Source organism: Chiloscyllium plagiosum, unplaced genomic scaffold (genome assembly GCF_037043375.1).
Source record: "Chiloscyllium plagiosum isolate Xiang-an unplaced genomic scaffold, Cpla_swu_hap1 HiC_scaffold_13, whole genome shotgun sequence".
Taxonomy (NCBI): Eukaryota; Metazoa; Chordata; class Chondrichthyes; order Orectolobiformes; family Hemiscylliidae; genus Chiloscyllium; species Chiloscyllium plagiosum.
This window is the reverse complement of record NW_028270151.1, coordinates 48,262,330-48,550,687: the sequence shown is the minus strand read 5'-3', so window position 1 is coordinate 48,550,687 and position 288,358 is coordinate 48,262,330. Positions and strand designations below refer to the sequence as shown.

Genomic DNA, 288,358 nt, shown 5'->3' with positions numbered 1-288,358 from the left:
CTCTGCTGTTTTGTGCACTGGAGACTTTAATAGTCTCACCTGAGTTCTCCTTTCTTTTCAGTTTTTCATATTTTCCAATGCAGTTGAATCCACCCCCACAGATGTTAACCTGCTGCTTTGTTTCCCACTGGCCATTATACTTCTTGGAGTTTTACCCTTTCCTCCCCCACACACCATTTACTAGTTTAGATTCAGGTAGTTGTCGAGTACAAACATAAGGATGTTATATAAATCTTCTATCAAACATTGATTTAGCCTCGGTGGAGTTTTATATCCCTTTCTGGACACCATACCATCATACCAGCATTGGAATATAGTGCAACAAAGACTTATGGGAGTGTTTCCTGGGATAAAGACCTTCAGTTGGGTGAATAGATTGAAGAAGCTGAGGTTGAGATCAGTTGATAGAGGCATTTATAGTTATGCTAGTCTGGACAGTGTAGATAGAGTAAAACTATTCCTATTATTGGCAAGGTTGAAAAATAGAGTGCATAGATTTAAGATGGTTGGTAATAGAGCCAATAGTAACAGGCAGAGGTAAAAGTGGTTATGATCTGATCAGGTGTTTCCCGGAACTTTCTGGGAAGCTAGGGAAATGATTGCTGTGTCCCTTTCTGAGATATTTGTATCATAGATAGCCACAATTGAGGTGCAGAAAAATTGAGGTTGGCTAATGTGGTGCCATTATTTAAGAAAGGCTGTAAGAAAAAGCCAGGGAAGTAAAGGCCAATGAGCCTTATGTTAGTCGTGGGTAAACTGTTGGAGGGGATTCTGAGGGACAGGACACGTATTTGGAAAGGCAAGGATTGATTAGGGATAGTCAACATGGCTTTGTGTGTGGGAAATTGTGTCTCACAAACTTGATTGAGTTTTTTGAAGTGACAAAGAAAATCGATGAAGGTAGAGCAGTGGATGTTATCTATATGGACTTCAGTAAATTGTTTGAGAAGGTTTCGCCTGATAGGCTGGCTAGTAAGAATAGATCACATGGGACCCAGGGGGAGCTAAGCAATTGGATTCAAAATTGGCTTGAAGATAGGAAACAGAGAGTGGTGGTGAATATTTTTTGGACTATATGCCAGGGACCAGTGGTGTGCCACAAGGATCATTGCTGGATCTACTGCTTTTCATCATTTATATAAATGATTTGGATGTGAATATAGGAGGTATAGTTAGTAAGTTTGCAGATGACATGAAAATAGACGGTGTAGTGGACAGCAAAGAAGATTATCTCAGAGTGCAACAGGATCTTGATCAGATGGCTGTAGAGTGGCAAATCAAGTTTAATTTAGATAAATATGAAGTGTTGCATTTTAGTAAGGCAAACCAGGGCAGGACTTATACACCTAATGATAGGGCCTTGGGGAGTGTTGTCAAATAAAGAGGACTCGGGGTGTAGATCCATAGTTCGTTGAAAGTAAAGTCACAGTTAAACAGGGTAGTGAAGAAAATGTTTGGCACACTTACCCTCATTGGGCAGTGCATTGAATATAGGAGTTGATGTCATTGTTGTAATTCTACAGGACATTGGTTAGGCCTCTTTTGGAATACTACGTACAACTCTAGTAGCTGTTTGATAGAAAGGATGTTGTTAAACTTGAGAGGGTGCAGAAAAAATTTACAATGATGTTGCTAGGACTGGAGGGTTTGAGGGAGAAGCTGAAGAGGCTGGGACCTCTTTTCCTGGAGTTTTGGAGGTAGGGAAGTGAAGTTATAGAAGTTCATAAAATCATGAGGGGCATGGATGAAGTGCATGGTCAAGGTCTTGTTCCTAGGGTGGGGGAGTCCAAAACTAGAAGGCATAGTATTAAGGTGAGAGGTGAAAGATTTAAAAGGGAACTAAGGGGCAATGTTTTCACACAGAGGTTGGTGCATGTATGGAATGCGCTGCCACAGGTGGAGGTGAGTACAATTGCAACTTGTAAAAGGCATCTAGATGGATGTATGAATAGTTCGTTATGAGAGAGTTCGTTTAGAGAGTTATGGACCAAATGCTGGTAAATGGGACTAGGTCAGATTGGGATATCTGTTCAATGCAGATAAGTTGGACTGAAGGATTTGTTTCTGTGCTGTACAGCTCTGTGACTATCTGAAATATGCTCTTTGAAAAAGTGATGGAGGCAGATTCAATTATGACTTTCCAGAAGATTTATGAGAAGCACTGTAAGGAAAGGAGTTGCTCATCATTATCCGTATTAGCCTTTTGAATAAGAATTTAGCTAATCCTACTTTCTTGTGCTTTCCCCAATACAATGTTTTTTTTCTGTCAATTTGTTTGTTTTACTGCCTCCTGAAGACCTATGTTTTCCTGAAGTCTATCACTTTCCTCCTCACCATTCAAAGTACCACCAAGTTTTTGTTAGCTGAACATTTTGAAATTGTGCCCTACGTACCCATCTTTAGGTCATGACTATATTAAGAAAAGCAGTCGTCCTTTATTGACGCCAGGGAACCCCATTGTATGTATTTCTCAGGTCTAAAATTGATACATTCACCATTTCTATTCCCTGTAAGTTTGCCACATTTTCATTCATGCTGCCAACTTCTTTAACATTAATCTTAAAAAAAAACTTATAAACTTTACTAACAATTCTAATATGTTGCACCTTATCAAATAACATTTGGAAATCCATGTACACCAGATCAACCACAATACACCCATCAACCATCTTTGTTTCTCATCAAAAGACTCGACAGTGAAATGCAATTTTCCCCTTACTAAATCCGTACCATGTTTTTCCTTGTAATTCACATTTGTCAAATTGACTGTTAATTTTGTCTCACATTATTGTCACCTAAAGCTTTCTTGTCACTAAGGTCCAACTGACTGACCTCCAGTTGTTGGGTTTATGTTTACACACTCTTCTTTTTGAATAAGGATGTAATTTTCGCTGTCCTCTTGAACCATCACATACCTAAAGAGGATTAGAAGCTTGTGGTTACATCTCTAATTTACTTCCTTTACTGTCCTCAGCCTTGTTCAATGCATACCATCTGCTTCTGATGAATTATCAACTTAACTACAGTGTTATGATTCCAGGCAATGTTATTAGTGGAAAAGTCAGAGCCCAGAACTGAAATATAGCTTGATAGATCATAAATTCTTATTTTTGGTTTTGATCAGGTGGTCTTTCACAAAACACAAACATATAATAGTGAAGATTTGGTTTTAACAATAAAACAGAAGTTTCTTATGCAAAAGAAATGAAGATAGACTGTAAACTGTTTGGTTTATTCTCATACAAAATTGAAGACTTTGAAACACGTGGTAAAAGGCAATCCAATTAATGCCTACAATACTCCATTGCAGTACACACATCAGAGAGAGAACTTCCTTCTTTTTCACATCTATAGAACTTGATTTAACTATGGTTTCAATTCCACATCATCAGAATCTGATGGCCTCTTCCGGATTCTTCATCCAACTGACCTTAGAGTTTCTCAGTGACAAATAACTCCTTCAGGGTTTTAACCAAACACTACTAGTGTGGACTTTTTAAACTAAACTCCTTATGGTGAGGTAATCTTTTTCTTTAGAGTTTTAAGTTATAACATGTTATGGAAAATATGCTTTTGCAAATTGAGAAATAAGAGGCCTTATGGGGATTAGGTTATGGTGGTTGGTACAAAGATATTGAGGACTTTGTGGATAAACTGAAGATGGGAAATGATGGTTCAACAGTGTTGTTATAGATCAGAAAATAGAGCAACTTTCTTTGTCCTGTTGCTTATTACATTATGCTGCAGATAAAAGACATAATTTTGGGCTCACACAAGGCAATGATGGTTTCAGGGAATACTAGTCAGAGAATTTGAATGGAATAAAACTTTATCATTATCTTATGAGTGTGGTTTCCCATTGGAAGCATTGAATCAGAGCTCACTTGCAGTGAATTCGCTTTCTGAGCTAAAACTCATCTTTTTATTTTTTATGCCTTGCATTTACTGTTTAATCTCCCCTGCCATTACACATCAGAACTTCTAATCAACTGTGTAGTTAACAGGTGAAATAATAACAGTTTTTACAATTTCAGGATTCAACAACAAAATAAATTAATAAATGTGTTCTTAATGGTGTTGTGGGGGATCTTTGAGGCAAAATTCAACCATGTTGTACTAAACCGAACATTTGCTACATGACAAATTGATGTGGGAGAATCCATTATAAAGGTAGTCATGGAAAATTGTGCTGGAAGAAAATTGACATTAAATATGATTAAAATGCATAATTTGAATGGATCAGATAAGAGGTTTCCAACATTCATACATGTATAATTCTGTTAGTAATTTGGGATGAATTGCATAGACAGATGTTTGATAATCACTTGGTGTTTTTAGGATGTGGTATGATCAACAAGAAGCCGTGGTAGAAGCAGAATTAGTAATAACATTTAAAAGGAAAGGATGATGATTAATAAAATAATTTGAAAAGAATTGGGAGGAGGAACTCTCCATATAAGAAGTGAACTGATGAGGTTGAAAAGATCATCTGACATTTGACACCCAGTAAGGACATTGGTGCAGATAGAATCCCTATTGCAACAGGGCAGGGAAGCATCCTTAAGCACCCATGATATGACCATCTTCTAGGCAGGTCATTGCAAAATTTCTTCTCAATTGCCTTCTCCCCAGTGGCTAAAGAGCTGATGCTAGAGTCATAATGGGGATTTTGTCCATCAAGAGGTACAGTGGACATGGTTTTCATAGCAAGAGAAGTCCAGAAAAAGTACAGGGAACAGCAGCAACCTTTATTCCTGACATCCAGCAACTTTACAAAGGCCTTTATCATCTTCCCCAGATGACAGAATCAAAGTGCTCTCCTCAACTTTAGCTGTCCACAGAAATTTGTCACCATTTTCTGCCTGCTGTACATGCGAGTCACGATCCTCACCAATGGATCGACCACAGGCCCAGTATATGTGTAAACTGGGGTTCAAGAAAGGCTCTGTCATTGCACCATCGCTCTTCCCCATCTCCCTCACTGCAACCCTCCATCCCATATCCATTACAGATCCAAGACCATCCTAAGCTGCAGCATCACTTAGGATGCAGTGCTTGCATTTGTGTACATTTGGAGGCTGAGCTCCAAACCATTGTTGGAGCTCCAATCATTCATGAAAGGAAATGAGAGAATGGGCCTGGGGTTGCACATTCAGAAGACAACAGTCCTCCATGAGCCTGCTTCTGTTGCACAACACTGTCCCCCAACAATCATGACCTACAGTGAGCAACTGGACAAGGTGGATCAATGTACCTTTAGAACTTCTCTCAATGGGAGCAGACGTCGATGATGGAATTAAGCGTTGTCTCCAGTGTGTCAGCGCAACCTTTAGCCATCTGAAGAACAGAATGTTAGATGGCAAACCTTGAACCTGGCACCAAGCTCATGGTTTGTAGGGCAGCACAGTGCTACCTGCCCTCTGTATGCACTAGAGATGTGGACATGGTGTACACTTTAAATCCCAACAGAAACGTCACCAGCGATGCCTCTAGGTGCTCCGAGTGTTGAAGCACTGATTATGCTATGTTGGATATGCCACATCAACTGCATGTCTAATAGGAGACTTCCAGAGCCAGCATGCTGCACACTACTTCATCACTGCCAGCGGTTACCAGGACACAAGAGGAATTGCTTCAAGCATATCTTCAAAGTGTCTCTGAAAAATGTAGTATTCCAACTGACTTGTGGGAATCTTCTGCCTAAGACATCCCAAACCTGGGAAGAGACAACAGCAAAGTATGACGACCATTCCCAACAAGCCCAGGTTACGCCAGTTACAACAACAGAGGGAGCATATGAAAACCTGAACATCTTATCCACTGTCTCTGCAAACATTATCTGCCCCAAATGTGACAAGGTGTGTGAAACTAGTATAAAATTATTGACTTACCTTAGGACCCACAGGCCTGGAGCAGAAAAGTCATCCTTGGCTCCAAGGGACAGCCTAAGATGGGCTGAACAGCCTCATGTTTGTTGGAAAAGTCTGTGACTCTGCAGGTAAATTGTGTATGAATTTTTATTAGTGATACAAACATTATTTATCTCTAAGACTCTGTATAACCTTCTGATACAGGACCAATTTAAATCAAGAGTACTTTCTAATAAAATCATCTCGAGTTGCCCTATGTAAGTGATGAGTGGTCTTCCTCTTTTAGATTAGATTAGATTACATTACAGTGTGGAAACAGGCTCTTCGGCCCAACAAGTCCACACCGACCCGCCGAAGCGTAACCCACCCATACCCCTACATTTACCCCTTACCTAACACTACGGGCAATTTAGCATGGCCAATTCACCTGACTTGCACATCTTTGGATTGTGGGAGGAAACCGGAGCACCCGGAGGAAACCCACGCAGACACGGGGAGAACATGCAAACTCCACACAGTCAGTCGCCTGAGGCGGGAATTAAACCCGGGTCTCTGGCGCTGTGAGGCAGCAGTGCTAACCACCGTGCCACCGTGCCGCCCTCTTGATCAACAGTGGGTTGATACAATTGAATAGCTTTGAGGATGTGGTGTTGGAAAAACAAAGCAGGTCAGGCAGCATTCGAGGAGCAGGAGAATCGAGGTATTGGGCAAAAGCCCTTCATCAGGAATGAGGCTTGTGAGCCAAGGGGGTGGAGAGATAACAGCACGAGGTGATGCTGATACAGTCATCAATGTAGCAGAGGAAAAGATGGGGAATGGTACCGGTGTGCCCACTGCTACCACTTGTGCTGATTGCTTATTATTTTTTTCTATGCAGTTACACCAGTACCATTCCCCATCCTTTCCACCACTACATTGATGACTGTATCGGCACCATCTCGTGCTCCCGCTAGGAGGTTGAACAGTTTGTCAGCTTCATCAACACGTTCCACCCTGACCTTAGGTTCACCTGGACCATCTCAGACACCTCCCTCCCCTTCCTGGACCTCTCCATATCCATCAATGGTGAACGACTCAACACCGACATCTTCTACAAACCCACTGACTCCCACAGCTATCTGGTCTACTCCTCCTCCCAACCTGCCTCCTGTAAAAATGCTATCCCTTATTCCCAATTCCTCTGCTTTCGCTGCATCTGCTCCCAAGAGAACCAATTCCACCGCAGAACACACCAGATGGCCTCCTTCTTCAAAGACCGCAATTTCCCTTCCCATATGGTCGATGATGCCCTACAGCGCATCTCATCCACTTCCTGCACCTCTGCCCTCGCAATCCATCCCTCCAACTGCAACAAGGACAGAATCCTCCTAGTCCTCACCTTCCACCCCACCAACCTCCATGTGCATCGCATCATCCTCCATCATTTCCGCCACCTACAAACGGACCTCACCACCAGAGATATATTTCCCTCCCCTCCCCTATCCATTTTCTGTAAAGACCATTTCCTCCGCAACTCTCTTGTCAGGTCCACCAAACCACCCTCCACTCGCAGCACCTTCCCCTGCCCCTGCAGGAATTGCAAAGCCTGCGCCTACACCTCCCCCCTCACCTCCATCCAAGGCCCCAAAGGAGCCTTCCACATCCATCAGAGTTTTACTCTGCATTTCCATACATGTCATTTACTGTATCTGTTGCTCCAGATGCGGTCTCCTCTACATTGGGAAGACAGGACACCTACTTGTAGAATGCTTCAAAGAACATCTCTGGGACACCTGCACCAACCAACCCTCACTGCCCTGTGGCCGAACACTTCAACTCTCCCTCCCAATATGCCAAGAACATGCGGGTCCTGGGCCTTCTCTATCGCCACTCCCTCACCACCCAACACCTGGAGGAAGAACACCTCACCTTCCACCTTGGTACCTGCCAACCACACGGCATCAATGTGGATTTCACTGGTTTCCCCATTTTCCCCTCCTCCTGCCTTATCCCAGTTCCAGCCTTCCAATTTGGCACCGCCCTCATGAACTATCGTCCCTGTCCATCTTCCTTCCCACCTATCTGCTTCACCCTCCTGTCTGACCTATCACCATTACCCCCACCTCTGTCTACTTATCGCACTCTCAGCTACCTTCCCCCCAGCCCCACCCCCTCCCATTTATCTCTCCACCCCCTCAGCTGAGAAGCTTCATTCCTAATGAAGGGCCTTCGCCTGACTCTCTCGATTCTGATCTCCAGCATCTGTAGTCCTCACTTTCTCCACAGTTGAGTAGCTTGTTAAACTATTTCAGAGGGCAGTTAAGAGTCAACCACATTAATATTGGATGTAGTCATCTCGGACAGAATGGGTAAGGGCAACAGGCTTCCTTCTGGAAAGAAAACTAATGAATCATTTGGATATTTACAGTAATGTAACAATTTCATGGTCACTTTTATTAAGTCAGGTTTCTATTTCCATATATCTAAAACTAAATTAAAATTCTGAAATGGCTATAGTAGGATTTGTACTTGGTTTCTGCTGACTTATTTGTTCAGACTGCTGAAGTATTGGTCCAATAAGGTAACAAGTACAAAACCATACTTTATTTTTATAAAACCAATGAATTCAATTAACACAGAAATACGCTCATTTACAAAAATATTGCCAAAATCATTTCTAATGCTTGAGAATCAACTGTTGTCATTTTATCTTATTTTCTTATTCTTATAAGTTTCTTCTTGGCATTCATCAGCCTGATTCTCTTGTCTGTGATTCCCATGCTACTTCTGTGTTGTTGCTGTTTCATGTGCAAGAATGATGCACGTCAGTGTATGAGTATGTATCTAAATATAAATATAAACTTGTGAAGTTTATCATCCTTGCCTTTTCCGTCATCACCAACAGGATACTATCAACCAACACATCTTCCCTTGCCTCCACTGTCAGTATTCTGCAGGGACTGTTTCTTCCACAACATCTTAGTTCACTTCTCTATCACTCCTAATACTTCCTCATCACCCTCCCCAATTGTGGCACCTTTCAATACAATTACAGAAGGTGTAGCACTTACCACCCCATTCCTCATGTCCAAGACCCTATACACACCATCTAGGTAAATCAGTGTTTTACTTGTATTTCTTTCAATCTGTATTATGAGCAGGGAATACATTTACATTGGCAAGACCCAAATGCAGACTGCTTTGGAGAACACTTTGCTCTGTCCATAAGAATGAACCTTACCTTCCAGTTGCTCTATTTCAATAAGCCATCTTGATCCCATGCTAACAAATCCTTCCTGGGCCGGCTGCAATGTTCCAATGATGCTCAACATAAGTTGAAAGAACAGCATGTCATCTTCAACTCAACATCCTTCAGGATTCAGAGCAACAACTTCAGAACATGTTACCTGCCTTTGATTATTTTAAGTTACTTTAACTTGTCTCTCAGCAGAGTGGAAGTGAATCCATTTTCTATTTTTCTCACGTATTATTGAGAACAATACCACCATTAGCATTTCATTTGTTTTTGATTCTGGGCACCATTACCATCTGTTCCATTAGCTCCTCCTTCTGCTCTGTTTTCAGCTTTAAACACCTCCACAATTCATTTTCTCTCTCTTTTCTCTCTTCTCTCTCCTCTCTCTCTTTTCTCTCTCTCTCTCTCTCTCTCTCTCCATAGATGCTGCCCAACCTCGCCGCATTGAGTTTCTTCAATATTTTCTGATTTCCAGCCTCCACGGTATTTTGTTTTTATTACTCTGAAGTTTCTTACTCAGTATAAAGAATTTGTTTGTAATATGCTATCCCCAGAATAAATGGGCTTATGAAGTTCCACAGGGTTGTACAATTTAAATATACCTGACACGACCGCTGTAAACCACATATGTTTGTATTTTTACAGTTTAGAAAGATGTCCAGCAAATATTAGAACCTTTTATTAAATACTTAAACTTTGCAGTTAAGGCAGTTAAAGTCCAGCTCAAGTTGAAAAGAAAAAGGATAGCAAATACTATCATGATTGATTCAAATCAAGCAAGTCTTTTTTTTCTTGATTTTAAAATTACAGAAAGCCACTGGAGCTTCTGGTGGAGGTGTACCTAAGAAGAAATCTCAGGTCATTTTTGGTAAGTTACTTCATTGATTTTCAGATGATTGCTTTGAACGGTAATTTAACAAAAGCAGGTTTTGTGATGTACATTTGAATTTCAGCTCTATGTTTGTTCTTTCTTTTAATAATGGAGTCGGTTAGCTAAGTTGGCTGGATGGCTGGCTTGTGACATAGAGTTATGCCAACAGCGTGGGTTCAATCCCTGCACTGGCTGAGGTTACCAGGAAGGACTCTCCTTCTCAACCTCTCTCCTCACCTGAAGCATGGTGAACCACCACCAGTTGTGTTTCTGTAATGAGTGAGCAACCCTGTGGTCTAGCAAGACTATGGTGACTTTTTATAATCACTTATACTATGGATACTGATTCCAGGCCTTTGCTCAGGTTGATCATTCAGTCATCTACAAGGATGAAGTCAGGTAATCAGCACATTTTTTCCCCTCTCTCCTTTTATCTCAGTAAGGAAGTGGTTGCTCTCTGTTACATTCACAGCCACAAATGTTTAGTCGAGTCAAAGAAACTGATTTTTCTTTTTACTACTAAAAATATTCACTTCAGAGATATCACATGTTTCAGCAATATTCACAGATGTGCTAAGATAAATGGTATCTGGTGTAAATAATAATGCTTTGAGAAGTGTTGCTGTTGAAGCTACAAAAAGCGCCACAAAATCTAATGATGCCACCCAATCTTTGTGTGGAAGAGGAGGAGCCTAGCACAAGGTCCAGTGGAGACAGGCATGTCACCTTTGTAACCATGCTCAACTAGCCAATACAGCTTGTATTATCTGTTACTGTCATGGTCATGTGGTAAACAACATGAAGTCTCTCTTATTAAAACCCAACAGTGGTTTATCCTCTAACATTGCTAATTGTCCTTAGCTTCAGCAAACAAAGGGTTATGTATGAGCTCTTGTGACACAGTGGTAATGTCCCTACCTCTGACCAGAAGTCCTAAGTGACGCAATTATTTACAACCATTTCTCAATGTAAACCGAGTAACATGTTTGCATTTTTAATTATTCGAGGACTTGTAATGCAGTGGCAGTGTCCATATTTCTGGACCAGACCCTGTGTTTCAGTTCTATCTGCTCCAGACGTCTGGCATAATGTGTCTGAGCAGGTTGATTATAAAAGTATTAAGAGGAGGATTCTATTGATCTTTTTGATTTTATTTTTGTTACTGTGCCCTACAAAGGGCTGTTCAACTCACTTCTTTCCAAAGAGTAGAGAGGAGAATTGGAGGCAGCACTCTACACAAACCCCAAGCCATCACTGACTGATATCGCAACATAAGATAGTGCAAAACACAAACTTTTGACAGTTTCTTAAAGGAAAACAAAATCTCCTTGCTTAAGGAAAGAAGTCATAATTGTACAGATACGCATATTCTAACAGAAAACTAATGTGTTTATCAACTGTGTTCTTCATAATTGAAGTTTAAAAAAAATGCAAATGCACATAATTGTATCCATCTTTGATTCCACTGCCGAGCAAAGCTTGACACTTTTTTCAATCTCATTCAAGACCTTTTGCTTTTGCTTCCATCTTTGCATGTTCAAGTCCAATGGACTCAGCCTTCATTAAGTCTAATGTACAGTTGGACAACAATCACCAGACCTGGCTTGACCTCATTATCAAGTTTTTGTTTTAAATTATTCTTGAAATGTTGGGATCAAGACCTGGTTTAGCTCATCACTAATGCATTGAGAAGTTGGTGTGTGAACTACTTTCTTGGACTTTTGCAGTCTATGTGGAATAAGTACACCTGCACTGCTATTAGGCAGGAGTTTCAGATGCTGATTCAGCAATTATGATAGATCCTGTCTATCCTATCCTATCTCCAATGTGATATTTCCAAATTAGGATGATGTGTGACTTGAAAGGAAACTTACAGGTGATTGTGTTCTTGTGTATCTGCTGCCTTTTGTCCTTCTAGATGGGAGATCTAGGTGGCAAATTTGGAAATTGCTATTGATGGAGTTCTGGTGAATTACTGTAGTGCATCTTCTGGAAAGTACGTGCTGCTGCCACTGTGTGTCAGTAGTGAGGGGAGTGAAATGGTAGATGTGACGGTCATCAAGCAGGCCATTTTGTCTTGGATGATGTTGAGCTTCTTGAGTGTTATTGGAGGGGCTATAGACGAAGAAATCCCACAACCCACAGCTCCGATCAAAACTCTGTGGTTCCAACACATCCTGTCATGAAACGTTATGGACAACAAGCAATCAGCAGGAAGAAGAGACTCCACAAATATCTCCATTTTCTATAATAGAGAAGTCAATCACTTTTGTTCAAATGTCCAGACTTGAATCTCTGGTAATCATCTTCATCCAGAAGTGCTGAGTAGAAGATTCCTGTGACCTTCTCCTGAGGACCCCACCATTGGGGATGTCAGTCATCAGCCAATTTGATTTACTCTTAGGCAACATTCGAGTGCTCCAGATACCGCAATGACTTTGTGACCTGGCAAATTTGTTGAGATAAATTCATGTCTGCTGACTTGTAGATGAATATTAACAGGCTTTATTAAACGTAACTATGTTCAGGAGATTTAAGAAGACTACAGATTTTGGCTCCTGTTCCATGTGATATTACGTAACTACGATATAGTTGGCTCCTGTTCCATGTGATATTACGTAACTACGATATAGCTCCTTGCACACATGCCCAATAGATATTAAAGGTATAGCTAATTCTTTACTCCACAACCCTGTTAATAGTACTAAAGAGCTACCTGCACCTGTAGCTAAGTTGGTCCAGTGGCAATACTAGAATCTACCCAACTATCTGAAAAGTTGTTTAGGTGTACCATGTTCTCACAAGCAGGACAAATCCAAACTGGTCAATTACCACCTCAACGGTCTACTTAACTATCATCAAAGTGATAGACAGTGATATTGATTTTGCTTTTGAACAGCATCTACTTAGAAATAAGTTGCACATCATTGCTCAACTAGGTTTTGCCAGGAGCACTCTGTTGATAATATGGATTAAAAGTGCTTAATTCCAGAGGTGAGGCAAGGGTCATTAGACTTCACTTTGAGGCAGCATGTGACAGAGGGTGGCATCAGAGACGAAAGGGAAATTGAGTTCAGTTGAATTAGTGGAAAGCTCTCCACTGGTTGGAATTGTATCTGGCACAAAGGAAGATGGTTGTGGTTGTTGGAGGCCAGTCATCTTAGTTCCAGGGCATCACTGCAGGATTTTGGCTTCATAGTGTCCTAAATCCAATCATTTTCGACTGCATCATCAGTGACCTTGCCTGCATCACCACGTCTGAAGTGAGGATGTTCATTTAGTGTTGGAATAAAAGTGGCAAGAAACGTTTACACCAGATAAGTGCCAGGCGATGACCATAACCAGCAAGGCAGAATCTAATCATTTCCCTTTGAAGTTCAATAGTGTGCCTTCATTGTACTATCCCACCATCAACATCCTTTGGTAGGTCAGGGAGTTGCCTCACTTGGAGTATTGTGTGCAGTTCTGGTTGCCCCATTACAGGAAGGATGTGGAAATATTGAAAAGGTGCAGAGGAGATTTACCAGGATGTTGCCTGATCTGGAGTGAAGGTCTTATGAGGAAAGGCTGAGGGACTTGGGTCTGTTCTCATTGAAGAGAAGAAGGCTAAGAGGAGATTTAATAGAGACATACAAGATGAACAGAGGATTAGATAAGGTGGACCGTGCGAGTCTTATTCTGAGGATGATGACATCAGCATGTACGAGGGGGCATAGCTGCATATTGAGGGGTGATAGATTTAAGACAGATGTCAGAAGCAGGTTCTTTACTCAGAGAGTGTTAAGGGCATGGAATCCCCTGCCTGCCAATGTAGTTAACTCAGCCCCATTAGGGACATTTAAACAGTCCTTGGATAAGCATATGGATGATGGTGGGATAGTGTAGAGTGATGGGCTTAGATTGGTTCAAAGGTTGGCACAGCATCGAGGGACAAAGGTGCTGTTTTGTTCTATGTTCTGTGTACCTTTAATCAGAAACCTAACCATGGCTACAAGAGCAGGTAAGAAGCAAGGAATTTTGTGGGACATAACTCCACCCATGTGCTGGGTCCTCATCCATCACCAAGATACCCTAAAGTCTGTTCTCCATCTGTAAGTCAGAATGAGGAATGTGATGAATTATTTCCACCCGCTTGGATAAGTGAAGATCTGATAACACCCAAACGAATGCAATACCATCCAGGTCAAGACAGGGAACTTTATTGGCATTCCATCCACTACTTTAACCATTCATTTTCACAACTGCTGATGCATTGTCACATATTTATGGTAAAATTTAAAGTTGTGCAATATTCATCCATAGGTTTGGGGGAGCAAATAGCTTCACGTGAAATGTGATTTTCTGAGTATCTAGTACGTTTGTGGAAGTGCAGATTTGTTGAAAAGACTTCAATTTTACAGGAAGGAATTTTAACCTTTACATAATTTCATACATTTTGTTTGTATCAGATATAAATTGGTTATTTATGAAAATAAGTTATTTAAAAAACCTGTTTGGTTTACTTCACTTTCTATCTTTATATTATCTTACGTGCTGCTGCATTTAAGAATCATGCTTTTAACGTAGGAAAGTCTTTTAAAGCAGAAAAACTGTTTCAATGTCTCCTTAAATTTTTATGTAAATTATTGATTTGAAAGAAATATTTGTGACAATTGGAAATGTAAACTTAAACACAAACAAATGTTCGGCCTGTGCTGGTACATCATCTTTAAGCGTTAGATGATGTCTAATCAGTATTTGCATGCTATGGTAATGTTCCCTTTTATGTGTTTGGCTTTCTTGTGAGCATGTCACTTTCATAAAAATAGTACGTTGTCATTTAGTAACTGTCTACTGCTTGCCATTTCAAACTTAGGGGCTGGCCTGCAAAGGATCTTCCTTTTGAAATGAAGAAGGGATGGCTCATAATTCCAGTGTGTTGTCAGAAGACTAATTTAGATTTATTGCCATCCACTCAAAGATATGTATGTAATTACATGACAGTAAGAGTGTATTTGTTGGCTGAGCCTGACAAAAAAACAGCAGCTGTTTAGTTGAACCTGCATTGTGCTGTAAACAAATCCAACTCTGGGACAAAAAAGGGCCATGGCTAATATAGATTCAGATCTGTTACAATTTGACTGTAGAAATAATTATGAACAAGATAGCATCAGTTGATGTATTGAGTACAATTTTCATGATTCTGGCCATGGGGAATAATACTTTAAGGGTTTTGAAGAGCTCTGAGCTAGCCTGTGATATTGCTGATGATTTATCAGCAAGTGTGGCCAAAAGGGGGATATCATCGCACAGTTAATCAAAGTGTCCCTTTGTGATTGGATTAGTGGTATAGAATGTGGAGTAAGATAGGTGATGGCCTGCTGGTATTGTCGTTAGACTGTTAATCTAAAGACCCATGTAATGCTGCGTGACAGATGGTGGCATTTGATTTCAGTAAAAAAAAACTAGAATTAAGAGTTGAATGCTGGCCATTAGAAATCATTGCCAATTGTCATATAACCCACCTGGTTCGTGAACGCCCTTTAGGGAAGAAAATCTGCCCATCCTTACCCTGTTCTGGCTTACATGTGACTTTAGACCCATAGCAATGTGGTTGACTCTTAACTACCCTCAAGGTAATTAGGGATGGGCAGCAAATGTCCATGTCCTTCAGCCTTTCCTCATAAGACCTTCCCTCCATACCAGGCAACATCCTAGTAAAATCTCCTCTGCACCCTTTCCAAAACTTCCACATCCTCCTTATAATGCAGTGACCAGAACTTATCTATTTTCTATTTTATGTATTTTAAAAAAATATTCATAGTCCTGAGCAATGCAGACAATAAGGAGGGTGTGAAGGGGAACTACACTTTGACAGTCCTGGTGAAATTATTGTTTCTCCCTACAGGACAGCCACATCCTGGCTCCAATCCTAGGGTCCTAGATGAAGTCAACTATTTACAGTCTCAGAAAGTTAGTTTTATAGAACATTAGAACTTAGAACATTACAGTGCAGTACAGGCCCTTTGGCCCTCGATGTTGCGCCGACCTGTCATTCCAATCTGAAGCCCATCTAACCTACACTATTCCATGTACGTCCATATGCTCGTCCAATGTCGACTTAAATGTATTTAAAGTTGGCGAATTTACTACCGTTGCAGGTAAAGCATTCCATACCCTTACTACTCTCTGAATAAAGAAACTACCTCTGACAGCTGTCCTATATCTATCACCCCTCAATTTAAAGCTATGTCCCCTCGTGCTCGCCGTCACCATACTTGGAAAAAGGCTCTCCCTGTCCACCCTATCTAACCCTCTGATTATCTTATATGTCTCTATTAAGTCACCTCTGAATCTTCTTCTCTCTAACGAAAACAGCCTCAAGTCCCTCAGCATTTCCTCGTAAGACCTTCCCTCCATACCAGGCAACATCCTAGTAAAATCTCCTCTGCACCCTTTCCAAAGCTTCCACATCCTTCTTATAATGCGGTGACCAGAACTGTACACAATACTCAAGTGCGGCCACACTAGAGTTTTGTACAACTGTAGCATAACCTCATGGTTCCGGAACTCGATCCCTCTATTAATAAAAGCTAAAACACTGTATGCCTTCTTAACAACCCTGTCAACCTGGGTGGCAACTTTCAAGGATCTGTGTACATGGACACCGAGATCTCTCTGCTTATCTACATTACCAAGAATCTTACCATTAGCCCCAATACTTTGCATTCTGGTTACTCCGACCAAAGTGAATCACCTCACACTTGTCCACATTAAACTCCATTTGCCACCTCTCAGCCCAGCCCTGCAGCTTATCTATGTTTCTCTGTAACCTACAACATACTTCGTCACTATCCACAACTCCACTGACCTTAGTGTTGTCTGCAAATTTACTAACCCACCCTTCTGTGCCCTCATCCAGGTCGTTTATAAAAATGACAAACAGCAATGGACCCAAAACCGACCCTTGCGGTATACCACTAGGAACTGGACTCCAGGATGAACATTTCCCATCAACCACCACTCTCTGTCTTCTTTCAGCAAACCAATTACTGATCCAAACTGCTATATCTCCCACAATCCCATTCTTCTGCATTTTGTACAAAAGCCTACTGTGGGGAACCTTATCAAAAGCCTTGCTGAAATCCATATACACCACATCAACCGGTTTACTCTCATCTCCCTTTTTGGTCACCTCCTCAAAGAACTCAGTAAGTTTCGTGAGGCACGACCTACCCTTCACAAAACTGTGCTGACTATCCCTAATCAAATTATTATTTTCTAGATGATTATAAATCCTATCTCTTATAACCTTTTCCAACACTTTACCAACAACTGAAGTAAGGCTCACTGGTCTATAATTACCAGGGTTGTCTCTACTCCCCTTCTTGAACAGGGGAACCACATTTGCTATCCTCCAGTCTTCTGTCACTATTCCTGTAGACAATTACGATTTAAAGATCAATGCCAAAGGCTCGGCAATCTCCTCCCTGGCTTCCCAGAGGATCCTAGGATAAATCCCATCCGGCCCAGAGGACTTATCTATTTTCACACTCTGCAGGATTTCTAATACTTCTTCCTTGTGAACCTCAATCACACCTAGTCTAGTAGCCTGTATCTCAGTATTCTCCTCGACAACATTGTCATTTTCTGGAGTGAATACTGTCGAAAAATATTCATTAAGTGCTTCCCCTATCTCCTCTGACTCCACACACAACTTCCCACTGCTATCCTTGATTGGCCCTGATCTTACACTCGTCATTCTTTTATTCCTTAAATACCTATAAAAAGTCTTAGGGTTAACCTGATCTTATCCACCAACAACTTCTCATGTCTCCTCCTGGCTCTTCTGAGCTCTCTCTTTAAGTCTTTCCTGGCTACCTTGTAACCCTCAAGCACCCTAACTGAGCCTTCACATCTCATCCTAACATAGCCTCCTTCTTTCTCTTGACCAGAGATTCCACTTCCTTTGTAAACCATGGCTCCCTCACTCTACGGCTTCCTCCCTGCTTGACAGGTACATACTTATCTAGGACACACAGGAGCTTTTCCTTGAATAAGCTCCACATTTCTAATGTGCCCATCCCCTGCAGTTTCCTTCCCCATCCTATGCTTCCTAAATCTTGCCTAATCGCATCGTAATTGCCTTTGCCCCAGCTGTAACTCTTGCCCAGTGGTATACACCTATCCCTTTCTATCACTAATGTAAACATAACAGAATTGTGATCGCTATCACTAAAGTGCTCACCTACGTCCAAGTCTAACACCTGGCCGGGCTCATTACCTAGTACCAAATCTAATGTGGCTTTGCCCCTTGTTGGCCTGTCGACATACTGTGTCAGGAAGCCCTCCTGCACACACTGAACCAAAACTGACCCATCTATAGTAATCGTACTATAGTGTTCCCAGTCAATATTGGAAAGTTGAAGCCCCCCATGACAACTACCCTGTCTCTCTCACTCCTATCAAGAATCATCTTTGCTATCCTTTCCGCTACATCTCTGGAACTATTCGGAGGCCTATAGAAAACTCCCAACAGGGTGACCTCTCCTTTCCTGTTTCTAACCTCAGCCCATACTACCTCAGTTGAAGAGTTCCCAAACATCTTTTCTGCAACTGTAATACTGTCCTTGACCAACAATGCCACACCTCCCCCTCTTTTACCATCTTCTCTGTTCTCACTGACTAATATTGTAATGTACCTTGCTTTTAAGCATTTGGGAGTGATCTTTGCATATTATCAAGTCAAATGTATTTCTTGCCCTCCCAATGAGTTGGCAATAGAAACATGACTAACAATAATAGTTTGGCAATTGCGTGTAAGACTTTTTGATTATGAGAAAAGCCCAGCCTTCATTCATGTATATGACTGAATTGATAAGTAAGATGGAATGCAAAACAAGGTTTTGTTCTTCTGATATATATTTTACACAGAGCTCTTACGATGCAGTGGTAGTATTCCTTCCTCTGTGAAATGGGACCTAGGCTTAAGTCCATCCTGCTCCAGAGATGTGCAATAACATCACTGAACAGGTTGGTTAAAATATCTACGTATTTCATAGAAATACCAGTTTTAGTTAATTTTACATTGAATTATGAACAGTTTTCTTCTATGGACTGTTGTGACTCAGGAGTAGATTGGAGTTATCTGACTCATTTCATGGTAAACCATTGACTTGGATAGTTTGAGCCAAGGACTCAAGGTGAAGTGAAGTGCCAATCCACTATTACTTTCCTTTATCACAATAGTGATGAAATATGGACTATCAATTTTTAACAGCGATCATCTGATTTTTACTTCTGGGGCTTCCGTGGACTGAACTGATTTTAGAAAGGAAAGTCTCTGACTTGAAAATAGCCGTAGTTATCACCTGACCACAGGTTAATTTAATTTGCAGTATGCTTCCCATATTGAATGTGAAAGAGTCAGCTGCAATTGTCCAGGTTGGAAACAATGACCCCAATGACACAGGAATGTCACAAATGAGCTGTATTTGAAGCAACAGCTATGGCAGAGCGGAAGAGATGGATTTGCAACAGCAGAACTGAAAAAGGTTGTATCTCTCTATTGTGTGCTCTCTTTTTCATATGCCTTCTCTTTCATTCTTTCCTTTGTGTGTACTCTCTCTCTCTCTCCTTTCGTTCAGGAGAACAAAACAATCATTGACTGCACAAATTGGAGACATTTTTGAACACTAAGAACACAAAGTTATCTGCAATGTTCACAGCTGTTGCTGTGGCTAACTATGCAATCTCAGGCTAAAATAAAACAAAAAGTACTGGAGAAACTCAGCAGGTCTGACAGCATCTGTGGAGAGAGGAGTAGACTTAATGTTTTGAATCCAAACACTTTCTTTGGAACTTTAATTCTGAAGAACAGTCATTGGACTCAAAACATTAAACCTTTTTTAAATTGAAACAGCTCAATGTGAGAATTGAGAATCCTAATGAAGGCACGTCTGGTGAGGCAACCATACCCAACTCCAACTTAAAGGCTGAGATACTCAAGCTTGCTTTTTTAATGCTGATGTTTAACGAAAAAGAGGTACTTTCTTTATCTCTTTGAGCATTTAGCACAGCACTTAAAGTGGTCAGTCCAACAGACAAAGTATAATCTGAATGGGACATGGGTGGGAAACTGTGCAATGATTGTTTCCAATGTGGAAAATCTGGATGTGTAATGGGGTGGTGCTAGTTCTGGTAGCACAGAAAGGCCAGCAACAAAACCAGTGTGTGTGGCATCAAAGGGGTCAATGTCTGCTCAGGCATTATTGTCGACAAGGCTAGCTGTCAGGAGTTTATATTCAATTGAAACCATGACCGCCATCTGTTATTTAAACAACAGAGATCAATTACTAAAAACTGAAAGAACTGCGGATGCTGTAAATCAGAAACAAAAATAGAAATTGCTTAAAAAGTTCAGCAGGTCTGGCAGCATCTGTGAAGAGAAATCAGAGTTAACATTTCCGATCGAGTGACTCTTCCTTAGAGATATTTTAAGTGTTGGAGGTGATTTCCTCAAATTCCAGGAGCAGCAATTACAGTTTTATATGCTGTTGTATTATTTTGGAACTTTGGAAAAAAAGAATGTCAAAACAACAGCAGTTTTAAAAGGGAGAAGAACAGACAAAGGAAGCACATGGTGAGGACAGTGCAGGAGAGAGAATGTTGAATTCATGTATCGCTGGACATCGGAGTGCATCTGGGAACATTTAAAAAGTGTAATTCACACCTGATCTTGGAGGAATCTGTTTGGGAGAGGTCACAGCACAGAAGCAGATAAGTGGATTTTAAGCGTGGCCTTAAAATAAGTCTGCAGTAGTGAGTAGAGTGGGTTCTTTCTTGATTATATGTTTTACTGAGCTATGTCTCTTGATTAAACTTAAAGTATAAGCCATAAGTATTAATTTAACCTGGAGCAGTGTTTTATAGAGGAATATGACAGTGCTATTTTCTGGGTCTGTAGACTGAAAGAAGCAAAAATGGCCCTTAGTAGAGTGATATGCGCTTCTTTTCGGATGTGGGAGTTTAGGGAGAGTTTACGGGTTACTGAGGATAATGTCTGCAATAAATACTGTTGGTTGTGAATCCTATCAGATCGAATGGATCGGTTGGAGAGGCAGTTAGAGGCAATGAGGAATTCACAAGAGCAAGGGGATGTGATGGATGGTAGTTATAGGAAGGGAGGGAAGTCTCAGATACAGTCACACAGATAGGTTAACTCCAGGAAGGATAAAAGAGTTAGGCAGGTAGTGCATATTCTGTGGCTATCCCCATTTCAAACAAGTATGCTTTTTGGAAATGTAGGGGGTGATGGACACTCAGGAGTATGTAGTACGAACAGCCAAGTTTCTGGTATTGAGACTGGCTCTAATGCAATGAGGGGCATGTCAAGTTCCAAGCAATCGATTGTGTTGGGGACTCTCTAGTCCAAGGTACAGACAGATGTTTCTGTGGCTAGCAGTGAAAAATCAAAATGATGCCAGGATCAAGGGTGTCTCAGAGAGGGTGCAGAATGTTCTCAAGGGGGAGAGGGACCAGTAGGAGGTCATTGTACACATTGGAACCAATGACATAGGAAGGGAAAAGGTTGAGATTCTGAAGGGAGATTACAGAAAGTTAGGCAGGAATTTAAAAAGGAGGTCCTGGAGAGTAGTAATATCTGGATTACTCCCAGTGCTACGAGCTAGTGAGGGCAGGAATAGGAGCATAGAGCAGATGAATGCATGGCTGAGGAGCTGGTGAATGGGAGAAGGATTCACATTTTTGGATCATTGGAAGCTGTTTTGGGTTAGAAGTGACTTGTACAAGAAGGACGGATTGCACCTAAATTGGAAGGGGACTAATGTATTGGCAGGGAGATTTGCTAGAGCTGCTCAGGAGGATTTAAACTGTGAGATCCAGGGAGCTCGTGAGGAAAGATTTCAATCTGAGACTTGTACAGTTGAGAACAAAGGTGAGTCAAACAGTCAGGGCAGGCAGGGACAAAGCAGAGAACAAAGTAGGACTGATAAATTAAACTGCATTTACTTCATTGCAAGAGGCCTAACAGGGAAGGCAGATGAATGCAGGGCATGATTAGGAACATGGGACTGGGGTATCATAGCAATTACAGAAAGATGGCTCAGGACTGGCAGCTTAATGTTCCAGGATACAAATGCTACAGGAAGGATAGAAAGGGAGGCAAGAGAGGAGGGGAAGTGGCATTTTTGATAAGGGATAGCATTATAGCTGTGCTGAGGGAGGATATTCCTGGAAATACATCCAGGGAAGTTATTTGGGTGGAACTGAGAAAAAAGAAAGGGATGATCACCTTATTGGAATTGTATTATAGACCCCCTAATAGTCAGAAGAAATTGAGAAACAAATTTGTAAGGAGATCTCAGTTATCTGTAATAATAATAGGGTGGTTATGGTAGGGGATTTTAATTTTCCAAACATAGACTGGTACTGCCATAGTGTTAAGGGTTTAGATGGAGAGGAGTTTGTTAAGTGTGTACAAGAAAATTTTCTGATTCAGTATGTGGATGTACCTACCAGAGAAGGTGCAAGACTGGACCTACTCTTGGGAAATAAGGCAGGGCAGGTCACGGCTGGAAAATGGGAAACCTTCAGGAATGAGATAGTGAGAATCCAGAGAAAGTAAATTTCTGTCAGGGTGAAAGGAAAGGCTGGTAGGTATAGGGAATGCTGGATGACTAAAGAAATTGAGGTTTTGATTAAGAAAAAGAAGGAAGCATATGTAAGGTATAGACAAGATAGATCGAGTGAATCCTTAGAGTATAAAGGCAGTAGGAGTATATTTAAGAGGGAAATCAGGAGGGCAAAAAAGGGACATGAGATAGCTTTGGCAAATAGAGTTAAGGAAAATCCAAAGGGTTTTTACAAATACATTAAGGACAAAAGAGTAACTAGGGAGAGAATAGGCCCACTCAAAGATCAGCAAGGCAGCCTTTGTGTGGAGCCACAGAAGATGGAGCAGATACTAAATGAGTATTTTGCATCAGTATTTACTGTGGAAAAGGATATAGAAGATATAGAACGTGGGGAAATAGATGGTGAGATCTTGAAAAATGTCCATATTACAGAGGAGGAAGTGCTGGATGTCACCAGGACCTGATCACGTGTACCCTAGAACTCTGTGGGAAGCTAGAGAAGTGATTGCTGGGCCTCTTTCTGGGATATTTGTATCATCGATAGTCACAGGTGAGGTGCCGGAAGACTGGAGGTTGACTAACGTGGTGCCACTGTTTAAGAAGGGTGGTAAGGACAAGCCAGGGAGCCATAGAGCGGTGAGACTGACGTCGGTGGTGGGCAAGTTATTGGAGGGAATCCTGAGGGTCAGGATGTACATGTATTTGGAAAGCAAGGACTGCTTAGGGATAGTCAACATGGCTTTATGTGTGGGAAATCATGTCTCACAAATTTGATTGAGCTTTTTGAAGAAGTAACAAAGAGAATTGATGAGGGCAGAGCAGTAGATTTGATCTATATGGACTTCAGTAAGGCGTTCGACAAGGTTCCCCATGGGAGACTGGTAAGCAAGGTTAGATCTCATGGAATACAGGGAGACCTAGCCATTTGGATACAGAACTGGCTGAAAGGTAGAAGACAGAGGGTGGTGGTGGAGAGTTGTTTTTCAGACTGGAGGCCTGTGACCATTGTAGTGCCAAAAGGATCAGTGCTGGGTCCTCTACTTTTCATCATTTACTTAAGTGATTTGGGTGTGAGCATAAGAGGTAATAGTAAGTTTGCTGATGACACCAAAATTGGAGGTGTAGTGGACAGCGAAGAGGGTTACTTCAGTTTTCAACGGGATCTTGATCAGATGGGCCAATGAGCTGAGAAGTGGCAGATGGAATTTAATTTAGATAAATGTGAGGTGCTGCATTTTGGGAAAGCAAATCTTAGCAGGACTTATACACTTAATGGTAAGATCCTAGGGAGTGTTTATGAACAAAGAGACCTTGGAGTGCAGGTTCATAGCTCCTTGAAAGTGGAGTCGCAGGTAGATAGGATAGTGAAGACGGCGTTTGGTATGCTTTCCTTTATTGGTCAGAGTATTGAGTACAGGATTTGGGAGGTCATATTGCGGCGGTACAGAATATTGGTTAGGCCATTGTTGGAATATTGTATGCAATTCTGGTCTCCTCCTATTGGAAAGATGTTGTGAAACTTGAAAGGGTTTAGAAAAGATTTACAAGGATGTTGCCAGGGTTGGAGGATCTGAGCAACAGGGAGAGGCTGAACAGGCTGGGGCTGTTTTCCCTGGAGCGTTGGAGGCTGAGGGGTGACCTTATAGAGGCTTACAAAATTATGAGGAGCATTGATAGGATAAATAGGCAAAGTCTTTTCCCTGGGGTGGGAGAATCCAGAACTAGAGGGTATAGGTGTAGGGTGAGAGGGGAAAGATATACAAGAGACCTAAGGGGCAAATCTTTCATGCAGAGGGTGGTACGTGTGTGGAATGAGCTGCCAAAGGAAGTGGTGGAGGCTAGTGCAATTGCAACATTTAAAAGGCATCTGGATGGGTATATGAATGGGAAGGGTTTGGAGGGATATGGGCTGGGTTCTGACAGGTGGGATTAGATTGGGTTGGGATATCTGGTCGGCATGGATGAGTTGGACTGAAGGGTCTGTTTTTGTGCTGTACATCTCTATGACTCTATAAATTCGTAGTCTCTGAACTGGGTGTGCACAAACATTGATAGTGAGTAAATAAAAGAACTCCTCACCTGAAAGTAAGTTAAATCCAAGTGTACTGACAACAGGGATCATGGGAAATGTACAGCAGTATTACTGGTTAAGGTTTACTTGCAGAATAAATATGTAATTGGCCTTGTTAAGGGTTCAGAGGAGAAGGCTGGGGTATTGGACCCGGAACAGGGACACAGTGGAGGGGGATATGAAGATAGAAACAAAAGACAGTAAGGTAAGAAGCAAAAGTGGAAAGTAATAAATCACATAGCGCCATGGTCCGAAAATTGCTAAGATGATTAACAAGGTTAAAAAGATAGAAAATAGTTACAGGAGTAGGCCATTCAGCCCTTCAACACAGTGGCCGCACCTAAAGTGGATTTTGAACCTTGTTCGGATGGAGAGAATGTGTGTTGAATGATTGTGCTGTTGTTCCATTTTTGTTTGTATTCTTATTTCATCCAAACCTTGTAATGAAATGTACACCTTAACCAAGAGAGAGGTATTGTTTTGTTTCCCTTGAGGTGGGGAGTTGTCATGATAAGGATGGTTTATTAATTTTCTACTTCCATTATCTAATTTTAAAACCTGGGACTTATGTGGACAAATGGTTTTAAAAAGGAAATATGCTGACTTAAAAAATGACTACAATGATCACCTGACCACAGGTTGAGCCAAGTTCCAGGAAACCAATGTACAATAAACAAAATAATCTGAACTGAAATTAACACTTCTTTCAAGAGACTGAAACAGTATGAATGAACTCTCAATTCCTAATTATGGTTTATACTTGTATAATAATATTGGAGATGAAGGATTCACCTGCACATATCCAGCTTGAAGCAATTATATTAGAATACAGAAATGAGCTGTATTTCAAACGACTGTTTGGCAGAGCAGAGGACATGGACTTATCACAGAGCTGGAAGAAGTTCTCCTTTTGCTTTTGCTTAGAATGGACAAAATAGCTGGTGACAACACAAATTGAGCAAACACCTGAATGTAAAGAATTGAGATATCTGTAATATTCAGAGATACTATGCTGGTCCAGGACGCCTCTAACCAAGTGGAATCTCATATTTACATTCCCAGGGCACACTAAGGCCTTTAAACTGCATTTGTTTTATCTTTCCTTTTGTATTTGACATTATCTCCTTTGTAACTTTATGCTTATCTTTTTGAGTGGGCTTAATGTTATGCCTTTCATATTTTCTTAGGATTAAGAAATAATAAAATTCCTCTTTCTTTCACTCAAGGAAGTCCTGAAATTAACTCCTTAATATTTCAGGTAAACTAGTAAACTACCTTTCAATTGTAGTGAGGTGTGGCTGCCTGATTAAAAAAAAATGGTTTTGGCTATCCAAGAACGTTAAAAGAAGTGGAGCTGGTTTGCCACTCCTTATCTGGCCATAAGACCTTTTAAAGTTTGATAAATGACAGCAAGAGAGGAGAAATGGCAAGATAATCCAGCTTGTTTGTGGCAGTGTTGAATTGAGGTATATCTTGTGACAAAAGGACATAAAAACCCTCCTTTATACCTATGTGACCAATTACATGTCAGCAGATGTTGAATATTAATATTTGCAGACAGAAACAAATGCTATTTTTGTCCCATGTTGCTATATCACCACACTCTGGAAAATAATTGAGAATTGGAATGCAGGGAATTATTGTATCGATTTAACTGGTGCGGTATTTAAACTACAAATTAAAGTCAGAATGTTGCGAGCAATAGTTCTAGTTCTTGATATTTCTATTTTGACATGATTTTCCATATCAATTACATTGCAAATTTACTCCTGTCTTTCAATGGCCATGCACACTAAAATTGCATGGTGTTTGAGTTTTTATCTCCTGCATTCAGGTTTTGGTCAGAGATTACAGAAATAATGGGATGAATGCTGATGGAATAAATTGCCCTATTCTATTCTTGTGTCATTATAATTTTTCTGGATTGAAGTGTCATCCACTTTTTGTAATAAATTTAAATGAAGTGAGAAGGCATGTAGAGCCCTCCTTGTAAAATGTTGGGTTGAATAAATGAATAATCAGAAATGCATTAGTTTTGTTTTAATCTTGTTTTTTTTTCTTAGAACTGGAGAAGAATGAAGACCTCAACAATGAAGATTATGAATATGAAGATGAAGCTAAACTTGTTATATTTCCTGACCACTATGAAATTCCTTTGCCAAACATAGAGGAGTTGCCAGCACTGGTCAGTGAGTTTGTGCAGCAGCATCTATTGTTTATCTCTTTACAGTCTCAAGCATTTGGGATAGAGAGGAGAAAGACTACCCTTTTTAGCCTCAACATGCTGATCCTGTTATAGCAGAGATATTAATAGCAACAAAAAATGTGATACATAATTAAAGGGAACAATTTTTCATACACAAGTCAAAGTTACCTAAGTTTCTTTTTATGATTTGACTATGGATTTAGAGTCATAGGGCTGTGCAGCACAGAGACAGACCCTTCGGTCCAACTTGTCCATGCCGATCAGATATCCTAAATTAATCTAGTCCCATTTGCCAGCATTTGGCCCATATCCCTCTAAACCTTTCCTATTCATATACCCATCCAGATGCCTTGTAAATGTTGTAATTATGCCAAGCTCCACCACTTCCTCTGGCACCTCATTCCATACACACACCACCCTCTGGGTTAAAACGTTGCTCCTTGGGTCCCTTTTAAATAATTTCCCTCCCACCTTAAAGCTATGCCCTCTAGTTTTGGACTTACCCACCCTGGGGAAAAGAGCTGCCTATTTACCCTATCCATGCCCCTCAAGATTTTATGAACCTCTAAAAGGCTTCCCCTCTGCCTCTGATGCTCCAGAGAAGATAGTCCCAGCCTATTCAGCGTCTTCTTATAGCTCAAACCCTCCAACCTTGGCAACATCCTTGTAAATGTTTTTCTGAACCCTTTCAAGTTTCACAACATCTTTCCAAAGCAGGGAGACCAGAATTGCATGCAGTATTCAAAAAGTGGCCTAATCAATGTTCTGTACAGCCACAACATAACCTCCCAACGCCTATACTCAATGCACTGACCAATAAAGGCAAGCATACCAAACATCGTCTTCACTATCCTATCTACCTGCAACTCCATTTTCAGGGAACTATTAACCTGCACTCCAAGTTCCCTTTCTTCAGCAACACTCCCCACGCCCTTATTATTAAGTGTATAACTCCTGCCCTGATTTGCCTTTCCAAAATGTAGCACCTCACATTTATCGAAATTAAACTTCATCTGCCCATTGGCCCAACTGATCAAGATCCCATTGTACTCTGAGGTCACCTTCTTCGCTGTCCACTATACCTTCAATTTTGGTGTCATCTGCAAACTTACTAACTATATCTCCAATGTTTACATCCAAATCATTTATATAAATAATGAAAAGCAGTGCCCCAGCATCGATCCTTGTAACACACTGTTGGTCACATGCTTCCAGTCTGAAAAGCAATCCTTCACCACCACTCTCTGTCTTCTTATCTTTGAGCCAGTTCTGTATCCAAGTGGCTGGTTCTCCCTATATTTCTGTGTGATCTAACCAGTCTACCATGGGGAACCTTGTTGAATTGAAAATGTGTTGCTGGAAAAGCGCAGCAGGTCAGGCAGCATCCAAGGAGCAGGAGAATCGACGTTTCGGGCATGAGCCCTTCTTCAGGAATGATTCTCCTGCTCCTTGGATGCTGCCTGACGTGCTGCGCTTTTTCAGCAACACATTTTCAGCTCTGATCTCCAGCATCTGCAGTCCTCACTTTCTCCTAGAACCTTGTTGAATGCCTCACTGAAGTCTATATAGATCGTATCCACTGCTCTGCCCTCATCAATCCTCCGCGTTACTTCTTCAAAAAACTCAGTCAAGTTTGTGAGACACAATTTCCTCCACACAAAGTCATGCTGACTATCCCTAATCAGTCCTTGCCTTTCCAAATACATGTAAATCCTGTCCCACAGGATTCCCTTGAACAATTTGCCCATGACCGATGTCAGGCTCACTGGTCTATAGTTCCTTGGCTTTTCCTTACCATCTTTCTTAAATAGTGGCCCCGCATTAACCAACCTCCAGTCTTCCATCACCTCACCTGTGGCTTTTGATGATACAGATATCCTAGTAAGGGGCTCAACATTCACTTTTTTTTAGCTTTCCACAATTCCACAGTACACCTGATGATTCCCAGGGATTTATCCACCTTTACGCATTTTAAGCCGTCCAGCACCACCTCCTGTGTAATATGGCCATTTTTCAAGATGTTGCTATTTATTTCCACGTTTATATCATCGATGTCCTTCTCCACAGTAAACACTGATGCTAAATACTCATTTAGTATATCTCCTATCTCCTGCAGTTCCACATATAGGCTGCCTTGCTGATACCTATTCTCTCCTAGTTACTATTTTGTCCTTAATGTATTTGTAGAATCCCTTTGGATTCTCCTTAACCCTGTCTGCCAAGGTTATCTCATGTCCCCTTTTTGCCCTCCTGATTTCCCTCTTAAGAATACCTCTTACTGCCTTTATACTCTTCTAAGGATTCACTGATTTCTGCTGGTTATATCTGACATATGCTTCCTTCCTTTTCTTGACCAAACCACAATTTCTCTTGTCATCCAGCATTCCCTACATCTACCAGCCATGTCCTTTACCCTAACAGGAACATACTGTCTCTGGACTCTCATTATGTCATTTTTGAAGGCTTCCCATTTTCCAGCCATCTCTTTACCTGCGAACATCTGCCCCCGATCAACTTTTGCAAGCTCTTGCCTAATGCAGTCAAAATTGGCCTTCCTTCAATTTAGAATTTTAGCTTTTAGATCCAGTCTGTCCTTTTCATCACTATTTTAAAACTAATAGAATTATGGTTGATGGTTCCAAAGTGCTCCCCCACTGACACCTCAGTCACCTGCCCTGCCTTATTTCCCAAGAGCAGGTCAAGTTTTGCACCTTCTCTAGTAGGTACATCCACATACTGAATCATAACTTTTATGTACACACTGAACAAATTCCTCTCTATCCAAGCCTTTAACACTGTGGCAGTCCCAGTCCATGTTTGGAACATTAAAATCCCCTGCCATAACTACCCTGTTATTCTTACAGATAAGTGAGATCTCCGTACACATTTGTTTCTCAATTTCCTGCTGACTGTTGGTGGGTCTATAGTACATTCCCAATAAGGCTTTCATCCCTTTCTTATTTTTCAGTTCCATCCAAATAACCTCCTTGGACATATTCCCAGGAATATTCTCCCTAAGTACATCCAAAATGTTCGAAAAACATCACTCCCCTTCCTCTCTTTCCCCTGGCCCCCACTTTCTATCCTTCCTGTAACATCTATACCCTGGAACATTAAGCATTCCTGAGCCAACTCTTTATAATCACTATGATATCCCAGTCCTGTGTTCCCAACCATGCTCTGACTTGATCTGTCTTTTAGGTCTCTTGCACTGGAATAAATGCAGTTCAGTTTCAGTCTTACCTCACTCCCTGCTTTGTCTCTGATTGTTTGACTTGCTCTTTTTCCCAACTGTACCAGTCTCAGACTGATCTCTTTCTTCACTATCTCTCTGTATCCCAAACCCCCTGCCAATAATTTAAATGCTCCCGAGCAGCTCTAGCAAATCTCCCTGCCAGTATATTAGTCCCCTTCCAATTCAGGTGCAATCCACCCTCCTTATACAGGTCACTTCTACCCCAGAAGACATTCCAATAATCCAAAAATGTGAATCCTTCTCCCCTGCACCAGCTCCTCGGCCACACATTCATCTGCTCTATCCTCCTATTCTTATCCTCATTATCTTGTGGCACTGGGATTAATCCAGATATTACTACCCTCGAGGACCTCCTTTTTAAATTCCTGCCTAATTTCCAATGTTGTCCTCTCAGAATCTCACCCTTTTTGGTTTCCTATGTCATTAATTCCTATGTATACAACAGCCTCCTGCTGGTCCCTCCCCACTTTAAGAATATTCTGTACATTCTCCAAGATATCCTTGATCCTGGCACCAGGAAGGCAACACACCATTTTGATTTCTCACTGTCGGCCGCAGAAACATCTGTCTGTGCTTCTGACTGGAGAGTCCCTATCAGAATCGATTGCTTGGAACCTAATATACCCCTTGCTACATTAGAGACAGTCTCAGTAGCAGAAATCTTTGCTACATTCCCCTGAGAGTCCATCACCCCCTACATTTTCCAAAACAGCATACTTGTTTAGGATGGGAGTAACCACAGGAGATTCCTGTGGGACCTGCCACCCTCTCCTACCTTTCCTAGTAGTAACCCACCTGCCTGACTGTATCTGTGGTTTGCTTCTTCCTTCCTACAGCTGCCATCCATCACACCCCTAGCTCTTGTAAATTCCTCATTGCCTTTCATTAACTATCTGCAAAATTTTAATTTGTGCCGTTGTTTTAAAGGCTTAAATTTGTTGTCAATATGTACGGAAATGTCTTTTAGAGTCATAGAGATGTACAACATGGAAACAGACCCTTTTGTCCAACTCGGCCATGCCGACCGGATATCCTAAATAAATCTAGTCCCATTCTAAACTCTTCTTATTCATATACCCATCCAGATGCCTTTTGAGTGTTGTAATTTTACCAACCTCCACCACTTCCATCAATATATGCACCACCGTCTGCATGAAAAACTTGCCCCTTATGTCCCTTTTAAATCTTTCCCCTCTTACCTTAAATCTATAACAAATAATGTGAGATTAAATATAGTAAAATAAATTTAGGTTTTAAATAAAATACTTTAGAAATAAAGACTTGTATTTATATAAAAGCTTGCAGAAGTACCAACATTTCAAAGCACTTTACTGCCAATTAATTACTTTTGAAGTGTGTGAAATGTGAGAAAGGCAGAAGCCAATGGCGCACCACAAGTTCCGACAAACAGCAATGTGGTGGAGTGTGAACAATCTTTTCCTTTTGATGTTGATTGAGGGATAACTGTTTGTGAGGATTCTAAGGATAATTCCTCTGTTCTCCTTTAGAAAAGTGCCATGGGATCTTTTATATCCGCATATGAGAGGTGAAAGACTCTCATTTTAACATTTCCTCTGAAAGTTGGCCCCTCCAACAGTACAGCACCCTCACAGTACTGCACTAGCATGCCTCTCTTGCTTTCTGTGCCAAAGTAGACTCAAACACAGATTCTTCTGAATCAGAGGTTCCAGCTGAACTATGGATGACATTAATATGTATGCTGAATCAATTTGTGTTGGGTCATATTTAACAGAGTTGTTTAAAACTGATAGACAACTTGAGTCAGTCATCATTTGTTTACATCCTTTTCCATTCTATCTCCAAAATAAAACATTCTGTTGAAGCACATCTGCTATGTTCTGATAGTAATGCAATCTATTCACTTAGCTGCAAACTAATGAGTTTGTTTAGCAAAGGAAGGTGAATCTCAGTATAAGGCGTGAGTGGGCTTTGCCATGGTAGCCATTCAGTTTACGACAATTTAGCATAGGAGAAAGTGAGGACTGCAGATGCTGGAGATCAGAGCTGAAAAATGTGTTGCTGGAAAAGCGCAGCAGGTCAGGCAGCATCCAAGGAGCAGGAGAATCGACGTTTCGGGCATAAGCCTTTCTTCAGGAATGAGGAAGGTGTGCCAAGCAGGCTAAGATAAAAGGTAGGGAGGAGGGACTTGGAGGAGGGGCATTGGGAATGCGATAGGTGGAAGGAGGTTAAGGTGAGGGTGATAGGCTGGAGAGGGGGTGGGGGCGGAGAGGTCGGGAAGAAGATTGCAGGTCAAGAAGGCGGTGCTGAGTCCGAGGGTTGGGACTGAGATAAGGTGGGGGGAGGGGAAATGAGGAAGCTGGAGAAATCTGCAGAACCACAACAACAAGCACCCGAGCTACAAATCTTCTCACAAACTTTATTTGTTTACCTTTTATTAGCTTGATGTGATTGAAATTACAATGTTTCTTCACAGCATCCTCTAACTGGTCTGAGTATATGACCAATGCTTTCCATAGTGTGTCAGCCAATAAACTTATTTTCGCTGCACCTTTGCTAGCAGAGAAAAAATGAAAAGATAATTATTTTCCACAAAACGATGTACAGCTGTTTTTATTCTGTGTCAGTTACTATGAAAGACATTTGTTCTGGAAATTATGTAAGTAATTCAGAACAAATTGTTAAATCAGAAATTACATACTTAGATTTAACATTCATTGTGGCAAGATAGAAAACTGGGGACCTGTCCTGCAGAATAGAGGGTTCATGACCTGCATGTAACATTAATTTGTGTTGCCTAAATATGCGTCCTGCATATTAATGCAAAGCATCAGAAAAATATCTGTGATATTTCCATTTTTATTTGTCATTCCAACACTAATGACCTGTTCATTGTAAATGAAAAATAAGGTGGATGGAGGTTGTTTGCTGATTTGGAGCATGGGAAGTGAATGCAATTCTGTTCTATTCATGTTCTTTCTAGCATATGTTACTGTATAACCATGGACAATAGGAGACCAAGATTAAACATTGTCAGAACTCCACTGTAAGCATCATTTAGGAACCTGAGAAACCAGTAACTAACCTTAAATACAATAGTTTTCCAGAGGCTTCTGTGAAGTGTGAATTCTGAGTTTGATTTTAGTGTGCTCCAAAGGAAAACTGAAATTAACTGCAGCATACTAACTATTGAGCTTACCAGACATATCTGAACCCATTCTGATTGTATGGTATCATTATAACTAGTCTCAGTATCTGTGACAACTGCAGCGTTTAAAATAAACCAGCAGTGAATAGAATATTGAAAGACACTGAACACTATAATATAGATAGTCTCAGTGGACGTGGAGGCTCAACAGTGTCAAAATGGTGATTTTGAACAGGTGCATTGCTAAAAAGAAACCCTTTTCTTAAGTTGTCTTGATATATTATCTTGGAAAGTAGCCTCTGACAGAGTTCCAAAAAAAAATCTTTGAAGTTGGTCATAAAAGGTTGTGAATTTATTTTGAGACTCTTTATTGAGTCATTATTTTGACTTATTCTTATACCCATCCCACCAGGTAACAATAGCATGTGATGCTGTCCTAGCTGCAAGGTCTCCATTTGAAAAACAGGATTCCGAATCATGGGAAGAGGAACTTAAAGACTCAAAACATGAGAATAATCTTCAACAACTGGATAATGGAGTCCGTATTCCACCCAGGTCAACACCTTACCTACCTTAAACATGAGCTGTGAATGAGCCAGTCTTCATTTTCATTTGTTCTGAGTACTGTTCAGATATGAAATCATAATTTTTAAAATAACTTTTCATGAAATGTGACAAGATGAAATATGATAACATTTAGAATTCATAATACTTCCTTGTTGTCCCCAGAGAGTTTTGTTCACCTTGTTTCATAACTAGATTATTTGACAAAAAAAATATGTTTTGACCAATGGAACAACTCAAAAGGCTTACCAGCCAATTAAGTAGTTTTGAAGTATGGACACTGTTATTAACACAGGAAGATCCAATAGGTAATGTCAGCACAGCAAGATTTTATAAATATACTATGGTAAGAAAAGCTAATCTAAACGATCCTGATTGAGAAATAAAGAATGCCTAAAACAGCACTTCTCTTTGAAAAATATTAAAGGATCTTTTGCATATATCTCTGAGGGAGTAAGGGACCCTGGTTCATTTGCACATCCAGTTAACGGCATTACTGAGAGTGCTGTACAAGATATGTTTTGTGCTGAAGTCTTTGGAGTGCAGTTGTGCATTTGAATTTCTGACACCAGCCAAATCATGTTTAAATAGCACTTTGTACAGCATTTGATTGTGGCACTACCAACCTGCTATTTCTTCCTTAGCTTTTCCTCAATATTTCTGAGGAAGGGGTTACTGTACATGATATAATTGAAATGTTTTTAAATTATGAAATAGAATATATTTTGTCACCACTTTCTCATTCATAGGTATTATTATGCTACTTATCAACTCTATGCATGATATATTTTTGTGGACTGATAATTGCCTCTAATTTATATTTTATTCATTCTTGGAATGTGGGTCACTGGCCACACCAGCACATTTTGTCCATCCATAATAGCAGAGGGCATTTAATAGCTCTGGAGGCTACAAAGGCTACTGTAACTATATAGGCCAGACCAGGTTCCTTCCCTCAAGAACATTATTGAATCAGATGTTTTTTTCCAAAAATCAACAATGGTTTCATAGTCCTCATTAAATTTTTTAATTCCTGATTGGCCATGATGGAATGTTCCAAAGTGATTGATGGATCTGGGAATGGCACTGCTGCAGAACTGTCCTATTGTTGAACATATTTTCCAAACCACTGACTTTATTTATGAAGTGAGAACATACAGTATTGCTTACATCAGCGTGTTGTCATTTGCATGTATTTGGAAAAGCAAGGACTGATTACTGATATTTCTTGTCCTTTCACAATTTGTCACAGTGGCTGGAAATGTGCCTGGTGTGACCTGAGGGAGAATCTTTGGCTAAATCTGACAGATGGCACCATATTATGTGGGAAATGGTTCTTTGACGGCAGTGGTGGAAATGGACATGCTCTCCAACATTACCGTGAGACAGGTTACCCTTTGGCAGTTAAATTAGGAACCATCACTCCAGATGGCGCAGGTTAGTTCATTCTTTTAAATAACGAGATGTAAATTGATGATCTGGTCTATTAAATAATAATCTTATTGCTACTGGCACTGATTCTAAAATGACACCTTTTGAATTCTCTGAATTGGTTCTACTGCATTTAGAATACTGTGTACAGTTCTGGGCGCCACATTACCAAAAGGAATTGGACGCTTTGGAGAGGGTGCAGAGAAGGTTTACGAGGATGTTGCCTGGTATGGAAGGTGCTAGCTGTGAAGAGAGGTTGAGTAGGTTAGGTTTATTTTCACGAGAAAAAAGGAGATTGAGGGGGGACCTGATTTTAGGTTTACAAAATCATGAAGGGTATAGACAGGGTGGATAGAGACAAGCTTTTTCCCAGGGTGAAGGATTCAATAATGAGAGGTCATGCTCTCAAGGTGAGAGGTGAAATGTTTAAGAGGGATACACACGGCAAGAACTTCATACAGAGGGTGGTGGGCGTTTGGAATGCGTTGCCAGCAGAGGTGGTAGAGGCAGGCACGGTAGATTCATTTAAGATGCATGAGTTGGTGGGGAGCTGAGGGATAGAGATGCTTAGGAATTGACCGACAGGTTCAGACAGTACATTTGGATCGGCTCAGGCTTGGAGGGCCGAAGGGCCTGTTCCTGGACTGTAAATTTTCTTTGTTCTTTGTATTTCCTGAAAATGCAAGTTGGGGTTTCCATTTTCTTTTGCTTAAAGCAAAATCGAAATTGTAAAAACTGGTAATGCAAGAATCTAAAAAAAACGTGAAATATGCAAAATTTCTGAAAATAAATAGAATACAATAGAAACAAAGTTTTCCTGTGGCTATATATGGTCTCGATGAGGCCACATTCAGAGGATGTCTTATTTCAGTCTCCTTATTTGGAAAAGGATATATTGGCATTAGAAGTAGTTCAGAAGAAATGCATTCATGTCGTTCCAAGAATGAAGGACTTATGTAAAAATGTTCAACAAGTTGAGACTTTACCTGTCACAGTTTAGAAGAATGAGTGATGATCTTATTGAAATATATAAGATTCTGAGGGGACTTACTAAGGATAACTAATGTTTGATGTTTCCTCTTATGGGCAAAATTGGACACAGAACACAGCTTCAAAATAAGAGATCATCCTTTATAGGACAGAGATGAGATTTTCTTCCTCTCAGTGAATTGTTAATCTGTCAAATTTTCTTTCTCCAAAACAATGGAGATGAGGTCATTGAAATTATTCAAGATAATGTTTGGTAGATTTTCGATAGTCAAGGATTTCAGAGTTATGGAGATAGGCAGGAATGTATACTTAAAACTATACTTAAATGTATACTTAAAACTAAAGAATGGCAGAACAACCTCAAAGAGTAGAGTGATTTATTCCTGCTGAGGAGAAAGTGAGGATTGCAGATGCTGGAGATCAGAGTCAAAAAGTGTGGTGCTGGAAAAGCACAGCAGGTCAGGCAGCATTTACTTTTCCAGCACCACATCTTTTGACTCTGATTTACTCCTGCTTCTACATTCCTAAATTGTACAGAAAACAACTTTTGAAGAGGAACAGTCTGTTTATTCTTTAAATGAGAAAATTACTATTAATAATTTAAGTTATGATGAGAGTTCAACATTTTTGTCAAATGAAGAAAATACACATTATAACAGTCTATTTAAATAACAGACCTAAGGATAAAATTGTTCAAAATTCTGTTATTTGAATGATATTGAAATTTGCAATTAAGGGAAGAATGACAGAGAAATGTAAGCTATTTAGAGAAAACCAACTTGGATTTGTAAAATAATTAAAACTAGAAAATACTGGAAGGGCTCAGCAGGTCATGCATCATCAAGAGTTAATGTTTCAGGTCGATATCACTTCATCAGATGGATAGTAACCTTCTGGTAGTGGAAGGAAATAGATGAGGAAGCATCTTTGTGCAAAGGATGGTAGAAGTGTAGAGTATTCACCACAAAAAGCAATAGATATTAAAAACTTTTAAGTCTGAGATCAATTTATCTTGGAGAGGCAAAGGTATAAAGTCAATGTGGTCAATATGCGTTGGTGATCAATCATGATCTCACTGAATGGCAGAACAGATTTGAGAGATTGAGTGGCCTACACCTGTTCCTGTGTTACTGGGCTAATGCAGTCAGTAGATCTTTCATATGCCCATTTTGAGATGTGAGATGCCTGTTAAATATTTCCATCTCACATGACAGGACCTGTTTCTTTCCAACTGTTGAACTACTCCAAGTGCCAGGAGCTAATATGTCAATGTTTAGCTCTACATGTTCACACAGACAGAGCACCTCATCTTGGACTATACATTCTACTTGATCTGTTATTAACTCACTGATTGATACAGTAGATGATTGTGGTTGCTTAATGTTTTGATCTACCTGCCTAGATAGATTGTATAACTTTGTTAGAAATTTGTCCATATTAATTTCTTTATTAGAAATCTGTCCTTCATACTGAAGTCCAATCTGGTTTAAATTTTGGCATGAGCTCATGGTACATAGATTGTACTCATATTTTCATTTATTTTTAGCTGGAATCAGGAAGATTCATATTTCTCACTTTTCTGTCAATTTCAATCCAGCATATTTTAGATGCTCAGCTACCTTCTCCATTTCCCATATGCCACTGGCATTGCTTATGCACTGTGTGGAGAGAAGAGGGTTTGGGGTTTCAGAACACACAGATGCTTGACTGAAAGAGAATTACTTTTTCTTTGCATTGAACTGATGTTTTGATAGAACCATTTATGGTCCCCTTTGACAGTAAAGTTTGTACTCAGACTCAGACGTGTTCCTAAACTTTTGCCTTATCAGAAGCTATGTTTGGTGGTGTTTGGAGTTCTGTACTTCACCAGAAAATTAGCTGTTTCATACTCAGTTTTCAACGCCCATACAGTGTTTGTTTCCTAAATACTTTTTGAACTATCCTGATAGATCTTTCAGCTGACAATGCCAGATGATAAGGATGAATGAAAATATGTTTGATACTATTTTACTTGATGAAATTTTGGAATGCAGCAGATTGAAATGGGGGCTCATATCTAACGCAAGCTCCTCAGGTAATCCATGATGATAAATAGAGTCCTAGAATCATACAGTATGGAAACAGACCCTTCAGTCCAACTCATCTGTGCTGACCAGACATCCCAATCTGACCTATTCCCATTTGCCAGCATTTGGCCCGTATGCCTCTAAACCCTTCCTGTTCATGTACGTATCCAGATGCCTTTTAAATGTTGTAATTAAACCCGCCTCCACCACTCCCTCTGGCAGCCCTTCCATACACACACCACTCTCTGTGTGAAAAGATTACCTCTCAGATCCCTTTTAAATCTCACCCCTCTCACATTCAACCTAAACTTGAGCTTGTCTGTTCTTCATTAGAAGTTGCTGTTTGGACTCATGCTTTATTTTGATGCACTTCACTAAACTGTTTGATGATATGTGCCTTAAGGAGGAATTTGTTCTGTCCTGTTTCTCATGATGAGGGCTGTTGTAAATTTGATGCCGAGGTATCTGCTCCATGGAAAGCAGAGTAAAAAGCTTCAGGTTTTTTAAAAAATAAACAAAAGAAGCATGAGTGACTGGAATCAGGCTGTCACAGACCCAGGGTTTTAGTTTTTGCTTTCAGCTGTTGAAGTTGGGTTTTTTGGAATTGAAGCTGCTGCGTTCTGAGGAAGGGTCACTGGACCTGAAACGTTAACTCTGATTTCTCATCACAGATGCTGTCGGACCTGCTGAGTTTTTCCAGCAGCTTCTGTGTGTGGGTTTAAAGAATGCTGCTATATTGGAACAGTTCATGAGTAGCAGTTAAATAAGATATCATTTGTTAAGTATTTTGATAGAGTTAAAATTATGGCAATTTTTTTGTTTGTTCTAACTAGAGTGTAAAAATAAAGTTGTTTTGCTTAAAGTCTAGTAGTTTGACTAATCAAATCACATCTGGAATGCAGCACCTTACACTTCCCTCTTAAAAAAATGATCAAAGTTAGCGTCTAAAGCACCTCCTTGATATGTTTTGAAGGGGTTTGGTCTGGTCCATGAGAATTGTCATTGTAATTTTTCTTTTCACGAAAGTCTACATGAATGCTTTGAATTGGTCGAGTTAGCCATGATCACGACTCTGAAGTATTTTTGGTAGCTCATTTTTACATTTTTGGAAATGAGTGCATTTGCTTACCAGTGATTCCAGGTCATGATCCAAATCAGTCCAATAAATTAAATCTTTTGCTATGGGTTTCATATTGACTGCTCCTGTATGTTCAGTGTGGTGTTTGGCCAGAATCCCTTCTCCCAACTAACTAGATACTACCAGTCTGTGACCCCATGTGATGTGGCACTGCTTACAAAGTGACTCATAGCTATGATTGTGGAATGGTTTCTGTTCCATATCTCTACACCAGTCAATTTCTCTTCATCTATTCAGTATCGGTTTGGAGATTCTCTTCAACATGAGTCCCTAAGAACACAACATAAGAAATAGGAGGAGGGGTAGGCCATCTGATGCATTAAGCCGGCTCCACTATTCATAACGTATCTTTTTTGTGGACTTATCTCCACTTAACCCCTCTTTCACCATCACCTTTAATTTTTTACTGTTCAAAAATCTATCTTTGCCTTAAAAATATTAATAACATTACCTCTATCAGGTAGCCTCAACTGCTACCTCATTGAGGGAATTCCACAGATTCACAACCCTCTGAGTGAAGAAGTTCCTCCTCAACTCAGTCCAAAATCTGTTCCCCCTTATTTTGAGGCTCGATCTAGTTTCACCTGCCAGTGGCAACAACTGTCCTGCTTCTACCATATCTATTCCCTTCATAATTTAATATGTTTCTACAAGACCACCCCCCCATTCTACTAAATTCCAATGAGTATAGTCCCACTCTACTCAATCTCTCCTCATAAGCCAGTCCTCTCGATTCCTGAATCAACCTAGTTAACCTCCGCTACACCCCCTCCAGTGCTATTACATTCTTTTTCAAGTAGGGTGACCAAAATGGACACAGTACTCCAAATGTGGCCTCACCAACACCCTATACAGCTGCCACATAACCTACATGTTTTTAAACTCTATCCCTCCAGCAATGAAGGACAATATTCCATTTGCCTTCTTAATTACCTGCTGCACCTGCAAAACAACTTTTTGTGATACTTCCTGAGTTTCAGCTGCAACCTTACTTGGTGTAATTAGAAAATGGTAAGCTGCTACTCCAATCATTAAGTTTGCATCTTCACTACTTTTAAATTCTCTTACAGTGCATTAGCATTCTCTTTCAAACTCTAATATTCCATATTGTTATCATACAATCAGAGGCGTGCAGCCCCATGCTGTCAGACTTTGATTCCAGAATAGCAACTAAGGGTTTGTGATCTGTCAGCACTGTGAAGTTTCTATCCAACAAAGACTGATATGAATGTTTGTTTTGATTCCTAAAATGATTACAAGCACTTCCTTTCCTGTTTATGTGTAGTTGCAGTCACTCTTGGTCTGAGTTTCTCTTGACTCTTATTCATGACATTGCTGATCGCTGCTCTAATTCAATAGTTTGAAGTATTATATACTAGTTTCAGGTTTTGATTTGTGTCATAATGAATGAGTGGTGCACCAAGCTTCTCATTTGTTCGTCATTTGTATCTTGTTGTTCTTTCGATCTTTCCCTTTTCATAGCTTTCTTGAATAAATCAGTAATGGATGACACCTGAAAAAAAGTAACCTTAGACATATCCTTTGGATTTGGAGCACTATTAATAGTCTCCATCTTCCATTTTATTGCTTGCAACTTTTTTTTTCCATTGAATTTTAGGCCAAGGTATATTAAGTCAAGTGCATGAAAGCATGCATGCTACCTGTCAGCTGAGTTGTTTCTTAACACTCGAAGCTTCTCTTTCTTTATTGCCGTTATGATCTGAGTATCATTCGGACTGTACAAACAATGAGAACCCCTTGCGCAATCTTTCCCATTGTAGCTTGCAGGACTTTTGGAGCAGACGTTCAGATTGTAGGTTCCTATCTAAAGTTTTCTGATACCATATGAATGTTTGATCATGAGATACTGCCTGGTTCTCTCAAGTATAAGCATAAGAGAAATCCAACTTTGAATAACTTGGATCCTGCTAACTCTTACAATACAAGGTGTGTGATGTGTGATTTAAGTGCGTAATATCATTTAGGTTTGGATTTTTGAAGTTTGAAATTGTAGCCAAAGGTTTTATGTCATTAACTTGTAAGTACTTCTGTAGCCATGGTGATCGTTTTTTTAAAAACATATTCGGTAGAGAGAGAAACTATCAGGAGAAAATGGGGATCTGTTTATATTGTGACAGTTCGCAAGAGAACAAAGTAGGCATTGTATTTTATTAGGTTTTCAGATCGAAGATTTTGCATATTTTTTGGATTCAGTGAAACCACAGATAGCTTTGGGAAAAAAGCTGTTTTTTTGTTTCAGTCCGGGCAGTTTCCCTGAAGTCTTGCATGAAGCTAGAAGTGTGAAACAGTTGCTCCTGAGAAAAGGGAGATTGTGTTGAACTATTCAGAAAAAGGTTTCTGCAATGTAAGTAGCTAGTTTATAAATTCCAGACCATATGTTTTTGGTAAAACCCTGAAGGTTATTTGATGGTGAGGATTCTATGCTTAGTTGTGTGCAGTCATCTGGAAGAGGCTATTAGATTCTCAAGATGGGGAATTGAAGGAAGTTAAATTCTATGGATGTTCAATAAATCTGTATTAAATTATAATTCAATTCTTCTGACTTTATAAAGCCCTACCGAGGTGAAAGAGAAGGAATCTCTCTCTCTGGCATAAGTGCTGTAAGGGATTGTTGTTGAGATTAATGCAATTATACTTTACTATTGTTCTGAGATCTTGAAATTTGTGTTATATGTAAATGGTTTTCTTTATTCTATTTTATCTTCTTTCCTTTTGCATTATAGACTTTGTTATTAAACCCAAATCTGTACTTATGATTCAGTGAAAGACCATCTCATTAAAGCCAAAATATTCAAAAATGTGATCTATCAAGCCATCTTTTAGTCTGGGATCTGACTTGTCCAGTAATAACATGAGCTGGGATCACAACAGTCCACACTTAAATCTTTGGTGTTTGATAATGGATACTGCTCACCATCCACTCACCATTAATGTTGGAGGCCTTAAACCTGTCTCTTTTTGGCACTGCTACAATTGGAGTTGTTCATTTACTGTGATCAGTGTACACAGTGCACAGTGTAGTGTCATACACCATGTATTTCTTGATTCTTGCCTCCTCCTCACTCTGGGCTTTGAGAGTATAAGGAACCAGTGTTGCATGATATGATTTGTACCTAATTCCAATGTACACTTTCACATCTACTATGGCCACATAGTTGTTCTTGAAAAGTTTGGTAAAAATATTCAATAGCTGATCAAACCACTTGTTCTCCTTAATTTGAAAGTTTAAAATAATAGCCATTGCACTTTGAATTGTTAATATATCTTGCGACAATGGTGGGCAATTGGATTTGCTGTTATAATGGATATTGCACTGCACTTGTCTACATGCACGTATAATTTCAACCAAAGTAGGATTGAACTAAGCTGTGCTCTGTGTTGGTGTTGCATTACTGAAATCTCTCTTGGTCATGTCTCTTTTCAAAATGGAGCAATCTGCAGTCACCTCAATGCACATATTTATGTACAATGAACGTACAAATGTACAAATGATTACTGGTGGCATAAATGCTATACAGAGCAAGTTGCTGTTTACCTAGGCACTCTGAATTAATTTCAAGATTGTAATTCTATCCTTTGGATGCTATTGTTTTCCCTTATGATCGGAATGATTTCTGTTTGTCTGTCGGTCAACAAATGATGGCAGTAGTGCCATTTTACTTAAAATTTAAACATTTGATCTTTCTGTGCTCAAGCTATATTCAACCAAGAGAAAATTCAGTGCTGACTGCACTGCTAACTGAGAACACAGTTAAGTTCAAAACCTACTTGATGAGATGTTAGGCAATTGTGGACATATGGCATACATATGGTTGCCATTGCAGTAATAGTAATTCACTAACCCGTTATCTCCAACACTCTAACTGGAGAAACCTAGTCAGTAGACATGGCAGAAACCTATTGACTGTGAACAAAAGCTGGATGAGACACTTGCATAGGAAGAAATTCTCAAGCATTGTTGATTGACATCTCCATGAATGAGCAATCTTACACAACACCAACACGATTACAATGTTATGTGAGTTCAGTAACTGCAGGATTCTTTCCTTCATTCACCCACACACACATCAGTCTGATTATATATAGTCTAAGTATGTGTCAAGATTTCAATGTAATGATAAATGTTCCAGTGCCAGAAAGTACTCATTGAATGTCTCAGTACTTTTCTGATTTCTGGATAAAAGTGTGAAGCGTTCTGCTAGCTCTCCATTCTTAGGGTTGAAAAGTTCCTCCAAATTGCTGACGTCTGTTTTGGCTTTTGGGAGCAAGGAGATTTGTTGGCATGCCAAACATTTCCAGATCAGTCCCCACTAGAAAGGTTGCTACCTTGTGCCCAAGCATTTCCTTATTCTGGGTCTTGGCCCCTTTACTTACATATTAAAATTCAAAAGCATTATTAGTTCTGAAAAACATGCTCATTCTCTCAGTACAAGAACTGCATAATTCTCAAACCCCCTCAGGTTTTCTGAGCATTCTGATGTATTCCACCAGCAGAGCCATATCTTACAGTTTTTAAATATGGCAATGACAAAATAACTATGGCTCCATTCACTATGCCTTTCAAAAACAGTGATACACTGTGTCATCCAGGGACAGATTGGGTGTAAGCAGACAAGGTGAATACGAGTGTTCATGATAAATTATCTCTAAGTCATCTGAGGTAGTAGGAGCTCAATCAAACAAATCTAGTTGGTGGTGAAAATGCCATCTTAGCCAGATAACAGATTTTAATCAAATGCCTATTACTTCCTTGCAGCAGTCAATAGCAAATCCTAATTTTTCTATTGTTTCTATGATTGTAGTCTTTTCCTTTGGTTTCCAGTTCTGAGAGATTAATGAGAGAGCTTGGTCTGCTTTGGACTGCCTTTCAGGAACATGACCACTTAAGGAAATGGTACACACCACACAACCCACTGAAATCATCTTCATCCCAGCAGACACATCATTGGGAGCTAATGGGTCCTTTGCACCATGGTCGCTGCTGCTCTTCACTACTATATTTGTGGATTCTCGTCCCATCCTGTCTTCAAAATTTGTTAGCGATTTGAGTATAACCGATGTAAAAGACAAACCCCAAATATAGTTTGATCACCTCTTGTTATTTAGTAGTTTTGCACTATGTAAGCTCATAATATATGAAAACCGTGCTCAAAATCCAAGAGAAACCATAGAAGGGTGTTAGATACTGTTTGCTTTCTTGAGCACATTTTAGCTTTAGTAGCCTGCATAAGTGTAATATTTAAAAATCTAAACTTGTATCATATTTATATTTTTGTTTATAATACAGATGTATACTCATTTGATGAAGAGGAAGCAGTGCTAGATGCAAATCTTGCAGAACACTTGATGCATTTTGGTATTGACATGTTGACAATGCAAAAGGTCTGTAGAAAATACTATGACTTGTTTTTGACAAGCAAACCAATTGACAAGCATTAAAATAATGAACTGGCCATTATCTTATTACAGCTGGGAACAAGCAATTTTGGTGGAATAAAATTTGTTCATAATTTTTGGAATAATCATAATGGAGTTAAAAGGAAGGTTGAGATGATAAAACATATCTGATTTTAACTGAGCTAGCTATGTCCCTTCACATTTTTGTCCTGATTACAGTTAATGACCTACTTAGCGCTGGCATACATTGTAAATATCTTCTTAAATTGTTTAAAAAACTGCTTTGTAAAATTAGAAGGGCAACCTTATTATAGTGACAGTCATAGTGTCTTTGTTAGTATTAACAATTTTCTTGTTTGTGAAATCACCAACTAATATGTACACAATGGTTTCATCAGAAATTTGGAGCAGCTAAAGTCTTTAATATCACCACACAGGTCAAGCTCTGTGATTCATTGTCAGAAATGCATCTATACAGTATCAACTATGTCATGGTTAGTGTTGATGTATTGGATGCAGATTTGTGAAAGTATATGATCAGTTAATTATTTATTACATCTTTTTTGATAGTCAGAAAATGTTAATCCTGTCGAAATCAAACCACGAATCAGTGAGTGGGAGATGGTTCAAGAATCCGGTATGAAGTTGAAGCCAATGTATGGTTCTGGATACACTGGAATCAAGAACCTTGGAAACAGCTGCTACCTCAGCTCTGTTATGCAGATAATCTTCAGCATACCCGACTTTCAGCGGAGGTGGGTTTTAATGACATTCATGTGTACTTGTGTAAGATTTTTGTGATTTTACTGAGGCATGATTTTGAGCTTTCATTTTATACCATTTGCTCTTTGTAAGGTATTCCCTGTTGCTCCACCCACAACCCTTTTCTCTACCACAGCCATTTGAAGATGTTGGCTCCTGAATTTTGCTTATCTTTCCTAGAATTCCATGTTTTAGTCGCTCCAATTGAGCTTCTGCCCCACCCCAGTACTGGAACAACTTAGAACATAGAATATTACAGTGCAGTACAGGCCCTTTGACCCTCGATGTTGCGCCGAACTATGAAACCAATCTGAAGACCATCTAACCGACACTATTCCATTCTTGTCCATATGCCCATACAATGACCATTTAAATTCCCTTAAAGTTGGCGAGTCTATAACTGTTGCAGGCAGTGCATTCCACATCCCTGCTATTCTCTGAATAAAGAAACTACCTCTGACATCTGTCCTATATCTATCACCCCTCAATTTAAAGCTCCCTCCTTGTGCTAGCCATCACCATCCATGGGAAAAGGCTCTCACTCTCCACCCTGTCTAACCCTTTGATTATCTTATATGTCTCAGTTAAGTCACCTGTCAACCTTCTTCTCTCTAATGAAAACAGCCTCAAGTCCCTCAGCCTTTCCTCATAAGACCTTTCCTCCATATCAGGCAACATCTTGGTAAATCTCCTCTGAACCCTTTCCAAGGTTTCCACATCCTTCCTATAATGAAGTGACCAGAATTGTATGCAATACTCCAAGTGTGGCCATACCAGAGTTTTGTACAGCTGCAGCTTGACCGCATGGTTCCGAAACTCAATCCCAACTACCAATAAAAGCTAACACACTGTATGCCATCTTAACAATTCTATCAACTTGGGTGGCAACTTTCAAGGACCTCTGTACCTGGACACCAAGGTCTCTCTGCTCAACTACACTACCAAGAAACTTACCATTATCCCAGTACTCTTTATACCTGTTACTCTTTCCAAAGTGAATTACCTCGCACTTTTCCGCATTAAACTCCATTTGCTACCTCTCAGTCCAGCCCTGCAGCTTATCTATGCCCCTCTGTAATCTACAACACATTTTGCCACTATCCACAGAACTACTGACCTTAGTGTCATCCACAAATTTACTAACCCATCCTTCTATGCCATCATCCAGGAGATTTATAAAAATGACAGACAACAGTGGTCCCAAAACAGATCCTTGTGGTACACCACTAGTGACTGAATTCCAGAAAGAACATTTCCCATCAACCACCACCCTCTGTCTTCTTTCAGCTAGCCAATTTCTGATCCAAGCCCACCAAATCACCCTCAATCCCATGCCTCCATATTTTGTGCAAAAGCCTACCATGGGGAACCTTATCAAATGCCTTACTGAGATCCATATACACCACATCAACTGCTTTACCCTCATCCACCTGTTTGGCCACCTTCTCAAAGAACTCAGTAAGGTTTGAGAGGAATGTCCTACCCTTCACAAAATTGTGTTGACTATGCCTAATCAACATATTCCTTACTTGATGATTATAAATCCTATCTCTTATAATCCTTTCCAACACTTTACCCACAACTGAAGTAAGGCTCACTGGTCAGTAATTATTAGGGTTGTCTCTACTCCCTCTCTTGAACAAGGAGACAACATTTGGTATCCTCTAGTCTTCTGGCACTTTTCCTGGAGACAATGATGACATAAAGATCAAAGCCAAAGCCTCGGCAGTTTCCTTCCTGGCTTCCCAGAGAATCCTAGGATAAATCACATTCAGCCCAGGGGACATATCTATTTTCACACTTTCCAGAATTGCTAACACCTCCTCCTTGTGAACTCAATCCTGTCTAGTCTAGTAGCCGGTATCTCAGTTTTCTTCTCGACAACATTGTCTATTTCTAGTGTGAACACTGATGAAAAATATTCATTTAATGCTTCCCCTATCTCCTCTGACTCCATGCACAATTTCCTACGACTGTCCTTGATTGGTCCTAATCTTACTCTCGTCATTCTTCTATTCCTGAGATACCTGTAGAAAGCCTTAGGGCTTTCCTTGATCCTATTCGCCAACGACTTCTCATGTCCCCTCCAGGATCTTCTTAACTCTTTCTTGGCTAACTTGTAACTCTCAAGTGCCCTAACTGAGCCATCACATCTCATCCTAACATAAGGCTCCTTCTTCTTCATGACCAGAGTTTCGACTTCCTTAGCAAACTACGGCTCCCACACTCGACGACTTCCTCCCTGCCTGACAGATACATACTTATCAAGGACCCGCAGTGGTGCCCATCCCCTGCAGTTTACTTCCCCATCATATGCATCCTAAATCTTCCCTAATCGCATTGTAATTGCCTTTCTTGCCCTGCGATACATTCATATCCCTTTCCATCACTAAATTCTTAGAAACATAAACCTGTTCATGCTTGATCAGTGCCCTATTCCCACTTTTCCCCCATAACCTTTGATTTCTTTTGCCATAAGAACTATATTGATCTCCTTCTTGAAAACACTCAACGTTTTGTTGTTGGAGTTTGTGGAACTCTGGAACTGATGGTTGATCTGTGGTCTGTTCAGATGACGAGTTCTCATCTTCCTGACTGGCTGACTCAGTGAATGTTCAGTCTGTCCAGAGATGCATTTGTACCTCCAGTCGCTGGAGTATATCTGAATGTCAGAAAAATCTCTATGATCAGTGTAACAATAGCTCAATGAAGGTCCCAGTTGTCATGTGGACTGACTCTTGTTCAGATTGTTGAAAATTTGTACCCTGCCTGGCTCTCTAGTGCACATCTCTGACAATGGCTTTGACAAAATGAAATTTGGCTTTCTGTCTCATTTCATCTTGATGCTCATACCTATTACTACTTCTGATTCCTTTAGCCTTTTAGCTACTAGTAGATTAGTGTAGGTCCAGCATGCCATTAATCTTTGTACTGGACTACTTTCCAAGGCTTCAGTGGGATATGTTTTCCTCTCAGTGCTGACCTTCTATAGTATATTTCCTCTCAATATTTTTAATTCTGCATAGATCTCCAAAACTGGAAGTCATTGCTGGGAATGATGTTGATGCGCTGACAGAAATGTTTGGTCTTTGAGTGGAGCGTCGAGGGAATATTGCATGTATACATCTGTGCTGGATGTGCTTGATTTCTTTCTGTTTCTTTGGTAATTTTTTATTGGCACCACAGCCATTCCATTTGACTGGGATTACTATGGTGATGATGTATGATGTTGAATGTCCCAATTCTTTATGAAGTAGCTGACTTGTTCAACATGAACTAAGGGTCATAGTCACTCATCACAATGTCTGGAATGCTGTAATGATCGAAATGCTTGCAAGCATTTGACAATTTCACTGGTAGTCATTGCAGTCAACTGTTCTGATTCCCTGTGGTCAGAATAACGGTCTAATCAGTTCCTGAATGAGTGAAGAGTTCTGTTCTCAGCTTCATTAATGATCTATCTGGAATGCCAAGTGGGTTTGGTAACTCACTAGCTTGTTTAGCGCTGGGTTCATTATAAACACTGCATTGGCTGATGTGGTCCTTGATGTCATTGCTCACATTTGGCCAGTCGTGCACTTGGCTTCCTCAGACTCAACTCAGTTCCTTCATGGCTTGCATGGATTCACTTTAGCATCTCTCCTCTCAAGTCCTTAAGAATAAGGACTTGAGAGGATTTAAGAATAAACTGTACTTCCTTTGTACAGTATCACAATCTCAGGCTGTTAATTAATCTCTTCACACCAAGCTCAGCACTACTCTTGCCCATATTAGGAACTCACAGGGCAATAGTTCATTGAACTAACTGAAAAATGGATGTCTGCAATGAGTGACCCATGGTGGAGTTCCCATGGCTGTGGCAGTACAGAAAACACATTTGTATAGTATTGCATTTGTATAGTATTGCATTTATGGCGGCACGGTGGCACAGTGGTTAGCACTGCTGCCTCACAGAGCCAGAGACCCGGGTTCAATTCCTGACTCAGGCGACTGACTGTGTGGAGTTTGCACATTCTCCCCGTGTCTGCGTGGGTTTCCTCCGGGTGCTCCGGTTTCCTCCCACAGTCCAAAGATGTGCAGGTCAGGTGAATTGGCCATGCTAAATTGCCCGTAGTGTTAGGTAAAGGGGTAAAAGTACGGGAATGGGTGGGTTACGCTTCGGCGGGTCGGTATGGACTTGTTGGGCCGAAGGGCCTGTTTCCACACTGTAAGTAATCTAATCTAATCTAATCTAATCTAATCTAATCTACCCAAACAAGGTGTGATACATATGTAATTTGTTATTGTTTGTATCTACCAGGCTATTATCTCCTTATTTTGAATTGGGCAACAGGTAACCACTCAATCTATAGGTTCTTGGTACCAGCTAAGTATAAAATAGTTGCTGTTTTCCTCAGCAAAGAGGTGCGTGGAGGTTTCTATTGCTATATAATCTTTCACCTCTCTAGTTCCTGGCACTATAGCACAATTTACCACCATGTAACCTGACGGAAGTTTAGAGTAAGATTTTAAAAAGATGATTTACCATGTCATTTTTTTTCATTTTGTTACACTTCCAATAGTCAGTCATTTTAAAACTAAAAACTGTAATGTGTTCTTAAATGTGAAAATGATTGCACACAAGTTGGCTATTAGGAGGTTGTTTAATATCCTAGATGGGAATTTAACACTGGTGATCCCAGTGGCAACAATCTAGAGACACAAGGCAGTGATGCAAACAGTCACAATATCAGCATATGGTTAAGCTTTAGCTACAATTTATGTTGCAGTTTCCATTAAACAAGTCTTTGGGCTTTATGAATTTGTGTATAAATATATACAAAATATCTGACAGTACTGTATTGTCTAGGAAGCCATTGATGTTGATCTGTTTTCTGGTTCTCACAAACCCCTAAAATAATACACAATCATTTCATTAGTGATATTTATTTGAATATATTTGAGGCAAGGCGTGATAGATGGGGTTATGTGCTAGATGAATTGGCAGAGCATGGCATTATAAAGGCTGGTGGTTGGTACTAGAATGTGGGTTGGCATAGGGGATATGGGGACTGGATTAGAGGAGGACAGTTTGACTGGATAATGAGTTCACAAAGAAGGATAGGTCAGTGCATGTGGCATGAGGGGTGCAACACATTGCTTGAGGACTGATAGTGGTCTGCGTCCCAGCTCATATCTAAGGCCAGCATCCTTTTGTCCTGGTTGTTTGGCCTGCCTTCCTGTGAACCCTGCTACCTGAGAATGAAACCTGAGAACAACACTACCTGAGGTTTGTGGATCCAGGATATGTCCTATCTCTACTCTTCCAATCCAGTGAAGATTAGGGCCATGCAGTTTAAAACAGATAATGCATGTTAGTTTAAATCATGTCCCAAAAGCAAAATAAATAGTGAGAAAAATAAATGGGATGAAGAAAAAGAGAGTAAAGCAACAGAGAAGTAAAAATAATTGTTAATTTTATATTTTTAAACCTCCACTTTACTGCCTGGAAGTGTGGTGGAGGCACATTCAATTGAGCCATTGAAAAGGGCATTAAATGGTTGTTCCTATTTAAATAACGTCCAGAGTTACAGGGAAAAGACAAGCCAGTGAAGACACAATTGTCCAAATGGTCTTCTGCACCATAATATTTAGCATTTAGCAATTAGTGGTTAGCTCTGTTGCCTCACAGCATCAGGCACCTGGGTTCAATTCCAGCCTTGGATGACTGTGTAGAGTTTGCACATTCTCCCCATGTCTGCTGGGCACTCATTTCCTTCCACAGTCCAAAGGTGTGCAGGCTAGGTGGATTGGCCATGGTAAAGGCATCATCTCGGGGATCGGGTGGGGCGGGGGATGCTTTTCAATGGGTTCGTGGCTTGTCTCCGCACTGTGGGGATTTTAATATTCTATGAATTCTATAAACAACTGGAAAAAAATTAAACTCCACGTTTGTTAAATTATATTTTCAGAACCAGGGAGTTTGATTGGATGAAATTGTCACTTGTCATGCCATTAAGACTTCAACTGCTCCTGAATGCATCAATCTAACAACGTTTGGTGTCTTTGGGGCAGACCTAGTGATAAGTACCCTAGGCTCATGTTATTGTAGTGGTTTCTATTGATGACTGTATTGCGGACTGGCGCATTTCTGATAGCAGCCTCTGACTTTCATGTTTACAGATGCCCAGATCGCTGTCAGGTTTCCTCTTTTATAACTATTAGTGTTCTGCTAGTCTCACTGTTGTTATCCAAGCTTTTACATGTGAATAGTGTGCCCTTGTATTGCAGATACGTTGGAAACCTCCAAAGAATATTTGATTACTCCCCTCTAGATCCAACTCAAGATTTTGATACACAGATGTAAGTATTGAATTTTGTAACAATACTGCATTTGCTGAGCTGTGCCCAAATGTAATTGTTAGCTGTCAATAATTTATTTAAAATAATCATTTGCATGTTTATAATTTTGTTTGCTCACATTAAATAGGCAATTAAAAAAAAACACAGACCAATGTATAGCTCATAAATCAGTAGAAATGTTGCAAAATTATTCTGAGTTTCACCTTTTACAAAGATTTTGCTGATAGGTAATGAGTTTGATTTAAACTCTAAACTGAATATTTTTAATGGTGACTACTGACATGCAAATAATTTGAGATGTTGAGTCAGATGATGGGTGAGTCACATTTTTATAGCATCCTTGGCACAAAATGGCTAACTGAAGTTCTAATAAAAGCAAAGTATTGTGGGTTCTAGAAATCTGATTTGGCAACAGTAACAGTTGGTTTGACTTGCGTCTGGCAGCACCTGTGGGGAGAGGAACAGTTAATGTTTTGAGTTGAATATGGCTCGTTCAGAATGGATGCAAGGTAGGACTACGATAGGCTTTATGTCTGAGAGGGGAAGCTCTAGGGTAGACGGCAGGAGAAATTAAATTACAAAGCTATTATGGAACATTTAATCTCCACTTGGAGAGACAAGAATTATTTAAGGATAGTTACTGTGATTTTGTCAGGGAGAGGTCAGACTTAACAAATTTGATTGAAGTTTTTTGATGAGGTGATTAGATGTGTAGATGAGTGTAGTGCAGTTCATGCAGACTACATGGACTTAAGTAAGTCTTTTGACAAATTACCACATGGCAGACTAGTTAAGAAGCTAAGAGCCTATGAGATCTTGGGCAATCTGGAAAATTTTGTGACTGGTACCCTACGTCCAATGATGTACCGTAGGTTTGGTACTGGGTCCTTTGCTCTTTGCCATACATATTGATGGATGGTGCAGTGGCTTAGTGGTCAGCACTGCTGTCTTACAGTGCCAGGGACCTTGGTTCAATTCCACCTTGGGTGACTGTCTGTGTGAAGCTTGCACATTCTCCTTACATTTAGGTGGGTTTCCTGTAGATGCTTCAATTTCTTTCAGTTACTAGTGGGGTACTGCAAGGATCTGTTTTGAGTCCACTGCTATTTGTCATTTATATAAATGACCTGGATGAGGGCAGAGAAGCATGGATTAGTAAATTTGTGGATGATACTAAGGTCGGTAGAGTTGTAGATAGTGACGAAGAATGTTGTAGGTTATAGTGAGACATAGATAAGCTGCAAGGCTGGGCTGAGAAGTGGAAAATGGAGTTTAATGCGGAAAAGTGTGAGGTGATTCACTTTGGAAGGATTAACAGGAATGCAGAGTACTGGGCTAATAGTAAGATTCAAATGAGCAGAGAGATCTTGGTGTCCAGGTACATAGATCCTTGAAAGTTGCCACCCAGGTTGATAAGGTTGTTAAGAACATATACAGTCTCTTAGCTTTTATTGGTAGAGGGACTGAGTTTTAGAACCATGAGCAGCTGTACAAAATTCTGGTGTGGCCACACTTTGAGTTTTGTGTACAGTTCTGGTCACTGCATTATGGGAAGGATGTGGAAGCTTTGGAAAGGGTTCAGAGGAGATTTACTAGGATATTGGCTGGTATGGAGGGAAGGTCTTACAAGGAAAGGCTGAGGGACCTGAGGCTGTTTTCATCAGAGAGAAGAAAGTTGAGAGGTGACTTAATTGAGACATATAAGATAATCAAAGGGTTAAATAGGGTGGATAGTGGGAGTCTTTTTCCTTGGATAGCTATGGCTAGTGCGAGGGGACATAGCTTTAAATTGAGGGGTGACAGATATAGGACAGATGTCAGAGATAGTTTCTTTACTCAGAGAGTAGTAGGGGCGTGGAACGCACTGCCTGCAACAGTAGTAAACTCATCAAGTTTAAGGGCATTTAAATGGTCATTGGATAGGCATATGGATGAGAATGGAATAGTGTAGGTTAGATGGGTTTCAGATTGGTTCCACAGGTCAGCACAACATCGAGGGCCAAAGGGCCTGAACTGTGCTGTAATTTTCTATGTTCTGCAAAATAACGATCTAGATATACTTGTAGGAGGCATAATTTGTAAGTTTAAAGCATGAAAATTAGTGGTGTAGTAAATATTGAGGAAGAGAACCTTGGACTCTCAAGATGATGTAGATGGGCTGAACATTGTAAACTAGAATTTAATCCTGAAAAGTGTAAGGTGATATTATCTTGGGAGGACTGAGAAGGCCAGGAGTACATATTGAATGGAAGTACCCTAGAAAGTATAGAGGACCAGAGGGACCTTGACATGCATCTCCATTGATCCTTGAAAGCTTCAGGACAGTTAGATAAGATAGTTCCAAAGGCATTTGTGATACCTGCTTTTTAATGAAGGAATTGTAAACAACTAAAAGGTTATGATGAAACTCTAAATAATGTTTGGTCACAACGTTAGTACTCTGCAATTCTAGTCATCACACTAAGAGAAGAATGTGATTGCACGAGAAAGGGGGTAGAGGACATTCACCAGGATATTGCCTGGACTGGAGTGATTCAGCTATGAAGAAAAACTAGATAGGCTGCGGTTGTTTTCCTTAGAGCAGGGAAGGTTGAGTGGGAACCTGAATGAGGAGTACAAAGTTATGAAAGCTATAGATAAAGTCAATGGGGAGATGGTGTGTGTGTGTGTGTGTGTATGGGTGGGTGTAGGGGTGTACAGCTTCAAAGAACAGGAGGTTTAGTGAGGATTTGAAGAATTTTTTTTCACCTATAGATAGTGTGTATCTGGAAGTCGCTGCCTAAAAGGCTGGTAGAGGCAGGAATTCTCAAGACATGTAAGAAATATTTAGATGAACACTTAAAACATCATAGCATACAAGGCTATGTGTCATGTGCTGGAAAATGTGATTAAAACTGATCGATTCTTATGACCAGCATAGACAGTTTTGGGCCAAATGGCATCTTTCTGTGCTGTAATGACACTATAACTATAAAGGTAACAGTATTGGTCACAGTTGTAGTGAAAAGAAAAACAAAGCTTTTATCCAGTGAGTGTAAATGCCAGGATATTGAGAACAGCTTTGTGCAAAAGCAAAAATAGAAAAAAAACATAAAGAAGCACATGGCAAAAAGAAAAAAAATCGCATGGACGACTGAGTGCAAGGGGAAAATTGTTGAACCCCATTTCGTTAAACGTAGCACCCTTTTCTACTTCAATATAAATTATTGTGGTCCATCTTATGTTTGTCTTACTGGGTGTAAGTTGGAAGTCTTTTCTGACATTTCTTTCTTTTCAATAATATTCAAGTTCTGTACTTCCAAGAGATTAAAGTTATATTTTAATATTGGGCTTCTGAAGAGTGGGAAAATGTTATACAGCTTCTGAAAACAAATGAGAGTAAGAATTCTGAAATGAGTACATTAATTAAAATGCCAACATTATCATGGATGTTTTGCAGAAATATAGCTTTGCAAGAGTAGACAGCATTGTAGTGGTATGGTCATTAATTATCCAGAACCCAAGCCAATGTTTGGGACAGAGGTTTTAATGCCACTGTGGTAGATAATAAAATTTGAAGTTATTAAAAACTGAGATAAACAACTGGTCTAATGGTTACCCTGTAGCCATTGTTGTAAAAACCCATCTGCTTTAGGGAAGGACATCTGCCATCCTTACCTGGTCTGGTCTACATGTGATTCCAGGTCCACAGCAGAGTGATTAACTCTTAACTGCTTAACTATTGGATGGGCAATAAATGTTGGCCTAGTCAGTTAAACCCACTTTCTATGAACAGATATTTTTTAAAAAATGAAAAATCTTAATAGTGATGTTGAAAGTAATTTCTGATGACTTTACAACATGGGCATAATTCTTTTAATATTTCCTTTCTTAAGGAGAATGGTATCATTTATCTTTGTCAGTTTGCTTGTGATATAATATGTATCAGTGCCACTGTGGTCCCAGGACACATACTGTAAATTATAGTGTAAACAAATCAAAGAATATTTACAATGCAGAATGAGACCATTGGACCTGATATGTCATTGCTGGCTCTTTGAAACAGCAACTCAATTAGTCCCACTTCCCTCTCTCTTCACCATAATACTGCAAATTATCTGTCCTGGTAATTATCCTATTTGTTTTTGAAAGCTATGATTCATTAGGATACAAATCTTACTTATTTTTCACCAGGAAAGCACCAGGAACAAATCATAAGAACTTGTTGGGAATGCAGATTTTTTTTTAAATCTTGGTGATCAAATGATGTTTCTAAATGACATGATCACATATTTTGAATTCAGTCCTAAATGACTGAAATTTATTATTCTGCTTGTTTCGTTTGTCTATTCACAGATGCTCCACTGGAGGGAGCACTACTCAGAGTGAACATAGAGTCATAGAGCTGTACAGCACAGAAACAGACCCTTCAGTCCAACTCGTCCATGCTGACCAGATATCTTAAATTAATCTTGTCTCATTTGCCAGCATTTGGCCCATATTCCTTTAAACCCTTCCTACTAATGTATCCATCCAGATGCCTTTTAAATGGTGTAATTGTACCAGCGTCCACCACTTCCTCTGGCAGCTCATTCCTTACATGTACCATCCTCTGCGTGAAAAAGTTGCCCTTTGGGTCCCTTTTATTATCTTCCCCTTCTTACCTTAAATGTATGCCCTCTAGCTTTGGACTCCCCTACCCAGGACAAAAGACTTTGACTATCCACTATATCTAGACCCCTCATGATTTTATAAATTTCTATAAGGTCACACCTCAGCCTCTGACGCTCCAGGGAAAATAGCCCCAGCCTATTCAGCCTTCCCAATAGTTCAAACCCTCCAACCCTAGCAAAATCCAGACTAGCTTGCATGAGTCTCTGTCACAAGTCATTAATATTTCAAAATTTCCACAGTTTCAATCCCTTGCCACCTAAATGTGCCATGACCTATTTGCTTCTTGTTACCTGACCTAATCCCTGCTTTTATTAATGCCATTTCAGAATTTATTCCACTTTCTTTTTACTCTCTATCCTCTGCTTGACGTCTCCACAGAATTTATATCTTGGATTCCTAAAAACCAAATGGCTTTGCATCCTACAGGTGATTGATGCAGTAATTGATGTACTGCATTTACGATTTCCTCAGAATATTGGAACCTAAGTGCATTCACATGGAATAAATAGTATGTACAATTGTTTTGCATTAGAAGAAGCATTTGAAAATAGTACTGTAAATAACACAAAGTAGGAAAACATATGCTTGTTATAGATAATTGAACTGAGCATTCTGAACATTTATACAGGGCCAAACTGGGTCATGGACTTCTCTCAGGCCAGTACTCCAAACCTCCAATGAAATCAGAAGTGATTGAACAGGTGATGAAAGAAGAATGCAAGGTATTTGATTGCCTTTGTGTCATCTTGATACCTACATGTGGCAGAAACGATGTGCAAAAAAAAGTCAATAACTGGTTTCAAACCATACAGTATTGCATGATAGTAATGCTAATGGGAGAGTGTTGTGTGCAATTGACACAGCTTTAGGCACCTCCAAAGGCTTTCAAGCAGTTTTACTTTCAGTCTTCCAAACAGTAATGGCACTCCACACTCAAGAGGTATCTGGAATTTATTTTAAAGATTATTGTGAGGGAATTGTGGGCTAACCTAAGAGGCAAAAGTACTCCATCCTTCTGCAGCACATTTTCTACAACTCCATTAGAGATACAGTAGAATGACTGGAAATTAAGCCAGTGCTTGGTTGACTGACATTGGGGATTCTGTTTCATCTTCTAAGTAGTGGAAGCTCCATCGATCAAGCAGAGGTTACAAGGCAAGAGTTGGATCTCTCAGAGTTAAGAGAGAGTTATGGAGGTTAACAAAATAAAACTTTCTATCGAGCAATTTTTTCACATCCTACTGCTTCTTTTAACTGCAAACATATCACTTTGATAACTGTTTTAATTCGTTAATCTTACATCACAATACCATTTTTAAATAGTTGTACACATACTTCTACACTGAACATACTGAAGTATTGAACCTGAGTCTCTAACTTTTTGATTGCAATGACATCCCTTCCTTTTTCAGAGATATAACATTTGATTGATGGCTGTTGCCATCAGTATTCTCTTTCTGTATTAGTTCATTTCTGGTTGTTTTAACTTATCTGCTCTAAGCTAATGAAGTGTCGGTTGGTTTAGATCAGTAGGCTGGGTGGCTGGTTTGCATGTAGAGTGATGCCAACAGCATGGGTTCAATTCCTGCACCATCTGAGGTTACCATAAAGTATTCTCCTCAACCTCTCCCCTCACCTGAGGTGTGGTGAACCTCAGGTTAAACCACTACCTCTCTAATGCGACAACAGCGCTATGGTCTGGTAAGACTATCACAACTAGATTTAAGGAAATATTGAGGCTAGTGAATGATAATTCAGGAAAGTAAGTTTGTAAAGTTTCTGGGAATAAAATTAATGTGACCAAAAGTAGTTAGAGGCTGAAACTGGCAAAATATAATGAATTACAATGGAAATAGTTTAATTATATTGATGCCATATATAGTGAATAAAAACAAATTCTTGACCATAGGATTTTAGTTGTAACTTAGAGGTGCTTTAAATTGGTACCACATTCAAAACAACTGTACATTTAAAAAAAAAATTCAATTTTTGGCCATTGCCATACTTGGTTTGAATAACACTGTAATTTAGTCACTTTATGTTAGAGTCTTGTGGAAATAGTCTTATTCTGCTTCACTTTGGAGTTATATTGGGCTGCAACACTTGATTTCCATTCAAAGTTTATTTATCATTATCAGGTGTTTTATGCTATAGTTTGCTGCTAAATTTATGGAGTGTGATTACATGCTGATCTTAATCTTTTAACACTAACAGCTTTATGAGCATGAGGAAGGTCAGTCAATCCAGGAAAATTCCTCTATAATGAGTTGGATTTCTATTTTGGCTCCCACTTTATATTTCTGGAACACATGATCTGTGAACTTCCAGTTGAGTTCTGAGGTTGGGAGATCTAGACGAATGGTCTTTCTGACTATTTCATAGAATTTAACTGGAGGACAACTTCACCTATGATTCCTGATCATAAGAATTTGAATGATTGTCTGGAGGTTGTTTTACACGGAAAGTTTCCTTCGTAAGGTCAAGGTCTAAGACAAGTAGGGAGAGTGGGATCATAGGAAAGTAGGAAGATCGTGTATCTAAATCATGGGAAGGTCCAGGTTATGGGTTGGAAAAGGAATTGGTGGTGCTTCATGAGAAGTAGATAGTGTTTGGAGTAAGGTGGGGTGTGATGTCAGACTTCAGGAATTGGTTAAGTAGCTTGTTAGGCCTGCATAAAATCCTCTCACTCCTCTTGACCTACAAGCCTACAAGGTTTAGAGGGGATTTGAGGAAAAAATGTTTTCACATAGAAAGCGGTGAGGGTCTGGACTGCACTACCTGGGAGGGTAGGTGACGCAGAAGACCTCATAATCTTTAAAAAGTACTTTGATGAGCACTTGAAGTTTCATAACATTCAAGGCACTGAGTCTCATCGGGAAAGTAGGACTAGCAGAGGCAGTAGTATATTTTTGGTGGTACAGATTTGATGGGCCAAAGGGCCTCTCTGCACTGCATGATTTTATGATTCTACAAGCAGTGCTATAAAAACACTTAGCTCATTGTCATTGTTTCAGCTCGTTTTAGTTGTTGTATTCCCTGAGACAGGGGACACTTGGTCAATGTGACTCAAGTAGAATGACTGTTCAAATGAAAGCATGTAGCCTATGATTGTACTGAGATGACAAACTTGCCTCCTGTCAGCAGGATGGCCATGCAGCCATTGTCCTGCCTCTATTAAAGTAGAGAGGATTTAACATGGGTTGGGTTTATATTTCAAATTTCTTTCATTTCTATTCCTGACACAATCCTGATTCCAACGTTTTTGATGGTTGGATAATTGTTCAAATTACAATATTAATATTTTAAAATATTTGCATTAATTATCTCATTCTTTATAATTAAATTCTGTTTTGAGTTCTAAGTTGAACGCAAAAGTGTGCAACAAATGCTGATGTTATATTCCCAATGCAACATATGCACAAATACAGATTGATTTCTTTATGGAAATGAGACCCATCAAATGTGTAAGCAGTAACAGGGTAGCTAGATGGTTTCAATTTGAATGAATTTGACTTGCAAATGATTTTGTAAATTTTAATAGTTCACATATCTATTCAAACACTATGAGTAGTTAATTACTTCATAATTTCTTCTGGCAGTTTGTGTTCAATTTTGTTTTTACAATTATATTTAGATTCAATTCTATCTGGAGTCTCAAGCCTTAGTTCTAACACTTTTCACCTTAGGGAACGCCATGCAAGAGCATTTAAAATAATGAGTCATTATTTAGCGCAGTATTTCTCAACCCTTCATGTCAGTTGCTGTGTTAGTATATTTTCCATTTCAAGTTCTATATAAAAGTTACGTCTACTGCCCATTTTAGTTTAAAACCAATTCCTTGTTCCCCCAGCTAGACATGGCAGCATTGGTGTGATGAGCTCTAAAAGAATACAAAAGGCAACACTGAGCTCTAGCTTCCTGGATCAGAGAGGAGCACTTTGTTGTGGAATGGTTACACTTACACCTGAGCACAAGTATAAAAACTGACAGGATGCCCATTAAAATGGACAAATTTTGGCTCATCTAGATTAACGAGATCCCCCAGCAGTTTCTCACATATCTTCTCCAGTGGAGGTATTCATGCACATAGCATAGGAATACTGCAAGTTATACTAGAACCAACACATTGTTTGCAATCAACTAACTTCACTTCTGAGCCATAACATATATCTCAACCTAAATTCACCAAAACGTTCGGAGTCATTCAAGCACTGGCCCAGGAACAAACCATTATTATCCATCCAGTTGAGGAGGAACCGGTGGAAGATTTCACTGGATTTTACAGTTTGACAGAACAAAAAACAAAGAGAGAATCAAGTGAGATTTCTTATGTTGGCATAAGAGAACTGTTTAACACTGTCAGTTTAGGGGAGGTCAAAGTCTTCATAGAACTGATGAAAATTTTCAATCATCTGTCTTCTAAAACAGACTGTCAATGCTAGTGACATAATGCTGAATGAGCAGAAGCTCTGAGTCTGAAACAATTTACTTTCACTGTCAATCAACCACAGCAGCTGACTGAAGATGCCCAGCCTAATCAACAATTTGAGAGAGATAGTCTGTATATGATGCTGTGGGAGCAAGATCACTGTCTACACATTCAGGGCACAGTCAAGAATCTCTGGGGTCCAAGCATCCATGCTACTGCAAGGAAGAGATTACCTCTTCCATTTAGAAAATTATAAACTGATTCAGAAATCCAGGATACTACAAGAAAGTACCTATTTCAACAGAGCAGGTGCTTGCCAGGAAAAGAAATTCCAGAGATTATGAATCCTCCAGGTAACATTATGTGTTACCAACCACAAAAGATCTGAGAGACAGAGAACAGATTCTCCAGTGAATAAATGATCCACAGATCAAAACTAGGATCAACAGTCCTTAAACAAGAGACCTAGCATTCTTCCAAGGATGGTGACAGGTTTTCTATTCTAGGTTTTGGAGGATTCAGATGTATCCCTGCCAACTCCCCAATGGCCAAGTCATTATACCTGACCAAATGTAGTTATACTTATTGCTATTTTGTAATAAATCTTGTTACCTAAGAACAGTGCCTCTTCTGTAGTTATTTTGCAGCACTTTTCAACTTGTGCCACGTCAAGGTGAGCAGTGTGCTGTGAAACTCTCAGCTGCACTGCATTGCATAGTGCCTTCTTATCGCATGCATATGTGGAGAATCAGCGCCTGTGCATGTGCAGGACTGAACATTTGAAATGAGAAGAAACTGCACATATGCAATAAAGAGGCATACATTGAAACAGCTGTCGAACTGGCCTGTCTGCCTGGATGTGCTTCCACTTTAGCATAGATTTTAAAGTGAATATTTTTGGAATTTCTTTACTTATACTACCTATCTACTTCTTGGAGTATAAGAAGAAATGGGTAAGTTTATTGTCAAAAGAGGCGATTCCTCTGCTGGTTCAGTCAGTGAAAAATCTGAACTCAAAGGAAAAAAAGAACTTCAGGGACAGTAGAGGATGTGGAGCTGCCCGTGTTGGACTGGGGTGTACAAAGTCAGAAGTCACATGACACCAGGATATACACCAACAGGTTTATAATCATAAGCCTTCGGAATGCTGCTCCTTCACCTGATGAAGTGGAGGGAAATATACAGGCATAGGATTTATAGGCTGAGAGATCAAAAGATAGTATGAATGCTGTGAGTGGAGTCATTCTTTGACTTGCTATTCAGCTGTAGACACTTTACTCACACTCTGATGCTTTTGATCACCTGCAGAGACTTGTTATTCGGTCTGTTGACACTCCATTCATGCTATTTGTATTATCTTTTGATCTCTCCGCCTATAAATGCTGTGTCTGTGTGCTTTCCTCCTGATGAAGGAACAGCGGTCTGAAAGCTTGTGATTTCAAATAAAACTGTTGGACTATAACCTGGTGCAGTGTGATTTCTGATAGTGACAGTAAAATGAGAGTTATCTGGCCTCCTACTGTACCTCAGTCTAGATCCCATTCCCTTGCTAAATTAATTTAACATCCTCTCACAAGGATGTTAGTCCCATTCTAGTTCTGGTACAGTATGCCAGACTGTACAGGTCTCGCCTTCCCGAGTAACAAACCTGGTGATCCAGGAATGTTCTGCTCTCCCTGCTGTTCCAACTCTTCAGCCACACATGGATCTGTTCCAAGATCATTTTCCTAGGGCCAAGACAAGGGATGCTTGGTGGTAGTGGACTATTTGAAACAACCCTTACCCAGTACCACAAATAGTGGATGTGTTTAAAAGACACAAGTTACTAGGATGATCCTCTGGGAAAAACCACATCATGGGGTAATAAGTTTTGAAACTCAGTCTTAATGTACATATTAGTATTGTTTAGCTTGATAATGATTGACTGGTGGACAGGGCTGTTCAGGTGCTTGAGTGACAATCGATTGTACTGGTATTATTATTTTACAATAACATAGGAATAAGAATAAGCCAATTAACTACTTGCGCCTATTCCACCATTTAGTTAGATCGTGCTCGTCTGTACCATCACTTCATTTACCTTACTTTATTTCATACTGCTGAGATTTGAGATACTAATAAGTTGTTGATTCTTTTATTAACCATAGCCTCATCCACAAGGAATGGCACCCAGAATGTTTAAAGCATTAATTGGAAAAGGACATCCAGAATTTTCATCAAATCGGCAGCAGGACGCATTAGAATTCTTTTTGCACTTGATCAACCTTATAAATGTAAGTCACTGAAAAGCAATAATTGTTTATAATCTTCTCAGTTTCAAATGTTGATTCCAGTAGGTTTCAGGTGGATGCTGCCAGGTCTTTTCTTGATGGTTAACTTTAGTTAACAAACGGATCTATAACTAGATCATACAACATGCTAACTTTTATCTATACCACATAGTTTTGCTATGTTCTCAGTTTTGACATAATGTTCATCTTGATCCTTTCCTCCATGAAATCTTCTGGAAACTAGACTCAACTAAACTTTCAATCTCATATAATATGTGATTCATCTATTCCACATTGTTCTCACCGAGTCGTCAGTTCTTTCGGGAAGCACATACAAATGACCAACATTATGATTTAAAATAAACTTTCAAAAATGCTTCTTTATTTTGACAAAACATGTAATTTTAATGGAACACTATGTAGAAAGAGTGTAAGCATTTTCTTTAAAAAGAAAAAAAATATTGTATGTATGTAAATGCATAATAATGTCAATCTATTTGAATAAACCAAGCGTGCTTCAATGACCATACTGGATTCTTTCAGGTTGTTTTGTGATATGAGATGGCTCAGGAACATTGGGTCACCTCTGAAAAGTTTAACCAGTCAGTCTGCATACAATCCAGGCAGACCTTTTGCAGTGATTGGAACCAAGTGGACCTTGTTAACTACAAGATAGTTGATTGGAGGTGTTAACCTGGGCCAATCAGGAAAAAAAACCAGGAGATTAGAATCTCCTCAGTTGAGGACTGACTCTGAAAAAAAGTCTGTTTGTGCATATCTCCTCAGTTCAGGGAACTGACTCTGTGCTGGATGGTGCCACAGTTAATATGTTACTGCTGATACTCTTGTGTTTTGGAGGAGGAGAGTTTTCTTTTTTTTTCCCATCCTTTGAAAAAAAAATAATTAGAAGAGTGGACCTTGCCCCTGTGAGTTAACTGCACCTTTTGCAATGAACTGTATCCCTGTGAGTGGAAAAGAAATGTATAACTGGGAGATTAGAGCCTCCTCAGTTGAGGACTGACCTGAGCTGGCTGGCCATAGCCAGTGTACTGTGCACTAATAAATAAATAAAGGATGACCTGGTGACAGGACACCAGTCTTTGTGAAATTATTTCATCTTTATACCCTTGCAGTGCTGGTCTTTTCAGTATTACCATTCTGTTTGTTATTTAGAAGATGATTAGATTAGATTTCCAACAGTATGGAAACAGGCGCTTTGGCCCAATAAGTCCACACCAACCCTCCAAAGAAGAATCCCCCCAGACACATTTCCCTCTGACTAATGCACCTAACACAATGGGCAACTTAGCATGGCCAATTCACCTCACCTGCCCATCTCTGGATTCTGGAATGAAACCGGAGCCCCTGGAGGAAACCCACGCAGACATGGGGAGACTGTGCAAACTCCACACAGACAGTTGCCCGAGGCGGGAATTTAATCTGGGTCCCTGGCGCTGTGAGGCAGCTAACCACTGAGCAACCATGCCATTCATGGATATTTTACTTTCCAAAATGTTCATCTAAGTTTTCTTTTAAGAAGTGAATCTAAGTAGTTAACAATAAATTTATTTGAGGGACATGGATTACTTAAGCAAATAAGTGGGGATTCTGGCTATTCATGCCTGAATAGTTTAAGTTCTTTGAAAGAATATGTCATAGTTGTTGTTGAGTTTGATTTTCACAAGGGATTTGATAAAGTACTGTATACCAGAATTGTTATAAAATAGAAGCACATTAAAGGAATGATGGTAACTAGGCTGAATGCTTACTGAAAGTATGGAGACAGAGAGATTTGATGAATGGATGTTTTTCTGGCTAGAGAATGTAGCAGGATTGAAAGATCAGAATAAAGGGGTGCAAATTTAAGACTGAGTAAAGGAGGGATTTCTTGTCACAGAGGGTTCTTGGAACTTCTTGCTACAGAGAGCTGTGGAGACAGAGTTCTTGTGTATGTTTAAAACTGAGATAGATAGACTCATGATCAGTAGGAGAATCGAGGGTTATAATGAAAATGCAGGACGATGGGTGTGAGGCATATCGGATCACCTGTTTAGTGCATTAATGACATAGATTTGGGTATAAGGAATTAAATTTAAAATTTGCTAATGATATAAAACCTGACATCTTAGAAAACAGTTAGAGAAATAGTAGTAGACTTCAGGTGAACGTGGGTAGACAGGTGAAAAAGTTGATAAGAGGACGGCTGCTGGCACCTTGTGAAAAGGCAATTATGGATGTGCAAGAAATGCTGTGAAGACAGTGACTCCCACATCATAAGATTGAATGAAAAGTGCAAAATTAGGAAGGACAAAATTGGAAAGCTATAAGTTCTAAATGATGCCATATTGAAGACAATGCAAGAGAAGGCTGCATATTCATGAATCTTTGAAGGTGAAAAGTTGACAATGTAGTTATGAAAGACAAGAGATGCTTCATTTTATAAATAGGGATTATTGAATACAAAACAAGTAAGTCATGATCTTTACAAATTAGGGATTAGGCTTCAGTTTGTCTAATGTGTATTATTCTTTTCAGTATACTTTAGAAAGGAACTTAGTGTCTTGGAGAGGCTGCAGAAGAGGTTTACCAGTCTGATATCAGAGAGAAAGGACTTCAAATATGTGGAGATATTGGAGCAGCTGGGATTGTTCTCCTGTGAGCAGAGAATGATAAGTGTAGTCCTAGCAGAGATGCTCAAAATGAGGAGTGTTTTGATGAACAAGTAAGAAAAGATTGTGTCCTCTGGCAAATGTGTCAATAACCAGCGGTCATACATTTTAAGTAATTGATGAGCAAACAAGAGGGACAATTAAGAGTATTCATTTTCCATAAATGGTTGTTAAGATCTGGAATGTGCCAGTGAAGTGGTAGTGGAAACAGATCCTATTGGAAGATTCAAAATGAATTAAAAGTCTACTTAAAAGGAGAGTCATGGGGAGAATGTTGAGCTGTAAGACCAAATTGATCAACTGTTTCAAAGAGCTGGTATGGCATGAAAGACTTCCTGTGCTTCAAGATTTTAAGATTTTATTTTTAACAATATCAGTATTGTTTGAATTAAGAATCTTCCTCCATTATAATCTGCTGCTGATTCTTATGAAATTAAAATCTATTAAATTCAATGCTCTTATGATTTGTTATTTGCATCCCAGAGAAACAACAATGGCTCAGATGATCCCAGTGAAGTCTTTCGTTTTATGGTAGAAGACCGGGTCCAGTGTTGCCAGTCCAGGAAAGTCAAGTACAAGCAGAGAGTGGATTACATCATGCAACTTCCTATTGTCATAGAGGCTGCTAGTAATAAAGGTATATATTACATATTTTCATGCTTATGTCCAACTTAGGGGAGCCGACGAGGAAACTACATGGAGTATAAATAATTTAAGAGTTCTCTACTCACTAAACTCACAGTGCCAAAGGAATTTCTAACTACAGCATTTTGCTTTTGAAAAGATTTAGGACAAAATAATTATGATTATATTTTTAAAAGGATATTTAACAATATAAAACTGGAATAATTTTGAAATGATGGTTTTTAATTGATTTTTTAAGAAGTATGAATATTTGTTTTGTCGTGATTGATTTATACAAAATACATGGATTTTTTTCTACTTACTCAAAATAACTTTTTTACGATAACCTGTTCCAGCTTAAAAGTAACTGTTGAATATTGTGTAAATTGTGTACTGCAGTCATTATGTGATGGTGATTTGCAGTGATACTTGAGTGATTAAAATATTGGAAATCATATGTTAAGTTAAAGACAATTTAAAGAATTACAAAAAAACTCCCATATAAATGACTGCCCTTTGTGCCAGTACGTTTTCCTCCTGTTTGTGTTGTACCTGGATTCCTCCCTTTTGAGTTGCAGAATCCAGTTGAGTAGTCAGTATGTGAACATGGCAGTAGCTGAACCCTTTTTGTAATTTAGAACACTTTAGGGAACCGGGTCACAACTTTTATCGGACAAACATTCAGTTTGGTGGGAGAATTCATTTAGATTAGATTCCCTACAGTGTGGAAACAGGCCCTTCGGCCAACAAGTCCACACCGACCCTCCAAAGAAGAACCCACCCAGACCCATTTCTCTCTGACTAATGCACCTAACACTATGAGCAATTGATATGGGCCAATTCACCTGACCTGCACATCTTTTGGACTGTGGGAGGAAACCGGAGCACCTAGAGGAAACCCACGCAGACACTGCAAGAATGTGCAAACTCCACACAGACAGTTGCCCGAGGCTGGAATCAAACCCGGTTCCCTGGCATTGTGAGGCAGCAGTGCTAACCACTGAGCCACAGTGCTGCCCTAAGTCAGAGTATTTGCGAGGTTCATGTGTGAAGAATGCTGCACTGGGTTACAATAATAGTTGAAGATTCCTTTACTTTGAGATACTAGACTAGACATTTTGGCTTTCAGTCTACATCCTAAAATCTAAGGGAATACCTCTAATTCACATTCTTTGTGAATTTTTATGCATGTAGTTTTTCAGTACAAATTTAAAAATTGATTATGCTGTTCTCCAGAGGAGCTTTTAGCATATGAATTAAGGAGGAGAGAGGCTGAGATAGCAAAGAGACCTTTACGAGAAGTTGTCCGTGCCAAGGTTCCATTTAGTGCCTGCCTTCAAGCTTTTCAAGAGCCAGAAAACGTCACTGACTTCTGGAGCAGTGCACTCCAAGCAAAGTCAGCAGCAGTAAAGTAAGTGGAATTTTGGAAAATATTATTCTTGGTACTCACTTATTAAGTGAGATATCTGCGGTGCTGAAGACAGTAAAATAATGCATTCACTTATCATACTAGTACATGAACAGCATAAATGTTTCCCAGATCTTTCCCAATAGGCAATTGCAATATCAAATAATTCCTGCAGTTTGATTTGAGTGTAACACAGTATTGATGAAGATTGTAGGTATTGTTCCTCTGAACTTTATAATAACTAGCTGAAACAGATGAGCTCTGCTGTTGTTTGTCCAAATATCTTGTTTCATCCAGAAATTAGGAGAGCCAAGGCTTAGAGGATGACACTGAGCTGAAAATGTGTTGCTGGAAAAGCGCAGCAGGTCAGGCAACATCCAAGGAACAGGAGAATCGACGTTTCGGGCATAAGCCCTTCTTCAGGAATGAGGAAAGTGTGTCCAGCAGGCTAAGATCTTAGCCAGTTCAGCTGCCAGTTCAGGAGAAAAATCATAGCATACATAAATTCTGAAACTGAAAACAACTTCATTAGCAGTATGAGGTCACAATTTAGGAAACTGCTTGAAATCATCATAATAGCGCTACATTATCTGAGCACAGGTATTCCTTTGGTAGAAGGGCCCATTGTAATGTTTATTAAAAGACAATATCACTGGAAGTCACAGGTGTGGGATGATGACCACTGACTTGAATAGTTTTATGCACCTAGTTTGGTCTACAGGTGAGCATGACAAATCATAAGAACACACTTTGTCACATCTGTTTACATGATAGGGGATCAGTGACTTAAAAGGAATAAATTGGAACAACACACTGATAATTTTCTCTTGCAGCTTTTGTTCCTCAGATACAATGATCTGTTTCACATTTTTATGTCATATAGACAATTTCATTGTAATGTTAAACAAAAACTGAAAGAATTGCGGATGCTGTAAATCAGAAAAAAAAACCAGAAGTTGCTGGAAGAGCTCAGCAAGTCTGGCAGCATCTGTGAAGAGAAATCAATGGGTTCCAAGGAAGGGTCATCTATCTGAAACGTTAACTTTGATTTCTCTTTACAGGTGGTGCCCGATCTGCTGAGCTTTTCCAGCAACTTTTGTTTTTGTTAATTATAATGTTAAAACTCTCATCTGCTTTACCTTGAAGGATTGTATTGGGGAGAAAGTGAGGTCTGCAGATGCTGGAGATCAGAGCTGAAAATGTGTTGCTGGAAAAGCGCAGCAGGTCAGGAAGCATCCAAGGAGCAGGAGAATTGACATTTCGGGCATAAGCCCTTCTTCAGGAAGAAGGGCTTATGTCCGAAACGTCGATTAGATTAGATTACATTAGATTAGATTAGATTACATTACATTACAGTGTGGAAACAGGCCCTTTGGCCCAACAAGTCCACACCGACCCGCCGAAGCGTAACCCACCCATACCCCTACATTTACCCCTTACCTAACACTACGGGCAATTTAGCATGGCCAATTCACCTGACCTGCACATCTTTGGACTGTGGGAGGAAACCGGAGCACTCCTGCTCCTTGGATGCTGCTTGACCTGCTGCGCTTTTCCAGCAACACATTTTCAGGATTGTATTGGGATCAACTAGTATCAACTAGTATTGTTTAGCCAATGAACATTGAATTACTTGGATCAGGAAGGTTTCTAGTCAACTGAGCTTTTTGCATCATTCTACCTATGCACTAAATCCTCAAGTTTCCATCAATTTCAAATGGATAATGAGAGCGAATGCTTTCTAATGTCATTTAAGATGAATTAACTTTATAAAATAGACTCTGCTGTTGTGAGCATGTGTAAAACCAAAATAAGTTGTTCCAAACTACTTCAATGTAATTTTTCAACCATTACTTTAGCCTGATTTTCTGAATATTATTTAATCAGTTCCTGTTTAAACTTGGACAAATATTGAACTTTAACCGCATCATATTCATGGTTTGTGCAAAGTAGGAAATTTGGATTAAAAATGATATCCAAATTTATATACCAAGTATCACAAAAGAATTTTGTTTTATTGTGTTCTGCAATTTAAAAAATTATAGATAAACACATACTGACATTTATACTTAACTTTTTGTTTACAGAACAATCCATTTTGCTTCATTTCCTGAATATTTGGTTATTCAACTAAAGAAATTCACTTTCGGTGTAGACTGGGTACCAAAGAAATTAGGTAAGCTCCTAGAAGCCTGTTCTAAATTTAACAATTTAGTACATTATATACATATTTTATAAAGATGCTAATTGTACTTAAATAAATACAAAAGTGGAGCATCCCTGATTGCTAAGTGAATGAACATACTGCACATTGTAGAACTACACTAGGTCCTGACAAGTTGGGTCATTGCATTTGTAATTGCTTTCACTGTCCAGCCGTGTAGTTTCAGAGGTCATTTAAGAGCCATTCATGATGCTGTAGGTCTGAAATCCTGACTTGTTCTTGCAAATCACTATCCAATAATGCATACCAAACTCTATTATATTTTAGACGTCTCCATAGATATGCCAGATCTCCTGGATATCTCCCACTTGAAGGCAACAGGTTTACAGCCTGGAGAAGAGGAACTGCCTGATATTTCCCCACCCATCATCATGCCTGATCAACCCAAAGGTAATAAAGAAGACAACGGCGTCTGTCTTTGGAGTATAGAGGGTTAGAGAACATTTCTTCTCACCCAGTCGTGGACGTTGAACAAGAAACATGATACATCAGAGGCATGTAGGTGTCAGGAGAGCTAGTTGTCAGCTAGGGTTGTCATCAGAGTATGTATGGGAATTGATTTCATGTTTTAAAATCATGACAGAGTATGTAGATGAGTTGGGAAGAGTTAACAGGAGGAAAACCCATTGCAGGAGGTTTTTTGGTTATAATTAGATAGATAAGAATGGAACCAGGTGCATGTAGTTCTATCTAGCTGAACAACAATGGAGTCGCATTGGAGAATGTCCTGGTTAATCATGTCAATAGCTGCAGTCAAGCTGATTAGTGATAGTTTGCTTTTATTACACTTGCATTGGATGTAATTTCTGCCATTGCTACCAGCTGATTTTGTTACGATGGCAGGGATGGAGACTTGACTGGAGGGAGTTCTAGGAAAGAATGACAAAGAGATAGGAATGATAAAAAAAATCTCAAGGATCTTGGATGGGAAGAAAGCTTGGAGGTAGCATGATATTAACAAGGATGGAAATGTTAAAAAATTTATTTAAGGCGAGGAATTATGATGATTTGAAGGAGAGGGACAACAGCTGAAGAGAGAGCTCTTAATATCAGCTAACTTGGGAGTCAGGAAGAGAAATAGGGTATTTTAGGAGTTTAGCAGAAGTAGAAGGGAGAAAGAGAGCATGTGCCTGATGGACACGATGAACTTGGAGAGTAACCATACTCAATTCAGCATGAGGTGAAATAGATGGTAATTACAGATGATGCAAATTCAAGGCTGGGGACATTTAGAGAAGTCTGTCCCAGTAGGCTGGGGCAGAGAGTGTAGTAGCAGAGGCAACTTATTGAATAGTGCCAGTCCTGGTGACAAAACTAATCATGAGCTCCTCATACTTGGTGGAAACAGAGGAGCAAGGTTTAAGAAGATTGTTTGCAATTGAGAAAAAGAGCCACACTTACCTTCCACAGTGATCCTGGAAAGGTTTTGGCAGATGAAAGCGAAAACTTGATATTGTTTTGTGATTCAGCACTGCTGGGGTTGAATGGGCAAGTCAGTTGTTCATCATAAATCTGGAACCTTTGGACTTAATATGAATAAGACTGCATGATCTTGAAAAGTTGATTGTGGTTCACAATTAAATATTGAATTTATAAAAAATAAAAGCCAAGCCATTAATGTATGATTTTATTTCATCTATTCAGAGAAAAAGTGCAGTGTTTTCATGAGCACAGAAATAATCCATTCTATTTTTCATCTTAGTTCCTGCCAAAAACCTGTTTTAATTGTCAATTATAATCAATATTTGTGGCTTAGTTGATGATTTTTTTTCAGTCGTGTTTGTTTCTTTTCCTTTTGTCTTTTCGGCTTCATTTCAGCCATTTTCTTTTTGAAACATTCTAATTTATTTGAAATTGCAAAGTGGTTGAAAGATTTGTGACAGATTTTTTTTTTCTTTACTTAAATATTAGGACCAGAAATTTTACATTCTCCATCTAGCGTTTTAACAGAGTGAACTCAAGCTAGTTGGAATTTTTAATGTGGTCATGTGAACATTGCAATTAAATTTTTAAAAATTTTGATATATTCTCCCTGGAGACAGTCACAAGTTTGATTGCCCATTTAGAGTCATAGAGTCCTAGAAATGTACAGCACGGAAACAGACCCTTCGGTCCAACTCATCCATGCCGACCAGATATCCCAATCTAATCTAGTCCCACCTGCCAGCATCCATCCCATATCCCTCCAAACCCTTCCTATTCATATACCCATTAGGATGCCTTTCAAATGTTGCAATTGTACTAGCCCCCACCACTTCCTCTCGCAGATTATTACATACACTTACGACCCTCTGAATGAAAAAGTTGCCTCTTAGGTCTCTTTTATATCTTTCCCCTCCCACCCTAAACCTATGCCCTTTAGTTCTGGACTCCCCCACCCAAGGGAAAAGACTTTGTCTATTTATCCTATCCATGACCCTCACAATTTTATAAACCTCTACGAGGTCACCCCTCAGCCTCCGACGCTCCATGGAAAGCAGAGCCAGCCTATTCAACCTCTTCCTTTAGCTCAAATCCTCCAACCCTGGCAACATCCTTGCAAATCTTTTCTGAGCCTTTTCAAATTTCACAACATCTTTTCGAAAGGAGGGAGACCAGAATTGCATGCAATATTTCAAAAGTGGCCTAACCAATGTCCTGTACAGCCGCAACATGACCTCCCAACTCCTGTACTCAATACTCTGACCAATAAAGGAAAGCATACCAAACGCCTTCTTCACTATCCTATCTGCCTGCGACTCCACTTTCAACAAGCTATGAACCTGCACTCCAAGGTCTCTTTGTTCAGCAACACTCCCTAGGACCTTACCATTAAGTGTATAAGTCCTGCTAAGATTTGCTTTCCCAAAATGCGGCACCTCGCATTTATCTGAATTAAACTTCATCTGCCACTTCTCAGCCCATTGGCCCATCTGGTCAAGATCCCATTGGCATCTGAGGTAACCTTTTTCATTGTCCACTACACCTCCAATTTTGGTGTCATCTGCAAACTTACTAACTATACCTCTTATGCTCACATACAAATCATTTATATAAATTACAAAATGCAGTGGACCCAGCACTGATCCTTGTGGCACTCCACTGGTCACAGGCCTCCAGTCTGAAAAACAACCCTCCACCACCACCCTCTGTCTTCTACCTTTGAGCCAGTTCTGTATCCAAATGGCTGGTTCTTCCTGTATTCCATGAGATCAATCCTTGCTAACCAGTTTTCCATGGGGAACCTTGTCAAAAGCCTTACTGAAGTCCATATAGATCACATCCACTGCTGTACCCTCATCAATCCTCTTTGCAAGTATATTGGTTTATACTTCTTAATGTTAGCTGTGTTGTTAGAGAAACACAAAGTGACCACATGGTAATTCTTAAATTCCATGACATGTAGAAAGGCACCACAAATTGAAAATTAAAACAGGTTTTTGGCAGGAACTAAGATGAAAATAGAATGGATTATTTCTGTGCTCATGAAAACACTGCACTTTTTCTCTGAATAGATGGAATAAAATCATACTGACCAAACTTTGGAACTGATTTTAAGAGAATAATTATGTAACTATATAACTTGACCCTCCACTTTTTAAATCTTCTTGGATATAAGGAGAAAGAGGCAGTTTTGTTTTAGGATTATGACATAGCTCTGAGGCAGCTACGAGATTTTGTTTTTCTTTGCAAGTCCTCTGCTCGCCTGTCTTTTTCTCTCACTGTCATTTCACAGTGAGTCGGTCCTAATCTCTATTAATGTACCTGTTGCAGTGATATTGAAAAAAAGGCAGAGGTAGAGAACATTGTTCCTTCTGGGAAGAGTCACCTTGAGAATCAATTATTGGACTGGGGATTAGGCCTAAATATCTCAGGAATAGATCTCTGTGAAACCTCACGGCGTGACTTCTGCAACTCTCCTCATACCTCTAATTTACTTAAGCTCTAAACTATCTAATGTTCTTCTACCTGTGTCCTGGCCAGCATTAAGTCCTGTTCATCTCTTCCTCAATCCTCAAGAATCTCCAAAACACTGAGAAAGAATACATCATTTTATACCCCGCATTGCCATTTAAAAATCCATTCCTGGCTTTGTCCAACATTTTTTATTGCACCTTTTCTAGCCGAATGTCCTAGCCATCAGCCATACTGTGATCTCTCTGCATCCTTTCTTCCTCCTTGATAACTAGGGCCTTCGTCCATGTTGGCCTTAATTCTTGGCACTCTCTCCAAAAACCCTGTGCTTTGCTACTTCTCTTTCTCATTTTCCTTTCAACATTTATACCTCATATATTGTTTATTGCCTTCTCTTCGAACTAGTCTGTTGTTCAATATCTGTTTCTACTTTCTGAAGCACTTTTCTACATGTTCTACAGTACAGGAAAATCCTAGATTCACTTTTTAATGTTTGCAGAGTTGAATCAGTTGGAGTTAGGCATCAGTTTGGTCTGCAGTGTCATTTGACTGGTCATGAGGGACGTTTGCCAGCAGTTGTTGATCCTGCTGTTAAGGAATGAGATCTTCTTGTGGTGACATTGTTAAGACAGGATTAGTTTGAAGTTGGTGTCACTTTTCATGAGGACTTGTGAATTACCTTGTGCCTCTGCACTCCAAAGGTCAGTGTCTTTGAAGGAAATGAAAGAAGGAGATTAAAACCCATGAAAAAGAAGGTAAAATAATTATCTGTTTTTATCTTTCAGGCAGTCTGCTGAACCATTTCATGGAGTGTATGTATCAGTTTCTGTCTTGTATTTGAGAAATTGTTGCTTGTCGTTTTTAATTTAACCTGTTAACAGATTGTTCGCTGCTTTAACCCTTATACTTCAATTTTCATGAAAACTGTCTTCATTTTTCACATTGAAAGATATTCCCTTGGATATGTGATATGCTTTATGCCTCATATATAAAAAATACTGTCACTTCATTGTTAGTTTGCTAACACTACTGCTAATTTGATTAAAGCTTTCATTACAATACTAATGAGAAATGTTAAAAATCACACAACACCAGGTTGTAGTCCAACAGGTTTAATTGGAAGCACACTAGCTTTCGGAGCGTCGCTCCTTCATCAGATGATAGTGGAGGGCTCGATCGTAACACAGAATATATAGCGAAAATTTGCAGTGTGATGTAACTGAAATTATGCATTGAAAAATTGATTGTCTGTTAAGCCTTTCATCTGTTAGAATACAGTGATAGTTTCACTTCTTTCTTGCAGAGTTACATTGCACTTTGCTCAAAAACTGCATATATTCATGTAGAACTCTGAGTTCAAAAACTGCATGAATTTATATAAAATTCTGTTATCTCACTTTTTAGATTAGAATCAATCTAAACATCAGGTCATAGACAGAGAACACAGGGGGCTAACATCTTCAACATATTGTCTAGCCATTGTTAACAGCTAACCCGAGAATGCAACTTTTAAAAAAAAGGTTTTGTGATTTACACATGAAAGAAGTGAAACTATCACTGTATTCTAACAGATGAAAGGCTTAATAGACAATCAATTTTTCAATGTATAATTTCAGTTACATCACACTGTAAATTTTTGCTATAAATTCTGTGTGTTAGGATTGAGCCCCCCACTATCACCTGATGAAGGAGTGTCGCTCCGAAAGCTAGTGTGCTTCCAATTAAACCTGTTGGACTACAACCTGGTGTTGTGTGATTTTTAACTTTGTACACCCCAGTCCAACACCGGCATCTCCAAATAATGAGAAACGTATATAACTTATACGTTTTTCTCTGAATGTAATTCCACTCTGGGTATAATTTGTGGACTACTGATCCTAACAGTGCATATTATCTGGTTTATTAATGTGTATTGTCTACAAATAATCAAAGAATTTTCCAAGCAATGTGATTCAATACCATGTGGAGAGATTCTTACTTACATATGCAGATATTGGACCTGTGGCTATTTGCTATATTGACACATTGTGCATTCTCTGAAAGCATTGTATTTACCATGATGGTCACTGTCTGTTTTTGTTCCTTTTCCTGCAGCTCCTGAAATTGATGAATCGGCAGTGATGCAGCTGGCTGAGATGGGTTTTCCGCTTGAGGCGTGTCGCAAAGCAGTCTACTACACAGGAAACCTGGGGGCTGAGTTGGCCTTTAACTGGATCATAGCACACATGGAGGAACCTGGTAAGCTTAGAAACCAGACAGCCAATACGTGAGCATAAATCCTTCTGGGTTTTTGATGAAGCATTCAATAATAAATTCAATTTACAGTTTACCCTGAAGTGCATAGCTTTACTGTTAGACCTTTCCTGTTCAGGGAGTATTCACAGCTGCAAAGGATGAAAAACAGTATGAAGTATACAGATGTCTTTTCTGAAAGAAGAAGTATGGATATACATATCTGTCTCTCTTGCTGACTGGAGGAAAGTTTGGCTTCCCATGATTTTAATCTGGCTAGTTCCTCCAAGAGATTTTACTCTTTGGATCTGGCTCCATCTTTTAAATTATAGCTGTATGGTATGTGAAAGGATTTCTACAAAACAGCAAAGTGAAGCTCAAATTGTCACCCTTTTCAGTTACTGAGGCTGTCTTTGTAATATATATCTGTGCAAAGCTATTATTCGCTTAGCAGATAGACTCTGTACCACTCAAATTATAGACTTCACTAGTGATGCCAGACACTGTAATCAATAAGTATGTCTATGTTTTGTTGTTTGTCTGTTAGATTTTGCTGAACCACTATTACCAACAGGGTATAATGATGTTAGTCATAGTGAAGTTGGCCTAGCAGGAGGGGCCTCTTCAACAGAAAACCAGCCACCAGAAGAAATTGTTGCCATCATTACGTCAATGGGATTTCCCAGGAACAAGGTCATTCATGCACTGAAAGCAACTGTAAGTCTGAATTTGTTATATGTTCATAGCAAAATTGGTGTCAGTCCTTTCTTTTTAATATGTAATCTGGGATAGCTGTGGCTAAACTGTTAAATGTTCCACAAATCACAAAAAACAAAGGGCTGAATTTTTTAGGTGAGAGGACAGAATAGGCATTGTTCACACCTCCCTGCCATGACAAAAGCTGGTGACAAACTGACTGACATTTTTTAAAAAAAGGCTGCCCTACAGCAGTAATAGACTGTTGGCACTGTAAGTAAGGAGAGAGTCGGATATCTGCCCTCAGTGTGAGGGAAGCCCACCTTTGAGAGCTGACAGCCAATCAGACTGGTTGGAATCTTTGGCAGTGTCAGTAGCTCCATAGTTCAGTGTTAGCTACTAATGAGCATGAATAGTTCCTTTCACCATTCACAGTGGACAGCATTTGATGGTGCTCAGTGAGCCCATGCTTGCACACCTATAAACACAGTGTCTAACATTAGATGTGATTCTGATATTGGACAGCATGTACGGAATAATCCTGACTGTACTAAGAATTATGCTTGAAAACAATTTAACATAATCAGTTGAGCTTACTGTGTGATTCATTTCTGCATGTTTAAATCTACATACATTACCATACACTTCCTTCACAGGCAAAATCAGTATACCCATGTATTGCACCAATTTTCATTGAGGAAACTGTAATGGAGACTGTCAGTCCTTCCTGAATTCCCTGTGGTAACACCCTGACCAATCAGATCTACTGCTTTTACCCAGTCAGATCTACCTGGCCGGTTTGAGGTTCCTTTCAGCTGAGATTAACAATTATCAGTTCCTGTTGCATCACCATGCCAATCATGATCCACTTAATCAGCATCCTGTTGTCATGCTGTATAAATTTTGTTTCACTTCATGGCAGATGGTGGAATTTGAATTCAATAAAAGTTTAGAATTGAGAGTCTGATGATGACTAGGAACTGATGTCAATTGTCAGAAAAACACACATGGTTCATAAATGTTCCTTGGGGATGGAAACTACTGTCCTTACCTCGTGACCCCAGACTCATAGCAACGTGGTTGATTCTCAAATGCCTATTGAGCAATTGGGTATAATTTAATAAATGCTGCCCATGGATTTTTTTTTTTAAATAACATATGGGATCAAGGCAGTTCTTATAGATTTCTCAGCAATTCCCCAAGATGTCAATGACACAGTGTGTCATCAAATCTCATAAAACTTTGCGAGGAATAACAATAATTTATTTTTGCTGATCTGGCCTTGAAACTCTCTCTGAAGTGACTCTGTTGAGGACTCCCTCATTGACAGCTCCTGTTATCGATCACTCCCTAACCCAATATGCACCACCCAATCCCAGTCCCATCCCCACCCCACCCTTCCTTGATCTGAACTTCCCTGGAGTCTGGTAAACATTCATTATCATAACTCTTTGCCAACAGCTAACCTTGGTGAGCCAAAAATACCTTTTTCCCTGAGTCTAATCTTGCATCTAGCAAATATTGTTGTGAGGTTTTCACCCTGACTCTGTGTTGCACTGAAGTGTTTTGGTCACAGCCTTCCCACAACCCACCGCCAGTGACCATCTTACTTTTTAAGCTTCCTGGGACGTCTGAATCCTGATTCTAACACTGAATTGCCTACTAATCTCTGTAAATTCTTCCTGAGTCTGGATAGTGTAATCCAGCTACTTTTTGATTTCTAACTGAGACCCTCTCGAGACTATGGGAGTTGTGTTACCTTCCAAGTTGCACAGCCAACTGCAGCATTCCTAATATGGAGGCTACACCTCTTTCTCGCTCTCCTTTTCCTACTCGCTTACAGCCTGTAATCTTTAAACTCCTTTTCAGCGGCCCCAAAATTGTCCTCAGTGATCTATCTAAAACATTGTAATAAATCCTTCTCCTATTGCTGACAGAATTCAGTGTCACCACCTAGCACCGTTGGGACTGAGTGTGCTCAAAATGTTATAAATCACAAATAGCTGGCTTCCCCAGTACAATTAAACACAAGATATGGATTTCATCACAAAGTAAACATAGAACATTACAATGCAGTATATGCCTTTCAGCCCTCGATGTTGCACTGACCTGTGGAACCAATCTGAAGCCCATCTATCCTACACTATTTCATTTTCATCCATCAGGCAAACCTTATTTAGCAACTGCCTCTGTAAATTAGTGGTTGCAAGTCATCTTCTTTTGTAATGTGCCTTTGTAAAGAAGGGATGAAAAGGAGTGCAGTTGTTAACATAGTGGTTAATCCCAAGAAGTTCCGTGGTGCAGGATTCTGTGCTCTTTGGGTTGTTCACGGGGATGCATGTGGACATAAACAACAGCTATAGCTAGAAGGCATTCAACTCAGTGAAAGCTGCTCTTTGTTCTGTCTGAAACCTGCTGGTCTTCCAGTCCAAAGACCTGCCTGTGACTGACTGACTGACTGCAGACAGCCACTTGCCAAGGTCTAGGACAACCTGCTGAGGTATGCTGTAAAATTCAGGGCTGCCACAGGAAAGGCCACCAGCTAAAACCTTTCAGCCAATACAATGAGGGGCTGGAAACTGGGTAAAACCCCTAATCTGTGTGGTTGGCATGTTCTAAATCTTGTAAATTGTTAGCTGTAGTTGTAAATGTAATGAGTAACAGACCAGAAGAGACTGATTTTGTTTGCATCATATATGATGTCAACTTTGACTAGTTATGAAGTTACTCTTCTATAACTTTTACAAGTATATTTTTGGGAATAAAAGTAATTGAATCCAAAATCTCAGCCACACATAATTGACTTAAGTGAAATGTGAACCATTCCTAGAAGATCCTATGTTTCCTGAAATCAATGGTGCATTTAAAATAATTATTCACGCCCTATTAGTAGTGTTGTCATATTCAGTGACTGAAAGTATTACAAAATATTGTAAAGGCTGGAAATTTGGAATGAAGGGAGAATATGAAACAGCTGCAGACCTGCAGCATCTATTGGGAGTGTTTTGCAGGACACAGAACAGTACAGCACAGTACAGGCCCTTCAGCCCTCGATGTTGTGCCTACTCCAAGATCAGAGAGTAGACCTTTCCCAGCTCATAAAATGGCATGGTATTAGTTAAGAAAATATGACAAGATTAGAAAAATGTGATTGTTGACATCAAGGAAAACTTTATGAATTTCCAAACAAGCTTTTAACATTAAAATGAGAATCTCAGCTGTGAGTGGTGAGGGACTTATTTGAAGGTATAAATAACTGATTATTTTTGCCCCATTAATATGGAAGTTGCTAGTTTTCAATAAATTGGAGGGAAATTAGGTAGTGACAATTCCTGACATGAAAAATCTGATTGGCTACCTGGGTCCTCCAGGCATCCATCTTCGCCAGCATCCGCCAACATCTTGGGGATGCTCAATGGACTATGATCTCCAGCCCCCCAGTCCACAGAGGTTGGCATTGGGCATGCACTCGTGTCACCACATCAAGACTCATCTCTTACTCATTTGAAATACAGATTAGCACTTCAATACTGCATTTTGTAACTTAAGATATAAAGCTGCTGCAAGGCTATTTTGCATAAAGGGACAGGCACACATCTTGTGTATTGGTGCATGCCTGGGCTCTTGTTTTCTTAGTGCTCACTGTCTTGTCTTTCCTTTTTGCGTATTGCAGCCTCATTCAGAACATACAGGCTGACAGTAGTTTTGTCTTGTTTTGCCTTTGAGCACAGTTGGAATGCCAGTAGCTTGCCATGTTTTCCAACAATGATCAGTAAAAAGTGGGCGTATTACTGTATGGGCCTATGCCACATCAGGGTCATACCCACACCATGTGCCAGCAACTTACGCAGCAAGCATACTGAATGTGCGATCCTTTATGCACGCCCGGACTCTCAGCCGCACCGCACGCTGCCCTCGAAGCGGCTGCGGGGGGGAACGAGACTGTCACACACCTCCTTCTGGAATGTGCCTATGCAGAAGAAATCTGGAGAGGAATGCAATGGTGTTTGTCGAGGTTCGTCCCGAGCAGCGCCATGACGCGGGACTCCGTGCTCTACGGCCTGTTCCCCGGGACGCACACCGAGACCAGCATCAACTGTACCTGGAGGATCATCAACTCGGTGAATGACGCTCTCTGGGCGGTCCGAAACCTGCTGATCTTCCAGCTGAAGGAGTTGACCCCGACTGAGTGTTGCAGACTGGCACATTCCAAGGTCCAGGACTACGTGTTGAGGGACGCGCTGAAGCTTGGGGCAGCTGCCGCCAAGGCGCGGTGGGGAAAGACCACTATGTAAAGTCTGCCTGCCTAACGAAGAACAGGGGGCCCATGCAGTCATTTGGGCTCTGCTGACGCCTCAGCTAATTATATGGGCATATGATTGAAAAATGTACAGACCTGTATAAAAATGATAAATTCTGATCTCTGTATGTACATGTTTACATATGTATGGCATGACCAACTGTACAGACCATCAAATTATTTTATAAATAAAGTATATTTTGAAATTAAAAAAAAATACTGAATGTGCTTTAGCTAAATAGCATCTGGAAGTCTAAGGGGAATAGTCGTTAGTTAGGGAATCACCCAGTATATGTCCATGGGTTTGGATGTGTTCAGTTGGATGATTGGGAGCCAGAGTCGGAGGGTCTATACTATTACAGTCCAGGGAGTGGGCCACTGTTGTCTGGCAGTTCCAGTGCAACCGGCTGGGGCTTAGTAGTGAGTCAGTCGGGATCTGCAATAAGACAAAAGAAGGAATCCAGTAGGATGAAAGTTGCTTGCAAAGCTACCAGTGCTAGAGCATGGGGGAGAAAGCTATTGATGTCTTGGTGAGGGAGTAGAATGCACAGAAGGCAGGAAGGATTGGGGAATGGGCTGAGTGATACCCATTGAGGGAAGATGCTGCAACAACAGTGAGAGTGGTAGATTATGAAGAGGTAAGCTGAATTAGAGTGGGTATAAGGTGGCAGGGAGAAGATGGTAAATCTTACCCTTGCAGAATGCAGCAGATCATTTAATTTTCTTCCTACAATGCTGACCATGTACCTGGGCCGTGGCCACTGCTCTGACCTGGTTGGCAGCCTCTGGTGGCGTGTCCTCCTTTGCTGATCCATAGGAAAGCAGACAGTCCTCCTCTCCAACACCTTGTCCACCAGAACCTCCGGTTACCTGTCAGCAAATCGGTATGCCAAACCACCCTCTGTCAGCCATCTCCAGGGCAATTCCTCTGAAACAACACTGTGTAAAGGGCTGTTCCTGGCAGGCAGTGTTTGAACTGGTGTACAGATGGGAGTTAAATATGGCGCTGGTGGCTGAAATCCTGGAAAGGCCCAACAATAGCGAGCAAATACGGCTGAAATCCTGGAAAGGCTCAACAATAGCGAGCAAATCCGGCACTGGTGAATGCACAATAGTGTAAATACACCACATAGAGATATGGTATCCACATGAAGTTGGCAGTGGAGAATTGTGTGAAATAGCTCACCAGAACTCATGGAGAGAAACCCTCCATGAAACTCCCCAAAATTGACTGTTAGCAGATTGTTGTAAAATTCCGCTCATAATTAATGTTTCCAGTCAATGGCCATTCATTAGAACTGCATATTTCCCTCATTTTCTCTTTTATAATTGATAAAAACTGGTTGAAAACTTAAATATGGCTGATAGAAGAGCTTCCTGAAAAGGATATGTATAGGTAAAATCCTTATCAAAAATCCTGAACAAATCAGCTTTCTGAATTGTAAATGACTTCTTTGAGGCCTTTGGTAGTGGCAACTGGCTAATATCATTCGTCCAATGATGGTGACTTTGAATGATATTAATGGTGGGGCCCTATTTTTGTGTGTGATTTTCTGGTGCCTTTTCAATTTGATGATGTAATAGATGCTTTGTAGTTTTAGTGGGACATGATAGATTTAATCATGAAAGTAAATTTCATCAGTCCCTGGCTGTTTTTGTAGAATAACAACCTGGAGAGAGCATTGGACTGGATCTTCACACATGCAAACAATGAGGATGAGAACGAGACAGCCTCGGATATTGATACACAGTCACAAATTGAAACAAATGCAGAAACAGAACCAGCAGGGCCCAGAATCAAGGATGGACCTGGAAGTAAGTCAACAGACCTGCATTTAACACATGCTGCCAGCTTGCAAAGATAAATTTGCTTCCTTGGCTTAATTTTGTAATAAAAAAACATGAATTCAACTACAATATAGTTAATTACCAGCACAAGTGTATATTATTTATTTACATAATGCTGATTTCCTACATTTGTTAAATATGTTTAGGGACATTAACATTTAAAAGGAAATCCAAACACCTTGGCTTGAACCTTCTAATTTGGTTTGGAATCCCTCTTTTTGACCTGGGTCAGACAAAAAAAAATTACCTACTTACCTTCCCAGGATATTTTGGGCCTGACCTTTGCTATGGGATCCATCTTCACAGACAGTCCCGAAAGTCAGAATGGATCTTTGTAAAAGCTACATCCCCTTTTCACAATGTTGCTTTTCCAATTAAAAAAACCCACTGATTTTAAATGTTCCAAAGTCTCTTTGACAGCTACTGAGAGATGGTAAGTGTGTAACAGTATGGAGCTGGGTGATAGGAAGTGAGTAAAGGTTTAGTGTGGCAGCTGGGTGTGTAAAGGTGTTGGGTGGCAAGTGGGTGAGGAGGGGCAAGTAATCGATGCAGATGACCGGTAACTGGGTGAGAGATGCAGGAGGCTGATAAATGAAAGGGTAGGTTGGATCAAGTATTGAGGGAAGTGGTGAGTTGCCTGGGGGCTTCGTGAAGGGGCAGTCAGATATCAGAGGTGGGGTTGATTTTAGTGTTCAGCTGATGCCAGTGTGTGTAGCTGGGTCCACTGGGGAGTCGTGGATGGGGTGGGGTCAGTGTTATAGTTAGCTAGAGGTTAGAACAGACTTTGATTCTTCTAACATTTTCTGGATAACTATGTGTGCATGTCAGAAATCTCCTGCAAATCTCTGACGCTAACACGGAACTGAGACTTTTTTGATTGGTTTCAGACACTGGGTAGCTGTCATTGAAAGTTCCAGCTTCTTGGGCAATTACTATATAGTTACTGTCTCAGCCTTTGAGACGCCATGGTACACATCTTGCCTGAGTATGTTTCGGTTCCAGCCATCTGGAGACTGAAGATATGGGCACCTGTTTTAACCAATAGAACAATTTCACAAAATTTCACATTTGTTATAAGACAAAGCAATTAATCTAAAAGTCAGCTTGCCGACAGTCCAGAGCAAGCCATGTTTCATGGAGATGGGTGAAGCTTAGGACATTCTTTGTGTTCAGCTGTTCTGGGTATTTGCTAAGAGAGTTAGTTACAGAGAGGACTTTATGTGGTTGGCAACTCATTAAGGGAAAGGGTTAAAGAAAAAGCACTAGTTTCATCATTGACAATGTAGAATGCAGATGAGGTTTAATCTCAGTTCCAGTTTTGTGAGGGACTGGAAGCTAGAAGATTGTCTACTTTAATGCTAGTGGACAGTCAGCCTCACAGTATCCAATTGCAAAAGAAAGCAGCCAACCAAATTAGCTGGAAAATTTGGGAAAATAAAGGGACTGAGGCATCCACCATTAAGAGACTGTAAGGGTAGTTTTACTTCTGAAAATAGCGAGAGCTGAGGAAAATATGAACCTTAAACTAGATACAGAGGAACCTCGATTATCCAAATATCAATTATCCAAATATCAGATTATCCGAAGGAAATCTTAAGGTCCCTATAGAAACATTACATCCAAGAGCTATTTCAACCCTGATCGTGTCTTTTGTTTACAATGATTAAAAATGATCTCGGCTCACTGAAATGCTGCTGAGAACAGTCCTGGATCTCGATGGATTCCCAGGCACCGTCTCCAAATGACTGACCTCCCACTCTCCCTCTCTCCCACCCTCCCTCTATCTCCCCACACTTTCCCTGAAGTTCTACACAGGCGTGAACCCTAAACCCCCCCTCCCGCTTCCCCAAATATTCTCTCTAACATTGCCCTGTACAGGGCAAAGGTGAAACTTGTCAAAGAATTTTGTCTGCATGTGGGTTTATGTGCGCGTGCACTATTTTGAGATTTACCCCACGAAGACAGCAGCAGTCTTACTCTTGGTGTCCAGTCTGGCTGCCCCGGTGGGGATGGGTGGCTGACAGGTACAGGGGGACACAGGGGCCAGAGCGGCCGGCGGATGGGGGCAGACGGGGGTGCTGACAGAAGTCACTGCTGGTGGGGGGATGGGGGGGGTACTGCTGGCTGGGGATGGGGGGTGGTATTCTACGGGGTTAGGGCTGGGCAGGGGGCGGTATTAAGGGCAGGCAGTGGGTGGTGTTGGATGGGATTAGGGGGTGGGTGGATGAGGTTTGGGGGCGGACAGGGGTGCGGTGTTGCATGGGGTTAGGGAGTGGGCGGGAGGGTTTTGTGGGTGGGCAGTGGACAGTGTTTGACGCGGTTGTGGGGTGGGTGAGGGGGTGGCTTTGATGGAGTTGTGGAGCGGTCAGTGGGGCGGTGTTGGACGGGGTTGGGAGGTGGACGGGGGTTGGCGTTGGACAGGGTTGGGGGGCGAGCGGGAGTTTTTTGGCAGGTGGGGGGGCAGTGTTGGACGGGTTTGGGGGGGGAATGGGCTGTGGTGGGGGGTGCAGGGCACGTGCGTGGTATGCTGCAGTCTCCTGAACGGGGAGCAGACTTAATAGAAAACTCAGGGCCCCAGAAGAAAGGCATTGAATTGATTAACCGAATAATCAATTATCGGAATAAAATAGTTCTCGAGCCAGAAGGCGGGTAGCCGTCCTCAGCGCTGTCACCCCGGGCGGGTACCGGGGCGGGCCACCCCAGAGGTGGTCGGAAGGTGCTGAGGGTGGTTAGTGAAGCCGGAAGGTGGGTAGGCTGTCCTGACTGCTGTCACCCTGGATGGGTACCGGGGCGGGCTGTCTTAGAGGTGGTCGAAAGGTGTGTCAGGGCGGACTGAACTGGAAGGGGCATGGGGTGGACCGAGAACCGGAAGGTGGGTAGGGGCGGGCTGCCTTAGAGTGGTCGGAAGGTGGGAGGGATGGGGGCTTGCTGGGTCTGTATTGTCTGCACTTTTGTATGTAACAGTACTGTGTAATGTACAACTGTCATTGCTGTTGTCTTTTTATATCTTTGTGAAACTGGGATTTGAGGTTTGTCCTCATGTCCCTGTAAACTGTTCGAATGGTAGGGTTTGGGGCCTGGCTTTGCTGCTCCTCTCCCTTGTAAAATTGTTGTCTCTTGTATGCAGCTGTAAATGTAACTGTTTGTTGTAAACTGTTTTTGTAATTTGTTTAATAAAATAAAATAGTTCTCGTCCATCTCGCTCGGACAATCGAGGTTCCTCTGTATTCACAAAACATTAATTCCCTTACATAACTAACAACACTTGAGAGTCTTAATCCAATTTGCCAAAGTCAAAGTACAAGTCAAGAAGATAATTGTAATTGTGAAAAAGCTGTTCAGCCTATTGTAATTTATGCATCCAGGAAAATCTTAAAGTTCTCCCATTATAGCATTGAATTGTTTCTTAAATGATACCAGGCATTGTTGCTTTTCCAATTGTATTGTGTTTCCATGTGTTGATTACCCTTTAATTGAAGAATTTTCAAATCTCAGTTATAAATTTTACATTTACATAATGTCCTCTTTTTTTTGTATTAAACATTATAAAGTCATTCTTCAGATTTATTGTTTCAATTTTATTCACTATTTTCTTTGTGTAAGGACATATCTTATGTACATACATTCAAGGCCACATTTCTTGCCAAGCCAACTCTTAAATAACATTAAAAATTTAAGAAATATAAATCATGCAGTCAGTTTGTATAGAGCTGCTAAATTACATAGGAACTGTTCAGTACTTTCATAATGCAAAGATGCGTTGCTGACTAAACCTCTTAATTTTCCAGAATGAGGGTTTTTATTGTAGTCATTCTTTGTAGAATTTCAGAAATCCATGTATTTTTAACTAGTAGAAATTTTAATTGGCACAAGCAAAATATTTTCTGTATTTTATGCTGACATAATATAAAATGTGATTTAGTGATCCATGGTTTTACCTGCAGGATATGAGCTGTTTGCCTTTATTAGCCATGTGGGACCATCTACAATGTCTGGTCATTATGTCTGCCATATTCGGAAGGAGGGAAGGTAAACATTACTCTGGTTTTGAAAGGACCTATAATTCTGTATTTAACAACAAATCAATGTTATATATACTTAATGTGGGTCCAATTGTTTCTGTTGATGAATCTGTAATAAGAATGTTTGAGTTACTGAAGCAATGTTTTATTTGTTCATTTGTTGAAAAACCATTGGAAAATGTTTTAGTTGGAAAATCATTGAAAAAATGTTTTGTTTGAGAAAGAAAATTGAAAGGTCCAACAAAGTGATATGGATTTGTACACCGAATGCACTAACACACTTGAGCATCTTATACTATTTTAATTGTTCGCTGTGGTTCAAACATATGTAATTTCATGTTTTTGTTGCCTCTAGACTTTCTATTTCAGCACATTTCTGACACGTCCCACATGTTACCCTCCATCATCAAAAACCTGTTTGCCATATCTAATTTGCACCAAGTCCTGTTCCCCAGTCACCCACTGCTTCATTCACCTCAGCACTCACTGACCCACATTGGCTCCCAGACAAGCAATATATTGATTTTAAATGTCTCTTTCTTGTTTCCAGACCTATCCATGGCTTCACCCTTCCCATTGCTGTAATCTCCTTCAGCCTCAAAACTCTCTGAGATATCTGCACTCCTAAACTCTTGTGCAAACCTGATTTTTTAAAAATTGCTCAGCTGTTGGTTACTGTGTCTCAGTTGTCTAAAGGCTCCAAGCTCTGGAATATTCTGTCTGCACCTCTCTACCTCACTTTCCTCTTTTGCAACCCTTCTTAAAACCCACTTCTTGGGTATCTGATATCATAGAGAACCTCTATGCAGTTCAATACTTTGTTTATAATGTTTTGAGAAGTGTTTGGGATGTTCCATTGTGTTAAAGGCTCTATATGACTATAACTTCTCTTATTTTTGCATTTGTTAATTGCTTCTCCATTTCTTCCATTCAGGTGGATAATCTATAATGACCATAAAGTCTGTGCTTCAGAGAAACCCCCTAAAGACCTGGGATACATTTACTTTTATCAGCGGATGCCCTACTAAACTTTAGACCTATGTATGAAAACCATGACCTTCTTTCCAAAGATCAAAACATTAAAAGCTGCCAAAGATTTGGGGAAACTGTGGATTCTGTTATTACTGCGCAACTATTTTATTTATAGAAAACACAATTATAATCCAATAATATGTTTGATATGAGAGGGAAAATTTTTATTGTTTAATATATTGACCTTTTTTGTTTTTATTTTAAAACTGCATTTGGAGAAACTGAAGAAGTTTATCAGAGGTGTGTGCAATCAGTTTACTTTTAACTGACTTTAGCATTTTTTCAACATATCAAAACATCTTCATTATTTCTTCTATTGCTCTCTTTCCCTCTTATCTTACATCCTTTATGAATATGATTGTTCCATTTGTCTGTTTCCTGTTTGAATGGGCACTCCATAAAACATGGCTCTCTTATAGGATACATTCATCTCGCTCAGAAAGCCACAAAGTTTAGAGTTTTCCTTTCTAAATAGAAGTTCATAAAAGGAAAAGTTATTGTATTTAGTATTAACCAGGTATTTAGACATATAGATGTGCCTTGCAGTTACTGGTGAATTTACAATTTTGAACAAATCCATGGATTAATTTTAAAGGTTACATTTACAAAGTTAGACATAGAGCACAAGATCTATATGACCATACAATCTGGAACTTTAAAATATGTTAAACAGTCAATTTTGGTGCAATATATATAATCTTCAACATGTCCATTCACCCAAGCTAAATAAAAAGACTTATCAGAAGCTAAACTTTTAGAATTCCACTTTGTCATTCATTTTTCATCATTTTATTTCTTGTTGCACATAGAACCAGATTGTTATTCTATTTAAAGAGGTGATTAGTGTCAGCAAACAATGTTTGGAAAGTTACTGGTCCACTGTGGTGGCTTTGTTGACAGAAGCAGGAGCCAGATACAATGGATGGGTGTTGGCCTGATATACTCCTGCCTCTGTCTGTTCTCATCAGAGTTTGGGTGGAAACAGTAATGGGGTAAAAACAATGAATGAAAGTGCCTGGAAACAGTAATGTCTATCTGCCAGAGGATAGTTGCTTATCAGTTGCTGCAGGAATCTTGCTGGTAGTGGTTCGGCTCCATGCTGGTGCCAAAGCCTGCGCAATACATGCAGGCACTTTTGTAGTGAGCCCAAAAGTTGATTTTCAGTCTCCCCACCCTGCCACTGAAGATGAACGGATCAGTAGATTTTTTTTAGATTATATTAGATTAGATTCCCTACAGTGTGGGAACAGGCTCTTTGGCCCAACAAGTCCACACCGACCCTCCAAAGAGCAACCCACCCAGACCCATTCCCCTACATGTACCTCTGACTAATGCACCTAACACTATGGGCAATTTAGCATGGCCAATTCGCTTAACCTGCACATCTTTGGACTGTGGGAGGAAACACGGGGAGAATGTGCAAACTCCACACAGCCAGTTGCCCGAGGCAGGAATTGAACCTGGATCCCTGGTGCTGTGAGGCAACAGTGCTAACCACTGAGCCACCATGCCATCCTCAATTGGAAGTAAGCCATAATTCAGTGGCAGACAATCCCATAGAGATGTATCCTCTCTGCAGGCTGTACAGACAGCTGTGGCATGTGTTTATTTTAAGACTTACAGATTCTTCAAAGGCTACCATAACTGAACTGCCCTCGTACTCAACATCTTGCTGCCCTATGCCCATCACCAGCAACCATCCTTCCAATCCATCAGGCCATTGGATTAGCCTGCAGCCTCAGCAATTCTTACTGGTGAATGTATCTAATTTAAAAGGCTATTCCCAGAATGTCACATTGGTGGGCACATTGCTGGCATATGTGGTATGTCACTAGAATATGTCTCACCCTGTAAGTGCTCTTAAAAGAGTGAAGATTTTACAAAGTGCTTCTATTTTAAACAGAATAATGGCTCATTTCAAACTTGTATTTCGATAAAGCTATGTCTCTCTGGAAAAGCAAACTGTATTCTTCAAATGAAAATAACCTCCATTTGCCACGTGATTAGATAAGCTATTTAAATGGCAAAGAATATCTGTTCAAGAATTTTTAATTCACACCATGTAATATGGCCACACCTCACACCACCTCCCCTAATTACTGGAACAAAAAGACTAAGCTATTATCTGTTGTCAGATGAAACTAATGACGAGGTATACTGGTAAGACCTCTTGATGTGATATCATTTTCTCCCCCCACTGTTGTGGAATAAATTGATAACCTGGTAATAGAAAATCTGCTGGGGTTTGGTTTTACTGAAGTTCTATTTGATTTGTGCACCAAAGTAGCATCTAGGAATGGCAATGCATCTAATAATAAGGTTGTACTGTCATTCTAAATGATCTGATCTGCTGCAATATTATAGAATGTCACATATAAATCGTGCCATGTACTGATGGTTGCTATGTAAGGGATAGAAGTAAATGTACAAATGGCAAGGACATAAGTAGATGCTATTAAGGCATTTTAATCATCCTCATTGACTTTCATGCCGTCAGTTAGGTTCTTTTGGAGTGCATGTCAATGCAATTGTTTATTTATCACTCGTTATGAGTGTTGTGAGATCACAGGGTCATAGATTAAATGATAATTTGTAGTTCTGCTTCTGACACCACTGAATCCTGAAATTTATTCTAGGTACCTTTTGTTGTAATTTATTACATGGTGTTTAAATGTGGACAGTTAAATCATTGTCTAAGAATAGATGTAATAATCCTTCCGTCTTATTGCATAGATCCCTAGTTATTGGTCTTGAGAACCTTGCACCAAATTGAATGAAAGAGCTGCATGATTTAAAAAAAAATTCATTCACGGAATGTGGCCATGCCAGTATTTATTGACCATCCCTATTTGTCTAGAGGGCAATTAAGAATCATCTACATTGCTATGGGTCTGGAGTCGCATGAAGGCCAGCCCAGTTTCTTTCCCTAAAGGACAACAATGAGCCAGGGTTTTCCTGACAGTCAACTCAGGTTTCATACTCATAATTAGATTCTTAATTTCAGAGTTTGTTGAATTAAAATTCCACTGTCTGCAAAGTAGGATTTGAGCTCAGGTTCCTGGAACATTAAATGAGTTTCTGGATTAATATACTAGTAACAAGTACTACTAGGCCATCATCTCCCCAATTGAAAGCGTATCTAATATACTGATAAATACAAAGGTGCCTGCATCAAGAGCAAAAATGAAAGCTTGTTAGCAAAGTGGATAGAATCTCATAACTAGTCAGTCTTAGTGCATTATAGCGTAAAGGTGTGTTTACTGCATGAACTGTTTGATAGGATGGCATTAGATTTGAAAAGTGTGGAGCCAGAAAACGTACAGCAGGTCAGGCAGCATCCGAGGGGCAGGAGAGGGCTTATTCCCAAAATGTTGATTCTCCTGCCCCTTAGATGATGCCTGACCTGCTGTGCCTTCTGCAGCACCACACTCTTCCACTCTGATTCTCTACCATCTGCAGTCCTCACTTTTTCCAGGATGGCATTAAATGAAAAGAGAAGCAAAAACGTGTCTTCTGAGAATAGTTTGTATATCTTATAAGGATTTTTATATTTCATTTTCCCACCAGACTCGAGAGATATGAATGCTGGAGAACAGGGAACATTTAGAATATTAAGACCTTGCTTTCTTGCCTTTTAGATTTCATAAGACGTCCCTTGTGTTTTAAAGCACCTCTGCAACTGGTGGTGAAATAAATAACTGGTATGTAGACTAGATTGGCTGACACCAGCTAAAATGATGGCTTTTGTAAATATATTAACAATCATCACTGGAGTATGGGCATTCAACAAAGTTACCTCAGAGAAAACAATCTCTGCCCTTATTAGCTCTTGTTTGCAACATTAATAGTATTCAAGACTTCTCACTTGTTGATTGGAGTGGTATACAGTGATTGTTGGTTTGTAGAAAAAAAGATAATGGCAGTTGTTTGAGATGTTGGAGGTTGTCCTTAAAATTATTTATGTCGAGACTAACGAATTGGTAGTGCAAATCCCAACTTGTAACTATGTTGCAATTCATAACTTTACAAAACACTATTTTTTCACTCACTGCAGTATCAGTAAAATTTGTTTTAAGTAATTTTTTTAACATTTCTATACTTTTTTCTATATGTTAAGTTCAAAATTTAAGGAACATTTAACATCTCTAAAGTGAACTGTAAAGCAAAATACTCGACAATATTACTGTGAGGAACTTCAGTTTCTGACTTGCTCCCAATACTTTGACCAGCTTTGGTATACCATATTTTTGCTCAGATATTGCATTATTAAGGAAATGTTGTTTTGAAAGAAATCTATTAAGTTAGTCAATATCCATAGCACTATTTCAATGACTGAATTCTAAAACACAGGACTATTTTTCATACTTTTCACTAAATCAATCCATTAACTAAATAGAAATTATTTTAAAGTTGATTATATTGAACTAATTTTAATATTAGGGGCGGCACGGTGGCTCAATAGTTAGCACTGCTGCCTCACAGCACCAGGGTCCCAGGTTCGATTCCAGCCTCGGGCGACTGTGCATATTCTCCCCATGTCTGCGTGGGTTTTCTCTGGGTACTCCGGTTTCCTCCCACAGTCCAAAGATGTGCAGGTTAGGTGAATTGGCCATACTAAATTGCCCATAGTGTTAGGTGCATTAGTCAGAGGGGAAGTGGGTTTGTGTGGGTTACTCTTCGGAGGGTCGGTGTGGACTGGTTGGGCTGAAGGGCCTGTTTCCACACTGTAGGGAATCTAATCTAATCTCAAAGCCAAGTTCAATTTGGGCCACTGATGCAACAACACAAAATAAACTTAAAATATTTTCAGTGTATGACTTTGGCTTGGCTTTTTGTGACATGAGCTCTTGCTCAAGGTTAGATTGAGATTAGAGATAGTATTTTACAATAGATTTTTGCAGCTTGTTCAATTTATTAGGCAGTACTAGCCAACTGAGAAGTCATTTTACATGCATTAGAATTTGTCGAGAGAATTATTTAAAAGTAAAAGTGTCTACATCTATTGTTGTCACAAATCAGAAACCTTATGAAGAGTGGTTAGTGTGTCAGTATGTGGGTTATGTTGATACTAAAAATTTGGCATTTAAAAAAATAATTAAGGCCATAATGAGATCAACTATGAACTTATTGAATAATGGAGCAGGCTCAAAGGAATGAATGATTACTCCTGCTCCCAATTCCTGTTCATAAAATTACACTTATTTCAATTTATGTGTCTGTATGACCACAATATAATTTCAATAATCTCACAGTAGAATCTATGAAGGTGCAAATTACTGTTTTCAATGGGATTTAATAAGTTTTGCAAGTTTGAAAACTTCAATCTTTGTGATTTTGAGTATTTCAAACACATTCAAAAGTCAACACTTTTTATGTATCAAAACAAACTTGATCCCCTTTATCTCTTTCCTGTTTCACCCTTTTTTCATCCATCATTCAGTTTCATTTAATTCATTCTTTCCTGCTTCTCCACATCCCATGTATATTCCCTGTCCTTTCCATTTTGTTTCATCACTTATTACAGCCATCTTCTATCCTTTTATGCCCTAACTTGTACCTCATCTCCATCAGTTTGAATCTAAAGACTGCTGTCAGCCAGAAAGGAAGGGAGGCAATATTATGGGATGGACATGACCTGGAGGGGAATGGCCAGTGGCGAATGTAACAAGAATTCCTATTTCTTACTGCAGGCTGGTTTTACACATTTGTGAGTGCCAATATTCAAATTTAATTACTTTTGAAACATTTTCAGTGAATGTTGTGCCTTTGCCTTTCTATAGTCTTTCTCTTATTTGTTGAAGCTGCCATTTTACTGCTTCGGTAAAAATTCAATTTATTCAGTTTGACTATATGTGAATACTGAAGCCATTGTCTCCTGTTTTCTCTGTTACACTCGCATCTATTTTTAATTTTGTATAAATGCAGCACTGGTGTTTTTCAGCGCTAAGTAACTATAGCATCATTGAGTTTTTTTAAAAAGAGATAATCTATTTCCCATAATGGGGCGGAGTATCTCTGCATAGCTGTATCTCATCCTCAACTGCTGTTTGCAGAAATTAGTGTCATTGGTGTTTATCATCAGTAATAACTGGAAATGTTGAAAAAGAATGGCACACAATTTTCATTGCTGCACAGTTGCAACTTGGAGTAATTAAATAAAATTTTGTTGAAATCTTGTATAGCTGAGTTTTCATTTAAATATATTATTGGCTGCATAAAGGGAATCATGAAATATTCATCTTCTCTTATGGTTACAGAACAATATAAAAAGTGAGGCATTGTAACATACTGCACAAGGAAAAGTAGAATAGAGTGATAGAAAAACTGAACAATGAAACAATATGTCTCATCTCAAATTCTAGTAATGAGCATAAAGCACTTGAATGTGCAATGGTTAAGTGTAGAATGCTGTTTTGAAATATTTTTAACTTAAAATTCAAAAAATACCTGTATGGTCATTTGCTCATTATAACTGTCATTAACTTCTTTTCCTCATTTCCACTCAATCTTGGACCAATCAGCCCACTTGATTGACACTCCATTTACCATCTTAAGGATGCATTTCCTCTCCCGTGGGCACACAATGGTAGCAGTGTGTACCATGTAAAGATGAACTGCAACAACTCATCACAGCTCTGACCGCAATACCTTCCAAAACTGTGAGAACATTGTAATGTACATAATTAATTCTGTCGGCGTGACTGGGAATAGAGCACTGATAAGTGGGAGATTCTCAAATCCTGCTGCTATCTGGTCTGCCAATTTATATTCATCAGGTATACCATGGGGAACACCTATTGCATCCATGTGAGTGGTTGATCCAGATGTGACATCAAACAAATCCCTGCGTGTTCGTACATGCGGATTTATTCCCTTTTGTTTTTCTCCTAAGAGGAATAAGGGTACCCCTAGCTGGACCATTGCACAGGTTCCAAACCAATCTGGAGGTAGACTAACATGTAGTGTTCTATCTCCACAGTACCAAAAAAATCAGCTCTGGCCCAAACCATTGAGCTAGCATTCTGCCAGCCAGTTACATCAATTGTGTGCTGACACCAGTCAGCGGGCATGTCTCCCAAGATTGTATTAGAACTCCGAGTGAAACAAGTGTAATCGTTGGCCCTTGGGGTAAACACTGGAGGTAACGTAGAATTCTTTACAGGTGGGAAAATAACACTTCAGGTGGTACAATTTGGAGGGTCCGCCTGCATTGTGAGGGCCATCATGCTGGGTCTATATTAGGGAACAATGGGGCTGGGGTAGTAAATAGAGTTGGCCTAGCCGAGGAACATGCGACGCAATTACTCATGTTCATTGAGGTTGCGGTAGCTGTCATCCAGTCCAGCCACGTGTTCCTATCACTATATCCGGTAGCTAGTCTAATAATGTCATCTCTCGTAATGTTATTGGAATCTATCACCACAACTCCTGAACTTTGTTCTAACTCCACGCTTGTTGTGTTTCCGGTTTTTGGCTGGTGGATAGGAGGATCTACCAAGGTTACCTTCACTAGTCTCATGGTATCCTTTCCTGATTGATCTACACCTATTACAAAGTAAAAGCTGTTATCATCGATTTCGCACTGATTCCGTACTTCTTCGGGACCAGGGCTAATGGTGAATCCTGTCAGGGTTAACAAAAGTGGATTTTTTATCTCTGAGGAATGATCGAGTTGCCCCCTAGTGAGGCTCACATGGTCTCGAGCCTTCCATCTATTATCTGAGGATGGCGACTTCTTGGGCGTCCATCTTACCTCAGTCCATGTTAGTACATGATGCCACGTCGGGCACCATCTATAGTAATTGGCATGCATGCAAAGGTATACATCATACCCTCTCCAGCTCTCTGGATTGTGGCCACAGTCAATTACTTCGCATAAGTCAAACTGGTATGTTGTACCATGGCTTTTATCATGTCTGATATGTACGTGGCTCCCCGCCTCCCTAAAACATTTGTCCACCTCTTGCCCTATTGCTCTTTTGTACCTGGGACTGTCTCCCTCGTCTGTGTGTTTGTCCCTCGTGGTTAATACCCCTATTAACAGCGGCATAACACTTATACATAAAAGAATAGCAAAAACTCCCCACCTCCCCAGGCGAGGGTAGTGTGGGCTTTTTACAAAGGTAAACATTATATCCGTTACACAACCTGCCTATATATTTTAAACAAAGTCTTTTTGTGTTCCGGTCCTGTCCTCCCTTCTGCTCTCGAGAAAAACCCTTCCTTAGAGATCTCAAGAACCTCTCCCCCTTGTTCCAGAACCCTCTTCCTGCAAGAGTTAAAAGTTTAAAATCCTTCTATTCTTTTTCTGTTCTTATTTGTTCTAGAGTTCTCGTTGGCGGTTCCGTGGCTGCGCACTGACTCCAATGGTACCAGCTTTCTCCTTTCCCCTGTCATCTGACCACATGAGATATCCTCTCCACGACCTTATAAGGTCCTGTCCACCTTGGCTCCAACCATTTCCGTTTGATCACTTTCAACAGGACCCAATCCGTGGTAGATGGCGGCTGGCTCTGTAGGGCCCCCTTTGCCGATCCAACCTGTTTGGAGAAAGCTGACACCAAAACTGTTAGTTGGTCATAGTAAGGTTTGTACCTTAGAGAGGCTCCTCCTCCCTCTAACATCTGTATTCCGGCTCCTGGTCCCGGGAACTGCTGCCCTGTTGTTAGCTCGTATGGGGTAAACCCTACGATGGAGTTTACTGAACTTCTAATGGATAGTAAAGCTAAGGGTAGGGCCTCCACCCAACTTAACTTTTTTTGGGCACGTACTTTTCCTATTTTGCCTTTTATGGACTGATTCATTCTTTCCACTTTTCCCTGTGACTGAGGATGATACACTGTTCCAAACGCATGTTTCAGTCCTAAAGCTGCTTCAACTTCTTGCAGGTCTTTGTTCTTGAAATGTGTGCCATTATCTGACCTGACTCTCTTCGGAAACCCATGCATTGGAATGTATTGGTTTATCAAAAATTTGATCACTGTTTTTGCGTCTTCCTTTTTTGCAGGTATCGCTTCTGGCCAACCAGTGTATGCATCCACTGCTACCAAAAGGTACAGGTTTACTCTCTCTATCATGTCAGTGTAGTCGATCACTATTTCCTGACCTGGCATTCTTGGAAGAGGGAATTTTCCCTCGTGTGGTTTCACTGTTGGTCTCACATTGTATTCTGTACACGTTCTACATTCCCTGATACAATTTTCAATCATTGCTGGCAAGAACGGATGCCATCAATGTGTCAGATACCTCTGCATTTGTGTTTTTCCACAATGTGTCAACCCATGAGCTTCCTGGAGCATGGAAGCTATCAAACCTGGGGGTAGGACTGGTCTACCGTCCGGTGACCTCCAAATCCCTTCTGACTCTGTGGCCCCTCTCTCTCTCCAAACTGTCAGTTCATGAGGAGAGGCTTTCTGCTGCTCTTTGATTAACACATTTGCATCGCAGGCAGGCAGCAGGTCATACACTTTTCTCTCTGTTTGCATCATTATATACTGTGCTATATACCCTGCTGATTTCTTTGCTGCTGAGTCGGCTTCCTGATTGCCCTTCGCCACTACTGTATCTGCTTTATCATGTCCTCTACACTTGACCACCGCCACTTCTGCAGGTTTCATTAGGGCCTCCGCTAATCTTTTCATATCTTTTTCATGTTTAATTGGGGTTTTTGCTGCTGTTAAGAATCCTGCTCTAATCCATTGACTGAGTTCTACCTGTATAGCCCCTGCCACATATGCAGAGTCGGTGTAAATATTTACTCTTTTTCCCTCTGACCATTCTAACGCAGCTATCATTGCCTGTAATTCAGCCAACTGGGCTGATTCTTTGCCTGTCACTTTTCCTGTCAACACTTCCTCAAATCCCTCACTTGTCTGTCGCACCACTGCATAGGCTGCTTTAAGTCCTTCAGTTGGATGTCTGTAACAGCAACCATCTGTGAACAGCACTTCTTCTGTGTCTACTAGTGGAATTGCCTGTAAATCTGCCCTAACTTTGATGTCTCTCTGTATCCTTTCCTCACACATGTGTAGCTCTCCTTCTCCCATATTGTCAGCCATGTTAATTCCTTCGTGTATAAAAGTTATATGTGGTGCATTCAGGATTTTTTCTAATCTGATTTGCCGCAGTGACGTCATTGTAAAGGCTGTTGAGTTCACATAGGCCACTATACTATGTGTCATCAGTACCGTTATTGAATGGCCCATGACTATATGTGCTACCTTTTGGAGAATTTTTGCTACCCCTGCTGCATGTCTTGTACATGGCGGGTGTTTGTCCTCTATTGGGTCAAGGGTAACACTTACATACATCAGCACCTGCCTGCCTCCCTCTTTTTTCTGAAAAAGAACACCATTTACTGTGTGTAATTTTTCAGAAATATCGAGGAAAAATGGCTCTTTGTAATCCGGGACCGCTAAATCAGCAGCCCGCATTAGGGCCTGTTTAAGAGATATGAAACTTTCGTCTGCCTCCGTGGTCCACTGCAAATGGGCTGACAAATTTCTCATGCCTTGCTCATTTACCATGGCCCTGAGAGGGAAAGTGAGCTCCCCATATGATGCAATGAATTGTCTGCTGTATCCTGCCAACCCAAGAAATGAGAGCATGTCTTTAACAGTGACTGGTTTGGTATGATGCAGAATGGAGGATCTATGGGACGGAGACACACCTGTTCCCTTAGCGGAAATCACTCTACCCAAAATAGACACCGTCTGTCTGCAGCATTGTAATTTAGCCCGTGAGACTTTGAAACCAACTTCATACATGCGAAGCAGCAACGTCTTTGGGGCTGCCAGACAAGAAACATGGTCATGTGCCGCCAAAAGAATGTCATCCACATACCGGATCAATATCACCCCCTTTGGGAGTGTCAGGTCCTTCAGCTGCTGTTTCAGTATCTGATTAAACACCCCCGGTGACAAAATAAACCCTTGAGGGACCCTTGTATAACGTAGTTGTTGGCCTTTATAGGTGAACGAAAAAATGTTCCTCAAATGATCAGCTATGGGCAAACAGAAGAATGCGTTGGCCAGATCAATGCACGAGAACCACTTATGGTCAGGGGTCAGCACAGACATTGCAGTGTAGGGGTTCAGAACTGGAACTTTTGGAGTAGAAACAACGCTATTAATCCGTCTAAGATCATGCGCCATCCTATATCTGCCTGTATTCTGCTTCTCTACAGGTAAGATAGGAGTGTTCCAGGCTGACTTGGGAGGGTTCTAGCACCCCTGCTGCTAACAATCCTTCAATTGTGTCGGCAATGCCGGCTTCAGCCTCTGGTTTGTGTGAATATTGTCTCTGCCAAATTGGAGTGTGGTCAATTAAATCGAATGTGATCGGTGTGACGTGTTTGCAGTGACCAATGTCCGTCGAACCTGCTGACCACAAGGTATCTGGTAGAGTGTCAAGCATTGCTGCAGCCTGTGGATGGTCTGTTTTCTCTCTGTCATGAAACCTTTCAATCTGCCTATGTTCCAGCAGTACCTTGTCGGTTGTCCTGTACATAATTCTAGAGGCTTCCTCTGATGGTGAATATTGTAAACCGGGTAGCTGAGTCCAAATCCAATCAGTTAGCGCCATCAAACGTTTGGACATAGGTCCCAGATCCTTGGCCTGATATTTAGCATGCACGGCCAATGTGAGATGAGGTATAGCTTCTTCATACATCTCATACCATTCCAACTGTTCTGCAGTCAGTTCAACAACACCCGCCACACCTTCTTTCCCTATCAGAATACAACTAAAGGAAATATCCCATTGAGTCCCTTCTAAATGCTGATAGAATGCTTTAGGACTGAAACATGCGTTTGGAACAGTGTATCATCCTCAGTCACATGCTGATAGATGTCATTATCATCTCTATCATAATACAGGGTAACATGAACGGGATCTGCAGGAGGAGCATAGGGATGCAGCATCTGAACCCAGGGTCGCCATTGGCTGTATAAAGACTGTATACCGTTGTTCTACCTGTTTTCAGGTTCGAGGAGTCCCCAGTTTATATCTGCCCACTGCCCTTCTGCCATTGGTGATGTGTCCGGTGATAGCATCATTTGGGATCCAGAGTGAATCATTGTCATAGAACAGTTGACAGAATAGCCATTTGGAAAGGTCACTACCAGCCTGTCTAGTCCGCACAGAACCGAGACCCCACATCTCACCAGCAAGTCACGACCCATCAGATTCATAGGGCATGCAGGTGATGAAATATACCGGTGACGAAAGGTCTGTCTGGCCACTGATGTGATCAGTGGCGATGTCAAAGGCAGATTTTCTGGTTTACCCGAGAACCCTACTAACTGGACGCTGGAGGATGACATAGTTGACCGAGGTATATCACAAGTGATGGTAGAAAATCTTGCACCCGTGTCAACCAAAAAAGACAGATTCTTGTCCATTACCCTCATTTGCATATAGGGGTCTGCCAACCCACATGTCCCTGGATTCTCGGGCCCCGTCAATATTCGTACCCCTGCCCTTCCGGCATAGTCTGGGGGTACTGTCCTTGCACCGGGGCTGCAGCTGCATTTGGGACTTGATAAGGCTGAACAGCCTGTTGAAAAGGAGGCTGACTTGAGCGGACATACTGTCCTCGGATCAATCCCTGACCTCCCTGGGGTCCCCACAGCATGGGACAATTCCGTCTCCAATGCCTGGGCTGGCCACATTCAAAACAGGTGTTGGGTGGCTGACCTCTTGGTGCTCCGCGGCCCCTCCCTCTACCACGCATTCCTCCTGAAACACCTATAGGCTTGCCCCCATAGTGAGAGTAGGGAGGCATCCAATCAGGTGTTGGGTCCAGACTGAGCAGGTTGTTTTGTGGCGACGGCCGCTGAACCATCTGATTAGTCGTCTTTTGGGAGGCCTTCCTTGTATCATTAGCCTTCCTTCTAGCCTCATCGAGCTGTAACTTCAGCAACTGCACTTGAGCTGACTCGTTGCTCTGTTTATCTTCATCCTGTTTTGTCCTGTAACGCTTCATGTGGTGCGTCAATTGTTTCTCCCATTGTTCTGTAGAACAACCTGGGATATCAGGATTACTCTCCATTGCCTCTTTTACTTCCTTAGGTATCCCTGCCATAAATGCATTCCTAAATAACGTGGTCTGTAGCTGACCCGACCCTGGATGGGTCCCTGCAGTATCTGTCCACGTGCCCTTACACCTAGCTAAAAAGGCAGGCATATCCTCACCCTCCTTCATTGTGAAGGTGAGTGAGTGCATCGCTCCTGGTGGAATCGGAAATCTATCCCTCATTGCCCTTCCCACACAGGTGGCATGCTGCACAAACGGTTCCGAATCAGGTAGTAAGGTGGTCCCCGCAGACGCTTCAATCTGCTGTATTTCCCACATATTCAATTGCTTGCCCAACAATGCTCTCCAATCGCCCATAGCTAACTTGTACCCTAGTGTATATTGGCAAGATTTTGTCATCCAAGGCCCACCTTCCTCCATGGGTGGGGGCATTTTATCCAGGATGCAGTTCATGTCAGTAAATGTGAAGGGCTGATAAACATCCCCCAAATAAGAGCCTCTGTAAATTAATGGCATTTGGTGGTGTTGATACTGTGCGGGTTGTCGTAATGTGTCTCTGTGACGCAGGTTGTAACTTGGTTCAGGTCGGGGCTGCATTGGAGGGCCATGTTCGGTATGCATTGTGAGTGAGCCTTTCAAAGTGACGGGGTAGGTGTGTGGATCATCCTCTGTCAGGGATTCTTCGTCCTCAATATCTGTACTATTTTCAGACTCTTCCCCCCCCCATCCAATTTGTCTCTATCTCGTTCTTCCCTCAAATCTCTCCTTCTTCTGTCTGAGAACCCGTCATCTAGTAACTGACCTGAACTATGTAATCTTCCCCTTCTTTCGCCCTCAACACTATATGGTGTTGAGTGAGCATCTGGCTGTTCCAATAATGAATGTCTCCCTTGTTTCGGCTGTTCTTTGTTTCTGCTGTGTGTCATTATCACCCTGCTTGCCTCCTCCGCTTCTTTAACTCTCTGTTCAGCTTCTCGTGTTAGTTTTTCTACCTTTCTAATGCATTCTTCTACTGCTTCTGCCAGTCTCTCTTTTACTGCTTCGTACTCTCTTGTTCCTACTTCTTGCACATCCAACACCCCTTCTTGAACATACATAGGTGGCATTTGTGTTACAGGATATGGGGGCGGTGGTTGTACCCCAGGCAGTTTAGGATATAATGACGCGGATGGTCGTGGCTTTTCTGTCTCCTTCGCCAGTTTTGTCTTAGAGGTACCACCCATCCTCTGTTGTAATGTTTCTACCGCCAACAGGCTAACGTCATGTTGTGCAGATGAATCCTCCTCTCTTCTTTCTCCTCGCCTTCTTTTGTCCACTTTCTTCAAACTAATATTGACCCTTTCTTTCCCTTCATGTGCTCTTCAACTTCTAATTTAGCTTGCTCTTCTGCTTTTCCTAAAAACGGTGACAATTTCTCCCTCTCCTCATCTTTAGGGACGTTACCCTGTTGTTGTAATTCGACCCAAATCTTATCATATTTCTCCATCATTGTGTTTTGTTTGTCCTTTGCAAGTCCACTAACTAACTGACTTCTAGCTTTACCCCACTGCTGTTTTACGGGCAACATTAAGTCAAAAGAACATCCTCCGTATTCCTCACACTCTTTATCAAATTCCCCTTCCATTTTACGTATTTTTGTTTTAATCCTCCCGTCTAGCAGTCAATTGGTTTGGATATAATATAACTGCGCAACTAACCCAATCAGAGACAAATCCGGTGGCCAGCCAGTTTGTATGGAGTACAACCGAGCAACTGACCCTTTCAGCGAGATTTATCAGCAGTGTCGCTGTTGTCACCGTTAGGTTTCCACTGCCAACTCTCTCTCGCTGAGACACCACCGTCCCTGTCTTCAAAACACTACTGGCTTTTCTGCCACCCTCCGTACATTCCTCAATACAAGCTTTAAAACATACAACACAATCACACACCACAATTTGTGAGCGTTGCTTTTATGAGATCCTGCTCAATGGACTTTAAACCTCCTCACATTTACGTACCTTGTTGCTTTTATGGGAACTCTAACCCCAAGGGACTTTAAACCTGTACGTATCAAACTTTGTTGCTTTTATGGGGACTCTAACCCCAAGGGACTTTAAACCCGTACGTACCTTACTGCTTTTATGGGGACTCTAACCCCAAGGGACTTTAAACCTATATGTACTATATCAATACTTTATCCACTTACTATTACTAGGACACTTGCAGTATAATGACAACAATCAATTTAGTATTTCCAATTGCAGAACTTCGATATAAACAGGCATCTGCTCACCTTTTTTTATGTGGCGCCACTTGTTGTTGTCATCAGACGTCAGTTGTCCATTGTTTCTATTTTTCTCTCTTTTCCGTCACTTCTCCGTCTTCATCATGTTGGGGTCACCAAATTGTCGGACTTTGGCTCAATCTACCAACTTACTTTCTTCTATATGTGAGCCAAGTCCTGCGTGTTCTTTAAATGAAGCAATAGGAGAAGATATTCGGTCTCACACTTTTAGTTTATTTTAGCAATAAGTGGATAAAGCATTCAGAGCTCTGGGTCTAGACCTTTTCTGTCCCTGACAAACTATACAGTGTGTCAGTTCAGAAAATCCCACACCCTTCTGTCCCTGACCCAGTCTTTTTATATAATAAAAAATGTCATGCAGTCACTGAGGTGGGATTATCTTCTGATTGGCTGTTGATCTGACTCCATTTTCTGCCTCCTTGCATTCCTGGATGTCCGACCCCACGTGACCTTGTTTTGCCCATGAAACAGAGTACCACATGACCCTGTTTTGCAATGGAGGACCATGTGACCTTGTTTTGCCCGCGAAACGGAGGACCACGTGACCTCCTTGCACGCCTCCGGCGCGTGAAACAGAGCATCACGTGACCCTGTTTTGCAACGGAGCGGAGCACCACGTGACCTTGTTCTGCGCGCGCGCATAACGGAGCATCCCCAAAGGCTTCCGAATGCCGAGTATATTTACAGTTGCAGCCAGCCATATATTTACAAGTAAGCCATATATTTACGTCTGTAGATTGTGAAGGATCAAAATGGCCTTTAGTACAGTGATATGTACTTCTTGTCAGATGTGGGAGTTTAAAGAGAGATTAAGGGTTACTGCGGATTATATCTGTATAAATGCTGTTGGATGCGAATCTTATCAGATTGAATGAATCGATTGGAGAGACAGTTAGAAGCAATGAGGAATTTGCAACAGCAACAGTATGTGATGGATGGCAGTAAAAGGAAGGGGGGAAAGTCTCAGATACAGTCACATAGATGGGTTAACTCCAGGAAGGGTAAGAGAGGTAGTCTTTTGTGGCTATACCTGTTTCAAGTAGGTGTGCTGATTTGGAAAATGTAGGGGGTGATGGATTCTCAGGTGGGGGTAGGGGTGTTGGTGGTGAGTGGCGAGTGGCGTTTTTGATAAGGGATAGCATTACAGCTGTGCTGAGGGAGGATATTCCAGGAAATACATCCAGGGAAATTATTTGGGTGGAACTGAGAAATAAGAAAGGGATGATCACCTTATTGGGATTGTATTATAGATCTCCCAAAAGTCAGAGGGAAATTGAGAAACAAACTTGTAAGGAGATCTCAGCTATCTGTAAGAAAAATAGGGTGGGATTTTAACTTTCCAAACATAGACTGGGACTGCCATAGTGTTAAAGATTTAGATGGAGAGGAATTTGTTAAGTGTGTACAAGACAATTTTCTGATTCAGTATGTGGATGTACCTATTAGAGAAGGTGCAAAACTTGACCTACTCTTGGGAAATAAGGCAGGGCAGGTGACTGAGGTGTCAGTGGGGGAGCACCTTGGGCCCAGTGACCATAATTCTATTAGATTTAAAAAAGTGATGGAAAATGACAGACCGGATCTAAAAGTTGAAGTTCTAAATTGGAGAAAGGCCAATTTTGACGGTATTAGGCAAGAACTTTCAAAAGCTGATTGGGGACAGATGTTCGCAGGTAAAGGGACAGCTGGAAAATGGGAAGCCTTCAGAAATGAGATAACGAGAATCCAGAAAAGTATATTCCTGTCAGGGTGAAAGGAAAGGCTGGTAGGTATAGGGAATGCTGGATGACTAAAGAAATTGAGGGTTTGGTTAAGACAGGATAGATCAAGTGAATCCTTAGAAGAGTATAAAGGAAGTAGGAGTATACTTAAGAGGGAAATCAAGAGGGCAAAAAGGGGACATGAGATACTTTGGTAAATAGAATTAAGGAGAATCCAAAGGGTTTTTACAAATACATTAAGGACAAAAGGGTAACTAGGGAGAGAATAGGGCCCCTCAAAGATCAGCAAGGTGGCCTTTGTGTGGAGCCGCAGAAAATGGGGGAGATACTAAATGAGTATTTTGCATCAGTATTTACTGTGGAAAAGGATATGGAAGATATAGACTGTAGGGAAATAGATGGTGACATCTTACAAAATGTCCAGATTACAGAGGAGGAAGTGCTGGATGTCTTGAAACGGTTAAAAGTGGATAAATCCCAGGACCTGATCAGGTGTACCCGAGAACTCTGTGGGAAGCTAGAGAAGTGATTGCTGGGCCTCTTGCTGAGATATTTGTATCATCGATAGTCACAGGTGAGGTGCTGGAAGACTGGAGGTTGACAAACGTGGTGCCACTGTTTAAGAAGGGTGGTAACGACAAGCCAGAGAACTATAAACCGGGGAGCCTGACCTCGGTGGTGGGCAAGTTGTTGGAGGGAATCCTGACGGACAGGATGTACATGTATTTGGAAAGGCAGGGACTCATTAGGGATAGTCAACATGGCTTTGTGCGTGGGAAAGTTTTTTGAAGAAGTAACAAAGAAGATTGATGAGGGCAGAGTGGTAGATTTGATATATATGAACTTCAGCAAGGCGTTTGACATGGTTCCTCATGGGAGACTGATTAGCAAGGTTAGATCTCATGGAATACAGGGAGAACTAGCCATTTGGATACAGAACTGGCTCAAAGGTAGAAGACAGAGGGTGGTGGTGGAGGGTTGTTTTTCAGACTGGAGGCCTGTGACCAGTGGAGTGTCACAAGGATCGGTGCTGGGTCCTCTACCTTTTGTCATTTACATAAATGATTCGGATGTGAGCATAAGAGGTACAGTTAGTAAATTTGCAGATGACACCAAAATTGGAGGTGTAGTGGACAGCGAAGAGGGTTACCTCAGATTACAACAGGATCTTGACCAGATGGGCCAATGGGCTGAGAAGTGGCAGATGGAGTTTAATTCATATAAATGCGAGGTGCTGCATTTTGGGAAAGCAAATCTTAGCAGGACTTATACACTTAATGGTAAGGTCCTAGGGAGTGTTGCTGCACAAAGAGACCTTGGAGTACAGGTTCATAGCTCCTTGAAAGTGGAATCACAAGTAGCTAGGATAGTGAAGAAGGTGTTTGGTATGCTTTCTTTTATTGGTCAGAGTATTGAGTACAGGCTTTGGGAGGATATGTTGCGGCTGTACAGGACATTGGTTCGGCCACTGTTGGAATATTGTGTGCAGTTCTGGTGTCCTTCCTATTGCATAGATGTTGTGAAACTTGAAAGGGTTCAGAAAAGATTTACAAAGATGTTGCCAGGGTTGGAGGATTTGAGCCATACGGAGAGGCTGAACAGGCTGGGGCTCTTTTCCCTGGAGCATCAGAGGCTGAGGGGTGACCTTGTAGAGGTTTACAAAATTATGAGGGGCATGGATAAGGTAAATGGGCAAAGTCTTTTCCCTGGGGTTGGGGAGTCCAGAACTAGAGGGAATAGGTTTAGGGTGAGAAGGGAAAGATATAAAAGAGACCTAAGGGGCAACTCTTTCATGCAGAGGGTGGTACGTGTATGGAATGAGCTGCCAGAGGAAGTGGTGGATGCTGGTACAATTGCAAAATTTAAGAGGCATTTGGAAGGGTCTATGTATAGGAAGGGTTTGGAGGGATATGGGCCGGGTGCTGACATGTGGGACTAGATTGGGTTGGGATATCTGATCGGCATGGATGGGTTGGACCGAAGGGCTTGTTTCCGTGCTGTACATTTCTATGATTCTATGACTCTAAGAGCTGAACATGCAGTTGAGCCAAGTCCCCAAATATTGTCACATGACCACAGGCTCTCTGTAGTGCTGGACTCAGCTGTGTGAGGTGATTGTTCTGTATTTTATATCTTAGTTTAGCTCTAAATGAATGCACCAGAATGTACCTCAGTTTTATTTGCATAACACAAGAACACTGATATATTGCACAATCAGGGTTCGTTTGCTTTATAAAAAAGACAAAGAACAAACCAGCCTTAAAACTTGAAGGTCAAGGGGATCAGCAGCAAACAAAATAAAACAATAAAATAAGATTTTTTTTGTGAACAGTATCTCCAAGTTGATCAGGTTTGTGCAGGTAGCCAGCTGATTCAAATCCCCCTATATGTAAAGATTATTTCAGATTCGAATGGTCTAAGTCCAAGATTTACAACAATTGTACCCAGACATTTTGATGCCATGGGAAGTTCCAAAGCTGATAACATATTGCACCTCAGGTGATACAATTCTATCAATCAGCCCCTTTCATTCCTGATGAAGGGCTTTTGCCTGAAACATCGATTTTCCCGTTCCTCTGATGCTGCCTGGTCTGCTGTGCTTTTCCAGCACCGCTCTAATCTAGACTCTGATTTCCAGCATCTGCAGTCCTCACTTTTGCCTCTCAGAAATTGCAGCATTCACATGCAAGAAAGTATGAGCTGAATGACACCGAATACAATGGAATCATATATTCCATGAAACACACCACAAAGATCTTCATAGTTCAAGGATGATACAATTGGTGTGTCTTCATCCCAAATCTCTAAACTGCCCTTGAAAGAGATGCCCATAAGACTCCAAAACTAGATGAATTATATCCCAAACTCACCAGAGCAAAATTCTTCACATGTGGATATTGGTTTGTACACATTCCCAGAGAATCTCAGGTAATCACTACATTCAAGCCAACCTTGGGAAAATATTGTTTCCCAGATTACCTTTTGATTTATCTGTTGGTCCAGATCAGTTTAAATAGCATAGCATCAGAATTACAGAAAATATGCTGGCATATCTGTAGGTTGCTGAATGGCTCCTGATTTATGCAAAATCAAAGATGTAAAATAAAAGTCTCCCTCATGACTCAAAGCAGAGAATCAGAGACACCTTGTATTCTTCAATTTCTTGGCACCATACACAATGAACTTTTCAACAAAGCATCATCATTGAGAGAGCTAAAGAAAGATGTGTCGTGCATATGGCAGAAGGACCATCAACATACAGCTGAGTCTCTCAAACAAAACATGTCAGCAGCAAACAGCACTCTGCAGTACCATAGCCAAAAAAAGCATCAACTTTCAGGATTCTGGCTATGTGGAAAGGGCTAGAACTGTACACAATGCAAAATGGAAAACCAATTGTATTTGAATCTAATCATCTAACACAATTTCTTGCGCTGGCATTACTAATCTCAAGATTCCATACTTACCTGTATGGTAAGCAGTTCACTGTGGAAACCAATCAGAAACCATTGGAAATGATTTTCCACAAACGGTTGACAAATGCATGATGTAGACTACAATGACTTCTGGAAAAAGTGCAGGGATGTGACTTTGCTGACTACTACAAATCTGATACTAAAATGATCATCTCAGATACACTGAGCAAGCTGCCAAACTTGAACAAGAATGCATCTACAATTGCTAGCATGACCATTGAGGTGGGAGATTTTCTGTTGCATTGTGGACAGCATACACATGACTAGCTTCAATCAGAAACATTTCACAATTCATTGCTAAAGATACTGGAAAATTATCATTGAAGGGTAGCTTGCTAAAATAAAAGAGGCATCAGGCACTCTGTGAATTATGGGCCTTACAGAGATAAGCTCAGAGAGACATTACTTTCAAAGGAAAATAAGTACTTGTATCTGAAGCTTTCCACCAGTCTGTACTGTTGCAAGTACACCATGTTAATAGGGCATGGAGCAGACTGGGTGACCAGCACGCGATAGTGTCTACAGGCCAGAGATTAATGGTGACATTGAAATGTTAGTGAGGATGTGTGAGGCATGAGCTACCTGTAAGAGTAATGTGGTGAACCTTTGTACCTTTCAACATTCTCAGTCCCACAAAAGGAAACACATGAAACATGCCTCAACTACCACCCAGTGGCTCTGACCTCCATAATCATGAAGTGCTTCAAGAGGCTGGTCATGGCCCACATCAACTCTCGCCTCCCAGCCTGCCTCAATTCCCTTCAATTTGTATACTGATAAAATAGGTCCACAGAAGACGTCATTTCCATAGCCCTGCACCTTCCCTGGAACATCAGGATAACAAGGACACCTACGTCTGGCTCCTGGTTATCGACTACAGCTCCACCTTCAACATCATAATCCCTATCAGACTGATTTCAAAACTCTGCGACCTAGGTCTTGGCTCTGCCCTCTGCAATTGGATTCTGAGCTTCGTAACCCACAGACTGTAACTGTTGAAGATTAGACAACGGTACCTTCTCCATGATAATCCTCAACACCAGCACTCCATAAGAATGCATTCTCAACCCCCTACTGTACTCCCTGTACACCCATGACTGTGTAGCCAAATTCTGTATGAATGCCATCTACAAGTTTGCTGACAACACCACTGTGGTATGCCAGATATTAAACAACGATGAGTCAAAATACAGGAAGGAGATGGAGAGATTGGTGATGTGGCGCGCTGATAACAATTTCTCTCTCACTGTTGGCAAAACAAAAGAACTGATCATTGACTTCAGGAAGAAAGGAGGACATGTTCCACCTACATCAATGGAGCTGAAGTGCAGAGGGTCGAGATCATCAAGTTCCTAGGAGTGACAATAACTAACAATCTGAGCAGAAGTGAGTACTGCAGATACTGGAGATTAGAGTCAAGATTAGAGTGGTGCTGGAAAAGCACAGCAGGTCAGGCAGCATCCGAGGAGCAGAAAAATCGTTGTTTTGGGCAAAAGCCCTTCAATCAGGCTTTTGTCCGAAACATCAATTTTCTTGCTCTTCAGATGCTGCCTGACCTGCTCTGCTTTTCCAGCACCACTCTGATCTTGACAATAACCAACAATCTGTCCTTGACCTCCCATGTAGATGCGACAGTCAAGAAGGCACAACACCTCTTCTTCCTCAGGCAGCTTAGGAAATTCAACACGTCAATAAGGATCCTCACTAACTTCTACAGATGCACCACATGAAGCATACTGTCCGGGTGCATGATGGCCTGGGACAGCAATTGCTCTGCCCAGGACTGTAAAAGTTGTGCACACAGCTCAGACAGAAGCTAATCTCCTATTCATGGACTCCATTTACATTTCTCGTTGCTGCAGAAAGGCTGCCAACATCAAAGACCCCTCCCACCCCAGTAACTCACTCTTCAATCTCTTCCATCAGGCAGAAGATACAGAAGCTTGAACATACGTACCAACAGGTTCAAGAACTTCTTCCCTGCTGTTATTAGACTGTTGAATGGACCTCTCTAACTTCAAATAATGCTGATCTTCCTAATGTTGACCTTGCTTTGTGCACTCCTTGTGCAGCCATAAGTTTGCATGCCTCACGCATATATAGAACAGTACAGAGCAGAACAGGCCCTTCAGTCTTCGATGTTGCACCAACCTGTGAACTAATCTAAGCCCATTCCCCCTACACTATCCCATCATCATCTATATGCTTACCTAAATGCCCCTAATGTGGCGGAGTTAACTACATTGACATTCCACGCCTTTACCACTCTCTGAGTAAAGAACCTGCCTCTGACATCTGTTTTAAAGCTATCGCCCCTCAATTTGCAGCTATGCCCCCTCGTACAAGCTGACATCATCATCCTTGGAAAAAAACTCTCACTGTCGACTCTATCTAATCTACTGATCATCTTGTGTTTCTCTATTAAATCCCATTTTAGCTGCCTTCTCTCCAATGACAACAGACCAAAGTCCGTCAGCCCTTCCTCATAAGACCTTCCCTGTAGACCTGGAAACATCCTGGTAAATCTCCTCTGCAACTTTTCCAATGCTTCCACATCCTTCCTGTAATGGGGCGACCTGTACACAATATTCCAAGTGAGGCCGTGCTAGCATTTTGTTCAATTGCAGCATGACATCATGACTCTGGAACTCAGTCCCTCTACCAATAAAACCTAACACACCGTATGCCTTATTAATAGCACTATCAACCTGGGTGGCAACTTTCAGGGATCTATGTACATAGACACCAAGTATCTAAGCACCCTATGATCTGTACGTCTTTGCTTGCTATGGTCTGCCTATACAGCTTGCAAAACAAAGCTTTTCAATGTACTTAGGTACATGTGACTACAATAAATCTAAATCAAACAAATATTGCCACTGATCTATTTACTATGAATGGAGAGGACTTCATCTTAGTCACTGATAAATTTTCTCTGAACTTCCTATTGTCAGACATGTAAAAACTACTTCATATGTCTGCCATGATCAAACTTGGAGTCCTGTATTCAGTTTGCTAGGTGCACCTGAAGTAATAATTTCTGACAGTGGGCTGCAGTGCACAGGCACACCTTTCAGGAATACATCTGCCAAATGTGATGTTGAACCATGTGACGTTTTTATACAATTTTATGTCAGGTCTTGCCATGTGAATGGGTCAAACCATTAAATTATTCATCCTGAAGAGTAGAACAATAAAACAAAATTTTTGTCATAACACCTCAGAGGTACACCTCTGGCTGTGAGGTCACCAACAGCAGATTATAACGTATAGAAGTATGCAAGTAAAAAATAATGTTGCCAAGCCACTGACTATCCAAATTCTTCAACATTTATATCAACAAACAAGGGAGGATGAAAATGGTGTATGACCGACATGCAGTTGAGGCACCATGTCACCGACACATAGGTCAAAAGATCAGTGCCACATGCCACATACCACATAGTGAGTACGTGATGACATGCAGAACTTTCCAAAGTTCACAGAGAGTCGAAATCTTATGAAACCATGGCACCTAATGGAGCACCACTGAGGAGGAACAGAATTCCGCAAAGGGAAGTGTACACTATGCAAACTGTGCAGAATGAACATGCAAGAACGTAGCCAGATGATGACATTGAGATGGAAAACCAGGACAGCAATCCAGGACATTAACCCTTCTGCAGATTCAAAACAGCTAAAAGCAACATCTCTAACTTCCAGAAGGTTAGATACAACGTTCCCTCTCTTCTCTCCAAGCTTCTGTGCATGCCGACCGGCATCCACAAGCTGGAAGCCACAGTCACACACGGATCTCAGAGGCCTGTGCAGCCAGGAACAAGATTGGAGGGAACTCTGCTTAGATCATAATAAGATTAGAAAGAGCTTTCAAATTGCTGAAATGATACATGGAGTCTTATGTGCTCACTAAACCCACCAGAGAACTTCAAGTAAGTGGAATTCATGTACCCAATTGTGTTACATTTAGATAACTCAGAAATATTACATGCATGCGTGTGACGTAATAATATTCTTGAGTTTGGTATTTTGCACTACCCCCTACTTGTGCAAATTTCACTGGTTTGTTCATCAGAAGTTCCTCCAAAGCACGTCCTTCTTGTCTCTATCTCTCTCTATGCTGAGAGAAATGTTCTGAAAAGCTTGATTATGACCAAGTTTTTGGTAATCTATTAATCTTCTACCATAATGATGGATCCAATCCATTTCTACTGTTTTTTCTTTTATATTCATTCTTGATGCATGGAAGTTGCTAATATTTATCTTATTTCCTTTGAGAAAGTGGTTGTGAGCTGCTGCCTTGAACTGCATTAGTCAACATTGGATAGATACACATACATTGCAGCTATTGTGTGTGAAGTTTGTGTTGTATCTCTAAAATATTGCCATTGTGTTTTAATTTCTTTGAATTTGGGCTCAGGATAGTCTGCCTCTCCTAAAGGGATGAGACTTCATTAAATGGTGAAGTTGAGTCTTGATCTAATCAGGACACTTGAAGCATTCGAACAATGATCTTGACCTCTTAACTTTTGAGTCTGATGAAGTTTTTCTTTGTGATGGTGAAGAGTAAGTAGGTGGATGGGATTTCCTTGAACATACCCATTTGTTTGTGCCTATTTGTGAAATTCATGAGCATTCTGAACGATGATATAAACAGTTACTTTTTTCAAAGGTAGTATTTTAATTGAGAAAATCTGAACAGCAAGTAACTTGTGCATATTTGACTTTATTTTAAATAACTTATCATGTTCTGTACATATCAGAAATCCTCACATGCTACACTGGCAGTCTTATTTTGTGCAAATGCCAGTATGAAGCCTCAAGAAGTATTTGTACATTTGTATTACCTGCAAATAGTTTCACACCCTAGTGATTTCATCACTCAATGTACAATGGGGTCAAAGTCCCTCAGAACTAGACAGTTCATTTCTTACAAATAGTTCCCAAATGGAAACAAATTGTTTCGGAAAAAAGTTATCAATTGCTGCTAGCATAATCATGCTACTAAATTCATATTAAACAATATAAGGGCATTGAGAAAAATACTGTGTGGTTATGATCCTGGTTTTAAGAACCAAAAATGTTTACATAAATAGTTTCTGTATATTATCAAAACATACTTATAAATAGGCAAACAGAGGTGTGAATTAATGCAAATGAGAATTTACTTTCAATGAAGAATGGGGTAAATTTCCTTTGTGCTTTTGGTATAATAAAATCATAAAAGCTTTGCTAAAATATAGGTTAATCCTTTTGCTACACCATGTGTGAGAGAATATTTTCCACTCTCGTAGCTAACTATATTGTAGAGCATTATTACTTTATAATTCATGCATTTAATGTCATCCATGGTGCTTTTGACAAACTCATGCAGATGTACATTTTCAAACAGAGCCACCAATAATTTATAATTATCAGAAATAAAGTTGACCTACCAATAAGAATTTCTATAAGATTAAATTATTACATTTGGATGCAATTCTCAAAAATTTTAAGAAGTTTTAATCTATGTTTGCTAGATGACTCAAAACACCAGATAATTGTTGCTAGACGAAAGTAGATTTTCAATGTGCTGCTAAAGCAATAATAGAAGTGCTTGAATACTGGATACCTTAGCATTAATGTTGTTTCATGTGTGTTAAAAGCAGCAGAGGATAAAGTGTGCAAGTATTCACAATGTACTGACATTTATGTCACTTTCTATCCCATTGGCAATTCTATGGGTTTGTTGAAATGTTCTCTAGAATAAGTTTAAGTATTTGAAGTATGCTCTATTTTGTTAAAATGGCTGTGAACTTTGCAGTATTTCTTGAAGTCCATTGTCATGTTGAAAACATTTGGGAGTTCCACAGTTTTCCAACAGAAACAATTGTTTTATCAGCTTAGCCAAGTTTTCAATTAGTAGCAATGAAAATGCAGTTTGAATAGTATTAAGTCTACTAAAACATCTCTGCTGGTAAATTTTAAAGATATGAAATTCCTATTGATTTTTAGTACAACTGCAAGATGTATTTCACGCTATTCAACAGTTGATTAGCTATTTATCCCTCACCTCATGCACTAACATTACATTGAATATGTTGTAAACCACATCATATTTAAGGAAAAACAACATCTGTAAAATAAAAGATTATGGAACACAAAGAAAAGAAGAATTGTCTTTCAAAGCCTAATGGTAACATTTTTGCATGCTAGGAATGTAGTTAGGTAATCCAAAACCACAACAGTGTTTTTCTCTCCCTATATTTATAGGAAATATATTTTCTGAATGGTGCAGCTTAAATACATACGTATAATGGCCAAATTCATTCAGTGCAATGCAGCATTTTAATTCTATTACAGCACGATATTCCTAAAGAACTTGTTACTGGCATAGAAATTGTTTTGGAATACAACGTGCTTCATAACATATTGATATTAAATTACTTCCCTTTTGCATGCTTTCTTTTGAATAACAAAACCTAAATTTTCAGGGTTTATTCAGTTTTGAATCCTTGCTTGCAGATTTAGCAGCTCATTCTGCTTTATCCAGACAATTTTGCATTTCTGGTGTACTCTTTTGGTTTCAGTTATAACTGAGTTTAAATCCTGTGACATTTTAAGCCTGGTACAAAATATGAAAAATTTGCAGTGGCTTTGTTGAAAATTTTGCAAAATTATAAAGATGATAGATAAATTGAAACAATAAGTCATTTTATAGATGAGTATCGAAACTAAATCACAAAATAATTAAAATGAAATAAAATTTAACTGCTTTCATATTTAGTCGTATTCTAGTCTGGATTCAATAGAAAATTTATTTTACTATCTTAATCTTTAAAAAGTTGACTTTTAACATACAGTATCCTTTTGGGTAGCCAAAGAGTAACCCAAATAGGAGAAAACCAATTCAAACTTATACATCAGTTTTAAATCTTTTGGACAGAAGTAAAAATATTCTACAATAAGGGAAAGACCTAGAGAAATTTAATAGAACTGTGTTGATGCAGAAATATATTCCTTACAGCTTAATGAATGTACTTTTTGTAAATAACAGTATGCTTTAAGGAATATCATTAACTTTACTGTGTGTCTATGCTCTCACACTCTCTATCTTTTTTTTCACCCCAGCAGAAGTTGTGTCTCATCACTTCAGAATTATCATATAATATAGGTGGGCTTGTCAACACCTGTGATGAAAAATGCAATCACCTGCAGGTTTGGTGAGAGGGGAAATGTAACAAAAGTCAAAGGTGTGGAGTAATAGAAAACAATCTTCATTATTGTTATCAAATAAAACTAATTAATGTTCAAGTTTTCTTTCCCTGAACTTATTGTAAAATTGAAGTGTTACAAATAAGATTTAAATGGTGTTACAAGGACGGCATGCAAATTCCTGATGTGTTTCTATCCAGCTAACTTCCACTTTCTGCAACAAAGCTTCGGTTGAGTTACTGTCTAGATAGTTAAGTAACAAATCTTGGTTGAACTGAGTTGTTGTTCTGTAGATTGGATGCAGGTAAGACTTCAATGTTCAAATTTATACCATATAAGTACATTCGATATGAAATGTTCACTTGATCTATCGATTCTTTAATTCATTCTATATTGAGGTCTACTTCAAATTTTAGCCTTCATTGAGAGGGGATGTTCTGATCATATTCAACATCTTAATTAAAGTGCATTACTTCCCAACTCGCAAGTGGGGAAAACAGTTACAATGATAAGTTTCAATGATCACAATGACTCGTGCACTGTTTATACATTCTAAATGAGGAAAAAAAGCATTATCTCACTTTATCAAATGTATGAAACATTGTTATAATTGTCATTTATCTTTTAAATACTCTCACCTAAAAAGTATACTGTATCTTAAAATAATAATTGGCTGTGAACAACACATTTTTGATTGAATTTTGATTAAATCCAATTTGTCTATTTTAAGAAAATGACTGTAAAACCATTGGATACCATTTAGGAATGGTCAAGTACTCCCCATGAAAATTCTGAAGTAAACTTAACTGTAAAAATCCTGATACAGACAGCAAACTTTATATTTACATGGAAATCCCTACCATATATATCCTTAAATGTTGAATGTAAATCAGTCCATATTAAAGGCTTTCAGTAAGGTATCAAGGTCTCCTACATGTGCTGCTTGAAAGAGTTCAGGCTGGTCCATCAGAGAAAGCGCTATCCTGACAGCTGTCCAGATACTGCCTGAAATGAATTGATGGCAGAATTGTGTGCTTCGACTCTTCCTCTGTAAGTTCAAGGCTGTAAGGAAGTTGCTGACAGCTTCTCTGTTTGAATACAAAGAGGATACATAAATTGTTTATGTTATTTCAGAAGGTTATTACCATATCAAACCTGAGTCCTATTTTGTATGTACATATTTTGTTTTTTTTTGTTTAGATTTACATTCATGTTAGAATTTTTAAACAAAATTATGCATATAATTCCCCTTTTTATGAGTCCACAACATCACACAATGTTGGAGTCAGCAATGACAGCTGTAAAATATCAGCAGAAAATGTTCTGTTGTTGTTCTTTCATGGAATGTGGGTGTCACTGGCTCGGCCAGCATTTATTCCCCTTCCTGGGCAGATAGAAGTCAACCCCATTTCTGTGGGCCTGGATGTGCATTTATTTATGCCAGACCAAGTAAAGACAGCAGATTTCTTTCTCTAAAGGAGATGAGTGAACCAACTGGGGTTTTACTACATTCAAAAGGGACTACACAGTCGCTATTAAACTAGTATTCTATTCAAGATTTTTATTGAATTCAAATTGCACTGTCTGCTGTGGTGGGATTCAAATCCATGTCTCCACAACATCAGCCTTGGGTTTTGGATTACTAGTCCATTGACTCCCATGCTGACAGACATTGCTGATGCTACATAGAAGACTGGAAAATGTTCCATTCTCCAACAAGCACATCTATCATTTTGATGAGGGCAAACACATATTAATATAATTAGCATGATTTGACTTAATATTGTAAACTACATTAAATTGTCATATATGGGACATTTACAGATTATTATTATTTAGTATCTTTACATTAAACCTAGTGTGTTCCAAATAAAAGTTTTGGTGCTACCACTTTTCTCAATTGAGCTGTTCTTGAATATTTGCTCTCACAGTGGTAAAGGGGATGGAAAGTTGCTTTTTCTAGCAAATGAAGGCATATCCAGTAGACCCTGTTTAGCATTTTCCCAACTTAATTATTCTGATAAATGCTCAAATTAATTAATAAATCTGTCATATAATATGGTCAAACTATTCTTATTGATAAAATAAACTAACATCGTAGATGTAGAGTCGACTGGTCATTTTTCTAGTTTTAAGCCAATGATGAGAATGCAAAGGAGATACACACTTATAAAAAAGAACAACTATGGAATTGATTCTACTCTTGTTCCCCAAAAGGTAAGACAAAAAGTTAAAACTAGCAAAACATCAGGGATATTACTACTCCAATGTAATTTTGAAATGTTAAGAATTTGCCAATTCAGGTTTAAGTATAATGTTAAGATGCTAAGCTTTCTACTTTAATTCTGTGTTTGCAAAATATTTAGGTTGGCACCATTTTTGAAGAGAAACACTTTTCACAGAAATATGTGACAGACCTAGGCACCCCCATCCCCATCTATCCATGGTGTAAATAAAAGGGATAACCCAGCTTGGCCAGTTGTCCCCAGCATTTTATGGCAATTGGACCATTTATTGAGTGAGTTTTCTGTCTCAGAGAGAAACTCCAGCCTCGGAGAAGTGCCACTTAATAAAACAGCAGTTATCCCAGCAACACCAATGGCTGTTGCTAGGGAAATCATGCTGCACTGCAAGAGAGTCTTCCTGTGATGGAGGAGGAAGTGTGGGGGTGGGGATGGGGGAGATCAGGATGGAGATGGGGATTCCAATTTGCATGAGGAACCCCTAAAAGGAGGTATATATTCCCCACCTTGCCCAGCCATTTGTCCACAGGTTTCACCTACTGTACTGGATATTTGGTGTTGGCATCCTTGCCTGGTAAAATCAAAGCAGTGGCCGATGCCGACACTTGATCAGCCATTAATTAGTTACCAGAGGGCCTTACCTGACCTATGGGTGAACAGGCTGCCCCTTGACTCCACCACCTTTGGTAAAACTATAGTTGAGGTAGCTGGAAGGAAGGCATAGCCTTGGTTTTCGGCTCTCCCCACCCCACCTTGTATCCTGCCATGGGAGAGTGTGCAAAATCCTAGCAATGAATCATAATAGTATGTTTCTAGGTTTCATTCTCACATCCTTAATTGGATTAAAGAACATTCAATAATTGAAGTGAATAATTCTCTTAGGTGAACCAAAATGAACTGTGCCAAATCAGAATATTGGGTCTTATACCTTAACCTGAAAACTCTTTACAATTACATTTTTATTATTGAAAATTATCTGTGCCAGCATCTTATTTCAGGAAAGGGCAAGTTTGAATAAAAAGACATCAAGATAGTGATGCTGAACATTGATTCGCCCAAGTTCTGCTTTCCCTAGCAAGTTTGCTTTGGATAGATTATTCAGCTGTCATTGAACATTCAGACAGCAGATCACAGGAACACAGCATGAATGTTAAGAATGTTTTTACTCGTAGCCAGACTGAATGGTAATCTCTTTTTGCATAAAGTGAGTCTCACTTTGTGAAGAGTTTGCTTGTGATTGAAAACTTCTGCAAAATCTTTAAAAACAGTAATTGTACCTCTACAATATTCTATGATGACTGTCTTGATGTCATTACCTGATTATGTTCTGATTTGCAGAATTTCATTGATTTTCCTTCCAATTCCAGCATTCTCGTGCCCTCACACAGCTCACAACTGAATCTTCAATTCAATTCCTTGACTTCATTGTCTTTGTCCTCCCTCCCCTTTCAGCATTCTGAAAATACTGTTTTGTCTGTAACTCACTGGTCCACTTTTCAGTCACAACTGAAACCCCAACAATTCTTCTTTTCCCATTTTTTTCTTGGAGCACTTAAGAGTGGTTAGCACTGCTGCCTCACAGCACCAGGGACCCGGGTTTGATTCCACCCTCAGGTGACTACCTGTTTGGAGTTTGCACATTTTCCCTATGTTTGCATGGGTTTCCTCCTACAATCTCTAGATGTGCAAATTAGGTGGATTGGCCATAGTGTCCAGAGATATGCAGATTAGATGGATTAGCCACAGTGTCCAGAGATGTGCAGGTTAGATGGATTAGACATGGGAAATGCAGGATTAAGGGGATAGCATGGGGGGAGGGGAGGTGGTGAGTCTGGGTGGAATGCTATTCCGAGGGTCAGTGTAGACCGAATGGCCTACTTCCCCTTTGCAGGATTTCTATGATCCTGTTCAACTTTTTGCCCTTTTACCTCGTCCTTTCTCAATGTCCAAGACACCAAACCCTCCTAAGTGTCAAAGTATTGACATGTACTTCTTTTGATTTTGTTTATTACATTTGCTTTCAATAGTATTTCCCGTACTCTGAAGAGGCAAATGTAGATGGAGACAACTCAGCTCAGTCTGTATACATTTGATCCCAAGCATCCATTTGTCTGTCATTTTTAATTCTCCACTTTATTCCACACTGACCTGTCTTTGCCCTGCTACAGTGTTCCAGTGAAGCTCAAGACAACCTGGAAGAATAGCACCACAGCATTCTACTGGGCACTCTATAGGCTTCTAAACTCAATGCTCAACAATTTAAATCATAATCTCTGCCTCAGTATTGTTCTCTGTTGCTTTTCTTTGTCCCTTTCTATCTTTTTTTGCATGTTGTTCAGCCAATTGTGAACCTTTCATTCATACCTCCACTAGAATCTGCTTTTAGAACATAGAACATAGAACAATACAGCACAGAACAGGCCCTTCGGCCCACGATGTTGTGCCGAACTTCTAACCTAGATTAAGTACCCATCCATGTACCTATCCAAATGCCGCTTAAAGGTCGCCAATGATTCCGACTCTACCACTCCCACGGGCAGCGCATTCCATGCCCCCACCACTCTCTGGGTAAAGAACCCACCCCTGACATCTCCCCTATACCTTCCACCTTTCACCTTAAATTTATGTCCCCTTGTAACACTCTGTTGTACCCGGGGAAAAAGTTTCTGACTGTCTACTCTATCTATTCCTCTGATCATCTTATAAACCTCTATCAAGTCACCCCTCATCCTTCGCCGTTCCAACGAGAAAAGGCCTAGCACTCTCAACCTATCCTCGTACGACCTATTCTCCATTCCAGGCAACATCCTGGTAAATCTTCTCTGCACCCTCTCCAAAGCTTCCACATCTTTCCTAAAGTGAGGCGACCAGAACTGCACACAGTACTCCAAATGTGGCCTAACCAAAGTCTTGTACAGTTGCAACATACTCTTCACGACTCTTGAATTCAATCCCTCTGCTAATGAACGCTAATACACCATAGGCCTTCTTACAAGCTCTATCCACCTGAGTGGCAACTTTCTTTATTTTTCCCTTATCATTCCCTATGGCATTTCACCATGAAATGTTTTGTCATTTAGTTTTTCTGCCCATCATCCTATCATAGATCTTCCCTTTAGATAATTTTCTACCCTGTCCTCATTCACCTATCATATTCCTACCTCTGAAGGAGGATCACTGGACTCGATACATTAATTCTCCTCAGATGTGACCAGAACTACTGAGTTTCTCCTGCATTTTATAGAGTCGTAGAGATGTACAGCATGGAAACAGACCCTTTGGTCCAACCTGTCCATGCCGACCAGGTATCCTAACCTACTCTCGTCTCTTTTTCAAGCACTTGGCCCATCTCCCTTCAAACCTTCCCATTCATATACCAACCTAGCTGCATTTTAAATGTTGCAATTGTACCAGCCTCCACCACTTCCTCCGACAGTTCATTCCATTCATGTACCACCCTCTGAGTGAACAAGTTGCCCCTTAGGTCTCTTTCATATCTTTCCCCTCTCACACTAAACCTATGCCCTCTAGTTCTGGACTCCCCCACCCCAAGGAAAAGACTTTGTCTATTTATCCTATCCATGCCCGTCATGATTTTATAAACCTTGATAAGGTCACCCCTCAGCCTCTGATGCTCCAGGGAAAACAGAGCTGAAAAATGTGCCGCTGGAAAAGCGCAGCAGGCCAGGCAGCACCATTTAATGTATTTACATCTCATCTCCAGTATCTGCAGTTCTTTATTTATTCTGCATTTCTACCTCTTACTTTAGATGAATAGTGATGAACATAGAACATAGAAAAGTACAGCACAAAACAGGCCATTTGGCCTACGATGTTGTGTCGAGGATTATTCCTAACATAAAATAAAATAACCTAACCTACGCACCCTTCGATTCACTGCTGTCCATGTGCATGTCCAGCAGTCGCTTAGATGTCCCTTATGACTCTACTTCCACCACCATCGCTGGCAAGGCATTCCATGCATTCACAACTCTCTGTGTAAAGAACCTACCTCTGATGTCTCCTCTACACCTTCCTCCTAATATCTTAAAACTATGACCCCTCATGCCAGTCAATCCTGTCCTGGGGAAATGTCTCTGGCTATTGACTCTATCCATGCCTCTCATTACCTTATGTACCTCGATCAGGTCACCTCTCTTCCTCCTTCTCTCCAGAGAGAAATGTCCGAGCTTAGTCAACCTCTCTTCGTAAGACAAGCCTTCCAGTCCAGGCAGCCTCCTGGTAAACCTTCTTTGCACCCTCTCCAAAGCCTCCGTATCTTTCCTATAAAAGGGCGACCAGAACTGGACACAATATTTCAAGTGTGGGCTCATAGGGACTTGTAGAGCTGTAGCAAAACCTCACGGCTCTTAAACTCAATTCCCCTGTTAATGAAAGCCAAAATACCATATGCTTTCTTAACAACCCTATCCACTTGGGTGGCAATCTATGCACTTGAACACAAAGATCCTACTGTTCCTCCACACTGTCAAGAATCCTGTCTTTAATCATATATTCAGCATTCAAGTTCGATCTTCCAAAATGCATCACTTCGCATTTATCCAGGTTGAACTCCATCTGCCATTTCTCAGCCCATCCCTGCATCCTCGTGCTGCAGCCTCTAATAGCCCTTGATACTATCAGTGGCACCTCCAACCTTTGTGTCATCGGCAAATTTACTAACCCACCATGTAACTCCTCATCCAAGTCATTTATAAAAACTACAAAGACAGAGGCCCAAGAACAGAGCTCTGCGGGACACCACTCACCACTGACCTCTAGGTAGAATATTGTCCATCTACTGTCAACCACTCTCTGCCTTCTATCAGCTAACCAATTCTGTAACCAAACAGCCAAATCTACCTGTATCCCATACCTCCTGACTTTATGAATTGGCCTACCATGGGGAACCTTATCAAATGCCTTGCTGAAGTCCATATACACCACATCCACTGCTCAACCTTCGTCGATCTGTCTCGTCACCTCCTCAAAGAACTCAATAAGATTTGTGAAGCATGACCTGCCCCTCACAAAGACATGCTGACTGCCTTTAATCATGCTATGCTTTTCCAAATAGTCATAAATCCTATTCCTCAGAATTCTTTTTAAAACCTTGCTAGCCACAGATGTAAGACTGACTGATCTGTAATTGCCAGGGATTTCCCTATTCCCCTTTTTGAACAGAGGAACAACATTCGCCTCCCTCCAATCCTCTGGTATGACTCCTGTAGAGAGTGAGGAAGCAAAGATTTTCTCCAGCGGCTTAGCAACCTCCTTTCTCACTTCCGGAGCAACCTAGGATAAATCTGGTCTGGCCCTGGGGACTTATTCATCTTAATGTTTGCCAAAATCTCCAGCACATCAACTTCATCAATCTTGATCTGTTAAAACCTGTTTTCCAGCTCCTCAAAATTCTCATTCTCAACAAGGTCCCTTTCCTTAGTGAAAACTGCAGCAAAAACCTCATTTAGGGCTTCCCCTATCTGCTCAGACTCCACGCACAAGTTTCCTATGCTACCCCTGGCCAGCTCTACCTTCTCCCTGATCATTCTTTTATTCGTCACGTATGAGTAAAATGCCTTTGGGTTCTCCCTAATTCTTCCTGCCAAACCTTTATCGTGCCCTCTCCTGGCTCTCCTCAGTTCATTTCTGAGATCCTTTCTAGTAAACCTGTAATCCTCTAAATCTGTGCTAGATCCTTGCTTCCTCCACCTTACGTAACTGGCCTTCTTCCTTTTGACGAGAAGCTCCTTTGTTCTAGTTTCCTTCATTTCTCAGTTGTGATACACACTCTGATTAGCAATGCTCCACCACCCTCCCTGTTCTTTTTAAATGTTCTAAACCCTGGAACATCTAGCAAGCATTCCTGTCCCCATGAAACCCACGTCTCTGTTATGGCCACAACATCTTGGCCTATAAAGTGGCCAAGAACACTGGGAAATCAGAAGATTGGGAAGGCTACAAAAACAAACAGAGGATAACAAAGAGAGAAATAAGGAAGGAGAGGATCAAATATGAAGGTAGGCTAGCCAGAAATATTAGAAATGATAGTAAAAGTTTCTTTCAATACATAAGAAACAAACGACAGGCAAGAGTAGACATTGGGCCACTTCAAACTGATGCTGGAAGCCTAGTGATGGGAGATAAGGAATAAGCAGGAGAACTTAATAAGTATTTTGCGTCAGTCTTCACAGTGGAAAACATGAGTAATATCCCAACAATTAAAGGGAGTTAGGGGGCTGAGTTGAGTATGGTTGCCATTACAAAAGAGAAAGTGCTAGAAAAGCTAAAAGGTCTTAAAATTGATAAATCTCCTGGCCCTGATGGGTTACATCCTAGAGTTCTGAGGGAGGTGGCTGAGGAAATAGCGGAGGCGTTGGTTGAGATCTTTCAAATGTCACTGGAGTCAGGGAAAGTCCCTGATGATTGGAAGATCGCTGTTGTAACCCCCTTGTTTAAGAAAGGATCAAGGCAAAAGATGGAAAATTATAGGCCAATTAGCCTAACCTCAATTGTTGGTAAAATTCTAGAATCCATCATTAAGGATGAGGTTTCTAAATTCTTGGAAGAGCAGGGTCGGATTAGAACAAGTCAACATGGGTTTAGTAAGGGGAGGTCGTGCCTGACAAACCTGTTGGAGTTCTTTGAAGAGGTGACAAGTAGGTTAGACCGGGGAATCCCAGTGGATGTGGTCTACCTAGACTTCCAAAAGGCCTTTGATAAGGTGCCACACGGGAGGCTGCTGAGCAAGTGAAGGCCCATGGTGTTCGAGGTGAGCTACTGGTATGGATTGAGGATTGGCTGTCTGACAGAAGGCAGAGAGTTGGGATAAAAGGTTCTTTTTCGGAATGGCAGCCAGTGACAAACAGTGTCCCGCAGGGTTCAGTGTTGGGGCTGCAGCTGTTCACATTGTATATTAATGATCTGGATGAAGGGACTGGGAGCATTCTAGTGAAGTTTGCCGATGATACAAAGTTAGGTGGACAGGCAGGTAGTACTGAGGAAGTGGGGAGGCTGCAGAAGGATTTAGACAGTTTGGAGGAGTGGTCCAGGAAATGGTTGATGGAATTCAATGTGAGCAAATGCGAGGTCTTGCACTTTGGAAAAAAGAATAGAAGCATGGATTACTTGCTAAACGGTGAGAAAATTCGTAAAGCCAAAGTACAGAGGGATCTGGGAATGCTAGTTGAGGATTCTCTAAAGGTAAACATGCAGGTTGAGTCCGTGATTAAGAAAGCGAATGCAATGTTGTCAATTATCTCAAGAGGGTTGGAATATAAAAGCACTGTTGTGCTACTGAGACTTTATAAAGCCCTGGTTAGGCCCCATTTGGAGTACTGTGTCCAGTTTTGGTCCCCACACCTCAGGAAGGACATACTGGCACTGAAGCGTGTCCAGCGGAGATTCACACAGATGATCCCTGGAATGGTAGGTCTGACATATGAGGAATGGCTGAGGATCCTGGGATTGTATTCATTGGAGTTTAGAAGATTAAGGTGAGATCTAATAGAAACTTACAAGATAATACATGGCTTGGAGAGGGTGGATGCTAGGAAATTGTTTCCGTTAGGCGAGGAGACTAGGACCCGTGGACACAGCCTTAGAATTAGAGGGGGTAAATTCAGAACAGAAATGCGGAGACATTTCTTCAGCCAGAGAGTGGTGGGCCTGTGGAATTCATTGCCACAGAGTGCAGTGGAGGCTGGGACGCTAAATGTCTTCAAGGCAGAAATTGATAAATTCTTGATGTCACAAGGAATTAAGGGATACGGGGAGAATGCGGGTAAGTGGGGTTGAAATGCCCATCAGCCATGATTGAATGGCGGAGTGGACTCGATGGGCCGAATGGCCTTACTTCCGCTCCTATGTCTTATGGTCTTATGATCATAGTCCCAAACACTGATCCATGCTCTAAGTTCATCACTCTTATTTCTGACATCCTTGCGTTAAAGCAGACATACTTTAACCGATCCCTTTGTTACATCGCATGAATAACCTTCCCGAAAGATTCACTACATCCTGTCACAGCCCTATAGCTAATTGCACCTCTCTCACATGTGTAGCTCTGGTTCCCACCCCCTGCCAAACTAGTTTAAACCCTCCCGAACTACACGAGCAAATGTCCCACCCAGGACATTTGTGCCCCTCCAATTCAGGTGCAACCCGTCCTTCATATACAGGCCCCACCTTTCCCAGAAGGCATCCCAATAGTCTAAATATCTGAAGCCCTCCCTCCTGCACCAGCTGTGCAGCCACATGTTAAGCTGCACTCATTGCCTGTTCCTCACCTCACTATCTGGTGGCAATGGTAGCAAGTTGAAGAGCACTACTCTACTTGTCCTGCTCTTCATCTTCCAACCTAGCTCTCTGTAGTGACTTTTCAGATCCTCAATCCCTTTCCTGGCTATATCTGGTTATGACCTGAAATGTTAAATCTGTTTCTCAGTGCCTGGATGGGGCTGCCTTACTAAGTAATTCTTCTGCAGTATTTTGCTTTTGTGATAATCCACATCCTCTTGCCAGCAAATCGACTGATTATTTAAAAAAATTGAACAATACGAAAATACAATACAAACATTTATGAAAAGATAATTATTACATTTTCCAAAAAAGGATGGAATCTATCAGTGAAGTGTTGACAATATTATAGAAGTCACGCTGCTGTTGTACCAGGGAATAAAGCCAGTAACTGAACAAACATTATCTTTGAGGCAAGTTGTTGGTCGTGTGCATGACTGAGAATATTTTAAATTAGTTTAGCTTACACCATGAGTGAAGATTGTTGCACAAGGTTACAAATCATTTTAGCAGTAAAATTAGAAGACACTTTATTTGAACAAACATTATCTTCAAGGCAATTTTCTGTTCATGTGCATGACTGAGAATATTTTAAATTAGTTTAGATTACACCATGAGTGAAGATTATTATGGAAGGTTAATAATCATTTGAACAGTAAAATTAGAAGACACATTATTTGGACAAGCAGTCAATTATAATTGTTAGACACATACTTGAAAGTGAGCTGGCAGTACCTCTCAAGACGTAAACAATAATTTTACTGCCATTTTTCATTGCTTACTTGTCAACCAATGACAATACACGAGGTAACTGCAAGATCTTGACTCTATGGTGTAGAATCAATGTTCCATAGGCTGCAAATTTTTTGAATTGGGTAATGGGAATGGCAGACTACAAAATTGTATACACTAAAAGTTGTAACTCCACAGCTTTCATCATTTGGTCCTTACAAGTTTCCCAGCCAGGAATCAATCCAATGATCCAACTTAGCTTCATGTTGGCTAGGGAGCCATTTGGTGCAAATCACCAAATCATTCAGATTGAATCTGCAACTCCAGATGGAGTGTCTGATCCTGGGATCATTTATTGAAAATGGGAGAATCTAACCTTTTCCATAACATACATACTACAATTCTCTACAGCCCTACAAATGTGATTTAAGTAAAGTTCTGTACTAGTTTGACATGACTTTCTGCTTTTTAATTCCATTCACCTGGAAGTCAACTTCAGTTTTTTAATTCTATCCTTCTGAATGTTATCCTCAATTTTTACAGTTAATTTCTTTATTTTGATCAGATCACTGCTGTTCCTCCTCACCTTAGCTACTAAGCAGTGTTGTTGAGGCATTTAACATCTCCCTGAGGTTATCCTCTCTTCGCTTTAGTTGCTGGGTTTACTGAAGCCGAGGACAGACTGTACAGTCACTCATGAAAAGCCCTACTAACCAGTGAGATTTCCCATCCATTCTTACACATTGTTAAAATCCTGAAATTGCAGGATTGGAGCTAGAAATTAGGATTTTAGAATTTTCACCATCCTATATTCTCTACCCACCCTATCTGATCTACATGCTTGCGTGTACCAAAACTCACCTCAGTGTTTATATCACAGAATCTACTCATTTAGCTCAGCAATTATGCTTCCCCAAAGCCTCTTTCAACCTTTTGTTATCTAACCCTTTCAAGATAGCCTTCTTCCTTGTGCTTGTACTGCTTTTCCTTAGATACATACAAGTAATTGTTGCAGTTACTCCTCCTATTTCCTATTCATTCCTTGGGTTCCTGAATTTCCTGTTTGATTTATTAGTAATTCTCTATTGATGGCCTCTAGTTTTTGAATTCAATTTAAGCTGAAACATAATCTGATTATCTACTCCATTTGTACCCCTTAATCATTTTTAAGGACTTTATCAGGTCACATTGCAGTTATCACTTTCCTGGAGAATAGCCTTTAGCCTGTTCAATCTTTCCCAATCGATAGAATATCTGAGTTTTGGTATCATCCTTGTGAATATTTTGCATTCTCTCCAAAACATCTTACTCTTTTCATAATATGCGGAGTTGTGCACAGTCCTATATTAGTGGTTAAATAGGTTCAGAACAGGTTTTATTAATGTCTTACTTTTCAATTCCATCCCTCTAGAAGTAAACACCAGTTTTCAGTTTGTTTCTTTTTAAAAATAGCTTTTTAAATCTGCTTTGCTACCTTGTGATTTGTTTATCTGTCCCCAAATGTATCTTTGCTCCTCCACCATTTACATTTATTAAGTTATAAAAGGTCTCATTGTTCTTCCTACCAAAATGGACGATCTCACTTATATCTTCATTGAAATTTGTTTACCAATTAAACATTATTTCTGCAAGTTTTCTGAATTTTGTACCATATTTCTCTGAATGAACTGCATCCTCCAATTTGGTGTTATTCACAAATTTAGAAAGTATATTTTTGTTTCCCAAGTCCAATCATCGGGATTGTGAACGACAGCGGTTCCAGTGCCAATCCCTGTGGAACCCAAATTCCTACTTTTGTCTTGAGTCACTGCCATTAATCCTTGGCATAAAGATAAGATACTGCAGATGCTGAAAATCTGAAACATACACGGAAAATTGGAGAAACTCAGCAGGTCTGGCAGCATCTGTGAAGAGAGAAACAGAGTTAAAATTTTGAGTCCGGTGTGATTCTTCTTCATCTGACAAATGCTGTAGGTATTTGTGAATATCCAAACACAGTTTATCTATGTTTTACTTATCTACTCTTTAACACTACTTCAAACAATTCAATAAGTGGTTATGTGTGATATTTCCTTTTGAAATATGTGCTGATTATTCCTATTTTTGATTTTTAAACACCAAAATTACCAACTTTTGAAAACAGATGATCAAGGTGTGGAATAAATGTAATGCCATTGATTTTGATGCAGACAATATGCACATTTCACTTTGCCTGCTAATTTAAATAACTACAACATATTACCAGTGTTGACTGTGCAGCCGACTGGCTGCATGACTGAGCAGGGGAAGCAGCATTATAAAAGGGCCTCACGAGTTAAAGCTAACCTGTACCTCTGAAGAAGTGATGCGTTCTGGCTGCAGCAAGTGCTGGAACTCACTCTAGAATGGATTCTGACTTGGACAAGACAAAGAATGGCAAAACAGGGTGGAGATCAAATTCCAGTCATGCACTGGAGGCCTTGATGCATTACTTAGAAAAGAAGATAGATTACACCTTTCTACAGGGTGCCTGAATGACCACCAGACAGACTGGGAATGCAGCGGGACTAGATGGCCATGGCGGTCAATATCTGAAGCTTTGCCCTGAGAACCTGCAATGCTGAATAAAAGTTCAATAACCCCACAACTGGCCAGAGAATCTTCAGTGTCTTTTATGAAATGCCCTGCTAGTCTCATACTCTATTCAATGTATTAGTTTGCTCTATCATTCATCCTGGTACTTTAGCAAGCCTGCCAGAAAGCCTGTGGTCAACATCAAGGACCATGAAGGAGTCAGCATCAGTTTGGCACAGGACTTTGCACAGATCTTGAAATTCATTGCTTTTGGTGTGGAACCAGTGTTCACCTCCATAATTAAGTGAAACAGAAGCCATGCAACATGTAAGTTGACTAAAATCTGACAAATTATGCTTGCTGTCATTGTGCACACTGAAACCCCTGTAATAAAGTTGGTTGATAACAATCTTCAAAGAAATTCACTGGATCTTATTGCAGTCCACCAATCTACCATACAAGGAACTGAGATTGCCCTGGAAGTACCAGTGTCTCCATAGAGCATTAACCTCTTGTTTTATTCAGTATAACAGCATTCACCACTGCCACTCAATCAATGCCCTTGCTGCCAGACCAGAATGTTGCTCTTCATGATGGGACTCTGAAGTCTGAAGCCAGGCCTTCCAATCTCAGAGCTGCTTGGGATCACCCTGCAATGCCACCTGCAGTCACCCTGATTGAGAGTCATGATTTGGAGATGCCGGTGTTGGACTGGGGTGTACAAAGTTAAATATCCCACAACACCAGGTTATAGTCCAACAGGTTTAATTGGAAGCACACTTTAATTGGAAGCAGAAAAATGTGTTGCTGGAAAAGCGCAGCAGGTCAGGCAGCATCCAAGGAGCAGGAGAATCGACGTTTCGGGCAGAAGCCCTTTTTCAGGAATTGGAAGCACACTAGTTTCGGAGCGTCGCTCCTTCATCAGGTAGTAGTGGAGGGCTCAATCCTAACACAGAATTTATAGCAAACATTTAGTGTGATATAACTGAAATTATACATTGAAAAATTGATTGTTAAGCCTTTCAAATGTTAGAATATCATTACAGTTTCACTTCTCTCATGTGTAAATCACAAAACCTTTTTTATAAAAAGTTGCATTCTCAGGTTAGCTGTTAACAATGGTGATAGCTAGATAATATGTTGAAGGTGTTAGCCCCCTGTGTTCTCTGTCTATGCCATGATGTTTAGATTGATTCTAATCTAAAAAGTGAGATAACGGAGTTCTACATGAATGCATGCAGTTTTTGAGTAAAGTACAATGTAACCCTGCAAGTACAAATTCACCCCACAAAATATATTTGTGCATGTGGGTCTTTGTCTGTGTGTGTCTGTCTGGGTTGGGGGTTGTGAGTGTGAAAAAGTGTGTGTGTGTGTATATGTGTGTGTAGTGAGTACAGAGTGTCTTAAGTCTGTGAGGGGGTGCATGTGTGAGTGTGGGAGTGTGTGTGTGTCTGTAAAGTGTGTGTGGGTGTCTGCGCGTCGGTGTATATGTGCATAGGAGTGTCTCTGTGTTGAGAGTTGTAGGATGGTGTGTGTGTATAGTGCAATGCAAGACGTGTCAGAGTGTGGAGATAGATACCACCATTACGCGTGGGGACATCTCCCACCTTGTACATGGCAGGTACTCATGTGACTCAGCCAACATTGTTTATCTTATACATTGCAGGCAAGGATGCCTGGAGGCATGGTACATTGGGGAAACCGAGCAAAGGCTACAACAACGGATGAATGGGCACCGCACAACAATCAACAGACAGGAGTGTTGCCTCCCAGTTGGGGAACACTTCAGTGGTCCAGAACATTCGACCTCGGACCTTCAGGTGACCATTCTCCAAGGCGGACTTCGGGACAGGCTGCAGCGAAAAGTGACCGAGCAGAGGCTGATAGCTAAGTTCGGTACCCATAGGGAGGGCCTCAACCGGGATCTTGGGTTCATGTCACATTACGATGACCACCATTGCACTATACACACACACCATCCTACAACTCACACACACACACACAGGCACTCCTATACACACATACAACGGACACACATATACACAGACGCACACACAGACACCCACACAAACCCTTACAGATACACACACTCCCACATGCGCCCCCTCACAGACTTAAGACACTCTGCACTCACTATACACACATACACACTTTCTCACACTCAACCCCCAACTCAGACAGAGATACACAGACAGACAAAGACCCACATGCACACATATATTTTGTGGATTGAATTTGTACTTGCAGGGTTACATTGTACTTTACTCAAAAACTGCATGCATTCATGTAGAACTCTGAGCTCAAAAACTGCATGAATTCATGTAAAACTCCGTTATCTCACTTTTTAGATTAGAATCAATCTAAACATCATGGCATAGACTGAGAACACAGGGGGCTAACACCTTCAACATCTTGTCTAGCTATCCTGAGAACAGCTAACCTGAGAATGCAATTTTTTAAAATAAGGTTTTGTGATTTACACATGAAAGAAATGAAACTATCATGATATTCTAACAGATGAAAGGCTTAACAGACAATCAATGTTTCAACGTATAATTTCAGTTACATCACACTAAATTTTTGCTATAAATTCTGTGTGTTAGGATTGAGCCCTCCACTACCACCTGATGAAGGAGCGACGCTCCGAAAGCTAGTGTACTTCCAATTAAAGTGTACTTTCAATTAAACCTGTTGGACTATAACCAGGTGTTGTGTGATTTTTGACTGAGAGTCAGCAGCTTTCCACCAAGCATGCACAGCTGACACAAGAGCGCAACACAGACAAATGCACACAAAAGATAACTGCTAAAGGAATGCCCTGTGGTGTAGCTTGATTGATCAGTTTGGTTTGGAATATTTATTTTTGAGATCGCTGCAATGCAGAAATGAAAGCTAAGTGGATGGTAGCAGGTCAGTAATGTTGATAAGGTAATGTTTGGGACCATTGTTGAATGGGCAATTGCAGTTATGTTAAATGTTAAATAGTCAGATGAGTTAATCATGGACAGTCCAAGTAGAAAAACACTGTGTTGGTTTACAAGTGGGGATATACACTGTGTACAAGGTAAAGGGAAGGAATTAATTGCAGTGTTAAGCTAAAAAATGATTTTGCTGACACTAAATCAATGTTGATTGTCCTTATTGGAACATTACCTGGTGTGGATAGTGTCAGCAGTGTGTCTGCATCTTGGAGGCAAAAAGGTCCCTAGAGTATGAGAACTGAACAATATGGAATAAATGTTATCTATACCTAACTGATTTATAATCAATGAGCTTGTTAGAACACTTAAGAAAAAAATGCAAGAACAGCATTAGCTACTTTTTAGCACTATTCTGTTTCCTAATGAATACTTAAGTACGTGTCAGATGTTTAAATTGGAACCAGGATATTACAGAACCAGAAAGAGTTTATTTGATCCATCTTATTTGTGCAAATGTTTTTCTCCACAGGAATTCCTCTCATTTGCTCGTTATGTTTTGAAACCCTTTTCTTCAGACATTATTTCATTTTTTTAAAAAGGAAGTTACTGATCCTCTTTCAGAGATGATCTATGAGTGACAATTCTATATTCCAATCAAGTGTGTGAAGGGACATTCTTAATTTCTAACTTTTTGATTATGATTGTTTCACTAATCACAGGGAGTAATTTATGATTATTTACTAAATCATAACTCTGCAATCTTTGAAGATCTTCATTAGGTCACCCCTTGATTTATTTTTTGAGAGAAAGCTCATGTTCTCTATGTCTATACATGTAGCATTATTTATCATTTCTATTAATATCCTTGCAACAAATTGTCCATAATATTTTTCTGCTTTAGAAAACATTATAATATAATTTCACTCTTCTGTTAAAGTGTAAGTTTGTGGTCCTCTAGAACTGAAAAAGCTAGTTACTGTGAAGTCATCACTTCAAATTCATATTAACATCAATAAAGACTCCTGGGATGATTCTTCGATAATACCTTTATACTTTTCTTTGGTGTGATGTATATAAATGAGACACATGATATGTGTGCAATGTGCACTGATTTTATCGTATAACTGACAAATCTTCTATTGTGCTGCTATAGACTTACAGGGAGTGCTATACTATAGCAGTGTCTCATTACAATCTTGTTTATTATGTAGTAATCAAGAGAATTATTTTATTTTGGCTTAAGTCAAATTCTGTTTTCATTGCAAAATTTTCATGATACTGTGTAATCATTGTTTTGGAGGTATAGAATTCTATAACTCGAATTAATCTGAATTCATAAATTAATAGTGTATTACAGTATTTTTTTTAATTACAAAGGTATTTTCTTATCTTTTGCCTTCAACAACATCTGGGATAACCCTGGAAATAGTAGGTAACATGTAACAAGCGTGCTTTCAGAGAGGGAAAATTGTAGTTATTTTCAGCACTTACAAAGTTTGTAGGGTTTTGGTCAATTTGAGGGATGTTATCAAGTATGGAACACTGCAAAAGACGTTGCACTAGAGATGGGAAGGATGGCCTTCTAGTTTTTACTAACAGCACAAGGTGGAAACTTGTAAATGGTAAAATGAATGGTTTGGCCAGAGGGTCACTGCAGGTAAAGGGATGGTTGGAAAATGGGAAGCCTTCAGAAATGAGATAACAAGAATCCAGAGAAAGTATATTCCTGTCAGGGTGAAAGGAAAGGCTGTTAGGTATAGGGAATGCTGGATGACTAAAGAAATTGAGGGTTTGGTTAAGAAAAAGAAGGAAGCATATGTCAGGTATAGACAGGATAGATCGAGTGAATCCTTAGAAGAGTATAAAGAAAGTAGGAATATACTTAAGAGGGAAATCAGGAGGACAAAACGGGGACATGAGATAGCTTTGGCAAATTGAATTAAGGAGAATCCAAAGGGTTTTTACAAATATATTAAGGACAAAAGGGTAACTAAGGAGAGAATAGGGCCCCTCAAGGATCAGCCAGGCGGCCTTTGTGTGGAGCCACAGAAAATGGAGGAGATACTAAATGAATATTTTGCATCAGTATTTACTGTGGAAAGGGATATGGAAGATATAGAATGAAGGGAAATAGATGGTGACATCTTGCAAAATGTCCAGATTACAGAGGAGGAAGTGCTGGATGTCTTGAAAAGGTTAAAGATGGATAAATCCCTATGACCTGATCTGGTGTACCCGAGAACTCTGTGGGAAGCTAGAGAAGTGATTGCTGGGCCTCCTGCTGAGATATTTGTATCATCAGGTGAGGTGCCGGAAGAGTGGAGGTTGACAAACGTGGTGCCACTGTTTAAGAAGGGTGGTAAGGACAAGCCAGGGAACTATAGACCGGTAAGCCTGACCTCGGTGGTGGGCAAGTTGTTGGAGGGAATCCTGAGGGACAGAATGTACATGTATTTGGAAAGCCAAGGACTGATTCGGGATAGTCAACATGGCTTTGTGCATGGGAAATCATGTCTCACAAACTTGATTGAGTTTTTTGAAGAAGTAACAAAGAAGATTGATGAGGGCAGAATGGTAGATGTGATCTATATGGACTCTAGTAAGGCGTTCGACAAAGTTCCCCATGGGAGACTGATTAGCAAGGTTAGATCTCATGGAATACAGGGAAAACTAGTCATTTGGATACAGAACTGACTCAAAGATAGAAGACAGAGGTTGGTGGTGGAGGGTTGTTTTTCAGACTGGAGGCCTGTGAGCAGTGGAGTGCCACAAGGATCGGTGCTGGGTCCTCTACTTTTTGTCATTTACATAAATGATTTGGATGCGAGCATAAGAGGTACAGTTAGTAAGTTTGCAGATGACAGCGGACAGCGAAGAGGGTTACCTCAGATTACAACAGGATCTGGACCAGATGGGCCAATGGGCTGAGAAGTGGCAGATGGAGTTTAATTCAGATAAATGCGAGGTGCTGCATTTTGGGAAAGCAAATCTTAGCAGGACTTATACAATTAATGGTAAGGTCCTAGGGAGTATTGCTGAACAAAGAGATCTTGGAGTGCAGGTTCATAGTTCCTTGAGAGTGGAGTCACAAGTAGATAGGATAGTGAAGAAGGCATTTGGTATGCTTTCCTTTATTGGTCAGAGTATTGAGTACAGGAGTTGGGAGGATATGTTGCAGCTGTACAGGACATTGGTTAGGCCACTGTTGGAATATTGCTTGCAATTCTGGTCTCTTTCCTATCGGAAAAATGTTGTGAAACTTGAAAGGGTTCAGAAAAGATTTACAAGGATGTTGTCAGGGTTGGAGGATCTGAGCTACAGGAAGAGGCTGAACAGGCTGGGGCTGTTTTCCCTGGAGCGTTGAAGGTTGAGGCGTGACCTTATAGAGGTTTACAAAATTATGAGGGGCATGGATAGGATAAATAGACAAAGTCTTTTCCCAGGGGTCGGGGAGTCTAGAACTTAGAGGGCATAGGTTTAGGGTGAGAGAGGAAAGATATAAAAGAGACCTAAGGGGCAACTTCTTCACACAGAGGGTGGTACATGTATGGAATGAGCTGCTAGAGGATGTGGTGGAGGCTGGTACAATTGCAACATTTAAGAGGCATTTGGATGGGTATATGAATAGGAAGCGTTTGGAGGGATATGGGCCGGGTGCTGGCAGGTGGGACTAGATTGGGTTGGGACACCTGGTTGGCATGGACGGGTTGAAGGGTCTGTTTGCATGCTGTACATCTCTATGACTCTATGACTTCAAATGTGGGGAGAAGTTGATAAGGGGTGGACTTCATAGTAACTTCAGCTCATGTAGGAATTGAACCCATGCTGTTAGAATCACTCTGCATTACAAATCAGCTGGGCTAACTGACTCCCCTTTAGATATAAAGTATTATTGTCCATCAATGGGGATGCAGAGGACTCAGTGTGTGGCATCATTGAGTGATGGTGGGTCACGGGCTCAAATCAATAGAGAAATGGCCAGATCAATCCTGGAACTTAATTTCCAGACCTCTCTTCAATGCTACCCTTCCAAACTTGCCCAACCCCCAAAGTCTGAACTATCCGCATTGGTCTCTGTCTTAAAGCTGCTTTGTCTAATACAACATTTACTGTTGCTGTAATTACTGTTTGCCCACTCAGAGCTTTCCAACACAATATTTATGGAATGATTAGAGTACTGAAGAAGGCTATTTGCCCCATCACATCTTTGAAAGCACACTCCACTTAGTCAGTCCCAAAATCTCCACTTTCCCCATAGCCTGTGTTTATTTGACTCTTTATCCAATTTTCAAAATAATTTCAACAAATGAGTGTCTGATGATTAAGTCAGGTAATACGAAGGTTAAGTTTTGGCTCCAGGTTTGCATGGGTTTTCCTGTCTCTTTGTGTTTTCAATCATTTCATAATTAGTTATCATCATTGGCTCAGTGCTAGAACTTTCACCACAGAATTAAGTTCTGGTACTTCTGTCTTATGCTGGAGACATAAACATAGAATCCAGGCTGGTATTTCAGTGTAATAGAGAGGTTGTTGCCATTTTTCAAATGAAAAATGAAACTGATGATGCAGAGGATTTCATGGAACATTTGAACAGCACTTTTCCCGAACTTCTGGCCAATATTTATCTCTCAACAAACATCTCTAAAACAGATTATCTGGTCATTAGCTCTTTATGATATGTAGGTCCATGCAGTGTATAAATCAGTTGTTACATTAGAATGACTACTCTTCAGATAATACTACATTGGCCGGAAAACACTGATGACTTGAAGTTGTAAAAAACACAATGCAAAATAGATTGTGAATTCTTGAACCACAAGTTGCAAATAATTCTGAACATTGTGGAAGCATCAGCAAACATCTTATTTTGGAGCATCAAGATTGAAATAGTTTGGTCCAGGACCCTCTTCTGCACTTTTCTGAACAGAGTAACCAACCGCATTTGAAAGAGCAAAAGCGCTATGCTGCACTTTGAAGCACTTGATTCAACTAATATATGTTCAAAATGGAAGAAATTTGCTCAAATCCCCAATTCTGAATTACTCTCTTCAATAAAACCAAAGTCAGAATAACAAATGTAAATATCAAGGAAAATCAAATTTAGCACTTACCTGTAAGCTCCTAGGTTTATGCAACTGATTCCCAGATTGTACCTTGATCGGATGAAGCCAGGTTGAATTTCCAAGGCTCTTTGATAAGCCTCAACAGCTTCTTCACTCCGATCTCCATTTGCTAACGTGGCTCCAAGACGATTCCACAACAAATAGTCCTTGAAAGTATGAAAGCACTTTAAAAACTATTGTCAGAGAAATTCAAATTGACAAAATTTACAGCAGAATATTTAAAGCTTTTGTATCACAGTTCTGTGTGTTTTATCTCAGCTACTTTGAAAACTAAGTTGTTAATGCACTAACTTTAAATTTAATGACATCTGCATAATGATTATGCATATAGAAACATGATTGTGATAATATTTGTTCAGAAATTCTGACTCTCAGAAATTGCTTTTTTGTGGCATTCCAACCATACTAAAATACAATATCTATTTTTTGTTCTTTCATGGAATGTAGCATCACTGCTGGACCAGCATTTATTATTGGCCAGCCCTATAATAAGAACAAAATATTGCAGATGCTGGAAATCTAAAACAAACAGATGCTGAAGAAATTCAGCAGGTCTGGCAGCATATGTGGAGAGATAAAACAGTTAACATTGAATTTGGTGTGACTTTTTCAGTCACACTGGAGTTGAAAAATTAACTCTTGCTGTCGCCTCAGATGCTACTAGACCTGTTGAGTTTCTCCAGCACTTTATCTGTTTTTACAGCTCACTCTGATAGTTGACATTGAGAAGGTGATATTGAGTTGCTTTCTCAAATTGCTGCGATCTATTTGGTGTAGATAGACCAACATGTGATGAAAGGAGCTCAAGGATTTTGACCTGGTGAAACTGAATGAAAACCTATATAGTTATGGGTGGCACGGTAGCTCAGTGGTTAGCACTGCTGCCTCACAGCACCAGGCTCCCAAGTTCAATTCCAGCCTCGGGCAGACTGTCTGTGTGGAGTTTGCACATTCTCCCCGTGTCTGCGTGGGTTTCCTCCCATAGTCACAAAGATGTGCAAGTCAGGTGAATTGGCCGTGCTAAATTGCCCATAGTGTTAAGTGCATTAGTCAGAGGGAAATGGGTCTAGGTGGGTTACTCTTCAGAGGGTCGGTGGAGACTGAGTTGGGCCGAAGGACCTGTTTCCACGCTGTAGGGAATCAAATTTAATGTAGGATGGTGTGTGGCTTGATAGGGAACTTATGGGCAGTGGTGTCCCCACATATCTGCTACCCTTGTCCGAGATGGTAGTGGTTATGGGTTTGGAAAGTGATGTCTAGAGAGCCTTGGTGAACTTCTACAATGTATCTTCTAGATGGTACACATATAGTGGTGAAGGAATTGAGTGTTTGTAGATGAAGGCCAATCAAGTGGACTGCTTTGTCCTGGATGGCATCAACTTCTTAAGGGTTATTAGAGCTGCACTCATCCAGGCAAGAGGGCTGTGTTCTACCACACTCCTGCTTTGTGCCTTGTGGATGGTGCGCAAGCTTTGGTGAGTCACTCGCAGAATTCCTTGCCCTTGACCTGCTGTTGTAGCCATGATGTGCAAATGGTTGGTCCATTTCAGTTTCTGCTCAATGGTAACTCCCAGGGTGTTGATAGTGGGAGATTAACCAATGGTAATGTCATTGAATTTCTTGGGCTGGTGGTCAGATGCTCTCTTGTTGGAGATGACCATTGCCTGCCACCTATGTAGTGTAAATGATATTTGCCACTTCAAACTTAATTATTGTCCAGGTTTCTTAAAATGTGGAAATCAAGAAGTTTGTCTCAGAGATGTCCTACTTGTTGCCAAATTGCAGAATAAATATATCTCTTCAAGCATCAAGAAACAGGAGCAAGGACAGGCCATTCAGCCCCTGTAGCCTGCTGTACCATTCAATATGATCATCCAACTCAGAATTCCATTCCACCTTATCCCTTTAAACTTAAGAACGATATCTAACTCTTTCACAAACACATTCATTATTTTGGCTTCAACCCCTTATTCTTCAGAAGTTTAATTCGAGTAATATTGTCCTAACTTATGCAGTTTCTCCTGTCAGTCTTGCCATCCCAGGAATCAGTCTGATGAACCTTTGTTGCACTCCCTCCACAGCCAGAACATTTTTTCTCAGACAAGGAGACCAAACAGTGTAAAATACGACAGGTGTGGTCTCACCAAGGTCCTGTACAACTGCAGCAAGACGTCCCCACTCCTGTACTTGAACTCTCTCCCTATGAAGGACAACACACATTTATGTTCTTCACCACCTGCTGCACCTGCATGTTTACTTTCAGCAACTGGTATTCAAGGATATTCAGGTCTCATTGCAGCCCCTGCTTTCCCAATCTATGGCCATTCAGGTAACAATTTGTCTCCCTGTTTTTGGCATGTTTCATCAGGATGAAGGGCTTATGCCCGAAATGTCTATTCTCCTGCTCCTCAGATGCTGCCTGACCAGTTGTACTTTTCCAGCACCACACTCTTTGTCCCCGTTTTTGCTACCAACATGGATAACCTTGCATTTATCCATGGTATACTTCATCTGTCATGCAGTTTCCCACTCACTCAACCTGTCCACATCTTACCAAAGCATCTCTCCATCCTCCAGACAGTTTAGCCGCCTACCTTTGTGTCATCTGCAAACTTAGCGATATTGTGTGAGGTTGCAGTGCTTGTCTGTTATCTTCAACAAATGTATCAGAAACACTCAGGGCTTGTCCATTTCACTGTGTCTCTTCAGTGTGTCAAGTTTTAATTGTTGCCCAAGAAGTGTCTAACAGAGACTTTCTTTACAAGAGTAGTTTCATCCGTTCAGATTTTATTATTGAAAATGACAAAATATAACTTTTTAAACTGAACTTTCTCATCTCATTTAGTCTCTCTTTAGGCAGCTGTGCCTGATTTGACATCAAATTTACAGTTGTGGCACTCCAGGCTCAAGTTCTGAACCACTGATTAACAATTTTTCAATCTGACTGATTATGGGAACACACAGTTCCTAGCTGTTTATATAGCTCTCAGATGCTCTGTGCTTTCTGGTTAGTTAGCAGACAAGAACTTTCAATGCAAAAACCTACAGAATGGTAATGGCCAAGTGTTCATTAATTTTTGATCACAAAATCGGGTTCAATAATGTTTTGTCCTGCTTACTACTATTCATATACAGTTGAATGATTAAATAAACCTTTTAGTTTATAGCTAATTCTCATATGAAATGAGAACCACATACATTACAGTGGGTTGAAATAGGACTATGTGTTGCTTATATGATCACTGAATCTGTTGTTTTGTGAAATAGTTATGTTGGACAATAAACCAATAATTCACAGGCATAAAAATGATCATAATTTTTCACTGCACATTTCATTTTTCATTGTCATTGTATATAGGATTGTGGTAGAATGAAGCCAAAATAAAATATCAAAAAGAGAAAGGATAATAAATATAATAACCATCCCTTTCTAACAAAATATAACTAATTTTATTGTCATGGTCTCTTTCCAATTTAGTATTGTAAAGTGAAAAGGTGTAGCTAAGCCAGAAATTAGAGAATGCTTTATCATAAACATATGCAATTGTTTAAAATAATGAGATTTTACCTGTGGTCTAATTGTGAGGGCAGCATTGAATGCCTCAACAGCTTTATTGTATTCTCCACTGAGGTTAAAGAGTACACCTAGTCCAGTCTGCAGGTCTGGATCTATTGTATCAGAATTCTGTTGGGCTGCTTTCAAAAACAAGTCTTTCACTTCTGCAAGGGATGAACTGAAAATGTTTATAGTAATTGAGTATCAAATAGCTAAAAGCAATTTTTTGAATTATAACTATGTGAATTTATTGAATCATGCAATTAAAATAAGTTGTCTGCAAATTTAATTTCTTTGAGTAGAATAGGAATTAAGTTTGTAAAACAAGTTCTTCATCATAGCCTAAAACAATTCTGCATTTACCTGTCATCAGTTTCTTTACATTCTTTTCTCCCAAGGGCTGGAGAGCCAGTTTTCCCCCGTATTAGATATTTGTACTTGGGGTTATGTCTAATCCAGTTTTTCAGGGCTTCACTGGCCTCTTGTTGCAGACCTGTGTTGGTCAAGCTTACTGCCAATGCCATCAGAGCAACCAAGTTGCAAGACTGCAGTTCTAGACATCTAGAAGGAACATCGATCTGCAGTTATTTCCATAGACTCATGTGGTATAACAGTTTTCAATTTACATCATACTCAAATGGTTTGGAAATTATAAGATCAGAAGGACTGACGAGAGTCTACTGAAAATACAGTTAAATAGTGTGGAAAATATTAAGCCAAACAACTTGGGTAATTATATTATTAATTCTAATTAATACTACTTCAAATGACAGTCATTCAGTATATAATCCATCTTTCAGGAGATTCTTCATTGTACTTGAATTGGTTAATTTAGATGTCTCACATCCAATGCAGCGTTTTTATTGCAGATTGTTTTAAAGTAATGCTTTAAAATCTAAAGCTGAAAAGTTGAAAGGGTTTATGTCCAGCAGAAATTGTTGATTAGCCACATGCACCAATTATAGTAGAAAGCACCTTATGTACATATTGTGCAGGCAAATGGACTTTGTATCTGTATTCAACATATACCACTCACACATTCTCACCTTCAACTCTGTTTCCTTTACCAATAATATATGGGACCTAGTATATGAAGTTCTTGTTCTTACTACATTGAGAATAAATGCCAAGTGAAGACAAGTATATGTTAAAGCGATTTGAAAGAGGAGGGGAAGAATGTCTTGTTCATTGCAACTTTGACCATGTTTTCTCCCTAAGGTTTATGAAGTCAGTCATAAACATTTCTGCATTTATAAATGTTCATATCAGATTCCTCCTCCTTACTAAACCCATTTTGATTATCTGAATTTTGTATAACTAACAAAAATTAACTCATTCATCCATGGATCAAATTATGTCATGCAGAGAAAACCACATATTATAATTCCCCTGTGCTGGTATAGAAAATAGTGTAGACATTTTGTTTTATCAGAGTTTACCTCTGGAGAGCAACAATGGCAGCCTGTTCATTTTCATTATCTGCTTGTGTGGTACCCAAGTACTGCCAAGCCTGTGGACATACCAACAATGTCAATAATAAATTATGTTCAGGAAAATGCAATACAATTGCAATGTTTAAAGAAAAAGGTACAATATTTTATAGATAACAGGTTTTTCGACATTGCCAGTTTCATTCTGTTTCAAATTACAGGATTATATACACACACACAGACATATATATACATATACACACATACATATATATACACACACACACATACATATATATACACACACACACACACATACAAAATTATTTATTGCATATCTTATATCTGCACTTAAAGGCAAGGCAAGACAGGCATATTATGAGCACAGAGGCTCTGGATAAGATTACAAAAAGGCAAGGCAATTTAAAAGTCAGGGATGTTGTGAACATCCAGGTGGGCTCAGAATGAGTGAGAATTATGACACCAGGTAAACAACCTGGAGACACAACCTGATCCAGTCCAGAAGCTGGAATGCAAAGTGTTGTTGCAGCAACATTACAATGATTGTTGCTGATATATCCCAAGGTGCACTACTGAAGTGCAGAAGTGACCTGTAAATGGATCAGAGGTATGCTATGAAGGTTTTTAAGAGTCTTGCACATACTGTATTAGAAACCGATGTCCATGAACATGGGATACATATGACTGGTGTCCATACAGCATTCCCTGAGATGTTGATGCCCAATTTTCAACATAGAGATTACTTAGATCAAGTGGCAAGATTAATCCACCAGGTTCTCAGTCTGATTTTCTTGACATTAAGAATATTTGGCGAGTTTGGTAATGGAAGACTGTTTATTAGTGAGACGAGTGGGCTGTAAACGAGATTTTAACAAGAAATAATGACTGTCAATTGCCTAGTGAGATTCTTACCACTCCCCTTGTCCAAAGTGTAAAAGATGATGTGTGTTGATCCCAATGTGAGATGGGCCTTGCTGCACTTAGGCAATTCTACCAAACATCCCACCATAGCTCACATCAATAGAACCCAGGAAGATTCCGCCCCTGTTGTCACATCCTCTATCATACATTCTCATACTTTTCTTATTCCTAATGTCACACTAACAGGTTAGTAGTTGAGAGAGTTTGTGGGTTTGGAAGTTATATGCATGGCATAATTTTAAACTTTGGAGATGAATTGTAGTAAATAGGTAAGGAAGATAGTAACAGACCTCAGCAGGATACAGCCTGGAAAATGGATTGGCATCTGATTGGAATCTGTTAAATTTAACACACTGAAGTGTATTGTTTTGGTAGGATAAATGAAGAGATGCAATATAAGCTGAATAGTATCTTATTTGTTTCATGTTGGTATTTTAAATGACAAGCAGGACAGAGGGACCTAGGGAGCATTTATTCAAATCTTGGAGGTAGCAAGACAAGTTACACTGAGTACCAAAAAGACATATGTGAATTTCAGCTCAAAGAGAGATATAGGTACAAAGAAAAAGTTATGTTAAACCTCTAAACACACTGGGAAGTACAGTAGATCATGGAATATACACCAACCTAGTATAAAAGTCAACCCCTTTTCTCTGTCACAAAAGTTATTATTTATAAATTTATTTGGCCAAAACTGATCAGCCATTATGTGCAATACTCACAGTAGTTATGAACCTCAAGTTTACAACCCATAAACTGACATTTTACTAAATGGTATCTTATTATCTGCTTAATCACTGCACCTAGTGATAAGTGTTGTCATGTGAAGATGTGCCAGATTTTAAGACATGACCAAACCGTCCGTTCATGTTGGTGACCACTTACAACCATGTCAACAGTGCATTTTTATTCCCATTTTTGCTGGGATATTTCAAGGCTTAAATTGTCAATTTATAAACCATTTTATATAGTAGGCAAATAATTGAAATACCATCAGAAAAGATGTGCAAATGAGAAAGTTTTTATAAAGGTCCATTTGATTGGTTGAATAAATCCCTCTATTTTGTGCTCCTATGAATTGTTTCTGTAAAGTGCCTGAGGTTATTTTTCAAAGTTAACAGTGCTAGGTGGTTTCATGCAGAATAAGCAGGAAGAACATGATGGAACATGGCCAAGACGAATTGATAACAGTGTTAAGAGGATATCATGTAATAAAATAAGTTCCTCTCAAAAAAGAAATGCTTTGTTTCAACATAGCTGCAGGGACTGAGTGAATAGCATGCATATAAATAAACTGAATTCACTGCACAATATTTGATAGGGAGCAGAAACTTTATTTTCAGACTGTACAAGTAACTTCACTATATCATTTCTTAATGAGGAATTATACTCTTGAAAGGAGTAGTGTTAAGAGATATGGTTTCAACATTGTCATGTGAATTGCCAACACATATTCCCAGTAGCACTAAGCTGTTTCAAGTTGGGCTGTGCCTAAAATGCTAGTCACACTTATTACAAGAAACATCATATTGTTTGGATGAAGAGGAACTCAGGCTTTTGCATGTAGTGAGTGATACGTAGCATTTCTGGAATACACAGAAATAATCTCTACACCCGCTGTATCAATGTAAACTTGCAAATTGACAGATGAAGTATCTTCAATGAAAGTAAGGTGAACAAAGTATACACCGATGTAAACCATCAAATACAATATCACAGGTACATAGGAAATAAGAGCAGGAGCAGGCATTTGGATCCTCAAACCTGACCTATCGTTCCACAAGTTCATGGCTGATCTGCTGCTGGCCTCAACCCCTCTTTTGTGCCAGGTCACCATAGTCTACAACTCCCTAAAATTGCAAAGATATACCACTTCCTCTTTAAATACTTTTGGTGATCTTGCCTCCACAACTCTCTGGGGACAAGAATTCCTCTGGGAGAAAAAAGATCCTTTCCATCTCAGTTTTAAATTAGCCTCCCCTTATTCTGTAACTATGTTGCCTACTTTGACAATCTCCCTTCACACCTTGCTAGTCTGTTATCCTTGAGACTTTTATAGTGTCCTGCACTGTGAAGACCAAAGCAAAATATTGGTTTAAATTGCCTTCTATTTCCTTGCTCCCCATTAGTAATTTCTCACCAAGGGTTCCACATTTACTTTTCTATCAGTACAATATTCCGTTCTGATTTCTTTTTACCACCTGGACAAAATACAGTGATGTTTCAAAACACTGCTTGATGAGTTTTGCTAGGTTTGAGCAAAGGTCTCTTGGATGGGATGCTTCTGCTCGACAGAAGTGACATGCAGGATTTTTTTGTATGACCATAAGACCATAGGATATCGGAGCAGAACTAGGTCATTCAGCCCATCGAGTCATGGGCCAACTAGGCCTTTCAATCATGGTTAATATATTTCTCAACCTCATTCTCCAGCCTTCTCCCCATAACCCTTGATCCCCTTACCAAGCAAGAACCTATCTCTGTCAGTCTATTTGGACAGACATTTATGCCAGCATAAATTCATATAAAAGTGAAGCAATGTGTTTGGGTGCTTGGAGATGAGCTTTTTCTGTGGCCAAGTTTAACTGCAGCAATTGGCTGGGGCAGTAGCAAAGAAACTGAGTAACATTTGGATCAGTAAGTTTTGGGCAGCACGGTGGCACAGTGGTTAGCACTGCTGCCTCACAGCACCAGAGACCTGGGTTCAATTCCCGCCTCAGGCGACTGACTGTGTGGAGTTTGCACATTCTCCCTGTGTCTGCGTGGGTTTCCTCCGGGTGCTCCGGTTTCCTCCCACACTCCAAAGATGTGCAGGTTAGGTGAATTGGCCATGCTAAATTGCCCGTAGTGTTAGGTGCAGGGGTATATGTAGGGGAATGGGTCTGGGTGGGTGCGCTTCGGCGGGTTGGTGTGGACTTGTTGGGCCGAAGGGCCTGTTTCCATACTGTAAGTAATCTAATCTAATCTAATTCACTGCTAGGCAGATGGAATAAACAGTTTATATGTGACTGTCCCATTCATCAGTGATGTATCTGGCATGGAGAACTAAAAGGGACAGAACAAGCAAGGTTAATACTGATAAATCTATAAGCTCCACCAATTTGGCCTCAGACCTTTCACTAATTTTAAATTGCGACACCACTGGGAACCAAGCCTGTGATTCCATAAGTTCTGGAATTCCCACTCCAAACCTGACAACCAAGAAAAAGAAAGATTTGGCTCTTTGTATCTGGATTTATAACAGCAAGTATCTACAGATAATTTACTATGATAATGGTGTTATACAAGTGTATATTGTTGCTTCAAAAGACTTAAATCAGTTTACATGGTAGGTTGCAAACATTAGTGATAAACTGTATAATCTGCTTTGTCTCAATAGGTATAACCACACTAATAATATTTCAACATTCAGATTTACATGTAAAAAGCTCCTGCCATATGCTTTGGAATTATTATCAGTGTATTAACATATAATCCATGATTAAATATCATCAGCCCACCTCTGCATCATAGGGATCTTGCAAAATCGCTGATTCTAATAGTAAGACAGCATTGGGCAGATCTCCTTCCTTCTGCTTTTTAAGAGCTTCCTCAAATGCATTGGGCCAGTCTTTGAAGGGATTGTCGGTGTGAAAATAATAGCCCTGTAGTAAAGGTTAATTGGAATGAATAACATCTCTTGAAAAAAAGTTGCAAAAATTAATTATCTAATTTGTAGAATTAAATTGTTCTGTTACTGATTCCTTAATCTATTCACTATTATGTTGCTGTTCTTGATTATTGGGTTACAACAATTAAATTGCTTCATTAATAATTAAAGCACTAGCCACTCAACATTTGTTTGACTCTGTCTATTGTTCATTAGTGTACGGTTTTAAATGGTCAGTACCACAGTTACACCAAATCCACAAAGATTAAAATCTCTTACGTAAATAATGAAGTAATAACAGATTTAAAGGTTGCACTTCTTGTTCTGTATTGTCCTCACTTCTGCCAGGAACAATGAATTTGTTGTCACCATTTTCAGGTTGAATTTGAATATAAATAAGAATCAACCAAAAATTTGACACTTGTAAAAATGTAATTAGAAAAACAACAAATTGTGAAGATCATATTTTCAAGGTCACCTTCTCATGTGGGGAGATATTTGAATTTGTTGCTGGCTGTTCACTTCCTGCTATCCAATTCCTACGTGCCATTTCTTCCCATTCATCTTGCATTTTATCCCAGAATTCTGTGTCGGACTGGTAAATAATAACATATAAAATGAAAAATGCTTTAACCACAAACTAATTTTGATTAAAGGAAACAAAGAGAATACTTGGTAGCAATTTGTTAAACATTAGATGTGCAAGTTAGCATTTTCTATAAGTCAGAGCACAATGAGGTAGCTGTCAGAGGAGATGAAGTGTGAATGCTTAAGAAGAAATTATGATTATAAGCCTACTTTAGCTCACAAAATATAGTTCTTTGGAAGCTTCTTGTAGGACTGGTCCCTCAGATTTCCTTTGAGAGAAAATGCAACTTAAAGTTTGCTGGTTTCTTTTGTCAATTATATGTATTCCACAATGCATACTCATGCTGAATACGTGATATGTGGTTAGTAATTGTTTTAGGTAAAAATGAGGACTGCAGATGCTGGAAACCAGAGTCTGGATTAGAGTGGTTCTGGAAAAGCACAGCAGGTCAGCCAGCATCCAAGGAGCAGGAAAATCGACGTTTTGGGTAATCAGGATGAAGGCGTTTTTTGGGCATCAGGATGAAGGGCTTTTACTCGAAACGTCGATTTTCCTGCTCCTTGGATGCTGCCTGACATGCTGTGCTTTTCCAGCACCACTCTAATCCAGACTAGCAATTGTTTTGCCAAGGCAAGTTCTCTTTTTCATAACCCTCAGCATCTGTACACATCTAAAAAATGCAATCTACCATCAATTGATGAAGTCATTAGGATCAACTGATGTCATCTATTTCTTAGTTTATATTGTATAATGGATATTTGAGTTTTTATTACTGAATAAAAAAAATCACCTAATATGAAGAATGTCAGATATGGAGTAGGAGTGAGCCATACAGCCTCTTGGTAGCGTAAGTTTGAAGGGTCAAATAGCCTACTCTCGCACCTATTTTCTATGTTGAGCCTGCTGTGCCATTCAGTGCAATCATGAGTGATCTGCTTCCAGTTCATTTTTCCACCTGCTCCCCATAGCCCTCGATTCCCTGAGAGACTAAAATTCGATCTGCTTCAGCCATGCTTATATTCAACAATGGAGCAGTCACAACAATCTGGGGCAGAGAATTCCAAAGATTCACACCCTCTCTGAGCGACAACATTTCTCCTCAACTCAGTGCTACATGATCGATTTTTTATCCTGAAGCTGTGGCTTTATCTTCTAGATTTGTCAGTGAGAAGAATCACTTTCTTAGTGTCTACTAGATCTAGTCCATTTATAACCCTGGCATGATTCTATAGATCACCCCTCATTCTTCTAAACCCCAGAGATGTTGCCCAATTTACTCACAAGGTTTTCCGAGATTGCAAAGGGATCTTGATCAAATGGGTCAATGGACTGAAAAATGGCAGGTGGAGTTCAATCTGGATAAATGCGAGATATTGCATTATGGTACCACAAACAAGTGTGGGGCTTAGACAATTAATAGTAGGGCCTTGGGAACAAAGGGACTTAGGGGTTCATTTGCATGATTCTCTGAATTTTGCATCAAATATAGAAAGGGTGGTTAAAATGGTGTTTGGCACACTTGCCTTCATTGCTCAGTCCTTTGAATAAAGAAGTTAGGATGTTATGTTGAGGTTGTACAAGATATTGGTGAGGTCTCTTCTAGAATTCTGTGTCCAGTTCAGGTCACCCAGCAATAGGAAGGATATTATTAAGCTGGAAAGAGTTTAGAAGAGATTTACCAGAATGTTGCTGGGTATGGAAAGTTTGACTTAGAGGAAAGGCTGGATAAACTGGGTCTATTTTCACTGGAGCATAGGAGGTTGAGAGGTGACTTTAGAGAGGTTTATAAAATAATGAGGAGTATAGATAAAGTAAATGGTAGTTGTCTTTTTCCTCGGTTACGGGATTTCAAGACTACGGGGCACATTTTTAAGGTGAAAGGAGAGAGATTTAAAAAAGACATGATGGGGATATTGTTTTACACAGGGAGAGGTTTGCATATGGAATGAGGAAGTAATAGTTTAGTTTGAGACTATGTTCGGCATGGACTGGTTGGACTGAAGGATCTGTTTCCATGTTTTTATGACGTTACAACTTTAGGACCATTTCCTCAAAACTTTCATTCCAGAAAGCAATCAAGTGAACCTTCACTGTATTGTCTTCATACTCATTATATGCATGATACTTTAGATATGGTCTTAGCAAAGCCCCACAGAATGTAGCTACATTTCTTTATTCCTGTACTGCAATTCCTTTGTGATAATAGTCAATATGATCTTTCTTTTCCTAATTGTTGTATTTGAATATTAACGTCCTGTGCTTCTCGTATGAGTAAACACAAATTTCTCTGACTGTCAACATTTAAAAGATTCACATCTTTTCAAAAAGATTCTGCACTTCTATTCTTACTACCAAAGTGAATACATTCTCATTTATCCACCTCACATTCTGTCTGCCATCTTGTTGCCCATTGACGTGTTGTGTATGTCCTCACAACTTACATTCCCATCTTGCTTTGAATCATCAACAAATTTAGATACATAACTTCTTCTTTTTCATGTCATTAATGTAGATTGTCAGTAACTGTGGCACTGCTGTATGGCAGTCCATTGGTTTCAGCCTATCTACTTGAAAATGACCTCTTTATCTTTTTTTACAGCATATCCACTATCCAGTTATTCAGTATGCTCAGATATTATCCCAAATTTGAGGAGCCATTATCTAGCATTGTACCTCTTGTAAGGCATCTTTCCAAATTAATTTTTGAAATCCATACAAAGGATATCTACGAGTTTCCTTATATGTGTCTCGTTACATCAGCAAAAATAAACTCAAATAAACTTGTAAACACGATTTACCTTCTGTTAAATCATGTTGATTGTGATGTTACTAAGTGCATTTTTAGCTCAACAAGGAAGGTATTAGAAGCTATTTTTAAATAAATTTCAGATAAATGCAGGGTGCTGCATTTTAGGAAAGCAAATATTAGCAGGTCTTATACACTTAATGGTAAGGACCCAGGGAGTGTTGCTGAACAAAGAGACCTTCGAGTGCAGGTTCATAGCTCCTTGAAAGTGGAGTCGCAGGTAGATGGGATAGTGAAGAAGGTGGGGAAAGTGAGGACTGCAGATGCTGGAGATCAGAGCTGAAAATGTGTTGCTGGAAAAGCGCAGCAGGTCAGGCAGCATCCAAGGAGCAGGAGAATCGACGTTTCGGGCATAAGCCCTTCTTCAGGAAGCCCTGAAGAAGGGCTTATGCCCGAAACATCGATTCTCCTGCTCCTTGGATGCTGCCTGACCTGCTGCGCTTTTCCAGCGACACATTTTCAGATAGTGAAGAAGGTGTTTGGTATGCTTTCCTTTATTGGTCAGAATATTGAGTACAGGAGTTGGGAGGCCATGTTGCGGCTGTACAAGACATTGGTTAGGCCACTGTTGGAATATTGCGTGCAATTCTGGTCTCCTTCCTATCAGAAAGATGTTGTGAAACTTGAAAGGATTCAGAAAGGATTTACAAGGATGTTGCCAGGGTTGGCGGATTTGAGCTATAAGAAGACGTTGAACAGGCTGGGGCTGTTTTCCCTAGAGTGTCGGAAGCTGAGGGGTGATCTTCTAGAGGTTTAAAAAAATCATGAGGGGCATGGATAGGGTAAAGAGACAAAGTCTTTTCCCTGGGGTGGGGGAGTCCAGAACTAGAGGGCATAGGTTTAGGGTGAGAGGGGAAAGATACAAAAGAGACCAAGGGTGGTGGGTGTATGGAATGAGCTGCCAGAGGAAGTGGTGGGGGCTAGTACAATTCCAACATTTAAAAGGCACTTGGATGGATATATGAATAGGAAGGATTTGGAGGGATGTGGGCCAGGTGCTGGCAGGTGGGTCTAGATTGGGTTGGGACATCTGTTTGGCATGGACGGGTTGGTCTGAAGGGTCTGTTTCCATGCTGTACATCTCTATGACTAAATTATAGCAGGATACTTAGTTAGAGTCAAAGAACATTATTTAAAAATAATTTCCCTTTTACATAACCAATCTGTTAGAGTTCTTTGAGTAAGTAACGTGCCTTGGATAAAGGGATCCAGTAGATATACTATGTTAAGATTTCAAGATGACATTTTAAAAGTGCTATAGCAAAAGTTGTTGCAAAAAATAAAGCTCTCATAGTGCAGTGGACAGCATATTAGTTTTGATAGGAGATTGGCGAGCTAATAGGAAACAGTATAGGTGTAAACAGGTCATTTTATGGTTGACAAGTTGTGACATATGGTATGCCACAGGGATCAATGCTGGGGCCTGAACCCTTTTACAGTTCTATATATAAGTTTCTTTCTTAAATATGAATTTTTGAAGGTGCTTAAGGTTTGGTTGTTAAATTTTTTAATGACACAAGAATAGGTAGGATGGCAAGTTGTGAAGAGGACATTAAGACTTTCAAGTGTGCCTCCAATAAATTTGTTGCATTATAACCTGGTGTTGTGCAATTTTTAAGGAAGATAAAGATATAGTTCTTAGAAATTAAAGGCATCAAAGTGGAAGAAAGTGGGTGCTCAGTTGGATGATCAGTCATGATCATAGTGAATGGTGAAGCAAGCTCAAATGGCCATATGGCCTACTCCTGCACCTAAATTCTACATTTCCTTAAGGAGGTTAACAAGAGATATTAATAGGTTCCGTGAGTGAACAAAGATTTGGAAAGTGGAGTAAATGGGAGAAAAATAAAATCGTCCATCTAGGAGGAATAAAAAGATATTGTGTCAATGGCGAAAGACTGCAGAGTTGTCACATGCAGAGAGATCTATTGACTCAGTGTCTCCTTTTTTAAGGAAGGGTGCAAATGCATTGGAGGCAGAGAAGGTTTACTACTTTCATATCTGAAATGGGCTGGTTGTCTTTTGAGGAAAGATTACACAGGTTTAGCTGGAGTTTAGAAGAGTTGGAGGTGACTTGACTGAAACATGTAACATTTTGATGAGTATTGAAAGGTACATGTGGAAGGTGTGTTTAGACTTGTAGGAGAATCTAGAACTAGCAGCCACTGTTTAAAATTAAAGGCCACACATTTAAAAGCAAAAGAAGGAGCATCTTTTTCTCACAAATAGTTCTGTGTCATTGGAACTCATTTCCTCAAAAGACAGTGGAAGCAGAATCTTTGAATATTTTTAAGGCGGACATGGATTCTTGATAGGCAAGATGATGAGGTAGGCGGGAATGTGAGTTAATCAGGTGAGCCATGATCTTGTTGAACGACAGAGCAGACATGAGCACCTAATTCATATGTTCATATAGGACCTCATTATTAAGAGCATTGTCTTGACAATGGAGATCAGATTAATTGGTCTGCGAAAGCTCAATTAAGATTGTATTTATCAAGATTTAGTTTACAGTAAGAAAAATGCATTATTCTCAATGTGAATGAATTCATTTGAGCAACATTGATTTTATATTTGAAAAATTATAGCACTACATACTTTGAATAAGACAAACTCTTAAAGGTAAAGTTACAGGTATGCCCCCACTGCTCATAACAGGTATGCTGGTATTTTGTTGATGTTGCGCTATACTTTTGCACTGACAGGAGCATTTGGGAAAATGTTGAGACTAATTCTGAATGTACAATTTGAAACCCTGATACCATAGTCTTCTTTTTATCTAACCAAAAAACAGTTATAGCGAATCTGAATTCAGTTTCAGGGTACTAATATGTAGGATCTTATTCTACATTAATGGAGATATTTCACTGCATGGAAGCTCAGAAAAATGATACTTTATTCAGCTGAACAGTAGAGTCATAAAGTTAGAGAGATGTACAGCATGGAAACAGACTCTTCGGTCCAACTCGTCCATGCCGACCAGATATCCTAACCTAAACTAATTCCACTTGCCAGCACCCGGCCCATATCCCTCCAAACCCTTCCTATTCACATACCCATCCAGATGCCTTTTAAATGTTGCAATTATACCAGCCTCCACCACTTCCTCTGGCAGCTCATTCCATACACGCACCACCCTCTACATGAAAAGGTTGCCCCTTAGGTCCCTTTTATGTCTTTGCCCTCTCACCCTAAACCTATGCTCTCTAGTTCTGGACTCCCCGACCCCAAGGAAAAGACTTTGCCTATTTACCCTATCCATGCCCTTCATGATTTTATAAACTTCTATAAGGTCACCCTTCAGCCTCAGATGCTCCAGGGAAGACAGCCCCAGCCTATTCAACCTCTCCTGTTAGCTCAAATCCTCCAACCCTGGCAACATTCTTGTAACTCTTTTCTGAACCCTTTCTAGTTTCACAACATCCTTCCAATAGGAAGAAGACAAGAATTGCACGCAATATTCCAAAAGCAGCCTAATCTATGTCCTGTACAGCTGCAACATGACCTCCCAAATACTCAATACTCTGACCAATAAATGAAAGCATACCAAACGCCTTCTTCACGATCCTATTTACCTGCGACTCCGCTTTCAAGGAGCTATGAACCTGCAAGCAAGATCTCTTTGTTCAGCAACACTCCCTAGGACCTTACCATTAAATGTATAAGTCTTGCTAAAATTTGCTTTCCCAAAATGCAACACCTCGTATTTATCTAAATTAAACTCCCCCTTCCACTCCTCAGCCCATTAGCCCATCTGATCAGGATAAAAGAAGAAAAAAAATGACTGACAGTGCAAGGCAGGAAGACAGTAAATATGACCAAAAATGTTATCCTTTCCCTGCTTATGAACAGTGTCATTGGGAATGATCCATTGTATTGGCAAATGCTTAGCTCTATTTACCCAAAATAGGTACTGTCCATCAGCATTGATGTTATAAATAGTAGTGATTGTACTGCTTAACTGTCTTCATGTAGTTTATCACTTCTGACAAAGCAAGTAATGTCTAAAAAAATCTAATTTTAGAGGCATTGCAGTGTATTCCTGAGTAGTTCGAGAATTTCATTAGTAACAATATGAAAGATGCTGTCACCACAGAAATTGAATATATTTGAAATTATATCAGAGTATTTATGCAACTGTTTCCTATGTTCTGATTTTATTGATTCTTTAAATGACCTCACTTTGCTTTGATATTCTGGATCAGAACGAGTTAGAATCATCATAATTTATAGGAGAAAAGACTTTTGAACATTTATCACCCACACAAGACAATACCAGGGAAATATATGCACCATTTCAAGCTAAATTTCAAAAGGCATGAAAAACTGTTCTAATTGTTGACATGTTTCAGTTTAAAAGATCACAAATTGTTCTCAATTTGTCATTGTTGCAAATTTAAAAGAAACAATGCTATATTGCTTAGGATGTTTTAAATCTATACTGATTCAAACGTTTATTAAGAAACAAAGGAGAAGGCCCTTATTGCAGGTCATCGATGAAGTTGCAACGAATAAGAAAGTTAATATATCTACAAATCTGAATATGATATAGCTTCATATTTTATTCACAAGGAGATTGTAACTTTTTTTGTTCATGATGAAGGCATTGCTGGCTAGGTCAGCATTAGTTGTCCATCCCTAATCGCCCTTGAGAAAATTACAGTGAGCTGCCTTCTTGAACTCTGTAGTCTGTGAGGTGTATGGACACACAGAGTGCTGTTCGACAGGGGTTATTGGGATTTTTGTTTTCCCAGAAACAGTAAAGAAATGGCAAAACAGCTCCAAGTCAGGATGCTGAGTGGCTTGCAAGGGAATTTGCAGGCACTGGTTTTCCTATGCATCTGCTACCCTCATATCTTCCAGATGGCAAAATAGAGGGTTTGGAAGATGTTTTGCAAAGGAGCTTTGATGAATTGCTGCAGTGCAACTTGTAGATGGCATGCATTGCTGCTTTGGAGAAGGAAATAAAATAAATGAAGAAAGAAGTACATGTTGAAGGTGGGGGATAGTGTGCCATTCAAACATCTGCCTTGTTGGTTAGAATGGAGCTTCTTGAGTATTGTTGGAGTTGCATCCATTCAGGCAAGTGGAGATTTTTCCATCATAACTGACTTGCATCTTGGAGATGGTGAACAGCCACTGAGAGAGCCAGGAGATGACTTAGTTGTCTACATGGTGTCTATTCTTTCAAGATTCTTCTTGAATGTTAAGCAAAGATTAGTATCCAGATTCACAAACAGAAGCTGGAAATTAAATTCACCAAGAGCTTTGTCCATCACATGAAAGAGGAGGGGCATTACAAAACCAAAATGGCAATCTTATGTATTTGTGAACCTGCCTGGTGCCTGCCAGGACTGCTGGTTTTTCAATGTCTAGCGATGGCTAATTGGTTACAACTGTGAGCAAAATTAAGATTGCAGAAATAGCTTACACCTTTGAAAACATCAATGCATCCTCAATCCTATGCAGAGGGTAAGCCTCCTATGAGAATTTGTATTGAGTGCCGGATAATTCACATAGATTTTATGATTTTCTTCCTCACAAGGACAAGTGGGGAGGCATACAGACAATAACTCTGAGCTTTCACCTTACTCCCAAAGACTTCTGCAAACAGTCCCAGACTTTCTACCAATGGTGGAGTGGGATCAGGTGGTAATGAATCATTGCTGAACAGTTATCTTTATGCAAAATCCTGTGGCTTAACAGTTCACAATAGCCAATATCATCATCATCATCTCTACTGAAAGTTATCCCATATTTGCTGAGAGTAGAAACAAACTGCTTCCTCTAGATCTCCAACTTACCCATGTCAATTTTTGAAATGAAGTCAGTGATGTCTCCTCTAGTTGGTCCACTGCCCATGACAGTTAGAGATGACTGAAATGTTCCATCAATAACAATGATGGTGAAAAACAACAGCCTGATTCCCTGCTTTTCGAACAGTTCTAGGGTTAATAGACGTTGAGCATGCCACATACTCATAGCAGTCACCACACATGTTGTATAAGGACATCTGGATATCTCTTCACACTTTTAACCCCAGCACCAGAGGTATTCTCAATTTCCTTACCTTCACTGAAGTATTGATTGGGCCAGTCAGGGACTCCCAGAAATTCTTTGCAATGAAAAGTGTGATTGAAGACAGAAAGGGAGAGCACCAGAAACGTAACACGACATTCAAGCACACGGACAGCCGAAACTCATGATGGCAGGGATTCTTTACTCCACTGGCATAAAATCTTTACAACACGAAGGGAAATTAAGTTTAAACTCAAAAAGCAGACTATTCATATAGAATTAAGCCCGTAGCTCACACCTGGTTGAGGAAATCCATGTATCTCCCTTGTCCCTTACCTCAAAAAGAGGGTCAGCTCGTCCACTTGAGCTACCTGTTTATTGCCCTACCTCAACTTTTGCTGTTGGAGGCCCCATTACATTATGATACGGGGGGAGCTAACTGATGAAGCAGATGTAGATAACTGGGCCTAGGATACTCCCCTGAGGATCTCTTGCAGTGATGTCCTGGAGTGAGATGACTGACCTCCAACAATCACAGCCATCTTTCTTTATGCAAGATATGGCTCAACCAGTGGAGAATTTTCCTCCTGATTTTCATTGACTCCAGTTGTGTGGGCGCTTTGATTCCATACTTGGTCAAATGCTGCTTTGATGTCACTCTCACCTCACATCTGGAGTTAAGCTCTTTTGCAGTTAATAGAATGAAAAGGGGGAAGTAAAGAATGAGTGAAATAAGGGCATCAAGCAGTTTTGAATTCTGGGAAAAACTGAGTTAATGTAGAAGACTCTGATGAATCATAACCTGAGAACAAGGAAAGATATGTAGGGTGCCTTTTTTGGCACTTCAAAGTGAGAGTAGAAGTAAGGATAATATTGTAGCAGAATTGTTAAAACATCAACTACAAACTGATAGCACGTAATTTGCAGTTTTGAAATACATTAAATAGAATCCAGCAGAAAGAATCATGATATCTTTAATGTGCAAGTGCAAAATACAATCCAGCCATAATCTGTATTCTAATCTCAGGAAAAGTGTGTGAAAAAATTCAGAGACCTCGACTGCTGCCTTTGCTCTTTCAAACTCTTCCTCTGTTGAATGCTTTCGGGTCAGTAACGCACTTCCCCAGCGTTGTTCCTTGGTCATCCGAGTCTGTAAAGTGACAGTGAAACATAGTTTCTATTATAATGAAGAAAGCTGAACTAAAAAGGACTTAAGGGAAATCTTATTTGTTTTTAAATTTCGTCTGGTTAAATGATCTGTCTTGTCAGTAAAACAACAATCCAGAATTACAAAGTTTTATACTATAAACAAAGTGTCTGACACACCTGATTAATGGTGTTAACCTGGCTAAAGATGAACTTAAAAGAAATCTGGGAGCAGTAACAAACTGATTATGTTCAGTGATTGTGGACCAGTCAACAAAGCCAATAGCATGCTCTAAACTGTCAGATCAGTCAAGTATAAAATAGACTTTCCTCTTCACTATACCTAGAGGATGCTCAGTTCTCAAGCATGGCAAAGAGGTAAAGGAAGCAAGGGCCAGTTAGATACAACTTCAGCTCTGCCATACAGTCCAGGATTCATGACGGTTCACTAAATGAGAGTGTTCAGTCTGCAAAAACGTTAGGTAGAGGCTCAAAGTTAGAAGGGAGAAAAGGTAAGAGAAAAAAAACAATGTCTGCAAGGGATGCCGAAGGGACTCTGCCACTGCGCAATGGAGGTTTGAATGGGTACATTAGTTTATGTCCATCAGAATTGCAGAGATGTGCTGCAGTGCGGCAGCAGCAATTAACATCCCAATTCCAGGAAGTGGGAGGACAACTGCAGGTCCCTTAAGCCTGCAGCTTCATAGCCAAACTATTCTCTTGTTCTCGGGGGTGTGAGGTCCTGTCAGGCAACTGCCCTGTGCCAGGAAGAAAATTTGGGCAAGGTGTAGTTGTACCAATGCCTTGCATAGTTGCAGTGAAACATCCCTACTCCTGTTCTCAAATCCTCTCACTGAAGACTACCATACCATTTGCCTTCTTCACTGCCTGCCACACCTGAATACTTAATTTCAGCGACTGGTGTAGAAGAACACTGATGTCACATTGCACCTTCCTCTTTTCCAATCTATCCCCATTTAGATAATCATCCGCCTGGTTGTTTTTGCTACCAAAGTGGATAACTGCACATTTATCCACATTACACTGCATCTGCCATGTATTTGCCCAATTACTTGTTGAAATCACACTGAAGCTTCTCTGCATCCACCTCACAGCTTACCCTCCCAACTAACTTTGTGACATCTATAAACTTGGAGAAATGATGCATTGTTTTCTTTTGTTAAATCATTAACATTTCATTCATAATTTTCCTAATTTTAATAATCCTGAAGTATCTGAACCCCTACGAAAGGGGTACATGAAATTCCCAACCATATCTGAGCCCCTCTAAATGGTCTCAGGATTTTATTCATTAGGATACATTACCTCTCCAAAAAGGTTCCTTGGCTATCCATATGAATGCACAAAGTTCAGATGCACTCTTAGCAGGTGTAATGTGCACACTCCAGGTTCAAACTATAGAGATGTCAAGATCCTATTTTCACTGAAGGCACCTTATTGTGTACATAACCAGTTGCTGTTTTTGTAAAACGTGTGCAAGTTCTCCACATTTAAAGTTGCCCAGTTTAATGTCATTTCACTTTAATCTCAGTAATTTATTTGTAGTGGACATCTCATTGAGCATGAGGTTTGTTATACTGTTCTTCAAGGTAGAACATTATAGTACTTGACCCAGTTGCCACTATTTTAGCACAACATCTCCCTTTCTGATTTTCAGCCTGTCTTGGTGCCATTCTGCTGCCAAAGACCTGCAGCAGGAACCAGTGAACACATGAGGATCACACATCAAGAATCATCGTAGAATCACAGAATCTCTACAGTGTGGAAACAGACACTTTGGCCCAACAAGTCCACACTGACCCTCCGAAGAGTATACCAACCAAACCCATTCCTCTGCCCTATTACTCTAGTCAGGGTAAATGTAATGCACCTAACCTACAGATCCTTGAACACGATGGGCAATTTAGCATGGCCAATTCACCTAACCTGCACATCTTTGGATTGTGGGAGGAAACTGGAGCATCTCATGGAAACCCACGCAGATACAGGGAGAATGTGCACACTGCATAAGATAGTCGCCAAGGCTGGAACCTGCCTGACAGCATTCTCTTGAGAAGCTAACATTGCCCCAGAAGCCTCCACAGATACGACAGAGCTTTCACCCCAGGTAGCAATATGCCAGCCAATTCAGAGTGTGGCAGCTTCCCTTCTACCCTGTCAGCATGGATAAACTTGGCAACCACTCCTGGGCTCGAAGGATGCTGGCATGACTGAACTCAACATGTATCCTACCAGCAGCTACCCCTCCACTAGGCACCAGCTGTACTTAGCACCCCCTTTGGCATAGAGGCTGTCAGCAGATCTGAGCTTGGCTGGATCCCCTGTCTGAGGAAGTGCGCAAGACAGAGGAGCCCACTGCAGCCATAAGGACCAGAGGCACAAGATGACTCTGGAAGTGGTGCCAACAAGAGGGGGCACTGCGGAGACTCAAATAGCACCACCAGGAAATGGTCACGACAAAGCCAAGAACAAACAATGGTCCCAGCCTGATGAACAAAGGGCCACTGATCCTGATCTCAATCAGTGGTCTCTCTCTCTCCAGGGTCAGAAGGCCTTTTAATGTCGAAGATGTAAATGTCATAAACATTATGTCCTTTCATAAGTATCAAAAGTCCTGAAAGGATCATTGTTCAATTTTCTTTTCCAGGAGCAAATATTTTAGCATTGTCACATGTTTTATTAATTCACTTTCCTTAATTCACAGTAATACATTCTACCTGTGCTGTTTGCACTTGGTCCAAATCTGTCGATGTTGAATGTAGTTCCAACGAATTTTTACCAGACGCAAGTTCAGATGGGATCTTATTTTCTGTTGACCTGAATAGAGAATATTATTTTCAATCCAAGATAGCACATCCATTCCTTATTGTGCAATGAAAGTGCAACCATAATTGGTTCAGTATTTCCAGCAGACACTTGCTATTAGATCAGCTAAAAGCTTAATAGAAAAGAGGATCACAGACAATTGTGGAAGTAATGAGAAAAGCTCTTTCAGTTCTGTGAAGAGTCAGAGAACTGTCTCAAGGATGTTCAAGAATTGATTACACAGGAAGATGAATTTAAATCAACTTGGAAACTAATTATCAGTTGGGGCATGCAGGGATTGGGAGTTGGGTCCACTACACTTTACTATTTTTATGGATAATCTGGACGTCAATGTGTGGGCATGATCTGTAAATTTGCAGGTGATACTAAGACTTGTGTGAATATATTTTCCTCGCTTGCAGAATGTTTTCCCCATCTTCAACTGCCCCTGAGTCACCTTTTAGATCCACCACACACCGTGTGGTGAAAATATATTAAAAGCTGTATGAGAGGGAGTTCCAGGATTTTAAAAGTCAGGATGTTGGGTGACTTATAGGCAAGTTTGGAGATGGTGATGTTTTCATGCACCTGTTGCCCTTGCTCACAGGTTTGAAGGGATTATGTCAAAAAGCCTTGGCCATTAGCTGTGGTGCATTTTGAAGTGTTATGCATTGGAGCTATGGTTCACCAGTGGAGAATGAAGTGACCTGCACTCACCCAGAAAAGTGAAAATGATTGTACTAAATTCCTGAATTATGCCTGATAGAAAGGCTTTGGGGAGTCTGGGGTGGGGATAACCATTCACTGTGGAAAAAAAAATCTGATTTGCTTTAGTAGCCACATTATATATGTTTAGTTAGATTGGTTTAGTTAAGTCTCTGGTTAATATTGACTCCCAGATATTGATGGAGTGGGATTTCCATGAAAGTAATTCACTGAATGTCAAGGGAAAGTGGTTAAACACTCTCTTGTTGGAGATAGTCCTTGATTGAAATCCACCCCGAAGGTCATGCCCCCTCTTTACCCATATCCATCGTTACTTGAACCTAGATCCACATTTCTTCACAGAAGCTCGTGATTCAGGACTTTTTTTGGAGTTCATTTTTTGGGGTAGTATGGCTGCCCATGGTGCTAGCAGTGGCCACTGCTCCCAACCGGTGCTATCGGGCTTAAAGAGCTGCTGGCCATTGATAGTTGGCATCTCTGTCCAAAGAGAAAGAGCAAATGTCTCATCTTAAAGTTCATAATGCTGCTACCAGAATTAAATTGCTGTAAGGCAGACTTCAGTATCATGGGCCCATAACATTTTAGCCAGGGAGGCAAGAAGCATAGTGCACTGGAATATCCAGGCTATAACTTCTTGGAAAATTATACTAAATTTGGAGAAGTCCAGTATTATGTATGTAAGTAAGGCAGATGCTCAATATTCATACAGCATTCTGAGAAAATCACTCACGTTGAAGAAAAAAAAAATCTAGATTTTCTAGCAAAAGTACAGTGAAGCAATAGCTAGAGAAAACATTATTCTTGGCAGATTGTTCCAGTTGAATTAACTAGGAGAGGCTGAAGGGTCACAGTTTTAATTTTATAAGACCAGATCTAGGCTAGATGTCAGGTGGTGTTTTTATTTGGCCATAAGATATTGTGGAACAGGTAGTTTCCTGTAATGGATGCTGGTTACTGAACAGGGACGAAAATGTTTCTGGTGTAATGGAAACCTGGAACCCTATCCTACAAATGGTTGTGGGAAACAGAGTCAATTGCAATGTTCAAGATGAAGTTCAACAGATTTTTGTTAGGTAAAAGTATCAAGAGATATGAAATTATGGCTAATAAATGAATTAATAATTGAAAAGATTCACAAGCTTTAAGTGAAGAAATGTCTCCTCATTTAATCCTAAATTATTGATTCCTTATTCTGAGTGTGCCCCCTTTTCCTAGATCCTCCCATTTGCGAAAATATTTACTGTCCCGTGTCAAATCTTTTCATAACCTTAAATGTTTCAATGAGATCGCCTCTCACTTTTCTAAACTCTGGGCAAAACAGATCTAATTTCACTATCGCATTGAGTGGTGAAATTGGGCTACTTCTGCATTTGATGGCATATCAATAAAATTATATGATGGGTGTTTCATGTATCAATCTAATTTTAATCATACTGTAATTGTGTTTTTCAAATACTGATTTCAACAAAAGGGAAGAGGTTTATTACATTGAGACAGGTCTTGTTCCACAGATCACAAAATGCGTTCTACTGTGTGAAGGACAATTCACAAAAAGGACAACCTATTGGTCTGGAGAATTCTGCCATTCAGTTTTTAGATGGAATAGGAACTCTGGGAGCGATTACTCCCATTGATTAATTCTCAATTGTTTTAACAAATTACCGAACAGGACTGCAACTATTTTATAAGATTTTGTTGAAATCAGAACTTCTCTGCACAACTTAACTCAGTTTCTGTATTTACGCATTGATAATCACAAGAAAGAAAGCTCATTTCATTGGATCGTGGACTATTACTGAGATGCCATCTTGCATTATATTTTTACATTTTTAAAAATTTTAAGATAAGTTATGAGGAAAGTAACGGGAATATTGTTTATGAAGTTGAAAATGGAAAGCTTTTACTAGCAATGAAAGAGAAAAATGAAGAAGCATGATGTGTGGAGAAATCAGTAGAATACCAGCCCATGTGCAGATTGCCACTACAACACTGATTAATATACAAATTACTTTTTACCATAAGAACTCCTGTGAGGTAGTTCTGTTGGAGCGTCTCCTTTCTGGTACCCATTGATCCTCAGGGGTTTTAGCACTTTGTAGATTTACTTCTTCCCATTTCTCTAAGTGTGGAGGCATACTGACTAAAAGTGGAGAAGAAAATTTGTTATTCATGAGAAGAAAATTAAATACTGTATTTAGTTTTTATTGTGCTCCCGATTAAAATATAAATTCTGCAGGCAGCAGGTAAAACACAGATCTTTTTGAACCTTAAGTAAAGAGTTGGAGCTTCTATTAATTTTGAATAAAAATGACTTCCCTATGAATTAAAGATGAGACAAAAAATTACTTCCAATTATAATTTATTGATGGTCTACTGAACAAAGTTGCTGATGTAAGGGGTTTTAGGAATCCACTGGTCTTCTGAAATTTCTATATTTTACATTAAATTTGCATTCAGAACTTCCTTTCTGTCATTTCATTAGACAGCCATTAAGACTTTTGTTAGTAACCATCACGTTTCATTTATATGATCCTTGATAGAAAACCACTTAAACTTTATTATGACAGAAAATCTCCAACGCTGTAATTATGGATGTGCTAAACAAAAGGTCAGTACAAATTGGGTCATCTGATTCATAATTTGATTCTAACAATCAGCTTTAGTTGTCCGCATCAGATGTATTGCCTAGTTTTTACTTAGTCCCCAAAATCTTGCAAAGCATAATAGTCTGGGAAGGATGAATGAATGGTAAAAACCAATGTTTTTGAGAGTCTTTCATGTGTCCCAGACGTCTTAAAATGCTTCACAACCAAATGTGGATACACCTACAGCACATGGACTGTAGTGGTTCATGTACCTTCTCAAGGGCAATTAGGGTCAGAAATTAAATACTGGCCAGACAACAATGTGTGAATAAAATAAATTATCTTTAATGTATGGTTGCTTTGTTTTATACAGCTGCTAGTAAGACAATATGAAATTATATAAATATTAGTTTACTTATACTGGTCATGGTGATGGAGGGATGAGAGATTGTCAGAGTACTGGGAAAGCTCCTTTCTGTTCATAAAGTAACGCTGGGGTTTAACTGATCCAATAGCCTAGACATATTGGGTTGAATAGCAGAATTTATCTTGTAAAGATTTTGTAGTCTGAATTATGTAAATTCTTAATGTAGCATTGAAGTATCAATCAATGTTCATTCTTAAGATCCTCTCAACAATGCTAGAACTGATCTTTTCTGATACTCAATTAGTAATTACTGACTCTGGGAAGGGAGAATGAGGAACTAGCATCCAATTATACCTTTTCCATAAAAGCATATTTCTTGACATTCAGCACTAATATTAGGTGCAAAAAAATCAGCTTCATTGACTACTCTATCCTTAATACGATACAGAAGACAGATTGGAAAATGGGGAACCTAAAAAGGGAAAAGAAATATGGTGAAACATGCATAAGATGTAAAAAGGAGAAAGTGAGGTCTGCAGATGCTGGAGATCAGAGCTGAAAATGTGTTGCTGGAAAAGCGCAGCAGGTCAGGCAGCATCCAAGGAACAGGAGAATCGACATTTCGGGCATAAGCCTGAAGAAGGGCTTATGCCCGAAACGTCGATTCTCCTGTTCCTTGGATGCTGACTGACCTGCTGCGCTTTTCCAACAACACATTTTCAGATAAGATGTAAAAAGGCAAGCAACCATAAAACTGTATTATTATAGCAATAAGTAACTGACAAAAAATCCCTATAAGGACTTTAATGAAGAAAGATATAATATGCTCACTCTTAAAGTCTCTGGTCACACACAGTTTTTGCCACCAATACTTGCTTTAATGCTTAAAGAACACATGCATCTCAAATGGCAATGAACCATTTATCTTAATTGAATTTAGATTTGTTCTGCAAAGCATTTTCTACAACATAAGAACAATATCATAACGTTTACATAGTTGTAACTTGTATTGCAAATGATTGTTGAAAGAGGGTAGAAGTAGCAATGTTAACAGTAAGTTGCATTCAATTCTTCAGAAAAAGTCAAAATTAGAATCAAAATGATTTTACAATAAGAATGGGCAATGCTACAAAAAGTAATTTAATCATCTACCTGACCTTTAGCTTCTTAATAAAAACCTGAATAGAAAATGTTTTCACTGGAACAGACAATGAGTTTTTTAAAATCCCCACTTTCATACTGAAATAAGACTTTTTAATGATTATGTGGAAAAGGTGTCTTAGTACCTTTTGTGGATTATGTAATTGAGGTCAAACGCATAGGAAGATTAAATGTTTATTTGCGAAAATAAAAATCAGAAAGAAACAGTAGGTATTTAACAGAGCCACCTAAAATGAAGTAGAAATTGGTTCATATTATGTCTATTTTCAAATTGGAAAGCTGGCCAAAATAAATCTACTTTGGGGCATCAGTGTTAGCCTAGACAGGGCCACTTCATGGTTTGGAGACGTTTTAATGGATGTATATGTGCTAATTGAGGTCTTTAGATCTGTGAAAGGTGACTCTAATTTGTTTATGCTGTGCTGAGCAGATACTAATCTGAATTTTTCAGTTGCCAATTATGTTCCTGACTCCACAGTAGTGCTAAACATCTCAGCTCCTTTGTCCACCTTATGTAAAATACAGGGGTGTAAATACAGGGTGGCATGGTGACTCGATGGTTAGCGTTTCTGCCACCCTCGGGTGACTGACTGTGTGGAGTCTGCACATTGTCCCTGTGTCTGCATGGGTTTCCTCTGGATGCTCCAGTTTCCTCCCTTAGTCCAAACATGTGCAAAGTAAGTGGGGATAAATTGCCCAAAGTGTGTAAAATGCAGGGTTACTCAGATCAGGTGAGGAGGTGGGATGATCTTTGGACAGTTGTTGTGTACTTACTGGGCCAAATGGCCTTCTTCCACACTGTTTGGATTCTATGATTCTACAAACAGAGGCATGACAAGCACCGAAAGCTAGTACATAAATGTTCACGAGACCTAGGCTACATGAACAGTTTCAAAATAAGAGGTCTTCCACTTAAGAAAGGGAAAAGGAATTTCTCCTCTCTGAAGTCCATCAATCTTTGAGGCGGAGAGTTCTAGGGAACAGTGGAGACTAGGATGTTTATGTATTCAAGACTAGGTTAAATCTATTTTTTCTCTAAAAGGGTGTCAAAGGATATGTGGGAGTGAGGAGGAAGTGGGGAAGAGGAGATCAGTCATAATCTTAAACAACAGGCCCAAAGAGTCATATGACCTCCTGCTTCTAATTTTCATTTTTCTCATTTACCTTCCCTTGGCTCCACCAAATGTAATGTTGAGGTCCTTTGTCATCAATGTTATTTTAATCAGCTAAACAGACACTGATCAGCCCACCTACTATGAGGAGCTAATCACATGACGTTGGCCACATTGAAACTCCATTTCAGGTTGTACATCCTTCTTTCCTTTCAATGGGATCTTGAAAATTCATATAAAACATTAGTGATCAATAAGAGCAAATCTAAAAATAAAAACCCATCAGAAATAGTTCTTTTTCATAAAACCAAGCATTTGGCTTTTAACATTTAGGGATATGCCTGAAAAAAAAAACCTCAGGCTGCAAGTCAAAGTTGTGTGAACCTGTCCAATTGCTTAATTATATGTTGGATAATACATCACACACTGGAGTGATTCTTACACTCCTCCACTGGTGGGTTTGAAGGCCATGTTGAATCCAGTTGGTTGCCTGCCTGGTATTTTACCCACCTACTCCACACTACCCAAGCATGCATATATTGCATCTGAGCTAGATTGTTTTTTTTTCACACATCTAATAATGCATAATGGTTTTTCTATTGACTTTCAGAAATACTAAGTTCTCTGGCTTTCTTATCATTCTCTTTTATGAATTGCCATATGAACATGTACTAATGGTGGCCACAGAGTCTGCTTCACTGGAGATGGTTCACATATTTCATTTCAGTGTGAGATTACTGAGGCCTTTGCACGTTTCCCATAATAAGTAAAACATGAAATGTTGACAAAGTGGTGAGTGAAATTAATCACATCAACGGATGAAGAAACATTAACAATCCATCATGGCTACTCCTAAATAGAGTTGCATTTCCTATTGGAATGCATTCAGCAGGGGAGTCCATGTCAATCTTTCTAAATTGAAAATGATTAATCATGAAAGAGAGTGGCAGACTGCTATTTTTGAGTAATACAAGGCATTATACATTGCATCTAAAGATGTTTTTTTCCTCCTGGGCTGACACCATAATGTTGGTCATAGAGTCATAGAGATGTACTGCATGGAAACAGATGCTTCGGTCCAACTCGTCCATGCAGAATGTCAATGAGGATAAACAGATATCAACTTTGGACATACAGATATGAGGTGATTAAATTTCTAGGAAAAGCAAATGGATAGCCAGTAGCATACCAGAATATTTGCTGGAACCTTTCATGGAGGCAGTGACCTTAAACCACTGGCTGAAAAATCTGCCTCTGCTGTCATGATCAGATTTTGTAATTGTCAGGTTGTTACCTGCCTGAAGTAGTGGCTTCTGCCCCAACAGGGGAGGATGCATAACCAAGAACGTGCAAAATATACGGAACATTAGCTATTGCACTACACTCACTAAAAAAACATGAAATGTATATCTATCATAAATTGAAAGCTGATTATAAGTTCTCATGAATACAAAACAATCTCAGTCAGTTATTCTAAAAACAAATATGATGTGTCATTTTTTAATATATTTGAACATTAATCTTGTTGACGTTTTGTTATAAAGAATAAAACTTCATTTCAAAAATCCCTACACTAAAACCCTGCAGATGATGGAAATCTAAAACAAATTCAAACTGTTTTGGAAACCGTAGCAGGTTAGACAAATTTGCAAATAGGAAAGACAAGTTAACAAATAGGTCACTGTTAAAATTAAATGTAGCACTCTTGTAAGGATGATGGATTCTGTATTACTTCTTTCTTATCTAATGAAAATTGAAATTTGTATAAAATGTTAATAATGGCAGAAAAATTTAAAATTATATTAACATCTACAGAGTAAAATTAAACACTTCAGGATTCATTCAATTCATACCAGTATCCAGTGATGGTCTCGGTGAGGTTTTGACATTCTGAATATTTTGTTCAACTTCCACTTTGATTAGCTCAGTGTCGTCTTGCTCTTTTCTAAAGGAAGCAGATTTAGCTGCTTCATTTCTTGATGGAACATCGGATTTCTTTGTCTTATTACTGCTCGTCATAGCTGGCTCCGTAAGGTCCAAAAGATCCAAAGCTGGTGACAAAACTATAATATTAAATGGTGTTATTAGAAGTAAATGAGCAATAAGGTAACCTTATTAAACTTTATTTACGTTGAGTTTCTTTTTATATAAACATTTTGATGAGAGCATCAGAGTTAATATTTATAGGAGTAATTTTCTGCCTTTGCATTCCCTGTACTGATCTTTACTTGTCAGTAAGATGTATTGTAACTTCAGGCACATTTTATACACAATTATTATTTGAAACAATGGAAAACTCTGTACAGTCTGATATTTGAATATAATTAGTGAACGAGATTCCTCAACAACAGAATGAAGTAGGGACAGGTTCAGCTATCAGCAGTTGCTACATGAAAATGTGGATCAATTATTGGTGTTTTAATATTCTGGATATAGGCGAGTCACTTCTAATTAAATTCAATAATGAATACTAATTGTGATTCTGTGATAGCACTCTTCTAATGAGGAAGCTGTGCCCAGAAGGACTGTGGGACTGAGAAAAGATTCTAACTTTGCAACCTGAATTCTTCAACCTATTTCCTATAATTCCAGATTCCCCAGATCATCAAAATGCTTCTCATGCTTGAAGAAAACAAGTTGGTGTTACATTAAGTTGGTCTTCTGATTGGTTGCAGAAGAGCATACTTCAAATATAATTTCATGCTTACTAATTTCTGTAGTATTAACCACAATGATATTGCTTTTATCTTAATTGCAACAAGGGTCTACTGCAAATCTGTAGAACATTAATAATGTTTATTGAAATATCCCAGTTGCAAGTTATCTAATTCTTTATCTTCTCCCTTAGTTTTGTCAATTACTTTGAGGGAAAAGGCTAAAAATTGTATTTCTCATTTTCAAAGGTTAGGGTTCCAATTTGATATTAGAAAGTCCAGTTGAGGCAGGCAGGCGGTTTGGAAATTTTGTGCTGTCCCCTCATTCAAAGGATCATGACATTCAGCTGAAGTGTGACACATGTCACTAACTAGCTGAACGGTCAACAGGAGGCACAGCAATATGCATGGCGAGCACAGGCTTCAGCTATCAGCACATCTTAAAGGCAAGCTTCCCTTGTTAAAGAGGAACTATGTTTAGTACACAAGATACTGCTGACTGCCTTTAGTGAAGATGGCTCCAAGGAAAAGGAGGCCAAATGGTGCAACAAGATGAGAGAGATGGATACTAACAAGTGTTAACAGTTGGACCTAACTGAAAGCAGAGCCAAATTTTGATGGCGAGTATTAACTGGTTTCAATTCATATTTGATAACTGAGTTCACGTTGAAATTGGTTTGGCCATATTCTGAAGCTTGAGAACTTGTTGAAAGAGGTGTTTGAAGGAGGTGGCTTGAGATTTAGACAAGAGGAAAGAGAGAATGATGGCGTTAGATAAGTAGAACTTGAAAATATGAGAGACTACGAGCAACTAAAAAGAGAAAAGTGCAAGACCATGAAGCGTGGCACTAAAATAACACGATAGCAGAGGTTACCAAGCTATCTTTTGTGTTTGTTTTGCCAGGCATCTAGCGCATATAAACAATTAATAATTTGCTGATTAATTTTAAGAGTTATTGAGACTAGATAGTGAAGGGGACCACATAGTGAAAGGGACTGTCGGAGAATGCAGCAGAATATAGATAGATTGGAGAGTTGGGCAGAGAAATAGAAGATGGAGTTCACCCGGGTAAATACGAAATGATGCATTTTGGAAGATCCAATTCAAAAGTGAACTATACAGTAAATGGAAAAGCCTTGGGGAAAATTGAAGTACAGAAAGATCTGGGTGTTCAGGTCGATTGTACCCTGAAAGTGGCAACATAGGTCGATTAGCGTGGTCAAGAAGGCATACAGCATGCTTTCCTTCATCATATGGGGTATTAAGTATAAGAGTTGGCAGATCATGTTATATTTGTATAGGTCTTTGGTTCGGCCACATTTGGAATTCTGCATACAGTTCTGGTCACCACATTCCCAAAAGGATGTGGATGCTTTGGAGAGGGTGCAGAGGAGTTTCACCAGGGTATTACCTGGTATGGAGGGTTCGAGCTATGAAAAGAGGTTGAGTAGATGAGGAATATTTTCATGAGAAAGGCAGAGGTTGAGGGGGGAACCTGTTTAAGACCGACAAAATCATGAGGGGTAATAGACAGAGTAGATAGCAAGAAGCTTTTTCCCAGAGTGGGGGACTCAATTACTAGGGGTCACGAGTTCAAGGTGAGAGGGGAAAAGTTTAAGGGTGCTATGCCTGGAACGCGTTGCCAGTGGAGGTGGTAGCGGCGGGCACGATAGACACGCTTGAATGGTTCAGGTGTCTGCACCCTTTTTACAACAGTTCATCAGGATTAAATATTTTCCAGTCAGCTTTAGTTGTAACTGTTATATGGACCGAATATAAACACATTTGTTTTATATTTTTACATTATGCATTGTGTAGTAAAAGTAACTTGAGTTTATTATTTATGCGCTTTATATTTTCAAAGGTATTTTATATCTTCAAAGCTAATGGAAAGAAAAATGAGACAAGGTGTATTTTGATCAGCTAATCCCCAACTGCTTGTTTTGGACTTTTATCTAAGCTGAATTTTACCCCAGCTTGTTTCTACGATTGTAGGCTTTAGAACAAGGATACGAGATTAAATGCAAGAGATCGAAAGCAGACAGAAGTAGAACAATTACACAGAAGGCTAAGAGGCTGAAAATACCTTATATATTACTAACTATGTGGGATTTACGTGAAAGAATAGAAGTCACTTCTTTTCTTTCTTAAGAGGGGAACAAGGATGTGGAATGCACAAACAGAATTAGTGATTGAAAAGGAGACTATACCAACATTTAAAAATAGATTATGGGTGACTGAAGGCAAAGGGAATAAAATGAAAAAAGGGATAGTGTGGGCACAGGAGATTGAGATTGCTTTACGTGTGAGATGAACATCAACACAAGTCAGTTAGTTTGAATGCCCTGTTCTGCTGAACAGTGATATTAGACTGAGACGTTAACTGTATCTCTCACAACAGATGTTGCCAGACCTGCTGAGCTTTTCCAGTATTTTCTGTTCTTATATTTGCTGAATGCCCTGTTAGCAATTTCTTTACAATTTATTTTTAAATACACTATTCTATGGTCAAATTACGTTATAAACAAAGACACAAACTTTCAATAATTGAGGACTAATGGTGTAAAAATCACAATGATCATAGCATAACATTACAGAGACTTTCTAATTTCACAACATTTCATTCTAATTTCTGTAAATAACATCTAATATTATTGCATATTGACACTAAATAAATCAGAATTTCTCTGGAGTGTTAATGACAAAAAAAAACTTTTAAATAATTATCAAGGTAAGTTTTTTTTCTTTGAAACACTCAGGCTAATGTTCACCTGCTGTGTTTGATGTTGGTGTACGTGAAACTCTATCGGCTTTTGCTTCAAGTAGAAAATCATCAATCGAGGGGCTCAGGAGGGGTCGACTCTCCTGTTGTTCATTCACCAGCTAAAATTATAAATAAAAGAAGTCATAAGAGGAGGATGAAAGGGAGGCCTCAAATTATATTTAAAAAAAACCAACTTGCAATGAAATGTCAATACTTAAAGACAGCCAATTTGAACAAAAGCCTTGGTTCCATTGCCTTTAGAAATGTTTAGCTTCAAATCAACTAGGTTAAATATTTAATCAATGTTGCTCAACAGAACTTTAAACATTGCTACACATTCTTTGGTTCAAGCTATATTCTATTTCTTAAACAAAAGGCATTTTTCCAATAGCATGTGATGAATGTAATATTGTAGTCAGTATTATTAAAACAAATATAACTGAAGCCTCATTTAAACAAAACATAGTGAACCGTCAGTCAGAATGAATGGTTGAACTAGAGGAAGGAAAAATCTATCTAAAATTGATATACCCTCTGGTGAATTGCAACATCCAAGTAAGTTTTGTCAGTTTGAAGTGATGCTCAGTGATTTGTTATATTGGCTGACACAAAAGAGAGACACATCGAGACAGGCACATTGGAAGTACTTTCTAATGTTGGAATAGGAATTACATAGAACAAGGATGGAAAATATTAATGAAGAACAAAGTTGATTTTGGTTTTATCAGTTTAATTTGTCCCCTGTGTCATCACACAGAGACAAAAATACACAACTGAATATTAATCAATGAACAGGTTATCTTAATTATCTGCAGTTTAATTGTTCTCTATTTCAAGTTATTTTCTTCTTTACCCTCTACTATTTAACTTGAAACTTAAAAATATTTTCAAGCACATTTAACATCTTCATAATTAGTTTGTACAAATTCATGTTTATCTTTGTTTTTAACAAATTTTTAAATGATGTAACCATCCTTCAACCTCAAAAGGACACCTCCTGATTGAAATTTCTATTTCCTGCTTCAGCCTTTTATTAAACCTACTTTTTGGGCAAAGTTTTTTATTTTTTTAAGTGGGGAAGGGAATAAGCAGCTTGAGGCTAAGGCAAAAATATTGACAGATTTCAAATGAAGTAGTGAAGTAGAAGTAACGGGATTCAGATTGGGAGGTAAAACCACATTAGTGAAAGGATTGAGAGGGGCCTGTATTTTTCTAATCAACCTATTCAGAGATGTTAATACACACAGGTGAAACTTTAAGCTTGGCCTCTGGTCCAGGGGTAGCGATGGTACTGCTGCTCCACAAGATGGAGAAAGTGAGGATCGCAGATGCTGGAGATCAGAGTTGACATTGTGGTGCTCTAAAAGCACAGCAAGTCAGGCAGCATCCAAGGAGCAGGAGAATCGGGCATTAGCCTTATATCATAAGCCTTATGTTCAAAACATCAATTCTCCTGCTCCTCGAATTCCACTTGACTTGCTGTCCTTTTCCAGCACCACACTCTCTGCTCCACAAGATGGCCTGTTCATCAAGTGATTGAGCAAGTTGCAAAATGTGTGGCTGAGAATACGGAGAGCTGAAAGGGATACTGTTACTTGATGCTATGCAGTTCTTCTGGGAGTGGTGGCCTGGTTCCTGGTTACACTGTACCGGTGGCACTATGCTCTAGTTCTTGGGAATTGTAATCTAATGTTTTGTTTCAGAATGTTAGGCCTTAAAGGCAGATTGGCTGGTGAATGGTGCGTTATAATTTATGGTGTTCTTAAACCTCAACGATTCTGCTTTCATCACACTATTGTGTAAGGAATTCTGTATTGTAAGCAATCACGGCACTAAAAAGCTTTTCCATACGATGCCATTTTTCTTTTGCCAATTCCTTTAAAGTTGTCTTCACTGGTTCTCAATACTTCTATTAATTGGGGCAGTTTCTCTTTATTCACACTGTTTGGATCTGTCATGATTATGAACACCTCCATCAAATCTTCTCGCAACCTGTTCTCTAATAGACTGAAGCTCCTTCTGCAATTTTTAACTCCCTTATAGATCCTCTGAAAGTTTGGTTGTTCTTTGCCATGTGAAGATGGTTTTCAGACCTGGTTGAACATTTAAAATCAAAACCCATTTTTTCACCTGTTTTGACAGGATGCATGTTGCCCCTTGCTATGACCATCTGAGAAAGGTAAAATGGCACCACTTTGTGCAATCTCCTCACTGGAAGTTTACCTTTTTTTGCATGTTTTATACATCTCTCTGGTTAAAAATATACTTAAATATTTTTGCTATGAGTAACAAGGAGCTAATCAAAGAGCTTTTCTTGATTGTTATTTATTAATTATTAAATCTGAGGAAAATAATAAAACATGCACATCATACTTTCTTCGTGCAGTTACTCGGGCCCCACATACAGACATACATGTACAAAGTTAAAGGGAAATAATATCCTATGCCAAGGATAATTAAAAATATATAATTTAGAGTCCTTCACAAGTCTTTGAGGTGTATTTTTAATGTGAGACTAATGTTGCTAGCTGGTTTCTTGAATAAAGTAAATTGCAGCAAATCTTGTAGTTATTCAAGTTCTCGGCCTCTTGAAGTTTCGCAGTAATTGCTTTTGTGGGAACTGGGTGCCAACTTTTTCAGAGAAACAAAATGGAGATTACAACTTCACTTTAATCACCTGCTCAAAGAACTAAAAGAACCTCCCTTGGAATTCTGGTCTCAGTATACATTTCCAACAGGATCTTGGGGTGGATTTGTCCATGGCAGCCGTTGTTAAAACATCTGGGACTTTGTATTCTGAAGAAGGGTCACTGGGCCTGAAACATTAACTCTGCTTTCTCTCCACAGATGCTGCCAGACCTGCTGAGACTTGCCAGCAATTTCTGTTTTTTGTTGCACTTGTTAATGTCTTCTTGATATTGTGGTATTTTGATTTGTGCAATCCTGCCTGTTAACCCATTATGGGAACAATCCATTCTTACAAAAAGTTTCAATGCTCCATTCTCAGATTTCACTTATTATCCATTGATAGTGACGGGAATTTGAGGTTGGGAGCTGTGCAGAAGGCAGAGTTTCAATCTCCTCTTTGCATTAACTTTCAGACTGAAGTCTTTGCTCAAGTTGAGAAGTTTTGTTAGCTTATAGACACATTTGAAGATTGGATTGTGTGTTATACAATACAGATGGTAGATTTTAATGGACAGGTAACTCCTTGGATATTCTTTTCAGGATAGTGTAGTCAGTCCCAGTCATTATTTCTACATACCGGAGAGTTGTCTACTTTCACAAACCTTGCAAAAAACTTTCAGGTGACTTTGCAGGCCATTTTAAAATGTCCCAGTTCATTTTTAATTTATTCACTTTTCCCACAATCCCAAGGTCCAGGATGTTTAATTTTGTTAATGAAACTTCAAAGATTAATTGACCATATTTTATCATCATATGCTTTAAGGAGTACAGATTAGGCCATGGTTGGATATAGCATGCGCGATCCAACCATTTAGCATTGAAAATTGAAAATGGGTATCCATAATGTGTAGATTTAATTTACTCAGATTAAGTTGTTCTGATCTGAAGTGCAGTACTTTAAAGGATGGTGGACGTGGATTATAAGAATAGTAGATCAGATAATAGGTAAAGGGGAAAGACTATGGAGAGCTATGGGGAAAGAACCGGGAAATGGGACAAACTGGATGGCTCTGCCTTGGGCATGATGGCCAGATCATCTCCTGTGTTGTATAACTCCATGATTATTCATTGTGACATGCTCTGGGGGACTTAATTGGAAAGTCCATGCTAATGAATTAAAGTATTTAATCATCAAAAAGAATATGTAACAGATGAAACTAACTAGATGATGGATTAATGGGTTATCATTTTGCCTTTATTAAAACTGTCCATAATTGTCCAGAAACAGCTACATCTTAGTAGTTAATGCAGAGTTGAAAAATTAACATTGTAGCAGCTGCTCTTCTCTGGAATTTTCCAGACCCACTCAGAGATTTTAGAAAGGTGAGCTGGGGAATTTAATAGGGTGGTAGGCCAAAGATTAGTTTCTGGTGGGTTAAGTTTACAGAATCCTTCAGCTGGATCAGCATTCTCGACCTCTCTGTTTTGCATTCAATAGAATGTCACGAATACTTATTAACACCCCTACCCACTGGGAGTATCATAATGGGTGCAATCCTGTCAGCCGAGAAACACACAATATACAGGTACATTCATTCATTCATTCCTGATGGAGGGATTTTGCCTGAAACGTCGATTTTCCTGCTCCTCGGGTGCTGTCTGATCTGCTGTGCTCTTCCAGCACTACTCTAATCTTGACTCTTACATGAGATATACACCAAGTTGGGCAAACATCTTTCTCCAAGCTCCTTTAGAATCAAGGTGTCCCTTGATTTTTGGTGTTCATAGAATTCATAGAATCTCTACAGTGTGGAAACAGGACACTTGGCCCAACAAGTCAACACTGTCTCTCTGAAGAGTATCCCACACAAACCCTTTCCTCTACACTATTTCCCCTGACTAATGCACCTAGTCTACACATCTCTGAACACTATGGGGCAATTTAGCATGGCCAATTCACCTAACCTACACATCTTTGGACTATAGAAGGAAACCAAATCACCCAGAGGAAACCCACGCAGACACAGCGAGAATGTGCAAACCCCACACAGTCAGTTACCCAAGGCTAGAATCAAACTTGTGTCCCTGGTGCTGTGAGGCAACAGTGCTAATCACTGAGTCAGTGTTGGGGCTGACACATCTCCAAGGTGATGAGCTCATGAGAAATCTCAGTTATATGCAGTCTGGCTTGATGTATTTAAATGCTTAAATTGTTATGGATGAAGCATAACCAAGTCAACAGGCCTGACTAAGCAAAGCAGTCATCCTGGCTAATGCCAGGAGGCAGTGAGGACTGCAGATGCTCGAGAGTCAGAATCGAAAAGTGTGGCGTTGGAAAAGCACAGATGGTCAGGCAGCATCTGAACAGCAGGACAGTCGATGTGAGGAAGGGCTTATGCCCGAAACTTCAAATCTCCTGCTTTTTTGATGCTGACTGATCTGCTGTGCTTTTCCAATGCCACACTGTTCAACTCTGGCTAATGCCAGCATGTCTAACCCGGGAAGGCACACGGACCTGAACTCACATGGAGGCTCTATGTAGAAGAACATCTTTTGTGGTTGTGGATTTTGGTTTTTAAAAATCAACCCGCTCAGAGATGTTATTACAGGGCTGTGGAGCACGTGGCACTTGAAACAAGGCTTCTTGGCTTATAGGTATGGACGCTACCACTGCACCATCAGACTGTCTTTGTAGTTGTGTACTTGTCTCGTGCAAGTTTTTGATGAATAGCTATCAGATCTGTTTGTTCTGGCTGAGATGAAAGGACAGTGACCTGATGATATTTGAGCTGCTGCGTGTTCTGCTTCTTTCATATTTTAAAGGTGAACACTTGCAGATACTTGCGAGAGACAGTATCACTATGGTGATAATGGTGCTATACTGGAAGCTGCAGTGAAGTGACAGATACTGATTGTACAAGATACAACTAATGGAGATGTCTGACACCCAATCTCCTGTATGACAGTTCCCTACGGTATATAGCTGATAAAACTTTTCATTGTTTTGTAGAAAACATACATGACAATAAACTGCTATTCTATTCTATTCTCATTGCAGCATGAAGCATTGGGTAAGTTGCGGTACATAACCTGGCAGAGTGCAACAGATCAATCATCCTCTCGGGGCACTGCAGCCAAATTCTCTCTAGGAGCAGGGAATGGAAGGCAACAGTAGTTTGCATGTGATTAGGTCACAGAGATAGTGACGCATTTAAAAGAACAGCTGCTTTTATTCAGAAGCAATTTCTGTCACCCAGGTTTCCTCAAAAAGTCTAAATTTCCTAGGGTTCTTTTGAGAGGTCATGTAGTCTTTTACAGACATTGGGTAGCCTTCTGGGATAGTTAAGACATGAATTTCGGAAGAACTGGAATGGAATTATCAAGCTGTCAATTTATTCAAATTGCTCACTCTTTAAATGTTGAAAACAAAAGTCTCTTATATCATTAAATTAAAAAAAAATTGCTTGTGCTTTCAATGGTTGTTTGTTGACATAACCCTGAGTGCTATCATTACAGTATTAATATTGTTTGACTGCTTGCACAACCTGTCATTATCACAGCGAGGTCCTAGATGATCACAGGTTAACTGTAGTTAACTGGCCCAGGTGGTTATAAAATAATCTTTCTTTAATGTGGATCGATGACTACAATGTTTGTTTTGATAGGGGATTGACTACTTGAAGGTTTTTAATCAGAGTGCTTTTTAAGATCGCAAAGTCTGTCATTTCATCTCAGAATGGCTCCCGACATCTACCTATGCTGAGTTTATATGGATAATATAAGGGTGGCCTCGGTTGGCATTAAGTGGGTATAGGGTGCTGTGAAGGGTGGGAAAAGGAAAGTTTGGCACGGAACGTGTAGTTACTATGTGGGTGGAGGGGCACATTAGGTGGCATAACTTGGAATGGATGGGGTATTGGGAGCTTGTGGACAGTAAGCACTGAAGAATGAAAACAAAAGGGTGTTTAATGAGTTAATTATGACAGTGATGAAGTCCCACAGCATCACAGCTGGCCTGCCTTGACAATCAGCAATTCCTGCTGCGACCTCTCACTGTTGATCACAGTGATGCATTCAAATCCGGTGAACAGTACCCTACTCCCCACCCCTGGAGCAAAACATCCAGCCATTTAGGGCCATTTATTTTTATTGAGGCTCAAGGAGTTGGGAAATTTCCCAACACTATGCACAACAGTTGGGAGTGAACATTCAGGGCAAAATTGCATAAGAGATTTTGGAAACCCAATGAGGAAGCAGTCATGGGTGCAACTCACTATGCTTAAAATGTTACAATTTTTAGCAGCATTTCATTTAATCCTTTGCAGATTTCGCTATTCTATGAGCAGGAATTCTGCAGCAAATCTAGTTGATAGTGTTAGAAGATTCAGAAAACTATTTGCGTACACTTTTTAGACTTGACCTGCAGGTGGCAGTAGGTACCAAAAGTACAGTAATCATTTCCTGATGCAAGTATCTTTCACTTTCAGGAGTATAAAAATAGTGTCATAGAGATGCAACCTCTATGACTCTATTTGGTCCAACCCATCCATGTCGACCAGATATCCCAACCCAATCTAGTCCCACCTGCCAACACCCGGCCCATATCCCTCCAAACCCTTCCTATTCATATACCCATCCAAATGCCTCTTAAATGTTGCAATTATACCAGCCTCCACCACTTCCTCTGGCAGCTAATTCCATACACGTACCACCCTCTGTGTGAAAAAGTTGCCCCTTAGGTCTCTTTTATATCTTTCCCCTCTCACCCTAAACCTATGCCCTCTAGTTCTGGACTCCCCGACCCCAGGGAAAAAACTTTATCTATTTACTCTATCCATGCCCCTCCCTTCGAAAAGTTAGCTTTCTTCCACCATTATTGCTAAGAGAAAACTCTTGAAAATTGATACCAAAGTTTTTTTTAAAAGTCTCATTAAAAAGATTTTATACCAAGAAAACTGGGTAACAGTCATAATGCAGGATACCATAAAAGATGAAATGAAGGAAAAAAAGAGCATTTAGGTAGCATCTGGTCAGGTCATGTCCAAATCACTTCATATTTAACTGATTATTTTTTAGCTGTAATCACTGTATTTATCTAAGAAAAATGGTGTTCACTTTGCATATAGTACCTTGGATTAATATTAAATTCAGTTCAATCCTGTTGTTAATCACTATTTGTATTGGTTTTGGGCTTAAAAATATCTTCAAATTAGACCATTAAAGGCTAATTAGAAAGGGTTAATTGGACATGACAACGAGCAACTGAAATGCAAAACATAGAACATTACAGAGCAGTACAGGCCCTTTGGCTCTCGATGTTGCGCCGACCTGTGAAACCAATCTGAAGCCTATCTATCCTACACTATTCCATTTTCATCCACATGTTTATCCAATGACCATTAAAAGGCCCTTAAAGTTGGCAAGTCTATTACTGTTGCAGGCAGTGCGTCCAACACCCCTACTACTCTCTGAGTAAAGAAACTACCTCTGACATCTGTCCTATATCTATTACCCCTCAATTTAAAGCTATGTCCCCTCGTGGAAAAATACATGAAAAACAGGCCTGATGCAAAAGCAGTCTGTTTTTACTGAGGGTAAACAGCCAGAGCCTTGAGGGGCAGTGGGGATCGTCTGCTTGTGTGGTCTACACGGGCCTTGTTTTTCACTAGTTTTTCAGGCTGGAAAAGTACTGAAGCTATTGCAAACTGGGGATTCTACATCATGTTTATATCAGGGACTTATCCCCACTCATCGGACTTCTCTTCATCAGGGTGGGGTTCGTGAGGCAATGCAATGGAATCTAAAAAAGTGCTCCAAGTACCTCCATTGCTAAACTCCCCAACAGATACAGGGCAGTGGGAGACTCAATTGAATTGAATTGAATTGTATTTATTGTCACGTGTACCGAGGCACAGAGAAAAGCTTTGTCTTGTGAGCAACACAAGCAGATCACACAGTTAACTAGCGTAAACAAGTAAATAATAGGTAAACAGCGGCAAAAACAAAACACAGGTATAGGTGAATGTTAAGAGTTTGAGAGTCGATTCAGTATTCTAACAACAGGAGGGTAGAAACTGTTACAAAACCAGCTGGTACCTGTGTTCGGTCTTCTGTAACTTCTCCCCAGTGGTAGAGGTTATAGAAAAGCATTGCCAGGGTGGGATGGATCTTTGAGAATGTTGGCGGTCTTTCCTTGACAGTGGGCCTGGTAGATGGATTCTGTAGATTCGCCTTTGTGATTGTCCAGGCTGAGTTCACCACTCTCTGTTCGTGTATTGTTTGCGTGTATCTATAGGTTTATGTGTGTGCGCGCATATATATTATGAAATTAAAGCTAATAGATTCACTCATTATAGCGTCACAGAGGTGTACAGCATGGAAACAGACCCTTCGGTCCAACTTGTTCATGCCGACCAGATATCCCAACCCAATCTAGTCTCACCTGCCAGCACCTGGCCCATATCCCTCCAAACCCATCCTATTCATATACCCACCCAGATGCCTATTCAATGTTGTGATTGTACCAGCCTCCATACTTCCTCTGGCAGCTCATTCCATCCACGTACCACCCTCTGCATGAAAGAGTTGCCCCTTAGATCTCCTTTATATCTTTCCCCTGTCACCCTAAAACTGTGCCCTCTAGTTCTGGACTCCCCCACCCCAGAGAAAAGACTTTGCCTATTTATCCTATCCATGCCCCTCCTGGGAAAACAGCCCTAGCCTATTCAACCTCTCCCTATAGCTCAAATCCTCCAACCCTGGCAACATCCTTATAGTCACAACATGACCTCCCAACTCCTGTACTCAATATTCTGATGAAGTTTGCATACGTCTCTGTACATTAAGTAGATTAAGTTAATAAATTTACTTCATATTAAAGTGTACATGTTTTCTTGTATTAATTTTGATCAGATCTTAAAGAACCTGTTAGGTACTTTCAGCCTAACAATACACTGCCTTTGCAAACATTTCATTCAAGAGTATTGATGCTACAATTTCCATTGTGACATCCAAAGCAGTTTTTAAAGCATCTACTGAGTTGAAGAGGAGTTATCCATTTTGGTGATTGTGGTTGCAAAAGGAATGATAGCCTGGACACTTTCATTAAAACTCAATGCTCAGCTATGAGAAGTGTCGACGGACCCATAATGTTGCATCTGACCTACCTTGATGTGATATGTGCATAGCTACAAAGTTGGGAAAATATGATGAGAATGAAAAAAGAACCAAAAATCTCAATGTCAGGAATTTTCTTTCTGATTTTCCCCTTAAATTTTATATGACAACTTCAGAATTTCACTATTGAGCAGCGACTACTTTATTTCCATGCAACTGCATTTTGTAATGGCCTCAACCCACCTTATTTATACATCGCTTCCAATTTCCCTCCTTCCCTGAAAAGCTAGAAGGACAAATTCCTGACATGTAAGTTTGAGGGTTTCTGGTGGCAGTCATACACCAATTACATGTCTGAGCTGTCATCCAACTGTACCTTCACCATAAAATCTCTGCATGCTCCATGATCTAAAAAATCTTTGAACTTTCATTTGCACAAGCTGGCAATGGCAAACCACTAGCTTCATCACATCATCATGCCAACTCTTGGGCTCACCCTCACATGGTTTCAGCCCTCAACATTTTAGTTTGGAGCTCAGGGTCATCTATGATTTGCTTGCTTACGACATACTGCTTTGCACAAAGGCATCAGCATAGGATGCACCTTCGATCTCTTATCATGCTTGCTTAGCTTACACTCTGTATTTAGAAATTGCCAGCCTTGGTGTCATGCAGTACAGAGGGAAAGGTAGGCAACTCGTTACAGTGGGGAGCATTGAACAGTAAAGGGGAGGGACATGTCACTGTGTAGCACCAAGGCACCTCAATGTCACACCTACAGAGGTGTTAACCAAGTGGTAAAATCACTGGACGAATAACCCAGGCTGACATTCATGGGGCACATAAGTTCAAACCCTACCATGGTTGATGATAAAATTTGAAGTCAATAGAATCTGGTCTAAAACCTATATAGTTTAGTATTGTTGTCCTTTCGAGAAGGAAACCTGTCATCCTTACCTGGTTTGTCCCACATGTGACTCATGTGATTAGATGATTAGATTACTTACAGTGTGGAAACAGGCCCTTTGGCCCAACAAGTCCACACCGACCCTCCGAACAGCAACCCACCCAGACTCATTCCCCTACATTTACCCCTTCACATAACACTGCAGGCAATATAGCATGGCCAATTTACCTAACCTGCACATTTATGACTGTGGGAGGAAAGCGGAGCACCTGGAGGAAACCCACGCAGATACGGGAGAATGTGCAAACTCCACACAGACTGAGGCAGGAATTGAACCCGGGTCTCTGGCGCTGTGAGGCAGCAGTGCTAACTACTGTGCCACCGTGCCGCCCATATGCTTGACTCTTACTGCCATCCTGAAATGGTCCAGTCAGCCATTCAGTTCAAAGGCAACTAAGGATGGGCAACAAATGCTGGACTTGCCATACAAGAATGCAAAAAAACACTCTGCTTGCACTTCACATAAGTGGCTATGTCTGGAAGACAAAGGAACTTATTGGAGTCAAGGAGAACTCCAGTCAGTTAAGGGGCTGGTTGGATTCCAATGTAGGAGACTGTCAGTCAATCAGGTGCTTGGTCTTACCAGAATCTCTGAATCTGGGTCCTTGTAGTCCAGGGTTTGGGCCATGGTCAGTTTTTCAGCCCAAGTGTAACCAGTCTGGGGATTATAGAAGGTCAGTCAGAGTGCTTTGGTGATATCAGTCCAAGGGGTGGGCCACTTTATCCTGTAATGAGACAAATGAATGGATTGAGTATGACAGCAGTGTGTGGAAGAGATGCTTGTGGTGATACAGGGGCAGGAGAGGTGGTCCCCACGAGCTAGTCGGAAGCATTTGGGCAGAAAGGGACAGTAGACTGGGAGGATGAGGTCAGTGAGAGCCATTGAGTAAGCCTTGGTGAGATGTGTGTGCAGTGGCTGAGTTAAAATGAATGGTGGCCCTGGGACTGCAAGGTAGCAGAGAGAAGATGCGACACTTATCCTTGCAGAGTGCAGATGATTATCAACCATTTTGCTCAGCATTCCTTTTAACCTGGAGGATAACAATGATTTATGCTGCTATCTCAGTTCAGGCTGACCCTGCTAGTGTGGCCTCCTTCGGCAGTCAGCAGGAGAAAGGATGTCCCTCATCTCCACCACCCTGTCCATCAGCACACCCAGGACTTGGTTGGTGAATCAAGGAGAAAATTTGCCATTATGGTCTATGTCCTCCGTGGTAATGATCCAACATCACATCGTGAGGTGTAGTTCCTGGCTTGTAGTGTCTGAAGTGGTGTGCAGATGGGATGCAAATTCAGCACCAGAATTGTGAACACCAGAAGGACCCTGGAATCAGTTTCACAAGTCAATCTGCCTACAGACCTTGGAGGTCCATGCACTGAAAGAAAATATTAGAGAGAGTATTGATTGCAAGAGTGAGCATATCTATCTCTCTGGCCAAGTGATTTCATGAAAACGACACCAAAGAGCCTGGATATACAATGCAGAGGTTTGTATGAGAAAAGTCACTGAATAATAGTGGAGCCGACACCAGGAACCTGACTTGACAAAACAAAGACAGAAAATTGGAAAATTCAGTCTTCAATTTTCATGTGAACAACTGGAACAGATAGCCAAGGTTTTGATTTTCACAAGAATACCTTCAACAGTGCAATACTTCCTCACTAATGCCATTCTAATCTACGTACTCTAGAGCTGGGCTTGAACCATATGCTATCAAATGAGCCTAGCTGACAAATTACTGTTTTCTAAGCTTTTTCTATCTTCAGGGCTCACCCTGCTTCATTCATTCAACCCTGATTGGATTTCATCGGTACTGTTTGAACATATAACAATTTAGGATGCTTCCTTATTTTGATTACAAAACTAAAATTTTAAGAAATTCTTGGTCATGCTTTGTTTAGCTCTAACAATTTATGTGGTGACTCGGTGATATTCAAGTGTATTCAATCCTGTGCTCACCTAGGAATGCATTCGTAATCATATCACCGTGGTACATATCCTTCTAAAACAATCCCCTTCTCTCATTTAAAAACCCTATATATATCTGTATATATTTCAGATACTTGCTTCTCTAAAACAATGTTTTTGTGTGAATAATAGTTTTGCACTTTTTGAAATCACAAATATACTTGTATATTGAAAACTTCAATAGAATTAAATGACGTTTTAAAAAAGGGAAAGATTGCCGATTTTAAAAAAAAATTTCATTGAATGAATGAAAGTCAACTGTCTTCAGATTATTGGTCTAAGGAAATGAATTTGTAACTCAATGTTGTTAATCAGAGATCCTCAGAAAAACAGTGTAATGCTTTTAACACCATTGTTGTCTGCCAATTTTTATGTAAGTGTTACAACACAGATAAGCAAGCTAGACCAAATCAGACTGGCTAACACCAGATGAACAAAAATTAAAACAATGAAATTAAAAACTGTGAAATTAAAACAATGACCCTCAAAATTGCTTAACTGTTACTAACCAGACTTTACAAAATAACTGATCTTGGACACCAAGTTTATAACTTCAACTAAAATTAATAGTTTATTATTAACAATATAACTTCAGTAAAACACAGGTGAAATACAAGGCAAATCTAATTCATATCTATGATCTAATCCAAAACTTCTTTGGTCATGATCATCCACTCACAAACTGACAGACAAACAGACACAGCTAAGGGATAAATGAAGAAAAAGAATTTTAAGTTCCTAGTTCTCTAACCATTTCAATGATGAATACCCAAGCCATTATGGAATTTCATGGATTGTATTACACATAGGATTGTATCTTGGTTGAATTCTGAGGTTATTGGTCAAACCAAAGTTTTCTGCAAACCTCCAGAGGCTTTTCTTGATTTCCTGTGGAATGGGATTCTTTTCTCAGGACTTTCAACAAATCAATAACTAGAGAATAACTAGAGAGAACAAAACCAAAACTTCTAGTCCTACACTGCCTCCTGCTGAAAAATCCAGTCAAAACCAGTTCACCAAAGAAAACTGCAGATATTGTAAATCAGAAACAAGGTCAGAAGTTGCTGGATAGCTCAACGGGTCTGGCAGCATCTCTGAAGATAAATCAAAGTTAACATTTCAGGTCCAGGCTCTGAGGAAGGGTCACCAGACCAGAAATATTAACTTCAATTTCTCTTCACAGATACTCCCAGACCTGCTGAGCTTTTCCAGCAACTTCTGTTTTTGTTTAAAACCAGTTCACCCTTTGATTTCACCTTCTTTTTCAACATTATCTGTAGCTGGCTGGCCTCCCTTGATTGAACAATTCAACATCCAGTCAGCTGCCAGTCTCTGTGTATTATGCCATCTCAGTACGGTTCATTATATAGTATTGTTAGAGCAGTACTTAACCTGTTCCAGCTTTCCAGGCCAGTTCCCAACAACAAATAATCAGCTTTTTTCTTCTCTCTTTAATTAAAAACAAGATGCTGTTCAAAGCTCAAAGTTCAAATCCCAAGTGCAACCCATAGTTCCAGACCATGAATTAGAAAAATAAAAGAAAAATAATGATGGTCTCAACATAAATCCTAGAATTATATACAATAGTCCTGCTGGATCTCAAAAGCAGTAATCCTTTTCTCTCGCAAAATCCTATGTATTCAGGCATTGTCAAATTAATTAGAATATTTTACTATTTCAGAAGGAATCAGTGGTGCATTCAAATATTATGTCACATGCACTATGCATGATGCGAGATCTGACTAAACTGACTGCTGAGAATTTAATTTGTTCTTGTTAGTTTAGGTTATAAATGAAATACCAATGAAATGATTATTCATGCATCTCTGAATAAATTGTTCTACATGTATTAATATTTCATGGGATCCCAATGTTCCATCTTGAAATTCTAACTTATTAATTCCCTGTAATAAGTTTAATAAAGTCAGTCTTAGAATTCAAGCTGTTATCTTATCACATATTTCTTAATTACTATAAACATATTTTACATACATAGTTTCCATGTCAGCGAGCCCTTTTAAAATGTGTTCTATACAAAAAGTTGCCGTAAGGCATCTCAGTCCTTTCTTGTACTGCAGTTTGTCGACTCATAAGCAAGTGAGGAGTGATTGATATAGAAAGAGTTCTGTAACATTTTACAGGGCAAAAATAGCCAACTCATCCTTGTTTAGTCATTTGGAAAAATATTTCATCCTGTTTCTGAGGCTTTGAGAAAGGCATTTAAATTTCAGAACATGAGCATAAAGGAATTGCAACAATTGTCAATTGACTAAAAATGAATATAACTAAAAAGTGACCAATGCCATGAATCTGATCGCCAACATGATAGGGTTTTGAAAGAGGTAATTGCAGTGATAATTGCTGCACCAGTTTTGAACTTACATGATTTCATAAATTTTGGAAAGGTCCCCTAAATTGGAAGATAACAACTGCACTGTCACTGTTTGAGAAAGGCAGGCTGTGAAAACCGGGAACTGCAGACCAATTAGTCAGCTATCAGTGATCGGGGAATGCTGGAATGTATTATTAAGGATGTGGTAATGGGGCACTTGGGAAATTACAACATGATTAGTAGGAATCAAAACCATTTTTGAAATAGAAATTGTGTTTAGTAAATATGTTTGAGTGTTTTTTTTGAGACTATATTTAGCTGGGTAGATAATGGAGCATCTGTGGGCCAGTATTTGCTGAGTCAGGATGGCTCAAGTAACTTAAAAAAGATGGTTAAGATATGATTTTGGGATTCACACACCCATTCCCATTTTCAACAATTTACCCCAGCACAGGATATGGATTAAGGCAGTGAGCCCCAGGTAGCACGCACACCCTTGCCAGCAACAGTACAGTGGTGAGTAGTTAAATTTTCTGCAATTTTAGTGGAGCTATGCTCTTCAACATGTAAACATAGTTCACGAGGAGGCATGTACATTGGGGTGTCAACAATCCCAGCAGGAAAAAGCCACCTGTCTCTGGAATTTTTCATGAACACGTTTTGATTAGATTAGATTACATTACATTACAGTGTGGAAACAGGCCCTTCGGCTCAACAAGTCCACACCGACCAGCCGAAGCGCAACCCACCCATACCCCTACATTTACCTCTTACCTAACACTACGGGCAATTTAGCATGGCCAATTCACCTGACCTGCACATCTTTGGACTGTGGGAGGAAACCGGAGCACCCGGAGGAAACCCACGCAGACAGGGGGAGAACGTGCAAACTCCACACAGTTAGTCGCCTGAGGCGGGAATTGAACCCGGGTCTCTGGCGCTGTGAGGCAGCAGTGCTAACCACTGTGCCACCGTGCCGCCCACTATAATATAGTTTTGTAATATAAAAGAAAATATTTATTCTTTCAACTGTAATAGTTAGATGCTGTGTTGTAAATTAGATATGTGCTTACTGCAGTGATTGATTACAGGGCTCTGTCCTACAAAAGTTAAGTTGACTGATGCATTAATCAGCATTGTGTAAGTGTTGAGACGTGTTAGAAGGCTTTTCCCATTTGAAAGATCTTTGATGTTTAACATGGTTGATACTAAATGGTTATGTCTCTTGACTTGACAGTTTAGAGCTAGGGAGTCATACTGTCAGTAAAAGAAAATCAGTCATTCTTTATTTAGAGGATTGCAAATCTTCAGAGTTCTCTACTCCAGCAGTTTACAAGGGTTCAGTTAATGAGTATATTAAGGAGCAAGGGTATTAAGGAATATAATGATAAAGTGGGAATGTACAATTGATGTAGAAATTCACCTATGATCTTATTGAGTGGTAAAGCAAACAATGGCCTATTCCTCACTTTTTATGGTCTTACAAACCTTACTTTTATCAAAGGCCTTCTTTTTCTGTCTTAATTTAATCTCCGTGGCCCAGATTTTGGAGTTGTAATGATGGTTTAAACTCATCATAATTTGCATTGCAAAACCGACAACTGCCCGTGTGCAGTTAGAAATGGAAATCCCGAAATTGCTGTTAGTGATTTCCTGTTCGTCCACATGGTAAAGACCCTTTTGATGGAAATCTTAGAAATGAATGACTTCAATGGAAATGCATGTCCCTTTTTAAACTATCAGCCTGCAGTAAATCCTTTGAAAAAATTATGACTTCTTGAGTAAGGTGTTATTAAATTTGATACTAAATTCATATCAATTGTTGAACAATTTGATTTCTGGATTTGAAGGAAAACTGTGTATTTCTCTATTATGAAAAAAATTCAAAATCTATTTTAAAAAGTTATTAAAACAATATTTCAGCTTTTCTCTCGATCTGATATTTAATCAACTCTCTGAAATTAGTCCCTTGCCAATTATTTTTACATGAGATTTTTCCTTGTTCTTTTCTATCCTATTCTATACTTGATAATAATATGAACATCTTTTCCCAAATATTCTCCCACCGAAGCAAACTCAGCTCCAGATCTAAATACAGCAATGCCTCCTTCTGTATCACACAACAATTAAGAAAGCTTTCTTTTATACATTTCATGAATTGCTTTCCTTTTACCCTTCTAATGTCCTATCAATATTAAAATAATTGAAATTTCCATCATTACCTCTCTATTGTCATTGCAAGACTTTCTAATTTATCTACAAATAAATTGTGACTTCTAACTTGTCCACCCCAGTCCAACACCGGCAGCTCCACATCAGTCCTTCCTAAGACTTAGTGGCTTATAATACACACCCCATAGCACAACAGCTCATCTACTATTCCCTAATTCTAACTGAATTCAATCTGACTTTGGCTCCCTCAACTACAGCATCCTTCTCCAGTGTTAAATTAGGTAAGGATATCAAGAGTTATGAATCAAAAAGTAGATAAATAAAAATGAGGTACAGCTGAGGTACAGATTAACCATGATATAAATGAAGGAGAGAGTAGGCTCAAGGGTTATATAATCTTAAAAGAGAAACTGACACTAACTGAAGTAGATTCAAGTTTCTAATAAAGGTTTCTTTTTAAACTTAAGTCATATAAAGAAGCTTCAAATATACAAATTTATAATGTGTAATGCATCAATTAAATTCTAGAAGCAAATTTCTGCAAGGAATTACTTGTGTTGCAATAATTTGAGTAAGCAAATATTGTATATTAGACCATACTGTTTCTGACCTGCTGCGCTTTTCCAGCAACACATTTCCATACTGTTTCTGAAACCCTTACTCAAGAACTCTGCTTTACAAAACTGACACCAAGATTTCATTTCAAACTGTAGATTAGAGTATTAATGTCTTGTTTAAATGTAAATTGTGATATTTTAATATAACATTATAATTAACTATTATTCTTCTTTTGTCAGTTTTTCGTTTTTTTAAAAATAGCCTTTTGCCCAATAATATGTTTATTATGTTTCAACTATTATGTTGATAATTCACAGTGCTGCGAATAAAAATAAAATGTACTTTGACAGAAATCAGACATGATTAAAGAAATGAAGGCTCACCTGTTTAGGTTAATTTTTAAGAACATTTTTCATAAAATAAGTGGACGTTATTGAAATATTACAGCAATGTATGGAATGAGCTGCCAGAGGATGCGGTGGAGGCTGGTACAATTGCAACATTTAAGAGGCATTTGGATGGGTATATGAATAGGAAGGGTTTGGAGGGATATGGGCCGGGCACTGGCAGGTGGGACTAGATTGGGTTGGGATATCTGGTCAGCATGGATGGATTGGACCGAAGGGTCTGTTTCCATGCTGTATATTTCTATGACTCTATTTACTCAATGTGTATCTCAATTTATTCAGTGAGAAAAGAATGGAATATTATAGGAGTTACTTCCCTGATTTCAAGTGGCATATCAATATTTTCATTTTGCATGTAATTTTCCCCTTTTATTCCTCCAAATCTGTCATTCATCAACACAATGGTTGTTAAAATCCTGACAAGACTGCCAAATATATGTTCCAGTCTGATTAGGGATGTTTTTTCACTTTAAAGTAGACGAAGTTTGAGATACCAGGTACTTGCTGAGAAAATTAAAACCACGAAGATTCCATGATTTCTAACACAGAATCACGACAGAAGGAGGCCATTCAGCCCACCATGCCTCCACCAGTTCTATTACCCACTGCCAACCTTCTGCCTTTTCCCCATATCCCTTGCACACCATCCAATGCCCTCCTGAATGCCTCAATTACATGTCTCCACATTTCCAGGCAATGCATTCCATACCCTAACTACTCTCTGTGTGAAATGGTTTTCCCTTATCGCCTTTGTGTCATTTGGTAAAAAATAAACAAAATAAAATTTACTGTACCAAGTTAGACCAATAAAAAATTCACTCTATAACTATGCACATACATACATTTTATAATCTAATGTAGTAAACATGAGTTAACAGACAAACGGTGGTTGAACACCTCACAGACTGCACTTTAAATGATTGATGTGGTCATGACAGATCTGACCTAGATGTTAGGAACATTGTCAGTCACCAAATCTTATTAAAACTTTGTCACATTTAGAAGGGATTCCAATTCTTCACTTTTGAAGATTTGATTCCAGTACTCCCTCACAAGCCAGTCCATCACAGATTGTCACAACAAGTTAAGAGTGTGTTGCTGGGAAAGCACAGCAGGTCAGGCAGCATCCGAGGAGCAGGAGAAGTGACGTTTCGAACATAAGCCCTTCATCAGGAAACCTCTCGACTCTGTTCTCCAGCATCTGCAGTCCTCACTTTCTCCCTGTCACAGCAAGTGTTTACATTCAGGCAGTTCTACCTCTTCCTCTCAGACTACATTCCACTGGATTCCTGATACTGTACAGCACAATTCCAGTTTTTCTTTTTCTTTACAGATAGCTGGCTTCTCTAAATGACAAAACTCTTGGGGTTTCTTAATTTCCAATATTTACTAGCCCTACCAAGCACATACTGTTCATCAGTTTCCATGACCTCTACTTTTGCTACTTGGAACTATCAATATTTCCCAAGAACTCCTTCTGCCTGAGCCTGCTAACATCAGTACCTGATACCGGGAGCTGCTACTTTGTGTCAGCACTCTTCTAATTCCAAACTGTAACTGTAACCATCTTCTAACATCAGACTCAGATATATTGAAACCAGAGAGCCTTCCTTAATTCTATCCATCTCCACGATAGCATTGCTGCATTAATGTACTTTACAAACATTCATAATGCTTTTGACTTTTTAAGTGCTTTTAACTTATTTGGCACTAGCTCCCAAAGCAAACAATTTCTCTGTACTGTCATTACTGCAGTCTTTGCAGACATCCTATCTCTAGCCTGAAGTGTATCAATGAGCATACTTACCTGCTATGACTGCAGCAACTCAAAAGGATGACTCACTACCATATTCTCATGGGCCATTCAGGATGGCATAGACATGCTGTTCTAAGCAGTGACACCCACGTTTCATAAAATAATTTTTGAAAAAGGACTCCTGCTGTTCTCATAGTTCCATCACTTCTATTCTGATTCTAGTAAAGAAATGTATAGATAAACATCAGTGCTTCACTGGAGGCTCAGTGATGATGTTATCTAGTATGGTGACGAAACATCTGAAAACAAACCTTCCAGCTCAACGAGCAAACTTACATCCAGTATCGATAATCTCTTAGAGCAACATGACCCCATGTACTTCAACTGCATTTAGCCCAGTTTCTACACATTAATCTTTAACTTTTAAAACTACAAATTATATTCAAATGAGAATACCATCATCCATGAACTAGATTTTTACAACAAAATGAATCTGTTGGAAGCCCTTGAAGCCCTCAAAATGGCTGACATCAAATTGATTTTTTTTCAAAATAAGCAAAACTAGTATTTAGTACTCCTCAGAAATTATCAGTTGACAGAACAATGATTGTTAAAGTAACCTGGATATTGACTTCATTTGACATTGTCCTGAGATTTCCCAACAGACAAATCTCTAAGTCTTCCTCACCAAAATGAGAGCCCTCAAAGTGCAGTTAAAGAGGAATACTAAATGCTGGCCTTCCTAGCAATGCCTGTATCTTATGAATAAATGAAGACATAATTGTGGATTCAGTAGAGCAAAGGAAGAAATAAAATCAGAAACTTTGAATTACTCAGCAGTCTGACAGCATATGTGAAATGAGAAACAGAACAACCAAATCAGGTTAATATCCTTTTGTCAGAGTGTGAACAGACTTGCATTACACCATTCCATCTTACAGTATCATTAAGCTCTAACATGGTATATGGCTTCAGTGTCCCAAAGGCACTGCATATTCAAAGAGATGTATACTTAGAATAAATTGATCTGTAGATGATCTATTAAGTTGAGGTACTTATTTGTAGCCAGCTAAGAGCAATGCGCTGTCTCATCAAATTAAAGAATACTGCTGTAAAGCTAAAATTCGTAAGTGACACTGAGTGCCTTGCTGAACATCTGTAAGGTTATCCTATGTCAATTCTATTGACTGACTAAATTTTGGGTATTGAAGCTAATCCTACACATTTGAAAAGTTGTTCATCCTAATTTGACAAAATCAATGTTTCTTTTTATAAGTCAGAGTTGAAGAGTTTACAGAACAGAAAGCAGTCCTTCAGTCCACAAAGTATGCACCAGTCAATAACAAATACCTAACAACTCTAGTCCCATTTTTTAGCACTTGCCCTAGAGTCTTGGCATCATAACTGCACATCTAATTATTTAACTGTTATGAGGGTTTCTCCTCTACCACCATCACAGGCACTGAGTTCCAGATTCCCATCACTTCCCTGGTGAAAATGTATTTTCTCACATCCCGTCTAAACCTTCAGCCCCTATCTTAAATCTGTGCCACCTGATCACTGATCCCTTCACCAAGAGGCAAAGTTCCTTTCTGCCTACCCTACCTAAGCTCCTCATAATTTTGTACATTTCAAATTATGTCCCTCAGTCTCCTCTGTTCTGAAGAAAACATTTCAGTCTGTCCAGTCTCTCCTTACAATTAAAACTCTCCAACCAAGTTTGTTTTAATTTATTTATTGTTTCATTTATTTTGTTACAAAATACAGTGAAAAATGTTATATATAGTGTAACCAGTCTCTAGTGCCATCTTAAAGCACAGATAAAAACCCAAAACATAGAATGTAAAGGCAGAGAAATAAAGAAATAAAGAAAAAGTGCTGAACCTTACAGTCCTTCTTGTTAAATGCACCGCCATAGGCCTGATGGCTAGGCGCGAGTCCCTTCGCGAAAGTCACTACTCTTCCCCCACTCAACAATGCCCTCGATGGACCTTGCCAATGCAGATGTCACTGATGCCACCGGGTACCACACAACCCAAATTCAACTCAGTCACCACCACGAGTTCACTTTGGGCCCACCTTGCCGCTACAGCAGCTGCCGGTGCTGTAGGGTCTCTTACGGGATGCAGACTCATGTCCACTGACTCCGTGAATCTGCGCTGGATGCAGATGCCGCCAGGAATCCAAACTCCCCTCCGCAGCAATAGCCCAGAGTCAGTGCTAGGACCGCCTTGTCAATGCACCCACACCATCTCTGAAACCACGTGTCTACACTGTTAGCTACTGAGATCTTCAAGAAGAGGTAAGTAAAACTAAAAAAAGAAAGAGAAAAATAAAGAAAAAACAAAGTAAACTGAGTGGACATGCCCCAGGCTCAGAAACCCTAGTCCATCGCCACTTTTCCAGAAGATGTTACCTAGAATGCAACATCCTGGTAAATCTCCAATGCACCTTCTCCAGTGCAATCATATCCTTCCTATAGTGTGGATTCCAGAACTGCACACTTTCAGAACTTCCAGAATCCAGCTGTGATTTATATGGCTGCAGCATAATCTCTCCCTGTTCTTAAATTCTATGCCTTGCTTAATAAAAGCAAAAATCCCCGTATGCTGCCCTAACCACTTTGTCTATCAGTCTCGCTACCTTCAGGGATTTACACACTAGGTTTCCTCTGATCTTTGGTGGTACCCAGGGTCCTACCATTCATGATGTATTCTCTTGCCTTGCATGTCCTGCCCAAATGCATCACCTTACAGTTATCCAGATTGAATTCGATTTACCTGTCTATATCCTCCTGTAATCTAAGACTATCTTCCTCACTACTTGCGACCCCATCGATTTCTGTATTATCCATGAACTTCATGATCAAATCTCCTATGCTTCTTTATATATACCACAGACTGTAAGGGCCCCAACACTGACCCCCTCAGGGAACCTCACTGGAGACTGGCTTCCAGTCATAAGAACACTCCTTGACCATTACCCTCTGCTCCTGCCACTCAGACAATTCTGGATCCAATTAGCCAGATCTTCCTGGATCCAATTAGCCAGATTTCCCTGGATTCCATGGGCTCTTACCTTTGCTTTCAGACTTGCATCTAGGACCTTATCAAAAGCTGTGGTGAAATTCAAGTAGACTACTTTGAATATATTTCCCTCATCTCCACACCTGGTCACTTTGTCAAAAACTTCAACTAGTTGGTTAGACATGACCTCCCCATAACAAAACCATGCTGACTGTTGTTGATTAATCTTGGACTTTCCAAATGCAGATTAATTCCATCCCTCAGAATTAGTTGCAATAGTTTTCTCACCACTGAAGCTTGACTGACTGGCCTATAGTTTCCTGATTTATTCCTCGCTCCATTCTTGAATATTGCTATGACATTGGCTGCCTTCCAGTTCTCAGGAACTCTCCTGTGACCAAAAAGGAGTTGAAATTATTGCCATCACCCCAATTATTTCCCTTCTTGCTTCACTCAACAGCCCTGGTTATTTCGCTATTCTTAAGCCTGCCAGACCACGCTCTGTCAATGCTCATTTCTTTAATTATACCACAGTCCTTCTCCTTGATTTGCATACCATAACATCCATCTTACTAGGGAACACTGACACAAAGTATTCATTTAGAATCCTACCTACATTCTCTGGCTCCACATGCAAATTTCCACTGTGGTCCTTAATAGGCTCTACTCTTTCCCTAGGTATTCTTTGACCTTTAATGTACATGTAAAATAATGGAGGATTTTCCTTTATTTCACCTATCATTATCCTTTCATGCCCCATTTTTGTTCTCCTAATTTCCTTTTTATGTTTCCACGTTGCACATACTCCCCTAGGGTATCTGTTGTTTTGAACCATCAGAATCTGCTACAAGCCTATCATTTTCTCTTTATCAAACTTGTACAAACTTCGATATCTAGGCTTCGCTGGATTTGTTGGTCCCAGCCCTTATCTGTACTGGGACATAATGGCCCTGTACTCTCCCTATTTCCTTCTTGAATGCAGTCCTCTAGTCTGACATAGATCTACCAAAACATATCTGTTCTGAGTCAAATCATACCTGATATTATTAAAATCGGTCTTCCCCCAGTTTAAAACACTGATTTCATACCCATTCTTCTTCTTTTCCATAACAAGCTTGAAGCTTTGATCGGTGTCTGCAAAATGTTCACCTAAGCCCATAATTATTCCTTCTCTTATAGGTCATTCTACATACCAACTTTAAAAGCTCTTTTGGATGCATTTAAAGAATTCTGTTCCCTCTAAACCTTTCATGTTATGAGTACCCCAGTTAATGGTGGGGAAGTTGAAATCCCCTACTATCATCACCCTATTACCTTTACACTTCTTTGAAATTTGCCTACGTATCTTCACTTCTATTTCTTTCAGACTGTTAGGGGGCCTATAGCACTCTCTCAGCAATGGTTTTACATTCTACACATATGGCTTCACCTGAGGAGCCTTCTAAGATGTCAAACTTCTTTACTACTTAATAGGGATAAAAGGTGAATGTGTGCACTATGCCAACATATACAAAGCATCACAATACTTTGTAGATTGTGTAGCATTGCTAGAAGACAAGTTAATGTTTTACATTTCTATTCCCTATATTGTTAACTTTCCACACTCAGGTCTGTATAGACAGTAGGTCCAGCTTATGCTCTAAATATAGAGTGGAATTGCATGTACAATATCATTGTGATTTCAATTTTGAAATAAACCACTGAAAATCAGGAATTAGGAGCAGCACACCTGTATTTGCTTAATAAATGCAAATATATGATATAAGTAGTGTTGACAATGCTCCAAAAGTGTTCGAGGATCTACAGGTGTTAATACTTAAAGCTCCAGAACAATGCTGTGAGCAAAGCAGGCGAAAAGTCACGGGGCTACTAAAATGGGTCCTGTTCCCTTCCTGATGAAAGGCTTTCTAATGAAGGGCTTATGCCCAAAACGTCGATTCTCCTGCTCCTCAGATGCTGCCTGACCTGCTGTGCTTTTCCAGCACCACACTCTCGGCTACTAAAATGGGTCTTGTTCATTTCATTTGAACACTCTCATTTATTAAAATATCAAAAATGGGAAAGAAATTCCCTGAGTCTTGATTGTCAATCATTTAACAATCATGGTTGTGTTGGGCAAGGGAGATGCGGGAAGGGGGTTTTGGGGTTGCAGTGCTGGGAGCTGCAAGTCATGTCAAAAACTTTCAATTACTTGGTCCACCCACAATTGGCAATTCTAATTATACAACATTTAAATATTTACTTTTATGATTTTTCTCCATTCCACCTACATCCATATACAGGAGGGAGGTTATTTCTATTACACTGATACTCATATACACTGTTATGCAACACTCTTGATAATATGCTCCATTAAGAAGCCCAGATTACCACTATATGAAATTTCCTTTAGTTACAACTCTTGGGTTCAGTGGTCATTTGCCACGGGGCCTTAACTTGATGCAAATAGACTGCAAATAAATGTAATCTTCAAGTTAAGTTGGTTAACTTAAGCAGATTGGTAACAGAACATCAATTGATGAAATTTTACTAAAGGCTATTATAAACAGGGTGAATATAGTTTTGAATAAAATGTCCTCAAGATAGATAATGCAAGTTCTAAAAATAGTTACTAAAATAAACAAATGCAGATGGCAAATATTCACAGCTCAAATTAGCCATGATTAAAACTTTATATTATAATTAAGCTGACACTTATCAAAGGGAACTGGCATTCTTTTCATAAAGACTGACTTGCACCTGTCATATTTCATTGATATATATTGAAAAAAAAATCAGTTAGATGTGTAGAGTTTGCATTTTTCTTTCCACAAAAACTGTCTCAGCAATTCTAGTTTCAACTTAAGTAAAATTATTAATTTTCCTTCAAAATATCTACAGAAAGAATTTGCATCGGATGAACATCTGGCAAAAAATAAGCTCTTGCAATGTTTTTTAATCACTTCTTGAAATGCATCCAATTGAAGAGTGAATAGATGATGCACTGTGCTATTAAAAATGATGATGCAAATGAGAAGCCTGAAGGGACAGCACAAACAATAACAGCTTAACTCTCCAAATGTTCAGTTATGAAAGAGAAACATAACACCACACAGCCCAATTGTTATATAAAAGTGAACCATGATGTAATAGAATGGAAGGTAAAGAAATATAAGAAAGGAGCAGATTTATTTAAGTCTATGTTGAGAAACTGATCAAATTAGTTAAATGTTACAGACTACTAACTCACTATACATTTAGTTTGAATTTTAATAGTTGCACTTAGAATGTGGTGCACAATTCCACGTGTCACAGCATAAACAGGTCAGTGCAAGTTGCAGGAGAAAGCAATTGTATGACTGACTTGATGGAGGAAATGTGTTATTTTGTCCAATTACTTAAATTGGACATTGTCCTATAAAAAAAAAGAGCAGTTTGCAAGATGTGGTATCTGCTCTAAGGATTCCAGAAACTATAATAATGACTAGAGATAAGATTGCAGTTTTTCATCTTGCCCAAAAAGACAGACCAGAGAACACACAAGGAATTCGATCAGAGGTAGTTTCAAAACTTGGGCGCATACACTTGGTTTCACTGTGATCAGGCTTTTGTAAGGAGATGACAGAAACATAAAGTATTGATTCTTTAGTGAGAATTTAAGATAGGTTTCTTCTAGAAATATTTTGGTACACAGATTGTGAGTAATGTGAAACATGACATAATTTGCCATAAAAATAAATACTGCATTTATAGAATGCTTTTTCTGGCCACTGCACACCTCAAAAGCCAATCAAGTACCTCTGAAGTGTAACCATCGTCGTACTAAATGAAACATAGCAATTGATATTTATAAGTCACAATGTGATAATGACCAGATAATTTGCTTTTCTGAGTTTGGTTGAGGGGTAAATATTGGAGTTGACAATGGGGATAGCTTATCTGCTCTTCTTGAATAGTGTCATTGTATCTTTTCCATCCTCCAAGCCAGTTTAATTTCTCATCCAAAAGATGGCATATCTGATGTTGTGGTGCTATTTTACAAAGTCAGTCTTAATGTTTGTGCTTAAGCCCTGGTGTGGGAATTGTGCCCTGATCCTTGTGAGTCCAAGTCAAGAATGGTACCAACTAACCATGTTAAGAGGACTTTGGAACTCTGGTTTCCACAACATTTTGAATCACTAGCATTTTCCCTGCCTTCTGTAAGGAAAATGGAAATAACCATACCTGGCACTATGCTAATAAAAAAATTGCCAACCTCGTGAAGAAAAGGTAAGTAGCTTGAGTAAGAGGAAAGCAAAATGTTTGGAAAGTGAAGTAATCTTCAGCAATGTTGTTTAATCAAATTATTTTTAAAGCACCCACATTTCATGCAATTTGACAAGCTGGGTGCACAGTTTCAGCTATAGTACACACCACATGGTGCCAGATCTGCTTGCAGCTGAATTATTATGGAATAGAATCCCTACAGTGTGGAAACAGGCCCTTCAGCCCAACAAGTCTACACCGATCTTCCTAAGAGTAACCCACCAGACCCATTCCCCCTACCCTATTATTCTACATTTACCCCTGACTCATGCACCTAACCTATACAACCCTGAACAATATAGGCAATTTAGCATGGTCAATTCACCTAACCTACACACCTTTGGACTGTGGAAGGAAACCAGAGCACCCTGAGGAAACCCACACAGACACTGGGAGAATGTGCAAACTCCACACAGAGCAACAGTGGAGGATTAGACCCTTAAGTGGTCATCAACTGGAAATTTAATATCTTTAATTGGTGATGGAGCAGGATGGTCATAAACCTTCCCAACCAGAAGTGAACTGCTGACAAATCTTGTCGAGTACAAATAATTTCCCAGGATCCATGCTTCAACATGTATTATTTGATTGTTTCTAAAATAATTTTGCAAAATTAAGTAATTTATTTATAAAACTGCTGAACATAAGGTTTTTGAAATTTGTCTTTTGAATTAAAAAAATATGCATTTATATGTATGGACAAATATACAGATCCACTTTAAATAAGATAGAAAGTACTGATCTGTTACTGTTGTGTTTAGGTTGGAAATGAAATTTCCAATATTTATTCTTCTTGTTGAAAAAGTCACCTCTGTCTGTATACTAAAATGTTTAAGCATGCGTATTTTGTAAAAGATATGGGTATCAACTGAAAAGATTTGAGTAAGATTTTCACTTTTAAATGTATGTATCTTACTTTAGGAAATGTGTCAGCTGAGAGACAAAGATAGACTGATACAGAAAGGCACATATAAGAGGCGGGAAGAACACAACAAAGGCAGGCAGCATCAGGAGGTGGAGAAGTCATTGTTTCAGGTATAACTGAAACACCGACTTCTCCACATCTTGATGCTGCCTGGCTTGCTGTGTTCTTCCCGCCTCCTGCTTGTCTACTTTGGATTCCGGCATCTGCCATTTTTTGTCTTTAACAGAAAGACACATAGCAAAATACTGTTCCTATGCTAATTTAAATGTTGTTAACACATAAAAAAAAATTCTTTTATTGCATCCTCTGAAGCAGGTAAGACATGAACCCAGGCCTCCTGATTTGGAGTTAAGGACACTACCACGAAACCTTAACCGCCCTTTGAAAGTTTCTCAAAAGTACTAGCTTTAATTGCTACGAGATGTACCTTATTAATATATAATAAATATTCTACTCAGTGAGAAAGATAAAGCCAAAACGATAAAGTGATACATTCTGAGAAAATGTGCCCGTGTCCAGAAACCAATAATGAAACCCTGACGAAATGAACCTAGATGGTGGTCAGGAGGACATACTTTCTTCTACTGACTGGCAAAGGAAGCCATGCCACCTGACTCAGCAAGCCTGCACTGAGATAGCAACATAGGTCAGTGCAGTATTCCAGGTGAAACGCAATGCATGGTAGGGCAGGAAGAAGGTGAACCTTCTTACTTGCCAGCTGACTTGGACAAAGGAGAAAGTGAGGACTACAGATGGAGATCAGAGTCAAAAAATGTTCCAGTGCCACACTTATTGACTTGGGCGAAGGTTGGAGGAGAACAGTAATGAAGGAGGAAGCAAGGATACTGTGATGAAGATATGATTTGGAGATGCCGGTGTTGGACTGGGTTGCACAAAGTTAAAAATCACACAACACCAGGTTATTGTCCACAATTGTGCTTCCAATTAAACCTGTTGGACTATAACCTGGTGTTGTGTGATTTTTAACTTAGTGATGAAGATAGAATTGGGTAACAGTCCAGAGAAGTAAGTGGCAGGTTGCTGCTACCAGATAACCACTCTGAATTTTATGTTGGGAACTGGCCACATTTAGGTTCTCATGGAATAAGAGTGCTCCAAACAAATGAAGGTTGTGGGCTTTTTAAGGACAGACAAATGCACAGAAATTAGTGATATTCTAAACTTTAAAGAGGGAAGTCTGAAATTGTGTTCTCAATGTTGAGATTCTAATATTTTTCATTTTCCTAGATTTCTCTGATTACCCATGCCACTGAATGGAATGAAAAGTTCTGCCTAATGTTTTAACCATCTTTGAGAAGCATTTAAATAAATTCTGCCAGATCAAAATCTTCAATTCCCAAATGACAGGCTTTTGGAGTCTGCAAGTGAGCTAAACCCACATTCTACCCCCAGTTCTCCACAGTGGTGTCAGATATGACACTTCAAGTTCACCAAATCCTAGCACACCCCAATGCTACAAAATCCAGGGCAATGTTCAAATTGGTATTAAGTCCCACAGAATGCCAAATTCATTGTTTCCCTCAGTTTTGCTAAATACCAATAACTTCAACTAATATATCTGACATACCATCCTGTTGATTACTGCAGTTAAAGTGACTCAAATAAAAGATAATGCTATGCAAAAAAGGTGAAGAAATTGAAAAATAAAAGGCACTAATGTTCATTTCTTTTTGGGATAATGGCTGCAGAATTCAATCTTCAAGTTACTATTAATCGGTAGTCTAAAAATTTTTATACCTAATGGAAGTTGACTTATTTGTGCACATAAATCAATGAAACAACACATCCTCATATACAAAATACAGAAACAAAATAATGAAAGATCTGTTAGTATCTTTTACAATGGAAGCATTTTCAAGTTAGGTTTGTTTACACGTAATGCAGACTTAGCTCAATAATTATACCCCTCCCACATCACCTTTGTTGAATAGCTACTGTCAACATCAACAGACTCTAAGCTGAATTCTACCTTTTAAGTGAGGAGTGCTATATGAGTGCCATCAAGAGTTTTGGAGAGTTTTTGCTGTGGTTTGTACCAAAATTACTAGCCGTATCTTATCTCAACTTCTTAACTATCTACCTTGCCCCATGTCATCCCTCTTATCCAAGTCTAGCCCTATGTTACCATGCTCCATTCACAGAAATACTCATCTTTCAGCACATATCTGCCGAAACACCAGCATGACAGTGGTGCCTGCACCATCTTTAAAAGGTCACTGTACACCTGGTGAAGCACTTGCATTCTGAAGATGCACTCCTCGGTGATGTGCACAGTGTGAAGGTGTCAGAGAAGAGGAAGATGGCATTATGAGGTCATAGAGGAGTCCTGATCCAGAGGAAGGACATCAGAATAACAGATCACATCACCAGACCCTGGCAGCTTGGTCTGCGGTTGCCATCCAAAACACTGCTGTCTCTATAGTGCGGATGATTGGCCAGCAGTGCTGGAAGAATGTCAATGACCATCTCCACTCTGCTAGGTTCAGTGCCACTCTTCTCTCTCAGCCAGCTCCCACTCAGTCTCTCCCTGTTAATGCATCACCTCCCACCAAGGTTCATACTCTGTCACTTTACTATTACCTTCAACATCTTCCTTCACTCATTTTCACCCATTCCAACCTCCCATGATGCCTGCCTCCTTTCTCCTTTGTCTTGCACGTGTCAGTGGGATATCCATGACTTAGGTTGGTGGCTCTATCAGAAGCTACTATCTGGACCTCTGAGGACCAAGATCTCAGAGGAAGCATTAAGAAGGCTTACTCCTGAAGGCCTAACCAGGTCAGATACTAACAGCATGTTGAGAAAGCTTAAGAGCTGCTAGACCACTCACTGTCGGTTAACAGCCCAAGATCAGGCCCCTACCCATCCCCAGACATGCGAAAACCCTGTGATGTCAGCAATCCTGGAGTTTATCCACATGCACAAGGAGGAACAGGAGCAGCACAGATGTGGGACACATTGACCTTGATCGCCCAGAGAGTGCTGTGGGGATCCAGCTGTGCCTCAAGCATGCAACTGTCTGGCTGCCTTTATGGACAGGTTGGCAGCTGCCAATGGGGAGCCAGATCCAGCATCTCAAGGTTTGGATAGGTGCCAACACCTGTACTGTATCAACCCAAATCTGGGTCCTCAGGACTGAAGATGGAATGCCAGTGGGGGTGGGGGAATCTGACATACACTTGAGGTGCTCCTCCCTCTCAAGGAGACAGAGCAATCCCAGCTGGAGAAGAAATCACACACAGCCCTCTCAGAAGTTTCCTCTCAGGATACTCCACAAATGGACAGACCCTCCATCTCCATGTTGCCTCCACCCACTTTGACCCTTGGATGTTCAAGACCAGGGAAGGCCATTAGCTTCTAAGAAACCCTAAGAATGTCAGGGCCATTCAGGCACAAATGGCCCATGGACTGTCCAACTAAAACACGAGGGCTGACAGGCTCCACTGCTGAACAGGCTGCCTGCACCCCAGTTGTGGTACCTGGAACAAGATGAAGTGGGTGGGAGAGAAATAAAAACTATTGAGGGCACTTTGGTTGCATATGTTGACATTGAATTGTATACAAAGTATCACGCTTGTATAAATTTACATGTTTTTGTTGGACTCTTTCTGTAGCCCCAAATGTAACTGTGGTACACAGGATGTACCAAGGATTGACGTCCATGTTGACAGCCTGCCGCAGCATGTGGAAGCAAGGTGAACAAGTCATATGTAGGGCAATAGGTCACGCTGGCACCATTGTCCCTTCAACAGCACTAATCTTTCTGTAGTTTCTACATCCAAAGTGCTGGTGTAAATGAAGTAGCCAGAAATAACTGGGGCAGGGATGTGAGCAGCACCACTAAGGCCCAAAGCCACAGGATCATGAGAGATTAGGGAGTCCACAGGTCGGCATCCTGTATCATGCATGGGTTTGTGTGTAATGTCCTTGCACTCTAAAGGGTGTCATAGTGGTGGGCCTTCCTTCCTTAAAGCCAAAATGAACCTGGCTGTATAAAAAGTCCTCCTGCATGACATCCATCCCATCCATGTTTTACAGTTTTCCTGCCCGCTTCCCTTCACCACAGTCATCTTCCCATTCTCCCAGCCTGTTGCCTCTAGACCTAATGAATAGATTCCTGTGCCCAATTCCTGCAGCAGTGGCCCCTTGACATTCCATGCCTAAACCCCTTTCCATAAAATTTCTCTGGATAGACTTGATGAGCTGACCATGGCCCACTCCCTTGAGTGATCTAACACACAGCCCCTGACCAGAGCACCAGACTCCTGACTTATGCCAGTTGTGCAATTACCCCGCCCCCCCCGAACTGTGTGCTACAGAGCCACAGATCTAACTGCGACTCACTCCCCCAACCCTCGGCAAAGAACACTTTGACTAGATACCTAACTATGGCCAACCCTGGACTGGTACTGGAGGCTGCCTTTAACTTACTGAGCCAGGGTCCCACTGACTGACAGATGCCTTGATGCACTTCAAAGGAATATTATCCTAAGAGTTTAAGACATGGTCGCTTGCTTGCTGCATATATCGCATGCTTGCTGTGTAAGTTGCTGGCTCATAGTGCAGGTGTGAGGTGACGTATCAGACTGCCATACAGCAAGATGCATACCCCGTTGATGAAGACTGCTGAGCAGAAAAGCGAGCTACCCGCTTGCATGACTGCAATTATAGGCACGGTAAGGCAAGGCAAAGTATCACCGCTGAGAATGCAGGTCGGCACCACATGGTTGAATACATTGATAATGAGAGCGCAGTCCTGAGATGCAGCCTGGTCCAATCTGTGAACTAGGTGCCTGTCCCTGTTTGCAGAGTGTTCTTTCAGCAGTCCTTTAACACTAGTTGCTAGTGCATCCTGAAATGCAGGTCTTTGCTTCCAATGTATCCCAAGAGAGGGCCATAGAGATGCGATGAGGATTCTGAGGTGAGTGATGATGCAGGGGGTGGCAAACATTCAGACGCAGATGATTGTGATAAGGGGGATATATGGCTGGGGTTCCTAGTTGGGGATTGTGCCTTAAGATGCTCTTTGGTGCAGAACAATATGGCGACTTGTTGCAGTCAACAGCAAACTGAAGTTACCAGGCACTCACTCTGATTTCCATGTCATAGAATCATACAGACCATTCCATCCAACTAGTTTACGCTGACCATGTTCCCAAACTAAGCTATTCCCACCTATCTGCATTTGGCCCATATCCCTCCAAACCTTTCCTATTCAGGTACTTTCCAAATGTATTTTAAATGTTGTAACTGTACTTGCATCCACCTTCTTCCTCTGGCAGATCATTCCATACACCAACCATTCTCTGTCTAAAAATGTTGCCCCTCAAATTCCTTTTTAAATCTCTCTCCTCTCACCTGAAAAATATGTCCCCTAGTTCCACCTTTGGGAAAAGATCTTTGCTCTTCACCTTATCTATGCCCTCAGGAGCTTACAAACCTCTAAGGTCAGCCCTCAACTTCCTACGTTCCAAGGAAAAAATGCCCCAATCTTTACAACACAAACCTTCCATTCCTGGCAACATCCTGGTAAATCTTTTCTGAACCTTCTCCAATTTAATAATATCCTTTCTATAACAGGGTGACCAGAACTGGACACAGTACCCCAGAAGATGCCTCATCAACGTCCTGTACAACCTTAGCATGACATCTCAAAGGTCTGAGCAATGAAAGCAGCATGCTAAACACCTTTTAAACCCCCTGCCTACATGTGATACAAATTTCAAAGAATTATGTACCTGAACCCTTCGGTATCTCTGTTGCACAACATTACACAGGGCTTTACCATTAATTGTATAAAGCCTGCCCTTGTTGAGAATTCTTGAAGTCCAGTTTGTTCTGAGTGTTCAGTAAGATTAGAAGCTTAATACTAATGGTTGAGTTATGCATTTAATAAGGCATTTAACAATCTACAATCCTGCTTAACTGGCGATCCACTCTGCCTAGTGAGAAACTTGCCTCACTACTTAGCAAATGCATAGGAGTTGCAGTGAGTTGCTCCTGATGCTGAGATAGGCATTGCCAGACTTCTCGCGTGACTCTACCGGAGATCTCTCCATAACCCATATCATTCAGACCCATGTATGATTCTGCCCTCCATCTTAAAATAAAAAGAGATTTAGTTACAGTTAAAAAAGCCTCCCCATGTACTTTAACCCAGGCATGTGCCTTAGCTATACTGAATCAGTATTTTTAAAATCATTTAGTTTCCCTTAGTAGCTTTTTGTTGCTTCAACATTAAGTAAACCAATTCAGCATCTTCAAATGCTGGCTAGTGTATGAATTGCTAACTCAAATTCACTCTGAAATGGACTGAAAATGTATTATTCATTTAAGTATGGTATTTACAAACCATCTGACTGGATTGGATCCTCACTCATATCGGAGCTGAATGAATGAATTAACCCTCAAGCATGATATTTCTCAACAATCAAAATTTTAAATTATAAATAAAAGTAATTAATAATAGTGTGCATTTAGAATATCATAGAATTAGAAAATGTCTGAAAATTGGTTAAATAAATCTGTCTAATATTTAACACTTTGCATGATTTACTTATAGGTCAAATGTAATCAATTAATTTTTGTGAATCAGTTGCACTATTGGAAAATATTGGCCTAAAATTTTGTCTAAATTTGGGTGATGAATGAGTAGTGCACATCAGGAGCCAGAAGCACACAAGACATGACCAAAACTAAGCAGATACCTTTCAGGTCTCCAAACACAGATACTGAACTCTGAGATTCAATTTGGGCCATTAATATTGTGGGGGTAAGTACCATGGTAAAATGAGATTGAAATTTTAGGTGGGGGCCTCCAGAAACCGCCTATAAGGTTTGATGGTTGGACTGCAATAGGAACAATGGTTGCTCTCAGTGTTGACAAATTTCGAAGATGAGATCCCTGGAAAATGCTCCAGATGCTTCACAATCTGATGACTGCTTTAGATTTTAGTGGTGGCATCAAATGCATTTTGAACACACTTGGAGCTCAGGAGAAAGACCCGCAAAATCTAAATACTTTGCCTTTCTTCTGCACCCAAAAAGGCTGTGCAGTGGGGTCCAATTTCTATCCAATATTCTTTGGATGACTCAAAACAAAAACACAAGGTGTCGGTTCTATAGGAGAACGCACTTTTAAAATTATTGCGATAGAGAGAATTTCATGATCACCGATATTTTTGAACTAGAGCAAACTTCTTGAACTCTTTTAAAAAAAAGCTAGTCTGAAGTATTTAATTGGGTATTAGAACAACTTCCATCCAATCAAATTAGAAAAGGGAAAATGAAGTATTAGGTAGGTGGTTTTCCTTTTTTAACATTATGATTGATCTGATTTTGTGACTTGTAAACCTACTTGATTTATCTATCAAAAGAATCAGCTGATTATATAGGGAATCCAATATGTTAAATTTCCAGGTAGTCTAAATAAGACTCTATGGAACTGAATCCATTGGTGAGTCTGCATGATATTTGCCTTAGTTTCAGATTCATCGTAGAATATTTCTCAAAAAGCACTGGCATAAATGGACTGGACCAGTAGCTTGATCTGAATGACCTGCTTCATCTATGTCTTAAGGACATTTGCACTGAAGGAATGAGACTGAAGTGACACCAATGAAATAGTGAGCTATTTTTTCTGGAAAGACTTTGCTGGACCCGGCTGAATGTGTGTGCGTGTTGGGTGGAGCAGAAGTTGGGGGGTGCTACATTCAGTAGTCTTGGTCAGAGAAGCAACTCAGATCTCTAGCCCTAAGCAAAGATTAAACAGTGATTGTGTAAGATGCTGAATCGATCAAAGATGATAATAGAAATATGCAGGACCATCTTGTCTTTGATACTTTAGCAGTAGGGATTTCTATAGCATCAAAAGGTCCGGAGCTCCTGATACATTTGTATTGTATGGGTACTCAATGTCAACCACACACACTGATACCATAATCTCTATTAGATCACACATTATGCCTAGTTTTAGGGGCCTTGCTATCCAAATATCTGAGATATTAGACATTCTGCAGGGTAATATGTATTGGCTCTTCTTGAAGCCCTGGCTAAAATGCACAAGTTTCAAGCAGTCTACCAGCTCGGTTATCTCCAAACTGCCCTATTGCTTTAGCAGATTCATTGTATCCAATTTCCTTGGGTAGCTAGCTGCTAAATACATTGTCCATATTGGTTTTCATTGACTTATTCAATTTCCTCCTGTTCTTCTGAAGCCCTGCTCGATCAACATTGCACATTGCTATATCTTTTTGGCAGATTACATCATGAGATGGGAGCAGAATCCAAATCCAATCAATTACTATGCATTTCATTTATGTAATGTGATTGTCGCTGGCAAGGCTGGCATTGTTGCCATCTCTGCTTTTCTTGAACAAGTTGGTAGTGAGCCATTTGTACCCACCTAATGCAGTGTGTATGATCCATGCACAGCCACAATACTATCAGAAAGGAAGGTTCCAAGATTTTGACCCAGCAATAGTGAAGAAATGGTGATATACTTCCCAGGCAGGATGGTGTGTGACTTGAAAGGGAACTTGAAGCTGGTGATGTTCTCATCTGTTTGTTGCCCATTTTCTCCTAGGTGGTAGAGGTTACAAGCTTGGGCAGTGGAGCCTTGAATTTCTGCACTGTATTTTGCAGATGGTACACACTACTGCCACTGAGACCTGATGAGAGTGAACCAATATTTAAGGTGTAGATGGGGTGCCAATCAAGCAGGCTACTTTGACCAAATGATATAGTGTGTTCTTGGAGTTACACTCTTCTAGGCAAGTGGAGAGTATTCCATCACATTGTTGTCTTGTATTTTGCAAATGGTGGACAGGTTTGAGAATCAACTGCAGAATTCTCAATCTGTGACCTGCCCTCATACCCACTAAATTTAATAAGTATCATTCATAACTAAAAAATAATAGAATATCTCAAGTCAATGAAATTTATTGAAGCTGAAAATATCAATGAAGTATAATGTTGAAAAATGTAAATTTGTCCACTTTGGTGGGAAGAATAACAAAGAAGCATATACTCTAATTGGTGAGAGATTGCAGAGGGGTCTGAGTGTCAGAATGTAGGAATCACAAAAGGTTAGTATGCAGGAGCAACAAATAATAAAGGAAGTTAAATACAATGTGTTAATTTATTATAATGAGAATTGAATACAAAATAAATATTTTAGGTATACAGGACATTAATGAGGCCACATGTGGAATGCTCTATACAGTAATAATCTTCCTTATGGAGGGATGCAAATACATTAGAAGCAGTTCAGAGAAGGTTTACCAGATCAGTATCTGGAATGACCGAGTTGTTTAGCAGGAAAGGTTAGACAGGCTGGCCTTTTTCTGTTAGAATTTAGAATGCAATAAATGATGCAGCTGAAACATGAAAGATCTTAGGGTCTTCGCAGAGTTCATGCGAAAAGGATTTGTTGTCATGAGAGCGATTCTTGAACTAGGAGCCATGGTTTCAAACAAGGGGTTACCATTTTAAGGCAGAGCTAAGTTTTTTTCCCCCACAAATAGTCATTGAAACCTCTCTTTCTCAAAAGATGGTAGAAGCAGAGTCCTTGAAGATTATTCAGGCAGAGGTAGGTAGATCCTTGATAAGCAAAAGAATGGCAAGTTATAAAGGTGCAGGCAGGAATGTGGAGTAATCAGATCAGAAACAATCTGATGGTAGAGGGAGTTCAAGTGGCTGAATGGTCTCTTCCTGCTCCTAATTCAAAATGTTCATATGTATGTTTGTAGTTGAATGTTGCTGTAACTTTCGGCTATGGACAGTTTATTTTTAATATTTTCATAATTTACAAGTCTATAAAAGGCATGAAAATTTGTGGTAATGGGTACATTTCTGGGAAGTGTATTAAGGAGTTGGCCTGTGGCCATTTTTGCTGACATTAAGTTTGCAGGTATGGGTTCTAGAAAGGGGCCAAAGGTAAGGGAAATTTGCTGTGCATTTGGTTTACCCTCATATGCTCAACACCTTTCTTTCCACATTCTTTTATGGGATATAAGCATCACCAGCAAGGACAACATTTGCTGTCCATCTTTAATTGCCCTTATAAATGAATGATTGATGGATCATTTCAGAGGGCAGTGAAAGATTTGCCACAAGAAAATGGGTTTCAAGTGATACATATGCCAGACCAGGTAAGATTTCTTGCCTGAAAGCAAATTATTGAACTTGATGGGTTTTTCTGATGATGAGTAACAGTTTCATAGTCACCGTCACCGAAATGAGCTTTCAATTCCAGAATTATTAATAGGAATTAAATTCCACATGTTGTCATTGTTAGATTTGAATCAGTGTCCCCAGAACATTAGCCCAGGATTTTGGATGGTTACTTACCACCATGGCATTGCCTCCAATGTATGACATGTCCAATAAAAGTCTGCTAGTCCAAAGAAGTTGTCTAGCACCTTGGTGTCTGCCCCCACCAGCCCCTCATTGCAAGAGCCAAATGGAAAAGAAAAGGTGTAAATTGTGGGTCTACTTTTTTGAATTACTTCTAAATCTGGCCAAGGTGGCTATGAACAAGATCAGGCAGCAGTAGGAAGTCAGTTGGGGGTGGTTTAGTCTGATCACCTGCCTCTCTTCTGTGGCTATGTCTGTGTGTGTCAGGGGGAGAAGGAGCACAGGACAACTGCTCATACTATTGAGGTTCTATACAACCAGTGGGCACAGGAACTTGAGGGGTGGAATTTGTGTGTGCTTTACCAATTCTGGGTATTTTATTTTAAGTTGTTTAAGTTACTACGCTTCCTTTAACTGTTTGAGTTTGTCTTAATGGAAAACCTTTAAGTTGCTTCAAAAGAGGGATATCAAGGATCACTTGTAATAAAATAAAATACTTTACCTTTGTCTTTCAGGATCCAGTGACTAAACCTGGCCTGCATATACAGGTGAGACTCACATCTACTCTTAACTTGTGTGGGAGATACAAATAAACTTACACTGGGTCTAAATGAGGACGAGATTCACTGCAACTTCAAACGTGCGGTATCTTTTTACACTGATCACATTGTCGAGGTGTGTGATTCATTCACACTATATCTTGCAGGAAGCATCAACATGAGGCTGGGATTAGTTTTCAGCTGTTATCTCAGATTCCTACAGAAGTTATGACGGGTGTTCGCTAGAATGGCCACAGCTTTGCAACACCATATCTTTTGCAATTATTGCCACATTGGAAAGGGTAAAATTGCATAAATAACTCCATCAATTTCAATTAAACTGCAGAATGAAGAAATAACGAAGACTGAATGTGCCATTTAATATAGAAATAAGCAATTCACAGCTTTGCAATTAGCAACAAGGGAATATTCATGTTAAAACTAATATAAAATGAAACCTTTTGGTGCATTAAGAATCATATTTAGTTACAACCAGCAAAAACACTGATGATATGTGAAGAAAAATGTAAAGGCAAGAAAAGGACCCATGTCACATTTACAAAGGACAGAACACACCACAAATATGAGTCATCACAAATGCAAATGAATCAAAAATACTAAACTCTCGAATTAGAAAATAGACCACAAACTTGAATAAATAAATATTATGCTTTGACATGGCTGGATAAGAGGGAAAGAATATGATCTGTGCTTTTAATCTGATTCTTCAATATATTATTTCACAGGTCTACCCTTCGTTAAATAAGTGAATATGATGCACTTTTACAGTTGAAAACTGATACGACTTGTAAGCTATTGTAGTGAAGCCCATTTTAAAATTATATTTTTAAATAGACAGAAGCAGTACAGGATTCAAAATTGTATTCTAGATGTAAGTGGACTGAAGTTGGACTAAGACTCTACCTTAGTCTATGTAACGTACCAAAACGCTACTTGTCTAGATTTGTCAAAACTGAGCTCAGCATTTGAGGAAATTATGAACAAACTGATGTCCCTCAAAATCAATTGGAAGAATGGGTCCCTCTGGTAACATGATTTGAAAGCAATTAACACAGAATGGGATGGATGTTAATGATGGTACAGTAGGCAAACATTAGTTAGATATTACATTATTAACTGAATTAATCATATTTAAGGAATGCTTCCATCTTAAACTGTGTTTCATAACATTGTCCTCATACATTCAGTTCACATGACTGAATGACCACATGCCAACCTGATGTTGGCATGATGCTGCCCACCTGTGATGTCACAGTGAGGAGGGGTTTTCCTTCTCCAGACTCCTCCCTCGGTATCTCCTTCATCACCATGGTAACACCCTTATCTGCAGCCCTAGCGCCTTTCCCCTACAACAGTGAAATCAACAATGACTTGTGTCAAAAGTCTTTAAGCTATTACTGTTCAATTTTTAATTTTTCTTTTCAATATAAGTTTTCTTGTTAAACTAACACTTTTATAACATTCTTAGAATTGAAATAAACTTTAAGGTTTAAATTGGTAACAAAAACATTATTTTGTAACCAAAGCATGAAGTGAACAATGGAAACATCCAAAAACATCGTCACAACATCACTAATATTCACCATGGAACCGCTTGCCACAGATAATTCAATCACAAAAAAGGATCCATTAGCCCACAAGTCAGAAAAAAACATTGTACCATGGGTGAAAACTGTATGGCACACAAATTGCAAGGAAATATTTGGGGAACATTCTAACTACAGTGCTGTACAGACATTAAAAAAAAATTGTATGTATTTTGCTTCTAAGAAAATAAAGTTATTAATTTTCTTACCATGTTTATCAAATATATACAAATAACAAAATTCCCTGTTTTTCGTTAATCATCTTGTTTCAGGGCTCACAATTATTTTATTCCTTTAAAACACTCATGGAGATTTTCTTTAAAATGCATATTTAATATGATTTATGGAAAAGCTTACCAGGTTCAGGTGCACACAAGACTTTGAAATTTAAAATTTATGATCTAAAACTGGCTTTTCTTTATTTCCCCAGTATTTTTCCCCCATTATTTTCTTGGCACAATAATAATTGAGATACCACTGAATCAAATAAAGGACATGAAATGAAGAAGATTATCTGAGTCTGGGAGAATAAACAATCTGAAATAACATCAGTAAACAACTATTCTGGGTTTCATATTTGACTTTGTGTGTTAGCTCATGTCATTCAGTCAGGCACAGTAATTTCCTTGTTCACATTTAAATAGAATTTTTCTTTAAAACATCACTCTTGGGACTAACTACAAAAATATATGTTTTTGTTCAAGGTAATTATTTGTGTTTTTAAAGTGGCACTTTGAGATGAGACTCTTCAAGGATACATTTTAAAGATTTTAAAATCTGTATACTAATTAATCACTTGAGAAAATAAGAATGAAACACAAACAAACATGCAACCACCAAGTCTGTATTTTTATATGCTGGTCTTGTGGTATTAGCCTTACAGCACAGAAAGAGCAACTTCACATAACTATGCTGAGCACATAATTCAGATGCCAGCAGTCAAATTGCTGAATCCTGCAGTTATATTGTGTGCCTACAGCTTACAATAAATGAGCCTGCCTACTGAACCATGATTGCAATGGGTTTACTGTTTCAATTCCATTGACAAAAATGTCACACAAGATGCCATCACTGTTCAGTTACTGCTGTCAACAAAGAACAACAGTTTTGTAACTATATTTTTCTACAGTTGTTATCTTATAAAATTCAAGATGAAATTAATGTCAATGAAAAAGCTAAGCTATATACTCTATAATTACTGACAAAATATTTATGCTTTATTTTTATTTTTCTATTCAAGCAACAGGTCTCTTTTACAGTTGATTAGGGACTGTAACTTAGTTTAAAGTTCCTTAAGCAAGAACAATAGCCAACCAGCTGTTCACTGACATATTTCTTACTTGATCATTTAGATTCAGATGGTAGTTACCAGCATTCGTCATGCTTCGTCCATGTCACAATGTTCAAAACATAAGGAACAATGGAACATAGGACCATGATTTGTTATTTTTTCTTCTAAGTGGAGGTGTGGAAGTCTTTAAGAATGAGATGCTCTTCCAAGCCCGACCAACAAGAAAGTCCATCTGATCAAATGTCAATATTGCACTTTAGTGACCTGACAGGGATCTTATCAAATCAGGTCACGCGGCCAAGATGTCCCATTCCCACCTTTAGCTGTCAGCCAATCAGATGCACACAGCCACTTTGAGGAGCAGCATCATCTTGCATGTGGAGGATGCTAGCTGTACAGTAGCTCTGAAGACCAGAAGGACAGGGATTCTAAGTGACTTTTGGGGTGGGGGTGGGGTGAATCAAGGAGTCATAGTCATGGGGAGTTGAGTTCAGAGGGATCTGTGTTCCACCAGTTCCCAGTTGGGAGATGATCAAGGCCCATCCTAGTGTATCAATCAGGAAGGTTGCTGTATTTCTCACGGGCTGGTAACAGAGGCAGAAGCAATCAGGTGAGCAGAGGACTGCAACCCTCAAATGTCTATTAATTAACTGATAAATGGCCTTTATTGGCAACTCGTCAAAAAGAACACCTTTGCTCCTGCCCAAAACTTAACTCCTGAGATGACATTCAATAAAACTAAAAGTTAACTGATAAGTGTAAGATTCAACCCTTTTCTTAGTCTTGAAAGCTTATTTCTGAGGATACAATTTCATAAAATGCAAACTATTTAATTTGCATTTTCAGTTAAGTAACAGGCTAATTACATTCCCTGTGAAAATTTTTGAGTCTTTTAGTAGTTAACTGATTGATTGTAAAGATTGGAGTTAATTACCACCCCCTGGCACCAACCTGATGACTTGCCCTTGCTACTATCTTCCCCGCCACTTCTGGAGGGTGGGAGATGTCTCATCCTTAGGATCTCCATCTCTAAGAGATGGAAATTAACTGGATAGTTCTAATGAGTGGTATGATAAAGGACTACAGATTTCTGACGTGTAACAAAACATCCACTGTTACTTTTAGTGGAATCTCTTGGACTTTTCATCCAAAAATGTATGGGCACACACTGTACATGAATGGACATTTTAAAAGATGAATCGTAACTATATTTGACAAAATTAACAGCTTCTGTTTACTTAGAAATTAGCTCTTGTTTTTCATTTTCATATTGACAGTGCATTCCTATTGACTTCTTTTCCAAGAATATTTTGTAAAACTGGCACAACTGGCCAAGGCAAAAACTGATGATGAACGTATCAACTCCAATTCCTTTCATCGTTTGTATGAGTGACAAAATTATTTGCTCCAATTAATGCCAAAATATAAGAAATGACTAGGCTCCTTTGACAAGTAAAGATATATATTACATACAAAGGCATTATATACAGCTCACCACTACCTTCCCAAGGGCAATTAGTGATGGACAATAAACATTGACACGGCCTGCTTGCCCATATCTCATGCATGATTTTAAAAAAGTATGATGCTACATATTAAAAACTTGGATAACTACTTTTCATTGGGCATTCCATTGTAAAATAGACTTAAAACAAGATGACATGTACTGAAAATAATTTTAATCATTTGAGAAAATTATTTGTTATTGAAGGCCACTTCGGCAGATATAGTTAATTAAAATATGAAATTAGGTTTAATTACTTGACTGCATCTCTGAAACAATGGGCTTGAACTTTACTCTGTGCATGTAGATGAGTTTTGAATGGGTTAAAAAATCAGACCAAATAACTCTAATTTAAGAACTACTTTTCATGCCATCACACAAATGAGTAACTATTATCTAATGAATCCTAAACCCCAATTTCTTGATTACTATTTAGGAGTGAAGTAATAGCTGCTTGAACTATCGATCAAAAAAAACTTCATAAAATCAAAAGAAACATGCACTGAATCTTACATTTTGATTCAAAGTGCAAGTTTTGTCAAGTTTCATGGATGGTTTGCCTCCTCAAGGCCTAGTACATTTTTCTCACCATACATTACCAAAATCACCTCATTAACTACAAACCTTGACCCTCTCCTGTCCCTCACATCTAATTCCAGGCCCATCTTATCACGTGTTGTTGCCAAAACAACGTTCCACTGCCAGGTTATCCAAGTATTAACTAGCATGCCTTCCAACAATGCCTATCATTAAAAGCCCATTGTGCTCTGGGGGTGACTCTCAGGTCTCGTCATATTGATGAGTGGGTCCCTATGCTTGGGATTCTAGGAAGGAGTGCCCTTTGGCCTGCTAACTTTAGTGCCAGCCAGGTCTAACAGCATGAAGCAAAGAAGCTGGAGCATCTAAGAGCATTGATTGGGGAATTACAACATTGAGGAGCATTGCCTGGAAGAATACCAACATCTGGGATTACTGGCTTTTGTTTCTTTGTCAGAAATACTGAAAATCTGAGAGTACATAATGGAATAACTGCATCTGGGGACATTGGAGGTGGGATGGTGAGAAGAAGTGTTAAAGAATTGAGTTAAATTGATAGGGGAGATATGAAGGCTGGCAGCTTTGAACTGGAGTACTGGAGAATCTGAACAGTCCTCTGATACATGCAGTCAAACCAACACCCCACACACCAGAATCTAGGACTCGCTGGCCCGTACCAGGATAAAATAATCTCTAAACGTGAAAAATACTTCTATATTGTATTTGGTGACTGTATACTTATCCAGTGACTAACACAGTGGTAATTAACTCAAATCTTTACAATCAATCAGTTAACTACTAAAAGACTCAAAAATTTTCACAGGGAATGTAATTAGCCTGTTACTTAACTGAAAATGCAAATTAAATAGTTTGCATTTTATGAAATTGTATCCTCAGAAATAAGCTTTCAAGACTAAGAAAACGGTTGAATCTTACACTTATCAGTTAACTTTCAGTTTTATTGAATGTCATTTCCCTCTGTGTGAGACATAGTGAGCTCTTTCACTGCAACTTCCCAAACACATCTCAGTGACAAACTATAAGAGAAAGTGAGGACTGCAGATGCTGAAGTCAACTAGTAGAAAGTAAGGACCCCACCCATAGGGCTCCTCTCATCTGATTTTGGCCTCATCTTACTACTCAAGGTATCCAGAACAAAATGCCACTGCTGGGAATACATCAGAATTCATGAGAATCATTAAATAATAGAAGCAGGTCATTTGGCCCATTGAGTCCACACTGACCACCTCCCCCCCACCCCCACCAAATGAGCATCCTACCCAGACCTACCTCATCCCTGCAATTTCCTTTGATTAATCCACTTAGCCTGCACATCTCTGGACAGTGGGAGGAAACTGGAACAGCTGGAGGAAACCATGCAGACACAGGGAGAATGTTCAAACTCCACACAGTTACCTGAGGCTAGAATTGAAACTGGGTCCTGGTGCTGTGAGGCAGCAGAGCTAACGACTGAGCCATCATATCACCCTGGTGTAGCATCATTTTTAAAAAGACCACTGTACACCCAAATAAGCATTTTTAGACTTGTGCTGCTCTGCAAGGTTTCTGAAATTTACCCTAGATTTGGCAGTAAGTACAAATTAGTGCCTTGCTTTCTGGACAGAAGCCTGAAGATCTTGATGGACAGGGTGGTGCAGAACAATGCCCCCTCATTATTTTTTGGTGCGGATATCTTCAAGGTCTGTGCACAGAATTGCCAGAGGTTGATGCATTGGCATGCTGATCAGCAAGTGCAGAGTCTCTGAAGAAGCTCAGAGTAGCAGCCATGCAGCCGAGAGGGAACATTGGTGCAGAAGCAGGATATCCTCTTCTCCCAAGACTAGGAAAGGAGGTCCAAATATCAAGTGACACCAGTTTGAGATCGCCATCGGGGTCAGTGCAATATCATCCATCTGAAGCAAATGACCTTCTCCATGCTACCAGTGTAAGTAAGTACCACCAACTTCTCTCCAATGCCTCATGCTCACTCTACCTTTCCTATCAACCATCTCCAACCAAGGCTCATGCTCCACCATTCTCAATATTATTAGCAACACTTTCCTTCTTTCCCAACGTGACATCACTACCCTGCATGCCCTCTCATTCAGGCAGGACACCTCTCCACCTTCACAAAAAGTAAAAAAGATCTGCACCCATTTCCATCTCTCTTAATTCCTGCTTGGTCATTGATCAAGGAGGTGAAGAGCTTGCAATAGGGCAGAACGAATCAAGATGGGTGATGGCTGCCTGACATTCATCTCCTCACTCCTTAAGACGACAGAATCCTGACTCTGATTGCTCCAAGCAGCTGACTGACTTAGTCCAAACCCCAGGACTGGTACTGGAGGCTGCTGTTGACTTACTGAGCTGGGATCTCTGTACCAAAGGCTACCTCCTGTGAGTTTCACTGAGGATCACTGACAACCAAGACAGGCTTCCTGGCTTCGTATCTATACTAAATGACACAGAAATTCGGTAGTACTGAGAATCTGGTAACTCTGGCTGAGAGGCAAGGTTCTAAAAACACAAGGAGGGGATGCTGTGAGCACCCAGGTAGGCTCTAAGTGAGTGTGCACTAAGGCAACAAAGGAACAGTCATAAGATGCAGCATGCTGCAGGCTTGGTTGCATGTCCCTGACCACAGTGTGTCGTTGCTGCTGCATTATACTGATAGTTGCTGGTGTTCCCTGAGGTGCAGCACTGAAGGTACTGCAAGTTAATCGGGCATTTGACATGAAGGTTCTTACAAGCTGGTATGTGACAGATGCCAGTGTCCGAGAACATGCATGTCTGTAGCTGGTACCCATGGAATGTGCCTGAGAAGCAATTGTGTGGTGGGACATGGAGGCTGTTCAGGCCTCTATAAGATACTGGCCATATTTTACATTAACATGGTAACCCTGTACCTTCTTTCACCAGTGATCACCACAGCTGCTCCTGCTTTTTAACTTTCTGAAGTAAAAACATGCTTTTACATCACAGAGTGTTTGAAAACTTAGGAGCTAGATTTTCAATTTGCCATTCGTTTAGAAACCAAGTATACAGGATCACTTGCCCATTAAGGAATCTTCACCACATTCCTACAAATGTTTTTGATGTAAATTAGTAGAGTGCCTGATCAGCAAGACAGTTTTAAACACGGGCGACAAATTAAAAATGACCTCACTACATTAAAATCATCTTCAATCCTGCATAAACTACAATTCACACAGCCACAATCTGACTTTTCTATAAATAAGTTATTCTTCTTATCTTTTAGTATAGCTTGGCAGTCTCATATAACAGAGGCTCAGCTTCTGTTACCAGATTCACGTAAAGCAATTCTTAGGCCTTTATATTTCAGTTCATGAGAAAAACAAGCAGCAATTTATATTTTGAAAAACTCTTCTGAGTTATTTAGCTCACTTACTTGATCTATTTCATAGCCAAGTTGAGAATTATTTCTACTCTTGTAGATGAAAGCAAATAGTGCAACATGCAAATAGTGTCTCAGAATATGTTTCAATTTAGTTCTGCACTTGTGTGGGAAGGCTGCTGTTCAGTCGTGTCAATTGACAGTGCCACGTTCCCAACACATGGGAAACAAGAGTGGAGACTGTTGACTGGTTGGAGGTTCACAACACTGTAACAGAACCCGTCCTGGAAGTCAGCAACATACTCTCATTAATTACAAAGGAGATCTAGGTGAGAATATTCTGAATGTACTAAGAGTCGCTCAAAGCAAAATCCAACAGACTGCTTGGTCTTGCACCAATGATTACCTGTTATAACTTTGCCAGAATGCCAGAATACTCTGACAGAGGAAATGATAAGTGCAGGTGCAATATGATCAAAAAGGCAAAGATCTCTCAGAAAAGAAAACCAAGGATCTGTACAGCTGTATTAAAGCTTCTCAATTTTATATCCCATTCCCCTTGCAATAAACACCAGCATTCCATTTACTTCCTTAATTACTTGCTTGGCCTGGATAGTAGATTTTTGTGATTCGTGCACCACAGTATCTAGATCTCTGTGTTTTCTGATCTCTCTCCATTTAATTATGACATCGTTTTTCAATTCTTCTTGCCAAAGTGGACAAGTCCACATTTTCACACCTAAGGTGAAGGCATGCCATATTCCAGTATATTGTGAGCATTCAGACACTATTTTAAAATTTTGAACATTAACAATTAAAATGTCTGCTGTTAGCCTGTAACTTTTGGCATTGACTATATTTACACTCCATCAACTTAATTAAGCATTCCAATGAAACTTAGTTTATTCAAGTGCAAACACCCATTTTAACCATAAGCACTGGAATTCATAGTCCCACATCAAAGAGTCTATAACCAATTATCACTTTAATTTTAGAAACTGCACAGTTGGTAGTGGGCACACTGTTAGACTGCACTGGAGTATGATGAGATGGAATGAGAACTTAGGACTTTGATTGAAAGTGGAAGTTAGCTGTAAGAATTTCTCAAGTTTAACCTTGTATTAGTGGTCAGACTCTTGCCTAAAATTTAGATCAAGGGGACCTACTTGTATTGGCAATTCTCTATCAATCAGCTGAAAGCCCTTTGTTCAATTGGTGCTAATCACTTTCACAATAAATTAAGAAAGCTAGAAACTCATCAAAATATTTCATGATAAGAAAAGGTTGGGGGCCATCCTGTTGCACAGTGGTAGTGTTCCTACCTCTGGACCAAGTAACTTGCGTTCAAGACTCACCTGCTCCAGACGTGTAACAACATCTCTGAACAGGTTGATTAGAAAAATAATTTTTAAAAAAGCAGACCGAAAAGGTCCAAAGCTGCTATGGCCTGGGACTTTAAGTTATCATCTAGATGCTTCTCCTGTTTTGCATGAGTATGTAGCCTCACCACACCCTCAGGCAGTACATTTCATATTTCTACCACCTTCTGGCTGAGAAGACTTTCCTCAAAACTCCTCTAAACTTAAGCCCTCTGGTCTCAAATGCATCTTCCATGGGGAAAAGATTTTCATGATCTATCATCTATGCCTCTCATAATTTTATATATCTCAAACAGATCTCCCCTCAGCCTCCTTTGCTCTAAGGAAAACAAACCCAGCCTTTCCAGTCTCTCCTCATAACTGAGACTTTTTATCCCAGGCAACATCCTGGTGAATCTTTGCTGCACCATCTCCAGTGCAATCACATCCTTCCAATGCAATCACGTCCTTCCAAAAGAGTGGCGACCAGAACTGCACCCAGATTCCATCTGTGGCCTAACCAATGCTTTACAAAGTTGTAACAAGACTTCCTTGCTCCTATATTCTATGGCTTGGCTAATGAAGGCAGGCATCCCATATGCTGTCTTCGTCATCCTGCCTGTGTTGACACCTTCTGGGATCTATGAACTTACACACCAAGGTCTGTTTGTTCCTCAGTATCCCCTAGGGACCTTGGTCGGGCCTAAGGCAGACCTTGAGTGGGCCCAGAGTGCAGACCTTAAGAGGGCCCAGAGTAGAGGAGAGTGGACCCAGCATGGAGCTTGAGTGAGCTTTTACTTACTTTTATGCAGCAAGCACAGGGCCTGGAATCAGTGGCTACTACATCAGCAGAGGTGATGTTGGTGAGGTACGCCCAGCAGCAGAAGATTGCACCCAAGGACTGGTGACTTTGTTGTTGGTTGGGTCTGGTGCTGGCAGTGAAGTGGCAGTGGAACGGATTCACAGCAATATTGGGGAAGTGAGTCCCAGCGGCAAGAGACACAACTCTGACATTGATTGAGTCTGGTGCAGGTGGTGTCAGCAGTGGAGCATTAGCCCAGTGGCAAAGATGGTTCTTGAGGATCAGTGATTTCAATGTTGGTTGGGTTTGGTGTAGACAGTGGTGAAGTGGCGGCAAGAGGGATGGTGGCGCAGGTATCATTCATGGTGATGAACTGGTTCAGGACTGACTGATGGACTCTCTTTAAGCAATATCTTTCTTTTTTCTCTTATTCTTAAATTATTCAAAATGACACTGTACCATGGTAACAAATGGAAGCTTTTCAGTATATTTTATTATATTATGTAAAATACATGTGACAATAAAAATCAAAATCAAATTTGTTGTGTAAATCCTTCCTTTCTTAGACCTTCCAATACACATCACCTCACACTTATCAGAATTAAATTCCATCTGCAATTGCCCTGCCCAGGTGATCAGTATACGTTTGTAGCCTGAGACCATCCTCCTCACTATCAATAATTCCAGTTTTTGTGTCAAATACATGTAGAAGTGGTTTTCTTTTTTTTTTCAATTTATAAACAATTGTTTTGGGATTAAAGAGTTTATATTTTTATTATGTTTCAAAATCTTTGAATTGGTACTAAGTAGATATTTTGGTTCATTCTATGTTATCTTTATTTCTTTGGTAAACCTTTGTTTATTATTCATAAAAATTGTGCAGGATTGTGTGTTTGTGTTTCAGTGACGTATTATGGTTTTACTCTTTATTCTCAGAACTGACTTGTCCAGTAAATCAACTAGATCTTAACAACAAACAGAAGGTATGATTTTGTTCCAGACTCAACACTCGACAGAATTTCAAATCTTGTAATAGGTTGCGGAATATTTTTTCCACATCAAATATGTCATGATCTCTATTAAAATGTTAGAAATATATTTTCTCTTTTCATGGCTCCCAAGGTATTCCCACAGTAAATACTGCCTTCATGCAGTGAAACTTTGAGGTGGATCTGCTGAGGTGGAAAATTTCCCAACTCAAGCTTACTGCCTCTACAGCAAAAAAAAGCTGGTTTGTCTCTGCAGTGCTGCCAGACCTGCTGGGTGTCTGCAGTATTTTATTTTGATTTCAGATTTTCAAAAACTGGAATAGTTTGCTTTTGTTTAAATTTGGCATTGATTGATAATTCTTCGTTTCTTTTCTAAATGAAAAACCAAGCAATTACATTTAATCTTAAATTCAAAGTAATTAATATAAATAATTTATTCAGTGATTTATTAGAAATTGTTACTGATCCATGGATCTGTACGCCGTGGTGTTGCTTTCCTGTGGGTTGTATCGTATGAAACCTGCCAAGTCATAAACTGTGCACAAAGAGAAATGTCTAATTAAAACAGTGCATGATGATATTTGATCCTAAGTTCTAATTAGTTAATTTAAGTAGTTGGTTGTTTCAGGACAGATTATTAAAAAGTATTTAAATCTATACATACTAATTGGTCCTAATATTCTTCCCTTGCACATCTGGGCATTTATCAAAGTTGTAACGTCATCTGGATTTGCAAGTTCATGTCATTTGTTTGGCTCTGCTCTGTCCTACAAAAACATCAGATGGCTCTATTCCAGTCCCTCTTTCACTCTTGTTAACTAAGATTTCCCCAGATTTGAAAGAGAGGAATAATGTTGTTACTTTCTGTAAATTGTTTTCTGTGAAACCTATCTGCTTTTGAATTGTAGTTTCTTGCACTTTTGAAAAATGATAGTCATTGGTGTTGCTCTTAATGATATGTTTCTAATGTTTACTTTCATCATATGAATTTGCTTTTTGTTTTTCCCCTATATTGTTTGGAACATTTTTTCAGGTGCAGGTTCTGAGAGGAGAATGATGGGTGAATGCTGAAGTCTGGAAAATGAGGAAGGGCAATAGACTGTGAGGAACAGGTCAGGTCAGAGCAAGGGGAGAACATACTTCCAATTTGACAGCAGTCTGTTTAACTTTACTTTCCTTCCTAATATTTGCCCAGTCCTTCAAGTTGCCTGAGTAATGGAGTTTGATGGTTGCTCATCTGCCTGGGGTGAAGAGATAGAGCCACTGAAGCCAGGGCTTGAGAAAGCAAGGAAACTTGAGAAAGCATCAGCCTTGATTAGTTCCAACGTGGCCTAAAAAGACTCAGATTATTTTAGTGGTGCTCAATCAGCACTGCCCCATTAAAAAGTACATCAACTTTACCTTATGCAGAGATTTCTTGCTTTCATCACCAGTGTTTGAAGAATACATGTTGCATATTTCAACTAAAACTGTAATTGGGAACTAGATTTCTTTTCTAGCTATGAGTCAGTTGCAATAGGTTTTCTGGAAGGTTTTTACTCGAGGCCTGATGAGATCTCTTGCTGAAGTTGTCTCATTAAACACGCACTCTACCCCATGGTACGCCTCTCACCCAGTTCTAGTCCCATCTTACCATGTACTGTTCACAGAACAATTTGCCACCTTCAGCTGAGGAGGCCAAACCATGCTAGCCTGTCCTTAGGTTCCCACCCAGCTCAGTGCTGTCTCAGCCAATTAGTGAAATTCACAACAATGTAGGAAAAAGGTAAATTACCTTCTCTACTCCATCAGCAAAGGTGTCACCATTTTCGATGCTTCACACTGACTCTATCTCTAGCACTGCATCCACCTTTTACCCAGGCCTAAGCTTTACCACTCTCACTGTTATCTGCAATATCTTCTCCACTCACTCTCACACCCAGACACCACTAACCTTGGATGCCTTCGGTGTTGACTACTGACTCACTCAGCTGTGCCACAGGACCCTTATGGGAACTCATAAGACTGAGTAAGGCAGCAATGTTTAAAGTAATACTGCTCATTACTAAAAGATGTATTTGTCAGCACATCTATTCCTCCACAACAATGTCCTTAGTGATGTTTCTCATTTAATAGTGACACCTTTGAATGTTTTGTTACAAAAGGTACAGCAAAAGAACAACATTTAGATGTCGAAGGTTAAATCTGTTGTACAAGCCATGTGGATGGAGTGGTTGTGCAGATAGGAACAGCTGAGTGAGGGATTGCAGAGTCAGGTTTATCTAATTCAATAATTAATGTGATAGCAGTTCATTGGCAGCAGGAGAAATATCAAGATGTATATATTTCTTTAAATGCATATTTTGCATCATAGAAGGCAAGTACCCCACAAAAAATGCCTATCTCTGGCACATTCAGAGATTCAGCATTCAAACAAGAATTTTCCCTTGCTTTCCTTCACCCTCCAGAAGGTGTGCGCAAAGCTGGAATGTAAACCAGCAATACCCTCTCACAGAAATTCAGTTCGTAAAGAATATTACACACTATTTTGCAATGATCTGGCACAGGAAAGTGGATACAGTTGGTGTGGTCCGGCAGCTACTAACAATTTCTCAAGTATGTTCTGCTCCCAGACAAAAATGATGATCAGATATTGATCAGACCAAGACAAATGTCTGAAGACAAGGCTGAAGCATGTTGATCTAGGTCTTCCAGAATGAAGACATAAAACTGGTCCTTTACAGCTACACATATTGAGGAAGCAATTGGAACAGGAATGTTTGGAGGGATTGTGAGCTCAATATTGCAGATATATTTATGTTTTTTAAGGCAATAATTCACTTTAAATCAATTTGTAATGTTAGATTATTTGTTTTTATAGCACAAGTGCATGCAGTAAAGAGAAAGTGGGAACAGTTAGAAAGGCATGATACAAATTTAAATTTATTTCATGTGAATGTGTAATTGCACAACACTTTAATCAATTGAAGGCCAATGATTAAATATATTTCATGGAATAATGCAAAAAAAAAACAGCAGGAAACTTGTCCAAATCACACTGAAGCATCTCTGCAACCTCCTCACAGCTCAGCCTCCCACCCAGCTTTGTCATCTGCAAATTTGGAGACATTACAGTTTGCGTCCTCATCAAAATCATTATTACATTGTTAACAATTGGGGTCCTTGCACTGATCCCTGTGGTACCCCACTAGTCACTGCCTGATATTCAGAAAAAGTTTAGTCTGACAGTTTCCAGTCTGCTGACCAAGTTTCTATCTATTTCAAAAAACCTCCCCAATACCACGTGCTTTAGTTCTCCACACTTTTGTAGTACGTGGGACTTTGTCAAAAGCCTTCTGAAAGTCCAAGTAAATGCTATCCACTGGCTCCCCTTGATGAGCACTACTAATGATATCCTTGAGGAATTACACTAGATTGTCAAACATGAATAACCTTTCACAAATGCAAGCTGACTCTACCCAGTCTTGCAACTGCTTTCCAAATGCTCATCTATTTAATCTTTTGTAATGGCCACTAGCACTTTTCAGGCTGACTGGTCTATAACTTTTGGTTTTCACTCTGCCTCCTTTTTTTAAAAACAGAGGGGTGTCATTAGCTACTCTCCAATCTGTAGGAACTGTTCCAGAGTCTGTTAAATCTTGCTAGATGCAACCAGAATTTCTAGGATCACTTCCTTAAGCATGGAGATGTAGATTATCAGCCCTGGAGATTTACCTGCCTTCAACCCCATCAATTTCTCCAATAATATTTCAATATTAATACTGATTTCCTTCAATTCCTCCATCTCACTAAACCGTGGGTCCCCCAACATTTCTGGTATGTTGTTTGTGTTGTGTTGTTCCTTCGCTTGAGTGCAGACTTCATCTTCAGCCTTGATGTGATAAATCTAAAAATAAATTTAACAGTATAGTAGATTTTGGAAGATGTTTTGTTACTTTTTGTTGCCAAGGACATGATGTATTCTAACTTTGGTCAGAGATGTATTTGAAACATCATCCATGTTCACAGAAGAAGCAATGATTCAAAATGAAATATTCCATTAAAGCCCAGGAGATCCACAAAGCATTCTGATCTAAAAGAACACATCAAACAAGACAAAAATGGAGAGAACTGCAAACTGCAATATTGTGGAAAGTTTAACAGGTTTTAAAACAAATATTATCTCCATGTTAGTAAATAACTAAGAAGGTGGTAAGATTTTTTAAGAACAGCTGCAAGCATACTCAAGTTAGATTTATACAACAATCTGCCACAGTGTTCAAATGTGTTAACACATTTCATATACAATCACTCTGAAGTGCAATGGGTACTACTATGAAATAAAGAGACTTAATTTATGTAGTCCCTTACATAACTAAACAGTGTCTGGCTCAAAACACATTTCAGCCAATGAATTAATTTAAAAGTAGTCAGTGGTGTTCTGTCGAAAACATTACAACTGGGATTTAACATGGAAGTGGTGGCCCTACCCAGTGGTTGGAATGTTAGGCCTGGAAACCACAGTGCTATTCTACACGTTTCAGGCATTTGACAAAGGTGATAAAAGATGACAAAAGATCAGAGTAGTAGGTTAAGTAGGGTGGTTCACCAGTGTTAGTCAGGGAGGCCTGAGTGACAGGTGAGGGAGGAGCCATGGTAATTAGGAGGATATAGAGGTGGGTACAAGCAAGCAGCGGTGGCCCTTTCCACTAGTGACAAGAGAGAGGGAGAGAGACACACCCCCAACCAAATCTTCTGACTCCAGAGAGAAGATGAATTTTAATTGCATCAAATAAAATTAAATCCTATCAACCCTAATAAATCCCTCTGTACCTTGCTCTCTGACAAGATATGCAATTTCTGTTAGATATTCTTGCCGAAATTCAGCACTTCCTTTAGGTTGTAGTTTTCCCAAATGTAGTCAATGTTTACAATAAAGAAATGTGTGTGTGAGAGAGTTCTCAACAATGATTCTTGACTTCATGATATCTCATGACATCAGGTCAAACACAGGCGGGAACACCACCTGCTGATTACCGCAGAGCATCCCCACTTTCCAGCTCATAAATCTCCATGTTAAATATCACTGGAGAAGTACTGAGAGGTGCAAGAGTGGAGGACTTCAGTGTCCATCAAGATTGACTGTCACTTGGTCAAGATCCTGGAATACCTTCCGTAATGGCATTGTAGGTCTATCTATACCATAAGGACTGCAGTGGTTTAAGGCGACAGCTCACTACCACCTTTTCAAGGGCAACAAATAATCCACAATAAATACTGCCCAGTCAGCGACACCCACATCCCATGTGTGATTTTTTTTTAAAAGGTGGTCCCACAACTAACAAATCATTCAGAACAGGACTTTGACCTGATGGTAATTAATTCAAGAATCAATGGAATAATAAGTCTCCAATATATCACCATTCCCAATTTTGACATTTCCAAGCACTAGTGTAACCAAAACAGTTACAAATCAGTCAGAAGTGCTGAATGGATAATTCATCTCAGCCTCCTCCTGAGGTCCTCGTTATTGCAGTAGCCAGACTTGCCAATTCAGTTCACTTCACACGATTAAAAGCAGAACAAATCCAAATCCTGCACCAAGCTATTTTCATTGATGTGCTGTCAAGGAGCACTTATTTGCTCACAACCTGTTTACCAATAATCAGCTAGAGTTCTGACAAGGTCACTGTTCCAGATCACACACCCAAACAGGCCTTGTTTCAAAAGATAGATAAAAGAAGTGAAATTCAAAATTGAGAATCACTGCTCACTGCATTAGATTATCATTTGACCAGGTCCTACCTCAAGGAGCCTCAGTAGAACTGAAGTTAAAGGGAATTGTGGAAAAACTCTCAACTGATTGGAGTCATGTCTAGCACAAAGGAAGATGTGGTGATTGTTGGAGGCTAATCATCCCTTTAGGAGTTCATCAGGGTAGTTTTCTAGACTCAACCATTTTCCACTACCTCATTTTGGTCCATCGTAGGCTCAGAAATGTGGATGCTAATTGATGATTGTACAGCATTCCATTGCATTCACAAAATCTCAATTAATATACTCATTCATGCTTACATGCAGCAAGACTTCTATAACATGCAGATCTGGACTGAAAAAAGTGACAAGTAAAAATTGCACCAGTAAATGGACTGCCCATCTCTAACAAGAGCATGTCTAATTCACTAGATCTGCATTCATCCAGACAAAAGTTCAAAAAGTTCAAGACCATCGAAGACAAACCAACTTGACTGGCACCTCACCCATCATCAGTTCACTCCCTCCACTGATCCAAGCTCAACTGAAGTCTATACCATCTACAAGATATACTTCAGCAACTTGAGAAGACTCCAACAACATTTTCTAAACCATTAACCTCCATCTCTGAAGGACAAGAGTATATGGGAACATCACCACCTGAAGGTTCGCATTCAGGTCACACACTATTATTGTCTCCAGGACTATAACCTTGAATTAAGATTAATAAATCATTTTCTCAATCTAATAAAAAATGTAGATGTACCGACAGATTACAGTCTGTGTTGACACTGTCACAATGGCAATTGAAAAAGGCAATAAACACTTGCCTGACCAGTAACTCCCACACCATAGGAATGACTAAAAATGTTATTGTGGAAATACATTTCTATGCCTGTTTTCACTTAACATGTTATAAATACAAGATATCTTTCTTGGGTTTTAATATAGAAGGGGTGAACTTCCTTTGGCGTTCCTTTGAATACACGATTTTTGACATTCTTTCATTTGAGGTGGACATCATTGACAAGGCCAGCGTTTATTGTATATCCCTAAGTGCCCTTGAATTGATTGATTTGGTAGGCTATTTCAGAGATCAGTGAAGAGTTAACCACATTACTTTGTACCTGGAGTTGCATGTAGATTAGAGTGTGCAATGCTGGCAGATTTCCATCCCTATATGACATGGTGAAAGCTGTCAGGGTGGAATCTGAACCCAAGTCCACAGGGTATGATCGAACACCTCTGGATTAGTAACCCAGTGACATTATAAAATGGCTCTTTCCTTATCTGGAATTTTGAGATTAGGGCATTTATAGAAGAACAATACAGTATGGCTGTTCTCTGTTACGTACTTTAGTTACAACAGGGAACAATAAAAAAAGCCGAGAGTAATTAGACAACAAGGGAAATGGATGGTACAGAATGTCAAACACCTCAGAGGAAATGTAACATGTCTAACTATAGGTCGTTTACCACAGTATCATGAGTACACAGTGAATCTATTTCTGGAATGATTTATCTACAAAATATTATCAGAGGTTTAGAACCAGAAACCATTTGTATCTCGCAACAACCCTATTCATCCAATTATCACATTTTGTTAATAATTTAATGATGCTATGTTTTCAAGAATTACAAAAAATTTTATAATCTTAATCATGATCTTTAAATTTATTTAAGCATCAGCAGCTCCCTTGATACACAGAACAGTGGTCCCTCCCAAATGAGTGCAAACTGCAACTGGGAAAAAAAAAGTCAAAAATTCTCAAAAGGGTTCTTCAGGTTTCTATCAACATGGGAGAAACTGCACAGAATTTCAAGACAATATTTTTCCAGAAAGACTGGCCCCAGGAGATGTATGGCATTGACTAATAGGAAGTAAATGGAGGAATCGCTGTGAAAAGAACACTGCATCCACAGCAAATCACAGGGCGTTCTGATTTATAAGCTGGAATTTACTTCCCTGAAGCCTAACTAATAATTAGGTTACTGTCTTAATAACAGGAATAAAAAGTGATAATATAGACTGGTGTCCACGAGCTGGAAACATCTATGATTAAACATTTTGCATTGCTCAACTATACAGCTAGGAATGGTAATCATAAGCTCAGATAACAAAGGATTTGAAAAACTGCTAAAAGGGGAACTTGGTGAGAATAGTGACCCTGAACTTTGACACCAAAAAGAGTAATTCCTCACTACCACAGGACAAACCTGTAACATCAGCTAATTAACTGTGTATGTCAGTGTACATTGCTGACGGATGAAAATCTGTATCAAAACCCGTCAGTACACATCATCTTCAATGGATGTTGGGAAATAAGATCACAGAGTTTTGGGCTTTGTCAGAATTGTAGGCTTCTCCCAGCTGCAGATCATATGCACAACGTAGCTTTGCAGGTAATTAAGGTGACAGTAACCATCACCCCACTGTGCAGCAGATTGTGACATGGGCTGTACTGAGGGCAAATGCATTAGCTTTGCAGCACCATGCATTGCATTGGCACTGAACAAGAGGGCAACCTAGGACTAGGCATGCTATTGAAAGTAAGTTTGCAGATGACATGAAGATTGGTGGAGTAGCAGAAAGCATAGGGTACTGTCAAAGAATACAGGAGAATATAGATAGACTAGATAGTTGGGCAGAGAAGTGGCAGATGGAGCTAAATCCAGGCAAATGTGAGGAGATGCATTTTGGGAAGTCTAATTCTAGAGCCAACTATACTGTAAACAGAAGAGCCTTGGGTAAAGTTGATGAGCAGAGAGATCTGGGAGTTCAGGTCCATTGTGCCCTGAAGGTGGCTGCACAGGTGGATAGAGTGGTCAAGACGCATATGGTATGCTTGCCTTCATCAGACGGGGTATTGAGTATAAGAGCTGGCAGGTCATGTTAAAATTGTAAAAGACTTTGGTTCAGCTTATTTCGAATACTGTTTAAGAGGATGTTGCCTGGAATGGAATGTGCTAGATATGAAGAGAGGTTGAGGAGATTAGGATTTTGTTCATTAGAAACAAAGAGGTTGGGAGGGGGAGGAGGGAGGGAGCCTGACTGAGATCTACAAAATCATGAAGGGTAGAGACACGGTAGATAGAGATAAGCTTTTTCCCAGGGTGAGTGATTCAATAACGAGAAGTAAGATGTTCAAGGTGAGAGGTGAAAAGTTTAAGGGGGATAAATGTGGAAAGTACTTTACACAGAGGGTGGTAGGTGCATGGAACACATTGCCAGCAGAGGTAGTAGAGGCAGGCATGGTAGGTTCATTTAAGGTGCATCTGGACAGATGCATGAGTAGGTGAGGAGCAGAGGGTTATAGATACTCAGGAATTGGGCAATAGATTTAGACAGTGGATATGGATCGGCTCAGGCTTGGAGGGCTGAAGGGTCTGTTCCTGGGCTATAAATTTTCTTTGTTCTTTGTTCTTTTAACTAACATTAGGTGCACTGCATGTGTAGATTGCTATCCCGACTCCTGTTTCACCACATTCCATACCTAAAAGACATAGGCTTCCCAGTTATTTGCTCATTGTTCCTGAAACTCAATGCTGGAGTTCCAATCAAGTTTCCACCATGTCATAACATCGTATGTAACCATGACAAAGGTAGAATGTTCCATCTCATCCTTTTCAACCTGCTCACTTTAACGTGGGAATGACCATTCCAAGGTGAGGTTTTTCTCAGAGGTATGTGTGCACGCATGTGAGCTGGCTGCATACTCAGCAGTTCTAACCCCTTCTTCAGCCATGCTTGGTAACTCATCCTATGAATTCTCCTGGACTCTCTATCAGTTGTTATAACATGCATCATCGTGGTGGTGAATAATTCAAACGGGGATAGTGACAGTGATATGAGGGCTGGTTTATCAGGATTGAGGTTGGGGCTTTAGTAAGGGAGATGAAAGACTGAAAAATTATGAACTCAAGATTGAAGTGGTGAATCCATGGACAAACTTAATTGCTTTTCTTATTGCTGCTTACTGGGAATGAGAGAGGAACCTTTGAGTGTCATAGTTGAGTGCAGTAAATACCACCCACTTTAATAATGTCATGGAGATTTGGTCAGAGATTAAAGGAGGGGCTGGTAGGATATAGGTCGATGACTGAGTGCCCCCTATAGTTTCTGTGGTTAATGTCGGTCATATTTATGTAACCTGAATATAGTTGCAATAATGCACTAAACTTCAAGGCACAGACATTCTGATGGGAGGATGGTCATTGCAGTAGGATAGATGGGATTTGCACATCAGGAGCATGCAAAAGTCCTAATGCAGTTTGTCTCCTTGGGAAATATCCTGGAAGTTGAAATTTCTGATGAGCAATTGCCCAGCATCTGTAAGCTCCAAAACCATCCCCAACTCTGAGTTAAAGTTGAAGGATCAACAGGCTTCTTACTAAAGGTAGAGGAATTATCGCTTACTCTAACTCATGGACAACTATTCAGATGACCCTCCCTCTAACCCTCCCTCCCCCCACATATAGCTAATCCCTCTGCACTGTAGCTAACCCTACCTGAGCCCACCTCGGACGCAGACCAGATGAAAAGTTAGGAGGCATGGTTCGCAAGTTTGTGGATGACAACAAAATTGGTGGTATTGTCGACAGTGAACAAGGTTATCTAAAATTATAAAGGGATCTTGATCAATTGGGCCAATAGGTTGTGGAGTGGCAGATGGAGTTTAATTTGAATAGATGCAAGGTATTGCATTTTGGTAAAACAAACAAGGACAGGACTTATACAGTTAATGGTAGACCCTGGGTCGTGTTGTCAAACAGAAAGACCTATGGGTTCAAGGAGATAGTTTCTTGAAATTATAACAGGGTGGTTAAGGCAGCATTTAGCTCAGATCTTTGAGTATAGGAGTTTAGATGTCATGTTAGAGGTTGTACAGGACATTGGTGAGGCTACTTTTAGAGAGTCCAGTTCTGATTCCCCTGCTTCAGGAAGTGTCGTAATTGGAACTCAGTGGATCTCATAGAATATGAGTTTCCTGATTGGGGCTGCTAACCTCATCCAATAGGGTAGGAATTTTTTCTCTGAGTTGTAGGAGGTTGTGGTTATAAACCTTATTGAAGTTTATAAAATCATGAAGGGCATAGATAAGTTAAATAGTAAAGATTTTTCCTTCGAGTTGGGGGACATATTTTTAAAGTGGGAGGAGAAAGATTTAACAGGAACTAAGGGCCAACTTTTTCACACATAGGTGGTTCGTACATGGAATGAATTGCCAGAGGAAGTGGTACATGCAGGAACAGTTACACTATTTAAAAGACATTTGGACAGGTACATGAATAGGAAATGTTTAGAGGGATATGGGCTAAATGCAGGCAAGTGGGACTAGTTTAGTTTGGGAAATGTGGTCAGCATTAACTAGTTGGACTGAAGGGTCATACAACATGGAACAGACCCAAACTGCAGGACCTGACATTCAATTCTCCTTGATCTGCCCTTTTCCCAGACCCAACACCCTCCCTGATGAACCTAATACTACATGCCCCCGACTAATCCTCCTGACCTAACTGGATCCACCACGATCCCATACCCTGAACCCCATCCTCCAAACTCAAGACCTGATCCCACAGTTCACCAACTACCCATGGACCCAACCATACCCCCGATATGACCACTCTGACCCTTCCGATCTTTTAGGTGACCTCAGGTCAGAACCCTAACAGGACCCAAATACCCCTTCACCTCTCCCCCAACCAATAATCAAGCTCAGCATTCACACACTATCCACTACCTTTACCCTCTCATCCATTTGGCACTCTAACCCCTCAGTCACCTGCCATCCCAAAGCATCACCTCTATTGAACACTATCCCCATACTTGGCACACATAGCTTCTCTCAGTGACTGTGAAAGTGACATCAGGAGCTTTTAAGTCCTGAAGTATGTTAGAAATCATCATGAAAATGACACATGGTTTCAGTACTGATCTATTTCATCGCTGGCTGGTTGGACTGCTTCAGCTCAGTCTGGCCTGGAAGTTCACAAGGACACTCGTCTAAAAGTAATCATACACTTTTCTTTGCAAACAGCAATGGAAATAGGGTCTATGCTCTTGATTGGAAGCTCTAGACACATATTATTTATTTAACAGGAGTCTTCTAGTTAGATCAGAAAGGCAGCTATCAATGCTAAGTTACTTTGTGCTTGAAGGAACCCACAAGCAACATCACCCTTGGTCACAGAGGATTACAATGCAGAAAAAGGTCCTTCAGCCCATCAGGTCTGCATCGATGAAAAAGAAGCACCTATCAACTCTAATCCCATTTACTAACACTTGGCCCATAGCCTTGTATGCCTTTGCATCACAAATGCATATCCAAATACTTCTCCTTATACTAACTTTACAGGCAATGAATTCTGATTGTTAATCTATCCACATTATAATGGGAAAAGTTCCTTCCTGTCTACCCAATATATGCCCCTCATAATCTTATACATCGCAATCAAAGTCCCCCTTCAGTCTCCTCTTCTCCAAGGAAACCAATCAATCCTGGCAAATCCCCTCTGCACCCTCGCCAGAGCAATAATATCCCTCCTATAATGAAAATTCCAAAACTGCACATAATACTCTAGCTGTGGCCTAATCAATGTTTTATACAGTTCCACATACTCTCCCTGCTCTTAAACACCATGCCTTAGCTAATAAATGCAAGTATCCCATATGCCTTAACTACTTTATCTATCCTGTCCAGCTATCTTAAAGGACCAGAACACATGCAAACCAAGGTTCCTCTCATCCTTAGGACTTCTCAGGGTCATTCCAAGATGGCAGTGGGGTAGTACTCCTCAACCAAAGCTTGTCCATTTCGTCTGTTCCTTTTTTTTAGATTATTTACCTTGTTTCTTCTCAGCAATATCCTAAACTCGTGACCTCAGCACAGTCAGACTCTCAGCCTCAGCGCAGCCCTGCATGGCATCCTCATGGCCATATCTTGGCAGTCCAACACAACGGTCCCTCCCAGCCCAATGTGATGATCTCTCAGCGGCTTGGCTCAGTGTTGGCTTCCAGCCTTGAGGTGATTCCAGAGCGGTCTCCCAGCCTCGAGAGCCTAAAGCGGAGGCACGGTGTAGTCTGAAGTCAAGGCCTGGCACAGAATACAGGCTAGGCAGACTCAGCTGGAAGGACTGTTATTCTGAATTCCTTATTGTTCCTGTGATCTGTAATGCTGGGCCTTTTATTTCTTTATCTATCTAAATTTTTCCCCTACAAATCTCTACCTAGGTATCTCTGTACCTAAGGTGGTGCCATAAGTGGCCACTTGTGAAGCTAATTCTAATTCCACTATTCATCATGTATTGCCTTGTCTTGTATGTCTTGCCCAAGTTCATCACCTCACATTTATCCTCATTGAATTCTATTTGCCTTTGATAGATCATCTGGCCACCTCACCAACATCCTCCTGTAATCTCAAGCTATTCCCCTCACTATTTACATTCCCAACAATTTTTATATCCACAAACTTACAAATCAACCTTCCTACATTGGTTATATATACCACAAATTGGAAGGGCGTCAACACTGATCCATGTGGAACCCCAATGAACATGGGCTTACAGTAAGAAAAACATCCCTTGCTTCTGCCACTCAGCCAATTCTGTATCCAATTTGACAATTTTTCTTGGCTCCCATGGGCTCTTATCTTCGCTAGCAGTTGCCAGTAGATTTTATACCATTAAGATTAGACTGCTCGATTCTAGGTTTCATGGTTTATCCCTTGCTCCCTTCTTGAGGGTATTGCATTGGCTCTTCTCCAGTCCTCAGGCACCTCGGTTGTGGCAAATAGAATTGAAAATTATTGCTAGCAGACCTGTTATTTCCACCCTTGCCTCATTCAGCCTGAGAAACATTTCAGCCAGCCTTGGAGATTTATTTACTTTTAAGTCTGTCAGACCACTCAAAACCTCCAGTCTGTCTATGCTAAATTCTTTAATTATATCACAGTTCGTCTCCCTGATGTCTATACCCATGTCATCCTTCTCATTAATAATCACCAATACAAAGTATTCATTTAGAACCCTAACTACATCCTCCAGCTCCATGCACAAATTATCACTATGATCCTCAATACTTGTAAAGTAACTTTAAATTTTCCTTTATTTTTATGTTACTATCCGTTCATGCCCCTTTTTACTCTCCTAATTTTCTTTTTGAGGTCATCCTTGTGCATTCTATAGTTATCTATGGTTTCTGCTGTTTTGAGCCCTCTGTATCTGCCATTAACCTCCCTTCTCTTTATCCAAGGTTCCTTTGTTGCCATTCTCCACTTTCTTCATTTCCCCCGGTCTATGAAGGCCCCCACATATTTCACCCTCAACAGCTTCCTCTATGCCGCTCGCTTAAACCTAGTACTTCTGCGCCTTTACTTCAATCTGTTTCAGTCTTAACAAAAGTTGAAAGGTTCGAATGTGCTGCATATTGTGTACAGACAGCCCTGATCGCACAGGAATACCTGCTCATGTTATTCTGTTGCATTCCAGCACTTCAGCTTTTAACAATCAACTCAGGAAGGGTGGCACAGGACACTGACAAGCACATTCTGCATTTCAAGCTCCCATAAAAGGAGCTTTGCATTTGATACCCCAAAAAATGTTATATATTGTTACTACTGATACTTTTTGTTATCTGGCTAGATAATTGTGAAAATATGATTTGTCAGTGTTCCTGTATTGCCAACATTTCAATTACGTGAAGATAAATAGAAAGTCAAATTTATTCAAGTTGTGTACTCTTAATGGCATCTCTTGGAAGCAGCCTCTCTTATGTCATCAATTCTGAAATACAGCCAATTGTGGAAATCATGTTGTAATTTTAGTGGCAATATTAAAAATCCCAGCTTGACACCATGCCAATAGCTTGTACTCATTTTTATATCATACTTATTGATTAAATCCTTATTTTAAGCAGTTAATCTCTTATCATTCAGAAATAAATTTGGGAATAGTTGGGATTATTACTGGTTACTGATAAACAGAAATCAGGGCGAATTGTATAAGTTTGCTCACTTTTTAAGACAGTACGTGCAGGTATTAATAACAAATTTGCTACATCTAAGGCTTTAAAATTTTTGAGCAATAAAGAAAATGTTAGGGATGAGCCATCAACAGATATTTACATTGATTATTATAGCCCCACATGATAGGAATGTTGAAACTAAACCTAGAAAATTTTTAAGAACGTTGTCCTGCTTCCAGTCCACATCATTTTAGCCTTTACATGTGTCAACCTGGTAACCTTTATATAATATACAAATCAATGTCCTCTAATGTAATACACTTTTGCGGTAGCAATGGATGAACTGAGCACCATGTATGTTCTATGAGCAATATAATCAACGGTCCCTAATTGGACAGAAGCAGACTAATCGGAAAAGGTACATTCATGCTTTGTAAAAGGCCAAGAAAAGGCTGAATGCTTCTCCTAGCTTCCTAAAATCCTTTGGCAATCTGTGACTGTCCCAGTGTCCACAATTACTTCAACATCTTAAATGCCTATGTCTGACTTCACTCTGTAATAAAAATCTTAAACATCTTGTTACACTTTGCCAATAAACCACCTACGAACACTAGTTTTCACAAACTTGACATTTGTACTGAACTGGAGGCTAACCCTCAAAATGGCTCCAGTTTCTTACCATTGTCGCTGAGCCGGCAGTGCTAGCACTTTTCCTACCACCCACACAACATCTCGAATAAAAGCAAAATACTGTGGATGCTGAAAATCTGAAACAACCACCAAGAATGCTGGAGAAATTCAGCAGGTCTGGCAGCATCTACGGAGAGAGAATCAGAGTTAATGTTCCAAGTCTGGTATGAGTCTTCTTCAGAATTCAGAATGCTCTGAAGAATTGAATCCACTTCCCCAGGGCCAGCAATGGATGCCACGACACCAGGCCATGTCAGATTGCTTGAGGTCACTTCTCTCCTCTGACAGTGTAAATGCCTCCATATTCTCTCTAAAACCTCACAATCACTATCTCTGCTACTGTGCTTTTGCCTCACTAAGGTTCACACTCTAAAACTCCTACTTCATGTAACATCTTCCCAATTCACCCTCTCAGACCCCCAACACAAGACACCACTAGCCCTGCATGTCCTCTGCACTGCCCATTGACTCACTCAGGACACTTACCTATATGCACCTATCTCTCCTGCCCACTTACATCTTCTGTAGTACTTGCCTCTCTCTAATTTCTGAAGGAAAAGAACCCAGATTAGGGCAAAAGAATGAATACAGATTGTGTGCTGCCCATCCTTGAGCTGCTCACCCCTTATGAAGAGAGGATTCTGATCCTGACTGCACTGACCATGGCCTGGACTGGTATTAGAGGTTACTCTTGACTTACCGTGACAGAATACCCTAAGCAAAGTGTCTCTCTCATGAGGCCCACTGACAACAATGACAACCTTCTCAGTTTTGTGCCTGTGCTAAATTGCACAGCAAGACATCAGTAATCACATAATCAAAGAATCCCTACAATGTGGAAGCAGGCCATTTGACCCATTGAGTCCACACTGACCCCCGAACAGCAGCCCACCCCTCTACCCTATTCTTGTAATTATAGCTGATCCACCTAGCCTGCACATCATTGGACACTATGGGTAATTTAGCATGGCCAATCCACTTACCCGGAACATCTTTGGACTATCAGAGGAAGCCACAGCACCCAGATGAAACCCATGCAGATATGAGGAGAATGTGCAAACTCCACACAGACAGTTGCCCAAGGGTGGAATCAAACCCAGGTTCCTGGCCTGTGAGACAGCACTGTTAACCACTGAGCTACCGTGGCAGCCAAGGAAAGGGGCAATTTGACCATTGCAATATGAGGGGCAAATCACAAAAAGGCAGGGCAAGACTAAAGCATCCTGTTAGCATCAAAGTGAATGAGGACTGTGACTGTGAGCCAGGAATGCAGCCTGGCCCAATCCATGAGCCGGGGTTTGGGGGAATTGGGTCGGTTGGGGGGCGTGGGGGATGTTGTCCTTGAGCACATAGTGGCCCGCTGCAGTATTACAATGTTAGTTGCCTATACGGCTCAAGGTGCAGCACTGAACTGCAGAAGTCCTGGAAGTGGATCTAACTAAACTGATCTATAGCACCAAAAAAGGCCCTTCAGTCCATCAAGTCTGTGTCAGTCAAAAACACGCATCTAACTAATCTAATCCCATTTTCCAGCAGTGTGCCATAAGCGTTCTCAGAAGCTGACAGATGCCAGTTGTCAATCTTCATGGTTATTGGGTGTGTGTGGTTGGTACCCATGGAGCATACCCTGAAGTGTTCCTGCTCAACCTCCACTATGGAGGTCATTTAAAGAACTAGTGCGTTGAACCCATCAAGAAACTTCAATGTCAAGTTTTCCTAATGGCTACTTTGTTCAGCAAGTTTAGCAAGATTGTGACTGGAATATGAATGTGGTAGTTTGGGCTGTTAATGATGCATTTAACAAGCCATAATAATTGTCAATTGGGAACTCAGTGCCATGTCACTTGAGAAAAACATCCTCAATACGGTGAGATGTGCCTTGCTGGATTTCTTGCCCATTTCTGTCACACACATCACCATAGCCCACAACTCTCAGACCTCTGAAGGATCCCTCCCAGTGGAAACTAAACACCGAAAAATGGGAATAGAATCATGAGGATGAAAGAATTCAAAATCTGGTCAAAGAGGGAAAGGTTTGAAAGCAGAGGGTGGTGCAAGTGCAACAATTCTCAGGAAACTCACACCATCTAGGGGGAAAAAAAAATCCACCTGACTGGCAGTATGGATACAAGACTAAGGTTTCACTCTGCAGCATTCACCTATGTTGAACCATAATGCAAAATGTGGGAGCTTAACCGAAGTGAGGGCTACGATCACAGTTTCTCAAATGACGAGAATAATATTTAAAGAATTTAAATATTGGTATTTCATGGTTGGGCTGAGTAAGCTGAGAGCAAACAGATAGAAAGCACAAAGAATAGAAACTGTGAAAGTATTATGTTGAGAGCAGATAATGGAGCTGGAAATCTGGGGAAGTACGCTCAATGAGAACAGCCAGAGACAGTTTGTATTTATGTCCAAAATCAGTATTTTAGATGAGATAGCCAGAGATACCCAAAAGAAAAGATGGGAACGTCTGGCAAGGGAATGGCTGGTTGTATTTCTTGACCTAGCTCTAGTTCAAGGAATCATGGAAGGGAAGTGTGATGCTCAAATGATCAAGGGGATAAAGTGTGGGAAAAACTGAGCAAGACCTCAATTGGAATAATATTTGACCATCAGTGATTTCTTGGTAGACATGGTACTATTCAAAGTATCCTTGATGATAGAAGCAATCAGCAATGAGCTATGATATCAAAATATTCCATTAGGATAAAGTTGTAGTCCAAGAAATGTTTTTTTTGCAAGCAAGATGGATTTGGCAGAGTGTCCAGAGGATTGCTGGATTGACAAGTAGGGTTGAAGAAAGTTAGTTGTGGGAAAGAATATCAAAGAAAAGTGGAATGAGAAGATAGTTTGATACAAGCTTCAGTGAAGTGATATAGACACTAGGGGATAGGCATTGGGGGAAGACAACAAGTCAATTAACAAGGCTACTGGCGTACCAACCAGTGATGGGAAGAGTAAATTTTCTATAAGGGGAGTTCAAACATGCTTGGCTGAGAAGCAAATGGGCTGGAAATAGCAACGATAACAGAAATCTGTGACAGTCCAAGAGGACACTGGCAGAAAGGTGAGTAAGAAAATTTAGGCTGAACATGATCTGATCAATCAAATGCGTGGAACAACAAACCATACACCTTGCTCTACTGAGCAGCTGCAATAAGGATCCAATTTCAAAAAAGCAAGAAAAATAATATCCGGCAAAACAAGCGAAATACTGCAGAAAATCAAAAATAGTACAATAAGCATAAAGGTGAATTACAAAAAGAAGTTCAGGAAAGAAAAGGACACAGATCAGGAAAATGTATGGAGAGGATACACAAAAAAAAACAGAGGCAGAGAATATGAGGCAGAGAATATGAGCAAGGGACATCTTGAAGACTTTGAACTTGTCTTCATCGAAGATCAGGTCAATTATCACACTATAATTAAAATGAGAGTAAGACATATCATGGGAAGAGCATGTTAAGAGAGGAAACCTTAATATGTTTGACTTACTGAAAAACATATACATTTTTTTGTGTTAGAAGTATGTAAAGCGCAAAGATAAATGAAGCAACAAGTCAGCGATATTATGATCAAAGTGGCAACCTATCTGTGGAGGCAGAGAATATGAGGCAGAGAATATGAGCAAGGGACATCTTGAAGACTTTGAACTTGTCTTCATCGAAGATCAGGTCAATTATCACACTATAATTAAAATGAGAGTAAGACATATCATGGGAAGAGCATGTTAAGAGAGGAAACCTTAATATGTTTGACTTACTGAAAAACATATACATCCCCATTTCTGAATGAATTGAAAGTCTGGTCGGCATGGACGAGTTGGACCGAAGGGTCTGTTTCCGTGCTGTACATCTCTATGACACTATGAATCAGTACTATATAAGTGCTGAAGGACAAGGATGAATGAAATTAAGAAAACTAGGTTTCATTTATGCTATAACCAACAATAAAATACTGTTGCTGTTTAATCAAGTCGAGCCATTCAGAATGATTCTCAATAATGAAAGAAATCCAGCTAAGGTTTCAAGAATAATTATTCCAACATTCATACAATAGTATGGACTTATCATTAACTAGAGAGCAGAACAGCGAATGTAAAAGCAATACCAATTTAATCTATATCTTGGCAGGGGACTCGTGATAGAAGGTTTATTCCAAGCAGGAGGATGGGTTCCTGAACAATATTTAATGGAGGTCATTTCCATTAACAGATACGCAATGACCACCATAGGTATCCCAATGGCCCCAGTTATGCCTCTCCCTTTTTCGAGTACATGGAATATTTCTTGTTCCAGTCCTACACTGGTCCCCAAACACAACTCTTTCTTTAGTATATCGATTGGATCATCATGCTGCTTCCCTCTCTCGTCTGGAATTGGGAAATGTTTATCAATTTGCTTCCAATTTCCACCCTGATTTCAACTTCACCTGGTCCATCTCTGTCTCCTCCCCACCCTTCCTTAACATTTGTTTCCATTTCTGGGGAAAGGCTGGCCACTAATATCCACTCCAAACCAACCTGTATGGGTATATAAATAGGAAGGTTTGGAAGGATATAGTCTGGGTGCTGACAGGTGGGACTACATTGGGTTGGGAGATCTCTTCAGCATGGACGAGTTGGACCAAAGACTCTGTTTCCATGCTGTACATCTCTATGATTCCCACAGTTACCTTGGCTATACATCCTGACACCCTGATTCCTGTAAAGACTACATTCCATTCTCCAAGTTCCTCTGTCGCTGTCGCATCTGTTCGGCTGATGTCAACTTCGACAAGGGGGCCTCCAAAATGTCCACCTTCTTCCTCAACCAATGATTCCCCAGCACCAACGTTGACAGGGCCCTCAGCCAACTCTCTCATATCTTCTGCACTTCCACTCTCATCCTCTGTATCCCCTCCCCCAACCTTTATCCCGATCTACCATCCCACCAGCATCCACATCCAGAGGATCATTGGCCGCCATTTCCACCTTGTTCAGTGGGACACTACCGCCAGCCACCCATTCCCCTCACCTCCCTTGTTCGTCTTCTGCGGGGACCATTGCCTCCAGGACACCCTGATCCACTCCTCCTTCACTCCCTACACTTCCCTCCCCTCCAAAAATAAAGCCCCATAGAACTCTCCCCTGCAACCGCAGTAACACGTATCCATTTACATCCTCCATCCTCACTATCCAAGGCCCCAAACACACCTTCCAGGTGAAGCAGTGCTTTACCTGTGCTTCACTCAAACCAGTCCACTGCATTCGCTGCTGACAATGTGGTCACCTCCACACTGGGGAGGCAAAGTGCAGGCTGGGTGACCGCTTCGCAGAACACCTAATTCTGTCCACAAAAACAGATCCCGAGCTTCCAGTTGCCTGCCACTTCAACACACCACACTGTTCTCAGGCCAACATCTGTGTCTCAGGCTTGCTGCAGTGCTCCATTGAAGCTCTGTGTAAGTTGGAATAGCAGCACCTCAATTTCCACTTGGGAACTCTGCAGCCTTCTGGATTTAATATTGAGTTGAACAATTTTAGGGCTTGAGAGCATGTCCTTACCCCCCAAACTCCACACACCAGGCCTTGTCATGAGCTGCTACCACACACAATCCATTATCAACTACTAATAGGCCTCATTAATAGCTATCCATTCTCCTAGATTGACCTTTAACCACTTCTTTATCTGTCCAACTGTTTTTTTGTCTCTTTGGGCTTTATTTTCACCTATCATTTACTCTCCTCTCGCCATCCTCTGTATAAATATCAACCTTTCCCTAGTGACCGTCGGTTCTGCGGAAAAGTCACTGGACCACAAACAATAATTCTAATTTCTGGGGTGGTTCAATTCCCACCTCGGGCAACTGTCTGTGTGGAGTTTGCACATTCCTCATGTCTGCGTGGGTTTCCTCCGGGTGCTCCGATTTCCTCGTGATGTGGGTGGGATGCTCTTCGGAGGGTCAGTGTGGACTTGTTGGGTCGAAGTGACCTGTTTCCACACTGTAGGTAATCTAATCTAATCTTTCTCTCAACAGATGCTGCCAGACCTGTTGAATTTTTCCAGCAATTTCGGCTTTTATTTCTGCATTCCAGCATCCACAGTTCTTTTGGTTTTTCTGTTTTTTTTAAAACTCAATGACTATTACTTGTCTCGCTGGAATTTTATTTATAATCTTGGATCTTCTTATGCTCATCCATTTACTGTTGGAGAATTATACTGCATGTTAAAAATGGAATAAAAAGTGTATCACTTTTAAAATGTTTCCCTATCAAATGCAGAATGGGAGGATGTTGCATTAAACATCCTCTCCTCAGATTCAATGTTGTAACATTTTTCTCTTTTGCTGTGTATAAAATGGTGTGACTACAAAGGCCTGAATTGAGTCAGGCATTCATTCCAACGATTTACATCTTGTTAAAACTCATCATTCTGGGAGAGGCTTGGCATTTAATTAAGAGATTAGAGACTGAAAGAGACCAGGAGGGAGAGCAATGGAGGAATTTAAACTGGGTAGTGCAGGAGCGCCAGATCAGTGGTCATAGTGGCCAGCAACAGTTCAAAGTCTATGTACGTACCTGGCAGAAACACTACTGTTCCTTCTACATTAAGGCAGTTACTATTTAAAAATACTCTTGGTGCTGGTCTGCAGCTGTGTCATTAGACTATAAGTGACAGTTCTGTAGGACAAACCAATTTGGTAAAAGATGTAAACAGCCATTTGGTGCCCCAAATAACTAAAATGAGCAAGCACATGTGAGCACGTACATTGAAAACATTTTGCTCTGCTTTTATATCTGTAAGACTGAAGCATTCAATATGTGTGTGTGAAACAGGCACACATCATTGAATATCTGGGTCTATAATCTGAATCACATTAATTAAATGCCATTCATCAATCCGACATCCAATATCTGACCCTTTCCAAATCCTTTTGCATAAATTCAGCCTTTTTACACGTTTTTTCTCTTGATGTCATCAATAAACTTAATAGTTCAACTGTTAATATCCTTATCTACTCCATTTATATGCACAAAGACATTCATCATTGTGACAAATGGGCTAACTGAAATCATTGCAATTAGCGACTTAGATGTTTCCCAGCAGTGTTTTGGGAGAATTTGTTCAGTTCTCCAAATCAAAACTAAAACAATGGGTTGAATGTTACCAAACATCTGCTGTCACTTTTGGCAATTTCTTGGAAGGTTTCTCTCCACAAACACCAGCATATTTATTCATGTCATCTTCCCAATCTTGACATTATGTATTGCAGACCTGTAAGGCCCTGCTCATAGATGGATGATCTGACCACTGCCAGGATTCCTGACACTTGGATTCCTGCACTCAATCAATCTCTGCTAATGTGCACAGCTCCTACCACTTTCTCCAGACATGTCAAACAGAGAGTAATTGGCATCCTGATTCCCTGATGGGATTTTAGAAGCCTGATGAATGGATGATGCCATGTGGTCACTGCTCATGGAGTGTGCCCTGAGATATAGATGGTGAGTGTCCAAGAGGAAGGCTGGAGGAGAGGGAGGTAAGCTGTACATGTTTCTGAGTTTCTCCAACACTTTTTATTTCAGATTTCCAGCATATGCAGGAGTTTGCTTTTATTTCAGTAAGCTGGAGTTACTAGGTTACTGAAATAAAAGCAAACTGCTGCAGATCCTGGAAATCTGAAATAAAAACAGTGTTGGAGAAACTCAGAAACATGTATGCAGAGTGCAACAGAGGTAATGTTTCAAGTCTGATATGACTTCTTCAGAATGACTTTAATGAAGTCACAGTGGATACAAACATTAACATTGTTTCTCTTTCTACAGGTGATGCCAAACCTGCTGAGTTTCTTCAGCACTTTGTTTTTATTTGCCAGGTTACCACTCTGACTTTCATGTCAGAAATTGTTGCTGTCTCATTTCTATATGTTTAGTTGAAGAAAAGAAAACTTTCATCTCAATGAGGCAAGATCATGTAGTAATGAAGATGGTGAACAATGCTAAGTTATCGCACACAAAAAGACCTCTCTCAGCTCATGAGTGAGAATCACATCTCACCATTTAATACTTCATTGGAAAATGGGAATTTTTGTTCTCAACATTAACCTTATGTGATTCTCCCAACTTTCTTGGCATTACATTAGTTGGTCGAGGAAGATTTGAGACTTTTTCTCCCAAGAAATCTTATTTCTTTCATTATTTTCTTTCATATTGGCATGCATTTCCCATGGTTTATTAGCCTGGACTTGTCTCTGCGATATACTAAGTCCATATTTTGTCAGGATACTGTTAGTCTAAAAGTTATTTTCTTAAACTACTTATAAAACCAGTATTTTGTATTTCTTGTGTTAAGTATAGAAAACAACAGTCCACTCACGATCAGCTTTTCAGTTTGTTTGCCTCAGGATAATCAGTCTGTATTTTCTAAGCTTGACTGCTTCAAGCACATATGAACTGGGTAAAATAAATCATGGGGTGAAAGTGAGGACTGCTGATGCTGGAGATCAGAATCAAGATTAGAATGGTGCTGGAAAAGCACTGCAGATCAGGCAGCATCTGAGAAGCAGGAAAATTGATGTTTCAGGCAAAAGCCCTTCATCAGGAATGAGGCTGGAAGCCTCCAGGGTGGAGAGATAAATGGGAGGGCGGGTGGGGCTGGGGAGAAGGTAGCTAAGAGTACAACAGGTGGATGGAGGTGGGGATAAGGGTGATAGGTCAGAGAGGAGGGTTGAGTGGATAGGTGGGAAGGAAGTTTGGCAGGTAGGACAGGTCATGAGGATGGTGCTGAGCTGGAAAGTTAGAACTGGGGTAAGGTGGGGGGAGATTAAATGAGGAAACTGTTGAAGTCCACATTGATGCCCTGGGGTTGAATGTTCTGAGGCGGAAGATGAGGCGTTCTTCCTCCAAGCGTCGGGTGGTGAGGGAGTGGCGATGGAGGTGGCCCAGGACCTGCATGTCCTCGGCAGAGTGGGATGGGGAGTTGAAATGTTCGGCTATGGGGTGGTAAGGTTGATTGGTGTGGGTGTCCCAGAGATGTTCTCTCTAGCACTCTGCACTAATGAAACTTAATGTAGAGTTAAAAATCATGTGACTGGTATGTTGAAGCCATTTGTATTTGTTCCAAATATGTAATGTTTTCATCAGATAAATAACCACTGTAGCTGGAAAATATTAACAGGACAAAGTCCTTAGCTATACGATAACTGGTGGTTTGCAATAAAGACTATTGATTTTATAATGACAATCTTGCTTAACCAGAGTTTCACAAGTTATGCATCTTTTATGATTGTTTTAAATAATTTCTCACTGTGAGATACCATGATTATGAGTGTCAATCCCTGGACCAGACAGTGGAATAAACAGACCAGATAAGCACCTGCAGTATTTTTATTCTACTGATTTTATTGGGATAAACCAACGGCCTGAAGTTTTGCTGAGTCAGGATTACTCGAGGCATTTAAAAGTATTTGGTAAGTCCCAATTGCATTTTTCTGGAGTCATTCATAGGCTTTCCAATTCTCAGGACCACTTTTAAAGGGTGAGAATTGGTATGGGTCATGAGCTTGCAGGTAGGAATCCTGATCTGACTAGCTCCATTGCGGAGATAAACATGGTCTACTCCCCTCTAATCTTCATGCCATTGGCCAACTTTTTTAAACACTCTGAGGCGTTATGAACCACATCTGCATCAGGAAACCTTTGAAGTTAAAAATATCCTCTTTATGTCCCTTATACCAGGCTTTGCCCCCTGACATATAGGGCTGCGGCTGGTTGGTGTACTGTGCAGCTACCAAGCCTGTTTACTATGTTGAGTCTAAGTGCCCATCAGATATTATAAGACAGACACTTATTCTGCAAAGTTAATAATAGCCCAGCTTTTGCAGACAGTGGTGAAAGGATGTCACTTGTTTGTCACACTTAGAGCTATAAATAGATGTTGTGTGGACTTCTGCGCAGCAATTTAAGGTATTTAAAAGTTATTCTCAACCTGATGCTTTCTAGGGGATCTATAGCATCTGTGAGCAAGGTTATCAACAGCATCTTGAATAAAATTGATGAACCCTCTCTGATACATGCAGAGTATAAACCAATGGGTTTAAATTGGAATATTTAAGGTAAAATTCTAAAGTAAAATAAATTGGGGGGAAGAAAAATGGAATTGACAGAGAGAGAGGGGGGATAGAATGGCTGCTTAAAGGATGTTTCCCCTTGTGAGAGAGACTAGGGGACATAGTTTAAAAGCAAAGGGTTTCCCTTTAAGATGGAGATAAAGAGAATTTGTTTTCTCTCAGAGGGTCATGAGAGTTTGGAATTCTCTCATGTAGACAGCTGTGGAAGTCAAGTCATTGCATATTTTTAAACCAGAGGAAGATTGACTTCCTTGGTGGTCAAGAATCTAAGGGAAAAGTGGAATTGAGACCACAATCAGATCAATCGTAATCCCATCAAATGGGGGACCAGGTTCCAAAAGCTGGGTATTGTATTCCTGACCAATTTGTATATTTAAGTACAAAATGTCAAAAAACTTAAAAATTAAAATTAAAGCTGCTCTTTAACTTCAAACAACTTATCATTCAATATCATTTGGAGAAATGTTTGAGACCTGGTTACATATAGAACAGAACAAGAAGCACAATCTTTTCTTCAGAATTGGAGCCTGATGATTTGAGTACAGAAGGAGTTTGCACATTTGTAAACTTTTGCAAATAAAATTAATCAAAAGGATGATGTATTCACTACTTTGAGGCATGGTCAAATCATGACAAATTTATAAAAACTGATGATAGTACCATGGAAGAATACATAATGAAATTAAATAGATTATATGCAAGACTGCAAGAAATTAATTTGGAAATTCTCCAATCTGTGAAGGCATTTAATGTATTGCACTGTGCCAAAATATCAAGTATGGACAGACTCCTGGTTTAGGCAGGAGTTAAACTTGCAGATGAACATACACTGCTAGAACAAATACCAGATGTTCTAAAGAATTCCGAGCAAAGCCTTCTTCACCAGCAGCATTTTGTAACGCAAAGTGGGCAATCAGTGATAGGACAGAAACTAGAGGACATTATTTTAACAAATTGACAAGACCAGACAGATACAGGTCACAGGCGACACTAAAAAGAACTGTAACTAAAAGAAATGAGAACAGAAACATGATTGATAATTTTGAGAAGCGGAGAGAATTTGGGATTTGCAAATGTTTAGTGCAGTCAATCAATACTCAGTGCAATCAATGTTTCAGGCATGATTCAAACTATTAAAGTATCATGAACTATTCAAAATAGTACAATACAATATTCAAATTTAATTATAAAATGGAAGATTGAAAGGAGAAAGATGGAGATACAAATCAAGGAGAAGGCATTGTATGATCACAAGAAGATCACAAGAAGAAGTTGCTCCCAATGCGGTCTCCTCTACATTGGGGAGACCAGACGACTCCTCGCAACAATGCTTCAGAGAATATCTCCTGCACACCCGCACCAATCATCCCCACTGCCCTGTGGCCAAACATTCCAATTCCCCCTCCCACTATGCCGAGGACATGCAGGTCCTGGGCCTCCTCCACTGCCACTCCCTCACCACCCGACACCTGGAGGAAAAATACCTCATCTTCCGCCTTGGCACCCTTCAACCCCAGGGCATCAATGTGGATTTCACTAGTTTCCTCATTTCTCCTCCCCCCACCTTATCCCAGTTCCAACCTTCCAGCTCAGCACCGTCCTCATGACCTGTCCCAACTGTCAATCCTCCTTCCCACCTATCCGCTCCACCCTATCATCTTCACCCCCACCTCCATCCACTTATTGCACTCTCAGTTACCTTCTCCCCAGCCCCACCCCACTCCCATTTATCTCTCCACCTGAGGCTCCCAGCCTCATTCCTGACGAAGGGCTTTTGCCCGAAATGTCAATTTTCCTGCTCCTTGGATGCTGCCTAACCTGCTGTGCTTTTTCAGCATCACTCTAATCTTGACCCCAATCACAAGAAGTGTCAGTCCAGTGATGAATTTGTTGGTCGTAGAATCATTCAGTTGTAGAGTATTAGATGGTGGGTTGAAAAGTGTGGCACTGGAAAAGCACAGCATGTCAGGCAGTATCCAAGGAGCAGAAGAGTTGACATTTCGTGCATAATGCCTTCATCAGGAACGTGGACGGGGAAGGGGAGGAGGGGACTGAGATATGAATAGGCGGTGGAGGTGGGGGTGGGGTGGGGGGGGGGGGGGGGGGAGAGATGGCTGGGAAGCTGATAGGTAAATGCAGGAGGTGGGTGCTAGCGATAGGTCAGAGGGAAGGGTGGAGTGGATAGGTGGGAAGGAAGCTGGACAGATAGAACAGTTCAAGAGGGCGATGCCGGAGTTGGAGGGTTGGATCTGGGGTGAGGTCAGGGGAGGGGAGATAAGGAAACTAGTGAAGTCGATGTTGATGCTGTGTGGTTGGGGCTCCGAAGGCAGAAGATGAAGCGTTCTTCCTCCAGTCATTGGGTGGCTTGAATTTGGCAGTGGAGGAGGCCCAGGACTTCATATCCTTGGCGGAGTGGGGGGGGAGGGGGGTAGGGAGGAACTGAAGTGGTCGGTCACAGGCGGTGGGATTGTTTGGTGCATGTTTCCCAGAGATACTTCCTGGAATATTCTATGAGTTGATGTCCTGTCTCCCCAGTGTAAAGGAGACCACCATACCTTTCAGTTCTGATACTCCATCATCTGCAATCCTCACTTTCTCTCAGATGGTGGGTACGCGGAATAAACAGGTTAAATCTAGACTATGAGTAATAAGGATTGAGACAAAGTTAAGGAATTTGAGAGTTCCACCAATTTCAGATTTGGGGATAATAACATATTAAAATCTACGAAAAGAGTGGTAATTCCTTTTAAAGTAGCTGGAATCAGTAATTTTATTAACACAGAGGTATTCAGAGCTTTTTTTTATTATGCATGAAAGCACAGATGTAACTGAAAATAGAAAACAAAGCTATTGTATGTGGAAAATCTGAAAATTTGCAGTTTAAACCATTAGGAGACTATTGTATTCCTTAAATGGAATATAACCTCCCCATTAAATAAATTTAGCAAATGTTATTTAAATCAGCGAGTAGACATTGAGAATACAAATAGTCACTCGTATTAAAATTACACAGGCAATTTTCCTCTCCACTCTTTAAATGGTTTAGAAATGTTAAAGGATGCAGGAAATAGAAACACATGGCCGAGAGTAGGTCTGCCTTCTCAAGAAATTTCAACAAGGTAGCGGCTCAATGGCTATAGATTTAAAGGTGTGGGATAAAAAACTGTTACATTATATAAATATAGCAATCATATTTTGTTAGGCATCAAAAATACATAGTAAAAATAAAGGAACAACTATGGTGATGGAAAAGGGATAGGAACTGGATTTGAGCCACCAACAATATTACTCACTGATAAAGGGTGGGAAGGCGGGGGATGGAGGACTTTGCTAATGACATATTTAGAGATATGTATGCAAATATGAAAAAATGATAGTTTTGACTGTGGCAGCAGAAAGCCCTTTTAGCAATAGGATATGTGAAAAGAAGCAACTAGCAATACACAAATGCTTCAAATTTTGGCAGATCAGCCAAATTGACAATATAGTATTCACCTGCACTAATGTGGGCTGCATGTGCTAAGAACTTCTTGCAGATGGTGCGAGCATATAGTCCACAGCAGTTAGTTTTTGGTAGGAATCCTAATGTTGCATTAATACTTAATAGTCAGTCCCCGGTGTGAGAGGAGGGCCACAATCAGTTGTACTTTTTCAGAACATTTGAATATACGCAAGCAGAGAGGCTTTTATTAAATGTGAAGTCTCAGAACATATTTGATGAGCCTTAACATATTACATAAGACCACCAAAAACCAATTTCAATAAAGTAGCTATTGTTTATTCTGAGAGACAAGCCGAAGAAACGGACAAGCTCAGCGAAGGTTGTTGGTAAGAATAATTGTACAGCTGGCAATCAGTCTGTTCAGATACACCATTTAAAGGTTGCTTGGTACAGTTTCCAAATTCCACATTCTGCAGGAATTATAGAAACTAAGGAGGAGCCAAGTACCTCTCATATCCAAAAGAAAACAAAAACCAAAGAACTGCGGTTACTACAAATCTGACCCTGAAGCATTGACTCTACTTGGGTGTCACAATGGCTCAGTGGTTAGCATTGCTGCCTCACAGCACCAGGGACCTGGGTTCAATTCCACCTTCAGGCAACTTTGTGGAGTTTGCACATTCTCCCAGTGCCTGCACTGGTCCCCTCCAGATGCTCTGGTTTCCTCCAATAGTCCAAAGAATTGCAGATTAGGTGGATTAGCCATATTAAATTGCCCATGGTGTCCAGCTACTTGCAGGTGGATTAGCCATGCAGGGGTACAAGAATGGGATGAGGGTGGGAAGGTCTTTGGAGGGTCAGTATGGATTTGAAGGGCTGAATGGCCTGCACCTAAATGTATTCTATTCTACTTTCTCTCCACAGATACTGCCAGACCTGCTGAGTTCTTTCAGCTATTTCTGTTCTTGTTTCATCTCTCATATCCAAATGTTGCAAAGCTCTGTGGCATAGAGAATTAAACAGTCACTTTTGACAGTTTGTCTGATGATGGACAGTTCAGTTCTGATGGTCAATATTGAGTCCACTGTTCAGGGCAGAACTGTCAAAAGTGGGTATTAAAGTCAAATATTGACTATAAAGGTCTTGGCAATGGAGAAATTGACCATTACATTTACAGGGAAGGCCACTGGAATATATCAAAGCTAGATGAATATACAGGATGAGGAGGAGGTGGTCAGACCCATGGGTTGAGAACAAGTTGCACAAAGATGACAAAAAAAGTTGTAAGCTCAAATAGTAGGCCTGGGAATGAACATGCCCTGAGATAGAGAGATTTGAAAGAAGTTTAAGTATTAGGAGGGCAAGGTCAAACAGCAACAGTCTGGAAAAATAGAAGACAAGATAGATCTGAGGATTAATCTGAAACATTAACCGTGATTTCTCTCCACAGATGTCACTAGATCCGCTGAGCTTTTCCAGCAATTTCTGTTTTTGAACAAGATAGAGGGCATTGTTTAATCAGGACAAGATATGTAGTACAAACCAAGAATACCATCAGCAGCAGATGGTCAATAATGAGGCCACTGTTCAGGGAAGAACTGATCAAGCATTTTGATTTTGTCATGAACAAACTCAAAGGCAAGTTAATAAATATGCCAAACAAGCACTACAATGTTGGAGGAAATTTGGGGTATATCAAGAGGTTCCAGATAGGTGAAAAACAAGCCCTATTGAATTGGTGGATATGCAATTAAAAGGTGTTTCCTGATGGAACTTAACAGGCTAAAGCAAGGATAGTGGCACAAGATTTTTAAGAAAAACAGTGTTCCACGATCTAAGAACAGAATAATTAATGGCAGGAAACACAATTTTGAAAATTTTCTTGGCATGGGGTATTGACTATGTGAAGAACATGAAATTTGTTATTTTGTGCTGCTTATGTAAATCTCTGTGATGGGTTCTCAAATGCATGAGTTTTGCTGAAAGGGGACATAAATGTTGTCCTTTAGCTTGGAACCTGAAAATATCAGAATAATAAAATATATCTTAATGGCTGAAACCCTCAGTGCTGTTGAGGCAGTAGGTATGGCATTTCTCTTAGCAAAAATATTGAAAGAAATTCTAAAAAGTGATTCAACCTTAATACTCATTGAGTGTTACATTGATAATTAGTCAGTGTTGAATAACTTACAGCAAAACTTGGGAATGTAAAATGACTGAGGATTTATATTGCAGTTTTAAAACAGATGCTGAGAAATGGAGAAATCTCCAGATTGAAACAGGTAAAGGATGTGAGACCTAATGGAGTAAGGGAACATGATGATGGGTATACTAAGGGTTTATTGAGTGTAAATTGTATATAAAAATGTGGAGAGCTAGTATTCAGTGGTGGTGGTGGTGGGGGGGGGGCAGTTTTTATAGAGTAGGTTCTGAAAGGTCGCCATGATGGTTCTCAGTACTAATCCCATCATCTATCAAAGTTCAAAATTCATCAGTAGCTTGTGGAGAATGATTTTATGGAAATTTAGATCCACAAATTTATTTTCTTATTTAGTGTGGTGTTTAATTCTGTAAGTGTTTTTAATGAAAATACTTACTTAATGGTCTTTAGGTTCCTTGATAAAGCATTAAATGGATCACTAAGATCAAAACGTTGATTAATCCTGAATTAATGTATCAATACTGTTCCTCACTTTATACTGATTACAATGACAGGCTATTCAATGTAGGTCCTTTCAACCCTTTGGAATCTAATTAGAATGTAAAACATATATTTGATTTTGGCCACACAGCTGGATTCAATACGACTCTCATTATTGAAAATGATGTAGACCTTTATTATTTGGACCAATTCAATGCTCCAATACTTTCAGTGTAACTACAAAAGTGCCTTGTAGGTTCTGATCTATTGATTTTACTAGAGGCAATGTCTTGGGCTCTGCTCTTACTGAAAATGTTGTTTCCCATTGAAAGCATTAATTTGGCCATGTCAAGCAGGTAGGCTTAATAACATCCCTGACAAAGCTACTGAATAGATTCTGTACTTAAATAATAATAGATAGCTTGATCCTGAACTAGAAGATCCCAAGTGTAAAGGCCATTTTTTACCAGTCTAGCAGAAACTGGCTAGAACCATGTTGAGGACCTGGAGGAAATCTCACCACTGAAACTGGAACCCAACCTGTTGATGTGCTCCAAACATGATCCTGCTAATGTACGTAAATTAGTATGAAGGCATGTAATTAGTTAAAATTTATGTTTCTAGAGGTCTTGTATAACTGATGAGATTACTGAGAGGATATTTGGCAAGATGATGGTACACAAAGGAAAACACGTAATTTCTTTAACATGTCCATGGAATTTTTAATTAGTTTTTTTAAAAAAAAGAAAATTGTAAGAATTTGTATCAATTCTAAATTTTTGAATTCGAGGAAATATTGATTCACATAAGCCAGCGACCATAAACCTTGAAGCAGTACCAACTGTGTTGCTTACAGACGCAAGGAAACTAGAGAAAACGGGTGGTCTACAACAGCGGGAAGGTACACTTATGAGCTTTGCATGTATAATGCAATTAAACAATACAGAAAGTCAAAGTTAGAGTTAAGCAGGAATTGTGCATTGGACAATTTTATTGTTGATCATTTAGTTTTGCCAGCGCCAATCTGGTTTATTCAAGGAATTTGATCAATGAGACTCTGGTGAATCCATAACATTAAGATTATTGTGAACCCATATGAAAAGGTTCTGCAGGAATATGCCATTTGGGGGACAACAGTATCTGGGGACCTTGGACAGTATACAGCTGCTGATGAGTGACTTCAGTGCTAAAATGATTGAGTGGAAAAGTGACAGATCTCACATATTAGAGGTCCAAGTTCTAGAACTTTGGATCTACATGGGGTGTCACATGTCTTTGCAGACTGATGTCAGTATGTGAGGCATCTGGCCTCATTGTACTGCAGGTTGAAAGGAAGAGGTGCAACTCGGAATTTCACTGATCACTATCCAGAGCCTTCTGTTGAAACCTACACATTTATCAAGGTGGGACAAGATTGGTCATGCTTGTGACGTTTCCCATGATTAAAACAGATCCTGTAATTATTTACTGTCTAAAGTGACATAATGAAGAAGAATGGTGCTTTGGGTGAGGCGTTGGCACCTTAGAATTACAAATATTCCAAGTTGCCTTTGAAAAGAGGGGCAAAAACTAGAAAACAAACCTTGCTGAAATTCCCAAATGAACTCAGAAATTGCCTGCTGAGTTCAAGCTTCTTTGATGGCATTGCCCATAATTTATTGCTGCTGTGATTGAATTACCAAGGGACACTTGCCTCTGCACCTGTGCTCCATGGCAACTTCCAACCTTTACTAATATGTATCACTTTTCATTTCCAAATGATTTGCTATATGGCAGAAAGGAAATAAAATCAACAGCGTTAAATCCCATCTAGTTATAAACAGTGCTAAATTTAAATGATATGCAAGTAAACAAATTGTAATTTATTGTATGTTCCAAAGAAGGTTGCCACTCTGAAAATGTATACTTATTTACAATTTTGCTGCACTTAGAAAACAGAAGAAACTTTTATTAATGGTTTTGAGAGGACATTCAAATTGTATGTCAAGAGTTCGATTAATATACACATGAATCTCGCTGACCATGCGCCGTGGACCTGAATTAGCTAATAATACAGGAGGTGGCACAAAGAAGAATGAATACCTTTCAGGAAAGCTGACACTTCACTTTTGATAGTAAGACATCCTTTATTCCCTATTTAAAACCCGGATTTCTGGATTGCTGTTCAAACACTGTCAAGATTCCCACTCCTAATTTCTCAGAACATTATTATCCTTCAAGAAGCATCTCTTCAAAGCACAAATCTAGTTCAATGTAATTTTCGCAGGAAGGTGAACAATCTGTATGCCATTTGCAAGAGCCCAAGCAACATGAAGCAAAAATAATTAAAATGAACACAGTGACAGGGATCCTGAGAAGGTCATTTTAAAAAAATGCTAATGTTTTCAGACATAACGTGTGTAGAATGATAACTTTACATGTCACCATCCTTTGTCAGGTAGTTTTAAATTAGCCAATAGGGATTTAGCTTGTAGTTCAGATGACGTTGTTAATTCTTGTGGAAACTGTGAATCCCCAAATGGTGTGGAGAATTGTATTGCTTCATGTCAAATCACATTCTTAATTAAACCAACTGACAAAATGGATGGAAAGCTATTGTGGCACACTCCTGGTTTTTTTTTCCCAAAATGCACTTCACAAATTGTGCCCAAAGCACAATCCTTCTGTAATATCAGCATTTCTGAGTTTTGGACAATATGCTCTGTAGTGCTGTGCAAATTAGTTCACAAGCTGCAATATCAGCATTTACATAGCTTGTATAATCAAATGTTTCTTTGATTAGGGATGTACAAAAGCTGATCAAATATTGGAAGAACTTAGCAATTCAATTTTCATTTGTAATTTGATAGGCTGGATCAATTAGACCAATAATTGTTATTAGCCAATAGTTCTCCTGAACAAGATTACTTTGTGGAGAACAGCAGCAAAATCAATTTGGAAATTTAAAAAGAAATATTGTAAACTCAATAGCCAAAATGGTCATGTGGATTGTGATGTCTATTTGACCTGTGCCCAATGTTTCACCATTAACTGGCTGGATACATCAACAGCGAGTTAATATCATGAGTGTTTAGTGCTACTCAATGTCACCATGCACTTCCTAAATGGGTGGTGGAATGTGGCTGGAGTAGGAGTTTACAGTCATGCAACATATTGTCTTGGATAACATTGAGGAATGGCACAACATGGGAAGAGAATGGGTTTTAGATCCTTTTGGCACTCCATCTGAGGCACTTGTGGAGGCTGTGGAAAACACCAGCAGACCTTCCAAACACATGCTCAGAAAGCAACAGGAACAAATAGCTGAAGCCAAGCAGAGGAATCAATCCTGAGGAGTTGAATACAGTGCTGCCAGAAGTTCAATGGCCCCACATGAGTGCTCAAGGTCTTAGAATGTATCTTCAAATGCCAGATCATCCTACCCGCACCACTAGTTTCACACACTGCTCACTTCATCACATTCCTCATACACAAAACACTGCTTCAAGACTCAAAACTGCACTCAGACAAAACTGCCAACTATTAAACCATGACAATTATACCAGCAAACCAGATTGCATCATTCTCAAACATGTGCTTGCCTTTCCCTTTTAGAACAAGGCAGAGCATAACAGGAGGCAGCAAGACCTAGCTTGCAGATGCCAGGTACATTTTCATGACCCAACACTCTTAGAAGAATCCCTGCTGGTCATTATTGCTCTGGCAACCGCTGAGGCTGTGGTAAATAGTGGAGAAGAAACTAGTGAGGATAAAGGAATTCTGATTTTTAATCATCTTCCTCAGAGTATACCTCCCTACCGTCACACACTCTCTTCTGACTTAAAAGCTGCCGATGGTGCAAGAATGCATCTTTCTCTATCTCCGTGCCATCCCCGCCCCATGCAATTACCTTACCCTTGTATCTTGCTCCTTGCAGATACCTAAAATTTGTAAACTAGTCAGGCTTCAGGAGTAGGAAGAAGGCAGTGATACTGAAGATACACCGTCAGTCTAGTTCAGATTTCAAGCCTCCAACTCAGACAGTGACACTGTGCATAATTTACAGGATAATAAAAAAAGGTGAAATCAGCCACAAGCAGCTCTAACCTGTGCAGGGATTAAGGAGAGTATAGATGCCAGCTAGACGGAGGGAGAGGCTGCACACAAGCACTGCTGCAGAGATGAGCACTTCAACAGGACAGCTTTCAAAACAACGATGATGCAGGACAACAAAATACTTGTTGCATTAGGATGCCTGCCAAAAAGTATGCAGTCAATATCATGGCGCGGGGAGTCGTCCAGCATCAACTTGGCACAGAGTTTCATGCAGGACTTGAAGCATGTATGGAAATGATGGTCAACCCCATTTGTACACTTGTGGACCCAACCTATCAAGTGCAGCACTTGATAACCAATGCCATAGTTTCCATTCCAGTGCCAGCAGTAACTGTCTAAACTCAAGCTCATACAGTTTGTGCATAAGCCTAGCTTGTTTTTTTGTTTTTCTCTATAGCTCAGCTTGTTACCATGCAAGTTCATATTGCTGCCAATACATCTGTGGTAAACAGTGCTCAAAGGGATATGCAGAGCCCCATAGCAATCTATTACAATAAACAGATCGCTAATAATGCTGAGGTGCCATCTGAGGGGAGTGGCAGTGGTCTCTGCAGAGCATGAGCCTCCTGTCCTCTGTTAGGATGACAGCATTTGTCCTCCTGTTGCTTCTCTAGTGCTCTTTCTATTGCTTGTCAGCCTGACATTCCAGTGTCTGGTTGTCAGAAGGTGTTGCCCACAACCCAGCCTTTTAGCCAAAAAAGCCCAAGGTCATTCTTCAAGGTCATCTGCATTCTCCCTCACTGAAAGATAGTAGCCTTCCATAAATGCATATTGTAACCACAGTTTTAGCACTGGTCTGGGAACTCTGGGACAGGCAAAGGCACGTAGAAGATGGCCACTAAGAGTGATTATTGACTTTCACCTGCAATATATGATATGAATCGAGTTATAAAATTAGTTTGGAATGTTTAATTTCTGGTGACTTTAAGTTTTGTACGGTGTTCAAACAGGTATGATGACAGTGACAAAAGGAAGAACAAAAGTAAAATATGGACTGTTTGTGATTGGAGAATTGGGGTCATGGTAACTGATTTTCCCCAGGCAGTTGGTGAAGAGAGTGGCTGAGCAGGTGGCCTTGTCCCTTTATGGTCCGCATCATGCTTCTGCTCCTGAGCTGCTTGTAGATAGATGTCCAAAGACTGCTGCACCTTCTTGGTGGGGAGGGTGTGCAACGGACAACTGAATGTCTTTACACCCATTCTGCCAAGTACTGTCAAGCTCCTCCTGAGTGAACCAGGTAATCAAACATTCATTTTAGTAACAAAGGAAGTGAGGACTGCAGATGTTGGAGATCAGAGTCGAAAAGTGTGGCTGCTGGAAAAGCACAGCAGGGCAGGCAGCATTCGAGGAGCAGGAGAGTCAACATTTCAGGCATATGTCCTTCATCAGGAATTGAAGGGGCTTATGCCTGAAATTCAATTCTCCTGCTCCTTGTATGCTGTCTGATCTGCTGTGCTTTTCCAGCACCACACTTTTTGATTCATTTTAACAAGTCAGTGGGCTGCACCATCATGTTTTATCGCATCCATGCTACACTTGCCTGTTTGAATTACTCACCAGCATCTTCAGCCATGCCATCAATAGCCAGCCTTTCCTTTGTCATTGTGCCTCAAATATGGCTGGTATAGTGGACTGTCACAGAATGAAAGCATCAGGACTGCTGCCAGGGCGTGAGGCATTGACCTGAATAACTTACTATGTATGGTCACTCAGCTGCTGGATGCCGAGGGTGTAGAATCCTTTCCAGGTCTAGTGTAGGACAGAGTTGCCACACAGTACTCATCAGACAATGTGCACACATTCTGTAGCATCCTGCACCATTAAAAGGAGTTGAAATCCTGACAAAGTAGTTCTCTGATTCTGTCTAATTCTCTATCAGGAGAGAGACAATTGAAGCTCTCTCTTATTTAGTAAAAAATGTCAATGACCTCTTTCATGCCACAGTCTATGGCAAACTGTGAGATGCTGCAAATATTTTCAGCTGCAGCCTATAAGCAACCAAGTGTAAGGTTCAAGGCCAAGATCAATTTCACAGCCACTAGTAATGCAGTCTTTGGCCAGCTCTGAAGTTGCAGCATTTTAAAATTTAAGTCATTCGACATAGACTTTACTGCCTCAGCTAATACTTATGCCCATCCCTAATTTCCCTGTAGAAGTGGGTGCTGAGATGTCTTCTTGAATTACTGCACTCCTTGGATGTATGGGCACCTATAGTGTTGTTAGGAAGGGAGCTCCAGTGACAGTGAAGGAACGGTGAAATAGATACAATTCAGAACATTGTGTGGCATGTTCAGGAACTTTCAGGTGATGGTGTTTTCATCCATCTGCTGCCTTGTCCTTCTAGATGGCAGAGGTTGGGGGTTTGGAGGATGCTGTTTGGAGGAGCATTGTTGAGTAGGAGTGAGCCACGAGTTATGGCTACAGCAGGCTGATTTTAATGAGGATATCCTTTCTGAAGTGGAGCTATTTCACACATTGGGAAGAATTTTCCCCTCCCTGGAGGAGTAGAGAGAGGTGATGAGAAAGGAACAGGTATCTCACCAGGGCTTGTGAGCCATCTTCCAAAATTCTGCAGATTCTGGAACACTGCTAGTAAATTGGATCGTGATGAATGTTAACTCCATAGTTTAAAAGTTGGGTGGAGAGGGAAGAAAACAAGGAATTACAGAGCAATTAATCTCATATCAGTAGTAAGATGCTAGAGTCGAATATAAAGGATGCGATACCAGGACTCTTAAAAACATCAATGGAATCAGACCATATCAGAATGGATTCATGAAAGGAAATGATAACTGACAAACCTATTGGAGTTCTTTGAGGAATGTAACTAGGAGAATAGATAAGGGAGAACTAATGGGTGTGATTTATTTGGAATGTCAGAAAGCTTATGATAAAATTCAATGATATAAGTTATTGTACAACATCAAATCACATGGGATTGTTGGTAAGATACTGACATGGATTGAGAATTGGGTGCTAAATGAGTCTAATATCTCACTCATTGCACAAGAACATAAGAAATAGGAATAGGAGTAGGCCATCTGGCCCCTCGAGTCCGCTCCACCATTCAATAAGATCATGGCTGATCCTTTCATGGACTCAACTCCATTTACCCACCCACTCATAAAATTATTATTGTTTTAAATGTTGGCAATGAGAATACGCAAACAGAATGCAGAGTTTCTGGCATATTAATACACTTTAGTGTATTTATCACAAAAGTATATTGAATGCATTTGAAAAGTGAAATAGAGTTGTTGAAATTTTTGGAATGGCACTGCTTTCTATATTATTTTATTTTTGAATCTTTTTGCTGATAAAAAAATGTTTGTGTAATTCACCAGGACTGATTATTTTGAGTTGATACTTTTGACTGGCATACTGGACAGATAGAGGAGCTGAAGCAGTTGTCCGGTAAGTTGCACCAACAATAGTAATATATTGATTCTAGATTTCAAACTTAGTCCAAATATACTAAACCTATTCTTCATAAATGCAGTCTGTTCATTAATAACTGATTAAACATTTATAATACTTATTCATAATTTATGTGGCGCTCACATTAATATTGGCACGGATAATAGCATATCTCTACAATGGTGTACTCTGCATTTTTCTGTTTGCTTAAAAAGTATTCAGAAATAGCAAATGAAATAAATAACTCATTATGAATGTCCTTTCAAATGTGTTAGCCACAGATGTATATTTGAACTGCTCATCTTGTTGGAAGTAATTTGATTAATTTACTTACAACCTTCCTAACTAGTACCTCAATTACTCAGTGCCAAAAGTAAATAAAAAAATTAAGCATTAGTTACAAGGGAGACACGCTCTTGGCACTTGTACTGTAAGAATAGTTTAGACTTCATCTTAACAAGAGGAAAAGCGAATGTAAATGTTCATCTGTGGATGAATTTAAACCAACTATCTAGTAGAAACTTGCCAAGTGAACAATTAGAAATGAACATGATACATATATTACTTGACACCTCCTTTAGTCTCAAATATTTATCTACAAGCTCTGCAAGTTGATGAAGTGTATATTTAAATTATATGGGAACCTCAGGAGTTATGTGAATTGAGATTCCTGATAACATAACAATCAATTCCTGCATGTGCAGATTGTATAAACATCCTACTGCACTGAAGCTGTTTAGTAGCTTATCAGAAGGACAAAGGAGTTCTCCATCCAGGCAAGGCAAAGAAATTTCTTTATAGAATCAAATGAGGCAGAAACACTGTTCCAGGAATCACAAGGAAACTGTTATATTGACAAGTTTGACAAGATTGAAGGCCTACAGTCTGCTGGGATGACCTGGGTGACAGCAAGGATTTGAATTAAAAGATGAAGAAATGCAGGAAGAAATGCTGGATGAGCAAAGTGAAAAAACAAAGAAATAAACATAGAAATGATACAATAAGAGTTGGAAAATAAGATCTCTCATGAATAAATGTTTTTCAGAAGTACACTCATGATATACGCATATTAAAATAGAGATAGGTATACTAAGTCAGCTAATGACACTGTAAAGAGACAAAGTCTATGAGAAAAGATTTACAGAAGGATGAATGCAAAATATTGTGAATGCTAGAGAATTGAAATAAAAAAACAGAAAATGCTGGAAACTCAATAGTTACAGCAGTATCTGAATAGAGAGAAACAAATTTAATGCTTCAATCTAATATGACTCTTTTCTACTGAAGAATCACCATATTAAACTCAAACATTAATATTGTTTATCTCTCAATGCTAACAAACTACTTAAGTTTCTCCAACCTTTCTTTTCTTTAACAGAAGGATTTACATTTTTTTACATAATTGGGTAAGTGCAACTTGACAGCATCAAATATGACCCTGAAGGTCTACAGAGACTACAGGTGTGCTCCATAGCTTGCCTTTTCCATGGAAATGACTCACATACTTGACATCATCGGGTCCGAAGGAAGTAGAGGACATTCAGCTTACCTTTCACAGGTTTGGGTTCTATTTGAGAGTATATTAAACTACACTTTGGTGAGCATGACCTTTCTAGAGGACATGCATTAGAATTGTTGACCAAAACAGTCACTTACTCACCCTGTATATTGGGAGAATGTTTACAGTGAAAAAGAGAATTTGTAACCATTCTGAGGTTGATGTGAAAAATCAACATTGTTTTTCTTATGAGTTATTGACTTGATGAACAACTTGAACCCTGGCAGAATTCAATGGGCAGTAATTTGGCATCCCCCTTTCTTCCATTTTAGCCAGCTTTTGAGGCAAGGTCTTTCTTGAAAATACAGATCAGATCCCAATTTTAATCAATGGTCTGGATGGGGAAGTGATTGCTACTTCCCACTAAGTGATGAGAAAGACAACTCTGGGTCAAAAGATGCCCAAACCAGTAAATCTATAACACTTTGTCTTTCCACGAGGAACTAAAATCCCTCAAGTCTCACAAGGAACATTTAGAGTCCCCTTGCCTCAGACACCACTTCTTCTAATTCCTCTCTTAAAAACACTTACAATTTATCTGAAGGTTACAACTTACTCATTCAGAGCTTTAATCAATTCCTAAAATGGCAATTTCATACAAAATAAGAAGTTTAAAATGCATGAAAAGTGCTTAATTCACCTTAAAACTAACTTGGTGGTCAGGAGGCACATAACTAAAGTTGAGATATATGACTAGATTCTAATTTATTGTGGTTTTCATAGATTTTTAGCTGGATTTTACTCAAGTCAGGAATTAAAGACTAACCATTAAAGTTATGACATTTACCACAATAATTATTTTCCACTGCTGGTAGCAACAGTTCTATTTAAATATGTAAATTTTTACTGCACATTTCATTCACTTTTACAAATTGATATTCAAGTTGTCAGTTATTATTATACTTTCACAAATAAAATTGTCCATCAAGAAACTGTGATTGAGCCTGTTCATGTTATTTTAGGTCAGTAATTTTCATTTGCCTACCACCCCACTTCTACTGATAATTAGGACAGTTGGCAGATGGAAATTAAGAAAAAAACAATTTCCTCCCTGTTGACTGCCTGAAGACCATAAAATATGTTTGAACTACTTGAAACAGACAAATAGTTCACCTGAAACAGGGGAACCATTTTTTAATTTGTATATCAGGGTCTTATATCAATTTAAGTGACAGATGCTGTTTTCATGTGGGTGTTTACACTTATATGGTTGTCAAACAGAATTCTGGGAGTAATTTATGAAACTGGTTTGTCAGGTTTCTCTTCAAAGATTGTCACTGAGAATAAGAATCTGCTTTATTTCCTCTGATAACCCCCAATCTCTCTTGTTTACAAATGAGCTGTATTTGAGATAGAGGTGAACATCACTCCACCAATAGTGCTCAGAACATTTCTGCTGGAAGGCCACTTACAATGCAGTCTCCCTTGGATGTTTGTTCTGCATAGCATCTTCTTTTCAGTACCACCACAAAACATTGCAACTGAATTTGTAGCTTTGAACCTTCAGGAATGAACCCTACATCCCATAATTAGCTCAGCTTTGCATGTTGGCATGTATTGTGTTATCAAGATTGTCCATTTAAATTAAGACGTAACCTGTAATTTTAGAAAGTTTTTCTTTAAAACCAAAAGAATACTCAGAAGCCCAGATAACACTTTTTAAAATTTTCCAATTCATTTTTATGAACTGTTTTTAAATATGAAAAACCTTTTCCAATAATGTTTCCTGTGATTTATTGCATACAGAAAGTGCAAAGGATGAAGCATGCACACACAAAAAAAACTTGCTTATCTTGATTGAATTTCCAAAATCTCAAATACTCATGAAATATTAAAATACTATTACTTATTTCAAAAACATTAAACAATAAACACAGGAATAAACAATCAACAATTTTGATTAAAAATAGATGGGACAATTTATTTCTGAGCAGCATTGTACATTATTGTAAACAGTGATTGTTTCATCCCGTCGATCACCAAAATATATTAAGGCTAGAGTTTATAGTCTGAAGTAAAGATTACTAAACACACTGTAACTTTCCAAGAAAAGCAGTAAACCACTTCCTGCAACAATCAATTCAAAAAACCTACAGGAATACACTTCAGTCTTCCAGGAACACAGGATCAGTGGCCTTACTGTCCACATATCAAATGGAAGTCAAAACGATAATAGCATGCAAATCTGTCTATTTCTCGAAATCCAAATTAGCTACTTAAATTTAACAGATAAACGTATTGATTGAAGACAATATGTAATCCTAGTTTTTAAAAAATATTTCCCAAGTTTACCAGTTGAAGGTATAAATCAAGAACCATATATTCCACTATTGGAAAACTGTATGCAATTTTGGTCTCCTTGCTACAGGAAGGATGTTGTGAAACTTGAAAGGGTTCAGAGAAGATTTACAAGGATATTGCCAGGGTTAGAGGATTTGAGCTACAGGGAGCGGCTGAAAAGGGTGGGACTGTTTTCTATGAAGCGTCAGAGGCTGAGGGGTGACCTTCTGGAGGTTTATAAAATCATGAGGGGCATGGATAGGGTAAATAGACAAAGTCTTTTCCCCTGACTGGGGGAGTCCAAAGGCTATGAGAGAATAGGTTGAAGATGAGAAGGGAAAGATATAAAATGTGTATAAGGGGCATTTTTTTCATTCAGAGGGTGTTGCGCCTATGGAATTAGCTGCCAGAGGATGTGCTGGAGTTGGTACAATTATAACATTTAAAATGCATCTGGATGGATATATGCATTGGAAGGATATCGTCCAAATGCTGGCAAAAGGGACTAGACTTACTGAGGATATCTGGTCGGCATGGATGAGTTGGACTGAAGGGTCTGTTTACATGCTGTATATCTCTATGTCTATTATAAAGTAAGGCAAATAGAGTCAATGTTTGAGAAAAGAAAAAAAATTAAAATAGGCTTAAGTTTTGGTATCAAGGCATGCATTATCTGTACAGTGAACAGTATATCCCCTATAGCTGATACTTTCCCCAGACACAGTCTTTCCTGGAGCTCCTGCAATACTAGGAAAACCCGTCAATGATAACTCCAGGCTGCCCGAATGAAAATTGTATAGTATTATTCTCTTCTGTCAGTGCTCTGTGAGCCATTATAATCTTATCCTCAATTCATAAAGTTACTCATTAAGATAACTAAGTAAATCTTTATATTTGCCTATCATGAGTAAAAGATTTTATGCATGAGGAAGGGTCATTGGCCGAAAACATTAACTCTGATTTCCCCACAGACCTGCTAAGCTTTTCCAGTTATTTTCCTTTTTGTGCTTTCCTCACTTATTTACTTACATGTATAGTTGTGCTGATTCTTATTTACTAAGGAAAACACTATGTACCAACTAACAATTACATCACTTTAAAAAAAATCTTTAAATCGGGCCATACCACCAGTCCTTCACCGGAGACTCACTGATGATGTTACTTAGTATGGTGATGAAACATCTGAAAACAAACCTTCCAGCTCAGCAAGCAAACTTACATCCAAAACCTTTCTACTGAGCAGAAGTGAACAGGAGAGATTGAACATTTCACATTAACTAACTGGTCTGTCAGTCCATTGAACCAAAATTGTGGTATTAATTTTTACATTGCACCTAAACAATGCAAAATATTCACACTTTAGTCAAACAACACTTATCGTGTACTTTTGGCCAAACTGTAACTATCTGCTATTTCTAAATCAGCTGCCAAAAGGTTACTAACTTAGCGAGGCCACAGTGAAATACAGCCGAGTTAAAAAAAAATCAAAAAATATTCATATCTGTAAAAGGAAGATCAAGTTGTTGCAGCAGCAGTACAGTTCCAGGTTGTTGCCACAGATATTCCTCCACCTTCTTAAACTCTCACCATGGCCATCTGGAAGAAAGTTTCAAGTATGTTCCACTTACTTCAAGTGAAGCATCCATCTCCAAGCTTTCTTCACTTCAATAATTTTCATTTTTTTTTCTCCTAATGTTCCCTCAACAATTCCGGCACTTGGCATTGTTCCGAGTGTGGTATAGTAATAGTTAATGCAGTACCAAGAAATTGGAGGTTTAAGGTAGCTAAATGTTCATTGGTCTAATCAATGTGGCCATCAGTTGGTGTATCACACTGTCCTTTGGAAAGCCCTGGACTCCTGCATCAAAATAATTTAAGCTTAAATACCTTTATTCAGAGGTATGGTAGCTGAATTATAATTACACTAACTAATTCAGGAGATTGTCACAATCATTCTGGTGTAGCACACTCCACATTGGAAAGCTCCAATAGGGCTCCACAAAAAAGATGACACAAACACAAACACAGAAACATACACACATTCACAAGGTAGCAACATTTCACTTTCAACAGATCAGACTGGCCAGCTGAACGACATTGGGAAACCAAAAGAATTGAGGAAGATTAGCAGAAAAGTAGAAAATAAAACAGGAAAGAGGAAAGCACATCAGACTTCAAGAGCTAATATTATGTGGAAATCCTTATCAGATGCTGTGATAAAACTTGCATCATATGTGGCAAGAACTGTCACTTGAACCACTCAAGACATTGTGATCTTGCAGCATGGTAAGATAAGTGAATACTGTTGGCAGTTATACCAACATCTTTAGATGGACATTTGCCTTATATCAAGTGAGCAGAAATGAGTGGGTATTGCAAGCAGGTCAATGGAAAAACAAAATGGAGGGTCATCTTTCAGGAGAACAGGTATGGACTTTGGATCCAAATATAAAATGAAGACTTCTGATGACAAGAAACTGCAAAACATTTTTGGCTGGTCTTTGCATTATATAGAATGGTGAATTTCTCATACACAACATCACTATTCTGCAGTCAACTATGGAGATGGTGTTCATCTCGATGGCAACTGCAATTCAGGATCCTTTCAGTATAATGTAGCACCAGTAGCAGCATTTCTCAAGGAGAATCACATTGGAGTCATTCAGATTCTGGGATCAGCTACTTTTACCTTTGACTACAACAGCAAATAAATTAGAACTCGTCAACAGTTATACAAAATCATATCCCATAACAGCTCTCTAATGTGAATGTAACATGATGCCATCCCTAATCACACTTCTATCACTGGGGCCAGATAGCCCCAGCAGATGTCAATACATTGAGATCTAATTCAGGGTCTTAGACATTAGGAGCCATTGTCACCTCATTAATGTTTGATGAGCCAAAGCAACCTTCTTTCTCCCATTTTACATTTTCTGACTAATCTGTTATTACTACTTAGCTCTGGAGGAGATGGGACTTGAACCCAGTCTCCTAGCCCAGAGGTACGGACACTACCATCATGCCACAAAAGCTTTTCTCGTCCCATTTTACAGCCTCTTCAGTAATTACCTTGATTAGTTAATAAATTGATCTGTAGATAGGTCATCAACTTGAAACATTACATCATTTCTCTCCAGAGATATTGCCTGGTCTGAGTTTTTCCAGCATTTTCATTCTTATTTCAGATTTCCAGCATTGTATTTTTCTTTCAGTGAAACAGAGCTGTTCACTTTTTTACAAGAAGAGCAAGCTTTCTGCCACCACTGAAGCCACAATGGTTTCTTCAGTAGTTGCTGATCTTATAAAATTCAGTGCCATGAATATCAATGTTGATATTGAGCAGATGCTGTTGATTGTATGGTTGAAAGACAGGACTGTTAATATAGGTGAGCACAGATTGCTCATCTGATATTCTCTTTAATGAGCTGCTGCTGAACAATTCAAGCTGCAGGCATTTTTTGATTCCTCTCATTACCTTGCCATTCTGTATGTCATCAGTACCTTTACGCATATCATACTGAACACCCTGTTCCAACACTGTCTTCATGCATTGTCCCAGTTACAGAGCAAGGTAAATGAACCACAACAATGCTAGAAACTCTTTGTAACAGGGCTGTAGTAAATTGCCAGACCTGTCCAGGCATTTGATAAATTGTCTGAAGGCTCCAATGCTTGATGAGGATATATGCCAACAATAAATATGATTGCAAAGGGGTTCTGGCACCAATTGTGGATTGCAAGATAAATCAACAATCAATATGCCAATAATTCAGGGGACAGGGTTAATTTCCAAACAGCTAACTTACTTTGCAGGGCCAAAAATTTGAATGGGTGATTGACATAATAAAAGGAGATGTGAGACACAATAAAGAAGGTACAGACGTGAGTCACATGGTGCGAAAATAACCCATAAGGCAACACGAGCTCTGTCAATAATGTGTTTGGCAGAATCTGCACTCTGTGTAATCCCCAGAGATTCTTCTTGTTACTTTGGAATATTCAATGTGCAAATGATATAGCTTGAATGTTATTATTGCATGTACAATCGTCCATGATATTGCTGATTTTAGAAGGGGGCCTGAAGGGGGAGTATTCTTTATTGTTTCATGAAATGTTGGCGTTGCTGGGAAGACCAGCAATTTTTATCCTCCCATAACTTGGCCCTTGGACTGAGTAACTTGTCAGACCATTTTGAAGGCAGTGAAGAGTCATCACATTGCTGTTTTTCTTTAACTTTATATTGCATTTATTTGATGTGATAATTTGTTTTAGTAATAGAATATTTTTCTTCAATAATAAGGAGCCATACAAACGTTTAATACTGCATTTCATACTGATGATCAGAATATTATGATCAGTTAGGTCAATGTGCTTAGGAGTGGCATTTAGAGTTTAATTTGGATAAATGCGAGGTTTTGCATTTTGGTAAAACAAACAAGGGCAGGAATTATACAGTTAATAATACAGCCTTGGGTAGGGCTGTAGAACAGAGAGACCGAGGGCTTCAGGAACATAATTCTTTGAAACTTGTGTCACATATAGATAGTGTGATTAAGAAGGCAGTTATTGCACAGATCATTGAGTATAGGAGTTGCAACATCATATTGAAGTTGTGTAGGATCATGGTGAGGCCTCTTCTGGAGTAGTGTACAATTCTGGTCGCCCTGTTATAAGGAGAATATTATTAAGCTGGAGAGGGCTCAGAAAAGATTTACCAGGATGTTGCTGGCACGGGAGGGTTTCAGTTATGCCGATAGGCTGGGACCTTTTGCACAAGAGTATAGAAGGTTGAGGGGTGACCTTATAGAGTTTATAAAATCATGAGTGGTATCAATAAGGTGAATGGCAGGTGTCTTTCCCTAGGGTGGTTTTAAAACTAGGGGCATAGTTTTGAGGCGAGAGGAAAAAAACTTAAAAATGACAAGAGGGGCAACTTTTTTTTTACAGAGTAGTTCCTGTGTGGAATGAAGTTCCAGAGGAAGTGATGGATGCAGGTACAGCTGCAATGTTTAAAAGACATTTGGAGAAGTACAAGAAGAATAAGAAATGTTTGGAGGGATGTGGGCCAAGCACAAGCAGATGGGACTAGTTTAGTTTCAGACTATGGTTGGCATGGACTAGTTGGACTGAAGGGACTGTGCTGTATGATGTCAATAATATTCTCAGATACTCTGAACCTAAATGGTGTTTGATCATGAAATCACAAATCCAAAACAATTTTTTAGCTTGGAATCTACTTGTAGTTCACACTGAGCGCAAGACAACAGTTATTGAAAAAAAAAAATCAGTGATGCAAGGAAAAGTAGTTCCAAACGGGTCACACTTGCACAAAATTAACCTTTTAAAATTTATTTTAAAATTTGCACTTTGTCATTGTGCAGTAATCCAGTTTACTATAGAGGTTTAAGCTGTCTGGTGAAAGTGGGACATTCTGTATACGTATCTTTTCCACTTCTATAGTTCACATAAAATGTGGAATTTCAGTCCACTTCAATTAATCATTGTACCATAGAAACTAACATAGATCTGTATGTACAATAGTTATTGAATTATATATTGATGTAAACGCTGTAGCAATGAGACCCATTTTCACTTTTCTGCAAAAAGAAAAGCCTTTTGAAACTAAATGTGTGCTTGATCTTAAATTACTTGACTTCTTTCTCAATGCCATGTACATGTTTCATTGAAGTTAGTTTTGGGATTGAGATAATAAAAGCAGTTTTTCTCACAACAAACAAGTTTAAAAGAAATAAGTTTCCTTATCAAAATATGCCCATGTTATCAATACAATAAAAAGTTTATCCTGTGTTTCATTCTTCTGAAATTATATTTTAAAGATATGTACTCATGTCAACACAAACATTGTGAGAGTTATTTTGGTTTCTACCAAATTACATGGGTATTAAGCCAAAACAATCTTCACTTTTTTAAGCATTCTGTTGGCACTGATGCTCAACACGGTAAGCAATGCTTGTGGTGGCAAATGCAACTTTTTGCATTTCAGGTGTAAAGAATATGTGTGGTACGCTGGTGGAGGAGATTGCTGACACATCCAATTTTCATTTCATTGAAAGTAATGGAATGAAAATGAGATGGTTTCCATAATGAGCAGGCAATCTGTTACACTAGATTAGACTCCAATCATAATGAAAATTCCCTCCTTCCTGGTGTCAGTATTCAGTGTTCCCATGACATAATGAAGCTAAAGATGAAGATAGAGGGATCTGGGTAATGTCAGTAAATATGCTAGTAAAGCAAGTAGTTAGCAAAGCTAATAGAATATTATCTATGCAAGGAAAGTTAAATGAACTTGGGATGTTATTCTTCGGTTATACAAGGGAGATTGGTGAGATCACATTTGAAGTACCCCATGCAGTTTTGGGATCTTTGTTTAAAGGAAGGATGTAATTTATTGGAAACACTTGAGAGAAGGTTCATTACACTAATATCTGAAATGGGGAGGTCGTCTTATGAGGAAACGTCGGAGAGGTTAGGCTTGTACTTGCTGGTGTTTAGAAGAATAAGAGGTGATTTGATTAAAACATAAAAGATCCTGGAGATCTTGACAGAGTGGATGTGGAAAGGGTGTCTCTTCTCGTGTGACAATCTAGAACTAGAAGTTACCATTTAAAAATAAGGCGTTATCTATATAAGACAGAGATGTGAGAAACCTTTTCTCTCAGAGGGTCTTTCAGAGTCTTTGCAACTCTCTTCTTTAAAAAGGTGGCTGAAATAGAGTCCTTGATTTTTTTTGCTAAGGCAGATGTTAAAATATTCTTGGGCTCAATAAATGAGATAGATCCATTGAGGATGAGAGAAGGAGACATTCGGTCGTGTGGTTTTCTCTTTCACATAGGATGGTCAAGACTCTAGTCACTAAATAGATTAAAAGAAAGAAATAGGTGGATTTCTAAACAAAGGCATCCAGAGATATGGTACTGAGATAGAAAATCAGCCAGGATCATATTGAACAGCAGATCAGGATTGTAGGACCAAATGGCCTGTTCGAACTCTTATTTTCTACGTGTGTTTTTTTTATAGGATTGCATTAAACAAACAGATCGGTGCTTTGTAGCACTGAATCACTTATTATTCTTTCATAAGCATCACAACCAAAGACAGAGATCCTGGCAGGCTGTGTTCCAGTAAGAAACGCACTTTTGAATATAAGAAGTGTCATCCAGCAACCCACCTGACAACTGTTAAAACTGCTCAAAGCCAGTCTGCTTATGCCTTGCAACCAGTTTACTGTTTTGTTTTGAGAAAAAACTTATTCCATGTTCTAAGTTTATGCCAATTATGAAAACGTATTTAAGAATACATGATTAATCAAAACTTTAAAGCCAATGAAATGGTGACACGAATAAATTCACCATCCAACGTACTGCAAAGTTATAGTAATTAGGAGAGTAGAATGTTCAGTCCCCATGTTTGAGATAGTTGACAAAAGTTCATATAAAAGTCCATTACATTGGATGACTAAGCCTCAAGTGCAGGGTTGAACTCAGGAATTTAGGGATTAAGGATACTGTTATACTACAGCAAGTGACTGAGAAAGGAGAAAGGAGAGCAGGTACCAGAAACTCGGTAAAACTATGACCAATTCATCCTGATTAATATGATCAGCACATTTATTGTAAAATGGTTTCAACCTGTTATCATAATCCTCTTAATTACAATTACACACTATCCTCGTCAAATGATGGTTACAGCAGTTGAAGCCTTAGAAATAACCAACTGTTGAACTGAATCAAGATCAGTGTACTTTTTTTTAATACACCAGACACTCCTGCATGTCCTGCAGGAGTCAATGGCGATTGGAGTTGTCTATCATGGGTACCCAGGAAATGCAGACTTGAAATGGCAAATGCCAGCAATTTTACTTGGACACTAAACTTCGTTTTTTTTTAATCTAAGGCTTCGACTGCTATAACCATCATTTGACGAGGTATAGTGTAATTGTAATTAAGAGGATTATGACAATGGGCTGGAACCATTTTACAATAAATGTGCTGATCATGTTGATCAGGATGAATTGGTCATAGTTTTACAGAGTTCCTGGTACCTGTTCCCCTTTCCCTATCGAGCAGGTGCTTCTCTCATCACTTCCTGGCAAATAATGACTTCTTGGAGTCAGCTTGTAGTAAAACTGTCAATCCAACTCCAAGATGTCATGAAGAATAGAGAAACTGGAAGTGAGTCAACTGTTTGTGGCATACTCTAATGTGTTTCTTCAGCTAGACAATTTCACCACACAATGTAGGGTGCTGTTGATGATTGACTTTCAACTGGAAATTTCCATTATTTCATCCATTTAGTTCAATATGACAAATATGTAAATCAGTATTTGCAAGATACCAGTAAAATGTAAATTAGAACTCTATCTACTGTTTTAGTTTGCTTATTTCCAAAACAATTCTTATACATACTTCTCGGCCCCTAACCCTTGGATTCAACAAGTTTGTTAAACTACTTGTGCTTTGAAACATACTGATGAAATTATGCACTCAATATTAGGTAATATAAAACTTATGCCTGCATCAAAAGTGATGCATTTCTCTCATTGTACAAAAAGCAAAATATAAATTCCTGATCAGTGCTCAGTTACCTGATCTGACACATATAGGCTGTAAGGACCTTTCAAAAAGAAACACATTGACGCAAAACCAGGAAGAGTAAATATCAGCCTGGAGATGCTACTTATTGCTCCCTGGAGACCACATTTGGAAAATGTGTGTATGTGGTTACTGGGTGATACTACAATGTCTGCACTCCAAAAGCAAAAGCCTGCTGATGCTCTCTTTTGGAACTTACATATGATGACTGATCATTTGCACAAAAAAAAGGCCTATTAGTAGAATGGAAAGAACTAACAACCAATGTCACAATACTATGGAAAGCATCACAGAAAATAATAAATATCCTATTCAAACACTTTACTGCGCTTGTAGAAATTTTTGTAGAATTTCTTCTAAATTGTGGAGTGAATTTTTGTACTTTAATACAGGTTTCTTTCCATTACAAAGTACATATTTAATGTTTTAGAACCTAAATATATTCCATTGGAATGTTTCAGGATTGAGATGAAATGTCATTTTAAAATTTACTTCAATAGAAAATGTAGAAACCAGTTGAATATTTCGACAACAAGTTTAAACAGAAATTAAAGTTTTAACCATGGTATTAACAAAAAAGTGAAAACATAATAGTTGTAAGCTTTTCATTTTCAAACAATCATCGAAATGTTGTCTAAAAAGATTGATTATATTTCAGTGATAGATTTATTATACCTAAGAGCTTAGCAGAAAAATATCGATTTTTCTTAAAAGAGTACATTGCTTATCTTACTTCTGAAGTTGATGACACATTACTCTTATTTATTCATGGAGTGTGAACATCACTGGCTGGGTCAGCATTCATTGCCCATCCCTATTTATCTTTGATCTGTGTGGCTTGCTTGGCCAGTTCAGATTCAACCACAACCATGGTAGTGGATCTGGAGTCTCCTGGTGGCTGGATTCACTCCCAAAAGGACATCAATGAATCAGGTAGAATCACGGCTTAAATCTATTCTTTTTATGAAATTAAATTCTACCATCCACCACTGTGGGATCTGAACCAGGGTCCCCAGAACATCAGTCTGCCACTCCAGATTACTAGTCTAATGTCTGCATTTTAAGATTTTTTGTTCATTTTGTTGTCTTTTACATAGTGATCAATAATCAGAGCTACGAGGACAATATTTTAAGTTTCCAAAATATTCAGTTTTACCATACTTAATAATACTTCTGAAGGAGATAGCTGTAGAGTTAGTGGAGGCATTAGTGGTGATCTTTTCAGGAATCACTGGAGTCAGAGTGGGTCCCAGAGGACTGGAAAATTGCTAATTTACCCCACTGTTTAAAAAGGGAGTAATGCAAAAGATGGGAAATTACTGGCCAATTAGCCTGACCTCAGTTGTTAGTAAGATTTTGGAGTCCACTTTTGATTTTGAAGGAAGATATTTCTGAATACTTTGAAATGCATGATAAAAAAATGGCAAAGTCAGTATGGTTTCATCAAGGGGAGGTTTTCCTGACAAATCTGCTAGAATTCTTTGAGGAGGTAATGAGCAGGTTAGACCAAGCAGAGCCAATGGATGTTATCTACCTGGACTTCCAGATAGCCTTTGACAAGGTGCTGCATAGGAGGCTGCTGAGTAAGATATGGGCCTATGGTGTTAGTGGCAAGGTACTAGTCTGGTTCGGAGATTGGCTGTCTGGCAGAAAGCAGACATTAGGGATAAAAAGGATCATTCTCAGGATGACTAGTGGTATTCCGCAAGAGTCATTGTTGAAACCACAACTGTTCACTTTATACATTCATGATCTAGATGAAGGAACTGAGGGAATTCTGTCTAAATTTGCAGAAGATACAAAGATAGGTAGAGGAACAGGTACTATTCAGGAGTCAGGGAGGCTGTAGAATGATTTGTACAAGTTAGAAGTATAGGCAAAGGAAAGGCAGATGGACTACAATGTGGGAAAAAGTGCGGCCGTGCACTTTGGTAAGAAGAATAGAGGTATAGACCATTTTCTAAATGAGGAGAAAATTCAGAAATCTGAGGTGCAAAAGGACTTGGGAGTTCTCATCCAGGATTCTCTCAAGGTAAACATGTAGGTTGAGTCAGTAGTTACGAAGGTAAATATAATACAGGCATTTATTTTGAGAGAACTAGAATATAAAAGCAGGGATGTACTTCAGAGGCTTTATAAAGCTCTGGTCAGACAACATTTAGCATACTGCGAGCAATTCTGGGTCCAATACTTCAGAATTCCCCCTGGAGTGGGCCCAGAGGACCTTCACAAGAATGATCCCAGGAATGAAGTGCTTAACATATGAGGAACGTTTGAGGACTCTGTGTCTATATTCGATGGAGATTAGAATGATGAGGGGAGATCTAATTGAAACTTACATTATACTGAACGGTCTGGACAGAGTGGAAATTGGGAAGATGTTTCTATTGGTAGGAGAGACTAGGACGTAAGGGCACAGCCTTGGAGTAAAAGGGAAGATCCTTTAGACTGAAGATAAAGGAGAACCTTCTTCAGCCAGTGAGTGCTGAATCTATGGAATTCATTGCCACAGAAGGTTATAGATGCCAGGTCATTGAGTAGATTTCAGACTGAGATACATAGCTTCTTGACTGTCAAGGGGATCAAGGGTTATGGGGAGAAAACAAGAGAATAGGTTGAGAATTTTATCAGCCATGATTGAATGGTGGAGCAGACTTGATGGGCCAAATGGCCTCATTTCTGCTCCTATGTCTTATAATTGACTCTTCCCAGTCAGTTTTTAATCATGAGTATAGGGGAGATTCATTGATTTGAATATTCAGTCAATTAATTTTTAAAAAGTGGCACTTTTTTTGAACAAAAGAAAGCTCTGTTTTGAAGTTACCCTCACATCACTTTTTATGTCAGAAATTTCTAAGAAAGTGTTACAATTGTGTTCATGAAATCCTGTTCGTAATCTTTAAATTTGTCAAGGTGGATAATATGCATGAACTGAACACATCTCATAATTGGTCCCTTAAGACTATAATTTTGCATGATATCTAAGTTCTTTGCGGTCATTATTCGCAAATAAATTTGCAGAGAAAGAAATCAAGTGCTTATAAACATTCATGCCCCTAATGCAGACTCAATTTTGGACAAGGAGAAAAGCAATTTAGTTTGTCACCTTACTTATATCTGTATGATGTGAATGTAGTGAAGTGCTTTGATTTTAGCTAATCGTGTATACAGAAAGTATTGAATTATATAAAATGAAAATTAATAGTCACAGAATATGACATTGATCCAACATCACTCTTTTTTTACCCCATTGACTTAAATGAGTATTTTCTCCACTGAACTTAAGTAGTTTACATGAAGAAACAAAAGATTGGATTAAAATTTGTACAGAAGAAATATTTCAAGTATAACTATCAAATAAACGATACTGTATAGTTCTCAAATTGCCATTAATGTGTTACATAATTTCTCAACACAATGCTGTATGTTGCTATCATCTTTAATCAATAAATGGGGTCAACGTGTAACAAAGAACTAAGAAGCGTGCTATCAAGGTGGAAGCTTAAGTAATTATTTCAAATACAAATTCATGAACACAGGATTGTGTGAAAGTGTATGGTCAAACTGCCTGTTTTTTGCATTAATTGGTACTGACCTATTGTCAAGGTATTAATTTGAGGCATCTCTACATTGTGTCTGATCTGTGACCACCCCGTACTGAAAATGAATATTAGTCACACCTGATCTCAGTAAGCCTTGTAAATATACAGAGGTAAACCATTTGGGAAAAACTGCAACATCAAATACATGCCTAATAATAATTCCATTAAATGAGAAATAAAAATGTGGTCGTAATGCCTACTTTCCACAGAATATCTGATCTCATACGTACTTGTGAATTTTTGTTGGAAGGATAAGCAAAATTCTGGGGCAATCAAGTTCAGACAGCCCGGCAATGTAAAAAGTCGTACTGCGCATTTATATTATTTTCACAACAAAATTGCACAGTACCTGAATAACGTCACTTTTCTGTGTTGCTAAAACATGTCAGTACAGAAGTTTTCCCACAGTTAAAGTGCGATGAAAGGACAATGAAGTCTACCAGCCTGATGCCTGTATTGACAGGGTTCTGATGTAACAGTTCGTGCGGAACATGGATAAATGAGAAGATCGATACACGCAATAAATAAGAAAATTGCTTTATTATGTACAAAACTATTGGGAAGAAATTATGTCGGGACGCAATATGTGAGCAAGAATAAATGTGAAGATTCTAAATTATCATCATCACTGGGAATTCAATGCTTATGTACAGAAACAGTGACAATTATTCACACCAAGATTTCCAATCCAAGCATTGATCAGTTGGTTTGTTTAATACAACACCCTCTCAAAACTCATGCATGTTTAATTTGTGACGCCTGTAATAGCTATTTATTGTCTCAAATATGCGATGCGTCCATGTTATACACGCGGCGACACCTTACTGTATCTGCAAGACATACATTGTAAATTTCTGCCTTTTCTTCAGCAACTAAGCATTTGCATTAAAACGTGCAAAACGTGGCAGATGCTTTTCTGCCTCCCATCTATTATACCTTGCCCTTGAATCGACGAGAGTCAGGCATCATATTTCTGCGTAATACTTAAATGTATTAAAACATGTACGAGATGTAAGCTACACCGCAGTTCATGTTAACCTTCTTCATAATGTGGAATTACGATCCAGTTTATGCTAAGGTAAGCTGCTGTCATTGATAACATACACGCGTATTAATTTAACCACCGATGATATGCCTGCCAATCCATCCTGAAGGCACAACTGAAAACTTGTGATTTATTGGATTTCATTCTGTAACTATCACAGCCAGATCACCTTGACAATCATTTTCCTTTTCATTTTGCATGCCATTTTCTCGTTTCGCTCTGAATTGCATTTGACCATTGAAAGCCAACGTTCATGCTGAGGTTACCTCGAATTTGATTTTTAAAAAAATAAAATTACACAAACACATATTCGGCTGCATTCTGACTGACCTGCATGTGCCCCTGGTACATCCTGAATGGATTCTTTACTGCAGACGAATTGCACGCTTGCTGTCTGTCTGGAAGCAGTCGGGGCTGATGTGCAGTTTACAGCTTTTACAGGCTCTCTCTTCAGAGGTGACTGGGAAAGTGACTAAAGCTGTGTGTCCGTGCTGCTTGGGGCCGGCGCTGGGATTGAACCCGCCCCCCTTTCTCTTCCTCGCTGTCAGTCTCCTCCTCACGTGCCCGGTTCGGGAGCTGTGCGTGTTCCGTCACAATGTCACGGACAAGTATCTATCAGCCTGGAGGTCAGCAGGTCGAGCCCGCAACTGTGTTGCCTGTACCCGGAGAGACGCGCACACAGGCAGGAGGATGCATGTGAGGTCTCCCTAACTTCCAACCTCCACCGTATACAGCGAGTTATCACCTTGTTCCTTCCCGCTGCTGACCTGGGTCGATTGCATGTTTTATATAGCGAGCACTAAAGTTGTGAGTTGCATCTAAATGAAAACAAGTCAAACACATTTTCATTCAGTACAAGTTGCGCTGGTAAAATAAGGACTTTGTTGCCAAATTGGGAAAGTTAAAGGCATCATCGGTACGGGCCATAGTGGAACTCTGTACAACCAAAGAGCATCTACCCCGTCCCCGCCCCTTCCCATTAAAAATGAAACTTCCTGAACACGCCAACTAAAGCCTGGTAGCCCAGGTAATGTAAAAAAAATCAGCTAGAGGAATCTGCATTGGGAGAATCACCAAATGCCAAGCAGCAAGGTAAAGTAACTCAAAAATCAACTTTCTGCAAAGGGAGCTCACAATTCTAATGTCCTGGAAACATGGTGATACAAGGTTCCAACCATCAAAGGTATAACCACCTCAGTGCACCGGAATACCTGAATACATCAATGCATTGGAAATTTGCATAAATGGAGACGGCATGGAGAAGTCGTGCCCATTTGAATGGAATATTTGGGAAGGGCTATAAATAAAGCTGTCAGTCAGACAGCGCGGAGTCAACTATGGAACTGTAATGTCAACTGAGTTTAATCAAAACTCTGACTCCTTTCATTTTGACTGGCTTTCTGCATTTTCATCAACTATTAAAGTCTAAAGGCAAGGACTGTAGGAGTTTCAAAAGCATCTCAATACTGCAGTGTAGGTTTTCATACAGAACAGTAGGAGTTCTGGGATGCAGCCACATGACTGTGATATTGGCACCATGAGATAGGCATTCAATGTTCTCTGTCAAAAAGACAATAAGCCTCTTCCCTATTCACACTGTTGCGAAAAAGCTAGCTTATCCAGATTGTCACCCAGTGCACAACTCAGTACTGAAAGTATTCTAATGTTTAACATGGTTTACATTCGGTAGGATTACATTATTCCATTTGTCTATGTTTACAAGACCAACCACTGGCAGTCTGTAGTTGGGGTAGTGTGCCACCACCTATCCTCCTTCCTACTGCACCTAAGAACCTGTTTAACTAACAGTCAGCGAATTAATTACTGCTATGTATTAACAAAAAAAGGCATTTATTTAAACTGCAAGAGGCAGTTTATTTGTGTGATATCAATAGTTACAAGATCCATTGACTAGTTAGCCTGAGTAATTGTTTATCAGGATGAAGAAAACGTTAAGTCTGGGTGTGATTTTGAGCAGAGGGCTGAGAGATGGGTGAGTAAGGGCATTCTTGATCTCTTTCTAAATATTTGTATTTCATAGTGATCTGTAATTTGCTGTTTAAATTCTACATTTAGTCTAGGCTTAAGCAGGGATGTATAAACTTTCTAATTCAGAGCAACTGAGGTTAGTCAGTTATAGAAACCAATTTAAATTTATTTTTTGTAGCTGGAGCTGTGCTAGTTCAAAGTATATATGTAGAGGCATCTTAGTGCGACTTAGCACCGAATATGACTTTGAGCAGAATGCTGGGAATTACAGAGGAAGTTGGTGTACCTTAGCTTCTCCTAGCTTCTTCACTTTCCAAAGAATTGGTTCTCTTTATTAAGTGGTAGGAATCTGCTAAGAGGATGAAATTTGAATATTATAGGAACTGCTGATAAGGCTAAGAAAATAAACATGAAATAAAATAAATAATGGTCCCAGGAATAAGGAACATTTGAATACTCAGGGTTTATTCTCAATGGGGTTTGGAAGGATGAGGGGGCTATCTAATTGAAGCTTACAGAATACTGAATGGCCTGGCCAGAGTGGATGTTGGGAAGATGCTTCCATTAGTAGGAGAGACTAGACAGCCTTAGAGTAAAGGGAAGACCTTTTAGAATGGAGATAAGGAGAAACTTCTTAAGCCACAATTCTATAGAATTGACTGCCACAGAAGACAGTGGAGGCCAAGTAATTGAGTATATTTAATATGGAGATAAATAGGTTCTTGATTGTCAGGGGGATCAAGGGTTACGAGGAGAAAGCAGGAGAATGGGGTTGAGAAACTTATCAGCCATGAGTGAATGGTGGAACAGACTCGATGGGCTGAATGGCATAATTTCTGCTCCTATATCTTATGGTTTTATAATTCATTGGTCAATTGAAACATGTTAAGGATGGCAGGACAGGTGCTGTATCAATGCTGCAGCATATGGGAAACTCTAGGTGCCAGTGAGTTCTATCACAAACATGTACAGCAAGTGATTGAAGCTCAAGGAGCTTCAACACAAAAACACTGAACTGGAGGCTGAGTTGTAGACATTGTGACACTTCAAGTTGATTAAATATACCTGGATATTTTGCATGAGGAGACATCATGTCGTTTAGGATGGAGTGTGGATTTGATTTGATTAGTGGTCAGGGACAGGGGAGAATATCTGTAGCTGAGGTAGACAATGGGACCTGGAGAACAGGAAGATTTGCAATTATCCAACAGGTTTGAAATTGTTTCAGCTTGCTTGGATGACAATGAGACCTGGAGGGACCTTATGATATCATGTCCAGGAAGCCATTCATGTTGGGGGAGCAAAAAAAAAATATTGAGAAGGATTGACACTGCAGCAAAGAGCAAGATTTCATAAGGCTGTGTTTCCTGCCTGGTGCCATGGTTTGGGACATCTGTTTAAGGTTGGAGAGCAACTTCCATTGGGAGAGGGAGGAATCAGTTACCATGTAGGTACCACTGACATAGGCAGGTTAAGGAGAAAGGTTCTGTATAGTTGGACACCAAATTGGGAAGTGGAGCCTTAAACAGATTGATAATTACCTGAGCTATATGTAAATTGACATAAGGCAATTTTTAAAAAATTCATTCACTGGATGTGGGCATCACTGGTTAGCCCAGCATTTATTGCCCTTCCCTAATTGCCCAGAGAGCAGTTAAGAGTCAACCACATTGCTATGAGTCTGGAGTCATATGTAGGCCAGACCAGACAAGGATGACAGTTTCCTTCCCTAAATGACATTAGTGAACCAGATAGGTTTTTCCAACACTGGATTAATGGTCATCGTTAGACTCTTAATTCCAGGATTTTTCTTTCCTGGTTTTGGGATAGTTTCTCAGAATAACTCATTCTGGAGTTAACCAGTGAGCAGACGATACCAGATTTTGTATTATGCAACAAATAGGATTTTTAATGACTGCAGAGTGAAGGTGTCCCCAGGTAGCAGTGAAGATGATATTGAATTTTACATTTAGTTTGAGGGAAATAAGAGTGGGTCAATGACTCATATTTTAAACATAAATAAAGCAAATTATGAAGGCATGAAAGCAGAGCTAAAGTTAAATGACAAATTATGTTGTGATAGGTCCATAGGGATCCAGTGGCAGACATTTAAGGGGATATTTCAGAATACACAAAATAGATACAAATCACTAAGAAAGGAAATTCGAAGGGGGGGACTCAGCTCATATAACTAACTGAAAATGTTAAAGATTGTACCAAATTTGAAGAAAAGCATGAGTTTATGAAATGAATGGTCGACATATCATAAAATTGGACAGAATTTTTTTTAAAATCCAAGAATGACTAATAAGTTAATAAGGACAGAATGAGGAGTGTGCAAGAAATGTAGCTAAGTATACAGAGCAATAATCTTTCTAGAAATTTTAAAAATAAAATAATTTTATGAAAATAGCAACATCCCAGAAATTGTTGTAAATCAGAAAATGGAAAGGAACGCAGAACTCAGGGAAATTGCAATCACTAGAGAAAAGATACTGAACAATTTCTTGGAGCTGCAGGCTGACAGGTGGCATACCCTAATGGAAGCCATCCAAGGTTCTTAAAAGAGCAGCTAGTGAGAGGGTTGATGTGATGGGATGAATGGGAATCAGGAGCAAACTCCCTGCTGGTTGGTGTCATACCTGGCACATAAGATGGCTGTGGTTATTGGAGAACAATCATCCCAGCTCTAGGACATCTCTGTAGGAGTTCTTCATGGTAGTGTCTGAGGCCCAATCATCCTCAGATGCTGCATCAATGACCTTCCCTTCATCACAATGTCAGAAGTGGGGATGTTTGCAAAATATTCAGCACCATTCATGACTCCTCAGATACTGAAGTAGTTCATGTTCAAATGCAACAAGATCTGGAAAATGTCCAGCTTGGGCTGACAAGTGGCAAGGAATATTCACACCACACAAATGGCAGGCAGTGACATCTCCACTGCTCTTTAAAATTTATTGGTGTTACCATCACTGAATCCCCCACTATCAACATCCTTATTAACCAGAAACTCAACTGGACTCATCACTTAAATACACTGGCTACAACCGCAGGTCAGAGTTAGGAATACTGCAGCAAGTAATTCACCTCCTGACTCCCCCAGAGAGCCTGTCCATCATCTACAAGACACAAGTCAGGAGTGTAATGGAATACTCCCCATTTGCTTGGATGGGTGCAGCTCTGACAACACTGGTGGATGTGGAGAGGATGTTTCTGTTTATGAGAATCTGGAATTAGGAGTTATCATTTTAAAGTAGAGACAGTTAAGACAAATGAGGCAATAATTTTTCGTATGGAGTGTTTTAAGCAACTGGAACTTTCCCTTTCAAAAGGCTGTGAAAGCTGAGACTTTGAATATTTGTAAAGCAGAGTTAGATTCTTAATAAGTAAGGTGGCAAAATATTATTGGGAGTAGGTGGAAATGTGATGTTGAGGTTACAGTCAAATTTGCCATGATTTTATTAAATGGAGCAAGTCAAGAGATCAAATAACCTACTCCTGCTCCTAACTTACATGCTCCTTTTACTTGTGCATATTTTACGGGGTAGGTAGGAATATGGAATATTTAGATCAGCCATGATTTTATCGAAGATGGAGCAGACTAGAGGGAATGAATGGTCTGTTCCTGCTCCTGGTTCATGTGATCTCTTTGAGATCAAGAGCTAAATTCCTTGACTCTTCACCCAAGATTGTGTGACATCATTAAATTGAATAAGCTGAATGCAATGTCAGACATTAGTTCTTTCAGAATAGATACTTTATACAGCAGCTTTCTCCATCTTCCCATGCTGCAAATTTAATCTATGACCTATCCTACAACAACATTTTACTGGCCCTCTTCCACTTAAATGTAACATTTGCCTGATTGAAAAATAAATATATAAGCAATAGTAACATAATGGTTTTCACTGGACTATTAATCCATCACATCAGCTGAAGAATTTTAATTCAATTAATGACATTTTAACATTCAGTTGATAAAACATCTTGAATAAAAGGCTGGAGGCAGTAATGATGTGATGGCTTGGTGGTATTATCTCTGGATGTTAATCCAGAGACCCAGATAATGTTCTGGGGATTTGAGTTTGTATCCTGGCATGGCAGATAGTTGAGTTTGAATTCAATAAAAATCTTGAATTAAGAATCTAATGATAATCATGGATTGATTGTTGGGGAAAATGCAACTGTTTACTTATGTCCTTTAAAGGAATCAAACATTCACTCTTCCGGGTCTGGACAACCAGCAATGTGGTTGACTGTTCTGGAATGGGCAATAAATGCTGGTCCAGCCAGTGACACCCTCATCCTGTGAATGAATTTTTTAAAAAACTACCCAATTGCTGAACACTGTTACCGTCCAGGAAATAAACTTTTCTCTCCTCACTTGATCTAGTCTATATGTGACTTCAGAACCACAGCCATGTGGTGGAATCCACTCAGTTAAAAGTAATTAAGGATAGACATTAAATATTGATTTTTTCAGTGATGCCCTCATCCTGTAAACAAACAAAATAACTTCTTTATGATTGGTAACCTCCATATGTAACAACACATCATGTAAATATTTATTGTAATATAACAAACGAGTACAAACTAATGAGAAGCCAAACAATCCTGGCATAGTACATGCTCCCCCTCGATGGCTCCACATTGCCATTTCTGGGGTTTCTTTTCAGTGGCTTAGTATAATTCATTGTATTTCACTGTCCATTCTCTAATAAGGATGACTGTAAGATTTTTTGCAGACCTGGTCTCTGTTAGGGAGATGATGCTGGTTACACCTCTGACACTCGCTCCTGAGTAGCCTAGTTTTAAAGGTGATGTCAGATCATTAGGTAGTACTGAAAGATAGCTGTACCAGGCAGGCTAACTCTAATGATTAGGAGAAAGTGAGGACTGCAGATACTGAAGATCAGAGTGGAGAGTGTGGTGCTGGAAAAGCACAGCTAGTCAGGCAGCACCCGAGGAGCAGAAGAATTTCTGATGAAGAGCTTATGCTCAAAATGTCAATTCTCCTGCTCCTCAGATGCTGCCTGACCAGCTGTGCTTTTCCAGCACCACACTCTCGACTCTACCTCTAGTCATTACCAATCCAAAGGCTCCTGGGCTCCCACCTCTCTGTGAAATAATTAATCTAACAAGAACTACCAGATTCAGAAAGCTCTGTAAGTCATCAGGATGCTTTGTGCCTGCCACAATCTGGAAATTAGCAGGATGTTGTTTCTTCTTTATTTCCACTGCAGTCTGTACTTCAGTAGAGGGGAAAACTAAATGAGAAACATATGCTAAGTAGGAAATCTGGTGGTATCCCTAGTTAAAGTGAGGAAAGGAGTATTAGGGCTGTGGAAGTAAATAATTGTTAGAGGGCACAAATATAGGACACGTGATATTTTTGTTAGGTTTCCTGGTTTGGGTGATAGTTGTATGTCTCTCCACTCCTGCATTTCATCCAGGTGGGTTTGCAGATCTATTTTTGAAAAATTACAGCATTTTGTTCTTTGAGTCTGTATTATTTTCTACATGCTTGGTGTGGTTGTCTCTGCTAAGTTGTCCAATGTCAGACATTTCTAATCTGTAGACAGTTGTGACACATACAGCCAAATGAACTGACAATCAACTGATCCAGTTTAGCAATGTTCCTTACTTATATGCTGTTCTTTGAGGATGCTACTATAAATTTTAGCCAGAATTGATTTTCAAGGGCTGCACTCTAATTTCCACGCACCACAGCAGTTTGGGATGGGTTTTGCATCAATCATTTCTGAAATAATTTGCAATTGCGAGGCCACAATTTTGGCATCACTACTTCTGCATATCAATAATGGGCACAACTCACGTTTCGTTGCTAACAATGGTCTAATTTATAGTGTTACATTTTTAGACCATTACATTCACCACATTTATCAAATGGCTTTTCTGTGAAATTATTGTTCAGGACTTCACCATATTCCACAATTAGTGTTGTTTCTAAGGAGTGTTTCCTGCAGGAATCAAAATTGATTCCACTGCACTACGGTACGTGAGCACCAATGCAGCTTGTTTTCCCCTTTCTTTGAAACTCTCACAGTGCTTTTAATTTAAGAAGTTTAGCATCACAGTGTTGTTCAAAGGGCAATGAAGATTGAATGATCTGTAAGAGGTGAATGGACAGACATTGTATCTACAAAGGATGCATGTGCTACTATTGCATGAAAAAGACCCAGGTGAAGGGCAACTAGAAGTCAGTGTTTGAGGAATCAATAAATCAATCCTGGAATGAATTCTCTGTCTGGAAGTTGGAGAGAGGAAGGGGAAGACATGCTCAATAGTAAGTTCTTATTGTGTTGCAACCTGATGAATTTGTGGGTTAGTCTGGTGGAAGTTAAGGACAAAAGGTATCATTCTGTTGTGGAGAGCATTGGAAAAGTGAAAGTGGAGGCATTAGAAATAGATTAGGTTTATGGTTCGTGAAAATAGACTTTGCACATTTGTAACAATTTATAGCGTTTTAACATAATTGTCTGTTGTGCATGTTTTAATTTTAATGCAATTATTTGTTTAGTGATGAGTTCTAAGTATATATTGTGTCATTTTAAATATTCTTCACCAGTGTTTTATCATTTTGCTATAGTGTCCATGTATTGAATAAGTTCACCTAGACTTAAAAGGGACTCAAAATCTGTCCTATAGTGCAAATACTTGTTCAGGATATGCATCTGCCATGTCTACTGTCAAAATGGATAGGTAACAAAACAATATGATTAAGAGGTACAAAGCTAAGAAAATGCAATTTACAATGATTTTGACTGCAGACACACCCTGTTCATAATGTAATTCTATTTTGTCTATTTGGTGACACTGTGTTGAGGGTGGAAAGCTTTGTTTATTGCAAAACAGGGTTGGAAATAGAATTAGAAAACAGATATAATGGAACACACTAGTACCTATTGAGTCAACCTCCCATTGAGCACAGCTTACTAATGAGAATAAGGATTGCTGAATTTAGCCTTAGGTGCTAGCCCATTGCTTGCTTTGCATGTATGTACTCAATTAGTGTCCTTAAATTTGTTATTTTACAGTAAAACAATTCTGCCAAAAAGTTTGTTGTTGACTTTGAGCAATATTCCTTAATGCATCAAATAGAAACTGTCAGACCATTGTGAATATGCATGATAGATCTTTAATTTTCAGAAGTACTTTGACAATTCTGAAATATTATTGACCTGTATTTTGTGATCAGTAACAAATGAATGGCCTTGCTTTTCATTAGGCTTAGAGCTACCCCTACTTTTGCATACAGTTTGTGGTGTTCACGAATCTTAACCAGTCTGGAAGCCTCAGCAGGGGATTTGGGATCAGGACAAATAACAGCATGTATCCTCAATGAATCAGCCTGAATTATGTTCGGTGAGATGCATGCGTCTAAACCAAGGAATCTCAGTCAATTCGACATAACATCATCGAAAGCAAGACAAATTAAAAAAAAGAAAAAAGAA

The 288,358-nt window shown here is 39.7% G+C and overlaps 2 protein-coding genes across 8 annotated transcripts in view; one reads left to right on the top strand and one right to left on the bottom strand.

Moving 5' to 3' along the window:
* Positions 1-94,460, top strand: part of usp13 (ubiquitin specific peptidase 13) — a 112,675-nt gene extending 18,215 nt beyond the window's left edge. For both annotated transcript variants that reach the window (XM_043702239.2, XM_043702240.2), the window contains exons 3-21: positions 9,916-9,973; positions 26,746-26,867; positions 33,684-33,826; positions 35,088-35,272; positions 44,769-44,863; positions 45,449-45,633; positions 51,911-51,982; positions 57,264-57,357; positions 63,212-63,337; positions 66,487-66,640; positions 67,864-68,038; positions 70,123-70,211; positions 70,527-70,649; positions 74,939-74,965; positions 76,248-76,391; positions 76,933-77,102; positions 83,043-83,196; positions 87,174-87,258; positions 88,186-94,460. In XM_043702239.2, the coding sequence (XP_043558174.2) occupies positions 9,916-9,973; positions 26,746-26,867; positions 33,684-33,826; positions 35,088-35,272; positions 44,769-44,863; positions 45,449-45,633; positions 51,911-51,982; positions 57,264-57,357; positions 63,212-63,337; positions 66,487-66,640; positions 67,864-68,038; positions 70,123-70,211; positions 70,527-70,649; positions 74,939-74,965; positions 76,248-76,391; positions 76,933-77,102; positions 83,043-83,196; positions 87,174-87,258; positions 88,186-88,279 (2,295 nt within the window). In that variant the 3' untranslated portion in view covers positions 88,280-94,460. The remainder of the gene's footprint in view (positions 1-9,915; positions 9,974-26,745; positions 26,868-33,683; positions 33,827-35,087; positions 35,273-44,768; positions 44,864-45,448; positions 45,634-51,910; positions 51,983-57,263; positions 57,358-63,211; positions 63,338-66,486; positions 66,641-67,863; positions 68,039-70,122; positions 70,212-70,526; positions 70,650-74,938; positions 74,966-76,247; positions 76,392-76,932; positions 77,103-83,042; positions 83,197-87,173; positions 87,259-88,185) is intronic.
* A 19,008-nt stretch (positions 94,461-113,468) lies between these two features.
* On the bottom strand, positions 113,469-279,702 carry pex5la (peroxisomal biogenesis factor 5-like a). 6 transcript variants are annotated; one of them, XM_043702242.2, is made up of 14 exons: positions 279,222-279,702; positions 212,512-212,616; positions 172,201-172,312; positions 168,628-168,825; positions 163,566-163,689; positions 160,736-160,835; positions 157,906-158,001; positions 147,917-148,033; positions 147,290-147,433; positions 142,857-142,927; positions 141,781-141,978; positions 141,430-141,595; positions 137,850-138,007; positions 113,469-117,079 (listed from the first exon to the last, which is right to left on the bottom strand). In XM_043702242.2, exons 1-14 carry the CDS (start codon positions 279,240-279,242, stop codon positions 116,881-116,883), a joined length of 1,809 nt encoding a protein of 602 aa, XP_043558177.1. In that variant the 5' UTR covers positions 279,243-279,702; the 3' UTR covers positions 113,469-116,880. The 6 variants fall into 6 exon arrangements, with proteins under 6 accessions (XP_043558177.1, XP_087849695.1, XP_043558176.1 ...); XM_087993569.1 differs by having other exon boundaries at positions 137,892-138,007; positions 168,628-168,837; positions 279,222-279,701; XM_043702241.2 differs by having other exon boundaries at positions 168,628-168,837; positions 279,222-279,697.
* Between the last annotated feature and the right edge of the window lie 8,656 nt (positions 279,703-288,358).

What these genes read in the sequence shown, in the direction of transcription:
- pex5la (XM_043702241.2), bottom strand. Translation starts at nt 279,242, where the DNA reads ATGTACCAGGGGCACATGCAG. An exon ending in GAGCAAAGGCAGCAGTCGAG is followed by an intron (nt 148,034 to 157,905) that starts GTCTCTGAATTT and finishes ATTATTTACCAG; the next exon opens with TCCGACACAGAATTCTGGGA. An exon ending in TGTAAAGAAACTGATGACAG is followed by an intron (nt 141,596 to 141,780) that starts GTAAATGCAGAA and finishes AAACATTTTCAG; the next exon opens with TTCATCCCTTGCAGAAGTGA.